This window comes from Artibeus jamaicensis, unplaced genomic scaffold (genome assembly GCF_021234435.1).
Source record: "Artibeus jamaicensis isolate MK-2021 breed Jamaican fruit bat unplaced genomic scaffold, CSHL_Jam_final contig_233, whole genome shotgun sequence".
In the NCBI taxonomy this organism is placed as follows: domain Eukaryota; kingdom Metazoa; phylum Chordata; class Mammalia; order Chiroptera; family Phyllostomidae; genus Artibeus; species Artibeus jamaicensis.
The window spans coordinates 353,730-617,705 of record NW_026521486.1 but is presented as its reverse complement, the minus strand read 5'-3'; the positions used below and the strand labels follow the sequence as shown (position 1 = coordinate 617,705).

The 263,976-nt window shown below is 63.1% G+C and overlaps 14 protein-coding genes, 1 non-coding gene and 1 pseudogene across 43 annotated transcripts; 6 read left to right on the top strand and 10 right to left on the bottom strand.

Moving 5' to 3' along the window:
- The first annotated feature begins 8,691 nt into the window (after window positions 1–8,691).
- On the top strand, window positions 8,692–8,798 carry LOC119060632 (uncharacterized; annotated as a pseudogene).
- Window positions 8,799–21,675: 12,877 nt separating this feature from the next.
- On the top strand, window positions 21,676–25,203 carry PIM3 (Pim-3 proto-oncogene, serine/threonine kinase). Its single transcript, XM_037160667.2, has 6 exons — window positions 21,676–22,293; window positions 22,415–22,524; window positions 22,614–22,664; window positions 22,745–23,114; window positions 23,817–23,993; window positions 24,085–25,203. The coding sequence occupies exons 1-6, from the start codon at window positions 22,209–22,211 to the stop codon at window positions 24,270–24,272; spliced, it is 981 nt and encodes a 326-aa protein (XP_037016562.1). The 5' UTR covers window positions 21,676–22,208; the 3' UTR covers window positions 24,273–25,203.
- A 10,369-nt stretch (window positions 25,204–35,572) lies between these two features.
- Window positions 35,573–54,971, bottom strand: IL17REL (interleukin 17 receptor E like). Of its 3 annotated transcripts, XM_037160819.2 has the most exons (17): window positions 54,775–54,971; window positions 52,077–52,104; window positions 41,587–41,736; window positions 41,332–41,441; window positions 40,967–41,081; window positions 40,670–40,714; window positions 40,286–40,425; window positions 39,994–40,065; window positions 39,860–39,914; window positions 39,226–39,389; window positions 39,113–39,157; window positions 38,802–38,859; window positions 38,488–38,651; window positions 38,191–38,265; window positions 37,946–38,003; window positions 37,737–37,795; window positions 37,121–37,208 (listed from the first exon to the last, which is right to left on the bottom strand). In XM_037160819.2, the coding sequence occupies exons 1-16, from the start codon at window positions 54,874–54,876 to the stop codon at window positions 37,761–37,763; spliced, it is 1,416 nt and encodes a 471-aa protein (XP_037016714.2). In that variant the 5' UTR covers window positions 54,877–54,971; the 3' UTR covers window positions 37,121–37,208; window positions 37,737–37,760. The 3 variants fall into 3 exon arrangements, with proteins under 3 accessions (XP_053517447.1, XP_053517448.1, XP_037016714.2); XM_053661472.1 differs by lacking the exon at window positions 37,737–37,795 and having other exon boundaries at window positions 35,573–37,208; XM_053661473.1 differs by lacking the exon at window positions 37,737–37,795 and having other exon boundaries at window positions 35,573–37,208; window positions 39,113–39,151.
- Window positions 54,972–59,223: 4,252 nt separating this feature from the next.
- Window positions 59,224–81,126, bottom strand: TTLL8 (tubulin tyrosine ligase like 8). The gene is made up of 16 exons (XM_053661891.1): window positions 80,769–81,126; window positions 80,345–80,455; window positions 76,166–76,257; window positions 73,225–73,357; window positions 72,649–72,722; window positions 69,689–69,817; window positions 68,476–68,590; window positions 67,152–67,280; window positions 66,108–66,291; window positions 65,650–65,798; window positions 65,086–65,329; window positions 63,864–64,299; window positions 63,216–63,440; window positions 62,331–62,437; window positions 61,903–61,999; window positions 59,224–59,445 (listed from the first exon to the last, which is right to left on the bottom strand). The coding sequence occupies exons 1-16, from the start codon at window positions 81,124–81,126 to the stop codon at window positions 59,224–59,226; spliced, it is 2,805 nt and encodes a 934-aa protein (XP_053517866.1).
- Window positions 81,127–82,987: 1,861 nt separating this feature from the next.
- On the bottom strand, window positions 82,988–97,317 carry MLC1 (modulator of VRAC current 1). 3 transcript variants are annotated; one of them, XM_037160519.2, is made up of 12 exons: window positions 97,290–97,317; window positions 96,751–97,069; window positions 95,565–95,654; window positions 94,158–94,211; window positions 93,612–93,713; window positions 89,785–89,883; window positions 89,419–89,490; window positions 88,235–88,351; window positions 87,268–87,324; window positions 86,679–86,801; window positions 85,088–85,213; window positions 82,988–83,916 (listed from the first exon to the last, which is right to left on the bottom strand). In XM_037160519.2, the coding sequence occupies exons 2-12, from the start codon at window positions 96,925–96,927 to the stop codon at window positions 83,842–83,844; spliced, it is 1,092 nt and encodes a 363-aa protein (XP_037016414.2). In that variant the 5' UTR covers window positions 96,928–97,069; window positions 97,290–97,317; the 3' UTR covers window positions 82,988–83,841. The 3 variants fall into 3 exon arrangements, with proteins under 3 accessions (XP_037016414.2, XP_037016412.2, XP_037016415.2); XM_037160517.2 differs by having other exon boundaries at window positions 97,234–97,298; XM_037160520.2 differs by lacking the exon at window positions 89,419–89,490 and having other exon boundaries at window positions 97,234–97,298.
- LOC119060622 (U6 spliceosomal RNA) lies at window positions 93,205–93,312 on the bottom strand. The gene has a single exon (XR_005084620.2). It is a non-coding gene; the product is annotated as a U6 spliceosomal RNA (small nuclear RNA).
- Window positions 97,318–99,447: 2,130 nt separating the features above from the next.
- MOV10L1 (Mov10 like RISC complex RNA helicase 1) lies at window positions 99,448–138,010 on the top strand. The gene is made up of 26 exons (XM_053661942.1): window positions 99,448–99,544; window positions 100,356–100,540; window positions 106,465–106,627; window positions 111,178–111,290; window positions 111,692–111,879; window positions 113,186–113,323; window positions 113,535–113,767; window positions 114,015–114,147; window positions 114,973–115,167; window positions 117,446–117,560; window positions 119,861–120,038; window positions 120,208–120,278; window positions 121,999–122,090; window positions 125,434–125,492; window positions 125,852–125,949; window positions 128,980–129,088; window positions 129,409–129,584; window positions 130,080–130,226; window positions 130,823–130,944; window positions 132,067–132,166; window positions 132,315–132,479; window positions 133,065–133,238; window positions 135,594–135,743; window positions 136,853–136,960; window positions 137,478–137,615; window positions 137,736–138,010. Exons 1-26 carry the CDS (start codon window positions 99,448–99,450, stop codon window positions 137,829–137,831), a joined length of 3,543 nt encoding a protein of 1,180 aa, XP_053517917.1. The 3' UTR covers window positions 137,832–138,010.
- Window positions 138,011–142,653: 4,643 nt separating this feature from the next.
- PANX2 (pannexin 2) lies at window positions 142,654–148,073 on the top strand. The gene is made up of 3 exons (XM_037160759.2): window positions 142,654–142,965; window positions 144,930–146,372; window positions 146,864–148,073. Exons 1-3 carry the CDS (start codon window positions 142,740–142,742, stop codon window positions 147,205–147,207), a joined length of 2,013 nt encoding a protein of 670 aa, XP_037016654.2. The 5' UTR covers window positions 142,654–142,739; the 3' UTR covers window positions 147,208–148,073.
- Window positions 148,074–151,008: 2,935 nt separating this feature from the next.
- TRABD (TraB domain containing) lies at window positions 151,009–159,472 on the top strand. 3 transcript variants are annotated; one of them, XM_037160504.2, is made up of 10 exons: window positions 151,009–151,092; window positions 155,675–155,741; window positions 156,090–156,168; window positions 156,499–156,665; window positions 156,911–157,051; window positions 157,165–157,275; window positions 157,370–157,509; window positions 157,782–157,954; window positions 158,031–158,142; window positions 158,276–159,472. In XM_037160504.2, exons 2-10 carry the CDS (start codon window positions 155,709–155,711, stop codon window positions 158,451–158,453), a joined length of 1,134 nt encoding a protein of 377 aa, XP_037016399.2. In that variant the 5' UTR covers window positions 151,009–151,092; window positions 155,675–155,708; the 3' UTR covers window positions 158,454–159,472. The 3 variants fall into 3 exon arrangements, with proteins under 3 accessions (XP_037016399.2, XP_037016398.2, XP_037016400.2); XM_037160503.2 differs by having other exon boundaries at window positions 156,090–156,222; XM_037160505.2 differs by lacking the exons at window positions 151,009–151,092; window positions 155,675–155,741; window positions 156,090–156,168 and adding an exon at window positions 156,211–156,280.
- Window positions 159,473–162,876: 3,404 nt separating this feature from the next.
- Window positions 162,877–180,037, top strand: SELENOO (selenoprotein O). Its single transcript, XM_037160156.2, has 9 exons — window positions 162,877–163,491; window positions 167,997–168,200; window positions 169,358–169,538; window positions 170,240–170,370; window positions 170,805–171,085; window positions 177,944–178,094; window positions 178,999–179,184; window positions 179,278–179,434; window positions 179,532–180,037. Exons 1-9 carry the CDS (start codon window positions 162,923–162,925, stop codon window positions 179,703–179,705), a joined length of 2,034 nt encoding a protein of 677 aa, XP_037016051.2. The 5' UTR covers window positions 162,877–162,922; the 3' UTR covers window positions 179,706–180,037.
- Window positions 178,100–197,763, bottom strand: TUBGCP6 (tubulin gamma complex associated protein 6). Of its 7 annotated transcripts, none has more exons than XM_053661574.1 (26): window positions 196,601–197,763; window positions 195,348–195,511; window positions 192,760–192,970; window positions 189,710–189,883; window positions 188,541–188,662; window positions 187,772–187,835; window positions 187,549–187,658; window positions 187,261–187,352; window positions 187,034–187,173; window positions 185,847–185,996; window positions 185,433–185,514; window positions 185,258–185,346; window positions 185,051–185,166; window positions 184,034–184,172; window positions 183,651–183,722; window positions 182,341–183,466; window positions 182,129–182,205; window positions 181,832–181,982; window positions 181,570–181,750; window positions 181,356–181,497; window positions 181,053–181,247; window positions 180,848–180,980; window positions 180,554–180,767; window positions 180,269–180,468; window positions 180,066–180,178; window positions 178,100–178,120 (listed from the first exon to the last, which is right to left on the bottom strand). In XM_053661574.1, exons 1-25 carry the CDS (start codon window positions 197,339–197,341, stop codon window positions 180,087–180,089), a joined length of 4,977 nt encoding a protein of 1,658 aa, XP_053517549.1. In that variant the 5' UTR covers window positions 197,342–197,763; the 3' UTR covers window positions 178,100–178,120; window positions 180,066–180,086. The 7 variants fall into 7 exon arrangements, with proteins under 7 accessions (XP_053517549.1, XP_053517546.1, XP_053517547.1 ...); XM_053661571.1 differs by lacking the exon at window positions 178,100–178,120 and adding an exon at window positions 178,448–179,284; XM_053661572.1 differs by lacking the exon at window positions 178,100–178,120 and adding an exon at window positions 178,448–179,137.
- A 183-nt stretch (window positions 197,764–197,946) lies between these two features.
- On the bottom strand, window positions 197,947–203,854 carry HDAC10 (histone deacetylase 10). Its single transcript, XM_037160593.2, is given in 20 exon segments — window positions 197,947–198,250; window positions 198,253–198,529; window positions 198,611–198,793; window positions 199,003–199,081; window positions 199,300–199,356; window positions 199,510–199,601; window positions 199,988–200,072; window positions 200,192–200,456; window positions 200,536–200,603; window positions 200,680–200,786; window positions 200,886–200,975; window positions 201,052–201,111; window positions 201,243–201,308; window positions 201,451–201,577; window positions 201,753–201,821; window positions 201,953–202,057; window positions 202,152–202,249; window positions 202,497–202,593; window positions 202,791–202,925; window positions 203,008–203,854. Coding segments are annotated over 20 exon segments (2,184 nt in total). The 5' UTR covers window positions 203,067–203,854; the 3' UTR covers window positions 197,947–198,185.
- Window positions 203,855–204,834: 980 nt separating this feature from the next.
- MAPK12 (mitogen-activated protein kinase 12) lies at window positions 204,835–213,155 on the bottom strand. Of its 2 annotated transcripts, XM_053661940.1 has the most exons (13): window positions 212,801–213,154; window positions 212,584–212,713; window positions 210,157–210,215; window positions 209,286–209,397; window positions 209,161–209,190; window positions 208,858–208,905; window positions 208,228–208,342; window positions 207,965–208,036; window positions 207,768–207,847; window positions 207,611–207,689; window positions 207,345–207,518; window positions 205,307–205,382; window positions 204,835–205,200 (listed from the first exon to the last, which is right to left on the bottom strand). In XM_053661940.1, exons 1-13 carry the CDS (start codon window positions 212,923–212,925, stop codon window positions 205,095–205,097), a joined length of 1,206 nt encoding a protein of 401 aa, XP_053517915.1. In that variant the 5' UTR covers window positions 212,926–213,154; the 3' UTR covers window positions 204,835–205,094. The 2 variants fall into 2 exon arrangements, 1 of the variants encoding a protein (XP_053517915.1); XR_005084598.2 differs by lacking the exon at window positions 204,835–205,200 and having other exon boundaries at window positions 207,345–207,423; window positions 212,801–213,155.
- A 1,749-nt stretch (window positions 213,156–214,904) lies between these two features.
- On the bottom strand, window positions 214,905–221,383 carry MAPK11 (mitogen-activated protein kinase 11). 8 transcript variants are annotated; one of them, XM_037160716.2, is made up of 12 exons: window positions 221,299–221,383; window positions 218,454–218,583; window positions 218,310–218,368; window positions 218,130–218,241; window positions 218,023–218,052; window positions 217,868–217,915; window positions 217,663–217,777; window positions 217,290–217,364; window positions 217,071–217,150; window positions 216,679–216,757; window positions 216,408–216,581; window positions 214,905–216,149 (listed from the first exon to the last, which is right to left on the bottom strand). In XM_037160716.2, exons 4-12 carry the CDS (start codon window positions 218,220–218,222, stop codon window positions 216,070–216,072), a joined length of 774 nt encoding a protein of 257 aa, XP_037016611.2. In that variant the 5' UTR covers window positions 218,223–218,241; window positions 218,310–218,368; window positions 218,454–218,583; window positions 221,299–221,383; the 3' UTR covers window positions 214,905–216,069. The 8 variants fall into 8 exon arrangements, with proteins under 8 accessions (XP_037016611.2, XP_037016606.2, XP_037016607.2 ...); XM_037160711.2 differs by lacking the exon at window positions 221,299–221,383 and adding an exon at window positions 220,805–221,020; XM_037160712.2 differs by lacking the exon at window positions 221,299–221,383 and adding an exon at window positions 220,805–221,019 and having other exon boundaries at window positions 217,290–217,361.
- Window positions 221,384–225,062: 3,679 nt separating this feature from the next.
- Window positions 225,063–251,700, bottom strand: PLXNB2 (plexin B2). Of its 6 annotated transcripts, none has more exons than XM_053661752.1 (39): window positions 251,513–251,700; window positions 241,692–241,745; window positions 241,248–241,298; window positions 236,895–237,990; window positions 236,452–236,634; window positions 236,235–236,363; window positions 235,501–235,601; window positions 235,273–235,399; window positions 234,789–234,942; window positions 234,037–234,151; window positions 233,842–233,950; window positions 233,661–233,762; window positions 233,188–233,277; window positions 232,837–232,921; window positions 232,586–232,746; window positions 232,323–232,471; window positions 232,105–232,213; window positions 231,818–231,954; window positions 231,455–231,625; window positions 230,970–231,099; window positions 230,658–230,885; window positions 230,381–230,557; window positions 230,134–230,273; window positions 229,846–229,946; window positions 229,522–229,751; window positions 229,260–229,441; window positions 228,897–228,963; window positions 228,639–228,785; window positions 228,223–228,379; window positions 227,999–228,099; window positions 227,831–227,915; window positions 227,557–227,711; window positions 227,297–227,457; window positions 227,064–227,211; window positions 226,570–226,634; window positions 226,386–226,461; window positions 226,025–226,099; window positions 225,804–225,946; window positions 225,063–225,617 (listed from the first exon to the last, which is right to left on the bottom strand). In XM_053661752.1, the coding sequence occupies exons 4-38, from the start codon at window positions 237,975–237,977 to the stop codon at window positions 225,842–225,844; spliced, it is 5,535 nt and encodes a 1,844-aa protein (XP_053517727.1). In that variant the 5' UTR covers window positions 237,978–237,990; window positions 241,248–241,298; window positions 241,692–241,745; window positions 251,513–251,700; the 3' UTR covers window positions 225,063–225,617; window positions 225,804–225,841. The 6 variants fall into 6 exon arrangements, with proteins under 6 accessions (XP_053517727.1, XP_053517728.1, XP_037016140.2 ...); XM_053661753.1 differs by lacking the exon at window positions 251,513–251,700 and adding an exon at window positions 244,807–244,879; XM_037160245.2 differs by lacking the exon at window positions 241,692–241,745.
- Window positions 251,701–252,667: 967 nt separating this feature from the next.
- Window positions 252,668–263,657, bottom strand: DENND6B (DENN domain containing 6B). Of its 4 annotated transcripts, none has more exons than XM_037160743.2 (19): window positions 263,368–263,657; window positions 259,588–259,626; window positions 259,462–259,504; window positions 258,850–258,965; window positions 258,373–258,453; window positions 257,643–257,748; window positions 257,476–257,555; window positions 257,329–257,391; window positions 257,038–257,093; window positions 256,406–256,528; window positions 256,226–256,321; window positions 256,042–256,136; window positions 255,854–255,919; window positions 255,556–255,710; window positions 255,420–255,473; window positions 254,986–255,065; window positions 254,763–254,865; window positions 254,615–254,689; window positions 252,668–254,532 (listed from the first exon to the last, which is right to left on the bottom strand). In XM_037160743.2, the coding sequence occupies exons 1-19, from the start codon at window positions 263,527–263,529 to the stop codon at window positions 254,410–254,412; spliced, it is 1,716 nt and encodes a 571-aa protein (XP_037016638.2). In that variant the 5' UTR covers window positions 263,530–263,657; the 3' UTR covers window positions 252,668–254,409. The 4 variants fall into 4 exon arrangements, with proteins under 4 accessions (XP_037016638.2, XP_037016639.2, XP_037016636.2 ...); XM_037160744.2 differs by having other exon boundaries at window positions 254,986–255,095; window positions 258,373–258,411; XM_037160741.2 differs by having other exon boundaries at window positions 254,986–255,095; window positions 263,368–263,656.
- Between the last annotated feature and the right edge of the window lie 319 nt (window positions 263,658–263,976).

The following is a 263,976-nucleotide window of genomic DNA, read 5'->3' as shown; positions in this document are numbered from 1 at the left end:
GGAGAGGGTGCCCCAGCACCTCAGCCCCGGGCGGGGACTGGGAGCCCCTCCACCAGCGCCCATCCCCACCATCCCCCCACCCCCGCCCCCATGCCGTGTGCCCTCCTCTCGGCCCAGCAGGCACACTTCACCCCCGGGACCGCTTCCCCAGCCCTGACCTATGGCCGCTGCAGGCGAGGGAGGTCGGCCCTGCCCCCTTTTCTCTCGCTGAGCAGATTTTGGGGCTGTGCTAGGAAGGGGCTCCGCCAGTGTGCGGAAAGGGGGCGCTGCCTTGCCGGGAAGGGGGCGGCGTTGGAAGCAGAGGCCGGGCTGGCCCCGCCGGGGCGGGGGCCGAGGGGGGACAGAGGGAGGGCCGCATCTGGTCCTGCGGGTCAGGTCTCCTGTGGAGTTGGGGGCGGCCAGCTCCTGGCTGCGTTCACCCCGGCTCCGCCCGCGCCACCTCCCTGTGCCGGCGCGTGTGGGAAAGGGATGCCCCTCCCCCAAGCTCCCCCTTTCCCGGAGCGGTAGTAACGCGGGGGCGGGCAGCAGAGTGGGGAGGGCAGTGATGACGCTGATGGTAAAACCCGAGGTTTCCGACGTAGACACAGTGGCGCGTGCGCCCTCGGCCATGACCTTTTCGGAAAGCGCTTGGTGACAGGTGGCCGCGGACGGGATGCTCGTGCACCTCGTGACAGTGACATTATTGCGAGAAGCAGGGGGGCGGGTGTCCCAAAGGATCCGAGCCAGGCAGAAGGAAGCGGTAAATGATATGCAAATTGGGGGGGCACGGGGGCCGCCCCCGGGCCCCCCCCCCCCCGCCGAGTGGTCTCATCCAAGAAGGTCTGGCAGTGGGGGCTCTCCTCTGCTGGCTAGAGGGCTGTGGGACCCCAGGACTCCTAACTGTTGTGCGACTGGGACCCCTGCATGTTCTCCGGGGCCTGGATGGAGGTGTCCCAGAGCCTCGCGGCCTGGCGCGGTGCGCGCCATTGCCAGTCGCACTTGTCCAGACGCTGAGGTTCAGGACCCTTCCTGCCCCTCCCCGCACTCCAGGACCTCAGGCCCGGCCTCTGGGGGGCGGGGCAGCCGTAGGGCAGGTCGCAGCAGGGCATGAGCTCCCCTTGGCTTCCTCTGCCCCCCAGGGAGGCGGCCCTGCTCGGTGGGTCTCTGGACACAGCCACCCTCAGGAAGGTGTCTGCTGGGACCTAGGTCTAGGCTCAGGGAAGGGGGGAAGCACCCCCTTGTGCTGGACCTGGGGAGCAGGAGAAAGTGAGGGCCCAGAGGGGTGTCTCCCACTTCACCTCCACCCTGGGGTGCAGCCGGTCTGGGTGCTCCCTGCTGGTACCACAGTGAACTCCACATCAGCAGAAACGACCCAGCAGCCTCGGCCCAGGGAGGCTGGCCCAGCCGCTCCCCAGCCACCCCTGGGCATGGGCCGAAGGCCCCCTGAGCCCCCATTCACCGCTGGGACCCATGTCCAGTTCCCTTCTGATCTCGACTAGAAATGGGATGCTCCCCAAAGGGCACCCAGGTTGGGGGCGAGGGCTCAGGGTCCCCAGGCTGCCCCTGTGCTGCTGCCTGCCACCCGAGGGTGGGAGGCCGAGGTCAGCGCCACCTCCTTCCTGGGTCCCACTTGCCTTGGGGGAGGGCTGGCCCAGAGAGTTGGGACGACCCCCAAGCTGCCGTGCTGGGTGAACCCCAGACCCTCCCTCAGCTGCTGACCAGAGAACAGTGGCCCTTGTCTGGCTGCCTGGGCGAGAGCTGGGGTACCAGCCCCGGGTGTCTCGGGCAGAGGAGGGCCCCTCCCCCACCCCGCCCAGGGGCACATTGTCCATTCACCACCCCCCTCGCTATTAATAGCTCCTGTCGTCAGCAGAGCTGCTATAAATAGCCCCCAGCCCCTCACACAGGCGAGCAGTCGCCTGCAGCCGGGGCACACAATCGCCCACTCAGAGGGAGCTGTGCACCGCGGGTGCAGGGCCCACTGCTGCTCAGCGCACGGCCAGGCGGGGAGGGCCACGTTCCCACCCTCGGACCGCGCTGAGCCCGGCGCCGCAGCCCGAGCGGGCGAGCGCTCCCAGAGCCAGGGTTTGCAGGGGGCAGCTGTTCCCACCCCGTGTCGGTCACTCCTCAAGGCCAAGTGGCCCAGAGGCCTGGAGCAGGCACTCTGGCCCTCCCTTTTGGCTCCCCTGAGCTGGGCCCGGCCTCCCTCCCCCCACCCCAGGTGCAGGCACTTGGTCACCTCCTGTGGCTCCCACTCAGGGGCCTTGGCCCGTCAGAGACCCTGTTTCCATGGAGCAGCCTCTACAATGTCCACCTGGCTGAGCGCCGGGGGGCAGCCCTCCCAGCTGGCCTGGAGGGAGAGCCACCCAGAGGGCGGCCCGGCCCGGCTACCTGCCCTCAGGAGGCCCCCGTGGACTCAGCCCGGCCCTGCTCTGGGGGCTGCTGGGTCAGGCCCTGAGGGTCACAGGGCCCTGCCAAGCCTCAAGAGCATAAGCCCAGTGCAGGCCCCACCCACCAGACCCTTTGGCTGGAGTGGCCCCCAGGGCCGGGCCGGGCCCCCCAACGGGTGGGCAGCGCTGAGCGCCTGTCCCCTGCTCGCCCTGGGGGCCTCGTGGGAAGGGGCCCCTGCCCTGCAGGACCTTCCGGTGGGCGGCACCCGGGGCCCGGCTGGGGGACTGGGGAGCCCTGTTGCTGCACCGAGAGCAGAAAAGGAAAACAACCCTGTTTATGGAAAAGGCGGAAAAGGCGCGTCCGCGGCCGCTGGCCGTCGGCCTTTCGGGGGGACAGAGGCCCTTTGTTGGGAAAACAGGAAGCGAGGGTTTCCAGGGCCCATCGGGCCGCCCTCCGGCCGCCCGCCCCAGCTTCCGCCAATTCTCAGCAGCTTCTGCCGGCCACCAGCCGCCCGCCTGTCTGTCCACTCTGTCTATACGTCCCTCTGACCACAGGGCCCAGGCTTCTGGCTTCAGGGCAAAGCTGCTGTCGGTTCTGAGCCCCGTGATGGAGGCTGCTCTGCCCTGCGCGGGCCCCCTGGCCACATGGGGGGGACAAACACCCAAAAGCACCTGCTGGGTGCCCGGCTTCCAGCAGGCCGGCCAGGCCCTCTGAACGTTGTCACCCTGGGGCCCCAGCCCCCCTCTGAAACCCACCGAGAGACGAGCCCCATGCTGCTGGCCCACCACAACCAGGAAACACACGTGTGTGTGGGGAGCCTTGTGAGGTCACGGCAGCCCGGCCTCAGACCCAAGGCCCAAGGGTCACAGCGAAGGGCAGTGCCAGGCAGTGTGGGGGAGGGGATGAGGTGTCCTGGGCTCTGCAGGGGGGCCAGGACAGCCCGACCCCCACCCCCTCGCTGCCCCTGCCTCTCCCCTCCCTGCCTGAGGGCCGGGCAGGTCTGGGCGTCAGTGGTCACCATGTCACGCCCCCCAGGCCGGCCTCCTGCCTGTGGCTCGCAAACGACGCACCAGCAAGACCGCCACAGTGTGGGCACACGGGCACAGGGTGCTCATGCGTGTGCACACACACATGCTCACAGGCACACTCGCAGCCCGCAGACACACCCCTAGGCCCACTGCAGGAGAGGAGCATGTGCACTCTCCCCTGACCCCCCACATTTGCTGGGGGAGGGGGAGGAGGTCCACTTGGCGTGCCCCCTACCCCCGCTGCGGTCACTGGCCCGGAGCTGGCCTGCGTGGGTCGCCCCGCCTGGTGCAGCTGGGAGGGAGTGCCACAGAGTGCCTGGCTCTGGGCGCAGCCGGGCCAGCCCTGTGGCTCAGGGACATTCCCCGCCCCCGCCGAGGGCTCCGAGGGCTCCGAGTGGCCTCCACCCGCTGGCGCCCTGTGCAGCTCCCACGGGCCAGAGTCGGTTCCCTCGTGACCTCAGGCCTTTGGGGTGCGTGCATGGTGTCAGGGGCAGTGGGGGAGAAAGGAAGTCAGGCACACAGGAGGCCGGGCAGGCCCTGGGGCCCTGGTCCCTGGCAGGTGCCTTTCACTGGCGTGTAATCAAGCCACCACCTCCTCCCTCACCTGTCCTCACCTCTCCTCACATGTCCACATCTGTGCACACCAGCCGGGCCTGTTGCCTATTCACAGTCTGGCCATTTACGGTCTCAGCAGGGCGAGGCAGGCCCCCAAATCTCCATCTGGGTGTCCCCACCATGAGGGCTGAGAACCGAGCTCAGGCGTGGCTCCAACTGCTGACGCCGCCACCCGCCCAGTCACACTGCCAGGACTGAGGTGACAGCCACTGCAGTCCCTGGGCCAGCCACCACGACCAGGACCTGCTGATGGCCTGACCCCACGCGCCCCAGCTCCGGTCCTGCGCCCCAGGCAGAGCACTGGGGTAAAGGGGCCTCCCTGCTCTCCTGCCTCCGGCCGCCTCTTTAACTGCCGCCGGGCCAGGGCCTCAGGGCCTCATGGGGGGAGCGAACAGTGGAGTGAGGCCCTGCAGGGAACTGGGGTGAAGCTGTGTTAGGACAGGACTGAGGGTGCCCCAGGCCTTCCGGCTGCCCTGCTGGATGGAGGTGGAGAGGTGCGTGAGAAGGGCCACTGTGACGAGGACCAGGTCATGAGCCCTGGAGGGGACTAGAGTCCCTGCTCCTTGTTCCAGGCTGGTGTGGGCCAGGCGGCTGACCCCCAGGATCTGACAGAAATGGCCCCCCGGAGAGACCCAGGTGGTTGGGAGCTGACAGAAGCCCCATTCAGCGAGGACCTGAACCGGCCACCCCTCGGTGAGCCTGGATGACAGCTCTCGGCCGATCCTCCCCATGAGACAGAAGCCCACCCAGCACCTTGGAGCGGAGCGAGCAGCCGAGCGGAGCCAGCCCACGGGTCCACTGAAAGTGGGATGCTGCACCCCGGTGGTTTGACGCCCCTGACGTGGGTTGTTTTGGGTCATTCTGGGTCCTTCGTTGCAGCAAGTGGCCTCCTATACCACGTGGAGCATGCGAGAGGGAGCGCGGAGGTGGGCCCCGGAGGTGGGCCTGAGCCCGGGGCCACCAGGGGAACAGGGGCTGGCTGGCTGGCAGGGGTCCAGAGAGCCTGGCAGGGGGCGGGGGAGATGTTGCCGCAAATATGCCCAGGGGACAGTCACGGGGAAAACTGATGAGGAGGAAGGAGGAGCCTTCGAGGGATTTGTGTGGGGGCAGCTGAGACAGGGCAGATGGGAGGGGCAGAGAGAACAGGGAGCGGGAGTTGGGGTTTGGGGAGGGAGGGGACGGGGCAGAAGGAGTGGGCAGCTGCCCCAAGTCAGGAGAAGCAGCCGCGAGAGGGGCTGAGCGGGGAGGGCCGGTCGCTGGTGGTTGGCAGTCTGGTGTCAGGCAGGGAGAACCTGGGGGGGCCACGAGTCAAGGCCACCCTGAACTCCTACCTCACAACCACCAGGACAGCTACTACCCAAAACGGAGAACCCCAAGTGCTGGCAAGGACGTGGAGGAGCTGCGGCCGGCACGCCGCTGACAGGAGGGTAAGATGGCGCAGCCGCTGTGCAGGTCCTTCGGGACGCCCGACCCGGAGCGACCACTGACCCAGGGGTCCACTCCTCTGCACAAGTCCCAGAACTGGAAGCAGGGACTCGGATGAGTATTTGCACACCGTGAGTACGGCAGTGTCATGCACAGCAGACACAAGGCAGACGCAGCCCGAGTGTCCACAGACAGAGGAATGTGCAAAGAAAAACTCACTGGGTCCCGGCACCCAGTGGAATGGGAGTCGGCCTTGAAGAGCGAGGCGGTCCAGACACCTGGCCCAGCGTGGATGCGCCTCGAGGACATCGAGCTTGGTGACAGGAGACAGACACAGAAGGACAAACCCTGTAGGAGCCACGAACTCGAGGCCCTTGGGACAGTCACATCCACAGAGACAGGAAGGAGGGGGGTGGGACCAGGGACCGAGGGAGGGGGTGGGGAGAGGGCACGTCTCAGGGCCAGAGTCTCAGTTCGAAAGAGGGGACGCTCCGGAGGCGATGGTGGTGAGGGCGGCCCAGCAGTGTGGGTGTCGTTAATGCCGCTGAACTGTTACCTTAAAAGGGCAGACACGGCAAATTTTGTTATGTGCCTTTTACCACAATGAAAACTAAAAACAGCTGAGTCTGTTTGGTGCCGCGTCCCACTGTTCCGGCAAGAACCGAACGTACAGCGACAAGCCACCCACCGCAGACCATGTGGTCTCAGCGTCTGCGGGGAGCTCCTCGCTCAGACGTCTGCGTTTAAACAGGCTTGGGGGGGGGGGGGGTCGGGGAGGACTTCCGGTCAAGATGGCGGCACAGGTAAACACAGCTCACCTCCTCGCACAATCACATTAAAAGTACAACTAAAATATAGAACGACCATCACTCAGAACCGTCAGAAACCAAGTTGAATGGATGTCTGACAACTACCGAATTAAAGAAACCACATCCGTCCAGACTGGTAGTGGGGGCGCAGATGCAGAACGAGCTGGTCCCACGTCCGCAGGGGTGGATGAAAATCCGGGAGGGATATCCTGGGAGTGACGAGGCCCCCCACCCCCCGCACCGGGCCCCCCAGCCCAGGACTCCAGCGCCAGGAAGATAAGCCCCCACCACTTCTGGCTGCAATGACCAGTGGGGACCGAGTCAGGGGAAGAAACTTACGGGGTCCAAAGCAGCTCCTCTTAGAGGACCCACCGCAGACTCACCGCTCAGACTCACTCCTCCGAGCTCCAGCACCGGGGTAGCAGCTGGAAGGGCACCAGCCGCACAGGGAGGAACCGAAGTGGCTGACATCAAGGCTGCAGCTGGGGGACAGCTGTCTCCCAGACACAAAGGAGGCAGGGCCCATTGTCCCTCTTCCGAGCCCTCCCCGCACGGAGCCGGCAGGCAGGTGCCACATCTGAGGCTCCATTAACCCGTTTGCCCCACCCTGGAGACCCCCAGAGACTCCGTCCTACCCAACTTATGGGCCCACCCGAGCTGTTAACAGAGACTTTTCCATTTGAATGGCTGGTCTTGGCTCAGGCTTCACAGCTTCCTAAATCCTCTCAGACAAGCAGCAGCCGGCCTCGGTGAGCCCGGGCCCAGCACTAGCAGCCGCCATCTCAGGTTGCTTTACAGCTCAGGCAGGGTGGCCCCGGGCAGAACACAGGTGGGGGCTGACCTTGGCCTGCACCACCCAGGGAACCCCAAGGCCTGTGCACCCAGGGGTCAGCCACAGGCCACGTCGGGACACCACCAGCTGCCCCTGCACAGCTGACCCTCCACGGAGGGTGGAGGTCGGTGATCAGTGGTCACAGCCAGTCCTGCCAGCTGACCGGCCTGGGTAAATCCCTCCCATTGACCTGCCAAAGCAACCAAGGCTCCGCTACAAGAGGAGGGTGTGCTCACCCCACAAGAAGGGCACACCTCCAGTACCCAGGTTGGGTGACGGGGGAGGCTGTGCCACTGGGCCCTTCAGGACACCTGCTATATTAGGTCGCGCTACCAAGACACGGAGTCAAAGCAGCTCTACCTGATACGCAGAAACGAACACAGGGAGGCTGCCAAAACAGGGAGACAAGGAAACATGGTCCAAATGAGAGAACAGAACACAGTTCCAGAAAAAGAACGAAATGAAATGGAGATAAACAATCTATCAGATGCAGAGTTCAAAACACAGGTTATAAGGAAGCCCAAGGAACTTAGGACCTCAGCAGCATAAAAAATATCCAGAAACGAAGGACACACTGATAGAAATAAAGAATAATTGACAGGGAAACAACAGCAGAGTGGATGAAACCGAGACTCAAGTCAATGATTTGGAACATAAGGAAGCAGAAAACAACCCAGCAGAACAACAGGAAGAAAAGAGAATCCAGAAAGATGAGAGTGTAAGCAGCCTCTGGTTCAACCTCACGTGTTCCAACATTCCCGTCGTAGGGGTGCCAGGAGGAGAAGAGGAATAGCAAGAAGAATAAATCTATTCAGATAAATAAGGAAAGAAAACTTCCCTAATTTGGTGAAGGAGACAGACACACAAGTCCGGGAAGCACAGCGTCCCACACAAGATGGATACAAAGAGGCCCACTCTAAGACACATCATAACTAAAATGCCACAGGCTAAAGATAAAGAGAGAATCTTAAAAGCAGCCAGAGAAAAGCAGGTAGTTACCTACAGAGGAGCTCCCATCAGACCTCCAGCTGATTTCTCACAAGAAATTTGGAGGCTGGAAGGGACTGGCAAGAAGTATCCAAGGTCATGAAAAGCAGGGACCTACAGCCCAGGTTGCTCTACCCAGCAAAGCTGTCATTCAGAATGGAAGGGCAGAGAAAGTGCTTCCCAGACAAGAAAAAGCTAAAGGAGTCCATCATCACCAAACCATTATCATATAAAATGTTTAAGGGGCCTATTTAAGAAAAAGAAGATCAGAGTTACAAACAATAAGACAGCAATAAATACATATCTAACAACAATTGAGTCTAAAAAACTAAGTAAACAAGAACAGGGACAGAATCACAGATATGGAGAGTGTTTTGAAGGTTGCCACATGGGAGATGGGAGGGAGAGAATGGGTGGTGAGGTGAGGGGATTAACAAGTACAAATGTGTAGTTTCAGAACAGCCCCGAGGATATAAAATACAGTACAGAAACCGAGCAGCCAAAGAACTTATACACATGACCCATGGACATGAACAATAGTGGGGGGACTGCCTGAGGGAGTGGGGGTGCTGGGTGGAAGGGGACAAAGGGGGGGAAATCAAGACAACTGTAATAGCATAATCGATGAACTATAATTAAAAAATAAAAAATACAGGTGCAGAAATAAATCCTGTTTTGCAACCCAGAACTCATTGTTTGGTATGAGTTTTGATACATATAAGAAGGAACATGATACCTAAAACAGATTAAAGTGATAGGTCATTGATAAAAAAAAAAAAAAAAGGTAGCAGGGCTGTAGACTGGATAATTAAAAAGCATAGGAAATAAGGGAAACTGCAACTATACTGATTTAGTATTCCAGCGTTGATGATATGAAACAAAGGTGGCTGTTTTTGTTTGTTTGTCAGGGCTTTATGTTGAAAACACAGTTTTTGGACCTAAAGGTTTTGTATATCTCGAAGATCTGTACTATCCTAGGTAGTGATGACTTAGGACTGATACGATATGAACTTCCTCATGTTTACAGGTTGCCTAAAACTGAGAAACCAGGCAGCCGCATCTACTCTGACCCCAACTGTGGCCCTGAAGTCAGCTGCCTGAGGAAATTGGGCCCCAACAATTACAGGTGGGGAGGGTGTGAAGTATGTCCATATGCAAGTGGAGATCAACTACAAGAATTAGGGACGAACTGTCATGGCAAGTGGCTGGATTGAGCCAAAAAAGGAATGAAGCCTCAGACTCATGAGGAACCAAGGACTCAGAACATGTGAAATTCCTTAAATAAAAATTTATTAACTTCAAATAAATAAAAACTCTTTACACTTTAATAATAATAATAATAATAATAATAATAATAATAATAATAATAATAGCCCTGGCTGGTGTGCCTCAGTGGACTGAGCACCAGCCTGTAAACCAAAGGGTGCCTGGTTCAATACCCAGTCAGGACACAGGCCTGGTTGCGGGCCAGTTCCCCAGTAGGGGGCGCACGAGAGGCAACCACATATTGATGTTTCTTCTCCTCCCTCCCCCCTCTAAAAATAAATAAAACCTTTAAAAGAAGTAAATAAATAGACTGTCCTTGCTCAGTGTAGAGACACACAGTGACATGCTTTATAATGGTCTTAACATTTAATGGTTCTTTACTTAGAACAACGTTAAAGTGTAAGTAAACAAGTTGAGAAAGAGACCTCAGGGAAAAGGAAAGCTTCCTGTTTTAGTTCGTTTGGGGTCGCTGCTTCCTGCTTAAGCAAGGGGCCTTGCACTGATCCTGGGTCGCGCGGAGCACAGCGCCGGAGCCTCGGGCGATGCTGGGCCTGGGACCTCCGGGATGGGGTCTGGGCAGGAGTGCGAGGGGCCTCGTGGGCAAGGCACGCTGCTTGCTCGCCAGTGGTGGGACCTCGGGTTCAGATGGTGCTGGGCGGGGGGGGGGGGCGATGAGTGGGGTTTTTTTTTTTTGTGGGGGGGCGCCTGGGTTTCTAAGAGCTTTTGGGACCCCAGAGAGGGCCCAGAGCTGCACAGCGCACGCGGGGCCCCTCCTGGCCTGCCATGTCGGAGGTGGGGGTCAGGGGAAGGCCCTAGCAGGAGAAAAGCTGGGAACTGTCTCACTGATGCCTGTTGAAATAACCATATTTTGGAGATTTGGGGTTAAAGGAGATCAGTCATTAGAATCAATTTCACCTGTTTTTTGCTACTTTCAATCACCTGCACAGCCTGCATCCACTTTCCCCAGGCTGTGCTGGTCTGGAGGGCACCTCCCTCCTCAAGGACCGAGGTCTCCTGTGCTCCACGTGGGCGGGGCCGCGGGGTGCAGGGATGCAGCGCAGAGGTGGGCCCTAGTGCCCGGCCCGCCCTCCCCACAGGCGCCCGCCCGTCTGACCCACCCCTGCAGCCAGGACCCCCTCCCAGCCGCATCCCATCCGGGCCCACCTCCCCACCCCACGGATGCCCCAGCCAGGCAGGTGTCTCCCCACCCCCGTGAGCTCACGCTCTCCCCTTCCTCCCTCACCCAGCCTGGCCTGGTCTGCCCCCCCAGCCCATTCCAAAAGCTGGAGACGGAAAATCTGGGAGGAAGCCCCAGATGCCTGCTGAGAACCCACCACCTGCCCCACAGCCCTGCAGGCCCACAGGATGGGACAGTGGCCTTGTGAGGCACCTGGGCCCGTCCCTGGCCCGCAGAACTACCAGCAGGGAGGGCGTAAGGACATGGGGGCACTGGGCAGGGGGTCTCTGGCCTGAGTGAGATTTTTTTTAAAGATTTCTTTATCATTAGAGGGGAAGGGAAGGAGAGAGGGAAAGAAATATCGATGTATGGGTGCCTCTCGTGTGTCCCCTCCTGGGAACTGGCCTGCAACCCAGGCATGTGCCTGACCGGGAATCGAACTATGACCCTTTTGTTTGCAGGCCCGCACTCAATCCACTGAGCTACACCAGCCAGGGCCTGGGGCAGATCTTTTTTTTTTTAATTTAAAAAATTTTTTTATTTAGTTATTTTTCAAGTACAGTTTTTTGTCTATTTTTCCCATCTGGGGGAGATCTTGATCGCAGATGAGGAACTGCTGTGAGGCCTGCATGGGGCCGGCCTAAGGGGCGCGGGCGCGGAAGAGCCAGCCTGCCTGGAGTCCCTGCTGGGGGTGGCGGCTCAGCCCGACGCGGGCGGGTGCCGCGTGCCCCTGGGGAGCGTGGCCAGGCCTGCAGACACAGGCCCAAGCCTGCGCACGCACACACTCACCGAGGCGGGAGGCACCGGGGAGGCTTCCCAACCAGCAGCCTTCCAGGAAACCCATTTGTCATGCAAATGAGCCCCCTGCCAGCCTCCAGAAAAGCCTGCGGAGCTATCGCTTGTCCAGGGTGGGGCCTGGGCTCAGGACTACACCCTGCTGCGCCCCTCAGGGCCATGCTGTCCCCTTCCCCACAACTGACGGCCACTGAGAGACCCTCCCCCGCCCCTGTCTGCAGAGGCACCCCAGCTGCCGCCCCAGACCCAGCCAAGATGTGACCTGGGCAGCCTTAATGCCCAGCCCCACCCTCTGAAACCCGGGTCAGCCACGGCCCCTCCTGGCTTCCTGCACCACCCCTGGAGGGGGTGGGGCGGGCCAGACCTCTTTCTGTGCCGCTTCCAGGGCTGTGAGCCAAGAGACGAGGTGCTCTGCCCGGTGCCCACCCCACCCCCAGGGCCATGATGCAGCCCGCCCGCCCGGTCTGTCCAGGGCACAGGCCAGGGCGGCCAGGTGAGCCAGTGCCGCCTGGGTGGGTCTCCAGGTCCAGTCACCTTGTGGGGCCAGGAGGATCAGGCCTGCAGACCCGGGCTGCCCTCCGAGAGAGGCCCCTGCAAGGGCCAAGGGCCTGGGGAACACCTGGCCTATGGCTGGCCTGAGCCGGGGGCCGGGGGGGGGGGCGGTGGACAGCAAAAGTGGCCCCGGGCCCCAGGTGAGGACAGCTCTGCCCTGGCCTGGTGCCAAGGCCTGCACGTCCCAGGACACAGTGTGCTGGCTGGCGCACAGGGCGTGCGTTTGCTCAGGGCGCCTGGCTGCCCGACAAGGGCCTATTGTGTCCCCAGGTGACCCCGCCCCTCACCCCGCCCCCAGGGGGTCCTGCTCCTCCCTGCTCACCTCCACAGCCCCCACCCGTCCCCACCCAGCCCTCCGACCGCCTTGCCCTTTGCCCTTGACCTGTGTCCCGCACTGCGTCTCTGCCACACTCCCGCCATCCTGGCCCCCCACCCACACCCCTGACACCCGTGCCCCCGCCCCATCCTCGGGGTCTGGGTTGGTCCCCAGGGTGGGAGGCTCAGGGCCCCTCAACAGGCCCAGCTTAATCTTTTCGAGTTCGATTCACTCGACCAAGTGTCCCCAGGGCTGGGGCCCTCCCCGCCCACCTCCCCAGCTGGGGCAAGAAGGGTCAGCAAGCAGAGCCCCTGGGGCCGCAGGGGACCTGGAGGTGGTCAGTGGCCCCTAGTGGCTGGAGTGGGCCTCAGTGACCAAGGGTGGCCCAGGTCTCAGCCGCTCTGCATGGGAGGAGGGGCAGCTCCATGGGCAGGGCGGGCGGAGGCTGTCACAGGCTTTGGGAGCCGCAGCTGCCCGGGGTCCATGCTGCTGGGCTTCCCGACAGAGAGCCGGGCACAGGGAGGGCCTCGTGCAGCCTCCCGGAGACCGGAGGGCGGCTCTCGGGCCGCCAGTCAGGTTGCTCCGGTCCACACAGGCCTTCCTGGGTCAGAACTCAGCCCCTGGTGGTCTCGCAGGCACCCTCACACCAGCACAGCGGCTTGCACACGCCCACCCGCACAGGCACTCTCTCCACCCCGCCAACACAGACGCCCTCGGCCAGCCCGGGCGGGCAGGGGTCACCGTGAACCCGGGGGACACAGGAGCAGGGCGTGGAATGGGGACTGGTCTGGGCTGCGCTGTTGGCAGATGAGGCTCCCGACCTGCTAACCAGGTGGCTGAGGAGCCGTGCCCCCAGCTGGGAGCTGCTGGGGAGCCCTGGGGCACCTGGCTGCCTGGGGCTTCAGACGCCCCTTCTTGGCCCCTCAGGCTGAGGGACAAGGACCAGCCCCCACCCTGCTGGGAGGGCCCACAGGCAGGGGAGGGAGGCTCCTGCCGCAGCTGAGGGTCTGCACAGCCTCTCCCCCCTCCCCCTCCCCCACGCTGTGAGGCTCCTGGGGTCGTGGCCGGGGGTGGGGGTGGGGGGGTGGTTCCAGGCCTCAGCAAGGGCCTCAGGTGGGGAAACTGAGGCTGCGCCCAGGGGAGGGGCCCTGCACAGGCCAAGAGCCGACGGAGTAGAACCGGTCCGACCAGGTGCAGGAGAGTGTGTTGTGTGTGTGTCCACGCGGGTGCGTGTGACCTGGGACCTTGTCAGGAGGCAGCGAAGCAGAGGCTGCAGCCTGCGTCAGGGACGGTGCCCTGGGGCGCCGGTCCAGCGGTGGGTGGTAGAGCAGGGGCCATGGCAGACCGTGAAGGCCAGGTCACTGTGTGGGGCATGGGCCACCCTCTTCACAGGCCAGAGACACAGCAGGGGGGGGACCAGCTCCGAGGTCCCTCCTGCTGCCGGCTCTGCCCGCCCTTCCCTCCAGGCCCTTGAGCTGACCAAGGCTGCGCCCATCTGGTGTGAGTGGGAGGGGCCACGTGCTCCAGCCACCTGGGCAAGGTCGCTGTGGCACCAACACACACCGAGAGGCTCCACGCCCAGGCATGCAATTGAGTCCCCGATGTCGGGGGGGGGCCCCGGGGTCCTGGCATGTGAGACTTCAGGAGAGCAGACCCGCCTCGCCCTGCTCAGCCCAGCCCAGCCCACCCCGGCTGCCCCCAGAGTGGGCTCCCTCCCACTGGCTGGGCGCTGTCCCAGCTCCTCCCAGTGCCCGGCCTGGCCTGGCACAGGGCCGCCCTGTGGGGACACCCCCAGTCTTCCCACCCAGCTCCTCGCCCTGGACCGAGCCCAGGCCCAGCCAATGGCTCTAGCCACCCGCCCACAGCTCCCTTCCCCCCACTCCTGGCCCCAGTCGGTGACCCCACAGCCTTGGTTTTCTGGCCCGTGAGCTGGGCAGTGCTGCCCAATCTGAGCCGGCAGCTGGAGCCTGGCCGGCCACTTCGCATTCCTGACCCTCAGTTCCCCGGCCTGCCTGTCCCACCTCTGCCTTCAGAGCCCCACCTCGGGGCAGGGGCAGTGGGCAGCAGAGGATCAGGAGGGAGGCCAATGGCGGGGACCCAGGATCTGGAACGGCACCCCCAGCCCTGTGCCTGACCCAGCCGAAGGGCAGAGGGCCTGGTGCGGGTTGGCATCTGGGGGGAGGAGCTGGGCAGAGGGCACCCGGGGCTGGGGCGGCGTAGAAGAGGCCGGGGCAGGTCCCGTGGGGCTTCCAGGCCCTGCCAGGCGCCCGCCACCGGCCCAGCACGCACAGGCTCCTTCCAGCCACCCATCCCTTCCCCCAGGGGTCTGAAGGCGCAGGTGGCGCCCCCTGAACCCCATTTTGTGGTGGAGAACACTGAGGGCCAGGGCTCCACCTTTTCTCCACAGGCCAGAGGGAGCCGGGCAGGGGTCTGAGTAGCGGGCAGCGTGTCCAGAGTGGGCTCCAGACTTGCCCGAGAGGGAAGGGTGCCGGGGACCCCTGAGGGTGTTGGAGGTGCTGAGCCTAGGAGGTGGGGGGCCTTCTAGGTGGGGCAGGATGACACCAGGGTCGAGGCCGTGGTGGGTGGCCGCCTCGGCCCCAGGTCACAGAGTCGATGACACGCCTGTCTGGGAGGGAGGGACGCCAGGGCCGGGTCGAAACCCCGACCTGGCGCGTCCCAGAAACCACGAGTCAGCAGCTCCCCTTCTGCCCAGGCTGCCAGCCCGAGAAGCCCGGGTGGGAGCAGCCAGACTGGGTGTGGCCAAGACCGACTGGTGGTGGGAGAGGGGCATCGTCTGGGCTCCCGGGAGAAACGCTGGGCGCCTGGGGGGGGGGGAGGCCTGGGCTGGGGGACGGGGCAGAGGCCTAGGCCCCCCACATCCCCAGTAGCAGCACCCCCTGCAGAGAGTGGCGGAAGTGCCGGCACAGACTGGCAGAAAGCTCAGCACGGGGCCCCAGGGACCCAGCCGCACTGTGGATCCGGGGGACCCTCAGTGAGTGTCTGAGCCCAGACCTCCCAGCACAGCTCACCTGGACCTCTGTGCCCAGCCTGCCTAGCCCTGGAAGAGGCCCAGGGGCTGGACACTTTGGACCAGGCTGCCCCAGCGACAGCGTGCCCCGACCCAGGTGGTCAGGCCCTCTCTGGGCTGTGGGGGGAGTGCCCCCTGGAAACTGGGGCCCGGTAGATAGGAGAGCCTCCTGTGCTCCGCACCCTCCTGCACCAGGCTGGGCTCTCACGGTGGCGGGGGTGGGGGTGGGGGTGTGTGTACAGGTGGCAGGTGGGGCCGGGGCAGGGAAGGTGTTGGGGGAGCCTGCCCAGAGTGCCAAGCCGAGTTCTCGCCATTGTTCCCATTCCTCAGCAGTGACTCAGGGCTCTGCCCACAGCACCACCACCCACAGGCCAATCCGGCCTGGGGCCAGGAATGCTCCCAACCCTGTGGCCCGGGGTGGGAGGGCGTGCCCTGCCCCCACCTCTCTTCCCTCAGGTGTGGTCCTACACTGGGTCCAGCCTCCTCTCCCAGGGGATTTTCGCCCTCGCTGCCCTGCAAGGACCTGGCCCCGGATCCAGGCGTGGGCCCCTGGGCCTGCTCCCAGCCCCACTGTGACCCGGCCACCCCCACTGTGGGTGGGGGTGGAACAGGGCCACAGCTCCCCGTCTGAGTGATGGACAGGTTGGGCAGACCCTACATCTCCAGCCCGTGGCCATACCCTGGGTAGCCCACTGGTCCCCTCCCTCCAGAGGGTCAGAGAAAACTTCACCCTTGCCCTTGGCAAGGGCGGGGGCAGGGCTGCAAGCCAGGAGGCCTGGGCCGGCTGGGAGGAGAGGGAGGAGGGACCAGGCAGCAGCACCTGGACGGAGGCCGTGGCTGTGAGTACCCCGTCCTCGTGGGCCAGCTGGCTGCCTGTGCACCTTTCAACAGGTGAGCAGGCAGGCGTGTCCCTGACTGGGCCCTGACCTGGGCTGGCCAGCCACCAGGGAGCTCCAGGATGTCCTCCCAGCTCCCGGCACGCGGAGCACCCACACCACTGCCACCTTCCTCAGGGCGCCGTTCGGCATCGCAGTCCTGATGGGGCCACCGGGTGGGCACTCAGGGAAGAGCCGGGCCAGAGCTGTGGCTTCCCCTCGGCAGAGGCCCACTGGGCTTCTGGCTCCAGGGGTCCCCCCCCCATGCAACCTCCAGGAACAGAAAATAACCCTGAGGTTGGAAACTAGCCCGGCCACTTCTGAACAGAGGCTCCGTCCAGGTGCCTCGCAACCCGAGGTCAAGGCACCTGGGGGAGCCCTGTGCGGAGACGAGGAGAGGGCAGGGCCACCCCTCCACACCCCTGTGGGAGCCTGGGCGCAGAGGGCCGGCCCAGAGCACCAGCATCCGAAGCCCCTCCTCCCACCGGGGCGCCACACACAGGCTCCCTGCCCCCCCGCCCCCCAAAACCAGGGTGAGGCAGGAGAGGCCTCCAGCCCAGTATGTGGTCAGGGCAAGCAGCCTCCACCCCGGCCATTCAGGCCAGCAGCAGCAGCCGAACACTGAATCCCCGGTGGCTGCTGCTTCTGGGCCGGGGTCCCTGGAAGCGCCCCCCAACTTTGCCCCACTGCATCCTGGGGTATCAGTGCCCAGGTTGGCCCTGGGGACGCTCCCAGAAGTCAAACCTGGGTCCTTCTGGAAGCCACCGCAGCTGGAGGGGGCTGGGCGGGCCTCGTGGGGCCCCCTGCAGACCTTCCTGACCGCGGCTCTGCACAGCCTCAGTCAGCCAGCGCCTGTCCTCGCCCACAGGCCCGGTTCCCTCCCCGCAGAGGAGGAAAGCGGAGGGCCAGCCCCACTCGCCTCTCTTCCTCACTCCGCAAGCGGAGCTTCGGGCCATGCTGGACTTTCCTGCCCCATGTCCGGGAGCGGAACGTCTCCCGTCACCTTGGCTCTCTATTTTCAAACCTTCGAAGGAGGGGACCCACCGGCCCGTGGGCTCTGAGCCTTGCAGGTCCTGCCTGTGGCTGGCGGAAAGAACACAGATCGAGCCTGACCTGAAGCTGGTCCATCCTGCCCCTGCTTCTCTCCCAGACTGACCCGTCTGTGGATGGGGCACGTGCCTGGCAGTCACTCTCTGGTCTAGCTCGCCCTTTCCCTGAAGCTGTGCCCCCCCACATCCGGCAGGCCCTGCTCTCCCTGTGAAGGCAACCTGCCCTGAGGGAGGGACCGCCAGAGCGCTGAGCACACGCAGGCACGCAGCAAGTGCTCACTGTACTCACGTCTCCAAGTCCCTAACCTCGTCCTCTGGGGGTCCACAAGCACAGGCGGCCTAGGTCAGCCCTGGGGCTGAATGAAGCACCTTGAAGCCCCCTGGGACTCAGGCCGCCAGCCCCTCCCCCTCTAGAGAGAGACCTCCTGGCTGGCTCCAAACTGCACAGCTCGGCTCTCCAGACCCTGGTCCCATAGTGGCCCCAGCCCAGCCCAGCCCCTGGCAGTCGCAGGTGCCGAGTGGGTCCGCGTCCCCCTCCTGTTTGCTTGAGCCTTGTAGACTCAGCTGGACTGGGCCTCCTCCTCCAGGAAGCCCCCAAGCGGGACCCACTGCCCACAGGGCTCCCAGAGCCTGGCTCTGCAAGTCAGAGGCAAACGCAGGCAACAGCATGGCTTCCATCTCCTAGGGAAGCCCCCCTTCACAGCCCCTCTGGTCCTGTCCCCACCTTGTGTTGGGGGCCGGGTGCAGGGGAAGGGCCTGTGCAGCCTGGTGGTTGCAGGATAGCCACAGAGGCTATCGCTTCCAGCTGGGGTCTGAGAGCCTGTCCCACCTCCAGGGTCCGGGGCGAGCCTCAGAGGCCAGCTCTGCCCCCAGCCTCCCAGAGGGGGTCCCACCTGCCCCCGGCCCACCCAGGCTGGGCTCCTCCACCTCGAGGGCCTCAGCCTTGGCCCCGCCACCCCCTGGACCCTGGGGTGACATGGGGGCCGGTGTCCACCACAGCCAGAGCCACCATAGCTGCATCTGATAGGCTCCTGTTGCGTGCCGGCAGAAGCACCGCACAGACAGCTCACTGGGCCCTCCTTCCGGCCCTGCACAGCGGTGAGCACAGGTCCCACAGATGGGGACGCGGGCCGGGTGTAGCCAGGACATGCCATGGCTCTGGCGTGGGTCAGCAGCAGAGCGGAGGCTGGTCTGGGGGTACTGAGGCTGGGCCAGGGGAGGGTCCCAAGGGAAGGAGGGAGAAGCCACTGTGGGGGAAGGAATGGGGAAGGGGAGGCAGAGGTCTGAGTCCCCAGAGAAGTGGCTAGGGAGTTGACCCAGTGCCCACGCTGTGCCCACTGCCTGGCCCTGGGGTGGCCTGGCCTCATCCCAGGGCAGAGGTCATGCAGGCACCTCCCACTGGCTCCCACTGATTTGTCCCCACCTCAGCCCAGGCCCTCCCTGGGGCGCCTTTGGGGGACATTGCAAAACCCTGGCTTGGCCCTGCTGGCTCCCCTCCCGCTGGGTAAGAGGCTGTGGTGCTTTGGAGTGGAGATGCGTGGAGGCCAGAGGGAAGGCCCCACCCCCACCCGGCCCGGCAGTGGGCACTGGGCAGGGAAGGGGGGCTGGGCTGCCCATCTGCTGCCTGCAGGCTGCCAGGCCAGAGTGCCAGGGCCCCGAGTGGGATCTGGGCGGGGTGGGCACCTACATGAAGCAGGACACTGTCTGAGGGGTCCAGCCCGGGTGGACCAGGGCTTCCAGCAACTGGGGTGGAGGCCAGAGGGGGCTCAGCGTGACACATGCACACACACTCGGAGGTGCACACTCACACTTACAAACGTGCATGTGGAACTCTGGCGTGGTAACCTGGGAGGCGTGCACACTCAGGGTCCTGCGCCCTGTGTCCTGCCTGCCCCTCGAAGCCCCCTAGGCCTTCCCTGTGCAGCCGTGCCCATGCCAACCACCCAGGCCCCTCCACTGGCCCCTTCCCAGCTGTGCTTACACGTCCCACCACCTTGCTCGCCCTGCCCTGGCTCCCAGTGCCCCTCAACTTGGGCCACGCCTGGGGGCCCCCACCTGCCCACATCCATGGCCAAAGCCTGCGGCCGAGAGGTTCTCTCTGCAGCTGGCCCGTCTGTCCCCGGGCACCCCTCCCTGCTCCCAGCTCTTCCCAGCCCTCCCCGAGCTCCCCCAGCTCCCACGGACAACACATCTCCCTCCTGCCTGATTTCTGTGTGTGTGTGTATGGTTGGTTGTGCGTACGTGTGCGCCTATGGGAGACAGTGTGAGTGGCCCAGGCCACCTTTTGTCCAGTCTCCTCTTCCTCCTTAATCCGGGGAGGCCAGCCAAACTCCAGTCACCATGGCAACAGTGTAGCTCCTCCTGCCAGCAGGACAGGGTGACCTGGTGGGGCTGGCCGTGCAGGGCAGTGGCAGGCCATTTGGGGGGGGCGGGCGTGCAGCCCTGCGGCAGGACCCGGCTTACTCCCCTCCTTGGGAAGAACCTGCCTGGGGAGGACGGGAACTTGAAGAGGCAGCTGCACCACGCTGGCCTGGGCCTTGGGCACCCCGGGGTGGTGGAAGGCCAAGGCCCAGAGCTGGCCCTGTTGGGTCAGTGGGGCAGCAGGGTAAGGATCTGACGCCTCTGCCCCAACCACTCTCCTGCTGCCTGTGGGGCCCAAAGCTATTTTAAGGCCCACCGGATGGGCCTTCCAGGGACCAGGAGGAAACAGATGACGGGCATCCGGTGCAGCCAGGGCTTCGGCTGGGGGTGCGTGTGGCTCAGGCCTGCAGGGAGGGGTAGCCTGGAGCCACTTCACAGAGGGCCATGCCCAGGGCGGAAGAGCAAAGGGCTCTTAGGCCTCAGATTTGGTTTTGCCCGCCTCTCCTGACCCCATACCAGGAAGGTGGGGGCTTCACAGCTGGGCAAACCCCTCAGAGTCTTGGTTTGCCAAGCTGAGAAATGGAGTGGGTCGTGCCCATTCGCAGGGTAGGGGTTAGGGTGAGGCAGGCAGCACCCTGCCCACTGGGCAGGGTCATCTGGGGTAACATGGCCCCCAACACCAGAGCAGACACGGGCCTGGTGGCTGAACAAGTAGAAAGATACCAAGATCCCTGTCCAGCCCACTCCTTGGGCCAGACTGAGCCTGAAGGGACAGCTGGCGGGGGGATGCAGGTCCATTCTGAGGCCCCGAGAGCTCCTGGCTGGAGCAGGACACACGTGTGCACACACGAGGCTCCCAGGGCAGCACCAGGGGGATAGAGGCTCGGAGGAGACCCGCACCCAGGAAGGAGGCTGCCGCCTGCTCTGTCCTACACTCCCAGGCCAGGCCAGGGCCCTCCCCTCCCCAGAGACCCCCTTCAGAGCTAGGGGTGTGTGGAGGCAGGGCGCACACACCACCCCTCCCAGCAGCGGTGAGCACCCACTGCTCTGAGCTGGGGGAAACCCAGGTCTTCAGATCAAGTTGGTAGCATGCATGGGGGTGTTGCCTCCCAAATCCTGAGACCAGCTGGGCTGGGGGCCCACTGGGGACCTCAGCCCCTCTCAGTTGAGTCAGACTTCTACTCTTGACAGGGTCCCTGGCTGGACCCACAACACTCTCCAGCACCCCTGTAGGCCTGGGAACAAACAACAGCCTGACCTGAGGGTACCCGCTGGCAGCATAGGTTGGGGGGGTGGGGGCAGGGTCCTCCCTCACAGGATTTTGTTGAAGGGCTGGGGTCGGGTGTCCTACCTTGGATCTGACCCAGTGGGGAAGCCCACACTGGCCCGGGGCCCACGTTAATTGTCCAGCCCCAGCCCTACCCACGTGGGCCCACCCTGCAGGAGAGTGCTGGACGGATCGCCGGTAAGACAAGTACCTAGGAGCTATACCAGCAGAGGGGTCACCTTCTGTACTGGAATAGCGACGATGGCAGTGAATTGCGACTTCGGGGAGGTCAGGTGTGCTCTGTAGGCCAGCCCTGTGCATGCTTGGGGGTCACTCCAGGGGCTGCCGGGAGCACCTGCAATACAGTGAGGACCAATACCTTGGCGTCTTGGCTCCCCCAGCCCCCTCTGGGGGCGTTGGCAGTGGGCGTCGGGGGCTAGCCACCGGGGCTAGCACAGGACTGCTCACACGCCTGAGTCCTGAGCTGCTCAGGCCAGTGACCTTGGGCCAAGGCAGGCAACCGTGCTGTTGGATCACGCCACACAGGTGAGTCTGCACCGTACTGGAGACAGAGGGGAGTGTGCGGCTCAGACCAGGGCCATTCGGACCTAGGCTGGCTCGGGCCCTGACTGCAGTGGCGCGGGGCGCCTCCAAATCCCACTCTGTCTCCGGACCCCCACGCTCGCACAACCGGCGAGCCAGTCTCCCGCTCCGGGCTCCGAGAAGGCGTGCGTGTAGTGGGTGACCTTCCCGGAGCGGCTGGGGCGGGACCCCACGAGTTCCCGCCCCGCCCGCGCGCTACTATTGGCTGAGGCCCAGCTGCTCTTTGGAAACCCTGGCTCCTATTGGCTCTCGCGACCCCACCCCAAAAGCTTCGGCCACCGCCCGCGCGGAAGCTGCGCGTGCGCAAAGCGTGTCTGAGCGCTACGACACGCCGCACCGTGTGCCTCCGCGGCTCTACTACAGCGAGTTAGTCCCGGGAGGCTCTACGCGTCCCCGGCCACCGGACCTCATCGACCCCGGGGAATGACGCCCAGCCTGGCCCCTCAGTCGCCGCGGCTCCTTTGGCGGGTTCCCGGAGGCATCCCTGCCGCTAGAAAAACGGCAGAGGAGGGCGGGGTCTCGCTCGCCCCGCCCCCGCGGAGGGATACGGGTGCCCGCGGCCCAAAACTCCGGGGCGAGACGGCCGGGGCGTGTGAGCCAGTTGGCCTGCTGCACGTCCACGAGGTTCTCGAGGGCTTGACCGGGGCCACTTCGCCGCGCGACGGTTTTGCTCGCGCGAGTCTCAGTATTCCAAGGGTCAGTGCTTCCGCGACGCCCTCCCACCCGCGCCCGCCGCCGTCGGGGGCTCGGGACTCCGCGTGGCCCGAGGTGGCCTCCCTCCCGCGTCGGCAGCCGCGCGGGGAGCCGAGCCCGGCGACTGGCGGTGCAGAGCCCGCGCCCGCCGCCGCCCGCGATGCTACTCTCTAAGTTTGGCTCGCTGGCGCACCTCTGCGGGCCGGGCGGCGTGGATCACCTCCCGGTGAAGATCCTGCAGCCGGGTAGGCGAGGGGCTGGGGATCGGGGGATCCGGGGATCGGGTGGGTCGGGTCGGAGGCACCGGGGACTAGAGGACCGGGGGCGCTTCGGGCCACACCAACCACGCCCTCACGGTCCCCACAGCTAAGGCGGACAAGGAGAGTTTTGAGAAGGTGTACCAGGTGGGCGCCGTTTTGGGCAGCGGCGGCTTCGGCACGGTCTACGCGGGCAGCCGCATCGCCGACGGGCTCCCGGTGAGTCCGGCCGCCGGGAGGACACGGGTTTCTCGCCGACCGCGCGCTACGTCCCAGCCGCCCAGGCCTGACCCGTTGCTTTCCCCCAGGTGGCCGTGAAGCACGTGGTTAAGGAGCGGGTGACCGAATGGGGCAGCATTGTAAGTGTGGGGCCGGGAGGGCGGGCTATCGGCGGGGTCGGGGCCGTGGGTCCTGAGCGCTGACAGCCGTGTCCCCCTAGGGTGGTGCAGCCGTGCCCCTCGAAGTGGTGCTGCTGCGGAAGGTGGGCGCGGCGGGTGGCGCTCGCGGCGTCATCCGCCTGCTGGACTGGTTCGAGCGGCCTGACGGCTTCTTGCTGGTACTCGAGCGGCCTGAGCCGGCCCAGGACCTCTTCGACTTCATCACGGAGCGCGGCGCCCTGGACGAGCCCCTGGCTCGCCGCTTCTTCGCTCAGGTGTTGGCCGCGGTGCGCCACTGCCACGCCTGCGGGGTGGTGCACCGCGACATCAAGGACGAGAACCTTCTGGTGGACCTGCGCTCCGGAGAACTTAAGCTCATCGACTTCGGCTCCGGCGCGCTCCTGAAGGACACAGTGTACACGGATTTCGATGGTGAGTTCGGGCAGGGCCGCGGGGTATGCCAACGGCCGGAGACTAACGTCCTCGGTGGGGGCCTGGTGGCTGTTGAGCCCGCGCCGCCTCGGGCACGTTCTCGTAGGCGCTGAGCCCGGACACGAGCCCGTTCAAGGCGGGTGGGGGGCTGTCTCGAGGCTGCCGCTGCGGCGAGCCAGGGGGCTGTGGGGTCGGGGTGGCTGCGTGTGCGTCTGCGCAGGGTTGGGGGGGGCTCTGGTGCGGGTGGAGCCGGCGCGGCGTGGGCCTCCCCTGTGCGTGGGTGGGGACTGTGTGCGTGCTCGGGAGTGCCGGGGTGCGGGCAGAAATCCCCGCATTGCGGAGCGCGGGGAAGCCGGGGCTCCCCGCCCGCCAGCCAGCCCACTCATTCTCCTCCCTCCTCCCCCCTCCCCTCTCCCCTCCCTCCTCCCTGCAGTTCCCCTTCCCGTCCTCAGCTCACATCTGTTTGTTGTGAAACCCGAGCCGGCGCCCATGTGACTGGCTCCACCCCCCCCCACCCCCCCACCCCTGGCGGAGAGGCCACACCCGCGGGGTTTTTCCAGGCTGATGACTAGCAGGATTGGAGGCTGGCTCTCTCTTCTGGCTCAGGCCTGTGGGAAGAATGGGCTCGTTGGGTCTCAGTGCACACGCTCGGGGCTGACCACTTCTCTTGGTGCTGGAGTCCTAACGCTGCGTGTTCCCCAGGCACCCGGGTATACAGCCCTCCGGAGTGGATTCGCTACCACCGCTACCACGGGCGCTCGGCCACTGTCTGGTCCCTGGGCGTGCTGCTTTACGACATGGTGTGTGGGGACATCCCCTTTGAGCAGGACGAGGAGATTCTGCGAGGCCGCCTCTTCTTCCGGAGGAGGGTCTCCCCAGGTGTGTGCAGGGGCCTGGGAGGGCTGCAAGGGTGACAGACCCCAGGAGCCGGCCCCTTCCTAATCCTCCCTCCCTCCCTCCCCCCTCCCAGAGTGCCAGCAGCTCATTCAGTGGTGTCTGTCTCTGCGGCCCTCGGAGCGGCCCTCGCTGGACCAAATCTCCACCCACCCCTGGATGCTGGGAGCGGACGGGGGCACCTCGGAGAGCTGCGACCTTCGCCTCTGCTCCCTGGACACGGATGATGGGGCCAGCACCACCTCCAGCAGCGAGAGCTTGTGAGGAGTGACCTGTGCCTGGCTTGTGGGAGCCGAGGGGCGCCTGCCCCCGGCCTTTGCAGGACCTCTCCCGCTGGGGCCATCTGCTCCTTGAGAAAGCAGTGACCTCTGACCCCGGGTGACCTTTACTTTTGGCACCGGGCCCTTCCCTTTGCTTTGAGTGCCTTTTCGAACGCTGCTCTCACAGGACTTGGTTCTCTCGAGCTCTGCCTGTCCAAAGACCTCAGCCGAAGTCGGGGCCTGCCTGTCTCGGGCGGGCGCTTGACGCCGAGACTGTCCCTGTCCTGTGCTTCCGGAGGGTGGCCCTGTGGTCACCCGGCACCTCCTCATCTGACCAAGTTGGACCAAGAGCTCTCGTGTCCTGTGGCCTCATCTCACTGGGGCACAGGGTCCCTCGTGTCCACCCCGCGCCTGCCCTCCTCCCTCCGTGTGCGTCTGGGCACGTCTGCACAAGCAATGCAACGTTCAGGCCCCGCCCACGCTGGCGCCCGCTGCCTGTGTGCGCGCCTGTGAGCCCTCAAACGTCTATTTATGGTGTGGTCCCTGCAGAGGCCTATTTATTGTTTAACTTATTTGTGGGGGGTCCTCCTCAGCAGTCTCACTCCTCCAGGCTCGGGTGGGGAGACGGTGGCCGAGCGTGGGCCTCAGTTCGACCCAACCCGCAGCGGGAAGGCCGGGCTTGCACCTCCGCCGGCTCGTGTAGGGGAGGTGCCCCCGGGGGTGGGCTTTAAATTATTGACCTTGTACAGTCTGCTTGTTGGCTCTGAAAGTTGGGGGGTGGGGGGACAGAGTCTCAAGCCTTTAATTTATTTTAGTAGCTGTGTACGTGGTCCTGGTGTGCAGGCATCAGGGACGGGGGTTCTTTCCGTTTAAAAGCAAGATGTCTGCGGATCCTATTTTTATACGGGGTTTCAATTAAATTGTTTTCTATGTAACGGACATGGTGTGCTTAGGGGGCTGGGGGTCGAGTGGGAGAAGGGGCCGCTGGGCCCTGCGCAGGCCCTGCCCAGGCCTGTGAGGAGGTGGCAGGGTGCAGGGGCCTGGGCTGGGCTCCCCCTTCCAGACCACAAGGTCTGGTGCGAGGCTCCCAGCCAGCCCATCCTGCCCCTGTCACACTGCAAAGAGTGGGCGGGAGTATCTGTCCAGGAGGACAGGGAGCGAGGACGCAGGGGCTGGCATTGCCATCCCACAACGAGGGACCATGTCAGTCTGGCTCCAGGAGAAAGAACCTCTGGCCTCTTGAAGAGGTGCAGTCGGATGTGGAGAGAAGGGCCCTGGCTCTGGCAGGGCAGGAGTGCGTGTGTGTAGGGCTCGTGCTGCCCCGCCCACTGCTGGGAGGGCCTGAGGGGTGCGGAGTTTGCCAGGCAGAGAGGGTGGCAGTACCTTCCAGGTGCAGAGAGCGGGGGTGTGGTCAGGAGTGGTAGCAAGGCTGGGCCCTGGCAGCAGTGGGCCTGGGCCAGGTGGGAGCATGAAGGATCCGGAGGGTGCTGGGCTGCTCTCGGGCACCCACCATTCACTCCCTGATCCACCTGTCCAGCCACTGGGGCATGCACTCAGCTCGTCTCTGCGGGGGCTCCTGAGTCAGGCCCTGGGGGCTGCTGAGACATCCACACTTGGTCCCAAGTGGGAGGAGCGTGGTGGGCAGGCCGGTCTGGGCCCTGAGGGCACAGAGGTCGGGGCCTTTACGGAGGAGCAGTCAGGTGAGCTGGCCCTGGTCTAAGATCTCACACACGTCTTCACGCTGAGCCAGCCCCACAGGTGGACAGTGAGGCAGCTGGACAGCTGGTCCGAGGCCAGCAGCCACCTAGACACAGGCTTGAGAGGTCCCCAGAGGACAGCGTGTCCCCAAGTCTGTCTAGTACAGGCCTCTGCCCAGTTATTTTGGGAAGTGTTGCCCCTGGCCTCCTGCTAGGCTGGCCCAAGGCACCTAGGCGACGCCTGTGAAGGTGAGGTGGGTGCTGGCCACTCTGGCTGTGGATGGACGGGCCTGGGGGGTCACCACAGATGGGTTCAAGGATTGCAGAAGCCGAGGCCTCAAGGGACAGCTCCTGTCCTCCCTGGAGGCGGACGCCCCTGCTGTGAGGGAGGGACAGGTGAGCAGGAAGGGGTTTCACTGAGGGCGTGAGGAAGCTCAGCCCTGTGTATTAGGGCCGGTGGGTGGCTGGACGAGAGCTGAGGCCAGAGGGCAGGCCTAAGGTCTGGCAGGGGCTCTGGGGGCCAGTGCTCAGCACCCCATGTGGGACTGCCGGGCACGGGCAAGCCCAGGTGCAAAGCCGGAGCCACCTCCACAGAGTCCCCCCTGCAGGCAAGAGAGAGGAGAGGGAAGATGGGGGGACGGGCAGGGGGGCAGTGCTCTCTGTGAGCCCCAAGCCCCTCTGACTGCATCAGCCTGGCCCCGAGCAGCCTCCCCCCAAAGCAGGCCCTTTGGGCCCCGCCAACTGCCCCGACCTCAGCTCCGGTTCCACCCAGCAAGGGCTCTTGCCCAGTGGCCTTGAGGAAACTGAGGCCCAGAGAGGCAGAGTGTGACTCTGGTCCCCATTGCTGTGCCCACACACCAGGGAGCTAGAGGGGCCAGGCCCACCCGGAGGGCAGGCTGTGTCCAGGTCCCTCTGCTGAGGTTCCAGAGACCAGGGCCGAATGCTGGGCCCCAGTGGGCTGCTCCAGGCTGGGCTCTGGGTGGCGACACAGGGGACAGGGCACACCCCCCCCCCCTTTCTCCAGACCCAGACCTGGAGCTGTCATCAGCTCCTTGGGGCTCTGGTTCTCACAGGGAGCTCTCCCGACTTCTGGGTGGGATCTGACTGGGGGCGCTTGGGCCGTCTCCCCCCAGGGCTGTCCCCTCCCCACTTCTGGGCAGCCCCGGGAGTGTCCACCTCCTCCTCAGCACTCTGGATTGGGACCCCTTCTGCCCAGGAGGGTGCCCGGCTGAACTTGGTGCCTGTGGGGCAGGGCGTGGGCTGGCCTCCCATCCCCCACTGCCCTGCTCCTCAGTCCTCTGCCCAGGAGGCTCTGCAGACATGAGGGGCCCCCCTCAGCTGCCACTGGCCCCTCAGCCCACCCTGGCCCCTGAGCTGTGGGGGCACCAAGGACAGTGCCGTTTGTGGGGAGTACTGGGGGCCCAGTGTCTGCAGCCACAGTCTGTCCTGCCTGCAAAGTCCGGAACCTGGGGCTGTGAGAAGGGGCTCCTCTGGCTGGGCAGGGCTCTTCCCACAAGCAGCCCCGCAGCTCTGAGGCTGCAGCACAGGGCAGAGGCTCCCCGCCAGGCCGTTCTGAGCAGGCAGGCGCCTTCCCCTCCCACCCACCCTCATGCTGGAGGCTGCCTGGGCCCGCCTCTGCCTGGCTGGGACTCCGGCTGTGCTCCCCTGGACTGGCCCCCAGCTCCACGTGTCTTCCCGCATCTGGGCCAGTTTCCCGTCGAGGCTCCTTTAGGGCCACTTGCTTGGGTCTGAACAGCTTCCATAGCTGAGGGACTTTCCTTGGGGTTGCACAGAACCCCGAAGTCTTGGCAGAAAGAACCGGAATCCTGAGCACGCTGCGACCCGGGGTGGCCCACAGCCCCTCCTCATGGGCCCCCCACTGCCTGCCATGTTGCACTTCTCTGCTTCAGCTCCTGCTCTGCCAGGAGCTGCAGGCCACACAATGTTGGGGTCTGACCTCTGACCTCTGATCGCTTTGCTCCCAGCTGGGCCGGCCCTGCTTCCCAGGAAGGGAGGCTGGGACAGATCCGAAATTGGCCTGCAGCTGTCGGAGCCTCGCTAACTTTCTTTTCTCCAACGCAGCCCCCTAAAACGAAACCCTGACATGCTTTTGGTGCCAAAGCTTCTCAGAAAAGGGAAGTGACCCCTGGAGGACCCTGGCAGCCCCATGCACCATTCCAGGCAGCCAGGCCCCAGCTGGCTCAGAGCCCCACATGCTTTAGCAAAAGCAGCACAAAGAGGAAATAAAGAGGGGACAGGTTGGGCAGCTCAGAGGTGGGCCGTGGAGGCCTGGACAGCAGGGGCTGAGGGGCCATCACCATCACTGGCACCAGGTCTGGGAAGGCGGCAGCTGGCCTGGCACCTGCTCACAGAGGTCCCCTGCACCCTGACCCCTGCATGGCCAAGGCAGTGGGGTGTGTCCACAGAGCCTTCCCCGCTCCATGGAGGCCCCTGCTGGGGGCCCACAGAGGTCAAGGTCATCAGTAGCCAAGGGGGTCCACGCCCCTGCCCTGGGGAGGAGGCGGGTGCTGGGGCAGGATCCCATCTTTCTGGCATGGGGCGGGCTGACCTGGCCTCTGGCCCCTCCTGCCACCCTTCCTGCCAGGAAGTTGCCTGCTTGGACCCAAAGTACAGGCCATCAGTGGGCATCGGACCCCAATGCCACTGGCCCCACCTACCCACAGGGGAGGCTGGCACCTGCCCTGAGGTCCCCAGGTTTCCACGCCCCCCCAGTAGGTGCTGCCGCGGAGCTGGGAGCCGTGGGCTCCTCACTCAGGAATGTAGGTCTACTCAGTGAGTCCCAGCCCCTCGGGCTGTGGGCGGGGGGTGGGGGGTGGGGTGGGGTGGGGAAGAGAGGTGCCGGCACCAGCTGCCCAGCACACCCCTCCCGGGGGCTGTCTGCTCCGCTCCTTGTGCCTAGAGGGAGGCCCCCCAGGGCCTGGGCTGCACGGATGGAGCTGGGCAGCGAGGCCTCTGGTGCAGGCGCCTGGCTTCCGGGCAGCAGTGACCAGGACGACCGCTGACAGGTCAGAGACCCCGGGCCGTGGTGCTGTGCGGAACACCTGGCTGTCCTCCCCTCCCGGCGGGGGGCAGGGCAGAGAGGGCCCGGGTCTGGGAGACACCTACCTGGGCTGGGGCTGCCCCACAGCTTGCCTGCCTCCAGGGCCCCACAGGGACACCCCCGTCCTGTGGAGGAAGCACATGCAGGGGGGGCCGCACCCCCACCCAGCAGGGCGCCCCAGAGCAGGGCCCACCACAGGCTCCGATCCTCAGCCCCATCTGGTTTCTCCTTGGCAAGCCTCCCCCACTCCAGCTCAAAGGGCCACGGAGACCCCCGGGGGCTCGTCCCGTAGGAGCGGCACGATGCAGGCCCCACACGCGGGTGCGGGGCTCGCCTGCGGCCCTGGAGGGGGTCTGAGAGCTTCCCTGGGCTCTCCCGGAGCCCGGTCGGGGAGCCACGAGGAGGACACGAGAGAGGGGGCCCCCAGAGGACCACAGGTGCTGGGACCTGAGGGCAGGCACAGAGGGAAGGTGGCATCTCTGGAGTGAGGAGAGGTCCTGGGGGTGGCGGACAGGCCAGAGGCCACACCTGAAAGGAGGCCCGTCCTGACGTTGGCCGACCTGGGGCCAGAGCCTGGTGAGGGGCTCCATGCCCGGGCCCAGAGGGGTCCTCCATGGCCAGGGGCGGCGGCGGTCTGCAGAGTTTGGGAGGTTGAAGGTCATTTGGATCCAAGGAGGAATGGAGCCCCAAGGACACCATGCGTATGGTGAGACCCCTTCCTCCACCACCCCCAGACTGGTTGGTGAGAGCAGGCCGCACCAGCTGACCTTCCTGGGCCTGAGCAGGCCTCCTGCCCTGCGGGGAGGGTGGAGCCTGGGGCCTGGAGTCATCTGAGGACTTAGAGCTGTGGTCCACCGGCCTCCCTGGCCCCACGCCTTGGCCCAGCTTCTAGGACCTTCTGTCCCTGACCTCAGCATCTATGAGTGAGCCAGCCACTCCATCAGCCTGGCACCTGACCCCATGCATGGCTGCCTCCAGTGGCCACTGTGCCCCCAATGGCCAGACTGGTTGTGGGCACCCTAAGCCAGCCACCCAGGCTCCGACACCAGTCTTGGGGAGGGGCCAGGCCCAGACAGGAGGCACCTGCGGGTGCCCTCAGCCCAGGCTCACAGAACCCGGGTCCCATGGGGGGCCCTCCCCAGGCCCCCAAGGGTCCACAGAGAGCTGGATCCTGGGTGAGCCTCTGGGTGACCCCAGTGCCGGCTGAGTCGGTAGCCCCTGGCCCCCGGGCCCCTCCCCTGACTCCCTACTGGGCCGCAAGGAGCTGGGGATGGCTGGTTCCCAGGGCCGGCCTGGCCCGTCTGCTGGTAGGAAGGCAAGGACTGGGCTGGGCCTGGCACCCGGTCAGCATCCACTGCTGGGTGGGTGCCGTGTTTCACCCTGTTCAGGCCAAGTGGTCTCTTCTCTGGTGCCGTCGGCGCCGGTGGGGCAGAGCCGGGGTCGGGCGAAGGGCCTTGGGGGCCGTGCTCGCAGCTGCACAGCCCCTTGGGGCCTGGGTCCGTGTATGCCGGGCTGCCTGCTTGCCTGCCCTTGTGGGGCCAACCCCCAGCGCCTGCCTGGAGTCCTCCCAGCAGTCCTGGCAGGCAGAGGGCACCCTCGCCCGGGTCCTGCTCGCCCCTCCCCTCAGGCCTTCAGCTCCTCGCCCCACCACGCCCCCGTCCAGGTGTGAGCCCGCTGTCCAGGTGCAGATGCCAGGCCTTTCTCTGCGTGGCCACCAGCGAGACCCGGCTCCGTGCCCCCGTCTCCACTGGGTCCCCCCTGGGCAGGCGCGGTGGTCTCCACAAGGGCCGTGTCTGGGGGCGGGGATCGGCGGGGAGGACACTCACCCTGGGAACCTGGGCCCGGAGACCAGGGAGGCGCCCTCAGAAATTTCTTCTCAATAAAGGCGGAAGGCGGGGCGTCGACCGCCCCTCCCAGTCCCGTGGGTGGCGCGGGCGCTGTGCTCCCGGCCCCTGCCTAGCCCCGGTGCCTCCCAGGGCCGCCCCTTGCCCGCGCCCCCAGGGCCTCTAAAGCAAGCCAGCTGCCGCCCCCGACGACCTCCCTCCTTGGAGGGGTCGGGGGCGGCAGGGCCTGACCCTGCAGTTGCTCACCCACCCGGGACCCGAATGTCCATCCCCAGGGGGAACCGCGACCCCAGCCCCCACTCCCCAGCATTCCGGCGGAAACCAGACCTCCAAATCGGACTGGGGCGTGGGAGTCCCCACGGGGGCCCCGCCCACGGGACCCGCAGCCTTTCCAGCTCCGAGCGGAGCCACCCACCACCCACCACCCGCCCCCACGCGCCCCGGGGGCGCAGGGACGCGGGTTTCGCAGGCTGAGCAGCTGTTCCCCGAAGCCCAGAAAACATAACGTGGAAGTGCACACGACGCCGAGTTTTAGGGAAAATCCATCGTCCTAAGCAATAGGCAGCGATTTTAAACGAGCATTAAAATAAGATCCATCTGGAAGCCGAGCCGATCGCAGGCCGTTTCAGATGCTGGGAGGGCGCGGGCTGGAGGCCGGGGGATGGGGCCGGCCACGGGGTGGGGGGGCGGGCGCGTGGGCGCGGGGTGCTGGGCCCACCCCCGCCGCTGCCCCCGGACCCCGCCTGCCAGCACCGCCCCTCCCGCCCAGCGCAGCCGCAGCCGCAGCCACGCGCGGGGCACGCGCCGCGCGCTTTCTGCGAACCGGGCGCCCTCAGACCCCTCCGGTCCGCACAGGCCCGAGCTACCGCCCATTCTTTTGTTCCTTCCCTGCTAAAAGCAAGTGTCCGCGCGCCCGCCTCCTGTGCCCTCCCTCCGCGAGCCCTCTCCACGCAGGGCCTCTAGCCGCGCGTCGCGTCCCGGGGACCCTCCCTTCCCCGGGGACACTCGCCGCCTCCTCCCCTCTTCCCTCAGCTCCACCCTCCTCCGTCCTCCGCTCGCGCCCACGGTGCCCACGCTGACTCTGCGCCACAGCTCAGTGGCCTCTTCACTCGGGTGTCAAACGCACATGAGGAGACCAAACACCGGGCACCCGGCCCCGCGCGCTCCCTCCTGCCTTGGCCACCTCCACGCGCATGCACCCCGGACTCTGCTCACGGACCCCGCGCCCCCCCACCCCACCCCGCCAGGACCCCCTGTTGGCTCCAGCACCAGCCGCACCCCTGTTCTCACCGCCCTCAAGGTCACGTGACCCCTCCAAGGCCGCTTCTCTGGGGGTAAAACTTCTTTCCAATGGCTACCGGCGCCCGGGTCTCTCCACCGCGAGTCAGCGGTGCGCCCCGGGCCTGCGGGTGTCATAGGGGGCATTTGAACTTTCTCAGGTGCCCACGTGGAAAAAGACCCCCTCCTTTTTCTTAGAACCTTCTCTGTAGAAACTTGCCAACTCTTTCTGTCCCTGTGAAACGATGCAAACCTTGTGGAAAGCGCAGGAAGCCGCTTTCTTGGCAGTTTTAGGCCCGGGCACGTTTTTATTTAGTAGAGTGAGAACAGCCTGCCTGAAGTGTGGACAGGAAGGTGGCGCCCCCTCTGCCGGTCTTGGCGGTGCCTTACCGCAGACGCGGGGCTCGGAGGCGGGGCGCCCTGCGAGTCCCAGAGATGAAAATGTTGGGTGTTTCCTGTAACTGAACTGGGAGGACAGCAGGCAGTGGCCACGCCGGCCAGCGGCTGAGCGTCGGGTGGACTTCGAGCAACTTGGGGGCTGTCGGGTCCTCATCAAAGACTTTTTATTGTGGTAAAATGTACATAAGATGAAAATGTCCGTTTTGACCATTTTAGTGCCGAATTTGGTGACGTTAAGTATGTTTGTTCACAAGGTTGGGCAGTGGTCGCCACTATTGCCAGAATTTGCCAACCCAAACAACAGCTCTGTGCCCATAAAACAGCGTCCCCCGCCTTCCCCCCCCCCGCCCCCCGCCTCCCCCCCCCTTCCTCCACCCCGCCACACACCCGCCCCAGTCCGCCTGCTTGAGAAGGCTCGCAGCTGAGATCGGACCCAGTGCGCCTCCCCTCCGGCTTGTGTCGCAGGACGCCATTTTCAGGGTCGGCCCGTGGTGGGGCGTCCGTCAGCACAGCATCCCTGTCCACAGCTACTTGGGGGTCTGTCCTAGGGCTGCACGGCTGTCCGTGTGCCCGCTCCTCTGCGGGTGGGCGCCTGGAGGAGGGTCCAGCTTCCCCCCTTCTTCTGCAGGTGCACATCCGTGTTCCCACCCATCTGTGGAAGGCCGCCCTCTCTTCACTGAAGTGGTCTTTTCACCTGGGCGGAAACCAGCTGACCATGCAGATGACGGTCACTTTCTCGACTCTCAGCTCTCTTCCCTTGGCCTTCATGCCTGCCCTCCTGCCAGGACCCCGCCCTGCCGCTTCTGAAAACAAGAAGCTGTTATTACCGTAGTTTTCATTTGTAACTACTCTTTTTTTTCTATGTGATTTAACTGGCAAATCCGTGAAACGATCATTGTGAATCTGTTACCGGGCACACAGTGTATAAAGAGTCCTCTGTGACAGCGATGGGGAGGGAGATACACAAGTAGGAGATTTCGTGCCCACTGAGGCTGAGCTGGAATGATTACAGCTAGGTTGTTATAAGTTCAAGGTTATCATTGTAACTCTCAAGAAAACCACTAAGAAAATACTGGGGAAATATACCAGAAAGGAAAGAAGAAGGGAATCGAAATGGCACACTCGAAAATCAACTCAGTAGCAAGAGGCAGGAGCGCAGGGACCAAGGGACAGAACCCCCGTGTGGCACCCGGAGACAAATGACTAAAGGGCAGAAGGAGCCGTCCTGTCGGCGGATGGAGACTCTGCAGGTAGAAGGCAGACGTGCACAGAGCGCTGGAGGAACAGGCTCTCTCCGCTGGCCATGTGGCAGACTCACCGTAGATGCAAAGGCAGGGCGGTGTTCGGTACTGGGTTGGCCAAAAAGTCCACATGGATTTTTTCATGGGAGAAAAGGCCCTTTTCATTTTCACTAATAATTTTGATGTGGATATTTGGAGTATGTTGGCTGTCTCCCACGTGGTATAATGCTGGTTGTTCTCAATAATGTCTTTTTAAAAAAGATTTATTTATTTTTAGAGAGAGGGGAAGGGAGGGAGGAGAGAAACATCAGTGTGTGGTTGCCTCTCGTGCGCCCCCTACTGGGCACCTGGCCCGCAACCTGGGCCTGTGCCCTGACTGGGGATCAAACCAGCAGCGCTTTGGTTTTCAGGCCGCCACTCCATCCACTGAGCCGCAGCAGCCAGGGCTCAGTTAGGGTTTTGATGTTACTGCCATCAACTCCGGCTGGTCCAGCCGACCAAGAAGCATCATCCAGCTAGAAATCTCCAGCACGAAACTTCACAACCACTTTTGACATGTTCGCTCCGTCACAGCACCTTTTCCATACACTGCACAATTTTTTTTACTGCATTTCAGCTGCATTTTCACCTTTCTTGAATTAATAAAGCATAGTATGCTGAAAATGGTGCTTATATTCTTCCATTTTCAATTTTACAGTGGCTACACAAAAATTAACCATTATGACAAGTGTTTTTAAAGATTTTATTTATTTTGAAACAGAGGGGGAGGGGAGAAGGAGAGAAACATCAGTGTGTGGTTGCCTCTCCTGTGGACCCCACTGGGGACCTGCCATGTGCCCTGACTGGGAATCGAACCGGCAACCCTTTGGTTCAGAGACCGCACTCAATCCACTGAGCTATACCAGCCAGGGCTGATAAGTTTTTAAGTGCACGCTGATATGACAGCTGTCACATTGCAATGTAACACAATTGTTTCAAATGAAATGAAAGAGAACTAAGTGCTAGAAGAAGACCTATCATACACACAAAAACCACACAAACATTTGGGCCAAGCCAGTTACAGAGAGGGAGAAGTCCTTCCATGCCGTCACCAGAGAGAGCAGGGGTGGCTGCATGACCGTCACATGAAGTGCTCTATGCCAGGGGCCCCGGAGGACAGTGCCTCCTCCTGCGGTCATGTGTGGCGTGGGTCGGACCAGCCCGGCTCCGGTGGAGGGTGCGTGGTCTGCCCCTGCACTTGCCCGGTGTGCGTTCACTCGCTGTGTCCTTTGCACCGCTGCGGACAGGACCCCTGGGGGGGCCGCTCGCTGCCTCCTCTGTTTCCGCACTGGGCCCCACCGCGTCTCCCTCCTCTACCTGCTCTGCCTTTCCTTCCTGAACGGCTCTTTTCACAGCCTTTTCACACCTACACCTCCCTCTCCCGCCTCAGGCAGGGACCCCGACTGCTGTGTTTGTGGAGGGAGTGGGTATACAGCGGGCACTACAAAAGCGCTCGCTGAGTGAGTGAAAGCCGATAGGCAGGTCCACCGCACCACGCCAACCACGGGCTGCCACCCCACGGAGACCTGCCCTCCTGCCCAGACGCTGCCCACACCAGGTGACCCCCGGCCCCACCTGCCCGCCTCTCCCCACCTCTCACCTGCCAGGTCCTGGAAGAGCCAGGCAGCTGGCGCCCCTCGCCTCCTCAGTGTCTGTTCATGGGTTGCTGGACGGCCCTGTTCCACTCGCCCCCCCCCCTTCCTGTTTGCTTCCCCATCCCCCACCTGGCCCACTGGGCACCCCATGGAATGTACGTATTTAGCCTGTGGCCTGTCAGTTCCAGATAAGGTGACCCAGGTCCTGCCCGCTTGGGCTTCAGGGCTGAGAGTCCCGACCGCAAGCCCCTCAGTGCAGGACAGACCTGGGCATGGTTGCAGCCGCAGGGGGCACGACCTTTGCCATGCCGTCTGCTCCTGCTGCCAGGTCAGTGCCGTACCCGGTGGGTGCCTGCTCGTGGAAAGGACGCATGGGGCACACAAGTGTCCAAACCCGCACCCCGGCCAATCTGTGACCCTCCCACCTCCTTTACCATCCCCTGTGGTGGGGCCCGAGGTCATCAGCACTGACCTCCCGGGCAGGCGTGGGCTGGTGACCGAGGACGTGCCGGCACCCGCAGACTGCGGTGTCCTGGGTGCAGTCTGGGGCCTCCCACGTGGTGGGGGCTGGCGCGCTCCATCCCATCCGTGACCCCGCCCTCACCCCACGGCAGCCACCACCTGGGCCCATTGTCAGGTGCACCCGTGACCCTCCCCCCACTTGCCTTAAGGGGCTATTGACCCGGCCAGTGCCATCTCTGTCCTTAAGGGAAGAGGCGAGCCAGGTGGACGGGGCGGAGGGGGCACGCTGGTTCTGCCCGCCCCGGGTCCGCAGGAGAGACAGTGGGACCCGGACCGCAGTTGGCACGGGCAGAGGGCAGCACAGCTGACTGTCCAGGGCCAGGTGCAGACGCCTGTCCCTCTGCCCGCCTTCATCAGGTGGAGGCGATGCCCAGACTCCTGGTGGCAGCTCAGGAGCAGCGCAGGGGAGGTCCTTGTGAGGATGGCCCCGGAAGGGCCTGGGGCGCAGGAGTCGCACTGCCGGGCCAAGGGTCTCTCGCTGGTCACCCAGCACCGATGGCACACGGTGGCCCTCGAAGAGTCTGACATGCTTTTGAGTGGCACATGAAGCAGGTGGCCTTGGAGCCCCACCGCGCTGCCCTGGTGAGGTTTGGGAGTGACCTCTGAGCGGCCTGAGCTCTGGGGCCACTGGGACAAGCCGGCGGTGCTGGAAGGCATGTGGCAGGGTCCTTGGAGGGGCAATGGAGGGAGCTGGGTGCTTGGGCGTGAGGTGGGGGCCGCGTGAAGGCCCAGCCTGGGCAACGAGGAGTCTGCCATTGGCATGGGGGTGCTCTGGGCTAGAGGTGGGCGTGGACCACCGGGGCTGGTCAGCTACAGGAAGGACGGGGTCACACCCTGCGCACCAGCACCCGGGAAAAGCTCCGTTAGCTGTCCGGCAGGGAGGGTGGCTGTGACCATGGGGTGTCCGGAGGGAGCCTGGACCAAGCTGAGACAGGGAAGGTCAGGGGCCAGGTCATCTGAGGATTTGAGGATAGGGCTGTCCCCCAGTCATTCTGTCGCCCACCCAGGGAGGTCAAGAAGGGGCTGAAGGCTGTTTGTCAGAGTCAAAGCACCCAGCCCAGCATCACGGGCCGCACGGAGCTGCGGAACTCCGGGAGCTGGGTCCCGCGGCCTGGGGTCACCCCGCACTCTGAGCCTGGCCCGCTCCGTCAAGGTTCGGGTGCCCAGGCACGAGTTGGTCGTCACTGCACCCGGCAGTCCAGCCCCGGAACTTGCTTGTTCTTGATGAGACACCCATCTCGGTCAGCTGTCCCCTGGGTGACCGCTGGGGACAGAAGTGGGGGGTGGCTCAGTCAGCCAAGGACGAACTCTGGGGTGCACCCCCTGACCCCGACCCCCCACTGTGATGAGGGGGCTGCCAGCACATGTCCTGTCATCAGGGGGCCCCTGGGCCAGGAGACCCCATCCAGACACCAGGCCTGGGGTGACCTGTCATCGGCTAGAGATGACTTTGCTGGGGAAGGGGACCTGGACTTGACCAGAAAGCTCTGCTGGGGATTAGGAGGAGTGAAGGATGAAGGTCTGAGGGACCCTCTGCAGGCCCTGGGGCATTTCTGGGGGTGCGGGGGAGCAGACTCAGGGCTGGCCTGGAAGTGCTGTGACTCAGCTGGGATCAAGGATGCTCTGAGCCCCCCGCCCCCGCCCCATCCCAGCCTGCACAGTTCCTGCTCTGGTCTCCCCTCAGCAGCCAGGAGGGCTTGCAGGTGGGGCCCTGCACCCTGCTCACACCCCAGAGTCTCCTGGGCTCTCAGGCGGGGTCACCAGCAGCCACACCCGAGACCAGCAAGATTACCTCCACCTTCCACCCAGCCCGAGGTCACAGGAGTCTGGGCCCAAGGACATCCCAAGCTCCTAGACAGGAGGAAGCAGAGCCCCAGTCAGGGTGGTGGACACTCTGAAGAGGAGGCAGTGACACCGCGCAGGGCCAGGCCTGGCCTCCTGCATCCCACCCCCAGTGAGCCCCCCACGTGCCCCCAGCCGAGGCCGGGTTCCTGCACTCACCGCACTGCAGGGCGCACAGCTGCTGGGGGCCCGAGAAGAGCACGTCAGTCCTCCAGCCCTGCAGACACGGGCAGCTCGGTCAGTGTGCTGCCCCTCGGCCTTCTCTCCACCCCACTGAGCCCCCAGGGGGTCGGCCCGGGAGGCTGCCAGGGTGAAGGGGCCCCAGGGCAGCCTTGGGGGGCAGGAGCTCCCCAGCTGCTCACGACAGGAGAAGCTGAGGTGCGGGAGAGAGCGAGTCTGGGCACCTGGATGCAGGTGTTGGGCCCGCAGGCCTCCTCCCCGGGAACGTCCACGAAGACGGGGTCTGCGGTGAGGTTGGCCTGTGGGGGGAGGAGTGGGTCACAGGCAGTGGGGGGCAGACCAGGCTACCCCGCGTCCCTGTCCCTCATGCACACGCGTGGAGCTCGGGCCTCAGACCTCTTTGCACGGTCTGCGGCTGATGGCCTCTAGGGGCAGCCCCTGGCCTGGTGGGGGACAGAGAGAGGACCAACAGGGGTCAGCCTCCCCCATCCCCAGGGTGGTGCCCAACCCCCCTGACTCACTGAGGCTGGAGAGAGGGCGGCGGCCTGGAGTGTTTGGTGGCAGGCAAGGGGCCACATCTTCCCTCTGTGACACAGGCGCACTTGGAAGTGGGCAGGGCTGGGCGAGAAGAAGGTGACCCGGAGGTGGGTCCGCAAGGGTGCTGGCCGGACGGTCATCTTCCAGGCTGCGGGGGGTTGAGGGGTGAGGCCCAGCTCACAGCCCACCCCCACCCCGCCCTCCACTGACCCAGCCCCCTGTCGTCCCACCCCTGTTATTTGTTGTGTCCACACTGCAAATGCCACATCCAGCCTCGCTGGGCCCCAGGGCCGCTCACCTGGGAAGCCTGGCCGTTGGAAAGGGCAGCTCACCGAGAAGCCCCGGCTGGTGGAGAACTGCAGAAGGGCGAGGCACAGGGTAGGGCGAGGTGTGCAGCTGGGGGCTGCTGCAGGGCCCCCTGGGATCCGCCTCCACCCCGGCCCTTAGCTCCACCCACTGTCAGACCAGGACTGGGTCAGAGGGGCTGCTGGGAGGCCCGACAGCAGGCTGAGTAAGGCATGTGGGGTGTGGGGCCCTTCCACCTGCCTCCCAGCCCCCTCTGCAAGCTGTCCTAGTGCGTGTCGCAGGCAGCCCACCTTGCCCACTCACCTTGAGGCAGAGCTGAGGCTGGGTGTCCACCAGTGAGTACTGCACCTGAGGGGGGCGCAGGTCAGGGCCAGGCTGGCCGGGCTGACCCCTACCCCCTCCTGGCGGCCACTCACCCTGCCATGTGCAGACCGGGCTGAGTGCTTCAGCTCCTGGCACTGGGCCCCTGGGTCCGGGCGCCAGCACAGGCTCACGTAGCCTCTCACCGGACAGGCCGGCTCCCAGCTCAGCGCCTGGCTTGCCGGGTGGTAACGGATGGTCTCCCACAGCGCCTCTGTGTCTGCAGGGACCCGCCTCCCACCCGCGGGGGTTCGAGTCAGCTGGGTGCTACCTTGGGGGCCAGTGAGCCCCAGGACCGGGCACCAGCGAGACTCGTGCGCCAGGGACAGGGACTCAGCGGCGGGTCTCGGGTAGGTCTCTGGCCTGGCCGGAGTCCATGCACGTGCGTGTGTGGCGTCATGAGCAGAAGGCAAGGGCCTCTCTTGTACGTTCAGAAGCCCCTTTTGGGAAGACTTGGTTCTTCCAGGGCAGCCAGGCCGCAGCACGTGCTGCGCGCACACACGGCACGCGCACACGGCACGCGCACGTACACGCACGCTTGCAGCGCCCGCTACCCTGAGAGCCAGCGCGGGGGCAGAGGTCCTTCCCCTGGAGCAGGCCGGCCGCCACCTGACTGGATGTTCCCGACCTGCCCGTCTCCCACCCTTCTGTCCTCCCTCTGCCCACCCCTTGGCACCACAGGGTACTTGCCGTTTTCAAAGGGGCAGGTCTGTGTCCGCACTGCATCTAGGGTCGCAGACCAGCTCTGTGGGAGGGGCTAGGGTCAGGCCAGGCCTGTCTGTCCCTTGGTCCCCTCCTGCAGCCGAGGTCATCCCCTCACTCACCTCTAGGCACAGGCAGGGCAGCTCCTGGCTGTAGGGCAGAGAAACCATCCGAGAAACGCTGTTTGCTGTCACCTGCAGTGGAGTAAACCCAGCACTAAGGCGCTGGGGTCCAGCGGGCAGGATGGGGACCAGGCCTGGAGTGGGCGGGCCCAAGAGCAGACAGTGGGGCGTGGCCTCGCATAGTGGGCGTGGTCTTGGAGGGTGGGGCTGTGAGTGGGCCTGGGTGGTGTGGGCCGGGCTTGGGTAGGACAAGGGCTCCGGCCTGGGGGTGTGGGATGGGCAGAGGGCTCACCCGCACTGGTGCGCCTGCATCCTCGCAGGCGATCCACTTGAGGCAGAGGCGTACGTAGTAGTCGGGGCCCCTGGGGGCCTCCGGCACCTGTACCAGAACGACCTTGCGGCTGCGGTCCACCCGGTAGGATAGCTTCCTGGCTGTGGGATGGCGACGGGGGCTACGCTGGGACCAGAGGCGCCAGACACAGGGTTCCGCCTGTCCTGAGAGCCCAGAGGAGGTGACCTGTGCTAGACCCTGGCATTTGGGGGTCTTTCACCTGAGGACCTGTCTTGATTTCCTAAGTGGGGTCGGAAGAAGACCCTGGTGGTAGGGCTGTGGTCCCGGTAACAACCCGAGGATCTGCTCAGGTAGGTTGTGGCCCCACCTGAGGAGAAGGCTCACCAAAGCAGTCCGGCACGTTCCTCCTCACGTCTTCGTCCCCGCAGTCTGCAAATGACAGACACAGTGGTGGACCCAGCCGGCTCTGCCCCAGGGGCCGTCCCTCCAGCTGGGCCTCTGTCCGTGTGGTTTCCAGAAGTCCCTCCTCTCCAGGGAGGCAGTGACCCCAAATTAAGCCAGATGACCTTGCCGGGAGCTGCCCAGCTGGGGCCCTGCCCCCACCCTGGGTGAGTTTCACCCCACAGCAGCCCCTCGAAGCCGGAGGGCAGCTGTGCCCAGGCCGGTCCCCTGGGCTCTCACCTTTCACCCGGTACTGCTGCTCCAGCTGGACCCCACAGAAGTAAGGGACAGTCCTCAGGGTGACGTAGAGGCTCTGGGCCACTCTCACCTCAAAGCAGTTGAAGTGCACCTGGAGCTGGGCAGGGACAGGTGTGAGCCAGGTGGACCTGGGGACTCCATGGCTCCACCCAGCCCAGCTGGAACCCAGGATCTGGGAGGCGGGGAGGAGTGGCAGCCACTCCCTGGGCCTTGGGCGGCGGAGGCCCAGGACAGGCTGCGGCCAGGTGGCCGGGAGAGGACAGCAGACAGGGCAGGGCAGGGGACGGCTGCTGCCCCACAAAGGCTTGGGGCTGGACTCGCAGGTCCGGGTCAGACCCTGGCCTCACCTGCTGCCCCTCCTGCCGCTGGCGAGAGGCCCTGGAGACCCGCACGCTGTGACACTGAGTCTCCTGGGTGTCTGGGCTCATGGAGCAGAGCTCCAGCCCCCGCAGGCTCTCTGGGGAAGGAGGGCCGGGCAGCTCGTCAGACCAGTGGGGCCCCTTCCTGCCCTCCTCTCTGGGACGCGTACCCAGCAGAGTCTGACGTGGGGGTCAGAGGAGCCCCGAGCCCACCACCCCCCTCCTGGGTGCCACCCCTCTCACCGTGCAGCGTGAGGGAGGCGTGCACGTGCAGCAGCAGGGAGCAGCCGCCCTGGGGGGCACACTTCATAGCGGTGGACAGTGTCAGGGCCCCCAGGACTGATGGGGCCATGGACCCGGGGAGTGGCCGGCAGAAGCTGTTCAATATGTTCCCTGGGGAGGGAGAAGGAGGGCGAATGCCACAGGGGTCCTGACACCTGGGGAAGCTTTGTGGTGGGTGAGCCAGTGGGGAGACTGTGGGGCTGCCCTGCTGGGGAGGGTCCTCACGCCCTTCCCAGTGTGGTCAGGGAACCAGTGCCCCAGTAAGGGGTGGCCCACCCCCGGGCCACACCCAGACTGTCTGTCGGCGCCAGGAGTGGGGCCCAGGTCGGCAGAGTAGGCCACACCGAGCTGAGGAAATGGGGCCGACCATCCGGGCAGGCTGCAGTGGCCAGAGTCAGCAGGACAGAGCGGGATAGACGATAGAAGGACACAGACGGACTCTGTAGAACATTCCGGCTGCTGAATCCTCAGCAGAGCATGGGGAGGGGTAGGCCTGTGCGGGCTCTCCCTGAGCCGGAGCACGAACAGCCTTGGGGACCCCAGGGGACAGTGCCCTGCACCACGCAGGGCTGGAGGAGGCCCTGCTCCCAGCCAGGCCAGCCGGTCCCCGGGGACAGTAACTGGGAGCCCCGCCTCCGTGTGGGGCACAGTTGGCCTCGGCCGGCCCTGCTCTGGTCCTGCCCGACCAATAAAAGCTGGACCCCCCAAAGCGTCAAGTTGTTTCCCAGTTACTTAACCGTATTCCAGAAAAGGCTCAAGAGGATCTGTAGGCATAAAAATATATCCTGCACAACCGGCAGGATATATTCAACAGGCTAGACAGGCTAAATTCCAACGGGCTAAAATTCAATAAAAAATTATAGTCCTTGCAAGGAATCATGGAAAACACAACCCAAAATGGGGAGAAAAATCAATTAATCAGAACTGACACATAATAGAATTAGTAGACAAGAACATTAAAACAATTATTATAACTGTACTCCTATACTCACAATGTTAATTACAGACATGGGAGGCATTTTTTAAAAAACCCAAATCCAACTTCTGGAGATGAAAACTACTTCTAAGATGAAAACCACATCAGACAGAATTAACAGCACGTTAGACACTGACCAAAAAAGAAAAGATTGGGGAAGTTGCCATAGCGATAGAAATTCTCCAAAGTAAACAGAAAGAGACGAGGATGATGTGACAAGCACCGATATAATAACAGAAAATGCATCAGTGAGCTGTTTGTGGAATTACAGTTCCAGAAAAAATGGGGGAACCAAAAAAAAAAAAAAACTCAAAGAAATGACTCAAATGGTCCAAACTTGAAAACGCCAACCTCACAGACCCAAGAAGATCGCTGGGCGCTCAGTATAAGAGATGCGAAGAAAATTACAACCAGATACACCACGATCAGTTTGCTCAAAGCCAAGGATAAAGAGACAATTGTGGAAGCCACCAGAGGGGAGGGGACAGACGGGTCCTGCACAGAAGGACAGAGACGAGAACGAGGCAACTTCTTGTCAGAAGCGGTGCAGGTGAGGAAGCCTCTAAAGTAGAGAAAGACGAACCCGCCAGCCCCGGGCCCTACCCCAGGAGCCCTCTTTCGAAATGAAGGGCAAGGAAAGACCCTGTTAGCTTACAAAAGATGGAAGATTCCCTCATTAGCAGACCCAAACTACAAAAGTCTTTTGGGCAGGAAGGAAACTGCTACCAGATGGAAAAATATATCAAAGGAATAAAGAACACCAGAAATGGGAACCACCTGGGTAAATACACAAGTGGTTTTCTTATCACTTAAATCTGTCCAAGACTCAACCGTTTAAATGAGGTAGTAATACTGCCCCGTGGAGTTCGCAGGGGCAGGCGTGGGTCCAGCCGCATGGGTACCGGAGATGGGAATCGACCGCTGCCTGTGAAGTTCCCCGTCATCCCGGGAAGGGAGACGATAGCCAGTTAAAGATGGATGTGTAGACCCCGAAGCAACCACTAAAATCACAAAACAACGGCTTCGCCTAATCGGTCAGCAAGGGAGACACGATGGGGTCACGAATACGTTCAAAGCATTCCGTTAATCCCCACGGAGGCAGAAGCCGCAGCTAAGGAGGAAAGGGTGGAACAAACAAGCAAACAAGGAGAGGATAAATTGAAGCCTGCCCGAATCCGTATTCACATAACAAGTAAATGTTCAAACATCGCCGTTAAAACACAAACATTTTCCAGAGACCTGACCATGGGCTGCCTGTGAGAAATGCCCTTTAAATATAAAGACCCAGATCGGTTAAAAGTAATAGTACGAGAATGAAAAAAGACACGGGTGCTAATACTAAGTTTTAAAAGCTGAAGGGGTTAGTACCAGGAGACACAGGTTTCACAGCAAAGAACATCACCAAGGACCGAGACGGTCACCGTAACTCAGGGACCCCCCCCCCCAAGACATGCCATCCCTGCGCGTCCGTGCCGCAGCGGGGGCGGGGCTTCAAGGCGCACGGACCAGCGCACAGCTGTAGCTGGAGGTTTCGAGACTCCTCTCCACAGCTGGCAGGACCCGTAGACAGACAGACTCAGGAAAAACTGTAGCAGCCTGTGCAAGGCCCCGGGCAACCCGACTCCGCCAACCTTACAGAACACACATCCCAGTGGCTGCAGAATCTGTTTTTCTTTTCATGTTTTTAAAGCTATTTTTAACAAGATTTGATTTACGTTTTTTTTTTTTGAGAGAGAGAGAGAGAGAAACAGCAATGTGTGGTTGACTCTCATACGACCCCTACTGGGGACCTGGCCCACTACCCAGGCATGTGCCCTGACTGAGATTCGAACCTGCGACCCTTTGGTTCACAGGCTGGCACTCAACCCACTGATCCACACCACCACTGGGGTGGCTTCTGCTTTTTGAGGCACACGGAACACTTTTCAAGATGAACCACATTCTGGCCCATTAAACAGTCTCAATAAATTTAAGAGAATTCAGATCCCGCAAACTGTCTTCTCTGACAAAACTGTAATCAAATTAGGCATTAATGAAATATTTCTGGAAAATCTCCAAATATTTAGAAACTAACCAACACACTTCTAAACCCCCATAGGCCAAAGAAAAACACAACAACAAAAACCACAGACTACTTCGGACCGAGTGAAATGCGAAGGGAACATATAAAAAGGTCGGATGTTGCCGAAGCAGTCGGTCCTCAGGGGACATTTGCAGCCTAAACTCCCGGCCCAGAAGCAAAAGGCCCGGCCCGGCTGGGTGGCCCAGTTGGCCAGGGCCTCGTCCCAGAGAACCAACCTGGCAGTGGGATCCCTGGTCAGGGCACACACCAGAATCAAACAATGACTGCATAAATAAATGGAAAAACAAATTGAGGTTTCTTTCTCTCTAAAATCGATAAATAAAAAAAATTATAAAAGAAAGATTCAAATTAGTGACCTCAGCTTTCACCATAAGGCGTCAGAGAAAGAAGAGCAAACATACCACACCTTAAACCAATACTGTGGCGTAAAAGTCTATTGTATTGAAAACTACAGGTTGGGGGTGGGGGGGGAGAAACCTGAGACGAGCGGAAGGAAGGGAATGAAAAAGGTCCCAGTGGCAACCAGTGAAGAAGGGACAGAAAAGCCAGGGAGAAGAGCCAGTGAGAGCATTTGTGAGTTCTCTGCAGATTCTTCCAGAAAATCGAAGGTGAGGGAGCAGGAACTCGATGAGTCCCAGGGTAACTGTGCCGAGAGACAAGAATACAGGCTGCGTGACCCCATTCGCCTCCGTGGGTGGGCGGGGGAGGGGAGGGTGGCAGGGCCCGGGGAGCCCCCGGGGGGTGGGGGTGGAAAAATCCAGCCTCCCGCCCCGGGCGGAGTCTCGCAGGTGTGCACACACAGGTCGTCCTGCGCAGACCCAGTGTTTGGCATGCCCTGCGTCAGCCCTGTGTCAACAAGGCTGCAAAGGCCACTTCCTGCTCCCTGACTGTGCTGGGGAAGGAGGCGGGGCCTCCGAACCGCCCCCAGCGGCGGCAGCCCCTTGGCGGGGCTTCTCCCAACTCAGGTCAACACGGCCAGAAATGGGGGAAATAGAAACACTGAACAACAAAGCCCCCGAAGCCTTCGATACCCAGGGCGCGACTGTCTTTGGATCCCTGAGGGTCTCGTCACGGGTGTGCCCTCGGTTCCTCGGTGGCGGAGGGAGAGATGGGGACGGCCCGGGACCCAGGCTCCCTCTGCCTCTCCCCACCAGACCTTTGGCGACTTAAGGACAGTAAAGCCAACGTATATGTCTTTTGTTATCCCCACTTGCGGGCAGTTCTCACCCGTGTCAGCGACAAACCCTCCTCCAGCTCAGGAGGTTCTAAATTGAACAGTCACCTGCACCCGGCGTGGCCCGCCGCTGGCTCCGACCTAAGGGAACTAATGTCTGGTATCTGGTGGGCTCTTCGGAGCCTTCTAGAAGGACACCAAGGACAGTGGCCAGATCGTAGGAGAGTCCCCCTGAAGGAGGCAGCTGAGCCCCTGGCTGGCCACAGGCTTTGTGGTAAAGCCCGGGGGGGGCCGCCAGGTCACGTGGGTGGGGGAGGGCGGTGGGGAGGACTCTGTGCCCAAGGCCGATGCCTCCTCGGGCCGGAGGGCCATCCCTGGGCTTGGTGGGCAGCGTCCTACGTGGGGAGTGTCCTGTCGAGTCCCCTTCCCATGCTGGTCGCCTGCTGCGTGTGTGGGAACTCCCTCATCTGCAGGAAAGGAGAAGTGTGTGTCTTCTGACCTTTTCTGGGGGGGAAAACCGAACCTATCCCAGCCAACCAAGAAAACAATCCAAACCCAAATGCATTTTTTGAAAAAAGTAGACCAGTGGGGGAGAAAGGCCCGGGTGAGCCTGGAGGTGATGGCACCTGTGAAGCTAAGTCCAACGGAGGCAAAGTTGCTGTTTTAGGACAGAAGGCATGGGAAGGGCAGGCTCTGCCCCGCAGTGAGCTGGCAAAGCGGGGAGGGCGCACGCGGCGGCGAGAGACACTGTGCCGTGGAAAGGGCTGTGAGCCCAGACTCCGTGGTGCAGTCGGGAGCCCACGTGCCCGGCCTCAGCTGGAGGCTGAGAAAGGGACGCCTGACCCCGCATTTTCAAAGGAGAGACGGGCTCAGAGGGGAGGTGGGTCGGGAGGGCCCCGAGCCGGGCTGCCAGACCCCCTGGGGAAGGCCGATGGAACTGAGGGAGGAGGAGGAGGAGGAAGACGGCCGGCCGCTGAGCGCTTGAAAAACCCAGGCTGGGGTTTCATTCCCCACGGGCTGGCAGAGCTGGAGGAAAACATAAGAAAACCTAAAAACTGTGAGAGCTGGGAAAAGACTCAGGGTCATCAGGCCAACAGCTGAGAGAGGCCGGAGGGGTGGACACGGGAAGCAGGGTCCTGGGACCACACGAGGCAGCGCTGGGCCGAGGGCTTCCTGGAGAGCAGGGGGCCCTCCGGGTCAGGCGCTGGGGGCCCGCCAGCCTCGGTGCCCCTCCAGGAAGACCCGAGAGACGTCCGTCCGCAGCGGAATGAGAAACGGGCCTGGCCGCTGCACGCTCCTCCTGGGAACCACTCGGGAGCAAAGGTGCGCCTCGTCCGGGGAGCCTCCTGCCCCCCAGCCTCGGGGACCCCGAGAGTGGTTCCTCAAGGGCATTCGTTGAGCGGACGGGAGACAAGAGGGGGACCCAGCAGGGCCACGGAGCCCTCCGGCGCCGCAGTGACAGGCCCGAGCTACAGCCGGTCACGGGGCTGGAGGAGCCCCCGCGGGTCTCGCAGCGCGTCTGGCGATTAGGATACGGTCACCGTCTGCATTCGCGGTCCCTTTTTTCCAAGCGTAAAACGTTGCTGTTGAAAAGTCCAACACAAATATAACTTTCTTTCCACTTTTAACTGTGTGCTTCTCTGCCTAGATGCCCCGAAGACCCTTTTCTCTGTGAAAGCCAGTGATTTCACCGGACCGAGTTTGATGCGGGGCGTCCAGGGAGCGCGGGTCGCCCCGACGTCCCGCACTGCGGACAGCGCCTCCCAGAGTTCGCGCTGCGTCGTCGGCTTCCTCGGGGACGTCAGCTGTTCCCTCGCGTCTTTCTTTGCCCGTCTGCAAACCTGACCCTTTTTCACGTGGCGTTTTCATCTTTATTTCTGATGCTGCACCTTGTCCCCTCATTTTTAAGCGTTTCCGACTTTTGTTCATATGGTCTTGAATGCCCGGCACCGTTTTCTTGAGTACGCTAAGCCATTTGGAGGTAAAATGTTACTTTGGGGGGTTTGTTGGTTTTTTAGCCTTGCGGGTGCCTTCCACTGCGGAGGTCCCTCTGCTCCTGCCCCCTTCGTCCCTGGTGTCGCTCCTGGGGAACCGGTCCCTGCCTCTGATCCGTGGCTCGTGTTGGGCTGGCCAAAAGTTATGGGTTTTTTTCCTGTATGATAAAAGGCGTATTTTCATTTTTCACTGATAACTTTACTGATTTGGCTATTCTGAGTGTGTCGGCTGTCTCCCGTGTGGTAGGACGTTGACTGTTCTCAGCTACTGCCTCGATTTGATCGCTGTCAACTTCAACGGTGAGAAATCTCCAGCACGAAACTTCACACACCACTTTTGGCACATTTAATCACTCTTGGCACCTTCTCCACGCAAATCCTTTTGTGCGTTTCAGTTGGTTTTCTACCTCTCTTAAAACGATAAAGCGTAACATGCCAAAAATGTTGCATGTTTTCTTCTATCTTCAATTAAAATAGTTACACAAAAATTCACTAATTTTAGTGTTTTTTTAAACCCACGCTGATAGGACAGCTGTCACAATGCAACGTAACAAAATTGTTTCAAAGGAAGCTGAAAGACAACTAAGCGCTACTAGAGCCAGTGTTCGGAGAAAACCGGATGAGCTTTGTGGCCAGCCCACTGTGCGTGTGTGTGTGTGTGTGTGTGTGTGTGTGTGTGTGTGTACACACACGCAGTTTCCCTGAGCAGTGGCGAGTTCCCGCTGCTTTGCCGCCTTCACAGAGCGCCCTCTTCTGTTCAGTGTTTGCAAACAGGGTGGATTCCATTCTCGGTTTCTAGCTCCTTCCCGGGTCAGGGTCCATCTCACCCTCTATTTCTGTCCCCTCTGTCGTCATGCCGCTTGGCCTTGGCACCACTCCAGGCTCTTCTGTCGGGGTCTCAAGACGGGCTCCCGGGCTGGGAATGGGGTGATCCCTCCGGCCACAGGGTGGGGTCTCCCCCAGCTTGTCTGTCTGGGTCCCCCGCACTCTGCTCCCTGCAGCACCTGCCTCACACTGGGACTGGGAGTGAGCCCCTTGCTTCACTGTCCCGTGGACTGTTGGCATCTGGGGACGCAGGGACGCCAGGCCGCACGGCCACCAGCCTGTCCTGGACAAGGTAGCCAGGAGCGGAGAGCCAGGAAGCGGCCCAGGTGGAAGTCGTGTGGCCTGGCTGGGTCCGCCGCTCAGCAGTCCCGCGTCCAGAGGAGTCTGATGGGCTGAGGGCCCGTGAGTGCTCGGGGTCCGCATGGGTTCCGAGTGTGACTGAGGCGGGCAGAGTGCCACAAACACAGGGCAGAACAATGGTTGAAGGGAAGGAGGTGGGAGGGAGAAAAGAACGTTGAATTCGAAGGATGGGCAAAGAACAGGGGAGAAGAAAACTTGACCGATAGACGAGAGGGCTGCCGGGCATCCCCCAGGCCAGGGCGCGGAAGAAGGACCAGACTCAGGAAAACAAGGGGCCAAAGGCAGGTGACCCAACAGCAGAGGACACGCTGACCGACTGGGGACGTGTTGGGGACCTGTCAGCCCGATTTCAGAGCCAATAATGGCCAGGAAAGGGCCTGGTGGTGGCCGTGCCTGGGGACAGAGGACCGACTGGAAGTTCCCCGCCGGCTGCTCCAACCCAATGCAGCTCCCCTGGAAAGCGGGGCGGGGCCCCTGAGCCTCTGGCCCGCTGCTCACAGGCCCAGGGCCCAGAGCTCGGCTGGATGGGGGTGCCCCTCCCCAGGGGCCACTTGTCAACCTGTGTCACAACCTTCTTAACCTTGGAGGGGCTCTTGAGGTCATGGTATCTCTTCAGGTGAAGAAGCTAATTCAACTTCAGCCATCTATTTTTAATCTCTATGGGCTGTATTGGGGTGACAAGGGTTAATACAAGCACATAGGTTTGGGGGTATGATTCTGTCATGCACCACCTGTGGAATAAACACATTCTTATGTGTTTATTCCACATAAGAATGAAATCATGTGGTGCTTGTTTGTCTTTCTCTGACTGGCTTATTTCACTCAGCACAATAATATTCTCCGGGTCCATCCATGTTGTCGCAGTAGGTAAAAGTTCCTTCCTTTTTTGCAGCCGAGTAGTATTCCATTATGTAAATGTCCCGCAGGTGTTTGACCCACTCACCTACTGGTGGGCCCTGGGCTGCTCCCACAGCTCAGCAGTTGTAAATAACGCTGCAGTGAACACAGGGCGCTTGTGTTCTTCTGAAGCAGGGTTGTGGGTCCCTTTGGATGTATTCCCAGAAGTGGGATCGCTGGGGGAAAAGGCAGGTCCGTCTTTAATTCTTTGAGGAAGCTCCACACTGCTGTCCGCAGTGGCCGCCCCAGTCTGCATCCCTTCCCACCCACAGTGCACGAGGGTTCGCCTTTCCCCACATCCTCACCGCACTTGTTTGCTGATTTACTGATGACGGCCATTCTGACCGGTGTGAGGTGACGTCTCGTTGTGGTTCGCATTTGCATCTCTCTGCTGAGCAAGGCCATTGGGCACTTTTTATGTGTCTATTGGCTGTCTGTCTGTCCTGTTGCAGAAGTCTATTCAGTTCCTTTTGCCCATTTTTTAAATTGAATTGTTTTTTTTTTTTTGCTGTTGAGTTTCCTAAGTTCTTTATAAATTTTAAATCTTAACCCCTTATCAGATGAATCGTTGTACGTTCTCCCATTCCGTGGGCTGTCTTTTCACTTTGTTCATGGTTTCCTTGGCTGTGCAAAAACTGTTTACTTTGGTGCAGTCCCGTTGGTTTATTTTTCTTTGGTTTTCCTTGCCTGGGGCAACGCATCAGAAAAGATATTGCAACGAGAAATGTCTGAGACTTTACTGCCTATTTTCCTCTAAGATTTTTATGGTTTTGAGTCCTATGTTTAAGTCTTTAACCCTTTGTGAGTTTATTCTTGTGTATGGTGTAACATAGCTGTCTAATTTCATTTTTCTGCATGTATCCAGTTTTCCCAACACCGTTTATTGAATAGACTGTCTCTAGTCTGTTGTACGTTTTTGCCTCCTCCGTCAAATATTAACTGTCTACAAAGGCGTGGATGCTTTTCTGGGCTCTCGATTCTGTTCCGCTGACCTCTGCGTCTGTTACTCCAGCCCTGTAAGCACAGTTTGATTATCAGGTGGCGGATTCCTCCAACTTTGTTTATTTCACGATTGCTATGGCCTTTTGTGCTTCCATATAAATTTTTGAAATATTTGTTCTAGTTCTGCGAAATACGACGTTGGAATCTAATTGGAATTGCATTGAATCTGTAGCTTGTTTAGGGTGGTACGGACATTTTAATGGTGTTAACCCTTCCTGTCCATGAACGTGGTATGTGCTTCCACTCACTTGTATCTTCTTCGGTTTTTTCTTCGGTGTCTGACAGCTTTGTGAGGGCAGCTCTTTTACATCCTCAGTTAAATTCAGCCCTAGATGTTTCACTTTCTTGATACAATTGTGAGTGGGGTGGTTTTCTTAGTTCCTCTTTCCGACGGTTCATTACTGGCACATAAAAATGTGACCGATGTCTGAGTATTGATCTCGCATCCGCTGCGTCACGGAATTCGCGTGCCCGTCCCAGCGGTCTTCCGGCGGACTCACGCTCGCTCAGCACAGCACCGGAGGTCCCGGCGCGGCACTCAGACAAGAGGGAGCGGAAGCCGTGCAGACGGAAGAGGTGACACTGCCGAGGTGGGCAGGTGACACCACCCTGCACACAGGGATCACACTGTCCATCTCTATAGTTTATTGTTTCCTGTTAAATTCCAGGACAATTAAAGAAAGTGCTTATTTCAAATGGCATAAAGTAATTTTATTTTTATAAAATATTCTTATCTGCTCTCCTGTTATATTTGCCTACAAAAATGTCTAAACAATGTTTCCCTAATGTAAATGGTATTATTTTTCCACGCAGGGGCTTTGGAGTGGGATTTATTTTAACTTCCCCCTACATGTTCCACGTCATATATGTTCCTTTTAGTAAACATGCGCCGTGTCTGCCAAGACAGCACAGCTATTTTAAGTGGGCTGCCGTCTCCCCCCGGAGACGGAGAGGAGGAAGTGTGGTTTCCACGGGACGAGGCCAGCAGACGCAGGCGGATGTGAAGCAGCGTGGCACGCGCCACCTCCCACCCGGCGGCCCCCCCACGATGCAGGCTGGGGGCCGGGAGGAGGCCCCGGCTGTGGGCAGGCCTGCCGCCCCCCCAGGACGGCTCGTCCCCTCCCCCCACAATGCACTCACAGTTGCCGCGGCTCCTGCAGGTGAAGCCCTGCAGACAAAACAGAGGGGCGAAGGGTCAGCCCTACCTTCCGCCGAGCTAAGCCGGTGTGTCCCTCGGCCCGAGCTCCGCTGGGGGCGTGGGGTGTCTCAGCCCTGGTTCCTTGTCCTCTATATTTGGGGACACTGGCCCGTGAAAGCCCAGCCCAACGCCCACAGGGTCACTCAGTAAACGGTGTGATGCCACCTGCGACCTCCAGGCCCCGCTGTCCCAGGCTCCGGGCCCAGGCAGCAGGGCAGGTGTGGTCAGAAGGTGCGGTGACAGCAGTGGTGGCCTCTGCCCTTCCTTGGGGGGCTGAGCCTCTGGGGACCCCAGGCGTCTGGGCAGCTCAGGGTGGAGGCCCCGTTGCTGGTGGCAGAGGAGGAAGGGCGGGGTCTGCTTCGGCTCCTTGGGTCTGGGGAGCGGGGTCCCTGCTGGTCCCCCCCACCGTGTCCCCTTCTAAACAGCTCTGGCTCCGGGAGAGCGTTAGTTACCGGGGCGTCTCCCCGGCTGTTGATTCCCACCCACAGCCACCGTCCTGTTCTCCGACCCACACGACGTCTCCCTGGGGACAGGCTGCGTGTCCCTCCGTCTCCTGCTGCAGTCGGAGGACCACAGACCGGACCCGCCGCCTTGGTCCCGTGGCCGCTCCCACAGGCCATGGGCAGAGCCGGTCCCCGGGTGGGAGCCTACCCGGCTGCCCCCTTCACAATGTGACTGAGCAGGGCCCGGGAGGGCAGGTGGCTGCGGCCTGGCAGCTGACTTTAGTGCCCTTGGGGGCACAGGACGAGGGACCAGCTTGGGCAAAATTGAGGCCAGAGAGCACCTGTGGGCTGTGCTGCCCGGAAGCCCTGGCATCTGGGGGAGGGGGAGAGGGTGGGCCCCGAGCCCTGGGCCCTGACGGGCGGGGCGGGAATGCAGAACTCGCTGTTTCCGTTGGGCTTCCCGGGGCTTCCCGGCCCACGAAGGGGAGGGGCCCGTCTGTGTGGGGGACCCCTGGGGCCCAGTCTCTGAGGCGGGGCCTGGGGTCCCTCCAGCTGGAGGGAGAGGGGACCCAGCACCCTGGTCTTGGCTGCAGGATGGCACCAGTGGAGCCGGGGGGCAGGCAGGCCCCTGGTGGCCCCTTGCAGCCCAAGGCCCCTGCCCTCCCTGCTCACCCTATAGGCACCCGTCCCTGACGTCTGTCCTTGCCCCCGGCCCTGACTGCCAGGTCTGGAGGAGGACCTGTGTTCGCCGAAGGGGGGCTGGGCCCAGAACGGCTGTCCCGCGACCAGGCTGGACCGAGGCCTCCGCTGCCCCTCCTCTAGCTTCTGTCCCTGCATCGTGTCCCCCTCAGTGGCAAGCTGCCTGCCCAGCGTCCGGCACCCTTCTGCCCCTCGGCCCACCAGCTCAGCCCAGTGACCAGGCCACCTGTGGACAGGGAGCCCCTCGCCTCCTCCCAGTGGCCTCCCATCCCCCTCTGGCCCCCCTTTTCTTCTAGGATTCATCCTCCTCCTCACAGCCTGGGGTGGGGGGGCTTCAATGCAGTCTGAGCAGCAGCCCCTTCCCCGAGTGGGGTGGCCTTGCCCCGACCTCCATCCGGAGGCCCGTCCTCGTTGGGTGGGTCTCAGACCCCACGTCTCCAAACCCAGGTTTGCCCCTCCCTGAGCGCTGGCCAGCCCCACCTCCGGACGGCTCCTCCATCAGCCCCGAGGCTCCAGGCCACCCGGCACTTTCCCCGCCCTCCTGCCGCCGCCCCTTCCCCCGGGGAGCCCCTCCTCTGGCCCCAGGGTCGCTGCACCCCAGCCCTGAGCCTGGCCCCCAGCCTCTGCAGCCCTGCCTGACCCTCGACCTGTGCTTGCCTTGCCCTTGCTCAGCCTCCGTGAGCCCATTTCTCACTGAGGTCCTGGGCCCTCTGCTGGACACGCTCCCAGGCCCCTCAGACCTGCCTTCCTCCTGTAGGGGACCCGGTTTCCCAGGGGTCCCAGCCACCGCTGAGAGGCACTCGGGAGCCCCCCCCCCAGCCCGTCTGCCCTGGGCTCTCTGCCTCCTTGGCCATCGCCACCCCTCGGTCGAGGTTTGCTGTGCATTTTTCCAACTGGAACACCCGTCCCCGAGGGCAGGGCAGCGGCTGGCTCCCCGAGGTCCACACCTGAGCGGCACAAACGGCAGGAGCTTGGTCAGGACCGTGACCCCCGCCGCCGGCCGTGTCTGCTGTGCCGCAGGCGGCCTGGCGTTGCGAGCGCTCCCTGGGACGCCTCACAGCAGGTGCTGGCGAGACCCTCCCTTGGGTGAGGCCGAGTCACCTGCTTGGCCCCAAAAAGCCCCAGGACGCCACCACTTCTGACCCGTGTCCTTGCCTGGCGGGCCTTCCCGCACCAGGATGAACGTGTTACCAGAGCACGTCCTCACCGGTGTCCACACGGGCCCGACCCCTCCGGAGCCAGGGCCCTGGGCGAGGCGGCGGCGAGGCTCCGGGCCGCCTGACCCGTCCCCTCAGAGGTGGGTCACAGGGTGCGGCAGCCAACGCCTCCCAGAGCGGTGCCTCAGGGGCAGGCCGGGCACCTCGCAGGGATGCGAGGCCTCCAGCCCCCCTGGGGCTCCCGCACCCCCACCTGCCACTCTTAGTTGTGTGCTCACGGTGCTGGGCCAGCACCCGCCTGTGCAGGCACTGGGGCCCCATCAGGAGGGGCAGGGGCTCACCTGGGAGCAGGAGAGGCCACACTCTGCGATGCGGGGGACGGCCAGGCTCTGGTGGGCGCTCCAGGTCAGGGACAGGAGAGCCACAGCCCACCCGGCCAGCATGGCAGCGGTGACCCCGCGCACGCAGGGGCAGGGAGCCTGCAGGGCCCTCCTTGGCAGCTGCCGCCGCCTCCCCAGACGCCTGGCAGCAAACAGGAGCCTCCTTCCCCAGTGGCTCCCGGTGGAATGGAGCCCAAGTGGGCCGGCCGGAACCACAGCCCCACGGCTTCCCGCCTGTCCCAGCTCGCGCTGATGGCCTGCGGACTCTGGCCAGACGCCCGTGGGCTTTCTCAGCTGCCAGACACTCCTGAACCTTGAGTCACCGAGGCCCCAGGTAACTGGGGTCTCCACACGGCTGGAGGCTGGAGCAGGGCTCCCTGCAGGGCTGAGGGACCAGGAAGCTGGCCCCACGCCCCCATTTCTCGGGCACCCCTGCTGATGGCAGGGGACGGGAGTGGCCAACCCCGGTGGGCAGCTCTGCGGCGTGAGCAGCGCGGGGCACCTGCTCCCCACGTGCCTCCTCCGGCCCCCGGTCCCATGGGACAGTGCTCTTCTGGACTGGCACCTGAGACTGTACCCCAAATCTCGGGTGCCCCCATCTGTCTCCTCTGCACGCCTCTGCCGAGCCCTTTGGCTGCTGTCCTTTGCCCCAGAGGACAGGGCCCCGTGGCCTGCGATGCCTGGGCCCGGCTTCTGCTCGGGAACCTTCCTGGGGCTCCAGAGAAGTTCCCAGACAGACGCTCACAGCACCTTGGGAAGCAGAGACCCCAGACGTGCTCTGGAGCCCTAGTCTCCTCCTCCCCCCGGCAGGCACTGTCCCATGAGTGGGGGGACGTGTGAAGGGGTGTGGAGCTGGGGCACCCCCAGGGGTGCTGGGCCCCGGGAAGCTGGGGACCTGCCTGGAGCCCTAGTGGGGCCGCCCACAGGTGGCGGGGAGCAGACCCAGAGTGGCACCATCCCCGGGCCGGGCACCCAGCAGGCGGGTCCCTGGGGTGGCCCTCAGTGCAGATGGAGCACTTCATGGAGTGTCCCCCGCAGGGGACGGGGCCTGTGGCAGATGACACCCAGGGCCACGGTCTGCACCCTGATGCCTCAGCCACCACCCAGCCTTCCTCCCCCTGACCAGTGTCCCTAAACCCCGCAGCTGCCTGGTCTGCGGCCCCTGCGTGTTCACCTGTGGTCGTGGTGTGGGGGTGGGGCGATGGGGGCTCCATGTGGGTGGTGCGGTCACTGCTACACTGGGTGACACTGGGTGACTACTGGGCACCTTCTCCCCCGAGTGAGGCTGCCCGGGGGCCCGAGAGGCACCCCAGTGGGCCTGCTCCGTGGCCACCCTGCCAGGCGACTTGCCCACTCCTGGAATGTGGCATCACGGAACCAAGGGGTGACCAGCAGGGGCCTGGGGGACCAACAGCATGGCTTTCAGGGGGCAAAGCCTGGCGGGGACCCTGACTTGTCTCTGAGGCCTGGGGGCTCCAGGCCCTCCCAATGTCCACAAAGAACTGTCCCCGACACCCCTCAGAAACTCCCATCCTGTGTAGGCTCGGGGGGCTGAACAGCCCACCCTGAGCCCGGGCAGTCTGCAGGGGCTCCCCCGCCAGGTCTCCCTAGCCTGCACCGCCTGTGACAGCTGAGGACACAGAAGCCGGCTGCAGTGGCATCTGAGGGTGAGCCCCTTGCTCAGCGCCAGGTTGGAAGGAGACGTAGGGGCACGAAGAGCCTGGACCAGCAGAGCAAGACTTTTGTTGAACAGAAGAGTGAGCAGAACTGGCTGGCGTGGCTCAGTGGATTGAGTGCCTGCCTGAGAACCAAAGGGTCACCAGTTCGATTCCCAGTCAGGGCACGTGCCTGGGCTGTGGGCCAGGTCCCCAGTGCAGGTGCATGAGAAGCAACCACACACGGATGTTTCCCCCCCCCTTCTCCATGTCTCTAAAGTAAACCAAGTGTGGGGCGCAGGTTGTGGGTGCAGGCAGTGGGCTGGGTAGCGACTCCATAAGAAACGGCACGGTTAGGACGGCAGGATTTCGCTAAAATAGCTCTGTATACAAGCTTCCTCATCTGTGTGTAGGTTTCCAAAGAGACGAGCCGCGGCTGGAGGCTGCAGGTCCTGGGTCCCGAGGTCCACGGGCAGCGAGGAGGCGGCACCTGGCAGTGGTGCAGGAGCAGCCTCGCCGGCGGGGCTGGACGGACAGCAGCAGCCCGGGCACACTAGACGCGGCGCGGGTGGGCCCCTCCGCAGCCCTTGGGGAGACAGAGAGGCCCTGAGCCCTCGCCCACCTGCCCAGACCCCACGCCCTGACGCCCAGCACCGGCCCCAGACTCTGCCGCTCGGTCCTTGAGGCCACGCCCACCACCCCAGTCCTGCCAGGACACCTGCCTCCCACCCACCCGCCTCCAGGGCCACTCTCATCCCCTGCAAGGACCTGGCTGAAGTCCAGTCCCCGCTGGCTCCCAAGCCCTCCGAGCCTCGCAATGACCCCGGCCCTCGGAAAACCCAGCCTCCACTCAAGTCAAGGGGAGGGTCCCAGGGGCCTCAGGTCTCTGGGGTGAAGGCGGTGGGTTTGAGGACGTCCTCCTTGCCCTGCCCCTCTGTCCTCCTGCCCAAGGCAGTGGACAGTCCCAACCAGGTGGGGCAGGGGGCTGGGGCAGCAGGGAGGCAGACGGGGTCACCACCGTGAACCACCCGCCACAGCCGGCCCAGGTGCCTCTCCCTCAGGAGCAGGGCCCCGGGGCTGTCCCTCAGCGTGTGTTCAGGAGGCCAGGGCAGAGGACCCTCCCACTGGTGCCCAAAAAGGGGCCTCTTTCTCCAGCTCTTCCTTCGGCCCTGGACCCCCCGGCCCTCCTCAAGACTGGACATGCCCAGGAAGACCCTGCTCCTTCCGCCCGGTGTGGCCCAGCCCAGAGCGTCAGGGCCAGGGGCTCAGCGCAGGCTGATGGTCCCACTGGTGGTTGGGGGGCCCGGCAGCTGGGGCCACCACCCACCCTGTGGCCGGCTGAGCTCTGTGCCGGCCTGTCCAGGACCTGGCTGGGTGAGGGCTGTGGGCGGCAGCGGTGCAGATGGGCAGCGTGGCAGAGGCTGTGACGGGCTCCTGTGAGGCCCCCACCCCCACTCCTTGAAGGCAGATGAGCTGCTGTTTCTCGAGGGGGTTCACACAGCCCCTCAGACACCAGGGCAGGTGAGGCCAGCAGACAGCTGGGGCCTGGGACACTCTGAGGAACCCCGGGGCATTGGCCCTGCGACCACGGGCTGCCCTGGCTCCTCCTCCCCAGGTCTCTGGCCCCCCTGAGCGCTGGCCTTGATCCCCCTCCCTTCAGGCCGCTCAAGGCCCCATGGGGGATAGGGAGGGTGGGGAGAACGGGAACCCAGGCAGGGTGCCTCGGGGGCACAGCAGGCGGGCGGGACACCGCACCTGGCAGGCTACTCTTTCCGCAGGCAGGGCTGAGTCACTCCTCCCGGTGGTGCCTATGCAAAGCAGCCCACTGCTTCCTGGAGCCCGGAGCACACGCTGAGCCCCAACAGGGAAGCGGGAAGCGGCCCTCCCAGCCAGGCCCCCGGGACACCCTGGGCCTGCAGGCGCACGGAGGCTTGCAGGCAGCTGGCTGGGGCTGGGGCCGGGCGCAGGGTGGGAGGCCGAGTTTGGGGGTGAGCAGGCCCAGCAGCCTGGGGAGCAGCTCTTTGCCCACCAGTGCACCCCAGGGCTGCACAGGATCCCCCATGGGGTTGGGGAGGTCAAGGCCAGGCCGGCTCCCTGCAAAGAACGGGACTGGGCTGGACATGCTTCCGCGTGTGAGTGGAGCAGCGCCTGCCAGTGGCCAGCCCACGGGTGCCCGAGGGGTGTGGGCAGCGGCCAGAGCCCCTGGCCAGTAGGGGCTCCCTGAGGGGGCGGCACCAGGGGGCACAGTGTGCCCAGGAACCGGTGCCCCTCCACGCAGACCGATCCCTCTGGGGAAAACCGCCAAACCAGGGGCATAAAATATGAAAAGCAACACAGCACCAGCAAAGGTGCAAGGAATGGCCTGTCTCCGTGGTGGGGACGCCCCGGGAGCTCCCTCCTGAGTCTGCCAGCCAGGGGGGCCGGGGCACTCGCAGGCCCGGGCGGCATGTGGGGGCAGGAGACCCCCACCAGGAGTGAGACACGTCCGCCCTCCCCCCGTGCAGCAGTAACCCTGAAGGGCCACACCCGGGCCTGCTGGGAGCGGGAGGGACCCCAGTCAGAGCAAAGCTGGGAATCCCCAGAGCACACAGCCCAAGATTCGCACAACAGATTCCTATCTCAGGGCTGGGGGCGGGGGGGGGGGCGGCGATGTGTCTGCTTTGGATGTAAATGACACGGAGCACCTTCCTCCAGGCCCCGAGGGACCTGGACCTGCATCTGGAAGGCGTGTGAAGAATCCCACAAAATTCACCGCTTACAGGAAGAGGAGCCGTTTCTGAGAAAACGGGAGCGTACCCGGGCAGACCTGGCCCTTGAGCAGGGCTGAGGCGGCCGCGGCCCTTAACCCCCAGGCGCAGGCCGGGCCCTGCACACGCCCCGATTCCGTCTGTCCCAGATCACAGGCCAGGGGGCGAAAGAGCAAGGAGGGCCGGACCAGACAGCAGAACTGTCCAGGAAAACTTCCAACATAGCGGAACTGCCATAACCAAGATGAAAAGTTCAGCACGGGGGACTGGTGTCCCGGAGCCTGGTGCAGAGGCGGCCCGGGACCAGCAGTGGGAGAGGCGCCCGCCCCGCTGCCTCCCAAAGCCAAGCGGGTGGGGGGGAGGGGGCGAGGCGGAGGCTGCCGGGAAGGAGGGAATGACTGACGTTTCTCCTCCCTGACTGGCGGCTCCCCGTGGGAGGTAAAGGACTCCGCAGGCCCGCAGGCAGGAAGGACAGACGGCCAGAGGGGCAGCGGCCAGACTGGGGCAGGTGAGCCCAGGGGCTAAGACGAATGGCCTCAACCCTCAACCCCACTCCTCCTCGGAGAATCGGTCCCTTCCAAAAACAAGCACGAAAAGGACACTTGTCCACCAAAAACTCATCTGGGTGCCGCACCACCAGGCCCCTCCCCAGGCTACATCCTCAAGAACACGTTTTCAGCTGGAGGCCAGCGTGGGCCACACCGAGTGGGGGCGGGCAGGGCTGCCAAAACACGACGCAGACAGACAGACAGACAGTCAGCCAGGCACGGCCCAGAAAACGAACAGCACGGCGCTGTGATAACGGTGCCGCCCAGGGGGGAAAGCACGGTGACCCGTGCAGGGTCCGCAGAACACCCACAAGGGGAACAGCAAGTCTGACCCCCACCCCGCACGCTGGGGCAGTTTCCCCGCGGGGGGGGGGGGCACACTGAGAAGAAAGAACAGAAGGGACTGCTTTTCATGACCGAGGCAGAGGTTTCTCCAACAGGAAACAAAGTGCGAGTCCTACAAAGAAAAATTGATGTAGAAAACAGGTCCAGTGAGTAATTCTCGGGCGTCAAAACACTGGAGGGAGAACCGAGGCAGAGGCCGACCGCAGGGTGAGACACTTTCGACCGAGGCACCCGCCCAAGGACGGAGCCCAGAGATGCCAAGTCCACGGGACAGGCCACGGAGACATTTGGCCAAACATGAAAACAGTGCTTTGCAAGAGCACGAGTCACAAAGTACCCAGCTGTGGGCTGTGAAAAAGAGAGACATTTACTGAAGATACAAGATACAAGACACACTGTACACAGGACAGCGACGCCGCAGTCCCCCTCAGAGTAGGCACCTGGGGACTCACACAGGTCTGCCTGTCGCCATCAGCTGCTCCGTTACATTTTCCTGAATCTCATTGATGGTCTGAAATCTCTTCCCTTTCAAAGCTGATTCGAGTTTGGGGAAAAGAATGCAGTCACACAGTGCCAAATCCGGGCTGTAGGGGGCTGAGTCACCTGGGTGATCTGACATTTCGCCAAAAACTCTGCACGAGACGTGCTGCATCAGGGGCGGGTCGTCGAGACGAGGCTGGCAGTCACCGGCTGCCCGCACGCAGCTGCGGCCTCTGAATCACCCAGATAATGTCTGTGAAGTGCTCAAGCTTAACACAAAATCTGATGCCGATTTGTGGCTCTACTCGCTCAGTCACTTTGAATGTGACGACCACACAGTACACAGGCTCACTCAACAGTCTCTACTGTCCCACTGACGAGTACAGTGACGTCGTCATCATTCACACACGTACATCCCAGCCCACTCTCCGTGGCTGCCAGGTTACACCCACGTCGTACAAACTGTTCTCCCTGTACTAACAGTGGCTGGACCTTTTTCTGCACAGACCTTGCAGGCTCACACGGACCGGAACCACAGAGAGACACTGAGCTTGGTGAGTCATCAGGGAAACGCAGCAGGGAGCTGCGATGCAAACTTTCTGCTGCTCTGTGGGAAGGGCCAGGGCGAGAGACAGACGGCGCGCCCAAGCCCCGCGGCGGCGGGAAGTCGCTTTGGGAAATGGCTGGGAGTGTCTCCCGGAACCGAGTGAGCTGCCCAGCAACCCCTGGCGGGAGAACGGAGTGACGTGTTCACCAAGTTCCGGAACGTCCGCAGCAGCACTGATGTGACCGTCTGAGTGAGAGACCATGTAAATCTGCCGACAGCAGCGGGAACAAGGAAACGTGGCTGAGGAGGAGGTTCAGCCACTCGCGGAGAGCGAACTGGGCCACGCATCAGACCCCGCTGTCCAGCCCAGTCGGGGTCCTTCCGGGACGCAGGGCGGGCTAACACCGAAACCGTGGTCCGAGTTATTCTCACTTCAGTCGGACACAGGGCTGACGATTTAACAGGAGAAGCTGACGAGGACCTCGGAGATGAGAAACGTTCTGGAGAAACTCACGGCCCACGCACCAGGAGGAATCGCGGGGAGGATGGAACTCGAGCCTTCGACCTGCTGGAGCGTCTGCACTCACGTGCGTGTCGGCGGCCGGCAGCACTGTCACACAAGGAGGGGACGCTGGCAGCCAGGAAGCCCCCACGGGCCCAGCCTTGCGCTCTGGGCAGAACAACAGGGCCAAACAACGGAGACACTGGCGGCAGCTTGTCTCTGCACATGGGACAGCAAGACGGCGCCTGCGGGAGGGCGGCCTGACCCCGCGATGGGGGCCTGGCGAGGGGGCGACCTGGACTCGGAGAGAGCGCATGCCCGCCAGCTGAGGGACGCCGGCGATCACCAGCGGCCACTGGAAGCTGGAAGGGACAAGCAGGGCTCTTTCCACAGTGCTCAGCCCGGCCTCCGGCCCCGGGAGAATCTGCCTCTGTCCTCTGAGCCGCCACATGGTGGGGCGGGGGGAGGACTGGACACGGCGGCTAAGGAGCCCAGTTACGTGAGGCTGTGGGTGCCCGACCGATCGGCACTTCACTCCTAGGAAGACGCCTGCACAAAGCCGCACGGTGTACACAGAAAAGGAGACACTTTTCAAAATAGGGAAAAATCAGGAAATGACCCAGATTTCCTTCCAGAGGTGAGTTGATACACGGCAGGCTGCCAGGCCTTGGTGACAGACAGAGTAGACCAGACCGGCGCTGTCCCCGCAGGCCCTGGGGCTCAGGGGGCAGCTCCGGGTGGGGGGAGAGGCATGGCACACACTCATTGCTGGAGCCGGCTCGGTCCCCGATGCCTGTGACCTGGGGGTGGACAGGCCACCACAGACACACAGGCGGTTAGAGATCTGCTGGAGTCAGGGCCACAGAGGGCAGAGGCCGGCCCCCCAGCAGTGGAGCTGCCGTGGGTCCGGGGAGGCGAGTGCCACGGGCAGGGTGGGCGGGGCCCGGGCCTGTCCGTCGCACATGCCCCCAGCCTCCGCTGCAGGCCAGGCCCCGTGGGAAGCGGCAGGGCGCCGACCCAGCTGGGCCGCCCCATCAACACGCACTCGGAGCCTGGGCCCAGCGCAGGCCCCAGGCTGCGTAGGGTCAGGTCCCTCACCGAACCAAACGCAGGAGTCCAGAGACATTCTAGTCTCGCCCTCAGTCCCCTACATCCGTACTACACCCCACGGGACGGCGAGACAAAGGCTGCCACCCGTGGGTCCTGTGGAGGGGACCCGGGTGCTTGGCTGGCTCCTGAACTGATGCAACAGAGCCCACTCTCCCAACGAGCTGGCTGGGCCCGGGGAGCCCCAGCCCCTGCTCAGAGCTCAGGCCAGCACCCCACCAAGACTCGCCCCGGAGCCCGGGCACGCGGAGCAGGCCGTGTGGGGCAGGCGGCGGCCGGGGTCGCGCCCGGAATCACGGTGGACAGTGGGTGCACGTTCGCCACGTCTGCGCCGGAGAGTTGCGCGGCGTTGGGGACCGAGCTGTCTGCGCGATGAAGTGACACGCAGGAGCTCTGTCCTCCCGCCAGACCGGCTGCGAGCCGGCCGACTGGCGGCCAGTGCAGGGGCTCGGGCAGGGGGCCGGCAGGTACCTTTCTGTCTCTGAGGTTGCAGTGCTGCGGGAGGGCCGTGCGCGGGGGTCCAGGCGCCCGCTCGGACAGGGCCGAAGGGCACCTCACTTTCAGTGGCTGAATGTCCAAGAGCGGTGAGGAAAAGTTAGGGTTGGAAATGGGCGGCATTGGCTTCTTGGCTTTCCGGACACCGACACCTTCCACGCAGAGGTCGGACCCATGGACCTGCGGCGGGTCCACCACAGGCTGCGGGGGGGTGGGGGGAGCCAGGGGCGAGGTTAGGGGTGCTGAGCTGCCCCTCACCGGGGCCCAGCGCCCCCCTTTCTGGATCTGCGGGTCAGTCAGGCATAAGGCCTCAGAGAAGCATCGGCCACACTTCCGGAGGGCTGGGCTGCCCGCGGGGCCCCTCAGCAGGGTCCCACCCACAGAGCCAGAGGCCGAGCCTTGCAGGGAGGCCTCCTTCAAGGCCTCGGGACGTGGCTGTCCCTGAAGGGACAGAGGAGGACGTGGTAGTTCCTGAAAGGAGCCCAGAGCCCAGGGGCATCTCTGCAGCCCCGTGGCCCCCTGGCTGGGTCTGTGCGAGGTGGGCCCCCGGCCCGGCCCCCGGCCTGCAGAGCGCCCTCCGGAGGCGGGAGTCTCGCTCCCCTGCCACCGCCGGCCCGGCCTCACCTGCCTCCACAGCAGCTCGAAGTCGCCGATGTCGCAGTTGCGGTCGCCCTTGCGGTCCACGACCACCTTGATGGTGTCCTCCTGGACCCGTGCGCACAGCCGGGCGGTGACCGGCGTGGACGCGTGCATGGTCGGGCTGGAGTTGATCTCGATGAGCCAGGGCCGGAAGTCGCGCCCCAGCACGAAGTCGGCGCCGTAGAGCTCGAAGCTGCCCTTGCGCGGCTCCACGTGGTCCTGGGCCACCCGCATGGTGTGGGTGACGGCCCGCTTCATGGACGGGTAGATGACGCTGCCCCACACGGACCCGCGGCCCTTCCTCTGCAGGTACTCGCGGAAGGTGCTGCTGGTCCACATGTTGTGCTGCGGCAGCAGGGGGCTGCGGCCCTTGTCGTTCTGCAGGTGCCTCTGCACGGAGTTGTTGCACAGGTGGACGGCGCTGTGGGGGAGCAGGGTCAGGGCAGCCCCGGGCGCCCAGCACGGCCGGACCCCAGGCCCGCCGCCCCCGGCACCAGCCGCCCCGGGAGACCTGAGAGACCGCACCAGGGCCAGGTCCGAAACCCACCAGCACAGGGACACCACCTAGGGGTCCGCGAGCCTCAGTCTCCCCTCCGTGCAGAGCAGCAGAGACGGGCCCCTGAAGAGCCCGCTGAGTGGGAAAGAGCCACTGAGGTTCCCAGGGACCTCCTTTGGACTCAGGCCCCGTCCTGAGCGATGAGGCAGAGGCCGAAACCCTGCGGGTCTCTCAAGCCCATCCCACCCACGTGCGTCTGGGGCTTTTCCATCGGGTCTGGGGGCCGCACCGCTCCCGGGCTTCTGGGTGAGTTTTACTTCCCTCGGACACAAAAGGAAAAGGGAACAAGTAACGCTGGAGAACCTGGGACCCGAGCACGTCACGCTAAGGCCATGGGCATGCGGGGCTCGCCCCGTTCACGAGTACAGGGGCTCCCCGCCAGCCTGGGTGGGGGCCGGGGTCCCAGGTGGAGCAGCGGGGCTTAGGGATGGGAGGGAGGTGCTCCCGGAACTTTCTGAAGACACGCTCTTCATGGGAGTACAGAGTGCGGGGTTCGAGGGGCAGCAGGCCTGTGCCTGGCCCTTGGGAGGGAGGTCCCATGGGCACCCGGACCCTGGTGCCCATGTGCCCCGTGGTGGTGGCAGCGGCAGACACAGCCCGGGCGCCTGGCCCACACTCCCACCCAAGGCCCCGCGCCAGAGGCCCACCCACCTGTCCAGGTTGTCCAGGGAGAAGCGCCGCGTCGAGAACCGCAGGTAGCTCTCCTTGTAGAACCAGATGGTCAGGGGGTTCCAGTCGGTGACCAGGAACCACTGCCTGATGTCGAACTTGGTGTCGTAGATGAGCAGCGGGGTCTCGATGTACTTCTGCACCACCCACCTGTTGTCCCTGGTGGACAGGTGGTCCGCGGCCACCAGCTCCAGGATGTCCTCCACGCGGTCCATGCACACGATGTCTGCGGGAGGCGGTGCTCAGCCCTCCGCCCCTGGGCCCCCTGGCGGGGAGGGGTGCGTGCGGGCAGCGAAGGCTGGGACCCGGGTCCAGGCAGCCGTCAGCGCAGCCCCGGGACTCTGGGGAGGGCTAACCAGCAACGCTCAGAGCAACGGCCGGGAAGGTCAGTCCAGCTGAGATGCCTGTCCCCAGACCCAGGGCTGCGGGGCGTCCCGAGCCGCCAGGGAACCCGGTGTCCAGCCCCCTCCACACCCACGGCAGGCTGTCCGGGCGGGCTGTCCCCTCGGACCCCAGCCCTGGATGCGGCGGACACCGGGGACTCACCTCGGCCCCGGGACTTGGCCGCCGGCTTGACGATCCAGATGTTCCGGAGCCCGTCGATCTCCGTCTGAGGGCTCACGGCCGAGATTTTGTTCAGCAGAGCCTGGCACCGCGACAGGTGGTTTCTGGAATCGGAGATGAAAGCATCGCCACTAAAATACAAAGCGCGGGACGCACGTGAGGTTCCGGGGTGGCTCTCGGGCTCCCCGGACCGCAGGCCGGCCCGTCCCCCAGACCCTCGGGGCCCCGGGGGCGCCGGGCGCTTGACCTTGCAGGGCCGCTCCTGGCTGGGCGGTGCGGACACCGGGTGCCCACGTGTGAACCCGGCCACACAGGCACCCCAGCTGCGCCGTGCCCAGGCCAGGTAAATGTCCTGCACCCAGAGGTGCGTCCTGCCCCGCACACCCGCCGGCCCGGCCCAGAGACCGCCCCTCCCCCACCGGCCGCGGCGGCGCCCTCACTGGACGAGGGAGTAGTACTGCTGGGTCAGCTCCTGCCACTCGTCTTCCGTCAGGTCCTGGGCCGCGTCCTCGGAGACGTCGATGTCCTCGTGCTCCAGCCGCCCCAGGTAGGCCCGGCACACCCTGCAGGCCGCGTCCACCAGCTGCCCCGACAGGCCCGGGGGCTGCGGGGCGTCCACGGCACCTGGAACCGGAGTGCAGGCACCGAGCTGTGGCCCCGCTGGCCCCCAGGCCTCTCAGGTGACCTCCTGTGGGCAGCGCTCAAGATGCCACACCTGTCTGGATGGGGGCGTCCCCTCCCACGGGGCCCTCGGTGAGCACCCAGCACCCCCCACCCTCCGACTGGACTCGGCCCTCGGGGCGGGGACGCGACCGTGTGTCTGCGAACCCCCCGACGCGCCCTCCTCCGAGCTCGGCCTCTCGGGGCGGCCCAGTGAGCGGGCGGTGGACAGACCGTGTCCACTCACACGGCGCAGCACCGCTCGGCAGTGGAGCGAGTGCAGGCCTGGGCCGTGGGAAGGTGCGGAGGAAGCTGAAGTGCCCGTTTGTGAGGGACCCGGCCGTGCGACTCCAGCCCTGTGACACCCCGGAAAGGGCAGGACCGCGGGGACGGGACGGCGCTGTGGTCGCCACGGGCTGCGGAGGGAGGAGGAAGCCTTGGCAGAGCCCGGGCTTCGGGGCAGTGAGACTCCTCCGGGTGGCACCGCAGCGAGGGACACGTGGCTGAGGACGCACGGCCCCGAGGGAGCCTGGTGCAAACCGTGGACTCCGGGTGGCGGTGACGCGCCCACGTAAGTGCTCCAGTCACAACCGACCTCCCCTCTGCCGGGGACGCTGATGGGGGGGGACCGGGCACGTGAGCCCGGTGTGGGGGGTGAGGCTCAGCACCTCAACCTCACTGTCACTCACTGGGACCCTAAATCTGCTTCCGTGACGGGAACAACTGCCCCCAGAACCTTCCTTGGGTTTTCCGGCCTGAAGCCGCGGAGAACCTGCCCCGTCCGTGGGACCGCCGGAGCAGGCCGGGGGCCAGGGCACGCTCACCTTTCTGGCTGCTGGGGTCACTGCCGCCTGCCGCCGCCTCCCTCCTGCTCTGGGCCTTGCCCCGGAAGCACTGCTGCTGGCTGACCACCCACTTGAGGATGCTGGAGGCAGCCGTGCGCCGGAAGTCATCTGCAAAGGCACCAAGGCCTCGCCCCCTCTGCCCCTGCCCGGCCCGGGGGCCTCAGCCCGCACCCGCCCTCCACAGCCCAGGCGTCCCACAGCCCACCTCCCGCTCCCACGCCTCTGTGGGGGGGGTGTTCAAACACACCCAGCAACAGGCCCACAGGCAGAACCCAGGCACTGCCCCCGCCCCCCCGGGCCAGAAGGCTCCGCCTGGACCACAGCCCCGAGGTGCCACTCGACCCTCCCAGACCCTCCCTGGACCTCCCTGTGCCGGCTGCCGGGGTTCTGAGCGCCCACCCAAAACAGGAGGCAGCTCTGGGGGCCGCACACCCGGAGCGAGCCCACCCCTCAAGGCCTGTCCCCACCCCACCCACCCAGACTCTACCCTGTGCCCTCCTCAGATTCCAGCATCTGCCCCCAACCTGCTCCTTCCTCACCACAGCGGAGGCTGCCCCACCCGACACCCGCCCCCAGCAGCTGCTGTCCCTCTGGAAGCATCTAGAACCTGAGCTCCGCTCCCTACCTGCCCCCTGCCCCCAGCCCCAGCCCCTCCCTCCTTCAGAACACATGCCCCTGAGCTCCCACAACACTCCCTGCCCCTCTGTCCCAGGACCCTGGACACACAACCCGAACCCAGCTGGCTCTTGGCCTGCTCCCCTCCCGGCTCCCCCAGGCCCCTGGCCGCAGGCCACCGCAGCACTGGTCACCTCTGACGCCCCCCGGCCCTGCTGGTTATTTGCTCTCTGGAGCCCGGGTGGGGTGAAGGCACCCCCAGGTCGGGTGCTGAGGAGCACGGGCCGCCCCTCAGCAGACCGGCCCACCTGCCCTGACCGCCTTCTCTCTCCTGCGGCCTGTCGGTGGGCCCACCAGGACCCCCCCCCCCGTCCCAGACCAGAGCTTGTGGTCCCCAGCTTGCCCGAGATGCTCAGACGCAGCCCCCGCCCCCCCAGGCTTCCTCTCCAAACCGCAGCCTCCCCCTTCCCTTGCTGCCCATGGAAGTTTCTGCACAGCCCTCGCCACACATATGGGACTGAGCCCCCAGGTCTCGGGATGGGACCAGAGCCTCTGCCTTCACTCCAGCCCCAGCCCCAGCCCCTCAGCCAAGGCCCGCCCCACCTCCCTTCCCAGGCCCATGCGGCGAGTCAGCAGGGAGGCGACCCAGAGGCCCTGTGCGTGTCCCGGGCACAGGCCGGCTACCCACCCAGGAACTCTTGCTTTTCGCTGTCGGAGCAGAGGCCGTAGCAGCGCGGGAAGAAGGTCTCGGGGTTGTCCTGCACGTACCAGGGCAGGCTCCTCAAGTTCAGGCACAGCCCGATCTCCAGAGAGAGCGGGGAGTCCCGTCAGGCCCCCTGCTGCCTGGGGCACCCGGACTGGCCCCTCCTCCCCTGCCAGTCCCCCCACCCCCCGGCCAGCGGCCCCCAGCGGCCCAGCAACCCCCCCGCCCCGTGGGCCGGCCTGGGGCCTTGGGCTCTTCCTCTGGCCCATGGCAGGCGTGGCCCGGGCTGTCGGCCACCCGAGGGCACCCAGGGTGGTGGGTGCACTCCCTTCCCAGGGGCCTGAAGGTGCCCCGACTCAGGCCCAGGGGGGCAGGAGCAAGCCGGAAGGGCGGCTGTGCAGCTGCGCCCACCCCTCTGGCCCTGTGGGTGTGACCTCTGGTTACGGAGGCTCGGCGGGCAGCCCCTCACCCAGGTCCAGCTCGCTGCTCCCGTTTGGGCTCACTGCTGACCCCTCCAGACGGGCGTCCTTGCAGGGAGCCCAGCCTGCTGGGGCCCCCACAGGCGCCATCCACACTGCAAAGCTCGCCATGGCCCAAGGCCTTGTGAAGACGCAGGGGGGGGGGCTAGACCGCCACTGGGAGCCGTGGGGGCAGTGGTGGGCCTCGTCCCCAACCCCCTCCTGTGCCATCCTTGTCTGCTGAATGAGTCCCCGGATAGTTGCCGGGAAACCCTCTACTAAACCTCCCCAGTGGGTACGTGCAGGCCCTGGGTGGGCCCCACCCCTGAACCTGAGTCCCCGGGGAAATGGGGGGCAGCCCCCCCCAGGAGGTGCTGTGGGGCTGGGAGGGGGGGTCGGGAAGCCCCTGTCACTGTCCCTGCAGCTGTAAGTCGCCTTGGGGGAAAGTGAGGGTGGCCACCCCTCCTCAGGACCAGAGTCCCCTGGGCCCAGAGCCGGGGTCTCGCCCTGTCTCACACTTGGCCTGGACGCCCAGAGGCGGGCGTCACTGTGGTCGAAGGGTCCCCCAGGCACATAGTGAGGGGCATGCGGGCTCTGAGGGCCGGTGGGCAGGGCAGGTGCCATCGACCCTGGGTGCTGGTCCTGGGTGTGGCCCCTGACGGGGCAGCGGGAGGAGCCCCCCCCCCGCCGGGGTGGTGGTCCCTGCGCGGCAGCCCCACTGCAGCCGCCCGTCCCCCCACCTTGGTGGTGAAGGACGCCGTCTTCCCGTAGTGGTTCAGCGCCTGGTCGCCGGTCAGGCTGTGGTAGTCGACGGCGTCTTTCTTGATGGTCCAGAGGAAGTAGGGGGTCTCGTGTTTCACCAACCTGGACTGGCGGGAAAACCTTCATCAGGACCGGCGCTGCAGGGCCGCGTCCTCGCTCGGTCGGGAGGTGACCAAGAGCAAAGGGAATCGGACCGTAAGTGACAACTCGGGGCTTCTGACTGCATGTCTCCCTTTGCCCGGCCACTCGGAGGCTGGAGGCCCGTGTACGCGGCTGGAGGCACCGTGACCACAGGCCTCACTCCCAAGGAGCAAACTCAGTGGGGGCGGGGAGTTCAGGCACCAAGGGGCCGGGACCGAGCGTGAGGTCGGAGCAGCCGGCTGGTGGGAGCCCACGTGGGCTCCGGGGCGTGTGCTCGGAGGGTTTCCTGACCTGGGTGCCCCTCCTCCCTGGACCCACAGGGACGAGGGGCTACACAGGGGCCGAGCCCGGGGTGCCCGTGCTCGGAGGTTACAAACAACGGCACACACTGGGTCAGACACTCTCGCTAAAGAGGCACGAAGAAGTGAAAACTTTCTTCAAAACGCCACCCACAGAGACGCCCTCTGACCTCCGTGAAGACACTTGGGGTCCTTCTCTGCAGGCCTGCAGCCCACTTTAGGGCACCGGGGAGCTGGCGCCATGTCCCAGCCTCATGCTGGCCCCTCACTGAGGGCGGGCTCAGCGCAGGGACGTGTCACTTTGCTGGGGGGACTGGCAGGGCCGAGGTGCCGGGCACCAGGGAGGGAAACCGCGTTCAGGACGGGGCTGCCTGGATCTGGGGCCCCCGCGCCCCAGCCGGTACTGCACACGACGCCACTCGGGGTCGCCCAGGCTCACGTTTACGGAAACGAATCAAACAGTGTGCCCTCGGCCTGTTCCAGCCCCCGTCCGTCTTCCTGCGTGTGATTTTGGCTGATCTGTGGGTTCCTCACCCTTCTGGGCATCACAGCTTTTATTCATGTTTATTTATAATTTATTTCATTTAATTTAAATTTATTTTATTTTACTTGTTTTATTTTTTAAATATTTTATTGATTATGCTGTTACAGCTGTCCCATTCCCCCCCTTCATTCCCCTCCACCCTGCACACCCCTCCCCCACCATTCCCCCCCTTTACTTCATGTCCCTGGGTCGTAAATGTAAGTTCTTTGGCTTCTCCATTTCCTATATTATTCCCCCTCCCCCTGTCTATCTTCTACCTACTATTTATGCTGCTTATTCTCTGTACCTTTTCCCCCTCCCACTTCCCTGCTGATAACCCTCCATGTGATCTCCATTTCTGTGATTCTGTTCCTGTTCTAGTTGTTTGCTTAGTTTGTTTTTGTTTTTCTTTTAGGTTCAGTTAATAACTGTCAGTTTGTTGTCATTTTACTATTCATATTTTTATCTTCTTTTTCTTAGACAAGTCCCTTTAACATTTCATATAATAAGGGTTTGGTGATGATGAACTCCTTTAACTTGGCCTTATCTGAGAAGCACTTTATCGGCCCTTTCATTCTAAATGGAAGCTTTGCTGGATAGAGCAATCTTGGTTGTAGGTCCTTGGCTTTTATGAATTGGAATACTTCTTTCCAGCCCCTTCTTGCCTGTAAGGTCTCTTCTGAGAAATCAGCTGACAGTCTGATGGGAACTCCTTTGTAGGCAACTATCTCCTTTTCTCTTGCTGCTTTTAAAATTCCTTCATTTGAATCTTAGGTAATGTAATTATGTGCTTTGGTGTGTTCCTCCTTGGGTCCACCTTCTTTGGGACTCTCTGAGCTTCCTGGATTTCCTGGAAGTCCATTTCCTTTGCCAGATTGGGGAAGCTTTCCTTCATTATTTGTTCAAACAAGTTTTCAATTTCTCGCTCTTCTTCTTCTCATTATGGTACCCCCATGATTTGGATGTTGGAACATTTAAAGATGTCCTGGAGGTTCCTAAGCCTCTCCTCATTTTTTTGAATTCTTGTTTCTTCATTCTGTTCTGGTTGAATGTTTATTTCTTCCTTCTGGTCCACTCTATTGATCTGAGTCCTGGTTTCCTTCCCATCACCGTTGGTTCCCTATACATTTTCCTTTATTTCGCTTTGCATAACCTTCATTTTTTCATCTAATTTGCGACCAAAATCAACCAATTCTGTGAGCATCCTAATTACCAGTATTTTGAACTGTGCATCTGATAGGTTGGCTGTCTCTTTGTTGCTTAGTTGTGTTTTTTTCTGGAGCTTTGATCTGTTCTTTCATTTGGGCCATTTTTTTTTTTTTTTGGTCTCCGGGCGCCTGTTATGTAGCCAAGGGTGGAGCCTCAGGTGTTCACCGGGGTGGGGCCACCCACGTCGCTGGGTTGTGACACCTGCCACAGCTTTTAAACCACAGGCGCTGAAGCGCGCCAGCCCCGGGCTCGGCGTCCCGCCCCTTCCACGGCATCTCCACGGTAACGGAGCCCGGCGTGTTGCATCTCCTCCCCGGGGACTGCGTCCCCTGCAGTCATGAAGTGACGCCGCATCATTCAAGGTGGCCCGCCTGCGTCCTGCGTGAGGAGGCCTTGGTCTCCACACCCGCCCTCGGGTCGTCACCGCAGGCTGAGCTGCCGCCCTGGTCCTGAGGCCACTCTGGGCTCAGCTCTGCTCGGGGGTCAGTGTGCGGCCAGCAGCTCAGCCGCCCCGGCCCCCCGAGGGAGAGGCACGCTCTCCCGCCTGCTCCTCGCGGGGCGCACGGGACGAGTACACGCATGCATGCCCACTCGCACACACGGGTGTGTCCTGCAGCTTGCCACCCAGGCCGTCTGATCCCCAGCCCGGCTCTGTGGTGGCCACTCAGGAGGCCTGGTGTGACCCCGGCCCTGTCCCCCCAGCCCCGGCCCAGCGGGCAGCACGAGGCGCAGCTCGGCCCCGCCCCCGGGACGTGCGGGAACCTACCATCATGTCGTGGATGCTGTCTGTTTCCTCCACGGCCACGTCCTGGTTCTCTTTGCCTTCGGCACGTTTACTTTCTGCAAACACACGTGGGCGACGTCCCCGAGTCACGACCTGGACGTCTGGCCACCAGCACCCACTCCTGCACTGCCGCCACCACGGCCACGCAGCACCGGTTTCCCGGCGACCTCGTGTGCAGGAGCCCCGGTGGGCCCTGAGGTGGGGCAGGGTCAGTCGGGCTCCGTCCCAGGGGTCCCAGTGCCAGGGTCAGGGCCGGGGGTGGGGGACGGCAGGGGTTGGCGTGGGCCTGGAGGACCGACAGGGAGCTGAGACTGGAGGAGGGATGGTCGGGCAGGCACGGCGGGGACACCGAGCGGTGGCCAGTGCCAGGGCTGGAAGGCACTCGCCCAGCACCCAGATGCCTGGAGGGGAGTGTTGGGGGCGAGCTCAGGTGTGGGCAGTGGGGTCCTCCCCCGAGGGAGGCCCGAGTCACAGGGCCTGTGGGGTCAGCACATGGCCGGGCCCTGGAAACAGACACACAGACATCGGACACGGAGGGACAGAGGCTTCGGTATCTACCAGCGGCCCCTTCAGCTTCGTCGTTGGCAATGACCCTGGGCAGCAAGTGGGACCTCTTCTCCACCCAGCCCTTCCGGCGCAGGGTGGCGCGGATCACGGGGTAGTGTCCGTAGATGCAGAAGATCTTCTTCTCCTCCAGTGAGAGAGCGCGTTTGCAGGGAGAGGACGGGAGAGCAAGTGAGCTCTTCCTGTAAGGGCAGTTCTCGAAGCCCCGCGAGGGGGTGCATGTCACGGGACACACCCAGGGACCTCCGAGGACACACGGACCCAGGTGTGGGGCCGGGCCCACCCCTGCCGGGCGCGTCTGCACCCTCGGGGGCCCTGCATGCTCTCAGCCCCCCTCCCACACACATGGGGGGCGCCGACACCCAGAACCGCAGTGCTCCCGAGACCCAGGCTGGACTGGATCTGGTTACGGGGCCTGAGAACAGGAGAGTGACGATTGTCTGCAGCCCCTGTGGCCCATGTGGCTGAGGACGCAGGCTAGACACACCTGGGCCGGGTCCCCAGGGGTGGCAGCTGTGGGGCACAGTCAGGAATCACTGTGAGCTCAGCAGTGAGCTTGGGCCCTCACGAATTTGTGGGAGCAGGCAAGGGGGTTGAAAAAGAAGGGGGACGTGGCTCAAACTCAACTAACTAGGCGTCCCTAATTAGTTGACCTTGAATTAATCCAAAAGACAGACCATCCTGGGGGCGCCGCACCTAATCAGGGAACCCCTTAAAAGAGGACTGGAGCTTCCTGAAGTTAGAGACTCACAGCAGCAGAGCCTCTCTCCCTGTGGCTGGCTTTGAAGAAGGTGCCCCAAATGCTAAAGCCCCGAGGAATGAGTTCTGCCAACTGGTGAGGGACTGAGGCAGGGGTCCTTCCCCAGTCAAGCCTTCAGATGAGCCCTCTGCCCGGCTGATGCTCGACTTCAGCCCTGAGAGGCCCCGAGCCGCGGGCCCGGCCTGCACAGCTGACCACAGAAACTCCCCGAGAATGAATGGGGTTGAAGCAGCAAAGCTCTCGGGGGCTCCTTACTCAGCACACCCACACTCCTGCCCCCTCAGACCCGGGACCCGTGGCCAGAAGCTTCGAGTTCACGTTCCCACATCCGGGAAAGACCTGGCTGGTCAGTGGAAGCCTCCTTCTGCTCTGAAAATCTATCCACAGCCCGTCCCAGCTGACTCACAGCAGGGCTGCTGCCTGAGAGCCCCGCACCCTGCAGCCCCTGCCCTGCCCTCATGCAGCCCAGTCGGTCACTGTAGAAAGACTGGCTGATGTTACCAAGTCAGCTGCACACCACACCTCAGGGAGCCACAGAAAGAAGGACAGCAGGGGACCTGGCTCCCGCACTCGGGGAGGGGAAGGCAGTGTAATTGTTGAAAGCGATCTCGGTCGGGAGGGAAAATGAGGCAGACAGACAGACCCTGTGAGTGAAGGCAGACCCCCTGGCAGTTTAACTGGATCAACACACTTCGTGTGGCAGCTACAAAGCGCAGAGCACCAGGCTAGATTTTGTAAAAGCTCCTCGTTACAAGAAGAGACAAAAACACAGGCCTACAGATGGGTAGGAAAGGGAAGAGGCTAAACCTGAGACAAAATAGACTTGGGGACAAATGAACGTCACGAAAGACAATTATTTCACGGTTTAAAGAGTCAATTCAGCAGAAAGATACATTTGCACGCACCCATTATTAATAAGGCAGTAAGTCATTTACAGTGAAAATGAACAGGATTAAAGGACATACAAATCTGCCCTGGCTGGTGTGGCTCAATGGACTGAGCGCAGGCCTGCGAACCAAAGGGCTGTGGGTTCGATTCCCAGTCAGGGCACATGCCTGGGTTGTGGACCGGGTCCCCAGAAGGGGGTGCACGAGAGGGAACCACACATCGATGTTCGTCTCCCTCTCTTCCCCCTCTCTAAATAAAATATTTAAAAATAAAAGAAAAGACAAATCCGCATTAAAACGGGGTATTTAACATGTCTCTCTGCATGCAGACGAGAAATTAGTGGGCACAGACAGAGACAAGCAAACAGGGGACTCGGCCGGGCAGCTGAGAAGATGGCGGTCGCACTGCCTCTCAGGAGAACTGGTCCGAACACAGCTCAGCTGGAGAACGAGGGACAGGCCACGCCCTTGGCCGCAGGCAACCAGCCCAGAGATCGGTAACGAATAACCAGAAAAAGTATGGACGTTCCCAGCTGTACTTGTAAGCAGCCCGTGAGCCATCAGCAACCGCAGGGATGTGCAACACGGTCAGCTGACGCTCCGCGGAGACCCCGCCCACGCAGGTGCACGCGGGCGCTGACAGTGTCATTCCCACCCCTCGGAGGACAACTGCATCTGAAACTTCGTGTGCTCGGGTTTGTCACTGAGCTGTTAGGGGCAGCGAGGGGGGGCACAACTGGCACCAGGATTGGGGGGCAGGGGGGCAGCCTAGGGGCAGCTCCCCAGTGTGACGGACGCTCCTCCACCAGGACTGTGGTGGCTGCAGCCCCACGACACGTGCCACCTGAGGACAAGTGCATGGCGATCTGTCCTTCCAGGGAAAGGACCGAGCACAGGTCTGCGCTTTGCACTGGATGGGCTCCCGTGGCCCCGGCCTCCTGAGCAAGGCCATGGACGCTCGGCCTGGGACGTGGGGGCCACACAGGTGGGCCCGAGTCACCAAGCCTGTCTCTGACACAGAGCCCGCGACTGGAAGTGCGCCCACGGCGGGACACGGGTTAAACTTCCACGGCTTACGGGTTGATACGTTCCCCACATTGAGAATGCCCCTATTTCCAATGTCCAGCAGAAATAAAAAGTAAAAAGTAACTCTGGTGCCGGCCTCCACGTGGGGCCCCGCAGGGTGGGGACGGGGTCAGAGCCCAGGACTCACTCTCCAAATTGCAAAGTCAATTTCTATTTTTGAAAACTGTTCCTCTCCACCAAGCAAGCCCCAAAGAGCATTTACCTTGATTGCCTTTTCGGTCAGTTGTTTTGCTATTTTGTATTTGTCTAACTTGAGGGAAGAAGACCAGTCTTGTAAAATTCCTCGTTTTAATTCTGCTGAAGAGAAAACAGACATCAGAGAACAGACACGGAGGCAAACAGACCCTCCAGACACCAGGTGGAGTCACATTACCCGGCTGTCCCCACACACATCACCCAGCTGTCCTGGGTTCGGGGACTGGCCCAGGGAACCCAGCCCAGAGCAGCAAGTGCAGCCCCACCTCTGCCCCCAGGCTCCCCCACAGCCCAGCTTGGGGGCATGCTCTCTCCTCACAGGGGCCCCCACTGCTCTGCAGCCTTACAGTGGACTGCCCTCAAGCCCAGCCTGGGCCAGCCCCCTCAATTCCTTCCTGGGACCCCAGCCACAAGACCCCCATCAACACACATCGAGTTTCACCAGCTTGAAAATTAAAATGCAGACCCTCCTCCCTGCACCCTGCACACTCCTGCCACCAACCTCTCCACACCATCTGTGGGGCCCTGCCAGACACGCTCATGCAAAGGTCACGCATGCACAGGCTGGTCCCACGCCACTCCCAGGGGCCTGGCCTCTGGTGGCACTGGACACCCATGGTCAGCCCCTCCCCACCCTAACCACTGGGGGGCCCAGGCCCGGACCCCAGATCTCATGCTTGATCTGACAGCCTTGAGCATCTCTTCCCAGGTGGTGGCTGTAAATCCCCCTACCCCGGGTGGATGCCCCTGGAGAGTGTATCCCACCCAGACCCCCAACCTCCCGCTGCCTCCTGGACCCACAGTCCCTGGCTGTCCAAGGTCAGTCTCAGGTGGGACAGGCCAGCAGACATGCCACCTATCTGCCCCTCCTGGGGACACCTCCACCCCTGGGCCCCCGAGCCCCACGACCCCACGGCCACATGGCCACACGGCCAACAGGCTCAACCCCCGAAGCCCCGCCCCTCCCCGTGAGGCAGTCGACCCCCGACCCCGCCCGGTACCACGCAGGGCAGTGAATCTGCATGGGGGAGCCGGGCACTCGGCTGCGGAAAACGCAGCGTGTGCGGCCCCAGCTGGGGCCGGGCGCCACAGGGGAACGGAAGGAGAAACGCTCTGCTCTGTGAAGGAGGAAAAGGAAAGGTCGCCGACCGGGAAAAATACCGACCACCCCGCCTCCGACAGCCGGACCCAGAGGGGCTGCGGCGATTCCGCTTGCACGACATCTGAGCTGGAAACACTGACCTATGCTCACAGACCTCGGCGGGGGGGCGGACAGGAGAAAACCGGGGTGCGAACGCCCAGCAGCACTGCCCTGAACCCGCCGAAGCCAGGCCGGCGGGGCCACAGGACAGTCAGTGCCGGCTGTGTTTCCGGCACAAAGAGACAAGCCCACAAAGTCGGGGCGGGTGGGGCCCGAGATATGAACGTGATGGACGACCAGACGTCACCGGCTCCACGGCCCCACACACGCCGTAACTCCAGGACATGGGGAGCACTCACCAAAACTGGGCCCAGAGAAGATTCTGCCCCTGATGACATGCCGTTAGGTTAGTGATCAATACCAGGACCAAGTACCAAACAGAAAACCACCCCTCACCACGCAGGGCCGAGGAAGTGGCGGAGTCGCAGAGCCGGTGCAGGCCTCCCCTGGGTGGTGGCTGAGATGCCAAACGCCGCCCCCGAGGGCCGCGGAGCTGCGGTTACAGAACGGTTGTGCCCCAAATGCACACTTATTACAAGACCTTAAAGGCTTAAAAAACGTGGCAGGAAGCAGCCACCTCCAATTACAAGAAATTCCAACCTCCAATTACAAGAAAATTAATAAAAAGGAGACATTAATGAAATATTTTCTAAAATTTCAATAAAGAGAATCAACCAAGCCGAGCACTGAAGGCTCATGAAATCAATGGGCAATCGGCGAAGCGAGGAATGAAAAAGAAAAAGCATGAGAAAGGAATCATCGGGCAGGAAACCCTTACTTGGATGTTTACAAACTAGGAGGATAATATGGGCTTTATGGCCATAAACTAGAAATTTAGAAAAAAGGGATGGCTGTTGAGAATCAAGGACAACCAGAGACCAGCCCTGAGTGAACGAAACCGGTTCAGCCATTCCAACAAAACTCCCCTCAGCTTCTTTGTTCAGACTAACAACGGGGTTCAGGGCAGGCCCTCCACAATGGGCTACTTTGCCGTGTTGACTATTTATGAATTAAAGTTACTTAAGAGAAAGCCGGTGCCAGAAGGACGCTCTGACCCCCCTGGACCGCTCTGACCCCCCTGGACCGGCCCCTGCCCCAAGAGGAGGAGAAGGGGGTTCAGGGCTGAGAAACAAACTAAGTAACAAAAAGGTAAACAGAAATTCCCCTGAATGTCCAAACATTAAGCAGCATGCTTTTAAAATAAAAAGTGAAGCAAAGCAATTTTTGAAATGGTTTGAGTTCCATGGTAATGAAAACATGACATGTCAAAGCATCGTCATGCAGCTGGACCATGGTCAGAGGGAAGTTTATAAACTTGAAATGCATATATCATGCAAATTATCTAAGCTGCCATATCGAGAGGCTGGAAAGAGAACAAGCAAACAAAGAGGCAGAAAATGCTAAAGAGAAGAGAAGAATTCGATGAAATAAGAAACAAAGGTACTCTAGAGAAAAGTAAACAAAACCGAAGGTTGGAGCTCCGAAACACTTAAGTTGGTAAACCACTGACCGGGCTGGTCAGGAGGAAGGAGGACGAGGACGCAGGACCCGCCGACGTGAGGAAGGAATCAGAGTGGGGAGGCCACGGCCCGCGGCGCACACGGATGATGACAGGAACATCCACGTGCCGGGGAATTTCCTGGAAAGACACGGCTGGGAAACTGACATTGGGAAACAGGAAACCAGGACCTGTTTGTGTTAAAGAAAATCCACAATTTGAACGTCTCCCCCAGTGAGAGCTCCAGGCCTAGATGGCATCGCAGGTCAATCCGTCCACATATTTAAGGGAAAAAACTGCCTTCTGTAAACCCTTTCACCGAATAGGAAAAACGAACTCCTTTCAAGTCTGTTCATGAAGCCGTGAATTTAATGCCCAGACCTGACAAGGACATCACAAAGAAGGAATAGTAAAGGCCAATCCCGTTGGTAAAAATGGACACAAAAATGCCAAACAAAAAAATTGTCAATCAAATCCAGTGACATATGAAGGAATACGGCATGACCCTGTGGGGTTTGGCCCGTGTGACTGCAAAGTTGGTTTAGTATTTGACAATCCATCAACGTAACCCACCACATTCATGGACTAAAGGGAAGAATGTATTATCATCATCTCAACCGATGCAGAAGGAAGTGCGTGAGAAAATGAAATGGCTATTCAATAAAAACTGGCAGTAAATACAAGGGAATCTCCTTTAAAGCTCCCAGCAGCATCAGGCTTCACGGTGAACTACCAGGCACTTGGCCCCACGGTGTGGGGTCAACAGCAAGAGGTGTCCACTGTCCCACCTGCATTCAGCACCACAGCGAAAGGGCCAGCCAATGCCACCGTGTGCACAGATGGGAAAGAGTCGTGGGTGACTAAGCAAGTAACAAATCTAAATGAATCTACACACTACCGTAATTAGTGAGTTTATGGAAGTCACCAAATACCCAGTCAGAAAACAGAAATCAGTTGGATTTCCATACACTGGAAACAGCCAGACAATGAAACCCTAGAATGGCGTCTACGACAGCATCAAACACGTCAAATACCTGGGAGAGAATCGGACGAAAGGGGCTTCACTACCGCGCACGGAAGCGCACACGGCTGCGGACGAGAATGCACTGAACGGGGCCGGGCTGCAAGACTCCGCGCGGCCACGACGCTATTTCTTGCCCAGACCGAACTCTGTAGGGTCAGCCCGGCGGGGTTAGTGTCTGTGCGCGTGTGTGAATTCACGGCGTGACACTGACATCTATATGGCAATAGAACCCGAGAAGACCGAGACAGACCTTGAAGAACAGTCAGAAGACCCGCAGGGGACGGTAAGACGCGTCGCCAGGCCGGGGCATTGCAACAGGCCCGCAGGTCGACGATGCGAACGGAGCCTAAACGCGTCTGCGCCAGATTTGCACGGGCACCAGCCCGGCGGGCGCCGGGCGTCCGGGGCTCGCTCTGCGGACCGCGCACCTGGGCAGCTGGGGGCGCGCGCGCGCGGTACTGACTGTTGTCCTCTCGCCAGTCTCCCTCCGAGGAGGCGGACAGCAGCCTCTTCCTTTCCCCCGGCTCCGGTGCGGCCTCTGGCAGCTCGCCCTTCTTCCCCCGGGCTCCGGGCCCTGCACGGAGAGCGTATCGGCGGGGATCCAAGCCTGGGGCAGCGGCCTGCGCAGGTTTGGGGGGCTGGCGTGGGCCCGGGGGACAGGTGTGGGATTCGGGGGCAGGTGCGGAATTGGGGGGCAGCCGCAGGGCCGGGGCGGCTCTAGGCAGGTCCGCAGGTCCCAGGGGCGAGTCTGGAATCCCTGGGGCGGAGCGGGGCTGGAACTCTCCGGGAACGGCGGGCCAGAGGTCCCGAGGGCGGTGGGACTGGGCGTGAAGTCCCGTCCGGGATCCGCGGGCACCGGCCGTGTGGGGGAGGGGAGCCGCGCTCACCCAGGAGTGGCCCCCAGGATCGAACAGGGCTCCCGCCCCCAGCCGCGCCGCCGGGCGTCCTGAGGTTGCCCCGGGAGAACGGCGACCGCTGCTCCGGGCTTTGTACCGGCGGGGGTCGCCGGCGGCGGAGCCGGGAGCGCGCGGAGCGGCGGCCGGCGCGGGGCGTCGGGCTGCGCGGGCGCGCGGGGGGTGCGGGACGCGGGGCGCGGCTCTGGCTGCGGCGGGGGCGCTGGGCGCGCGCGGGGCCGAAGGACGGGGAGCCCCGGCGGGGCGCGAGGCTGAGTTCGGGGCTTCGGTCCGCAGGGCGGCGGGGGCTGGCGTGGGGGCGGCGGCCAGGGCGCCGGGACGTGCGCGCCATGGTGTCCTCCGGGAGGAGGGTCCGCGAGTGGCCGTGCCGCCCCCGCCCCGGGTCACGCGGTCCCGCCCTTGTCCGCTGTTGGGGTCACACAGGCCCGCCCAGACAGAGCTGCACCAAGTCATAAAGCCCCGAGGGTCACAACGGGCCCCCGCCCCCCAAGGGGCCAGTCCGGGTTGCCTGGACGGGCCCCGCCCCGCGACCCTCACTCCTGGTGTCCCCCAGCTGGAGGGCCCTGGGCCCTGGGTTTGGGATCGCACAGCCCCATCCACGCCGTGGCCCTGAGGGCCGGCGGCAGCGCGCTGCTGTCACCTGACTGGCTGGGGGCATGGGGTGGCCAGTTCAGCCCCCTAGTCCCTCGGTAAAGCCTAGGACGGCCTCAGCGTCCCCAGGTCACCAGAGGGCCCGCGCTGTCCCCCCCCCAGGTTCCGGGTCACCACGTTCCCCGCCACCAAGGCGTCCCGCAGTCCTCCCCGAGTTCGCGTCCTTCTTGATCCTCATCTCCCCTCTGCCCCACCTTTGTGGGAGGGGCGAGTTGGAAAGACACGCCCACCCCCTTAGGTGGTGCTTGGGTCCATTTCCAAAACCTAGTTGTCACCTCTGTTCGGTTTTCAGTTATCTTTATTCTTTACCTAACTTCCCAAGGTAACCCCAAAGTGAGGTTCTTCTCCCACTTTGAAGAGATTGTGGAGGACTCAGCATGGGGGGGCGGTTCCTCCCCTGGGGGGTCCCCCTTCCCCCCCACTTCGGGCTCCCACCAGGCTCCCCCGTGGCCCCAAACTGGCCTCAGGGGTGGTTGTATAAATCGAGAATAGAGCAAAGGTGGCTCTCACCTCCACCCACCTTCCTGGGCTTCACCTTTCAGCTTTTTCGGAACCTGAGCGAGGGGACACCTGAGCCACATTTACAGGTTAACTCATTTGCTCAGGCAGTATTGACGGTATCGAAGACACTGTCAACTGATGAAGAATCATAAATCTTTAAGACCCCATATGTCTAGATTTTTCACGCTCTCTCTGAAATAAAGCACAAGCCAGTATTAAGCCCACAGGCGCCCCATGACTCTAAGATTTTGCGGAAGCCCAGAAAGACATCAGCATTGTCTGGGCTGTCCCGGCGGCCTCGTCCCTGCTCTGGAGCACCCCCACCTGGCCTCCTCCCTGGGAGCCGTGGCTGGGTGGGGCCCACACGTCCGCAGGTGACAGCCACGGGCTGTAGCATTTGTCCACCCGGCCCCCTGCCTGCCCTTGCCTTGGGGAGCCAGGGCAGAGAAGCGGGGGGTCAGTGCAGCAGCTGGGGTGCTTCCTTGGCTGGCACTCCCCACCTTTCAGGTGTCTTACCTGCTCCTTGTTGGGCCGATAACAGTGTGGCAGCTAGTCATTCGTGCTCAGAACGGAGGAAGCAGGGGGACCCTGAGTCCTCCACACCTGGCGGCGCCAGTTAGCCCTCATCTCCCGGGGCTCCTGCCCTGTGACCCTGATGGCCCAGCCCATGGGACCCGGGGACCGAGCCTGAACTAAGAAAGCGGGTCCCCCGGCCTCCCCCTGAACTGAGGAGCGAGACCCCGCAGGTGTCCGGCCTACGGGTGCAGGTGGCCGGCGGAAGACAACTCCTGAAACAAGCGGGGACAGCCCCCAGCTCGGGGGAGTCGTTGGTGCCCCGAGTCAACCGGGAGAAGCTGAGTGTCCCTGCGAGCGCCAGGTGTGCTCGCAGGACAGAGGGCCTGCACACTGCTTCCTGGTCATGATTTTAATCAAAGCAAATGTTATTCTCACACCCACACTGTCCCCGCAGTCTGGCAGGTGGGCAGAGGCAGGTAGAGGAGACCCCCGCCCGGCCCAGCCCCAGGTGAGTGAGGATCCAGACGAACTACTTGTTAGCAGGTGGTGAGGACTTTGGGGTGGAGCATCTTGCAGGTGATGGCCGAGGTCTGGCCTGGGGAGCAGAGGCAACAGCGCAGGAGGGAGAGGCTCCGCCCGGCCCAGGTCACCGGGGCCATTGAGACACAGAGACACGACCTGGTCACATTTCAAAGCCGTTGATGCGGCCCCACTTCAAAGGTTGCTGAGCAGCTGCAGTGTGTGGCTGAGCTCCGTGTGCTTGTTGACAAAGGGCTCAGGGGTGGGAACCGGCCCGTGACAAGTGCAGACGGGTGGCCCGGGCGTGGATTAGCACCCTGAGCAGGGGGGCCTTCCTCGGTGGCTGGGTGGGCAGAGAGAGGGCAGCGGGGTGGCAGGGGAACGTGGCATGGAAGGGACAAAGGTGTGGCTCTCCTGCCTCCACACTCTGGGAGCAGCAGCGTCTCGGGGTCTGGACACAGGACAGAGCACGCAGATCTGCCCTGGTCCAGGAGACGGTGCTGGGCGGGGGCTCGGTCTGGAACTCAGAACGGAAAGGCTGGGTGGGCGAGCCAGCCTGTAGCTGTCTGCACCCAGAAACCGGGGCGGGAGCAGGGTGAGGTGGGGGCGGAGCAGACAGCGGCCGCAGATCCCGCTGGACAGGAAACCTGGTGCAGCTGGTGCCAGCATCCAGCCCCAGCAAGGGCCCTTCCTCGCCCAGCACCGAGCTGGCCGACCCGCAGGGACAGATGGGTCAGCATTTGCCTGTTTGGAAATTAAAGTCCACCTGGCAGCCGGCGGCCTCACCGCAGGAAGGGGTTACAAGGTAGCAGTTTGGGGCTACGGGCACCTGGGCACAGCCATCACTGGGGCGACAGCGTCACTGGGCCATCTGCACCACCACGGCTCTCCAGGCTTTCTCCTTGTCAAACTCCTTCAGGGGGGTCCGGGCCACCTGGACCGAGACAGGCAGAGGCTGTTCTGCTGGCCTGCCGTATTCCAGCAGGTGGCTGCTCTGACGGGCAGCCCCCCAGCCTGGAAGGCTGGCAGGAGACCCCGGGGCCTGGGTTCCCTGCCGCACCTGTGCCCGCCCTCTGCAGTAATGGAGCCTGGGCAGGGGGGGCTCTCTGTGGGGCAACAGGCTGGCTCTGGGTGGGGGCGGCACCGGCCTGGTGGCCATGGTGGCTGGGGCTCCGGGGAGCTCACACTTGCTCCTGAGCCGGTTCTCTGAGAGGCTGGGGCCTGGCAGAGCCAGCATCTGTACACAGCAGGTGCTGGGGAAATAGGCCCCAATGGGGGGTGGCACAGTGCGACCCCCACACAGAACAGGGGTCGGGCCTGGCCCGGGCTGGGGGGCGGACCCAAGACCTTCAGGGACAGGGAGGCAGTTCCCAGGCCCAGCTCCCAAGTCCTTCCCCCAGTCGGCACCAGTTCACTGCACGTACAGCTCCGTTGGGGGGACAGAGCCGTCCCCACAGGAGCCTGATCCCAGCCAGGTAACCACAAGGGACGGTGGGCCTGAGGACTGTGGAGGGGGCGGCACCAGGACCGATGGAGGAGGTCAGGGCCACTGAGGACCCACCCGGGCAGCAGCGGGGGCCCCTGGAGGCCCAGGAGCAGCCTGGCGGGGACAGAGTGCCGGGGTGTGCAGAGCACTGGGTGTGAGATGGGCCCGAGGGTGGCCAGGCAGCACCCAGGCAGCCCTGCAGGACCCCACCCAGGACGTCGTGCACCGGAGGGCGAACCCCCAGCCTCTCAGGGGTGGGGATGGGAGGTGGGACCCGGCAGAGGTCCAGGCAGCCTGAGCTTGGCGGAGGGGTGGCCACGATGTCCCAGAGCCGGTGCAGCACCCCTGCCAGGAGCCTTGTGCACGGGCCAGGGACGGGCTTCTCTGGCCACTGGAACCCGGGCATGTGGGCAGGAGCAAACCCGAAAGCGTTCAGCCCCGAATACTTCTTCAGGATGGATTTGCATTTGCCTAGCTGGTATTAAAAAAATCCGGCATTTCACTTCCCCAAGATGTGTCCAGGGGTCTTGAAAGAGGTCAGGGGGGAGGGTGTCGCCTGGCACAGGCCCCGGGAGGGCCCCAGGAGGACAGGGAGGCCAAAGGCTCCGAGGCTCCTCACCTGGGCGGCGGGGCGCTCCTGGGGGCCGGCCGCCTTGAAGCCGGCGCACTGGACGACGGTGCCCGTGTGCAGGCCCGCCTGCAGCAGCAGCTCCAGCATCAGCAGCAGCAGGAGCACGTCCCGGGACTGCGGGGGAGGGAGGGAGACGGGCCGTCTCTCAGGCCCCCCGCCCCGGGCACGACCCCCGCCCCGAGACCCGGCAGCCAGCAACTCTGCAGAGAGCAGCGCCAGGCCCAGACGCCCCGGTGACAGAGCCCGTGTCGTGGTCTCAGCAGCCCCAGTGGCGTCTCGAGGACCAGCTCTGCTCCGAGCTCTGCTGCTCAGGCTCTAACAAGCCCCCCCACCCCCAGTGGCCCACGGCCGGCCCACTGGACAGTATGGCTGCTCGGTTCGAGGCTCCCGTGCCTCCAGCAACCACTCGGGTCAGTGGGGAGCCAAGAACGCCGACGGGGCCACCCGGTGCCCCCTGTGGGGCGGTGTGCACAGCATCACGACCTGGATGGCTCGTCCACTCACTGGACGGGCTGGTGACCTGGGTCACATGGACTGTTGCGTGTATGGAAAATAATACAATAATTAATAAACAGTAACACAAGCCCCGGCTGGCGTGGCTCGGTGGATTGAGCGCCAGCCAGTAAACCAAAGGGTCACCAGTTCGATTCCCAGTCAGGACACATGCCTGGGTTGTGGGCCAGGTCCCCAGTAGGGGGCGCACGAGAGGCAACCACACATGGATGTTTCTCTCCCTCTCTTTCTCTCTCCCTTCTCCTCTAAAAGTAAATAAATAAACTGTAAAAAACAACAGTAACGCAAGAACGAACCGCTTCCTGCTCTGCACCCTCACAACTGCGCACCCCCTTTGCCCCCGCCTGCGATGCTCTGTGAGGAAGGAGCCCCCCGGCCCCGGCTCTCGGCCTCTCTGCACAGCACCCCCCACAGAGCAGGGCTGCTCCCGCCGTCCCCCCCGCAGGGCCCCTGGTGTCCGGACGGCAGCTGGGACACTGTAGGCAGCTGAGTGGCCATCTCCTCGCCCGCTGCCGCCTCTCGTGGGAGCGCCGCCTGCTTCCCTCTCAGTGTGAGAGCCAACCCGCAGGCAAAGGTGCTGGACAGCTGTCCCTGTGGTGCCCGAAGGACATCCTGTCACTCCCTGTGAGGGATGCGCGCCTCCCTGGAGTCAGTGCAGGACGGCCGCCTCCGCTGAGCCCACAGGGAGCAGGCTCACAGGTGGGCGCGTCTCCCAGAAACCGACCCCGCCTCCGAGAAGTCAGAGCACAGGGGAGGTGGGGGGACTGTGCCCCAAGGCACATTCTTGGGATGATTCATGGAAAGTGAGTGAACTGGCAGCAGGGGTGTCCCAGGACAACTGGGGCACCTCAGTGTGACAACTGGCCATAGGGGCGGGGCCTGGGCGGAGCTGCCCCACCCGGGGTCTGAGGGGCACAGGGGGCATCACCCCCTCAGTGGTCTCCACGGGGAGCCAGCTGGAGCTGGCCCACGCCCTGAGCGGTCAGACAGCGCGTGGGATGCTGGCTGGGAGACAGTCCCCAGGTGCTCCGCACGGTGTCGGTGGCTTTGGATGAAAGATGCACACCTTGAGGGCAGGCGGGTGATCTTCAAACACCTCCATGACCCTCCTCGCGCTGAAGGTCAGGTACCCGGCGGCTGTGAACAGCAATGGCGCCGAGAGGCTGCAGATGGCCATCAGCACTTCCACCTGCGGAGCAGAAGGCCGAGGTGGCTCGGGTCCCCACTCCAGCCCGCCACACGCCTGCCCGCCTGATGCTGAGGCGCCGCCCCAGTCAGCCCACTGGCCCCACACCCTCATGCACTGGGAGCCCCAAGTTTCCTCAGTGTCCACAAAACGGTCCGTAGTGCCAGGAAACCACCAGCCGAGGCCTGCCTGGCACCCTGTCCCCACATTGCAGAGAGGCCACACGCGTCCAGGTGTCAGGGCTGCGTCCCACACCAGCACCAGGCGCTCCGGCTGGACCTGTGATGGTCACATCCCAGGACTGGCCCTGGCAGATGCGGGTCAGAGGGACAGGGGGCTCCTCCCACCAAGTACTCAGCCCTTGACAGCCCAGTCCTGGGGCAGGCACCCCACGGCCCAGAGGCCTGGCTCCCACAGGGCAGACACCACACAGCGGGCCTCGGGACCCTGGGGATAGGGTGCCACCTACCAGACACCTGCTGGGACACTCTGCCGTCACGTGACTGGCGATGGCGCTTGGAAAACACTGAGAGGAAGACAAAAGGAAGACTTCAGAGGTGACCGATCCTGGGAGAAGTAAGACTCCCAGTGGCGTCCTCTCGGGTGACAGGCGCCGCCTTGTGGCCAGGAGGGGACAACTGAGCCCCACTGCCGCTGTCTCCCTGCATCTGCTCTCGGCAGGGACGCCGTCCTAGGCCCGTGCGTGGCGGGTGGTGCAGGTCTGCGGGACCGGCCAGCGCAGGCCGAGTGGGCATCAGCAGGGTCCGCAGCGGTCCCAGGCCCGGCTCGGGTGGCACTCGGCCCCTGGCCACCCCGAGGAATCACGGGCATGTTGCTCCGGGTTTGGGATCCAGGCAGCCGGCTGCGCCGGTGCTGGGGGACGACCTTGGCCTCGCTCTCCGCGCTGGACAAATGTCTCTGGTGCGCACCACCCAAGTGCGGCCCAGGCCTCTGTGTCTGGTTGCCTGGGTTCCTCCGTGACCAGACCCAGGAGCCCAGGAGGCACCGCACCTCAGCGCCCCCCCAGCCACGCTGGCCCAACCACGTCGACCACGTCGACCTGGTGCCGGATGCTGTGCTGAGTGTTTACTGGTATTTAATGCAAAACAATGGTGTATGCTAAGTATTTTCTGAAATGTGTATCAGGTTACGAAGCTGTGTTAGAGATTATGAAATTATATAAAATAACAAGTATTGTTAGGCTAAAATATCACAAAAACTGTAAAACAACAAAAGCTGTTACAATGACAAGCAGCTGCCACACTGACCCGCGGGGCTGTAGGTGCCCCGGTGCCTCCCGTGTGCCCACCCGCTTCTGCCCCTGTGGCCTTCCTGCCAGCGCCGCCCAAACGGAGCCCAGCAACCAGCCGGGCCAGCCCTGGTGAGAGCGGCTGGTCCACCCGCAGGCAGACGAGGGCCCTGCTGGCTATACTCACGGCCACTAAGATCCAAAAGAAGGTCACCGAGAGGTGCGGGCTGGAGACGGCGTCATCTACATTCAGAGCAATGACCCCACCCAGGACTGCAGAGACACCGGCAATCACCTCAATGACCTGTGGGGCAGAGCATGGAGGCGGCGTCACCAGGGGGCAGGGGACCGTCTGCTGGAGTGTCCCTGACACGCAGGCAGGGTGGGGAGGCGCGATGAGCTTGGGCGGAGGGTCAGCACGCTGGAGAATGACGTCCAAAAGCACCGAGCACTCGTCCCTTCCAGCCTGAAATCAGCGGGAAAAGGAAGCCACTCCCGCCAATTCAAAGGCAAATGGGAAGCAGCCCAGACAGACAGCGGCAGCGACCGCAGGTCTCTGGCTCAAACAGTTCCCCAGGCCGACGGGAACGGGCTCCGAGGCTGCAGAGAGGACACCCGAGGGCGTGAGAGTGAAGGACATCAGCCGCTATTCATAGAGGCCACGCAAAGCGGAGTGAGCAGGAGAGAGATACTCGGGCAGGTGGTAACCAGACACAACCTACGTACTTCAAAGCAGCCAGTACGGATTCTATGCCAAAACCATTCTACAGACGGAGTTCCTATGCAATGTCGAAAAAGAGAGAGAGAGAAATTCACTGGGACGAAACACCACACTGGTGGGAGTGTAAGTGAAAACACAGACTCCAAAACCCTCAGTGAACGTCTACAGACCTACAGGGGGAAACCGGTGCTGCCAGCTCAGGATGGGGGTACGCAGCTTTCACAGGATGAGCGGACTCAAAAAAAAAAAAAGGACAGAGTAAAACAAGAGGGCGTCCACATGACTCATCCTTGAAACCAGGGCACTGTGACAGGGATGGAGACACGCTTCAGGGCTCCTCGGGGACAGCGGGCGGCCACCGGGACCGGCCACGCTGCCTCAGTCAGACCCGCAGCCGTGGCCAGCCTGCGTCCGCGTCCGCGCCCGTCTCTGCCTGGGTAACACGCTGCCCTGAAAGGCAGCCCCTGAGATGAGGGGTCTTGTCCCGGCAACGTGACAGGAGCCGTGTCCCTCACAGATGGGGGCACATGCCCCATCCAGGCAGCCACAGCCCGTCTCCAAAAAGGAGCCAGGTGGCTTAATCCAGTCTGGGCTGTCCCTGTCCTGGAGCGAAATGACATAACAGGGGAAAGAAAGGGAAGTTTCCTTACTGAGTAGGATTTCAGGACCCGCACAGGAAAGGCCACTTCATACAGCATGCTGCTGCTGTCAGAGACAGGACCCTACAAAGAAGTGACAGGGTGACCTGGGCTCGGCGGGGTCGCCGAGCAGGGTCCCCAAACGTGAGCAGCTGGTGGTCACAGGTGGCTCCCAGGCTCCGGTGCATAAGCTCAAATACACACCCTCCTCGCGTGGACGCCCAAGGCGGCTCTTTCGGCAGACCGGGCTCTCTCTGAGGCACCGCCAGGCAGCGGTGGAGCCCGGCCCCCCGCAGGTGGTGAGCATTCTGGGGGGCGGCCCTGCATAGAGGGAGCATGGCCCGCAGCCCGGGTGCCGCCCACACTCGGCACCCCTACCTTGTGCCTGCCCGGCGCCTCGCTGGACCTTGCGGAGACAATCACAGTGGCCGCCATGAGCAGCTCCAGCAGCAGCAGCAGGATCAGGTTGAAGTTTATCTGCCGAAGGACAGCACAGCTCTGTGGGACCTGCTGTCTCCCCTCTGTCACTGCAGATGGCTCCAGAGCCGGGCCCCGGCACCCACTTGCTTGGGCAACGCTTGGGGTCCCAGACTAGATGGCCCCACACGCCTGCTTTCTCACCACTCCTAGTTGGAGGGCCGTGCCTGGCCCCCCCGAAGGGAAGAAAAGCCACGTCCACCCCAAAGCCTGTGCGCTTTGACTGTGGCCCGAGTGCCCAAGACTGAGGACCCCGAGGCTGTGGAGGCACCACTCCCTATCCTGACTCTGTGGGTAGTCACATGAATCTAACTCTATGTGAACATGAACAAGGAATGCACTAAAGATGTTGATTTCACACCAATTACTAGTCATAGAGTTGCATACTAAAACATGTGTTTCACTGTGTACAAACTGGCCAGTCCAGAGCCGGCCCCACCCTTTCTCTGTAGGGTTCCTCCTGGGGGCCACCCTCCACCTGCCCTCAGCACCTGGGCCAGGGATCTGACCACCAGGGGCAGCCCCTCTGCCTGAGCCCTGACATTGTTCACAGAGCCCACCCTCAGCCTGCTGCCCTGCCGTTCCTCCCCGGGACGCCCCAGGGAAAGCTCCTGTGCCCTCTGTCCCTGCTCCCTTCCACCCACACCTGCCTCCTGTGTGCCCTCCCTTGGCTGGTGTCCCCTCCTCTGTGGCCTCACCACACCTGCACAACAGTAGAACCCACGTTTCAAACCAAATGCGTTCATTAGTAAGTTTGAGCTCTGTACTCTTTGTGCAAATCCTTTTGAGTCTTAAAGTGTTTCAAAAATTTTTTTATCAATAGCACCTCTCTGTACCACCAATAATCAATACGAAAATATAACTAAAAAAAAATATGCCCTTCATGGTAGCAACTAGGGACTACTTAACGAGGAGCACAGAAAACATTCAAACTCTCACAAAGGACACCCAAGGTGGTCTGAGAAAGTGGAGAGGCAACCCATGTGCTCAGACAAGATGGTAAAATAAAGATGTCAACTCCCATTAAATTGTTCTGCACACTTAACATGATCATAATGGAGTTCCGGCTGCAACTTTTTAAGGAACTCAATAAGCTTGTTCTACGATATATTTGAAATAAGAGGACAACTTTGAGGATGGGGGAAACGGTGGGGCATTCTCCCAGGAGACAAAAGACTGACTACAGAGCCATCGCAAGAGCGGGGCAACCGGTAACAGACTGACCCACGGCAACAGCGCCATCTGCACTGGCGGGCTGATTCTCTTTCTAAACGCAGGTGCAGCCACCTTGACTACACGTGAGCAACGATGTTCGTTTCAACAACAGTCATGGCGTCAGCTCAACCCTAAGAAGATTCATCAACTTGGAGTGCCGTGAAGAAGTGCAAAACTGTTCAGTTGTGACACAGCACAGCTGTGAAAATGTCACTACTGTGGAACAGCTCCACGGGGTGACAGCACAATGGCATGCCCTGCCCCGGGGCACACATTCAGCCCCAGCCTGGGGGGGCCAGCTCCCAGAGGTTAAAAGAGCTGGCTTCTGGTTTCTGATTGGTCAGACTAGAGTTGCTATGATTGGTTGAAGCTCCACAGCTCTGATTGGGCGGGAGAAGCCTCGTTCCTATTGGTTGAGACAGGAGCCCAGGGACTCCTCTATACCCAAGGCTCTCTGACCACAGGTTGGTGAGAGGCTCCTGGGCAGAAATGGCTGCGAAGTTCTGCTTCTTAAAGTCTCAGCCCAAGGAGTCACTGGTTCCGCCATCGTGGTCCTGAGGTTCTTGCATGTGTGTGGTTCCAGGTCCCCAGTCGTGGGTCCTCAGTGCGAAGCTCAGGCGCCCACGTGGCAGCAGGCACCCGAGGAATGCTCACTGCGGATTCCGGCGCAGTGGCTGGGGGAGGCGGGAGGGGGTGGGGGGTGCCTGCAGGGCGGAGCTCCAGGTGAGCCTGACATGGCGGGCCCGTCGGCCATTCGAGAAGGCTGTGCAGCAGGTGTCAGGCTCCCCTCTCAAGTCAGTTACCTGTTCTGTGACCCCGGGGCAGGTGGCGACGTGACTGCTGTAGATGAGGTGACTGGGTCACTGCCTTGGTTGGGGTGTTTGCCCTGAAGGACATTCTGCGAGGGCCCACGCTTTCTGGTCACACGTGCAAGGCCCTCTCCAGGGTTTGCGCGTGGGGGCATGCACACGGCGTCTCCGTGCATGCGCTTCTTCAGAACATGCTACTGAAGCCGGACACTTCCAGGCCTTGGAGTCACGGGACTGGAAGTCAGTGCCCTGGGGCTTCTGCCCGTCTGGTGTCGGGAATGGCATCTCCCTGTGGTTTGAATTTACTTCCTCCAGTAACTCACCAGGCTGAACGTCGCTCCGGTGCCTGCACAGCGTCCTCCTTGGGCAGCGGCTGCGGCCCTCTCCTGGCGCCCTTGACTCCCTTGTGGCTCTGAGCAGGGGTCTGGGGTGGGCCTTCGCCCCAAGAGAGCTCGGGTTCCTTCCTCACCGTGCCGCGCCTGTGCCCCTCCTGGCTGTGCCCCAGCCCTCTGGGTCGGGTTCGGGGCTGGGTCTCCGGGGCGGTGGGAGGGCGGCAGCCGGGCTGCTGTGCACAGCGGTCTCACTGGGGATGGCTGTGTGACAGCTCCGGGCCGCAGGGTCCAGGCCCCCAACCCGTTCTTCAGGGGGCGCCCCCTCCCTGGCCCCAGGCACTGCCTCAGCCGGCCAGGTGCAGCAGATGCCTTTACTCGGAACCCATGTCCACATGGTCAGGGTCTCCTTCATGAAGAAGCATTAGGGTCCCGGGCAAGTCCTTGGTGTTTTCTCTGGGACAGTCCCGCACACTCTCATTACATTTATACTCAGGAACTTTCTGTGATTAGGTCCCTAACGTGTATCTGGGTTTAAACTATATTTTCACTGTTGCTGGCATAGACGGTTCTTTTATCCCGGCATTCACACCTGGCAACCTGGGTGCCAGCCCTCGGCAAACCCAGGGCCACATAAGTAGCAAACTTACGTTGTCTTCTGTGGACAATGGCGTGAGCGTTCCTCTCGGACCCGCGAACATCTGTCCATTTTTTGTGCCTTACTGGCCCGGCTCAGCCTCCCTCGGGGCCTCCTGTCGTCCCCCTGGTCTAACGAAGGTGGCTCAGCATCAAAGCCGGAGCAGGGGCGTTTGTGAGGAACCTCCGACCGGGTCCTCGTTTTCACGAGATCACGTCTCTCAGCTCTGGGATGGGAAAGTCTGTCTCCTCGATTTTCTTAGAGGTGCGCCTCACCACCAACAGCCTCGCAGACGTGATGAGACATGTCACTGTGCTCCTGTTAAGTTTCTTTAAGTATGGAACACTTCACAAATTTGGGTGTCACCCTTGTGCGGGGGCCATGCTAATCTTCTCTGTGTCGTTCCAATTTTTAGTGTCTGTGCTGCCGAAGCGAGCACTGTTCCTGTTTTAACAACTTTCGAGAAAGAGGCTTTAAAATTTTATTGATAAATCCATCCACTGGAATCAGTGGATGAAGTGAAGTGAAGAAGTGAAGAGAATTCTGTTCTTCAGGAGCATAAATAAAATTCTCCAACTTGTCAGACTCAAGAGCCGTGATGCACACCTACATGGGTCCCACCCACAGACAGTGCTTGGTGACACTGTGGTCACACGCCCCCGTGGCAGATGCTCCACGGGAAGACGCGCCTGGAGGAGATGGGCCCACGCCTGGGACCCACGTGGCCCTGGGACTCACGTCTATTGCTGACGGGTTCAAGACCAGTTTGCAGCCGAACCAGATCAGGCACGTGGTGGTCACAGCAAACGTAGAGACGAACAGCATCTGGAAACTGGGGATCTGCAGAGAAGATGGGGGGGCGCTTTACTCTCCTCTGTGTAACTGCAGAAGTGAGGGCAGCAGTGACCTAAATCCAGGTCACTGATGAAAACTCCTAGAGACCGGGACACATTAGAATTAGCCAGGGTGGGTGCCCCGCCAGGGCCTGGGGACAGAGGGAGGGGGGCCCTGGGTGCTGAGGGAGGTGGAGGTGCACTCCGCCCATTCACGGGTGTGTGCAGGCACATGTACACAGAGGTGCACACACGTGTGGACACGTGCACATAAGCACACACACAGAGGTGTGCGCACAAGTGCATGCACATTCACACACATCTGTGCACACAGGTGCTCTCGTGCACACGAGTGTGTCTGTCAGCCCCACAGGGCCCGGGGTCTCTTCCACAGCCTGCGGGCGCTGCGGCAGCCCCCAGGGCACAGAGACGGGGCAGAGGCTGGACTCACCACACTGACGTTCCTCCTGGAAACGGCGAAGCTCACAATGGCTGCGGGAACGCACTGGAAAGAGAGCGGAGCTCGGTGAGCAGTGCTCAGTCCCCACACACCCTTGAAGCTCAGTCCCCCGGGGGCCCAAGACATCGGCGGGACCAGTGTTGCTGGCCCACTAGACATGGGGTTTTGTTCGACGTTGAAAGGTCCTCAGATCTGTCAGAGTAATTTGTTCTGGAAAAAGTCTTAACGTCTCTGGTGAGACGAAAGACGTGCACTGACGAGTGGTGTTCTAGGTGCACTTGGCAGCCGGGCTGACGGTTCCTGCGGCCGGAGACCAAGCGCGGTCTCCACCTGAGAAGTCACTCCTCGGGGAGGAGGCAGACCTGGCCGGGAGTCCGGGGCCTCAGCAGGTTCTTGTCGGGGGCCCATGCTGACCCCACAGAAGCAAAGGACAAGAGGGTGCCGGAAGGTGGGGAGATGGATGGGGGCGGGGAGGTGAGCAGGGACCATAGCAGGTGCTGCTCTTGTGGGAGACAGACCCTGCAGACCCCAAGTTGGGGCAGCACAAGCTGAGGGGGACACACAGCAGTGGTTGGATTGGGGTGGGGGGGCCACTGAGGGCTGAGGGGGAGCTGGGGGGACCCCATGGGGACCTGTCTCTCCAGCCTGTCGCCTGAGGGTGCAGGGCACTGCCAAGAATTTTGCTGGGACCCTCAGCCTAGGTGGGCATTTCCCCGGCGCCACCAGGGTCAGAGGTCAGGTCACTGTGGCCCCAACAAGGGCTGCTCCAGTGGTGAGGCCCAAGGGCCACCTAGAAGTTTCAGGGGTGTCTGAACTTCTGGCGTCTCTGAACCACACTGGGAGAAGAAGAGTTGTCTTGGGCCACACGTTAAATGCACTGCGAACCGTAATCTCTAAACAATCTCATGTGTTAGGTGAATGTACGAGCCGGCGTGGGGCTGCACTCCAGCCGTCCCGGCTGCATGCGGCCCGCGGGCTGCAGGTTGGACGCCCCTGTGGAGAGAGCGGCAAGGGCAGGAATTCCCAGGAATTTTGTTCTAAGGCAGCAGAGGCTGGCACCATGGGGTGGGGACGTGGTGTCGGGGGAGCTCGTGTCTGTGTTTCCAGGTGTCCGGGGATGGTGACGGGGCTAGAGCGGGGGAGCAGGCAGGCAAGAGCCCTGCGATGAGCCCTGGGACGTGTTCTGGGCCGGCCGCTGGCCCCCACAGGCAGGGCACAGGCTGTGGGAGGGTGGGGTGCAGCCCTGTGTCCTGCAGCCCGAAGCCTCTGAGGCCAGAGACCGGCGTGAGGAGGCTCTGAACGAGTGGCCAGGGACGGTGACGCGTCACTCCCAGAGCACAACCCCAAACGCACATCCGCAAACTTCGTGCCACAGGTGGGACCAACGACTCTGCTCACCGAACCCGCGGCGCAGCGCAGGTAGTCCATCTCGGAAGGAAACACGTTTCCCAGGTACAGCGAAAAGCCCGAGGTCACCAGCAGGCAGCCCTGCAACACAGCGGGAGGCTCGGGTGACAGCACCACACATCGAAACACCACGGAGCACAGTCGTCTGTATGCACCAGCCTCGCGCCTGGATCCCGCCAGACCTGATTCCTGAACAAAACACGGCCACAGCCCACCCTCCCTCCAGTGTCAGGCTATGTATGGGCTTCGCCGTTTATTTGAAGAAGAAAATTTAAGGCAAGAAATGGCACCTCTCCCCAGAAAACACCCTCGCCTCAACATGTGTGATTTCTAGGCCTAGGATCCACACCCCCAGGTCCAGGCATGAAGCACCATCAGGCTCGGGGCTGGGAGATGGACGCTCACTGCAGAGGGCAAGGCCGCAGAGTGGCTGGGGGTCGGTGTTAAAGGTCCCTCAGGCCCAGGGTCTGGGCAGGGGGCCTTGCGTGCCCCACCATGATGGTAGTGCTGGAACCCAGGAACCCAGGAGGCTGGGGTGGGTAGCAAGGTCCCGGCCTGGGTCCTGGCTTCTTAGGCAGGGTGGCAGGGAGCCCGGGGTTCCCTGTGTGAGCCATGGGGTTTCCCACGCTCACACAGGCCAAACTGACTCCTTTGGTCATCACGTGCCTATCCAAGCACGTCTGGAGGTGACTGTCCCAGGACCCCCGGCAAGTCTCCTCCAATGTGTGGTCCCCTGAGGCCGGACCCCCAGCTCCCTGCTGGCCCTGCTCCTTGGCCCCTGGGCCTTCTCTGACCCCATGGCTGGCCCCCAACCCAGGATACCACCTCACCGTCACACTGTGGAAGGTTCCTCCCCACCTGTGCAGGGTGACTCCAGATCCCCCGCAGCAGCTGAGGGTCCTGGAGGTCACCCTCACACTATGCATACCCTGTGAATGGGCAGGGGGGCCCTGGGCTGTCCCCACCGTGACAGGACACAGTGCAGCCCGAGCCCAGAAGCCTGGGGCTGGAGCCATAAATGCTGGTGAATGGAGGGCAGCGATTCGTACAGCACCGCCCCACAGGGCCCTCCAGAGCAGAGGGAGGGAGCTGCTCTGTCCCAGTGGGCCCGGGAGCAACACCGACTGGGGACACCTCCTGGGGACGATGACCCTGTGGCATTGGCGGGGCTACTCACCCCCATCAGCACGGAAAAGACCCACGTCTTGTGACTGAAGCAGGGGGGCAGCCTCGAGGACAGCTGCAGGTCGCCGGGCTTGGCATCCGCGTAGCTCCCCACGTCGGGCCGTCCCCGCTCCAGGGTTGCCATCCGGTCATAGCTGGGCTCCTCCCTGCACGCCTCCTCCCGCGCCATGGCGCCGGGGTGGACACTGAGCTCGGTGCCCACGGCGGCTGTGCCTGGGACCCTGCGCCGCCGCCGCTGTTTTGGATCACTCTGAAAGCTCCAGTTAAACTGAGGTGCTTCTGGTGAAAGAAGTCTTGCTCGGACCGAAGGGCTGCGAATTTGAGGAAGAAGACAAGCACTTCACTTGATAGTGACTAAAACCACTTTCTCGGCAAAACCTACCTGCCCGTCTGCGTTCAGGGTGGGGCGTCGGCCTCTCGGCCCCCCACTTCCCAGGAGGCACTGGCTCCTCCTCCAAGCCCTTCAATTGCTCACGGTGGTAACGGAACCAGTGTCAGACCCTGTCCGTCCGTCTGTCCGTTGGTGCTCACCGCCCGGCTGTTTCTGGGGCAGCGCTGGTCTCTGGGTGATGGGCTCGCTGCTGCCCAGGGCTTCCAGCAACAGCTATTCACAAAGGAACAAAAGCCCGGCAAAGCTGCACTTAAGCCAGAAGCAGGAGGACCTCGTCCTGAATTTCAATGAGATGAAGCAGCGACCCTGGAAAGTTCTCGATGGTTGTGTAACCGTGTAACCGCTGGCACAGAGCCTTGCCAGTCCTGTCTTAACTCCGCCAGGGAACAATGGGGTCCTGAGGTCCCACTCAGGGCAGGCAGACAGGTCATGGGGCGCAGGGACCGGCTTCTGGGAAGAAGCCTGCCTGAGTGGAACCCCCAGCACAGTCCTGCAGGAGGAAGCGGGTGCTGTTTGGCAGCATAACTTTCTATTCAAAGGCCTCACTATATCTCCTTTCAAGCAGCCTTTTCCCATCCCCCGTGATCACGTGAGGAAACCTCCCGCACAGCAGCACACACACATCTGCGCTCAGCCCGCTGGGCAGCCCTAGACCTGCCCCGGGCTCTGGTCTGCGGTCCCACTGGCAGCCTCTGAGCTCCCAGGCGCCCTTTACTTCTCTGCTCACTAGGCAGAGAAAGAGGCCAGGGACGCACTTCACTGGGACACGCTGGCACGCTGACAGGCGCAGCGAGAGTCTTTGTGCACATGGCCCGAGCCCCGCACTCTGAGAGCCGGGTCCTCCAGCACAAGACCCCGTGGAGTCTGAGCAGAGTCATCGTTTCCACTCGTGGGACGTTGTGTTGTCTTAGCTTTTCAGCCTCGCAAGGAGGGCTGCTCTTCACACACTATAACCTGTGAAGGAAAAGAGGGGACTGTGAAGCCTCCCAAATGTCTTTACTGGCTGCCTTTTAAAGCCATAAGCAGAGTTGGTAGGAATTGGTCGAGCTCTTCTGTGTTTCTTCCTTTAATTGAGTTTTGAGTGTGCACTTCTATGACTTACAAAGTGACCCCCTGATATTTCCAGCACCCAGCTGGCACCACACATAGCTATTACCATATTACTGATGATATTTATTCCCTGTGCTGGGCCTTACATCCCCACGACTATTCTGGAGCCACGGACCTGTACTTCTCCGTCCCCTCCCCTTTCTCACCCAGCCTCCAACCCCTGCCCCTCTGGTGACCCTCAGTCTGTGAGTCTGTTTCTGTTTTGTTTGCTCCTTTGTTTTGGTCTTTAGATCCCACATATCAGTGAGCTCATACAGTATTTGTCTTTCTCTGACTTATTTCACTCATCACACACCCCTCTAGGCCCATCTCTGCATTTCTCTTTATTGGGAGGAAAACGTTCAGCAGATTTCACCATTTCTGAGTTTTTCCAAAGTTGTTTTCCACTAAGAAATACAAACAAGTTGTCTTGAATGAGGGATCATGGCGCAGACGCCTCAAGCCTCCAGAGTCGTGGTCACTTGAGAAGCGCTTCCTGGGTTCTGGCAGCGCCAGTTTCTGGAACAAGTCCTGTTCTTTCAAATCTCCAAAGCAACTCTTGTTCCCACAGGACCTCCTGCTCCTGCCGCTGAGGTCTTCCTCCGGCCTCCACATTTGTGCTGCCATTCAGCAAATACTGGGTTGGCAAAAAAAAAAAAAAAAAGTCTGCTTACTTTTCTCCATAAAATAAAAGATACGGTTTTCATTTGTACCAGCAGATTTATTGATTTGTGTATGTCTGCTGTCTTGTCTCTATTGGCTTCTAGAGGGTAGAGGCCAGAAGTGCCCACGTGCACAGAGCCCCGCCCACCCACACAGAGCCCCGCCCACCAGTATGAGCCACGCCCGGGCCACGGTATCACTCCCACAAGTCACCGCGCTTTGAGGGCTAGCGAGCTAACGGTCGCCAACGGCCAACCACGGACTGCTAACGGTCACAGGGGGCACGCAGGCCCCATCGACAGGACTTGGGCACAGGCGTGGGCACTGTGATCCCCATTGGCCAAACCCCACTGGGCGCACTTGCAGGCTCAGAAGGGGCAACCCCATTGGCCAAGGTCAAACGGCTGCTGGCGCAGGAGTCAGCACGGCAACCCGATTGGCCAAGCTCCACGAAGCAAGGCGCAGGCGCGGGCACGATCACCTTATTGGCTACGTGGCCACGAGCTTCAGGCTGCCAGACGCGTGGGGACAGGGCCGCAGAGAGCCATGCTGCGCCTCGTGGCCAAGCTAGTGGCATTTTTCTGGAGGAAGGCAGATGGGCTGGAGGAGGAGGTCCGGCCACTGGGGCTCGAGCCCCCGGAAGGTGCGCGTGGGGCAGGGCTGGCTAGCAGTGGGGTTGGGGCAGGCACAAGTGGGGGGCGGGCCGCGGCCTAGGAGTCCCTGTGAGAGCTGCAGTCAGGCCCTGTTCTCTAAGCTCCCCAAGCGGAGCCTGCCTAGGCCTGAGATCGGCTTTTTCTCTGTCTGGCCCTCTGTGCAGTGCGGGCTTGAAGGAGCAGCCCGAGCTAGGGTTCCACTCCAGGAGCGTGGCGGGGCCGAAGGTGACCTGCACTCCCCAGGTGTCGCCTGTGACTGGAAGCCGCGGAGCGGGCGCAGTGAGGACTCAGAACGCCGGGCTGCAGCAGTGTTCTCAGCCCTGGGTGGAGAGGGTCACTGAGTCGCCGGGGTGTACCCTGCTCCCAGGCCAATTTGCTCCCCAAACCCGGAATTGCCTGCGTTGACTCCTTTAGTAATACAGAACTTCCCCTGCGCCGCCTTGATGAGGACGAAAGAAAACAGTGATAACTGCTCCCCAGATGCAACAGCGCCATCGACAGTTCACGCTGCACCCTGACCTGCGCCAGCCTCTCCGGTTTCTGCACTGCTCCCAGTTCTGTCCCTTGGACAGCTCTTTGGGTCCCCTTTGAGACAGGTGGAGCAGGCACAGCGTGGCCAAGGACCTGGCCTGGGTGTGCATGTTGCAGGCGAGAGAGCTGGAGTCGGAGCCCCGGGCAGCCTGCTTCATACACCTGACTTTCTGAACCCTCCCCAGGAAGGACCTCTCGCCCCCTGCGTGCCCCATACTCAAGGCAGGCTCACTGGTGTAGTCGGTGTAACCTTTCTGTTTACCCACCTAGGTGACACCAAGTTGAAAACCGTGCGGGGTGTGGTGACGAGGTACTGCGGTGATTATGGCATGATCGACGATCTGATATACTTCTCCAATGAGGTTGTGACTGGCAAGGTGCTTCTGAACGTTGGGCAGGAAGTTGTTGCCATTGTGGAAGAAAACAAAGTGTCCAATGGCCTGAAAGCAGTCAGGGTGAGGCCTTGGTTGGTTCCGGGAAATTGCTTCTGGGGGGCGGTTCACACTGGGGGGGTTTCACACTGCTTCGCTGTGCTGGGGGTGGGGGGAGCTGGAGAGGCGGCCTGGTCCTGCCTGGCGTGCATTTGTTCTCACAGTGGTCTCTGTTTTTAAAAGTGGTGGTCACTGTAAGTCATTCAAATACCATGGAAATTTATAGTTCATAAGTTTGCCTCTCACTTCATACCATAGAGAATGCTTACCATTTATATGGCCTTCTAGTCTTTAAAAAGTATTATTAAAAATAATAAGTATTGCATCCTTTGTTAATGCAATTAGCAAAGACCACTAGTGGGCTCTATTAGTCAACTTTTTTCATTTAAAAACCAGTATTTTGAGGCAGAAGCCCTGGCTGATGTGGTTTAGTGGTTTGAGCTCTGGACTGTGAACCAAAAAAATGGTATTTTTGTGCTCCAGATTGTTGGCAATAGAATTACTAGTCTGAGGGCAGGCACATTTAACTTTTTGATGGCGATCACCTGCTTTCCCTCCAGCAGTGGTGCGCTGCACTGAACTCTCGGTAGCATGTGAAAGGCTGCTCTGGACCCTGGCCAGTCCGGTCCGTGGGCAGTGACCTCGTCCTTTTAGTTTGCACTTCAGTTTTACAATAGATCAGTATTTCACTTTTTTGTAGGAATTATTTTCATGTCCTTTGTCCATATTTTTTCTTGGGTCCAACTTTTTAAATTAAAACTCTGTATTAGGGAATTTATAGCTTTTTAAGGAAAATTATTATATGAAAGTATTGCAAATATTTCCCCCAAGATTGCTTTTTAGCTTTTGTTTTATACAGTGTTTTTGGAGTTAAATGTCTGTCTTCTCGTTGTAGTTTCTGGGCTCCGTATGAAACCTAGAAGAGGCTTACTCTACTTCTAACCATGAAAAAACACTCAGGTTTTCCTCCGATGGTTGATTATTGACATCTACATATTTAATCTGCCTGGGACTTACTTGGGGTGCAGACTGACAGAAGGAACCTGTAGCTACCACTCATCTCACCAATGGAAAGATCCCTTTATCAAGCTTCAGAAGTCCATATGCCGGGGACCCTGCCTGGACCCTGTCCGCGCCGATGCCTGCAAGGTCCCCCAGCTAGGTGGTGCCTGTGGGTGGCAGGCAGACAGGTCTCCCTCCCCCTGAGTGCAGGGCATTCTCCTGACTCTCCCCGCGCCATTTGCTGCCCAGCGCAGTCTGCTGTCCAGCGCCTCGGCTCAGGCTGAGAGTTGGACAGCGCTGATTTTGTGGCTGGTCAGGTTCGGTGCCAGGCAGAGCCTCTCGCGTCTTCCCCACGTGGCCGCGGTCTGTTGGTTCGCCGACATCCCCCTCTGTGCTCCTCTCACGGGTCAGTGCTTTCCTTCACCCAGGTTCCGAAAGTTCCTTGTTGCGTTTGTTCCCAAGAATTTTAATGTTTTTGTCTCCTTATCAGTGTGATTTTACTTCCTGTTTTTGAGTTAATTTCTTCTTCCTGTATGGGAGAGCTGTTGGTTTTTGTTACATGATTTGGTAGCTGGCAAACTGACTGAGTGCGGGTCAACTACACTTTAAAAAGGGTTGAGACGAACTTCGTTACTATTTTGGTGGGTAAATGCTATCTTAATGCTTAATATCATCTTTCTCAGATTTTAAAGATGATAGGCACGTTGTAGAATCACGTTCAGTACAATAGCTTCCAGTTGTATGGCTATTTAAATTTAAATTTATTAAAAGTAAGTACAGCCCTGGCTGGTGTAGCTCAGTGGATTGAGCACCAGCCTATAAACCAAAGGGTGGACAGTTCAGTTCCCAGTCAGGGCACAGGCCTGGCTTGTGGGCCAGGCCCCCAGCAGGGGATACACAAGAGGTAACCACACGTTGATGTTTCCCTCCCTCTCTTTCTCCCTCCTTTCCCCTCTCTCTAAAAATAAATAAATAAAGTATTTTTAGGAAAGTAAGTACAAATTTAAAATTAATTATTCAGTTTCACTAAGTACATTTCAGGAGCTAAATGTAGCTGGTGGCTACCAAATGGGGCAGCGCCGACCTAAAATGTTCCTGTCACCGCAAGTCTGCTGGGTCACTGCCCTGGACCACTGTGAACGAGAACCCGTGCCCCCGTGCCTCAGCCTCGCACCGTGAGGTGCTCTGAGAGGCCGGGTCGCTCGCTGGGGGCCGGGTTGTGGGGGGCCGGGTCGCGGGACCGGCCTTTGCTCATCTGCCAGCGTTGTCGGCAGTAGGTGCCCTGCTCCACCCAGCCAGATGTGTGGCGGCCGGCTCACCGACCCTGGATTTCTTCGCTTATTTTTTATCTAGGTGTTTCATTGTGGTAAAATACTGCTGGCATAGGATTCACCGATTTAAGCGTTTTTCAAGCACACCTCAGTGGCACTGAGTGCCTCCACCTGCAGGACAGCTGTCCCCGTCATCCACCCTCAGAACTGGTCGTCTGTCCCAGCTGAAACTCCTCCAAGGAGTTCACTGTGACTCCTGTCTCCACGTTTGGCTATTTTAAGTCCCTCATATAAGTGGAATCACGTAACGTGTCCTTTTGTGTCTGGCTTATTGGACTTGGCGCGATGTTTTTGAGGATTGTCATCTGTGTCGGAACTTCATTCCTCAGTAAGGCCGAGGACGGCCCCGCCGTGTGGGGACCGTGGAGTTTCTCCCCAGCCGCTGATGGACACTTGGGTTGTTTGTGCCTTTCAGCTGTTGCGAACGAGTATCCGTTTGAGTCCCTGTGTTCTTTTGCACACGTACCTAGGAACGGGACACAGGGTCGCGTGGTAGGCCTGCCTCGAACTGCAGAGGACCTGACAGGGTCTCCCCGGCGGCCGCCCTGCCCCGCGTGCCCGCCAGCCGTGCACCGAGGCCCGCGTGTCTGCATCTCAGCCAGGCTGAGCCGTCGTCCATGCGTCGGCAGTAGCCGTCCTACTAGGCATGGGGCGGCATCTTTTTGGTTCTCGTTGACAGTTTTCTGACAATAATATTGAGCCATCTTTTCTCAAGCCTATGGGTTATTTAATATTTTTTGGAGAAATGTCTCTTCAAGTCCTTGGTCATTTTTTAGTTGGGTTATTTTCTTGCCGAGTTATAGAGGGTTCTTCGTACCTTCTGCATATTGATCCCTCATCAGATTTGCGATTTGCAAATATTCCCTGTCATTCTGTGGATCATCTTTTCACTTTTTCTCAATATAAAAAAGTGTACCCTTTGATACACAGAAGTTTTAAGTTTTAATGAACTCCACTTACCTCTTTTTAAATTACCTGTGCATTTGATGTTACACTAAGGAAATTATTCATTAATCCAAGACCATGGTGACTGTCACCCAGGCTGTCACCTGAGAGTCTCACAGTTTTAAATGTGACTCTGATCCGTTCTGAGTTGCTCCTGGGCTGTGGTGTCTGGTGCGGGTTCAACTTCGCTGTTTCACGTGCTGGTTCCAGTTCTCCCCGCATCGTTCTTTGAGAAGACCTCACAGTGGGAAAACCCTTTCCCCGTGGAGTGGACACCCTTGCTGAGAACGGTGGGCCATGCCCACGTGCCGCGGTCCAGCCGCAGCAGAGTCCAGGGGTCCCGAAGGTGGGTGAGGCGTCGGTGCTGGGTAACAGACGACAACACGCCTCAAAGGACAGTGAAGCTCTGTTCTGTTTATTGCAAGTACAAGCAGGTTTTTCTATTTTCATTTTAGGTAGTGATTGACATTTGCAGGTGTATAGCATGATCAGTTAAGCAGAAAAAATCAATACAAAGGTAACCAGGAAAAGTACAAAAGTTCCCATAGATTCAGTTATAGTAAACAAAGATTATTTTTACCATTAGAGCCATAAATCAGACAATTAGAAGTAGCTGTATGTACAGAATTTGAATGTCTTATTGTATATTAAAATTTCTCAGAATTTGTCATGAGGCAAAAGGATACGCTAGATTGAGTAGAGGTAATAGGAGATTTATTATAAGGCCTTTGTGATGTCTAACTTAGCTATCTATCCTTTTCTGTCTAAAACGTTTCTCTGTGTACTATAAACTCTGACTCTCTAGTAACTGTTTCTACGTGTTTAGTTTGTAATAACCAGCCAGCTTTTGTTATTTCTTTGCCTGTCTAATCGATATATATTCTTATTCAAGGTAAAGGAGGGGCTGTTACTTCTAACAACTTCTAAACATTCAGGGACTATTTCATTAGAGGGGACTTTGTTCTCTGGTCAAGAAATTATTTTATACAACTTCATTGGAATCGTGTGCATCAATGAACCCGAAATATAAATGTCTAACAATTCCACCACCTTTTGATCACCCAAACAAACATGTAACTTGTTTTACTTATTTCTGGTACACCATGGTGGTCCTGATCACCTTAAGTTGCTCAAACCAGGGTAATTTATACAACTTGACATGTTTTCCCTTATGGTTAACAATTATATCGCCCTGGCTGTCGTACTCCCCTGTACAAGGGAGAGGGGAATCTGTGGGGATTTGTCCATCCTTTCAGGCAGTTCTGTGGAGAATACTAATGTTTTCCCCTGAACTGTTCCCTCCTCTTTGGTGATTTTCACAGGAATAAGTAAGTACAGTACAATGTCCATACTCAGTAGCAAGAGTAAAATAATTAAAATAAAACAGCCAGTTGTTAACCCATTTTGGATGCCACATTCTCCGGGCAGACCAATTCCTTGAACTCGACTCCTCCATGCCCGGACCTTGTCAGATGACGTGGTTGGAAGAGGACGTGGCATCGGTGGGTTTATTTAATGCTGGACTCTGTCCCCGTCTGTCCTCAGGTCGCCATGGTGCCAGTGTTTGATGACTGGGCTTCATAGCAAGTTTTCAAATCCAAGGGGGAACCTCCAGCTTTGTTCTGCCTTTTCAGGGTTGTTTTGGCTACTCAGGGTCGCTAAGAGTCCTTCTGGATTTTAGGCCGTGTTTTCCGTTTCTGCAGAAGTGCCCGGGGATTCTGACAGGATGGCGCTGGGTGTGCAGAGTGCCTGGCGTGAAACTGACGCCTTCACGGCGAGTCTCCGGTCCGTGAGCGCGGTGTCGTCCCACTCACCCGGGTCCCCTTCACCATCTCCCAGCCACATTCTGCAGTTTTCAAACTACAAACGTCTCCCTCCCTTGGTTAAGTTTATTCCTGAGTCTCTTTGTCTTCTTGACGTTAGTGTACGTATCCAATTGGGGTTTTTTTAAATTTCCTTTTTTGTATCACCCACTGCAAGTGTATGGAAATCCAGCTGGTTTTTGTGTGTCAAATCTGTGTCCTGCGATTTTGCTGAATTCATTTATTAGCTATAACAATTTTTAATGGAATATTTAGTGGTTTCTACACGTAAAATCCAGCCATCTGCAAACAGATCATTTTACTTATTCCTTTGCACCAGGTTAGATTCCTTTCCTTTCCTTTTTTTTTTTTGCCTCGTTGCTCTGGCCAGAACTTCAGCACTGTGTGGAACGGGAGTGGCAAAAAGAGATGTCCCTGCCTTTTTGCTGGTCCTGAGGAAAAGCCCCCCAGTCTGCCACCACCGATGGGGGGGTGGCTGTGGGTGTGGCCATGTGGCCTTCGTCTGGTGAGGATGCTCCCTCCCCTGTGACCCGAGTCCGTGGAGCGTCCCGTCACGAGAGCCTGCTGAGCGTTGTCAGGGGCCCTTTCCGCGTGACCTGGGACGGCGGTGTGTGCTCCTCGGTTCTGCCGACGGGAGTGTCACGTGGACTGATTTTCGTGCGTGGAACCGGCTTGCCCTCTGGGAAAAGCCCCCCTTGGTTGTGTAACCCTCCTAATATTTTTCTGCATCAGTTTGCTGGTGTTTGGTGGAGGGTTTTTGTGTCTCTCTTTGGGGGGCTGGTCTTCGGTTTGCGCTCCTGTGGGGTCCCTCTGTCTCGGCTTCAGCAGAGGCTCGTTTGTCTCTCAGGTGGAAGCCGTCTCTGATAAGTGGGAAGAGGACAGCAGGACGTGGGGAGGGGGGCTGTCCGACTGCAGCCCCCGAGTGCTGATCGGCTGCGTGACCTCGCTGACCAAGGGCTCGGGCTACATCAACCAGACCACGCACTTCTCTCCGCGGAGCGTCTGCGAAGGTAGGCCGGCGGGTGTGCGGGTCACCGTCGAGAGTGGGTCTGGTGGCCTGGCCAAGTGGCTCGGTTGTTCGGAGCATCGTCCTGCCACCACAGGGCCGCAGGTTCAGTTCTCGGTCACGGTGCATGTCTGCGTCGCAGGCTCGATCCTCAGTCCAGGTGCGTGGGGGAGGCAGCCAGCTGATACTTCTGTCACATTGATGTTTCTCTCTGTCCCTCCTGCCCTCTCTCTCCAAAAGCAAGGAAAAAATGTGTTTGGGTGAGGATGGAAAAATCAGTGAAAGGGTTTTTGTGGGGTTGCTTTGTTTTTATGGGTTAGACTCCAGTGCTCACGTGTGCCTTTGAGAGGCTGGGACCGGAGCAGCGTCTGTGGGCGGGGCTCCCCGACAGGCAGACGCTCTTGTCACACGTGCTCACACGTGGGATGCAGTCACTTGTTACTGGGTGACTGTTCCTGTCTCATCGTTGCTACCACAGGTCTGTACGGAGGAGGTGTCGTTTTTAGAGTCCCGCACCTGTTCTCAGGTGGGACTTGGGGGGTAAGCCGGTCACTTCCCCAAAACACACACCCATGTCTAGTTGCATTTGTTTTAGTGGATCTGAGGTTTTGCTCTCATGGCTGAAGAAAGTGTGTCGGTGCCTTTATTGAGTTTGCCCTCAGCCGTCGCCCTGTGCTGCCGTGCCCGCTGGTGGCAGTGCCGGGCAGCTCTGTGGGGCCAGGGCAGTGGGGTCGGCAGAGCTTCCTGGGGAGGCGCTTCCCGAGCTGGCGGGAGGAATGGGGGTTCTCCCCGCAGAGCTGGCGGCCAGCTCTGTCACTTCTCATGGACATGGAAGCTGGGACCAATCTTGGTGGCTGACCTTGGGAGTCCCCAAAGTGAAATCGATAGAGGCTGGCCAGGGTTTTGAGACCTCTGTCCTGTGTGACTCCCCAATCCTGTGATGGCTCAGCTCCAGAGGAACCTCTCGGCCCAGTAACCATGCCAACAGCAGCCACGCCCAGGTGGGAACGAGGTTCACACCGTGGGTATTGCTGGGAGGTGCAGAAGAGAAAGGTCACCTGAGGACGGCCACTGGGACGCAGGTGGCGGGACCCCAGCACACGCAGTCCTGGCGTGCTGAACGTGCTAGTGCTCAGAGACGTTTGCACGGCTGCTGTTCGCAGGATTGCAGGGCCTGGTGACCACCCAGAGCCTTCTTGAAAGAGAAGACTGCGAACAGGCTCGTAATGGGCTCTGCGGCGGGGAGGCAGCAGGGAGCTGGTGGCACGGCCTCACCTCTGGAGGCACCTGCAGGCTCCTCCGTGCAGGGGGGGCCGCCTGCTGACCTGCGCCCCGAAGTGGGGAAGGGGAGAGGGGCCAGATGTTTTGCTGACTTCAGGGGGAGCGAGGGCGCCCTTTCCTCCTGGTCCTGGCTCTGGCCGGGGCTGCTCAGTAGGGCGGCTTTGCAGACTGAGGCCCTTCAGGGAGGAGCCAGGTGGCATGTGGGTGGGTCCTCCGTAAGCCGTTGGGTGACCTCAGTGAGGTCCAGCTCAGGTGGGTGGCAGCGGTGAGCACGTGGGGCTGTGCTGTGACTCACAGCGGGTAGCAGCATCCCCGGCCTCTGGGCACCAACAGCCCCCACCCCACCCTCCCTGTGGCAGCCTCCCTGTGTTCGTTTCTGCGTATCAGGTAGAGCTGCTTTGACTCCGTGTCTTGGTAGCGCGACCTAATATAGCAGGTGTCCTGTAGGGCCCAGTGGCACAGCCTCCCCCGTCACCCGACCTGGGTACTGGAGGTGTGCCCTTCTTGTGGGGTGAGCACACCCTCCTCTTGTAGCGGAGCCTTGGTTGCTTTGGCAGGTCAGTGGGAGGGATTTACCCAGGCCGGTCAGCTGGCAGGACTGGCTGTGACCACTGATCACCGACCTCCACCCTCCGTGGAGGGTCAGCTGTGCAGGGGCAGCTGGTGGTGTCCCGATGTGGCCTGTGGCTGACCCCTGGGTGCACAGGCCTTGGGGTCCCCTGGGTGGTGCAGGCCAAGGTCAGCCCCCACCTGTGTTCTGCCCGGGGCCACCCTGCCTGAGCTGTAAAGCAACCTGAGATGGCGGCTGCTAGTGCTGGGCCCGGGCTCACCGAGGCCGGCTGCTGCGTGTTTGAGAGGATGTAGGAAGCTGTGAAGCCTGGGCCAAGACCAGCCATTCAAATGGAAAAGTCTCTGTTAACAGCTCAGGTGGGCCCGTAAGTTGGGTAGGACGGAGTCTCTGGGGGTCTCCAGGGTGGGGCAGACGGGTTAATGGAGCCTCAGATGTGGCACCTGCCTGCCGGCTCCGTGCAGAGAGGGCTCGGAAGAGGGACAATGGGCCCTGCCTCCTTTGTGTCTGGGAGACAGCTGTCCCCCAGCTGCAGCCTTGATGTCAGCCACTTCGGTTCCTCCCTGTGCGGCTGGTGCCCTTCCAGCTGCTACCCCGGTGCTGGAGCTCGGAGGAGTGAGTCTGAGCGGTGAGTCTGCGGTGGGTCCTCTAAGAGGAGCTGCTTTGGACCCCGTAAGTTTCTTCCCCTGACTCGGTCCCCACTGGTCATTGCAGCCAGAAGTGGTGGGGGCTTATCTTCCTGGCGCTGGAGTCCTGGGCTGGGGGGCCCGGTGCGGGGGGCGGGGGGCCTCGTCACTCCCAGGATCTCCCTCCCGGATTTTCATCCACCCCTGTGGACGTGGGACCAGCTCGTTCTGCATCTGCGCCCCCCCTACCAGTCTGGATGGATGTGGTTTCTTTAATTCGGTAGTTGTCAGACGTCCATTCAACTTGGTTTCTGACGGTTCCGAGTGATGGTCGTTCTATATTTTAGTTGTACTTTTAATGTGATTGTGCGAGGAGGTGACCTGTGTTTACCTGTGCCGTCATCTTGACCGGAAGTCACTCCGTATTTTTAAACTAAACTGGTTTATGCCCCCGCCTGGGAGACGAAGAGGAGGTCCCAGGGGTCCTTTGTGAGACCTTCTGCGAGGCCCCAGAGCCACAGGTAGTCCAGGGCTTTTTCCCTGTGTTGCTGGGTAGTCTCTTGACTTCAGGCCTGCCCCGTGTGGGCCACTTGGCCTTGACCTCTGGCTCATGGTTGGGATTAACCCCCAGTAGGCACCAGCTGGTGGGCGGGAGGGGATGGAGGTGGGGTCGGCCCTGCCCTGGGCCCAGCTCCGAAGGGAGGATGGGTGTCGGATTTCACCAAAATGAAGTTCGTTGTCAAAACCTGTGTATTGACTTGTAAACTGATGTCGTCACGTGAACGGACCTTTAAAGTAGTGCTGGTCAGAAACTGTTGCAAAACTAGTTCTTTCTAGGAAATGGGAAAATAATACCTGGGCACATCAAACCCACCTACTGTTGGCCATTCAGCCCCCGTCCGTGGTACATGCTGACAGGCTTTAGTCGCCCGGCATTCCTGGCAGCCTGTCGCTGGCCGTGATCTGCACGGCGCACTCTGTCGAAGCCACGCTGCCTCACCACGCGTGTGTGCCCAGGAGGCTGGAGTGGAAAGCCAGCAGCCGTGGCTGGTGAACACACCGTGCGGAGCCCGTCTCGTGTGTCGCACGCTGCCCTGGGCCCGGTCCTGCTGCTGCCCGGCTCTCCCGGGGCGGCCGGTCTCTGGTGCCCCCCGCCCGCCAGCCCTGCCCCCGTGGTCCCAGGAGGGATAGTCCCTGTCGCAGGTGTCCGGCTGGTGTGTGCTCATCACCAGCTTCCCGGAGAAACAAACTCAGTGCCCGGTCACACCCTCTGGTTCGGGGGCGTGTTTCTGGCAGATGCGTTCACTGCAAAGTAACCCGAGGCTGTGGCTGCCCAGCCGAACACCCAGCCGAACGCCCAGCCGAACACCCAGCTTGGCGGCCGCCCCGCTCACCCTGCTCTCCCCCATCTTCTGGAGGGGGAGCCATCGCCTGTGACAGCACTGCACGTCACTGACCTTCCCAGCCCCTCCATGCAGCCTGCTGGCGGGGCCTAGTGGCACCCGGCACCCTGCAGGCCGAGGCATGAGCTCCAGCACAGCCACCCGGCATGCCCCTGGGCTGTGAGGCACGGTGACCTCCCGGCCTGAGCTGCATGGGCGTAGCCGCCAGCCCTCCGCTCCCTGCGTCCCCAGCCCCCTGTGTCCCCAAGGCGGGAGGGGCACTCACGCTGTCTGGGCAGAGCTGCAAGGACAGGGTGCCGGGGCTCATGAGACTGCCCGCCCTTGTGTGCCTGCCCCTCCGGGCGGGGAAGGTGGTGGCAGGTCTGCCACTGAGCACATGCGTCTCGTTGCTCTGCTGACGATACTTGGGGATTTGTAATAAAAATCCAAATTTCAGGGAGTGTCTGAATCTAATGGGCTCTGAGGCCCTGCCCACCTGCTGCACGGCACCTGGCCGTGGACCCTTGAGGCAGGCAGAGTCGGGCCGAGGGGAGGAGGCCGTGAGGTTGGGTGGGTCTAGGGAGACGCAGGGGACAGGCGCGTCCCTGCCAGCGGAGGCCGTGCATCGTTGCCCCTCCCGAGGGGCCGGACCCCGCGGCTGGGACAGGCCTGGTAACGCTGCTGTCCTGCCTCGGAGGTTTTGCGCCCTACAAGGGAGACTGGGTGGAGGCCACGTACTGGATCCGGCCCGGCACCTGGAGCAGCGAGGCTGTGCTGGTGAAGCCGCTGCGGTACAAGCGAGTGGACAGGGTAGGCCCCGGCCCTGACGCGCCCTGCTCTCCGGGCGCCCTGGGGTCACCATGGCCAGGCTCAGTCAGGGCCACCGAAGACCCCCTGGCGTGGCGTCCTGGTTACATCCTAAGGGGAGCACACGTGCAGAAGTCGTGACCGTGGGCAGTGGGGTGTGGACGTGCGGCTGGCTCCCCGGTGAGGGTGGTGGCATATGCGGGGCCCTGGCTCCCAGGTCCCCACAACTGGTGTCATTTTCAGGGCATCACTTCCGCTCCAGGAGCAGGGTCCCACTCTCCCAAGGTTCCCTGTCGTCATCTGCAGGGGGCCCAGGCGAGGGAAGGCCGCAGTCACTGGGCGGTGGTTGTGCGGCCAGTGGGGCCTGGCTGGCCAGTGAGGCCGCCTGGATTCTGTGCCTGCAGGTCTGCATTTCCAGCCTCTGGGGGAGAAATGGGGTGATTGACGACAGCATCTTTTTCACCCTGGACTCTGTGAAGCTTCCGGAGGGGTACGTGCCACGCAGGCACGACGTGGTCAACACCGTGGTGGTGGAGAGCAGCCAGTCCTGCTACCTGTGGAGGGCCCTGTGCTTGACCCCGGTGACAAGGCGGTAAGGGGACTGGCCGCCGGCCGGGCGGGAGGGGGCATGGAGGCCTGTGCCGCTGGGCGTGAGAGTTGCCTGGTTGAGCTGAGTGGCGGCCGCCCGTGCCCGCGTGCCGGTGGGGCGGCGGCGGTGGCGAGGAGGCGTCTCCCGCGGGTGTTCGCGGTGATCAAGTCAGGGGTCCCGCCCTGCCCTTCGTCTGCCCTGGGCGGTTCCCTGTGTGGGGAGTTCGCACCGTGCTCTCGACCACGTCAGCACTTTGCTCCTGGTGCCTGTGTCCTTCCTACAGTGCCCCGGGGGCCTCTGCCCCTGCCCGACAGGCTGGCGAGGCTGCGGGCCGCCGCTCCTCCACCTGCCTCCCCGCAGCCGGCCCCCTGGCACCAGTTACTCCTGTGTCGTCCCGCCCCCTCTCGAAAACACGGGCCTGTCTCCTGCCGTGTACGCAAGCCCTGGAACCTGGGGGCACAGACCGGCTGCCCCTCAGCCCGACTCGCCTGGCTCATCCTGTCCAGCAGCAGCCTCGGGGTCTCTCGTTCGAATGGCTCCGGTCTTTCCCAGCCCTGACCCCCTGCACCTCGGGGACTTGCCGACTTGGCTCTCAGAGGCGCGGGGCCCGCCGGGCGCAGCAGCACCTGCGCATGCAGTGGGCGGGCAGGGCCCCCGCCTCCGTGGCTCTGGGCAGCGGAGTGAGTCAGGGCGGCCCTCCAGAGCGGGTGCTGGTCATTGCCGGGCCAGCTGCTAACCCCAGGCCTGGCCCAGGGGCCGCTCCCTCATCTGCCTCAAACAGATGACCTCACCGGGCAAAGGGAGGCCGCCGCAGTCTGGGCCGAGCTGTGAGCTGGCTCCAAACCCCTGACTCAGGTGTCCCCACCGGCCCACCAGTGGGGGCTTGGGGCTGAGCAGAGGAAGGGACTTGCCGAGTCCAGGGAACTGGGTGGATGGGATGCCTGTCCGAGGGCATGGAGTCAGCGAGGGCCCCCCGTGTGCCCCTGTCCTGGCCACGGAAGTGGGCCGGGCACAGAGAGGGCCGCGCTCTCTCTGCGGTGTCACCGCGGTGTCGCGGCTCCTCCATGTAGTCGAGTAGACCGCCGTGTCCTCTTTCAGCATGAGCCCCGTCCTCCTCTCAGACCCCCGGGGCAGGAGGCTCCCGCCTGCAGACCCTCTGGGTGGAATCTGTCCCTCTGCCAGCAGCTTGTCCCGCCCCTGGCATCCCAGCGCTGGACATGGAGGCTGGTGGGAGGGTGGCGGTGCCGCAGGCGGCGGCCTGCTCCGCCGCTGTGACCCCACCCGGGCCTCTCTGCAGAGATGCCGCCAGGGCCGCTGAGGCGGAGGCTCCCGACCGGGTCTGCGAGGCCCTGTTGCTGAAGGACAAAGGCAACGTCGAAGTGACGAGAATGACCGACTTCGGAACCATGAAGGAAGGAGGCAGCAAGAGCCTGGTGCTCTGCATAGAGTGAGTCCCGGGGCTGTGTCGTGGTTCGGCTGAGTGACGGACCGGTGTACTTTGCTCGGTTGCTTTTGGTTCTGTGGAAACATTCACCCCAGTACTTCCCTGGTGCCTGCGCCTGAGAGGGGTCCCCGGTCCCCGGGAAGCCGCGTTCTACAGCAGCTGAGCACGTGTGTGTCAGAGGCCCCGCTGCTGGAGCGCGGTCCCCTCTGTGCAGGAACAAGGGAGACGCTCCTCAGCACCTGGTCAGCTGCAAACTGGCCGGCTGGGACCGGGCAGGACAGTTCCGGCTCCACATGCTGTGGAGGACCCAGCGCTGCCTGCCCGGGCGTCCTGGAGCCCGCCCTGGGACCTCGGAGGGCAGCGTCCGCCCAGCAGACAGTGGCCGGGACGCCCAAGCCTGTCAGGTGTCGGAGAGCGGCGTGGGCCACAGCGGCGCCGTCCCCCCAGGTAGATGGAGGGCTGGGCTCCTTTGATGCCACGGGCTGTCCAGTTCCGGACCTTCCCTGGCGTTTTGGGGGCAAAGACAGAGGTGTGTCAGACACGCTGCCCCCTGCAGACGGCTCCAAACTGGGGAAAGCTGCCTGCCATCACCTGGCTGTTGTCTCCTGTCTGATGCTGGGCTGGGCTGGGGGTGGGCGTGTGCATCTCCGGCCCCATCAGAAGCAACTCGCCCGGGTCTGGTCTCACCTTGCAGGGGGCGGTGCCTGTGAAGCAGAAACCGGGGGAAAAGGACAGAGCACCTCACCGAAGCAAGCAGCCAGGCCTGCATCCAGCGGGCTCATCCCTCCCGGGGAAAAAGCCCTGGTCGTGGTCATTTGCGAGGCCAAGTAGGTGGCAGCAGGGTCTGCAGCGGTTCTGTACTGGGGACGCTGACACGCTGACCTGGTAGGTCCCTTGTGTGGCCCTTCCAGGTCTGATGTTACAAACAGTATGTGTAGCTCTTTTGATGGGACAAGTTTGTAACCAAAACACTGGTGGAGACTGTGGCTGGCGTGACTTCAACCAGTGAGGCACTACCCTGCCCCCGAGCTTGACAGTGGCCCCCACCCCTCATCTGACTTGTGACTGACAGGATAGGCGGCCGCCCTCAGCCCGTTGGAGGCAGGCCCCCTGCTCCCTCCGCCTCCTCCCCCGTGTCCAAGCCCCCACCACGGCCTGCTGCTCACCTGTCAGCAGGACATTGGGACTCCAAGCCTCTGCCTGCATTTGCCAATTAATTGTAAATCTCTTTAAAACTCGATTTACGAGTCCCTGCCTTGACGGAGCCCAGCAGCGTCCAACCACAGTGACGCTTACGGCTCCTTCAGCCAGTACTATGTGAGGAGGCCCGTCTGTGACAATGTGTGCATGACTGGGGACGACACTCGGGGGCGAGGGTGTCCGTGAAGCCCATAGCAGGAGATCGGGCAGGAAGCAGAGGGGCAGTCGGCGACTCCAGTTGCGCAGGCCGCTCTGACGGACACGGGAGCCCCGACACGTGCGTCCTTCTGTGGGTTCGCGCGTCCCCAACACCACTGTTCGGGTGTTTGATCTCGTCTTGGAAAAACGTTCCATGCCCTTTGCCCCGACGACCGAGAGGCCTGACTGCCCGCGCACGCGCACGCAGTGGGGTCCGTGCCGGTGGCACAGACGGAGCCTGCCTGGTCTTGCAGGGCCGCCGGCCGCTGCAGGGAGCTGCTCCTGCTCTGCTTCTCCAGCTTCCTGATCGGGCGCTTCCTGGAGGTGAGCGTGGTGGGCGCGGAGGAGGCCCTGGTCGCCATGCGTGAGCCGTTCCTGTGGAAGAAGTCCAGAAGTCCCCAGGCGCCAGCGCCCACGAAATCCACCGTTGTCGTGACTACGCAGAAGAGGTACCGTGACGGGGAAGACGGCAGCGTGGCCCGGCCTGCGCACGCTGTGTGAGGGCCACAGGGGGGCTCTCTCCGCCCTTGCACTTGGGGTTGATGTGTTTGCACGAAGCCGTGTCCGAGGGCCTGGGGCGCGGCCCACTGTACATGTGAGGATGGGGAGGCGGCTGGCGATGGCCTGCCTGCCCCTTCACCCGGCTGGCCTCCGGGTGGCCCTCCCAGATGGTGACCCTGTCCCTCACTCCTGCTGTCTCCGACAGCCCGGCCCAGCCCCCAAAACAGCCTGTGCCCCACACAGCCCCCCGAGGCACCGGTCAGTGAGGGGTCAGCAAACGTGGTTGGCATGGCCTTTGCGGGCTGTCACAGCCAAGTGTCACTTGTGTTTGAGGCCACAGGGCCAGCCGGCTGCCTGCAGCCTGTTGGAGAATGAAACCAAGAGCAGCATCACTGTCTTCTAGTGCCACGGGGCTGGGGCAGGAGGGGCCACAGCGTGTCACCAGGTGTCGCCTCCGGGACGGAGAAAAGCTTTGTGCCGAGAAGCCTGGTGTGTGTGTGGCTGCGACGCACTTCCTGGCCAGGCCTGTGCGGTGTTGACACTCGCCCTCCGCTGTGGTCACTGATGGGCAGCTCAGGGACCACCCCGACCCACGGGGCACGAGGCCCCTCCTTGTGCAGGACTGGAGGGCCCCGAGTCCCCAGGCCCAGGCCGCCCACTAGCACTTCATGCTGGGCTTCCCGGACAGGCGGCCGGAGGGAAGTCTGCAGGCCGAGAGCTGAGAGTCAGCCAGCCTTTGGGGTGGGACCGTTGTTTGAGCCCCTGCACGAGGGAGCTGTGTGGCCTGGGCCAGTCTCCTAACCTCTCTGAGCCTTGGTCACATTTGGAGAGGAACGGGCCCACCCCCACTTGCTCCCAAGGTCTGTGCAGCTGCCGGCACAGAGTGACCAGCAGTGAGGGGCGTTGGCCACTGAAGGGCTGTGCCCTGGGGGTGGAGCCCAGAATGCAGGGTGAGGAGTCCGCGTGGCCTGTGGGGGAGTCTCTGTGACCGCATCTCCATCCCAGGAGCTCCAAGAGCCCCTGACTGTGGTCAGTGGTCCAGCAGGCCGCCCGCAGCAGCACCTGGCCTGGCCAGAGGACAGGGCTGACCGGCACAGGTGTTTTGTCCCTGGTCCGTCACTTCCACTGGAACATTAACAGCCATCACTGTGCAGTCGGTAGTGTCCCTGCAACAAAACACTTCTGTCCTCAGGTTAGTGACCCAGCGCTTGTCCTGGCCAGCCCCCAGTATCCACACCTGCACCCCCCCTTGCAGTCGGCAGCCCCACATGTCCAACCATGTGGTCACACTGTCCCTGCCAAGGGCACTCCGCTGGGTTTGTGGCCACTTGGGCTGTAAATGGCCTGGGTCTGTTCACTCAGCTCTTTGAGGCCGTGGGGGGCAGAAGGACCATTCGGGCTACAGACCGGCACGTGTCGGGGGTGACCCTCCCCTTCTCTCATTTGCGTCTGTGATGACTACTTTTCCGTTGTTTGCCGACTGTCCCTGCTTCCCACACGCACTTCACACGTGGATTGCTCCAGCCTTGCTGCAAACTGGGGGGAAGGTGTCCCCACTTCTCAGGTGCTGCTGGCTCTGGGTCTCCTGGGGCCTCCCCGCTGAGCTGCTGAGCTGAAGGAGCCCTTGCCTGTGGTGGCACCTGGGGAACAGGGAAGGAGGCAGCGGCCTCGTCCACCCAGACACGAGGGAGCAGGGTTAAAGTGGGTGTGCCTGCGCCATCCATGCTCGGTGCCGGGCGCAGCTGCACGGTGGCAGCGGCCCTGCACCGCTTGGTGCCAGACGTCTCTCAGTTTCCCTCTCCTGCCTTCATGATGCCCTCTCGGATTGGCCGCGGCAGTGGCAATGCGCTTGCTGCTGGCGCCCCTCCCAGGCAGGGTGGAGCTCGGGGACGCGTGCCTCCCCAGAGAAGTGACAAGCTGAGAGCAGGAGGGCCCCCCAGTGCAGAGCAGCTGGCAGCAGCGTGTCCCCCACAGCCACGACCTCGGCAGGCGCCATAGGCAGGCTCAGGTCCCGGGGAGCGAGTGTGTGGACAGCTGTGAGAGGCCCCCGGGCCCCCGGGCCTCTCGTGCATCAGGCCCCTCCGCTCTTGCAGGCAGGCCCCCCGCCCCTCATGGGGACAGATGGACTTGGGCCTCTCTCAGTAGGCGAGGGTGGAAGACAAAATGTCTTACACCAGGTGCCCAGGTGGTTAGGAATCACTTCCGACTGTGAGCCTCTCTCTTCAGGAACCTGAGGCGCCAGCTGCCAAGTTTCCTCCCCCAGTACCCGGTACCGGACCGGCTGAAGAAATGCGTGGAGCAGAAAATCGACATCCTGACTTTCCAGCCGCTGCTTGCCGAGGTAGGAACAGGGCCTGGTGCGAAGCGCTGACCGGCCACCACACTCGAGTTTCTGACAGCGTCGGGACGGACCGTCCCGGCTCACACCTCTGCCTGGGTCCCGCTGGCACTGGGAGTCCTGCCCGACAAGCTCTGCTTCCGAGGGTCCGGTCCAGACGACCCAGCGTTCTCTGCACTGCTGATGGGGTTTGGTTGGGCTGCGCCATCTTGCTGTTTGTTTTTCATTTGTTTCCTTTTTCTCTTTCGCTTTGTGTGTATGTGCGGTGGCAGCGACCTCCTGTCTGGGCTGGCACGCCGCCTTTTGTAGTCTGGGAGTCGCCTCGGACCCTGTGCCGGGGACCTGGGCCGCTGAGCGTGTGGCGTGGCCGGGTCACTGAGGGACTGAGTGTGTAACGCGCTTCCACCACGGCCTAGGCCCAGGCACGTAGCCCAGGTCTGCAGCGCGAGCCCCGGGCTCACAGGCCGCGGGAAGCCAGCGTCTCGGGGCACCTCCCGCGTCCCCGCCCTTTGCTGACGGTGTTGGGAGTCTGACTCGTGCGTGCGTTTCGGACTCTGCGCTGCGTCCTGCTGCTGCTGCTGCTGTGTGTAGCCAGCCGCCTTCTCAGGTGTCCCAGAGGCGGGTCCTCCGCTGACCACGAGGTCCCCTGACCTCCGTGGGTGCTCTTGCCGAGGGACCAGGCCTCCTCTCGGGGGCCCACTGGCTTCTGCGTCTGGAAGGGGGTGGGGCGCTGGGCGCCTGCCGCGTTCCGAGGACGCGCTTGTCCTGCTTCCTGCCTTTGCTCTCTGCACGTGCGGAGGCTTGTCCTGCTGCTTTAAGGTGGTCTCTTCACCAGCGATGTGAAGAAACTTAGCTTACAGCGTCGCCTTGGTGTCGTTTTCCTCACGTGTTCTTGGGCTTCTTTGAGCTTCTTTGAGCTTCTTTGGCTGCGTGGGCTGATTGTTTCCCTCAGACTTAGAGATTTTTGGCGAGTCTGGCTTCAAACGCTCTCTCCGTCCCGGCCCCCACTTCTCAGTTTTCTCTGCTCTTCCCAGTCTGTCTCGCGTTTGGACAGTTTCTACTGCTGTGCCTTCAAGTTTGCTCATTTTTCCTTTTTTTTTTTTTCAAGAGTTGTCATAATTTTGTCATTTATTTATTTATTTTTAGGGGGAGAGAAACATCAGTGTGTGGTTGCCTCTCATGTGCCCCTTACTGGAGACCTGGCCCACAACCCAGACCTGTTCCCTGCCTGGGAATCGAACCGGTGACCCCTTGGTTCTCAGGCTGGTGCTCAGTCCGCTGAGCCACGCCAGCCAGGGCCACGTTTGCTGATTTTTCCTTTTGCAGCACGTCATGCCGTCCCCGTACTTTTTATGTCAGGTGGTGTTTTCTCTCCACAAGTCCCATTTGGGTCTTTAACATTTCACTGTTTTCTCAGCTTCTTGAACACTAGTGACATGGTCACGATGACGGCTTTAAGGTCCTGTCTCCTGAGTGGGTCGCAGGCCGTTGCTGGTGCTGGGTTTTCTCCTCACCGCGAGCTCAGTTCTGCACCTTCTGGAGGCTTTGTGTGGCTGGCTGCCAGGTGTCCTGGAGTTACCTCACCGAGCTCGTTTGTGGGACATGGTTGAGCTCCTTGGGGACAGTGGGACACTTCTGCGCTTTCCAGCTCTGTCGGGTGGGGGCTGAGGGGGACTCAGGGCAGCCGCCCTCCCAGCTCTGCCCAGGCCGTGTTGACACGCTCGGAGCTCGGGCCGTACCCTGTATGACCTCTGGGAACTGTCCCCTGGAATCTAGTGGTTCTCCACAGATGACAGTGTGTCCCAGGAGACACTTTCGGGGCGTCACAACTAGGGTGCTAGTAGCATCTGGTGGGTGGAGGCCGAGGATGTGCTAAATACCCTGTGACACGCAGGACGCCCTCCTGCCCGCCGCCCCTGCCCCCCACTGCCCCTGCCCAGAGCAGGGCAGGGCAGGCCCGGCAGCAGCGACCCAGGCCCAGGCGCCCTGGAGGCCTGGTGAGGGCGCGCTCACTCCCGAGCACTGGCGGGCGGCCCGCTCTGCCCCGAGCGCTCTGCCCCGTGGCCTCCTCGGGCCCCCAGGGCCACCTCCTCCCACCCAGGCCACACAGCTGCTGGGTTCTTTCCCTGTCACAGGGTCTGCCGTCCTTGGGTGGCCGTGGGTCCCAACCCAAGGACGGCTGTCTGTCAGCAGCTGTCACTTCCCCGGGGCTACGCATCAGCAGTTGGGACCCAGCCCCACCCCCAAGCTGCTGATGCCGCCGCTGGACCGCGGCCGCCGCTGACCGCCGGCTTGCCTTACAGCGCTTGAACGTGACGAACTACAAGGAGAAGTTCTCGACCTTGCTGTGGCTCGAGGAGATTCACGCGGAGACAGAGCTGAAAGAGTATAACATGAGTGGGATCACCTTGAAGAGGAGCGGGGACCTGCTGGTGCTGGAGGTCCCGGGCCTGGCCGAGAGCCGGCCCTCCCTGTACGCAGGTGGGCGGGGCTGCTGCACCGGACACGATTCTAGCCCGATTCGGGCTAGAATGTCACGTAAAACTCGGCCTGTTACCCAGCATCTGCCCCGTCAGGCGGATGTCATTTTTAAGTGGCTGGCCCCAAGCCGTGCGGCTGTAGCTCATACCCGCCGTGTGTTTCCTACCAGGCGACAAGCTGGTTCTGAAAACGCAGGAGCACCACGGCCACGTCGTTGAGTACGTGGGCTACGTGCTGAAGGTGAGGGGCTGCTGGGCGGGGGGCTTGCGACGGTGGGCGGGGGGTCTCCCTGGGCTGCACGTGGGGAAACGTGAGGGTGAGGTGACAGTCCAAGGAAACGCGAGGTGAGAGGCCGAGGTGACATCCTCGGAGACCCCGCCGTTCCGACCGGGCAGCACACGGGCTGCGCGAAGGTCAGGCTGTCGGCGTCGGGGAGGTTCGGGTGCTGAGTCTGTCCCCACGGGGGTCTCAGAGCAGACGCACTAGGCAGACTGCCGGCTCTGAGGCCGCCGTGAGCGAGGCCATCGGTGTGCCAGGGGCTCTGGGCCCTTGGGCGGCTCCCTGTGTCCCCACCCTGGGCAGGGTGTGGGGTCGGGGGCGGGCAGGACGAGCCCACAGGCCCCCGGCAGGGAGAGCTGACACCGGCCAGGCCTGCCCGCGGGGGCTGGGCGGCCGAGGCCGGAGAGTCGGGCCCTTGGGAGAGACTTTGCGGCACCTCCTTCCTGCCCCCGCCCGCACCGCGTTCTGCGCCTGTGCGCGCCACGCTGTCACCCAGCTCGGCTCTGCGGGTACCTTCTCTCCCTCAGAGACACGGCAGGTGGGTTGCCCGGTGTGGGGAAGGCGGCAGGTTCACTGGGCCGGGCAGCTCCCCGCTGGAGACGGTGCTGGGTGAGGCGGCCCCAGGCACGGAGGTCGTCCCAGAAGGTCCCAGGGGCGCGGGCGCGTGGCTCGGGCGCAGGGTTGGGGTGAGGGTGCGTCTCCGAGGGCCGAGAGTCGTGGGAGGGATGTGGCACCGCCTCCCTCTCTGCTCAGTTGGCCCCAGAGGAGCGGCCGTTTCCGAAGGGTCGTCTGCGTCACTGGAGCTGCCTTGTCTCATCGCCGTGTGACTACAGGCTCACTCACTTTTGCCTTTCAGTATTTTTTTAAATATTTTATTTATTTATCTTTGAGGGGAAGGGAAGGAGAGAGGGAGAGAAACGTCAATGTATGGTTGCCTTTCGTGCGTCCCCTGCTGGGGACTGGCCTGCAGGGAACCACCCTGCAACCCCCGTATGTGCCCTGACTGGGAATCGAACCACTATTGTCTGGTTCGCAGGCCTGCGCTCAATCCACTGAGCTACACCAGCCAGGTGCCTTTCAGTCTTTTTAACTTCACCCCGGTTTTGTGCGTTTTTGCGTGTGGCAGTACCTGTGCGTGAGGTCCTTGGGGCCAAAGTCAGCGGCCGGCAAGGCCCCCCTCACTCGGGGGACACACTCCCGCACCTCAGCTGTCTGGTCTCCTCTCGGGCTGGGGAGCCTGGGCCTGTGCTGGGCCCGCTCCCCCAGAAGGGCCTCTCAGCTCCTGCGGTGACCGGGGCTGCTGCCGGGGGTCCCCAGCCCTGCAGCCCTGACCCTGCCGCCCAGCGCCCCCAGCCTGGAGCCTGGGGCTCCCCCTCTCCCGCTCCGCCTCACAAATGCCTGCCCTCCCTGCCGGTCCCGAACCGCTGCCTGCAGCCTCTCCCTGTGGCTGGGGGGCCCCCGGAACAGAGCCCGCCCCCGGGGCTGGGAGGGGCAGCGTGGGACGGCCTGGCACGGGGCCTGTGGGCGTGGGGTCGGCGACTTCTTCCTTTGTACGTGCACCAAACTGCCACTCAGGTCTGTGGGACGAGTGTATCACCACAGGCCACAGACACAGAAGACTGCCGTCCCGAGGAACGGAGAGTGCGAGGGATGGAAACGAAACCATTTGCTTCTCCTTCAGATTCACGAAGAGGATGTGACTCTTAAGCTGAACCCAGAGTTCGAGCAGGCGTACAGTTTCGAGCCCTTGGACGTGGAGTTCACCTACAACAGGTGAGGCCTCGGGCACGCCCCCCGCAGCGCCCCTCCCGCCGCGGGCTCCGTGCGGGAGGGGCGCTCTCTCGTGGGGCTGGGGTTCGTGCTCCAGTTGCTCGTGTTCTCCCGCCGGTCCTCTGTCAGGTGTGCCGCTTGCAGACGTTTGCTCGGGTCGCGACGAGAGATTTTATTTTTGTGACGCTGCCTTTCGAAGAGCAGAAGTTCTTACGTTCAGTTTAACGGCTTATTCTTTTTGAGTCACACTTTCGGTGATCTGCTTGAGAAACCGCCTCCTGCAGTGTCACTGAGGTTTTCTTCTAAAATTCTGCAGCTTTGAGTTTTACATTTAGGGCTGCGACCTGTTTTGAGTTGATTTCTGCAAATGCTGCAGCGGTGGAAGGACACTAACGGGGGCGTGGCCACCCCTCCTGGCACCACCGCTCTCCCTCCCTCCGAGCGGCTCCTCACAGCGTTCCGGACGCCCGTGGCCCGTGGCTGTGGGTCTGGGATCGGGGAGCCGAGGCCCCCCCGGGGCGGTTTGCAGCGCTGTGCGGCTGCTCCGGGCTCCGCGTCCTGGGTGGGCCCAGGGCAGCCTGTGCCTTCGAGGGCGGCCTGTCTGTCCAGGTCTGGCTGGGGCCGCGTGGCATCTCTGAGTCCTGGGGATTCAGGGAGAACCGACGTCTGACGTGGAGTTTTCCAGCCCCGAAGTACCTTCTCCGTCCGCCGAGGCCTCTCCCCATTTCTTCAGTGATGTTTTCTGCTCTTTGCTGTGCGGGTCCGTTGTGCAGTTTGCCCTGACTCCTAAAGACATTTTTAATGCTTCCGTGAGCAGTAATTCTCCCTTAAATTTCTGGTTGCTTGTAGCAGTTGATTTTTGTGTGGGGATCTTGTGTTCTCTGTGCTTGCTGAGCAGAATGTTTCTGGGAGCTTTTTACAGATCGCAGAGGATTTCCCACACGCGCCCCCCTGTGCGTTCGCTGTGCTGTGCTTTGCTTTGCTTTGCCTCACCTCGCTGCGTGGCTGGGCCTGGGGAACCGTGGAAACCAAGGTGTCTGTTCCTGGGGGGCCGCCGCCCCGTCGAGGGGAGGAGCTGAGTCTTCGCTGGCTGAGAGTTTCAGGCGTCAGTGGGTGTGGGAGTCTGCCCCTCACGCCCTCCGAGATGTCAGGTGGTTTTTCCTGCTCAGTCGATGGAGACAGTCAGTTACGTGCCTGGGACAAGCCCCCTCACCAGGGCACAGTCGCCTTCCACACGTGGCTGTGCCTGACCTGCCAAAATTTTACTTATCTTCGCCTCTGTGTTGTCAGGGTGTGTTGGTCCGCAGTTCCCTGAACTGTCCTTTTCTGATTTGGGCACCGAGGTCACACCGCTGGCCTCACAGTCAGTTGGAAAGCGTCACCTCCTGTTCTGTCTTCGGGACGGTCTGTGGGGACTGGTGACTGGCTGGTGAGGCACCAGCCTGGCATTTCCTCGGGGAAGCGCCCTGCCTCGCTGCAGTCTCTCCGCTGGGCGCCGGCCGCGCGGCCAGCAGCGTCCTGCAGGGGGCGCTCTCGGGCGCCCATCGCAGAAGCCCGTCTTCCCCCAGCGGGTCTCCTCTGTTGGCGCAGGGCCTTCCTGCTCTTTCCTTATTACTTTCCGTGGTTGTGGGATCTGAGCTGGCGCCCCCGTCGGTTCCGACAGCGGCGTTTGTTTCTCCTCTTCTGCTCCCTGGTCTCAGACGCTGGAGGTCGGCCGGTTTCAGTGGCCCTCTCCGGGGACCCGCGTCCGGCACGTGAGTCTTCTCCAGCACGTCTCTGCCACACCGACTTCTCTGCTTTTTTATTCTTTTAGAGATTTCTTCTAGAGATTTCATTTCTTTATTCTTAGAGAGAGGGGAAGGGAAGGAGAAAGAGGGAGAGAAACATCAGCATATGGTTGCTTCTCTCATGTCCTGCACTGGGGACCCGGCCCGCAACCCAGGCATGTGCCCTGACTGGGAATCGAACCCTTGACCCTTTGGTTTCCGGGCTGGCACTCAGTCCACTGAGCACGCCAGCCAGAGCTAAGTTATTTCTTTTCAGCCTGTTGATCAGTTGAAGCACTTCAGCTGGCTAACATCGTATCAAACCTTTCCCATGTTCCCAGAATGAAAAACGTGATTTTATTTTTATTTTGGTGACCCCTTCCTTTGATGCATCTGTGCCTGTTGGAGGTAAGGCACAGACCCCGATGGGCTGCCCCATTTGCTCGGCACGGCCTCCGATGCCTTTGCCCCTCGCACAGACGCACAGACGAGTGAGCTGCTCTCACGGGAGAGAGGAGCTGCGCCCCTCCCAGCGCCTTCCTCATTGATCCGTCTGCTTCCGGTGTCTGTTCTCGGCGGGAGTCCTCTGAGCCCTCGCGCACCCCCTTCTGGCGGGTCTCCTCTTGGAGCTGGTTGTGTCCGGGCAGCTTGTGGACGATCTGGTTGGAGGGACAGAGTGGGGCTGCCCGGAGCCTCCCGCCGGGTCACGTGGGTGCAGGGCTGTGGGGTGCACCCCCTCTCAGGACTTTGTGCTGTAAGGGGTCCCGACAGGCCCCTCTGCCCTGGGCGTGCCGCCCTGCACCGCGTGGTCACCAGGTGAGAAGGGCCGCATGTCCTTCACTTGTGCTTTGGTCGTTGTGTTTCTTGGGGGGGGGGGCTTTACTTTTCCACTTTTTACCCTTTCTGTTGTGTTAAAAAGTACAGCAGGCCCCCACTGGAGTCCTGTGCTGAGCCCCCGTCACCAGACCAAGACCTGACTTAACTGCAGTGTCGGCCCCTCTGGGGAGGGGGCCTCCCGGTCCGTCGGGGACCCCGTCAGCCCCATGCACTTGGTGTCCCCCAAGGAGGGTCCAGACGTACCAGCCCGCTTCCCCCGGGACGACATCCCCCTCCCTCCCTCTGCCTGTGACAGTGTCCTTCTGTGCAGACCCCGAACCCCGCTCCCTGGACCCTGCCCGGTGCACGTCCATTTTTGTTCAAGCTCTCGAGACCTTTAACGCACGGCGGCCGTCCGTGAGTTTCAGGGGAGTGACTCCTCGTGGTCGGATCACGTCTGGGAGCCGCAGTGGTCTGCGCACGCCCCCCACCCTCCGTGCACTGCGTTTCTGTCCCATCCCTGCTCGCCCCCCCCCAGACGTTAAAGCAGAAACATTCTGGGGGAGGAGGGAGTCCTGCCGCCCCCCTTCTGCCCGTCAGACCCTGCGCCTGGGACAGCCTGGGAGCCCTGGCTCTCGTGGGGCCTCCGCAAGTACCGTGCAGTAGACGTGCTGGCCGGGACCGTGGACCTGGGTTGCCGTGACCCACGGTGGCCCTAACAGGCGTGACCTTGGAGTGAGTGTCTTTGCCCTCTGCCTCCGCAGGACCACAAGCAGACGGTGTCACTTCGCGCTCGAACAGGTCGCCCACTTGGGAGTGAAAGGTACGCATGCTGGGCGGAGAGGGGTCTCGGAAGCTCCGTGCGCGTCCCCCGAGTCAGCGCCCCCGTCCTGTGTCAGAAGGGAGCGCGCGTGCAGTGTTCTTCCTGCCAGGCGCTTCCCCTGTTTTCTCGCTGGTCCGGCTGCGCAGAGAGAGCACGTTTAAGTGCCTGAAAGTGGATCACTGCACGCAGCTTTTCCTCTCCTCGTGGACCCCGAGTGACAGCTCTCGCTGCAGAGCCAGCGCAGGGCCGTGCCTGCCGAGACGGGACCCAGCGGGGGCAGGGCTCTGGGAGTGGTCCGGGCGCTGCTGCCACTCGTTTTCCAGTGACGTCTGCTTTGTTCCCTTCTCTTGTTTTAAAAGTGTTGTTTCCAGAAGAAATCATTTTGCAGTCTCCCCAAGTGACAGGCAGTTGGAACCACGCACAGGACACCAGAGACAGTGGGCAGCCCGCCCACCAGGTACAGCCGCGTGAGTCGTGTCTGTGACTCTGAGTGACGGGCATGAAGGGGCTGTGGGTCCCCGACACCCGGAGTCACAGTGAGACCGAAACTAAGACACCTGTCGGAGAGAGTCCGAGCTCACGGTTTCCTGTGCGCCCTGCGAGGCTGCCGCGCGACCGCGTGTGCGGAGGAAAGGTGCGGAGGTGCACACCCGGCGCAGGGTCGGCGTCTGTCATCGGTGTGAGTCAGGGTGTTTTGGTTTCCACTCGGACGGCCCGGTCTTGGTACACACTCACACGGCGCCTGTCTGTGCCGGGCTCGGTCGGAGGCTCTCCCTGTGCTGTCACAAGTAAGATAGTGGTTTTGTTTGAACTTCAACACAGAGTTTTGAATTGCGTCTGACACTCAGAAACCCTGTCACCGATTTGTGGCCTCTGTTTACAAACGCAGGCGGGGTTGGTCACGGCTGGGAGGCCTCCACCCACAGCACCTGCCACACTCGGCGTCGCCCCACCCAGCTGGCGGCTGCTCTGGGGGATGCGTCCTCGGGGGCCAAGCCTTCACGCTTTGAAATGCAGAGCCTGTCTGTGGACTGGCCGGGCCGTGGGGGGACTGGGGGCAGACACACGCCCGAGGCTGGCTCACAGGCACGGGGCCTGCCTTCCGGACACAGCCCGGGACACAGAGCCTCAGACACCGAGCCCCCAGGACCGTGGGGCAGCGCCTCCCGAGAGAGGGAGCAAGTGAGGGCGCCCGTGCCGGCCCGGTCACAGCCCTCAGAGGGGCCCCAAGGAGAGATGCGTGAGGTCACAGGGCAGCGAGCCCTTCTGGGGTCCACAGAGTGCCCCCCTCTTTGTTTCAGCTGAGGACTCAGCAGTCTGGCTTCTGGCCCAGCCGGTGGGTCCTCAGCTCCCTGCGCGCAGGGTCAGGGAAGCAGTGGCCGCCTGGCCTGAGAGGGCTGCATGTCACCTGCGGTTCCTGTGCCACTGCCGAGGGGGCTCCTGCTGGGCCTGGAGGTGCCCTCCCCTCTGTGGCTCGCCCTCATGGGGGTGGGGGGTGGGCTCAGCAGGAGGCGTGTACGCACCAAGTCAGAGAGAAAGCCCTTGTTTTGGCGTCCTTCTCACACTTACGTTTATTTATAAAAGGTGATTCAAAAACAAACAGGCTTTTCTGGAGGAGTTCCAGCCAAGGTGGAGGTGGAGGTAGAAACCCTTCACTTCCTCACACAACCGAAAGGAGGGCAACAGCCAGTCTCAAACCCATAAACCAAAATCACCAGGAAATCAAACTGCACGGAACTCTGACAACCAAGGAATTAAAGGAAAAACCAACCAGGACAAGCAGATGGGCGGACCCCAAGGGGCAGGCAGACTCAGAAAAACCGTGGGGAGGTGGCAGAGGGGCAGAGCCGCGTGGGAGGGACTGACTTAAGGGGAGACTGAGGCTCGGCTGACTGTGGGCTCAGCTGGGCTGCAGCTGGGCCGGGAGACACTGCCGCCCGAGGACCTGTTGGGAAGCGCACCAGGGACCAGCGGGCGGCCGCACTGCTCCCTCTGCGGCCCCTCCCCCAGAGGCAGCCTGGCAAGGGGGTTGCCTTGCCCCTTATACCTTACCAGCTGTGCCAAGACGAAGAAATATGGCCCAAATGGAAGAACACAGAAAAACCTCAGAACTAAGCGATGAGGGGATTGCCAACCTAACCGATTGGGGAATTTAAAGCCCTGGCAATGAAAATGCTCACAGAGTTGATCGAGCTTGGTTGAAAAATGAAAGAACGAATGCAAGATACCCAACGTGAGATAAAGCATCATGTTCAGGGAACCAACAGGGACAGGAAGGAAACCAGGACTCAAAGCAACAGTTTGGAACAAAAGGAAGAAATAAACATCCAACTGAATCAGACGAAGAAACAAGAATCAAAAAAATGAAGAGGGGCTGCGGACTCTCTGGGACAACATGAAATGTTCCAGCATCCGAACCATGTTGTTCTCCAGAAGGAGAACAGCAGCAGCAAGAAATTGAAAACTTAAATTTGAGCAAATGATGAAAGGAAACTTCCTCAGTCTGGCAAAGGAAATAGACCTCCAGGAAATCCAGGAAGCTCAGAGAGTCCCAAAGAAGGTGGACCCAAGGAAGCACACTCCAAGGCACATCATCATTACATTACCCAAGATGAAAGAGAAGGCGAGAATCTTAAAAGCAGCAAGAGAAAAGGGGACAGTCACCTACAAAGGAGCTCCCATCAGACTGTCAGCTGATTTCTCAAAAGAGACCTTACAGGCAAGAAGGGGCTGGAAAGAAGTATTCCAAGTCTTGGAAGGCAAGGACCTCCATCCAAGATTGCTCTATCCAGCAAAGCTTTCATTTAGAATGGAAGGGCAGGTAAAGTGCTTCTCAGATAAGGTCAAGTTCAAGGAGTTTATCATCACCAGGTCCTTGTTATATGAAATGTTAAAGGGACTTGTCTAAGAAAAAGATAAAAAATATGAACAATAAAATGACAATGAGCTCACAAGTATTAACAAATGAACCTAAAAGAAAAAAACTAAGCCAACAACCAGAACAGGAACAGAATCACAGAAATGGAGATCACATGGAGGGATTTCAGTGGGGGGGGGGGAGGAATAGGGGGGAAGGTACAGGGAAGAAAAAGCACAATTGGTGGGCATAGAATAGACGGGAAGACATAAAAGATGGTACAGAAAACAGAGGCCTCAGAACTTCCATGTACAGCCCACGGTCGTGAACTAAGGAGGGAGAGTGCTGGAGGTTTGGGGTGGAGAAGGGGAAAAGTGGGAAAACTAATAGCATTATCAGTAAAAAATACTTTAAAGAAAGAAAACCAGACTTTTCAGTAGCTTTTCATCAGGTACTCTGTATTTTCCTTGTGTTGTAGGGGCTGTGTGCCCTGGGACCTGCCAGGGGCCGCCCAGTAGCTGCGGCCAGAGCCGCGTGGGTGGGTGTTCGTGTTTTCTCTGTGAACTGGGCCCATGTGAACACACAGCTTTTTCTCAAACCTTTTTTTTTTTTTTGGACGGTCATTTCCAGAACAGGAAAGCTGTGAAGGACCAACCTAAGCCTGTCACCGAGTCAGAGCAGGCAGGTGCCCAGGACACGCTGGGGCCGGCGGCCTTCGCCTCAGGGATGAGCTGCCTGGGTGCGTATCACCCTGTCCGAGTGGCACGGTCCGGGACGAGCGGGGCCGTGACAGTGTGGGACTGGGGCGAGGACGGACATGCAGTCGGGACTGGAGACTCGGGGTTGTGGCTGCTCCCTTTGCCCCCGTCAGGTGGGTCGGTGGCATCTCGGGGGACACCTCCGTGAAGAAGGGAGGACGGTGGACACCCCGTGTTCGCTCCTGGGCGGCTCGGACGTGGCGAGACGCACCGCGTCATGGCGTCACCGCAGGGGCTTCCCACCGGCTGTCGCTGCTGGCGCGGCGTCCGTGCTGACCCTGCTCCTCTGCTTCTGGCCCAGGAAACGGGACGCAGGCCGAGGGGGCCAGAGAGGAGTTTTTCAACCCCCTGCTCAACGAGAACCAGAAGCTGGCCGTGAGGAGGATTCTGAGTGGCGACTGCCGCCCCCTCCCGTACATTCTCTTTGGGCCTCCGGGCACCGGGAAGACGGTGACCATCATCGAGGCCGTGCTGCAGGTGACGGCAGGAGGCCACGCGCTGGCAGCGCGTGTGTCGGGGACTCTGTTGTGTGCGCTGTAGCATCAGAAAGAGCTCCAAAACCTGCTTCCCTCGGGTTAGCCGGTCGGCCATGTGTTGTCGCTGGGCTGTGTGGGTGTGAAAGCCTGTCCCCTGGGGTGGGGGTCGCTTGTTCTGAGAGTCACAAGCCAGTCGGCCCAGCACAGAATCCTGCAGAATGGGGTCCCCTGCACAGTGGCTGCACTGTGGCCTCAAGACGTCTGCTGTCCCCACTTAGTCACGGCGCGGACACGGTGTGCGCCTCCTGTCTTTGCACTGCTCGGGCCTCAGCTTAGCAAGTGTCTGTGGAGCCCGCAGCAGCCACCCCGCGGGTGGGCAGGCGGGCGGGCGGTGGTTCGCGCCCTGAGGTGTGGCGTTCTCCCACTGCTCTTGTGGTGTGTGGGCGTCCCCGCCCCGTGGCTGACTGTCACACTGTGTCTCTGCGCCCTGACCAAGGTGTACCACGCCTTGCCGGACAGTCGGATTTTGGTGTGTGCGCCCTCCAACAGCGCAGCCGACCTCGTGTGTCTGCGGCTGCATGAGAGCCAGCAGCTGCGGCCGGGCACCATGGTCCGCGTGAACGCCACCTGCCGGCTGGAGGAGGTGAGCCACCGACTGGCTGTCTCTGTTCCTGTGCCGTGCCGGCCAGCTCTCCGCACAAGTCTCCCGCTCTGGCCCCATCGTGCTGGTCCGGCTGCTGTGCTTACAGGAGGGGGTCCCGCTTAGCCAGAGAGACCGGCCCTAGGAGCGAGGGGCACCGCTTGGTGGGGGCGGGGGGCTGCAGGCTCAGATGTTATGTTCACAGCTCTGGGCCCATAAATTGGGCTGCATTGAAGGGAAAAGACAAATATTCTTTAAAGACTTTATTTATTTACTTTAAGAGTGAGGGGAAGGTAAGGGAGAGAGAGGGAGACAAACATCAGTGTGTGGTTTGCCTCTCGTGTCCCCTGCTGGGGACCTGGCCTGAAACCCAGGCAGGTGTTCTGCCTGGGAATCCAACTGGCAACCCTTTGGTTCGCAGGCCGGTGTTCAATGCACTGAGCCACACCAGTTGGGGCGGAAAGATATTTTGAGAGAACAGTTTCAGATCGTTGCTGAGTCGTGACTGTGACGTAGGACAGTTTGTCTTAGAGTTCCTTCCACCGTCGTGACTGTCCAGCTGAGAGACAGTAAAATCTGAAAGCAAACCGCTCCCCCAGACGGTCACCGAGGCCATCAAGGCCTACTGCAAGGACGGGGAGGACATCTGGAAGGCCTCCCGCTTCCGGGTCATAATCACCACCTGCAGCAGTGCCGGGCTCTTCTACCAAATCGGAGTCCGGTGAGTGCCCCGGGGGCGGGGGGCCTTGTGTGGAGACCCCAGAGGGGACGGGGCCCCGAGGCTGCTGAGAAGGCGGTGGCAGAGGACGCCCAGACAAGAGGCAGAAAGGACCAGGTTTTGGGGGGATGGGAGGTGCCAAGGAGGCAGCAGCAGGCGTGGCGTGGGGGGGGCCGCAGCTGCGGGAAGCCGAGCGGCTGTGAAGGAGGACAGTGCTGTCCCATAGAGAGGACTCTGAGTTGAGGCAGGGTGTCCGGCCTTTCAGCGTCTCTGCTGGAAGAAGCATTGTTTTGCACCACACGTGAAATGCATTGTGACACGTGGTCCCAAAAGCTCATTGTGTGTTAAGTGAATGTATGACTCTGTGCTGGGCCGCAGGTGGGACACCCCTGTCCAAAGTCTAAGCGCTCGTGTTCAAAGGAAGACACGTAGGGTTGGTCTTCTCAGCAGGAGCTGGGACACAGAGTGGAAAACAAGTGTGCTGCCCTCATCCTGCCAGGGGCGGGGGGTGTCTGTGGGGGACACTTCTGCGGTGAGAACCTGAGATGCCCAAATTCAGACCCCGAGTCTGAGTGGACTGATGGCCAGCGCTGCCCCCTCAGGCTCCCAGGAGCAGGGGCCCCACGCCGGGGCCTACGACTCATGGGCTGGGGGACCTGGAGCCCCAGCTCGGCCCAAGGCTGTCCTGGCTGTGGCTCTGTGTGTCGTGTCCCGGCTGCCAGTCTCCTTGGGTGCCCTCGTGGGTGTGGAGGGCGTGAGTCAGACTCGGCAGCGGATGGAGGCAGCTTCACGAGTGGGGGAGTGTCACCCAGAGCCCCACCGTGACCAGCTCTGCCTCATTCCGCCTGCCACGGTGGAAACCAAGGCCGGGAGAGGCGCCAGGATGCCCAAGTCACCCAGCTACTGAGCAGGGAGGCAGGGCCTGCAGCCCAGGCCTGTGTCTGCAGCGGGTGGGCGAGCAGCCCCCAGCCTGCACCCCGGGCAGCCCTAGCCACGCCGCACCACTTGGTCCCTTCGCCTCTTTTCCTCCGAATCGGGCACAGGGTCTGGTGGAGCCTCCCGGGCTGGCCCAGCCAGCACCCTGGGGACTCTGACAGAGGTGACCACTTAGGTCTTTGGCTCTAGAGTCGGACACTTCACGCACGTGTTTGTGGATGAAGCCGGACAGGCCAGCGAGCCGGAGTGCCTCATTCCCCTGGGGCTGGTGTCGGACGTCGGCGGCCAGGTGAGGCACTGTCGTGCCTGTCTCCCTCTGGCTGGGACGCAGCCTCACCAGGGGGCTGAGTCCAGGCCCAGGGGCTGCGCTCCTGCCTCCCGGCCACCACGCTCCACCCGCGGGGTGACGCACAGCAAGTGCCCGTCCTGTGTCACAGATCGTCCTGGCCGGAGACCCCATGCAGCTGGGGCCGGTCATCAAGTCCAGACTGGCCATGGCCTACGGGCTGAACGTGTCCCTGCTGGAGAGACTGATGTCCCGGCCAGTGTACCTGAGAGATGAAGATGCCTTCAGTGCCTGCGGCGCCTACAACCCCTTGCTGGTGAGCTCAGACCCCGGGGGGTGCGGGTCCCTGAGGGGGGGCCAAGGCGGGTGGACCAGGGTGCCCGGTGCACCCTGGGCTCCCAGCCAGCCCAGGACACTGGGGAGCCTGCGCTTCTCGGAGCCGTGGGGCCCGTTCCAGGGCCCGCACCGTGCAGGACTGCTGAGCTTGGCCACAGAGCAGGAGGTGACGTGAGGGCAGGCCGTCCCCTGGAGAGGAGAGAGGGCGTGGGAGGCGGGGCACAGGCCGGCTGTGCACTGGCGCCGCCTGACTGTGGAGAGGTGTGGCTGCCCGGCTGTGTGTCTCTGGACCTTGGGCCGGGCCGGGCAAGGGCAGCATGGGCCCCCAGGTGCCTGCAGGCCACGTGCCAGGCCTGGCTTCCTGTTTTCCTGACAGTTCGCTCTTTCTATGAAAACGTGGCCCGTTCAAAAAGTGACTTGAGGTACTGAGATCACTTTCTACTCAGGTGGCAGAAGAGAGACCAGGAGGGGAGACCTGGGTTGTGGGGTCTTGTCCTTTGTCCCACTGCAGGGGCCCAGGTGAGCAGGGTGACTGTGGCCTGGCCCCTGCCCCCTGTCCCTATAGGTGACGAAGCTCGTGAAGAACTACCGGTCACACGCGGCCCTGCTGGCCCTGCCCTCCCGGCTGTTCTACCACACGGAGCTGGAGGTCTGTGCGGACCCCAAGGTGGCGGCCTCCTTGCTGGGCTGGGAGAAGCTGCCCAGGAAAGGCTTCCCCCTCGTCTTCCACGGCGTCAGGGTGAGCTGCGGCCCCGTCGCGGCCGCGGGGATGGGGGTGCCCTGCTCGGGCCAGTGGCCTCGGTGCAGCAGGGGAGAGGGGCTGCAGCTCGTGCCCCGTGGGGGCACCGTGGGTGCTTTCAGAAGTCTGGGGCCAGCCTAGGTTTCCATGGCTCAGTCGTCCCGTGAACCCCAAGGTCCCTGGCGGGCTCCCTGTCGGGGACACGCCCGGGCTGCAGGCTCCGCTCCTGGCGGGGCGTGTGCAGCAGGCCGCCGACCAGTGTTCTCTCCACCTTTCTCTCCCTTTTCCCGCCTCTCGAGTGAAAATAAAATAAACCTTCAAAAAAGTAAAACTCCATAGCCAGATAGGTCTGTCTCAGTAAATGTTCTGAGGACAAACCAGAAAGTTGACACTCTCTGTCCAGGGTAGCGAGGCCCACAAGCGTCTTTGAAACGTGTCCGTGGGGTCAGTTGTTCAGCTTTTCCGTGCCCTGACCGGGCTCCGTCTGCACAGCGCTCCCGCCATGGGGACCCAGGTGGGGTGTCCCGGTCAGCGTCTCCTCACCAGGGCTCCTGCAGGGTCTGACGGCCGTGCCCGGTCCCCGCGTCCGCGCTCTGCGGTGTGGCACGTGCTGTTGGCGGCTGCTCACCTTTCTCGGTGCACAGTGTCCCGCACAGTGTCGTAAGTCAGTGTGAACCTCACATCGACACGCCCTGGCCGCAGGGCTCGGTGGGCGGGAGTGTCCGCACAACCAGGGGTCGCAGGTTGCCTTCCCGGTCAGGGCACCGCCTGGGCCGTGGGCTCGGTCCTAGTTCGGGTGCAACTGGTCGATATTTCTCCCCTCTCCCCCCTCCCTGTCCTCTCTCCGAAGTCAGTAAGCGTGACCTCAGGTGAGGACAAAGTTAACTGAAATAATAAGTCCCACCTGGTGAGAGATTATTGTCTCCTCTTTCCTACTCTCTGGCATCTCTTTGTCCTCTTTATTCTTTGTCATTTTACTTTGGATACATTTCTTATAAGCAGCTAGTTTTTTTCTTAACATTTTATTTACTTATTTTTAGAGAGAGGGGAAGGGAGGGAGAGAGGGAGAGAAACATCAAGGGGCTGGTTGCCTCTCGCACGCCCCCTACTGGGGACTGGCCTGCAGCCCAGGCCTGTCCCCTGACTGGGAATCAAACTGGCGACCCTTTGGTTCACAGGCCCGCACTCAGTCCACTGAGCCGTACCAGCCAGGGTAAAGCAGCCAGTTTTTCTATCTCTTCCCATTGGAGAGTCTGTTGCTAGTGAGATCAGCCAGTCCCACCTCCAGGTTCTGCCTCCACCTCATCTTCCCCTCTGTTGGCTGTTCCCTCCTGCTCCGCGTGTGCGGTCCTGCAGCTGAAGGCCGGGGCTGCCCTGGGCTCTCGGGGGTCGGCGCGTTCCCGTGGCTGCAGCGACAGACCAGGCAGTGGGACGGGCTGCGCTGGCCGTTTCCGGGGCACAGCTCAGTGGTGCTAAGTGTGGTCACTTTGCCACCAGTTTCAGGCCCCCACCTGCCCACGTGAACGGTCCCTCAAACCCTCACCTCCGCCCGGCCCCTGGCACTGCCGTCTGCCTCTGTCTCCACGGCTCTGATTCCGCAGGGGCCCTGAGTCATTGTGGCCACACGGTGCTCACGCCCTGCATCACCGAGCACACGCGGTCTCGTGTGTCCAGGTCGCCTTCCTCTTGAGTCCGAGCGACCCCCTGCCGAGTGGACGGGCTCCTCCCGCCTCACAGATGCTGGGGCCTGTGCAGGCCCCGAGTCGGGTCCTTCGGGCAAACGCCCGGACGGAAATGCCGGGCTGCACGGTGCTCCTGCTCTGCCGTTCCGAGGGCGCCGTGCACCCTCTCACCCTCCCGAACTGGGGCTGTAGCTTCTCAATGTCCTCGCTGGTGTGGGGCTGGAGCCATCCCGCAGGGCGTGAGCAGAGCTCACGGGTTTGCGCTTGCCTGACACAGCGGTCCCCTGGGTGGTGGCGTGCCTGCAGTTCTGATGCAGGGGGGCCACATGCTCACGCATCTCGGGGCAGCCCGCCTGAGCGGTGGGGTGGCCCGAGGGCCCCTGCCTGCCCCACTGACCCCCGCTGGCCTCTGCCTCCTGGGCTGTGCCCTCTGCTCCCCTTTGGTGGCTCCCAGGGCTCTGTTCCCAGGATGCCCTTTCCTGTGTCCCCACACGAGATGTCCCCCCCCGCCTTGTTCCCCTGGCACTGGTGCAGCTGCGACAGTTCCGTGGGCACGCCCTGTCACCCCGATGGGTTCCCAGTCTCTGTGCCTCGTTCACGGCCCTGAACGAGCGTTTTCTGATCAGTGAGGCCGGTGACGACCTGCCTCTCTCCTGTCTCCCCGACTGTCCAGGGCAGCGAGGCGCGGGAGGGGCGGAGCCCGTCCTGGTTCAACCCGGCCGAGGCCGTGCAGGTCCTGCGCTACAGCTGTCTCCTCACCAGGAGCCTCTCCAGCCAGGTGTCCGCACACGACATCGGCGTGATCACGCCCTACCGCAAGCAGGTGGGGCCTGCTCCTGTGCGTTCTTCAGTGCTTCCTTGTCCACAGAGGCCGGGCAGAGACCAGGGAACAGAGACAGGGTCACGTGGCACCAGGTCCCTCCTCTCCTTCCATAGCCTGTCCCTGGGCCCACCCCTCACCTCCCGGACTCCCAGGGGCCTGCCGCACCCTGGTCTCCTGGGGCTGGGAGTCCGGGCTCAGGCTGCTCGTCTGTCCCCTGCGTCCTCACTGCATCATGGCCACCCTGTCCCCTGTCTGCAGACACCTGCCCGAGCCCTCACTGTATTGCCCAGAGGTGGGGGCGGGGCTTCCCGTGGGTTGTCAGGACTTTGGGAACCTTCCCATGTGTTTACTGGCCGCCGGTTTTTGTCAGTTCTCTGGTCCAACACAAGTGCCTGCTTCCCCTCAGTCTCCAGTGCTCTCCCAACGGCCGCGTCACGGCTCCGCCCAGTTCCCCTTGTACTGTTCGCGTCCCTGGAGTCCCATACACGGGCCGCGTGCTGTTGGCGTGCTCTGTGGCCCTGTGTTTGGTCTCTCATCTGAGAGGCCCTTCCCCGTCCTGCGCTGGGGCCTGTTTTCCTGCTTTGCTCTGAAGGTGTGCTCGTCCGGGCATGGGGGGAGTTGGGCCGTGCGACGCACACCAGGCCCACAGGGCACAGGCGCTCGGCCGCTGCCCCCCTGGGCTGCCCCCGGGTGTCACCTTGGTGATGTCCCGTGAATTTTAAGGATTCCACCTTTTATCGAAAAAACGTGTTTTCTCCCTGGCAACAAGTTATCGGCGCACCCTAACTGCTTTGGTTTGGGCTTTGGCCGCCTGTGCTCCTGACGCCACTCAGCCCTTGTGCGTCTTTGGGCCACTGGCTGGCGCAGGCACAGGCCCCGGGGTGGGGGGGTCGCCAGGGGAGGCAGGTGCTGTCCTGGTGAGAGCTGAGCCCTCCACCCCACACACTCCGCCCGAAGTCGGGGTTCGGTTCCGGTCGGGTCAGCTTTGAGGAAACAGGATTTAGAGTTGAGAGGCCGCACCACCCTCCGGGTCACCCTTGCTGGGGTCGAGGGTCACAGTGAGTCAGGGTTGTAAAGCTGCATCTTCTGTCTTTCTATCTGCTTCAAAGGTGGAAAAAATCAAAATTCTTCTGAGGAACGTGGATCTGATGGACATAAAGGTTGGGTCGGTCGAGGAGTTCCAAGGACAGGAGCACTTGGTCATCATCATCTCCACTGTAGGTGGTCCTGTCCTTCGTGGGGCAGCGGTGTCTGGGGTCGCTTGCATGTTGGCGGATCTGCAGCCCATGCGGGTGGAAAGTGGCACGGGCGTGGGGCCTGCAGGGAGGCGCCCTCACAGCCGCCATGACAGTCAGCAGAGCGCAGGGAGGGGACCGGGAGGGGGCCAGGGCCAGGCGGAGAACGTGCTGGGCGAGCGGGCACCCAGGGAGGCGAAGTCTGCCCCTCCACCCTGTGTCCCGCCCTCAACGGGCCCTGCCGTGCAGTGCCACCCGCAGGTGGGTCAGCAGGGGGGTCAGCGCGGTCCACCGGAGGAACAGCCAGGCCCTGAAACCCTGCGTCTGTCCCAGAACCCGGAACCCGGTGCCCAGAGCCGCAGGCCCTGCTGCTCAGACTCCACCCCTCCTTGGGTCCACCGATGTTTGATGTTTCTAAATGCTTTTAAATGTCGCAATTTACTTTCCATGACAGAACATCTCAAAATGTTCCATTTTTCTTCTCCTTTGTGTTTTTTAGGTACGATCGAATGAAGATGAATTTGAAGACGATAGGTATTTTCTGGGTTTCTTGTCCAACTCCAAGAGATTCAACGTTGCGGTCACCAGACCCAAAGCCTTGCTCATCGTTCTGGGAAACCCTCATGTGCTAGTCAGAGTGAGCGGCCGCAGGGGCGGGGCCCGCGTAGGGGCGGGGCCTGGGCCGTAGTGGGGCGGGGCCTGGGCCGTAGTGGGGGGGTTGCACCGGCCCTAAGGCCCCGCCCCCTGCACCCCGCAGGACCCCTGCTTCGGCGCTCTGCTGGAGTACAGCATCACAAACGGCGTGTACACGGGCTGCGACCTGCCCCCCGAGCTGCAGTCCCTGCAAAAGTGAGCCTCCCGCCCGCCGCTGTGGCTCAGGTGGAGCACCCTCCCGTAAACCAGAAGGTGGCAGGTTCAATCCCCGGTCGGGGCACATATGGAGACAAACAGTCCATGTTTCCCTCTCACATCAACGTTTCTCTCTCCCTCTCTCTTTAAAAGCAATGAAAAATTGTCCTCGGATGACGATGATGATGGATAAATAAATAAAGTGAGCCTCCCACCTGGGCCTCGGTCCTGCCCCTGGGTCAGGCCCTCGGGGCAGTGGTGGGGTTGGCCTGGGTTGCAGCCCCTGCCAGTCCCTTCTGGCCAAGATCTGGCCCCTTGTGCAGACCCTCAGGGGCCGTTCCTGGGGAGGGCTGAAAAGGTGTGCATGTGGGGCGTGTCCCCGTGAACAGCAGCTGGCTGGGGGCCCGGACCCCCCCCCCCCCAGTCAGGCCCTGTGCCTCGCAGGCAGGGAGTGGCCCCTGGGTCGTCTGTGTAGGAGACAGGCTGAGCCTGGTCTGGGGGACACCAGACTCCACCCTCCACAGGCACACGAGGGGACACAGACTGGGGACAGTGAGGCTGGGGACCCTCAACCCACTGCAGCTGCAGTGTCCCCGGGGCCTGGCGGGGCCTCTGCCCACCGTCTCTGGGTAGGACCGGCCCCCGTGGCTTCCTGCCTGGGGTCAGGCTCCTCTTACATAGTCTGGGCCCGAGGACACAGGGAGGACCTGCCTGGCCATGACGACACTGTCCGAGGCCATGGGGTCGGGGCGTCGAGAGCTCAGTGGGGCCCTGGCCATTTACCCCGGGCTGGGTCGTGGGGCAGGGGAGAGGCAGGGGCGCCAGCTCCTGGTGCGGCGGTGGGAGGTCCGGGCCAAGGTGCCATTCGCAGGGGTGGCCTCGTGCCTGGGCCTCCAGCTGGAGGCACCTCGGAAGTGGCTGGTGTGAGGGTCCTGGGCTGGCCCCCAGCCCTTACAGGTTTCCAGAAGCTTCTCCAGAGACACCCAATGTGTCTCCTAACCTGGCATCTCTGTAACCCCTTTCTTAGAGAGGCAGCCCTCTTCTGTCCCCCAGAGCTGGGGTCCACCCAGGGACTGGCCGGTGCCACCCACCTGCCTACACCCTGGGCTGCAGCTGCACAAGTGTGCACCAGTGGAGGCCTTGTGGTCATTCTGGGCCCTAGGACGTCGTCTGGGTGTTGCTACTGCATCTGGTGTAAGTCCTCAGCCAGGCAGTGGGCTGGCCAAGAAGTCTGCTGCGTGAAATAAGACACTTTTCATTTTTACCAAAAAGTATGGATTTGGATGTTTCGGGTACGTCGGCTCCCTCCCTCTCGGCTTCAGTGGGGAGAGGCCAGGAGCGCTGCTGCCCGGCGTCCGGTGCACGAGACGGCCCCGTGGCAGGGAGTTCTGTGGCCCCGTGTCGGCCGTACCAAGAAACTCCACAGCCCCCTTCTGACACGTTCGCTCAGTCACAGCACCTTCTCCCTGCACGGCACACGTCTTTTTGCATTTCAGTTGCATTTTTATTTTTCTCAAAGTAATAAAGCAAAATACACTGAAAATGTGTATTCCCACCTTTGATATTTGAAAGTCTGCACAAAACCCCACCAATTTTGGTAAGTTTTAAATGCACGCTGATAGGACAGCTGTCACAATGTAAAAATTGTTAGGAATGAAGAAGACAACTGAGCACTACTAGAGCAGCTGCCCCGAAAAACCCAAATGAACTTGGCCGACCCAGCTACAGGCAAACTCCATAAAGGGCTGAGCAGGGTGGTGCACCCAACCTGGAAAGTGGTCCCCGAGCTGCCCACCTTCCTGGGGGTGTGACCTGGAGCTGGGCTGCGACCCTGCCGGCACATTCTTCCCGGTTTTCCCTCCTCGGTACCAGAGCTGCCAGAGCCCATTCACCCAAATGAAGAGGAATCAAGTGCGGCCACAGCCGTCATCCGTTCTTTTGACACGCACGTGTCAAAAGCCAGGTGTTAAGCCCAGACCCCGAATCCTGCAGCCTGGCTCCCCCAGTGGGGTCCGTCCCCCAAGACCCGACCCAGGAAATGTCCTTGCAGTCGGGGCCACCACAGCATTCAAATGGCTGGCGTCACCCTGTTCTCAGTCCCTCCCCAGGTGTCCTCTGGGGGAGGGGACATAGGCAGAGCTGGGCTCTGGGGTCTCCGCAGGATCAGGCCCCCATGCAGGATGTCACCAAGGGCTTCCGCTCTGCCCGAGGACAGCATTCAAAGGGGCTGCCACATGGTGGAGCCAGGCTGCAGGATTCGGGATCCTGGCCTCAGCTCTGCCGGCCCCTGACCCCATCACGTCTGGTTTGGCTGCTTCCATCTGCTGGCGTTGCCTGCTGCGTGTGCACTTGAGTGAGTGTGCTGAGCACTCGGCGTGTCCCCAGGGCAGCCCACACTTGCTAAGGCCCAAAATGCATCACAGAAAACAGGTGTGTGGGAAGCAGCCTAACCACCCAGTCAGGTAGGTCCGATTCCGTCACAGGGCAGAGAGGGGCAAGTGAGCAGGGGGTGCTGCAGTCAAGGTGGGTTCCTGCAGCACAGACCACACTTCCTCGCCTAACACGTGCGGGGTGACGGCCTCGTCCCAGCTACACTGGACCAAGCCCTTGCAGAGCATCTGTGGAAAAGTAAACGCGACAAATGCCCATGTCGTGGTGGCAGGGCAAGGAGGAACTAGGCACGTGTTTAGAGCCGGGCAAAGCCAGGGTCATGGAGCCACCAAGGGACCCCCTACAGAGGAGGCGAAGACCCCTGCTGGCCTAGGAAACACCGTGTCTGTCCGTAGCGCTGGCTTTCTGAGAACTCCCTGCCCCCAGTGACCTGCAGATGGTGACCAGTGACCCGCACGGGGCCAGGCAGCATGGAGTCTGCCACGGCTGGGCCCCGTGCAGCGGGCTCCTGGGTGGGCAGCCTCAGCAGAGGAATGAAGTGGGGGCCAGGGCCCGTCTGGGAGGGACGCAGGGGAGGCCGCCGAGATGATGCCCATCACCTCGCCTCACAAAAGAGATCCCGAACTGCCAATATTAAAGAAGGGTTTTGCCCTGGCTGGTGTGGCTCAGGGGCCGTCAGATGGCCCGTGTCAGGGCGCAGGCCTGGGCTGCAGGCCAGTCCCCAGTAGGGGGCGCACAAGAGGCAACCACACACCGATGTTTCCCTCCCCTTCTTCCTCCCTACCCCACCGTCTAAAAATAAATAAAATCAAATATTTTTAAAAAGAAAAGAAGGGTTTTGACTACACGAAAATGAAGGATTTCTACTCAGACCCGATGGATGCACCAGGCCGACAGGGTACTCGGGGGACTGGGGACAGCTGACGGACAAAGGAAGGTCCAGGAACTGGAGAGAGACAAGCGTCTGGAGAGGGGCCGACGGCCGGAGCGGGCGCCCAGCCCTCCGGGAGGCAGAGGCGGGCGGGCGGCGGGGACTGTCGCGGGGACAGAACCCCCTGCGCACGGACGCGGTGCGGCCTGGCCCTTCTGGAAAGCAACAGGAAGACCCGAAGCCGTTTCACTGCGGGTTTCCCGCTGTCTGCGCCAGGTTGCGGGGGCGTCGGGTGCCTGCGGGGTCTGCGCGTGAGCCGGAGGCGGCCTCCCTGCTTTGTAACTGCGGGCGAGAAACCTGGTGGCCGCGGGGGCGAGCGTGACCGGGAAACACGCAGGAATCTGAGACGCACTGGACCCCCAAGGACCTGCCGGCCTCCGCCGCCCGCTGGCAGACTCGCTCCTGCTCGGCGACCAGGGCTGCAAACGCCGGCGCTCAGACGCGTCTGCTGGGTGAATGACTGAGCGCGGTTCAACCCCCAGCCACGCGACTTTTTTGCAAAGCTGGCACGCGCATTTCCCGTCACCGCGGCCGGGGACCCGCGGGAGCGAACGCGGAACCTCGGCGAGCCTTGCCGGCAGCCGCGCTGTGCTGAGACCTGAGTGGGGTCGCAGTTGTTCCGCCGGCGACAGCGGAATGGCTGGCAGGGGGTGTCGGGATGGGAGGGTGAAGGGCAGGAAGGCGGCAGGGAACCGCGGCCAGAAGCACCGGGCCCCCAACGCCCACCCCGGGGGCCGGCTGCGCCGCGCGGCGGGAGTGACCGCGGGGTGACGGCCGGAGGTCAGGACGGGGGAGCGGGCGGCCCCGCGGGCAGGTGATGTGGGGACGCCGGCGTGCGCGGTGGGCACCGCCGGGGGCGGAGAGGAAAGACGCCCCGAGCCGGCGAAAGGGTGCCCGGTCCCTGCTCCTTGTCCGCACCACCCCCGAGTTTGGGGGGGCTCGGCACCCACGGTGGCGGCCAGGCTTGGGGTAGCGAAGAGGCGACACCGCAGGACATAGGACGAGGAGCCCGGTCCTCCGCGGGCTGGGCGATTCGGGCCGGGGATGCGGCGGGTCCGGCCCCAGCCCTCCCCTCCCCCGGTCCCCGCTGGCGCCCCCGCCCGGGAGGGTAGCCCCGACTCAGCCTCGCCCGCCGTCCCCGGTCCGGAGGGAGAGGAGAAACCAGTCCTCGTTCATTCATCTTCCTGAATTTAAATCTTTTTTGCAAAGTCATCGCCGGCGCCGCATTCTGCGTGGCGGGAGGGGGGGCGGAGCCAGGCCGCGAGTTGCCGCCGGTAAACAGCCCCCTCCCCGCGGCGGGAGTGGGGCCGCGGCCCCAGCCCGGGACACCGCCGCCCCCGCCGGAGGACACGCCAGGCCAGCCGGGCTGCAGCCCAGCGGGGGCGGCGGGGCCCGGCGGCCCGACCCCTGCCCGCGGGGGCAGCGGCGACGGCGGCGCGCCCCCCACCCCGCCATCCGTCCCGCGCCCCCTGCGCCCCTCCCCGCGCGCCCCACCCCCGGCGCCGCGGTCATTGCCCCGGCGCCCCTCCCCCTGCCCGGCGCCCCCGCGCCCCCCGGCGCCCCCCGCGCCCCGCCCCTCGCCCGCCCCCCATGCACCACCTCCTGGAGCAGCCCGCGGACATGGCGACGGCGCTGCTGGCGGGCGAGAAGCTGCGTGAGCTCATCTTGCCCGGCGCGCAGGACGACAAGGCGGGCGCGCTGGCCGCGCTGCTGCTGCAGCTCAAGCTCGAGCTGCCGTTCGACCGCGTGGTCACCATCGGCACCGTCCTGGTCCCCATCCTGCTGGTCACCCTGGTCTTCACCAAGAACTTCGCAGGTGAGGCCGCCGGGAGGGGCTCGCAGGCGCGAGGGGCGCGTCCTCAGGTGTCCGCGGGGGCCGGGCAGTGATGGCCGCGCCCAGGGCTCTCCCAGCAGATCCTCACCACCATCCCTCCTTGTTTATGTCGCCGGCTGCTCGGGCTGCCCCCCGGCGCCTCTGCTGCATGTATTGTTTTTACCTTCCATTTGCTCTCCCGGAGTTCAGGGTGCACCCCGCCCTGACCCTGGCAGTCCAACCATAGATGAGACCGGGGTCTGGCGTGGGAAGGGAAGACCGGGAGGGGGAGTGGGCAGGGTCTGAGAGAAGGAGGAGGGGCCAGGTGAGGACCAGAAAACAGCGTTACAGGTGATGGATGAGGATAGCAGAGCCGGCTGCTGGGCGCACGGGGGGGGGGGGGGGGGGGGGCTGACTGCACTGAGGTCCCCAAAAAGCAGATTGGTTCTGATTAGCCAAAGGGTGAGGCCTCCCTCTGCCCCAAGTGAGCGGCTGAAGACCAGAAATGCCCCCCCAAAGTGGAGCTGGCGAGGGGTCTCAGGGCCCAGGTGTCTGAAGGGGCCCCTCCCCAGTCCATCCATCGTGTCTGGGGGCTACCTGAGCCAGTTCGGGGCACCCGGAGAAGGGCCATGTGACTCTGCCCGAGTGACATTGGCGATGTTCTTGCACCCTGCATCTGTTCCCTCCCAAAGGTTTCCCCTTCCAGGGGTCCCTGTGGGCTGGGGACACCCTAACTGAGGGTGGACATTGTCCAGGCTGCTTAATCCCACCCCAGGCTGGGGGGTGAGCACCAGTGTCCACACACTCCTGGGCTGGGACACGTGCACAGGTGACCGCCCAGCCCAGTCAGGGGTGGGTGCCACCCCCTCCCAGTGTCACCCAGGGTGGGCACGTCTGTGCTTGGTTCTGGGGTTCCCGGACAAATTCACGCAAACTTGGTGCTCAAACAGGCAGAACATTACTCTCTCAGCCCGGACTGAGCTCCCAGGGCCTCCAGGGCCTCCAGGGCCTCCAGGGCAGGGCCCCTCCCGCCTCACCAGCCCCCGCCAGCCCAGCTGTCTTCTCCTGGGCACCTGCTCCCTGCCCGTCTGCACCCAAACTTCCCTCGACTCATGAGCTCACCAGTCGCCAGATTGGGGTTCACTCTGGGTGTCCTTGTCTTGATTACATCTGCAGAAATCCTACTTCCAAACGAGGTTGGACATTCACAGATACCAGGGGGTGGGACTTGAACACCTTGTGGGGGATATGAGGGCAGGCTCAGGCCTCGGATGCCCTCAGCTGACCTCCTGGGACAAGGCTGGGAGTTGAGGTCAGCCAGGTGGGGCCTTGGCTGAGTGCGTCCCAGTCCTGGCAGGCCGGCCGCTCACCACCCACCTGGGCCTGCTGCTGGTGTGCGGAGGGGACCTGGGGCTTCCGGAGTAGTGGCAGGCGAGTGCTGGCCCCTGCCCCCTGGACCACACCTGGCCTGTGGGACCCAGGTCACAGAACAAACGGGGGCTGGCAGTGGTTCCTTAAGACCTCTCTGAGTCCCTGTGCCCTTCTTGTCCTTGCCGCCCCCACGGTTTGGGAGAACAGTGGCTGCTTCTCTCGCTCACCTGGACTGGGGTCCAGGGAAGGACAGCGGACCTATCACGGCTCACCTGCCTGGCACTTGTGGGTCTCGGGTGCCTCACGCAGCACTCAGAAGCGCCCCCCCACGGTCCCTTCCGCAGACACAAGGACAACAGGGGTGCAGGGAAAGGGACACCGCCAGACACCTTCTGGCAGATCAGCCCTGCAGGTGCGGGGGGCCGCAGCTGTATCCCTCACCTGTGGGGCAGCCCGCTGCTGAGGGTAGGGGGTGCCCAGGGTGTGACCTCCCCCGCAGCTGGGACATGGGGGAGGGGAAGCCGCCAGACTTGGGGGGCGGTTTGCAGTGGGGGCGGGGTCCGGCGCCCCAGCCCGCATCTCCTCTCTGCCCCCAGAGGAGCCCATTTACTGCTACACCCCGCACAACTTCACCCGCGACCAGGCGCTGTACGCCCGCGGCTACTGCTGGACGGAGCTGCGGGACGCGCTGCCCGGCGTGGATGCCAGCCTGTGGCCGTCGCTCTTTGAGCACAAGCTGCTGCCCTACTCGCTGCTGGCCTTCGCGGCCGTCATGTACGTGCCCGCGCTGGGCTGGGAGTTCCTGGCCTCCACCCGCCTCACCTCCGAGCTCAACTTCTTGCTGCAGGAGATTGACAACTGCTACCACCGGGCGGCTGAGGGCCGCGCCCCCAAGATCGAGAAGCAGATCCAGTCCAAGGGGCCCGGCATCACGGAACGCGAGAAGCGCGAGATCATCGAGAACGCAGAGAAGGAGAAGAGCCCGGAGCAGAACCTGTTCGAGAAGTACTTGGAGCGCCGGGGACGCAGCAACTTCCTCGCCAAGCTGTACCTGGCGCGACACCTGCTCATCCTGCTGCTCAGCGTGGCACCCATCTCCTACCTGTGCACCTACTACGCCACCCAGAAGCAGAACGAGTTCACCTGCGCACTGGGCGCATCCCCAGACGGGCCCGCGGGTGGCGGGGGCTGGGCAGTGCGCGTGAGCTGCAAGCTGCCATCGGTGCAGCTGCAGCGCATCGTGGCAGGCGTGGACATCGTGCTGCTCTGCTCCATGAACCTCATCATCCTCGTCAACCTCATCCACCTCTTCATCTTCCGCAAGAGCAACTTCATCTTCGACAAGCTGCACAAGGTGGGCATCAAGACGCGCAGGCAGTGGCGTGGCTCCCAGTTCTGCGACATCAACATCCTGGCCATGTTCTGCAACGAGAACCGTGACCACATCAAGTCGCTCAACCGGCTGGACTTCATCACCAACGAGAGCGACCTCATGTACGACAACGTCGTGCGGCAGCTGCTGGCGGCGCTGGCGCAGTCCAACCACGACGCCACGCCCACCGTGCGCAGTGCCGGCGTCCAGACGCTGGACCCTAGCGCCGACCCGGCGGAGCCCGACGGCGCCGCAGAGCCGCCGGTGGTCAAGCGGCCCCGCAAGAAGATGAAGTGGATCCCCACCAGCAACCCGCTGCCCCAGCCCTTCAAGGAGCAGCTGGCCATCATGCGTGTGGAGAACAGCAAGGCCGACAAGCCCAAGCCCGTGCGCCGCAAGACCGCCACCGACACCCTCATCGCTCCACTGCTGGACGCGGGTGCTCGCGGGGCGCCCCACGACAAGGGCGGGGGTGATGCAGGCCCCGCCACCGACAAGAAGCACGCACGCCACTTCTCCCTCGACGTGCACCCTTACATCCTGGGTTCCAAGAAGGCCAAGCCTGAGGCTGTTCCCGCAGCCCTGCCCACCTCCCACAGCCAGGAAGGGGGCTTCCTGTCCCAGGCAGAGGAGCGGGGGCTGGGCCTGCCAGCCCCACCCACCAAAGGTAGGCAGCAGGCCTGGCCCGAGGAGGGCAGCAGGGCTCCAGGACAGGGGACACCACCCACCGCCCTCCCCAGACTAGGCACTTGGGAGCCCTGGGAAAGAGGTTAAGGAGTCAGCCTGCTGGAGGGAGTGGGGACGGGGATGGGGCTGGCGGGCACGGGGAGCAACTGGTTGCAGGCGGCTGGGTGCTGGGCTGAGTGCGGGCGGGGCCTAGAGTCAGGGGAGGTAGACAGGTGGAGGCCTGGCCCCACGGGCTGGAGGGGACGTGGCAGGAAGGTTACCTGGGCCCTTGAGAATGTGCCGGAAGCCTGGTGCAGAGGGTCTGGGCTGGCCTCTACCTGGCCGATAAGGCCGAGAAAGGGATGATCGATCCCTCCTGGGACCTTTCAGAGCCACCAGCCCAAGCTGGCCCTCAGTGGGGACTGGGAGGGGCAGCCGGGTGGACAGATGGCCCGCGGGGGTGTCACGCACCTGTGTCCTTGGCTTTGGCAGACGCCTCGCTCCCTGAGAAGGAAATCCTGTACCCGGCAGAGCCTGCCCGGACCGCACTTCCCGCTGGGGGCCCCTATCACGTCTGCTCACCCCCCACGGTCCCAGCCACGACCCCGCTGTCTCCAGCTGGCCTGGGCAAGGCCGACCCCCTCACTGTCCTGAGCCGCAATGCCACCCACCCACTGCTGCACATCAGCACGCTGTACGAGGCTCGGGAGGAGGAGGACGGGGTCCCCCGAGCGTCCCCAGAGGTGGGAAACCTCGTCACCATCCCCCCGCCCCAGCAGATCCTCATCGCCACCTTCGACGAGCCGAGGACAGTAGTGAGTACAGTGGAGTTCTGAGGGGGCAGGGCTGCCCGGGCCTCTGCAAGGCGCCCCTCTGCATGACTGGGACGTGCCGCCCACCCCAGCCCCGCGTGGACACCGCCTCGTTTTCACCCAGCGCTGCCCACCCCGGCCTCCCATCCGCATGCCTCAGGGCTCCGCACCTGTCCCTTCCACCCGCCCTGGCACTGTCGGGGTGCTGGCTGGGCCAGGGGCTGGCTGTGACCCCACGGAGCCGCCCCCTCCCCTGCATCAGGCGCTCAGCTGTGAGATGAAGAGTTTATTTTTTTAGTCAGTTTTGTCTTGGGCCCCGGATGCCAGCCAAGAGGGGACAGTCTGGTGGGGGGAGAGCTGGGGTCCCGGGTGTGGAAGGAAGCTGGGGACAGTGGCACCCGCAAGGGGCCGAGCTTCGGGTCAGAGGTCAACATGCACTTTCTCCTTGTACCCTGACTTCACTCCGGTTACTGTAACTAGCGAGCACCTTTACTGTCAGGAGACCTAGGGTGCATTTAACACAAGGGTGTGTGTGTGCGCACGCACGAGAGCAAGTGTGGTTGGGGGAGGGCACCCGTGTACAAGTGGACACATGAGTGTGCAAGTGTGAGAGTGGGCACCGGCATGTAAGCGCGTGTGTGTGAGCAGGCCCAGGGGAGCGAGCACGTGTGAGACCGGGCGTGGGCACTGGCGAGTGAGCAAGGAGAGGAGTCTAACGCAATAACCACGTCCCCACCCGGGCCGTAGCCACCCCGGTCCGGGGCCCGCACCGTTCTCCGTGGGAGCCCAGGGCCGGCGCGGCAGGCCTGTCCCTATTACCTCAGCCATGGCGACAATGGGACAGTACTAACAAGGTAGCACCGAGCATATCAATAAATGCTATTCTGATAGTACCTGCGTCCCGCATGGTCCATCCTGCAGGGGGCTGTGCTTGGGCCCAGGTCTCCCATGTCCGGGCACCGCCTCCCAACTGCACGCCCACCCCTGACCTGTCACAGGCTGTGGCAGGCACCCCTCTGCCCTCCAGGACGCCCTTGGGGCTGCTGTCCCCCAGCAAGGCAGAAGCTCGTGGTTGTCACTCAGGCTGGACGCATCATGGCCTCTGGCTCACTGACCAGTGCACCCTGGGCCACAGGCATCGGGCGAGCCCTCCAGGGCTCGCAGGCTCAGCAAAGACAAGATGCATGCCCTCCGGGAAGTGATCCCCTCTGTAAGATGTGTGGGGACAGGACTATCGGCTGCGCTTGGCCAAACAGGCTTCCCGGCGGGTGCGCCTTAACATGGTGTGGAGGTGCTGCTGACGTCACAGGGATCCAGGACCGGGTCTTCATCACCAGGCCCAGGACTCAGGTGGGCATAGAGCTGGTCCTGTGGGTGCATCATGGCGCCACACACCCTGCAAGCCATGGCAGGTGACCCTCTGGGTCTAAGTGGACGCTCCAAGCAGGTGGTCACGGGGGCAGTGGGACCAGAGACCTGCAGGAGTGAGAGCAGATGGGTGCAGGCCTCAAATGCAGGGAGCGCTTTGCAGAGGGTGCTGCCCACACAGGCCTGCCTGCCTCCCCAGGAAGTCCCTCGGCACCTGCCCCCAGCAGCCCTGGGTGGGTGGACTGACCCAGGAGTTGGACGATGGATCCTGCAGGGACACAGGCAGGGGCTGCACCCACCATGTGTTTGAAACATGGGTTTTACTGTTTGGTTGGGTGAGGCCACAGAGCAGGGGACACCGGGCCGTTGAAATGACAGTTGACACACACAGTGCCCAAGAGGGGGGCCACGGGAGGCCAGGGTGGGTCAGGAGGCAAAGGGAGCAGGGACAGAGGGCACAGGAGCTCTCCCTGGGGCTTCCCAGGGAGGAAGGGGCAGGACAGCGGGCTGAGAGCGGGCTCTATGGACAATGTCGGGGCTCAGGCAGAGGCTGCCCCTGGTAGTTGGGTCCCTGGCCCAGGTGCTGAGGCAGGTGGAGGGTGGCCTCCAGGAGAGGCATGCCCCGTCACGAGTGCCCTTGGCACAAGCTGGCCTTGCAGAGTCAGTGTGCCACAGGAGCAAACATTTCACTGTGGGGGGCATTGGGCAGGGGGCTGTGCTGCCTTGCCCCGCCTGTGTCCCTTGACACCCTCCTGCTCCCTCCTTCTGGCCCCTGGCAGAGTGGGGGGGACTGCTACCCTCTCTGGGGAGAGGCTTGGGGAAAGCCAGGCGGCCCCTCCCGCAGCAGGCCTAGCACGGGTGAGCCTCTCGACTCACTCTTGGGCAAGTGCCCCAGAGCAGACCAGGGCATGGCCCCTGCAAAACATCACTCCCCTCCTGTGGGGAGCTGGCCAGCGTGGCCGGGAGGGCAGAAGTGATCTGTGCTAGTGACGAGAACCAGACAGAAGGCAGGGACCAGAGGCCTGTGGCCTAGGAGAGCAGAGACTGCCCTGAGGGCAGCCAGGCCCCTAAAGGGACCAAGAAGCTCTACTGGGGAGGTGGTAGCTGCCTGACAGCACAGCCTGCTGGCCTGGAAGGATTATGTCCCCCCTCAGCCAGAGCACTGGGGACCACCCACAGACTCAGACGTGGGAACCTGTGACTCCCTCAAGGTACCTGGAGCTGTCTTCCTGGAACCAGAAGAGAAATCCAGCACCCAGCTCTGACGGCTGGTGGGCTGGACCATCCCTTCCCTCCCAGGCCGGGCAGGTGGTACTCTAGCCCCAGGCTAAGGGGAGGACAGCCTGATGGAACAGTTGTGCCAGTGGCCCCAGAATGGCTTGTCCTAGGGCCCCTCTCCCTCCTTTTTTAAAGGGAGCCCCTTGCGTTGGCGGGCGAACCTACAGGACACAGCAGCTTTCTGCAGTGCCGGGGGTCCTGGCCCAAGGCTGGTGCAAATCAGAATCAGGGCGCCTGGGCTGCAGGCAGTGTGTCCAGGCAGTGGGCACGAGCTTCAGGGGAGCTGGCTGGAGTGCGGGGCCCGCAGGAAGATACGAGTATCTTACCACCGGCGAGACGCCGGGTCCCGTGCCTGGGACGGCCCACTGAGGAGGAGCAGGGCTACCCTAGAGGAGAGCAGCAGGGCCCGGCAGCCGGCTTAGGGTCTCTTGGGCAAGTGGCCGGGCCACCGGGCGTTCCTCTCGCCCCCGCGCCCTGAGGCCGCTGGCCGCTACCCGCTTGGCCCAAAGGGGACAAGAGTCCAGGATACGGGGTAGCCGCGCCAACTCTGGCGCTGGGGGGAGAGGAGGACCAGGGACCCTCCGCTGGCAGCGGACCGAGGGCTCCAGTCCGCCGGGCCCAGCCGTCCTGAGGCCCCTCCGAGAATTGGGGCCTCCGGACCCCAGTCGCAGCGCCGGGGGAAGGCCCGGGCGCAGTGTCGGCGCCCCTCCGCGCGCAGCCAGCCGCGCGTCCGGAGGGCTGATCCTGCCCATGTGGGTTCGCTGCGGAACTCGAGCTCTCTGCTCCTCGAATCCCACCCGGGGTTGTCCTGTTCGTTCTGCACCACTGAACGCAAAGCCACCCTGTGGACACCATACAAACATCATTCCCATTTTACAGACTGGAAGCTGCTGTCAGAGAACTTAATGGCGCTTCGCAAGGCCTTCCGGCTCGGGCGGCGGGCCGGGGACCCGAAGTTGTTTCACTAGAGCCGGTGACAGCGTCCTACCACGGGAGTCTACAGGGCTCGGCGGCACTTTCTCTCGCACGGCCCTCTGGGTATTGTAGTCTTCGGGCGCTCACGCGCAGTCCTCTGGGAAGTGTAGTCCGTAAGTGCGTCGCTCAGGTGCGCGGGCGGCGAGTGGAACTGCGCTTCCCGGCATGCCGCGCGCTTCATGCCCGGCCGCTGGCCTGTCCGGCCGCCCCGCCCCGCTGCCCCGGCCCGCCCCGTCCGGTGGGGCGACAGGCCGCATGGAGGCAGGCTGAGGAGCGACGCCCGCCTTGGTACGACGCGTCGGCTTGGGGCGGGGGTGGAGCGGGCGCGGCGGCGGGGGTCGCCAGGGCCCTGGAGTGGCAGCCAGGGAGGGGGCGGGGTCCTCGCGCGGCGGGGACAGCGTCTCGCGGGGACCCGGCCCGTCCCGGCAGCGGCCTCGAGCGCTGGCGGAGCGAGGAGGTGCTGCCATATGGTGAGGGAGTCCGAGGACTTGGTGACCGTCTGGGCTCGCCTCGTTTCTGGGGAGCAGCCTTGTCGGGATGTAACTTACGTGCCACAAAGTTCGCGTCTGCGTTTTGGTGGAAAAGGGCCCAAGAGAGGGAGTCGGGGTTGCCGGGGCAAACGCCGGTCACAGCCTATAGGATCTCGCGGGGAAGCCCTCGGCTGACTTAGGGGGTCGGGACAAGCTCTTTAGGGACTGGGTTGGTCCGGGGCAATCCTCCCGGAGAGAGGGGCCCCGGGCTCACTGCGCTCGTGAGCCCTGGGCCCTACGGAGTTCCCTATGGCTTTTGTGGCTGCTGCCGCCCCTTGCGAATGTGACTGGCAGGGAGACCTGACTCTGGATCCCCCGTCAGCCTTTCAGGATGGCCGCAGTGCTGCGTGTCTGAGGCTGCTGGGCAAAACTGCCAGGGGAGGGCCGGGCCGGTCTCTCCAGTGCCCTGAAGTGGTGGTCAGTGTGGGCACCAGCCCTGGACAGGATCCAGGAGGGCCAGCCAGGTGTGCTGGACAAGGAGCCGTTTAGGCCTCCACCTCTGGCTGGAGTTGGCATGTGTCTTCTGCAGCGACCCCAGAGTTTGCCACACCTCCTTCAAGCAGGACCCACCAGGCCCTGGGCTTCTCCAGTGGCCCAGGCTCCAGGAGGGGTGCAGAGGGCAGGATTTGGGGCCACACCATGCTGTCTCCCAGTCAGTCAGTCCTTTTGCTGGTCTGTCTAGCCTGGGACCCTTGGCTTTCTGAGCTGGCCCAGAGAGTTGACTGGGAGATAAGTTTTTCTGGAAACTGCACTTGGCGCTGGTGGCCCTTGGGTGGCACTGGGAAGCCAGGAGGCGGTTTCGGGGGAGGACACAGGTGTCTCAGTCGTTCTGGGGCCACAGGGAAGTCCCACAGATCTGGAGGCTGGGCGTCCGAGACCCGGGTGCCAGCTGCTTTCACGGCTGGGAAGGACCTTCCTCCTGGCTGTGGACGGCTGGCTGCTTCCTGCTATGTCCTCACATGGCTGGCTCTCGGGGGCCTTTTCTCGTGGGCACTGATCCCATCGTGGGCACTGATCCCATCGTGGGCACCCCTCCTGACCTCATCTGAGCCAACTACCTTCTAGGGACCCCACCTCCTGAAACCATCACGTGGGGGGTCAGGGCATCCACACTGGAATGCGGGGGATGGAATTCAGCCCCTAACGGTGGGGTTCAGAGGAGGGGACAGCTGCCTGGCCTGGACAAGTGGGAGCCTGTGGCCTGCCAGTCCCCGCGGCAAGCTGCCTGATGTCCTCAGGCTCTGTCCTGTCACCATGTAACTTCGTCCCACATAGGACAACTGAGTGTGTCCCTCTGATTTGTGACCCAGGGCTACAGACCCCGGGTGGGCCCCTGAGGGAAGAAGGGCTCCTCCTGCTGTTTGAGTCAGCGCCCGCAGCAGCAGGCTTGCTGAGACAGGTCCTCGCAGGTTGTCAGGAATTCCCACGGAGTCAGAGCTTGTTTTCCCGGAAGAATGTTGGTCATCCCACTGCCATTGTCTGGGGGGGGGTTATAACTTCCAGAACCGGGCTGGGGGCTGGCCCTGTGTCCACGAGGAGCGGCCGGAGAGCAGCTGTTTCAGTGTGTCCTGTACCCACAGGTTTTGCCCCTGTGAGGGTGGTGCCCAGAGGGGTCCCGAGTTCATGGGCCAACATGGCGTCTCAGTGAGCCCTGCAGGGGGAGCCCCCACTGTGTGTGGACGGCAGGACAGCAGAGCGGCTGCTCGAAGTGCCTGGGCCCTGGAGGCAGGAGCTGAGCCTGAGCGAGCACTAGCGTCCCGCCCTGCCGTGGCCACACAGCCCTGAGAGGCTGACGCAGTCCTGCCTGACTCTGTGGCTGTCGCCTGCAGCATGGTGCTGGCAGGTGGTAAACCAGGTGGCCTGTCTGCCCAATGGACTGGCTGCCAGCAGCCTTGCTCAGGGGGCCACTTCTGACAGTCATGCCCAGCACCCACCCGCCCTGGCCGCGCTCCGTGGACAGGAGTGGAGACCAGGTGTGGCGGAGGCGCCCTCCTGCAGTGTGCTGGGCTCTGCGGGCTGCCTGGAGTTCTGCCACAGTGGGGGCTGGGCTCTGGATCCTGGATCTGGGAGGGGCGCCTTGACGCCCCCCCCCCCCCGTGGGTGTCTGGCAGGGTGTGCTGGCCGCGGCGGCGTGCAGTGGCAAGAGGAACTGCTGGGGCCCCTCAGCCCAAGGTTTCGAGGCAGGAAACGAACGGGGAAGGACGTGGAGGCAGCGGGTGCAGGAGATGGAGGCTGGGCCCTCTGCCCCCTCCAGGCAGCTGGGACAGGCTCGGGGCCCAGCCACACGTGTTCGGAAATGCACGATAGGGAGCAAGGGGAGGGGTGGAGGGTACTGCCCCACCTGAGTCACATCCTGTGTGGGCATCCCCAGGGCCCACTGAGGGCAAGGTCTGAGGGAGAGAGAAACAGAGAGACGCTTCTCAGGATCGGAATCAGTGCTGACGGGCCTCGGTGGCCTTCCAGCCTGACCCTCCTCTGGGGAGCCGCTGCAGGGTGCTTAAGGGGACCCGGGTCCTGGTTCTGCAGTTGGGCGGCCTGGCCACCATGCCACTAGAAGCCTGGTTGTGGCCACATGGGCTTGCCTGCCTGGCCCCCACAGGCTTCCGAGGGTGGGTCTGGCCGAGGGTGGGTGAGGGCACAGCCCAGCCCTGTGGCCGTCCAAGGTTCGGGAGAGCAGGCTGAGGCAGCGTGGTGGCCTTCCTGCCTTGTGGCTGTCGGCAGCGTGTTTCTGAATTTGCTTTTGTCCTAGCAGCCTTGTGCTGCTCCGAAGTCAAACCTGCTGCTTCCCCACACAGAGCAGGGTGAGGACAATCCTGTCCCACTGTGCCTTTGGCCAGCCCAGGAGTCTGGGCGGGGAAGCCCTGCCGCAGTGAAGGCCTGGCTTCCTGTCTCTGTTCCGGCTGGTGCCTGCGCAGGCGAGAGCTTTACCCTGTGAAGCTGGGTGGAGGCGCTGGGAGGGGCGTGGCCCAGGTGAGCCATTGCCCTCCACCAGGTGCCCTGGTGTTCCTGCCAGAGGGACACCCAGCAGGAGGCCGAGCCAGACTCAGCTGGCACAGCTCCCCTCGCTGTCCCTCCCACTGCGGGTGGTGAAACGGAAGCTCCCAGGGGCCCCAAGCTGCCGGGCCGCACCAGGCCGGTCACAGAGCTTGCTGTGTCGCGCTTGTTCTTTCTGTCACTCATTTTTCTCTAAAGTCATGGAAGCTTTAAAAGCGCAGTGATGGTGAGCCGGGCACTGCTGCAGCCCTGTGGGCTCTGTGCAGTGTCCCCCAGGGGTGGCTGCAGAAGCACGTCCCCGAGGGCAGTTTGAAAGGCAGGTCTGACAGGCTCCGGGCCAAACCACCATACTGCACAACTAAAGTCAAACAAGAACAGCTCCTTCCGTGACAGTCCAGTCACTTGCCCGGTTTCTGCAGGGGCTCTCACTTCTATTCAGTGTTCTCCTCGAGCCTTTTCTGTGTCTGTGCACCGGCTGGTGGGGCCCTGGCTCCATCAGACACTGGAGGGGCCCTCCGCAGCCTCGGAGCAGTGGGGCAGTGTGACGGCCACGTGGCCAGATGCACGCGCTCCTGCAGCCCTCGCACCAGGGTCCCGGCGGAAGGGCCAGCGTCCAGGGTGCCACGTCCCGACACATGCTGCCGGCCCACGTCCCCGGCCCAGGAGCCTGCACAGCCCGCCGTCCACGGCTCCCCCCCCCCATGGTCTGGGCCTGTTTCCTTCCTCCCACCCCACCTGAGCCTCCCGAGTGCCGGCCCCTTTCTGGGGGGCAGTGCGAGTGGCCGGCACACCAGGGGCCTCCTCGGGGTGTCTAGGGCTCTTCACGTCCGTGGTCCCTTCCTCCAACCAGGCAAGCAGCCGGACTCTGAGCCTCCTGGTTGCCCCACCTGCCTCCCAAGTCTGTGCCGACACCTGTGAGCGCTCGGCCAACGGCATGGCATCACGTCACTCGCACTCAGCGTAGACGGTAGCCCGGCTCTGTCCCCAGGCCCTGGGTCAGCCCCTGGGGGCCCAGCCTTGGTGTGACCGGCAGACGCATGTCTCCTGCTCGTTTCCCTCCTCTCGGGGAGCTCGGGGCATCGTGTTTTCATCCAAAGTCAGAAAGGAGCCCTGTCTGCCCTGCTACCACCTCCCTCTCCCGGCTGGACAGGCAGCGGGGTGGCAGCCGGCGCTGCAAGGCTGGCTGCTGCGCGTGGTGGAGTCTCTCACCTGCTGCGTCTGGCCCCGGGCACTCTGGTGGCTGGTGCTTCAGGGCAGGGGGTGTCAGTCCCAGCCCTGCTCCTTGCAGACGGCCGACCGGGCCTGTGTTGCCGGGGCTCCGGGTGAGGATGCCCGTGTCTCCTCAGGCTTCACCGGTCGCGCCGGAGCCTCCAGGCAGCCATGGAGGAGGGGGAAGAGCAGCCACCGCAGGAGGTGAGAGGCCTGGCGGGAAGGGGGTGGCAGCAGGGGGACAGGGGCCTGTTTCCTGACCAGCTTCGGGCTCCGGCCAGGCCAGCTTCTCTGTGGGGGCCCAGAAGATGCCCCTCAGTGTGGCCCTGGGTCGCTCTGGCTTCCCCCACGTGTGTGGAAGAGCTTCGTGAGGCTTTTGCTGGGCAGGGGCCCCTGGAGTGACCGTCACGCAGAGCCTTCCATCCTGGGGGGGTGAGTGGACCTCGGGCCCAGGAGTGCATGGGCAGCGCACGAACGGGGCAGACATCTGGAGCTCAGGCAGCTCCGGGGGGGGGGGGCACCCCCACCCAAACCCACCCCTTCCCTCTGCAGGCCAGCATAGAACCCGCTGTGACCCCAGGAGCTTCGGAGGTGGTGCCCAGGGTGCTTCCCGGAGAACCCCAGAACCTGTGTTTGTGTCCCCAAGAACACTCAGTGCTGGGCAGCAGGGGTGGACAGCTCCCAAGTTGGTGGTGACGGGCCCGGCCGCCCCGGGGCATTGGGGGGGCCCTGAGCCCAGTGGGGTGAGCAGAGCTGCAGCCGGCTCCCTGGTGGACAGCTGTCCTGGGCGTGCCCCCAGGGGAGGGGTCTGCTGGTGAGCAAGGCCGCTGGCCTTGAGTGTGTGCAGCAGTGCGTCCAGGCCCTGAGGGGCCCCCTTCAGATGGTGTCCCCCCCCCCAGTCCCGTGTGCATCTGGGCTTCACAGTGCGGCGCCGCCCGAGCTGGGCCTTGTGTCCTTGCAGCTGATATGGACGCCTTCAACTTGCTCCTGGAGATGAAGCTGAAGAGGCGGCGAGAACAGCCCCACCTGCCACGCACGGTGACTGAGCTGGTGGCCGAGGACGGGAGCAGGGTGTACGTGGTGGGCACAGCCCACTTCAGCGACGACAGCAAGAAGGACGTTGTAAAGGTGACAGCAGCCGTGCTTGTCAGAGCCCAGGCAGGACGGGCCTCCCAGCACCAGTCTTCCGGTTCCGTGTCCCCAGCCGGCCCTCCCTGTGTGCCCTCTCTTCCGGGACAGGCAAGCCTGTTCCAGAACTTTCTCCTTTCAGTTGCTTAAAGAACTGAGTCGTCCCGGCAGTCACTGAACCACACTGGGGCCGCCCTGGGGCCAGGGGTGTGGGGCAGGGCCCAGGGTGACGGCTGTCCTTGCAGACCATCCGGGCGGTGCAGCCGGACGTGGTGGTGGTGGAGCTCTGCCAGTACCGCGTGTCCATGCTGAGGATGGACGAGCGCACGCTGCTGCGGGAGGCCAAGGAGCTCAGCCTGGAGAAGCTGCAGCAGGCTGTGCGGCAGGTGCGGCCGCCCTGCCCACCTGTGAGCCCAAGGCCCACGGTGGCTCCATGGGGGTGTGGGCACCCCGCGAGGGCCCTGGCTCGTGGCGGCTGACTGGGGCCGTCTGCCTGCAGAACGGGCTCATGTCCGGGCTGATGCAGATGCTGCTGCTGAAGGTGTCGGCCCACATCACCGAGCAGCTGGGCATGGCCCCCGGCGGCGAGTTCCGGGAGGCCTTCAAGGAGGTGAGCCTGGGCTCGCCCGGGGCGTAGGGGCTTGGGACTCGGGGGCCACCCCGGGGCCTGCAGCTGTCCCTGCCAACCCCGATCTCTGTCCCAGGCCAGCAAGGTGCCCTTCTGCAAGTTCCACCTGGGGGACCGGCCCATCCCCGTCACCTTCAAGAGGGCCATCGCGGCACTCTCCTTCTGGCAGAAGGTCAAGCTGGCCTGGGGCCTGTGCTTCCTGTCAGACCCCATCAGGTAGGGTTCTCTTGGCCTCCCCGCCTGCAGTCCCCGCTCACTGTCTTTGGGGTGCCCACAGAATGACGGGAGTCTGCGGAGTTCTGGCCCAGACGTGGCCAAACCACGCCGTGAGGCCTGGCCCTCTTGCCCTAGGCTGAGCCCCCAGAGGGGCCTCCCCAGCCCTCCCTTGCTCTGCAGCCCGAACACCAGGGTCGCCGCCTGGGGGGAAGCACCGGCCTCGGCTGGCACCGCATCCCCACGAGGCCCGCAGCACACCCTTCCGCCCCCAGCAAGGACGACGTGGAGCGTTGCAAACAGAAGGACCTGCTGGAGCAGATGATGGCGGAGATGATCGGCGAGTTCCCCGACCTGCACCGCACCATCGTGTCCGAGCGTGACGTCTACCTGACCTACGCGCTGCGGCAGGCCGCCCGGCGCCTTGAGCTGCCGCGCTCCTCTGACGGTGACAGCGGCGGTTGGCCTGGGGCGCCCTGGGAGCCTGTCTCGGAGGCTGGGTGCTGACAGCTGCTCCCCCACAGCTGAGCCCAGGAAGTGCGTCCCCTCCGTGGTGGTGGGCGTCGTGGGCATGGGCCACGTCCCCGGCATCGAGAAGAACTGGACCACCGACCTCAACATCCAGGAGATCATGACGTGAGTGCCCCCTGCCGGCCCCGAGTACTGAGCTAGGCTGGGCGGAGGGACTGTGGGGGGACACGGCAGCGCCTGGGCCGGGGCTGGGGCCCACGTTCCCCGAACCAGACCCAGCCTGCCCTCCTTCCCCCAGCGTCCCCCCGCCATCCATCTCCGGCAGAGTGTCCCGGCTGGCTGTGAAAGTTGCCTTCCTGGGCCTGCTGGGCTACGGCCTGTACTGGATGGGGCGCCGCACCGCCAGCCTGGTCCTGTCCCTGCCTGCCACCCAGTACTGCCTGCAGAGGGCGTCCTCAGCCCGGCCGAGCAAATAGGAAGGACCGAGGGAGCCACCCCACCCAAGGGGCCGCACGGGCTGAAGGGCGCAGGCCGGCCCCCAGGGGCTCCTGGATGCCTCCCCCATGGGGTCCAGGCCCAGCCTCACCTGCCCTCCCGACCCACCCAAATAAAGAATTATTTAACTGCTCTGAGCTCAGGTTTCCCAGACCCCTCCCCCCGGGGCCGGTCATGGGGTTCACGGCATCAGGGCAAGGGCCAGGGGACGGGCTGAGGTGTGCGCGGCCCCGGGGCTGCCAGGTGACAGGCCCTGGTGGATCGTGGCCCGCCAGCCCCTCCCTCACTGTGCCTTTGAGCTGGGTGCCCGAGGCAGGAGCAGGCCTGGGGGTTCTGCCGCGGGGGTGGGAAGGTGCGGCGCCCACAGCCCCGGCCGGGCCCTGGGGGTGCCCCAGGGAGCAGCGCGGCCCCGGGTGCGCGTCAGCACCGCTCTGCCCGCAGAGATTGTGTGTTGGGGCTTTTTTAAATTTCTGAATTTTTTCTACTCAGGAAATTTTAACTTAAAAACTAAAGCAGACATCACAAAACACCAGCCTTATGTCTGGTGTGGACAGGGAAGGTCTCGGTCCTGAGGGGCAAGTGTGTGGCAGGATTGGCCTTGGCCCAGACACGGCCCCTCCAGCTGCCCCCTCCACCGGCCTCCTGTGCACCCGGTCGGGGCCCCTCCATGGCACACGCCCGCCAGTGTCCCCGTGTCCTGTGTGCCAGCAGGTGCTCGCCCCTCCTGTGTGCCCACCTCGGGATGGCCGGCCCCACACAGCACTGGCACCTTGGCCATTCCTGGTGCCTGTGGTCACTTGGTCTGGGTCGTCTGTCTGCACCACGGTCCATGCAGCTGGCTGGGCCACAGTCGATTGTGCTGCCCCAGTGTCCATCTGAATCTGGCAGTGCCCCGGCCACGAGCCGGGCCTGGGCGCCTTGCACTGGACCGTGTCCTTCGGCCACTCACGCCTGTGTACACGTTCCTTAGAAACAAATAAAAGCTAATTTTTGAAGCTCCTGTTACGTACAGTGTGTGAAAGTGGGACAGGGGTGTCCGCGGTGAGCTGGGTGGCAGGATGCTGGGGGGACGTCATGCTACCACCTGAGAGGGCACAGGACCCTGGCACCAGCGCAGACCCCAGGCCAGTGAGGGTGCTGGCCAAGGGGAGGTACTCAGAGGACGCTCCCACCTGCTGAGAAAGACCAGTGAGCACAGGGTGGGCTGGGCATCTGCAGGCAGGTGTGGAGGGGGCTTGGCTGGTGGGGTTGTGGGGTGGGCCCTTCCCCGTGACACCTGTCCTCTCCTGGGCCTTGCTGCTCTCTGGGGCAACATCAAAGTCCAGGAGGGGCCAGCAGGCCAGTGGGTCCCACTAACCCAAGGTGGGCTGGGGGGTCGCAAGGCTCCCAAGCTGAGGTCTCCTCCCATAGGCCCAGGTGGCACGGCTGGAACAGGGCCGGTGCAGGCCGGGCAGCCTCTGACCCCTGACCCCTCACCTGCGGGTCTGCACCCTGCAGGCCTCTTAGTTCCCATGAGGACCTGCCTCGGGGAAGGGCAAGGACAAGGTCCTGCTTTAGTCCTGTGTTGGGAGAGGCTGTTGGGGCAGCACCCGAACACCAGCCACCCAGGAGGAGGAAGGCAGGGAAGCCAAGGCTGACCCTGCAAGCACCACAGGTGAGGTCCCTGCTGGACACACTGGGGGAGGTGGTGTCCAGAGCTGAGGGGATACTGGCTACCCGGCTGCTGGGTTACCACAGTGGCCTGTGGGGGTTCTGGTGTGGTCACCCTGAGAGCCCTCTGCCTTCCCAGGCCCTGGCCCCTCCTGGCCCCTTTCTGCCACTGGAAGGAACCGCTCAGATCTGGACGAACCACGGGGCTCCCAGTGGGGTGTACATCATCTGGCCGGAAGGAGCCAGCAACCCCTTCTCCGTGAGCAGCCTGCGGCACGGGGGACACGGAGACAGTGTGTGTGTATCATTTGTAAGAGCAAGAGGGGTCACTGTCCAGTGCTGGCAGGGAAGGGCCGGGTCGAGCAGCTTGCCTCCTGCGCCCACCTGCAGACCTCCCCTAGGCAGAGGTTGGCTGAGCCCTGTTTGTGGTCAGGAAAGGCTGGGAGACACCCAGACACCCACCTCTCGGGACAAATAAAGAAGGAGGCCCGGGACACAGGGCTCAGTGAAGCCAGGGAACCACGCAGCAGGGCGTGAACATATATCAAACCATGGGCAGCAGCTGTGGGCTCTCACCCTACTTCTGGGTGTCTGCATTTATTACATCACAAGTGTGTGTTACATTGAGAAGCAGAGAAACAGTAAGGTTTCATTTTCTCAAATGAACAAAGTGCTTAGTGGAGCGTAGACGTTCGTCTTGGACAGGAGGGGCCAGCCCGTGGGCCTGCACACACAGCCAATGCCACTCCCAGGCTCTGTGGCCTGCAGACACGAAGCGGCCGGGTGGCCACTGGGAGTGGAGACTGGGGCAGGGAGGGGCCTACACGGGGCTTGGAAGGCCCGGGAGGTGGCAGGTGGGAGGGCAGTGCTGCCTGCGGCACAAGGGTGTTGCCGGGCATCTGAGGTCCTCGCCCCTCTGTCCCACAGTTTTGATCCCTACCAGGGGTGCAGGGGGGAGGGGGGAGGATTTGGCAGCTGTCATCACTCTGGCACTGGCTGGTGGTACAGTGACTATAGCCGAGTCGACCTCACAGGGCCACAGTGCCCGGGCAGGGGTGCACCTCGGGGACCTGATGGGATGTGGGAAACCACACGTGGCCCATGCGCTGCTCGTGAGCACCCCTGCAGACCACAGGCCCAGGCGAGCCCCACTGAGTGTCCGACCTGGTTGTCTCCATTCTTCTCGTGGGTCAGAACAGGAGAGGGACCCAGCCAGACCCTGTGCTGGCCCAGGGTCTGCACCTACCGGGGAAGGACAAGCCTGGGGAAGTGCAGGAGGCCAGAGGCCGGAGGGCCTGAGTAGACCTGCCAGAACCCTCAGCAACCTCCAGGTGTGCCCGCTAGCCGTGAGCTTGGTGAGGGCAGCCAGTGGGTCACAGAGCCTGGCACTCACCGGGCCTCTAATATCCATTCCCAACAGACTCAGAATGTGGGTAGGACGGTGGAGTGAGGGGAAGGAGATAAGTCAGGAGGGCTGAGGCCTGCGATGCAGGGCAAGGTGCCACCCAGCCCCCCAGGCAGTCGGGAAGGGGGCTGGGAACAGAGCATTCTGCCAGCAGGCCAGGGCTATGGGAGCTTTCAGGCTGCAAGGGTCCCAGGTCAGGACAATCACCACAATGTCCCTGTCATCTGGGTGCCCCACCCCCACCCCGCACAGAAGTTATTGCCATTGTCCATCTCATGGACAAGGACCCGGAGAGAGTGAGGGGTTCCCTGAGCTCACCCAGTCAGCGGGGGCAAGGCTGGTGGTTCACAGAAGTCACAGAAGCCCACGTTGTGGCCCCAGGAGGTGGCTCCTTAAAGTTAAGCATAGAATTGAGGCAGGAGGAACTGTGAGTTTGCCAGGGGTCTCTGGCCCAGCTCCTGGTCGCAGGCTTCACTTTGGGGACCGTGGGGGAGTGGATTGGGAAACCCCTCCAAGGACCAGACTCACAGTGTCACAGATCAGCACATATTAGTGGGGCCGGCTCAGTGGAGCTCCTCTGAACCCACTCCCTGAGTCTTTTCTGCAACCTTACCCCAACTCCTTACTTGGGGGCGGGTCCTTCAAAGCCAGGCTACCCGCGCAGGCCCCACACCCCGAGGCATCTACGGAGAGTTCTCTAGACCGAGCGCTGCTTCCCTGCAGCAGGAGAAACGGGAAGCCGGGGACGCGCTTGCTCCACAGAGCAGCGCTGTGCGAGGAAACACGGGGTGATGCGGAGCAGGCCCTGGCGGGCGTGGAATCCCGCACACATGAAGGTGCGAAGGCCCTGCTGCAGGGAGGCCCCGGCTGGCTCTCCAGTTTGACTCGGCCCTGAGGCTCTTCCAGGCTCAGAACGACCCTCACCGCCCCTCGGCCAGATCTGGAGAAACGCAGTTCCTCAGGTCCCGGTGCACTGCACTGCAGAGTACAACCCGTCCTGATCATCGGCATCACCCTCCTCGGGTGCTCAGCATGGATTGCCAGGTGTCTCCCGGGTGGCACTTCCAGGGACCTCCTAGTTGTTACGCGGGGCAGGCATCCTGGACGGCCGGGTCTCCTCTGCCCACCTCAGCTCCCAGCCGCAGCCTTACGGACCTGGGCGGCAGCGGGGGATCCGGGGGGGCAGGACCCTAAGCAAACCCTTCCGGCACGGCCGCGGTGTCAAATCGCAAAAGCGGACTAAAGGATGACACAACCAATCGGAATCAAGCTTTTGTGGGCACGTCCCGCGCAGACGCAGCGGCGGACACCGCCCCTCCGGCTATTGGGCGGCTAGGCCTGTGGGGTGGGGCTTCCTGTCCGGTCCGTGAGGTTTCCGCTGCCGCGGCGCCCCTTATGGCCTCGCTCAAAGCCGCGGTCGGGACGTCTCTCGCGGCCACCCGCACCCTGTCGCCGCTTCTCGGTTGCCACCCGCGACCGGCACTCTGCTCCACCTCGGGCACCGCCATGGAGCCGGCGCCCCGTTGGCTGGCGGGACTGCGCTTCGACAACCGCGCTCTGCGCGCGCTGCCGGTGGAGACACCTCCGCCGGACCCTGAGGGCGCAGCGTCTGTGCCGCGGCTGGTGCCCGGGGCCTGCTTCAGCCGCGTGCGGCCCGCGCCCCTGCGGCGGCCGCGCCTCGTGGCGCTGTCGGAGCCCGCGCTGGCGCTCCTGGACCTGGGCGCGCCGCCCGCCGACGCCGCCGCCCGAGAGGCGCTCGAGGCCGAGGCTGCGCTGTTTTTCAGCGGCAACGCGCTGCTCCCGGGAGCCGAGCCCGCTGCGCACTGCTACTGCGGCCACCAGTTCGGCCAGTTCGCCGGGCAGCTTGGTGACGGAGCCGCCATGTATCTGGGCGAGGTGTGCACGGAGGCCGGTGAGCGCTGGGAGCTGCAGCTCAAGGGCGCCGGCCCCACGCCCTTCTCCAGGTGGGCGTCTCTCCAGGTGTACGCGGGGGACGGACACGTGCCCAGAGTTCTCCCCCTGCATTGGGGTGAGATGTCACTCCGGAAAGTTCGAGCTAGGGACGGAGGACTTGTGGGTGGTAGCGTCCCTGCGAAGGGAACAGCTGGTGGGGAGGTTCAGGCCTTGAAGCAGGCGCTGGGCCGGGCTCCTGCCCCGGCTGGCCTCAGCCCTACAGAGCGGCTGACCTTGCAGCATGGGTTCTCACAGACCATTTGGGGGCTTGAGCCCAGGGACCCGGGGCGACTTGACAGGCAAACTCCCAGCAGGCCTCGTTGGCCCTGCTCCGCAGGCCTGGTCCCCAGCACCGTCAGCCTCTTGCTGCGCCCAGGCCTGGCCCCTTCCCAGCAGAGGATACCGGCAGCAGGTACACCTCGGGCGCCTCCACTCAGCCTTGGTGTCCTGCCCGGTGAGATGGAGGTGGTGCTTGTTGTCTTCCCACATAGTTTCGTTCTGTTCATAGAGGAGTATCTTAAGTCGTTGCAGACGCCTTACCGCATGGGAGTGTCCTGGGCCAGATCTGGCTCTCAAGTGCAACGATCCAGCTCTTTTGTTGGGGTGTATGTTTTCTAGATGGGGGCTCTCGGAGGTCAGAGTGTCCGGCCCCTTAATCTTACAAGGGAGGCGGAGAACTTGATTCTTGTAGGCCAGCCATTTCTGGGCTGCTACCACTTCCCTTTTTCAATATAAAAAAGCAACAGTGTTTCTAGAGCAGCATGTAGGAGGCCTGGAAATCTCCAGTTCGTTCCAACAAGTAGACAGTGGAACAAAATGACAAGTCAACACTCTCAGCTCTGTAAGAGAAGACAAGGCACAGGGCACACCTCCACCCCAAGGTCACGGAGACTGATGGTCAGAAACAGAGAATCCCAACTTTCCAGAGTGGGGTGACCCTCGCAGGACCCTTGCCCTGTAAGTGATGCAGGCTCCGTGTGGACAGCTCACTTAAAAACTCCAGGGGGGCCAGTCATGAGGGGATGCCACAGTTCTGTGAATTTCTCCTCCTGGAGTTCTTTTAGGTTCTCAGTAAATTTCGAAGGATAACCCCCTGTGTGTCCAGAAGGGGCGAGGAACCGTTGGAAAGTCACGGCACTGTGTCCGACCGTGTGCTTGTGTGTGTGCGCACACTTACGTGTGCCGCTCGGAGGTGAAACTGATGACATAAGGGATGGGAGGGGGGACTGGGATTATTTTCTTATAAGGTAATCACACTACCCGGAAGTGGTGTAGTGTTTTTTGAAAGTGGACTTGGATTAGTTGTAAATGTAAATTACAAAATCTCGGGCAACCACTTGAAATAATTAAAAATATGTATAACTATATATGTATGACTGATATGCTAGGAGAGAACTGATGAAAAGAGAAAAATGGAATCCCAAAATGCTCAACTAAGACCACAAAAGGCAGAAAAGGAGTGGAAGACAAAAATAGAAAATAAAAGGCAACACAGAAAATAATCACAGGTGTGGTGGAATTGAATGCAAGTATGTCGATGTCACCTTGAACGTCAGTGGCCTAAATGCAACAATTAAAACACAAGAGGTTGTCAGAGCAGATACAAAATTATGACCCCAATATATGTGGTCTGTAAGAAAGCCACTTTGAATATAAAGACGCGTAAGGGTTAAAAGTAAACCCACCCTGCTAATCAGAGCAAAACCCGGGGCAGCTAAATTAATTCCAGACAGAGACGACTTCAGAGCAATGAAAGTCACTGGGGAAGTGGGCACGGCAGGGACAGGAGGGGCCAGCGCTCTGGGAAGACGCGACGTCCCTGGCGTGTGTGCACGCGCCGAACAGCGGAGGGCTGGCACACGTGAGACAGAAACACGCGTGAGACAGGAACAGCGGGGCTGCAAGGGAAAACACATGAATCCAATATTATTTAGGGACTTCAAAACCCGTCCGTCAGAAATGGTCATATTCAACAGCCAGAAAATCAGTAAAAGCGTCATCGAATTCAACTGCCCGTCAGCCAGCTGTCGTGAGTGACATCTGCAGATTCCTTCGCCCACAGCGGCGGAGCACATCCTCCCCGAGCCCCCAAGAACACGCCCGGCAGGGCACCTGGGCCACAGCTCTCCTTGACTAATGGAGAAGGACGGGAGGCCAACTGTCCGCTCTCAGACACAGTGGGATTAAACTGGAAACCTGGAAGAGAAGAGGAGGAGGCTGGAGAATCCCAAAGTACTGGGAGATCAGGGTACACGTATCTGAATAACGTACGGGTCAAAGGGGAAATCTTGAGAGATTTTTAAATATTTTGAATGAAATGAAAATGAAAACAACTTAAAATTTGTGGGAAATATATAGCATTGAATGCAAGTGTTAATAAGAAAGATCTAAAACTATCTAGTCTTTTACCTTAGGAAATTAGAAAAAGAGCAAATCAAATCCAGAGTAAGCAGGAAAAAAAAATTAGAGCAGAAACTGAAATAGGAAATAGAGAAAATCAACTAAGCCAAAAGCTGATTTTTTAAAAAAGGTTTTATTTATTTTTTAGAGGGGAAGGACGGGTGGGAGACAGAAATATCATTGCGTTGGCCCATGTGCCCTGACTGGGAATCGAACCAATATCTCTCCAGTTCGCAAGCCAATACTCAGTCCACTGGGCCACACCATCCAGGGTCAAAAGCCTGTTCTTTGAACAGAGGAGTAAAATCAATAGTCCTGTAGCCAGGCTCACTGAGAAAAACAAAGGACATAAACTACTAGTGACAGCACTGGAAGGAGAGCGTCACTATGGACCCCAGGACACGGAGAGGACAGGGAGGGGTGTCAGGAGCACCTCTGTGCCCATACACTGAAAGGCACTTTGCCAAAACTCACACAGGACGGAAGAGACAACAGGACAGGCCCAGGGATGTTTGAATCAACAGTTCATAGCCTTCCAAAGCAGAAAGCACAGGTCCAGGTGGGGTCCCACCCAGGTCAGGAGGAACGGTACCAGTTCTGTGTCTCCCACCCACGTCAGGAGGAACGGTACCAGTGCTGTGCAGTCCCGTTCTGAGTATGGGAAGGGAAACTTCCCGACTCATCCTGGGAGGCCGACGTTACCCCAACACCACATCCAGACCAAGAAGCACAGGAAACGGCAGGGCGGTATCTCCGACGAAGACAGATGCAAAATCTTCAACAGTTTTAGTAAATTGAGTCCAACACTGTGTGAGGACTCAATGGTACCCCATGACCACGTGGGGTTTGTCTCAGGGGCATGAGCTGCTCCGCATTCAGACGTCAGTCACGTGACCTGTCCCGTCACTGGGCCGTAGGGAAAAAACTCACTCAGTCATCTCAACAGCGGCAGAGAAAGTGTGACGAGGTTCAGCACTAGGACCAGAGGGAAGTGTCCTCAGCTTGATAAAGAACCTCCACGAGACCTGCAGCTACCGATTACTTAGGCAGGGTCCCCCGTCACCACTGCTGCTCAGCATCAGACGGGAAGGCCTAGTGAAAGCAGTAAGATAAAAAAGGAGTTCGGTCCTGCCTGGTGTGGCTCGGTGGATTGAGTGCCCACCTGTGAATCTAAGGGTCACCGGTTCGATTCCCAGTCAGGGCACATGCATGGGTTGTGGGCCAGGTCCCCAGTCAGGGGCAGGAGAAGGGCAACTCACGTTGATGTTTCTCTCCCTCCATCCCTTCTTCTCTCGCTAAAAATAAATAAGTAATTTGGAAAAAAAGTAAAAAAAAATTGTTTAAAGAAAAAACATGGATGAAACTAGCTCAGATGGCTGAGTGCCAGTCTGCAAGGCCACACACCGCAATTCCAACTCTGACGTTCTGGGACAGGCAACACCTGTGGGGACAGACCACGGGCTGCAGGGGGATGAACAGGCAGCACAGGGGACCTCGGGGCAGTGAGGCGACACGGCGAGAGCACGTCCTTGCACGTGTGTCCTGCCCCACAGAGTGCAGGTCAGCGGTGCGGCCTGTCTGTGGGCTTGTCGGTCCTGAGCAGTCACCTGGCGGGGAGGCTGTGAGCGTGGGGGCGCAGGGGGTGTGGGAGACCTCTGTGCCTCCCGCTCAGTTCTTCCACGAACCTAAAACTGCTCTGCAAAGTCGTCTTACTGAGAATGACAGACTTGGTGTAAAAACCCTTGAGGTCACACAGGGCTGTGTCCCAGGCAGCCTGAGGTCCCTCCCCACTACAGTAGTGCTGCTGTGCATGCATTATTGTACAGTAAGTGCTTCTGTAAAATAAATACATGAAAACAACTGTAGGTTCACGGGTGTGTGAGGTGAAGAGGGGGCTGGGCCCTGTGTCCTTGACCTTCGGCCTCAGGCCTGTGTTGGCGCTGCGGCTCCGAACCTGGGATGGCGTTGGGGCTTGTCCTGACCTGGTGTCCCGTAAGCAGGACTTTTTAGTGGTGTTACAGCTGCCCGTGATGTTAGCGTGCTTTCTCACGGTCCCCGCCCTCTGCCCCCGAACCTCAGTGCTGAGCGCTCAGTGACCCCCGAGTGTGCCCCCCAGACAGGCCGACGGCCGCAAGGTCCTGCGGTCCAGCATCCGGGAGTTCCTGTGCAGCGAGGCCATGTTCCACCTGGGGGTCCCCAGCACGCGGGCTGGCGCCTGTGTCACCTCCGAGTCCACAGTCGTGCGTGACGTGTTCTACGACGGCAACCCCAAGCCCGAGCCGTGCGCAGTTGTGCTGCGGATAGCACCCACCTTCCTCAGGTACTGGGGCCCCCCGGGCCTGCACACACGTGTGCGGTGCCCCAGTCACAGGGGACGTCCTTGGGCAGCTCAGGCACACGTCCGGGGCTTCGACCCACCCGTGGGACTTCCCAGCGGCAGGCACCTGGCGTTCTCTGGGTCAGAGGTCCTGTCCCACGTGGGGACAGCCAGGCCCAGCCCGCCACCCTCCTGCGAGTCCCTGTTGCCACTGGAAGAGCCGGCCGGGCAGCGCCGGCAGGGAGTGCGGGGCCTCAGGCCGTCGGAGGCCGGGCTTCCAAGCAGGGGTGTGGGAAGGGGGAGGACGGCTCTGGGTACTTGGAGCCTGACAGGAGCCACGTAAAACTCACCGGAAAGGGGCCCCGCTTAGTCACTGAGAAAGGGGCTGTTCCTGCCTGGTGCGCCCGCGGCCCGGATACCCTCTCACTGACCCGACTCCTTGCTGGCTCCGTCCCTGACGTGATGTCACCGGGTCGTGTGGCATCAAACCCAGAGCTGTCAGAAGGCCGTGGGGCCACACTGACCCTGGACACGCATGTCACAGCACCCAAGATGGCTCCGTTGCCACCGGGCCAGTCTCCAGTGTTCCCTTTTGTCACCTGGGGATGGCAGGAGCCAGGCCAGGGGCCAGCCTAGTCCCAGGAGACCCGGGGTTGCCCCCCACGGTGGCACCACTGGTATTCCGACCCATCACCATGCTGCGGGGCCGTCCTGGCCTTGTCAGTGTTGGGCAGCGCCCCTGGCCTCCACCCCCGGCTGCTGGCGGTTAAGCCATCACGAAAACCAAAGACGTCTCCAGACAGCCCTTCATGTCCACCAGGGGACAAAGTGACTGCAGTGGAGAACTGGGCAGTGAGGTCACTACCTGCCTGTCACTGCACTAGGGGATGCCAGTGACAGACATGTCCCTAGGTGTGGGCAGATGAGCACACGGTCCCTCCTGTCTGGAGGAGTCGGGGGACAGGGCCAGCTGTGGCCTTTCTGGGCACGTGGAACTCGCCTCGGGAGAACTGAGAGGGGAGCCCACACCGGTGCTGCGCGGCTCAGGGCGTCTGCTCCTCCCACTGCTGGCCGCGGGTCTCCTGGCTTTGCCCTCGTCCTTTTCTTCCCGGGAGCGGGGGGCACACAGCTAACCTGTTGAAAACACGGGTCTCCTCCAGGTTCGGGTCCTTTGAGATCTTCAAGCCCGAGGACGAGGACACAGGGCGTGCAGGCCCCAGCGTGGGGAGGAACGACATCCGAGTGCAGATGCTGGACTACGCGATCAGCACCTTTTACCCTGAAATCCAGGCCGCTCACGCCAGCGACACTGTGCGGAGGAACGCTGCCTTCTTCCGCGAGGTGGGTGCCTGGGGGTCTGCCCGCCGGGGGCGGGCCCAGGGGCAGCGCTCCTTCCGCCAGAAGCGGCTCGCCCCGAGCCACCTGCTGCCGCCCTTCTCTCCTTCTGCCCTCGCCGGGCTGTGCCAGCCGGCCACGAGCGCAGTCCCACCGGCCACAGGTGGTCCGGCGGTTGCGCCGTCTCTCCGTCAGGAAAGCTGCGGGGATCGTGCTGCCAGGGCCTGGAACGATCCAGCCTCACGCGAGGCGTGGCCCGTGCAGGCCAGGGTCTGGGCGCTGGGCAGTGGGGAACGGCTTGTGGGGCCCCTGCGCTCCCTGTGGCCGGCACGTCCTCGAGGCCGCGTGGGGCGCCGGGCAGTGGGCCTGGGGGAAGAGCACCAGGCAGCCCTGGCGCGAGGGCGGGCCCTGCTCCGTTTGCCTGCCAGCGTGGTGCGCCCCTGCTTCCACACGTCGTCCTGCCTGAGTCAAGGGAGCGCTGGGTTTCAGGGCTTTCCGGGCGGAAGCCCGAGTTGTCCAGACACGGAACCGGCGGATGGCCGGGCGGTGACTGGGGCCTCGCACACTCTCAGGTGCTCTCGGGCGCGCTCCCGCCTGGCCCGGTGCGAGGGTCCGGGACGGGACCCCTCAGCGGGGCGCCGCTCTCCAGGGAGGGAAACGGGCGGGCGGCGGGGCTGCCGGAAGCAACCAGGCCCGTCCTGCCCCAGGTGACACGTCGCACGGCCCGGCTGGTGGCAGAGTGGCAGTGTGTCGGCTTCTGCCACGGCGTGCTCAACACGGACAACATGAGCATTGTGGGGCTCACCATCGACTACGGGCCCTTCGGCTTCCTGGACAGGTGGGCGCACACACTCTCGGCGCCCGCGTCCTGGGCGGGGGAGGGGCCGCAGGCGCGCCGGCTTGTTTCCGGTAACGCCGGTTCCCGGCCGTGGAGTCCCCCGGAGGGTTTCACGCCGAGAAAAGGACTTTAACAGGCCGCTGGGCTCGCGAGAGAGGACTGGACGGAGGGGCGAGGACAGGAGCAGGTGGTGCGCGGCGAAGGGCAGCGCCCGCGAGGGGAAGGGCGCCCGGGGCGGCGCCGAGGACTCGCGCTTCCTGCTCTTGTGGTGGAACCATCAGGGCTGGTGGCCGGCAGCGGGCAGGAGAGTGGAGGACAGCCGCAGGGCCTGAGCCTGCAAGACCGGGGCCCCGTGGGCAACACACGAGCTCTTCGGGCACCCACAGGCCCCTCGACAGGTCCCCTTGGGCAGCGCCTTCTCCCCCGTGTGGCAGGTACGACCCGGACCACGTGTGCAATGCCTCGGACAACACCGGGCGCTACGCGTACAGCAAGCAGCCGGAGGTGTGCAAGTGGAACCTGCAGAAGCTGGCCGAGGCCCTGCAGCCCGAGCTGCCCCTCGAGGCAGGAGAGGCCATCGTGGCCGAGGAGTACGACGCCGAGTTCCGCAGGCACTACCTGCACAAGATGCGCAGGAAGCTGGGGCTCGTGCAGGCGGAGCGGGAGGAGGACGCAGCCCTGGTGGCCAAGCTCCTGGAAACCATGCAGCTGACCGGTGAGTGGGGGTGGACGCACATGCCACGGTGGGGCCCAGTGTCGCCGGGTGAAATGCACACAGTGAAATGTCCCCTTTTAACCATTTCTCGTGTATATCTCAGTGGCGTTGCGTATATTCACAGTGGTGCGGCCGTTGCCACCATCCATCCAGAACTTTCCATCTTCCCCAACTGAAACGCTGTCCCCATTAAACCCACTCCACGACACCCTCTGGCACCCACAGTGCCTCCTGCTTTGCCGCCCTGTGAATTTGACTCCTTTGGGCCCTCACGGAAGTGCAGCCCCACAGCTGCCGTCCTCTCGTCATGTCCCCCCGGCCCATCAGGCCAGTTCAGCTGAGTGACGCTGCCTGTACGGACAGACGGGCTGTGCTCAGCCGCCACCGTCCACCGGTGCGCTGGGGTCCACTTCTCCCTTTAGCTCCTGTGAACACAGGTGTACACGCCTGTGTCTCCGCCCTCCAGGCCCTACTCTTACTGGTGGGGCCTCGGGGCGTGTTGACCTGCCGGAGCTCTGGCTGGCACGGAGGGGATGCGCGCGCCGTCCCCCACCGTCCAGGGCGGCTCTACTCTGGGCCTCTCCTGTGCCCTTCGCCGGATGCAGGGAGTGTCCTCAGTTTCTAGTGAGTTTGTGCCATTCTGCTCCGGTCCAGCTGACATGGTCTCACTCCTTCATTCAGAGCCTGTCTTAATCCGCTTCAGCTGCTGTGGTAAGTGGTCCCAGAGGGGGCTGCAAACCACAGACACGGACCTCTCAGTCCTGGAGGCCGGGGGTCCGAGACCAGGGGCACCAGGGGCACAGGGCAGGGCGGGCAGAGTGGGGCTCCATCTCTTATTTTATTTATTTATTTTTAAATTTTTTAAATTTATTATTGTTATGCTGTTACAGTTGTTCTATTCCCCCCTTCATTCCCCTCCACCCTACCCCCCCATCCCCACCATTACCCCCCCTTTAGTTTATGACCATGTGTCTCAAGTCCTTTAGATTCTATATTTCCCATGCTATTCTTGCCCCCCCTTCTATGTTCTATCTACTGTCTATGCTACTTATTCTCTGTCCTTTCTCCCCCCTTCTCCTCCTCCCACTCCCCTGTTGCTAACCCTCCATGTGATCTTCATTTCTATGGTTCTGCTCCTTATCTAGCTGTCCTTTTAGTTTGCTTTTGGTTTAGGTGTGGTTGTTAATAACTGTGAGTTTGCTGTCCTTTCACTCTTCATCTTTTTTATCTTCTTTTTCTTAGATAAGTCCCTTTAACATTTCATATAATAAGGGCTTGGTGATGATGAACTCCTTGAATTTAACCTTATCTGAGAAGCACTTTATCTGCCCTTCCATTCTAAATGAAAGCTTTGCTGGATAGAGCAATCTTGGTTGTAGGTCTTTGGATTTCATGACTTGGAATACCTCTTTCCAGCCCCTTCTTGCCTGCAAGGTCTCTTTTGAGAAATCAGCTGACAGTCTGATGGGAACTCCTTTGTAGGTGACTGTCCCCTTAGCTCTTGCTGCTTCTAGGATTCTCTCCTTCATTTTAATTTTGGCTAATGTAATGATGATGTGCCTTGGTGTGTTTCTTCTTGGGTCCAACTTCTTTGGTACTCTCTAAGCTCTGAGCTTCCTGGATTTCCTGGAAGTCTATTTCCTTTGCCAGATTGGGGAAATTCTCCTTTATTATTTGTTCAAATAAGTTTTCCACTGGTGGCTGTGCCTTTCCCCCTTCTGGTACCCCTATCATTTGGATGTTGGGGCGTTTAAAGATGTCCTGGAGGTTCCTAAGACTCTCTTCATTTTTTTTGAATTCTTGCTTCTTCACTCTTTTCTGTTTGGCCATTATTTGCTTTCTTCTGGTCCACTCCATTGATTTGAGTCCCAGTTTCCTTTTCATCGCTATTGGTTCCCTGTGCAATTCCATTCATTTCAATTAGTTTCGCCTTCATATGTTTCTCTAATTTGTGGCTATAATCAACCAGTTCTGTGAGGATCCTGATGACCAGTGTTTTAAACTGTGCGTCTGAGAGTTTTACTATTTCTTCATCGCTTAGATTTATAGGCTCTGGGGCTTTGAGATCTTCTTGAGCCATTTTTGGTCTGTTCACGCCCATTAAGTACAAGGAGCGGAGCCTTGGACTCCCAGGTCACTGGTTTGTGACGCTGTATGTGGGGGCGGGGTCAGAGCGGGGAAATGGCGGCTCCCTCTGCTGTTTCGTGCCACTGGGGCTGCTGGCTCCCGTCCAATCCCCTACTCCCTCGCTTGTCTATCCACACACGGATGCTAGACCACAGTCAACCTGCAGCCCTGCTCCCTCGCTGTTTCCCCGCGGTCGCTCGCTGAGTTGCTCACCAGGTCCAACCCTGCACCTGGATTCCGCGGGCCTGAGTCCGTCTGACCGAGTTTTCCCGTGCAACCCCGCTCCGCCAGCTGCTGGTTTCGTCCCTCTTACCGGTCAGGCTGAAGAATTTGTTGTTATAGACTTCCGAAAAGTTCAATTTTCTGTGTTCTGGCTGTGTTTTCTGTTGCTAATATTTAGTTGTCTCTAAACTTGGTTGTGTGAGAAAGCACGGCTTCTCCACCTATGCCTCCATCTTGGCGGAAGTCTATTTATTTATTTTAAAGGATTTTATTTATCTTTAGAGGGGAAGGGAAGGAAAGGAAACCATCAGTGTGTGGTTGCCTCTTGTGTGTCCCCTGCTGGGAACTGGCCTGCAACCCAGGCATGTGCCCTAACTGGGAATCGAACAGTGATCCTTTGGTTCACAGGCCTGCACGCAATCCACTGAGCCATGCCAGTCAGGGCTCTTCTTTTATTCTTTAAAATATACTCTATTGATTATGCTATTACGCTTGTCCCATTTTCCCCCCTTCACTCCCCTCCACCCTGCACACCCCACCCACCCACATCTCCCCCCCCCCTTAGTTCATATCCATGGCTGTACACAAAAGTTCTTTAGCTTCTATATGCCCTACACTGTTCTTACCCTCCCCCTTTTCTCCCCACCATCTGAGCTACTTGCTCTCTGTACTCTCTCCCCCTCCCACTGCCCCGCTGATGACCCTCCACGTGATCTCCATTTCTGTTCCCGATTCTGTTTCTGTTTGTTTGCTTAGCTTGCTTTTGTTGTTTTAGGTGTGGTTGTTAATGATTGTGAATTTGCTACCATTTTTCTGTTCACATCTTTTATCTTCTTTTTTTTTAGATAAATCCCTTTAACATTTCATAAAATAAAGGCTTGGTGAGAATGAACTCCTGTAACTTGACCATATCTGGGAAGCACTTTATCTGCCCTTCCATTCTAAATGAAAGCTTTGCTGGATAGATCAATCTTGGATGTAGGTCTTTGGATTTCGTGACTTGGAATACTTCTTTCCAGCCCCTTCTTGCCTGTAAGGTCTCTTTTGAGAAATCAGCTGCCGGTCTGATGGGGACTCCTTTGTAGGTGACTGTCCCCTTATCTCTTGCTGCTTCTAGAACTCTCTCCTTAATTTTAATCTTGGGTAATGTGATTATGATGTGCCTTGGTGTGTTCCTCCTTGAACCCAACTTGTTTGGGACTCTCTGAGCTTCCCGGACTCCCTGGAAGTCTATTGCCTTTGCCAGATTGGGGAAGTTCTCCTTCATTATTTATTCAGATAACTTTTCCACTTGTTCTTCCTCTTCTCCCTTTGGCACCCCTATGATTTGGATGTTGGAACGTTTAAAGATGTCCTGGAGGTTCCTAAGCTGCCTCATTTTTTTTTTTAATTCTTGTTTTTTCATTCTGTTTTGGTTGTTTCTTTCTTCCTTCTCATCCACACTGTTGATTTGAGTCCCATTTTCCTTCCCATCACTATTAGTTCCCTGTACATTTTCCTTCATTTCACTTAGCATAGCATTCATTTTTTCATCTAATTTGCACCTAAAATCAATCAGTTCTGTGAGCATCCTGATCACCCGTGTTTTGAACTGTGCATCTGATGGGTTGGCTTGGGCCATTTTTTCTTTTTTTTTGTCTGAACTTGCCTGTTACGTGGTGAGGGCGGAGCCTTAGGTGTTCACCAGGGCGGGGCAACCCAGTCACTGTGTTGTGACGCTATGTGTGGGAGAGGGGCCCGAGAGGGAACAGTCGCACGTGCTCTGCTCTCTGCCCGTTTCAGTCACTTCCCCCACTTCTCAAGCAAAGTGGGCCCTTCTGATGCTGATTCCTGCGTGGGTGGGTTTGTGTACTTTCCAGGACCCTGTGGGTCTCCAACAAACTCTCCCGTGAGGCTGGGAGTCTCCACAGCTGCCTCAACCCCTGCAGGTGTTTTCAGTCAGTTGTTTGACGCTGCGTTTCCCTGGGCTGGGCCCTGGGTTGCCCAGTCGGTCGCACATCCCAGTTGTTTCTCCTGGTTTATCTGCACACAAACGTGGGACTGCCCGGTCCGCAAACTGCCACCGCACAGGGTCCGCCTGCTGCCGCCTTGCCGGCCAGCTGGAGCCTTGTGCACCCTGCTCCACAGTCCGCCACCTCCCTGGTCCTCCAGCCGCCACCTTGACGGGAATCGTCTCTGCCGGGCTGCCCATCCCTGCCCCTCTTACTGGTCTAGACGAATGTGTTTTCTTGAACTCCTCGGGTGCCAGACTTCCATATAGTTTTCCTGTCAGTTCTGGTTTTGTTTTAAATGGTTGTTGTCGTTCTGGTTGTGAAGGAGGCAGTGTGTCTACCCAGGCCTCCCCCTTGGCCCTCTGTGTCTCTTCTTACAAGGACACAAGTCCCTCTTGGCCCCACCCTCATGGCCCGACTGCCTCCCTAAGACTGGCCTCCTGACTCTGTCCCTCTGGGGATGGAGGCTCCGTGCACAGACACGGGGAACACAAAACATCCAGTCCATGGGACAGCCCCTTGCGGTCCTGGAACCAGCCCTGCTCCTTTGAACACACTGACTGGTTTGCAGGCGTCCTGTCCGGGACTGCTGCACCCTGCTCACCGGGCCTGCTGTTTCCCTTCCCTGCAGGGTCCGGCTGCCTTTGGGATCGAGGCCCTGCTGGTCTCACAGTGAGGAAGGGTTCTCGGTTTCCTAGAAGACTTTGAGGAGGAGCTGTGTTAATCCTTCCGTGAGCGTTTGATAGCACTCACGGGTGACGCTGTCAGGTCCTGTCTGGGAGGTACTGGGGTAGTAACTCCACGTCCTTACTGGTTGGAGAACCGTCTAGGTCTTTTCTTGAGTCGGTCTGATAATGTTTCTAGGAATTTGTCTGTTTCACTTATCCCATTTATTGGCATATTATTTTTCACTGTATCCTTTTATTTCTGTGTGACAATGTCCACACTTCCATTTCTGATTTTAGCTGTCTTTTCGTCAGAGTATCTAAGTTTGTCAACTTTGCTGACCTTTTCGAAGAACTGACTCTGTCTCGCTGACTCTTCCGTCCCCACTGCTCTCTGCTCTAGTCAGTTCCCTCCCATCTGCTTCTGGGATCTGCTTCTGCTCTCCTGCTTCACTGGCGACACTAGGTTCTGGTGGGAGATTTCCTAACTGGTGTGCGACGTGTAACAGCCACTTCAGGACAGTGTCTGACGTCCGTGTATAAAATCTCGCCCCAGCGGCAACCTGTTTTTGTGATGAGACCCACTATGTAACCGTGGCATCTGCAGCCCCAAGTCTGTGAGCAGTGGTGCTCACGTTGCTTGGGTGTTTCAGAATTTCTGTGTTGGACCTGTGGGTGTTCACAGGATTTGTGATTTTCCAGTCTTTCGTTTGTGATTTCTAGTTCTGTCGCACTGTGGCTGGAGACACTGGTCCCTTTGGATGGAGTGAAACCCGTCTGTGGCCTCAGGCAGCAGTCAGGGAGCCTGTGCCCTCAGACAATGAGCGTGTGGCTCCAGGGGACGCAGGGTCGCAGTCTAGTTGGCTTACTGTTCAGGTCCCCTGTCCGTTACCTGTCCAGACGTCATACCTGTTCTTCTTTTAAGCCCAGGATGTTTGTTGCCTTGGGGGTGGGGAGAGAAACCCCACTGTGAGCACCACGGATCGGCTACGTCCTGTGGACACACTCAGTGGGGATCGAACCCACAGCTCGGGCGTGTTCCCCGACAGGGCGGGTTGGTGTGCAGGACGGAGCTCCAGCCGGGCCTCCTGGCTGTCGAGGGTGGGCTGCGCCTGCTTCTCCGTCGGCTTGGGCACGTTCGTTCGCCTTACGTGTCCGGAGTTCCCATCCAGGGCTGTGTTCACTCCAAGCGCTCAAGTCCATCAGACATCAACGCTCTTGTCTTTTAGACACTTTTCCACTTACAGCCTGTTTTGTCTGACACTGGAGCCGCCGAGCTCTTCTAGGTTATTTGCACGTTTTTTCCTGTCCCTTCCCTGTCAACTCGCTGGCGTCTAGATCATTTTAAAATCCACTCTGCCAACCTCTGTGACTAGCGTTTAATTGACTGACCTCTAAAGCAATTACTGACCAGGTAGCGCGCCTGCCGTGTTGCTGTTTCACGCCATGCCGCCGTGTTCGCGTTTAGCGGGTTCTTTGGTCGCAGTGTGTGGACTCCTCCCCATCTCCCTGTGTATTTCTGGAGACCCGGCGACAGTGCGTTCTAACTGGTCAGGCTGAGGACGCACACTGTCGGTCGTGCGAGCCCTCTGCTGAGAGGCCCGAGGGCCCGACGTGCCAAAGCACCTACTCTACAGAGGAAGGGCCTGGGGCTGGAGGCCTTGCCGTGTCTGGCGTGGTGCCTGAACTGGGGGTGGGGGGGTGAGGAACAGGCCAGAGGAGACTCTGGACCTCACGCAGAGTAGAGTTCCCACCACGGCGGCAAGACAGGTGCGGGCCGTCCGTGAGGAGACAGCGCCACGGGAGGGGCACACAGGCCCCGGCCCCGCCCTCCGAGCAGCCGTGTGTTCCAGGTGCCGACTTCACCAACACCTTCCGCCTGCTGAGCTCCTTCCCGGCGGGGCCGGGGCCCGTGGACTCAGCCGAGTTCCTGACCGCACTGACTGAGCAGTGTGCCTCCCTGGAGGAGCTGCGGCTCGCCTTCCGACCCCAGATGGATCCCCGGTGGGTGCTCCCAGAAAGGGAGGAACCTTTAGAACGGGGGAGATGCGCAGGTTGGGGTGCTAGATGCAGGGGCTGGAGCCCTGGAGGCCCAGCTGGCTGCCCCTCTCCCTGGAACAGTGGAGTCAGAGGAAAGGACAGCGATGCTGACAGTGCTAGGGGTGGCCAGGTGACACAGGCCGGGGGACAGAAGTCTCTGCCTGGGGGAGGCTTCCCAGACCTGCCATCGGGTCTGCCCAGGAAGAGCCTGTGGGCCCTCAGGTTTCCACCAGGCCATGCTTTCTACACCGCCTCCCGTTGGGAGGGACACACACGCCCCTGGGGCGCAGCCCACACTCAGGACAAGACACAGAGGGTAGGGTTGTGGGTTTTGACAGACAAGCCAGCAGACTGCAGTCAGGGGTACTTTAGTGCAGCAGTGTGGGGAACGGGCTGAGGGCTCTGAGCACGTGGGGACGACCGGCTGGCAGGCCCCGTCCCTGACAGCAGTGACCTCCCAGGTAAGCCAGTGCTGCGCGGGACAGAAGTGGGTGCCAGGCTGCAGAGAGGGTGCAAACCCCCGGCCCCTCTGGGACCCAGGTGGTCCCATACCCTGCCCTACCACCCCAGGGGTCTGCCCAAGCCAGTCACTGGAATCCACTCCTTGGCTGTAGCTCTGCCCGTGACGCGGAGGGGCTGCTGAACGAGGGAGGGCAGCCGGCTGGTGCCCCTGCATCGGCCGCCTCCGTGGGGCCTGCGCTCCCCGCTGGTCAGGCTGTAGGCAGGCAGGTAGCGGGGGCAGCTGAGGTCATTTCCTCCTCCTCCTTGGGACAGCCTTCATCAAGGTGTCCAGCGGTCCCAGGCCACAGTCCACAGCCTGGGGTGAGGACACTGCAGCCTCCTGGACACACTCATACCCCACCCCCAGGCAGCTGTCCATGATGCTGATGCTGGCGCAGTCCAACCCGCAGCTCTTCGCACTCATCGGCACCCGGGCCAACGTCACAAAGGAGCTGGAGCGTGTGGAGCAGCAGTCCCGGCTGCAGCAGCTGAGCCCAGCTGAGCTGCTGGACAGGAACAGGAGTCGCTGGGCCGACTGGCTCCAGGAGTACAGGTGAGGCCGGCCCACCGCCCACAGACCATCTCCAGGGACCAAACGGGGCAGGGGCGGGGCTGCAGCTGCTGCAAAGCTGGGCTGTGATTCTAGAGCCAGGCTGGAGAAGGACAGGGACGGTGCCAGTGACGCCGACGCCTGGCAGGCTGAGCACACGCGTGTCATGTATGCCAACAACCCCAAATATGTCCTACGGAACTACATTGCGCAGAATGCCATCGAAGCTGCCGAGAATGGAGACTTCTCAGAGGCAAGGACACACCCGTCCCTCTACCCCTGGGCCCCATGCCAGAGGAGAGCCGTGGGGGGGAGGGCAACCCCAACAACCTCCCCCTGCCCCTCTCCAGGTGCGGCGGGTGCTGAAGCTGCTAGAGGCCCCATACCAAAGGGAGGGAGAGGCTGCCGAGGTCCCAGAGGCCACCGAGCCTGAGGGAGCCAGCAGGGCAGCAGAGAGGCGGCCCTCCTACAGCAGTAAGCCCCCGCTCTGGGCAGCAGAGTTGTGTGTGACATGATCCTCGTAACCGCCTTGGGGACCTCTGCACAGGGAGGCCCCAAGGCCCCAAGTCGTGCTGAGCCCACGAGGCGGCGTCCAGCCAGTGGGGCAACCCAACACCCGTCTCTCCATGACGGCAGAGACGTCCAGTCAGGACGTGACCCGTCTCTGTCCGACACTGGCTCAGCCAGCCCAGCACAGGCCCGCAGCCGACGCCCTCCCCATAGAGAGCTGCACTGTGCAGGGAGCGCTCTGCAGGGGGCTGGGCCCGGGGGGGAAGCAGCCCCCAAATAAAACAGCAGCTCCCAAGGCCCGTCTCTGTGTGGTTATTTGACCCCAGCCTGGCGATGGTCCCCACCCAGGAGGGGCACCTTTGCGTGACACATACCTGGATGCTGTGGAGCGGGCTTCAGGCGTCCTGGTAGTAATTGTTGAAGTTGATGCGCAGGAGGAAGTCCTCCAGGTGAGGCTGGTAGCCTCGGTTCACCAGCTTGGTCACCACTGCGGGCGGGGCATTAAGAAGCTGCACTGGGCCCTCTGTGGCCCCTGACCTTCGGCCCCAAAGCCCACCCAGCAGCAGGGATGGCTCACCTTTGAAGAGGAAGTGGGAGTAGTACTTGAAGGTGTTGTAGGACTGTTGCATGAGAGCGAAGTTGGGGTGCTCAGCACCTCGGGGGCTGCTGGCAGGGCGCCAGGGCTGGGAGATGAGCTGGCTGCGGAACTTGAGGACCAGGCTAAAGACGCTGTGGATGACGTTCATGACCGGCGCCGCTTTCTCCGTCAGCAGGCCCCTGGGGAGCAAGGGGCCATGTGCAGGTGGGTGGCCTGGCCTCAGGCCAGCACTGGCGCCCTTGGCACCCTGGTGTCCACACCCACCTGAAGACGGCCTTGTGCAGGTACTCGGCGTGGGCACGCTGGATCTCCTCAAGGTCGCCCACTGCAGCCAGCCTGGCCCGGAACTCACACCAGGTGACGTGCAGGATCTGGTTGGCAATGTAGCCCTGGATGACCTTCACGAAGTGCTGCATCTCGTGTTTGAAGAGCTGTAGCTGGCGGAACTGTACGGAGCCGGCCGCGGGGCTCACCAGGGCTGTGCGGAGGGCAGGGCTGAGTGGTGGGCACCGTGGCCGCCACCAGAGGCTGAGGGGCGCAGGCTTGGGCAGGCCTCACCTGTGCGCTTGAGGTGAAAACAGATGTCCTTGAGCGTCCACATCATGAGCTTCAGCTGCAGCAGGAAGGAGAAGATGCCGCTGTACCTGCTCAGGCAGCTCTCGGTGATGACGATGTTGAGGGGCCAGTCAACCTGCGAGGGGGCAGCTCAATGGACCTGCAGGACGGCCGCGCCCGGCCCACCCACACCGCAAGCTCTGCTGACCTTGTACCTGAGCTCCAAGCAGCTCAGCACGTCCGGGGCGTTGGGGACAAAGGCCTCAGGCAAGAACTTGAGAGCGAAGGAGAGGTTGGCGGCCAGCGGGGAGTCGCCGTGCAGGCTGTACTGCAACGCCCTGCGCAGCACCGTGTTCAGCACCAGCGGGTTCAGCAGCTCCCCGGGCGTCTGCCCTGCACCCAGCTGCGGAGAGCCACACGCGCAGCGTGGGGTGGGGATGGGGGGGTCCAACACCCCGCGCCCCTCCCCAAGCCCGCAGCCCGCAGCCCCACGGTCCATCCCCAGGCTCACCTTCTCAAACAGCAGGTCGCTCAGGGACTGCGCAAACTCGCCATCCTCCATCAGCAGGAAGTGCCGCAGCGCCTCGAAGTGGGCCTCCAGCTGCAGCTCCACGAAGAAGTAGTCAACGGCCGCCTTGTTCACCAGGGCAACGCTGAGGGAGGGCGGGATCAGCGTGGGGTGGGGCCGGGGGTGGGGCCAATCAGAGACAGGACCAGGCACTCACTGGGCCGCCAGCGGCGCGGTGACTGAGTGCTTCATGAGCACCGGCAGTGGCAGCAGCTCGCTCAGCTGCACGGCGGCCTCATCCATGGTGTCATCTGTGTCTGGCAGGCCTTGGGCGTCCTCGGGAAGGGCAAAGGCCCGGGGGAGCCCGTGGTGCAGAAGGCGCGCGACAGGAGGCTCTGCTACAGGGAGAACACAGCCTGCTGCCCGCCCCAGGACTTGCTGCCCAGGGGGCGCCCGCCCGCTCCCGCCCGCCCACTCACACATGGCCTCGTAGCTGTCCGGGTACTGCTCCAGGCGGTACTGCCCCACCAGGTCTGCCAGGTAGGCCTGCTCCCTGCCCAGGCGCCTGGCCACGGCTGCCTCCTCCACCTCCTCGCTGGGGTCTGGGCTGCTCTGGGCGGTGGCACTTTCCTAAGACAACTGGCCTTAAGACACCTGCCCCTTCCTCTTGTCCAAAAACTGGGAGGGGGGGGGCAGGCAGCAGTTCCCTGTCCATGCAAGGCCAGGGATGGCGTGGCCAGCACAGCACACTCCCCCATCCAACCTCATCTACCGACCTGTGAGCTTGAGGGCCAACTTGGAGAGCAGTCCTTGGTGTCCCCACTCCTGCCTGGACCTGAGTGACACAGATGGGCTGGAAGGGCGTCGGGGCCAAGTGCCTGCTGTGGGGGGCACCTCCCAGTCCCTGCACAGTAGCCTCCTTGCCCCTCTTCCCACCCTCTCTTGGACCCACAGACACCACCAGCGACAGCTCTGAAGCCCCACTGACCTGGCTCATCAGAGACGCTGTCCTCCGGAGCAACAGGCACAGCCGAAGCGGAGGGCAAGGCCTGGACGGCACTTTCTTCCACAGGGACAGAGCCCGCCACCTGAGCACAGCCATCAGAGGGCGGCCCTGCCAGCAACCTTGACTCATCCTCCCAGGCAGGGTTCTGTGCTCCCGGGCTGAGGCCCAACTGGGACTCGTGGTCTGGGGGGCTCTGCAGGGGCCTGGGTGCCTCAGGCTGGGCTTCCCCTGGGAGCACCCCCAACACCACCTGGGACTGAGACACATGGCCATGGACGTTCCACCGTGGCCGGGAGGGGGCCACGTCCCACACGTTCTCCCCCACCCTGATGCTGGCATCAGACACGTGGCCGTGGACGTTCCACCGTGGCCGGGAGGGCACCACGTCCCACACGTTCTCCCCCACCCTGATGCTGGCATCAGACACGTGGCCGTGGACGTTCCACCGTGGCCGGGAGGGGGCTGTTCCGGAAGCAGAGCCCCCTGTGAGAATACCACCCTCTGACACCTGCCCAAGGGGCCGCCCCACAGATGGGCTGCTTCCCTCCTGGGGGCGGCTGTTACTGGGCAAGTGTGGGTAAGGCTGAGCCACCGACCCATCTGTGACACAGCTGTCCAGCCGTATGTCAGTGTTCCGCCACAGCTGTAGCTCGTCAGAGCCCAAGTTGTCTCCTATAGTCTGGAAGGACCCAGGGGAGGCTGAGGTGACCACAGCTGGCCTCAGGACGGTTCTGAAATCGTACTCCTGTGGCGCAGAGCACCCTGCGTCTGCCACTTCAGAGGAAGCCGAGGCGGGCAGGTCTGAGCCGATGGTCTGCAGAGCCTCCTCCAGGACAGAGGTCCCCTCAGTGTCCACAGGCTGCTCAGCACCCTGACCCGAAGGCAGGAAATCCTGGGCGCTGAGGCCCACAGAGGACAGATGTGGCCCCTCCGCCTGCCCCAGCTGCAAGCCTGCTCCCAGCTCCGAGCTGCGGGCCTCTGCTGCTGGAGGCTCAAGGGGCTGTGGCAACAGCTCGCTCGGCTTGCTCGGGCTACCCCAGGCAGCCACGTGCTGCTCTGCACACCCAGAATCGCAGCTGCCACCTCCGCCGGGACCTGGAGACAAGGCCTGAGACACAAGTGCACATTGGTGCCTCTGACCACCTAGCTCTGTCCCCAAGTTCAGGTCTGCAACCACAACCAACACCCACACCCCACAGGGTAGGCACCCGCTGTGCTCCCTGGGCAGCACCGGCTCAAACACCCACCTCAGCCCCATGCTGCATGCCCTGGACCCTGCCCCAGCCCCTCACCTGGGACCGTGCACGCGGGAGGGCTGTCGGTGGCTCCAGGGGCTTTCCCTCAGACACGGCTTTCAGCATGACCTGCAATTCAATCAGCAGGATGTGAGGCAGCAGCTGTGTGGGGGAGGGGCAGCTCTGACACTCAACCCCAGACAACCTGACCCGGAGCCTCCGCGCCCACCAGCCACACCTGCCGCAGCAGCGAGACAAGGTGAGTCTGCGCAGCACCCTGCTCTCAGCCCACACAGCACTCACAGCCTCTTCCCAGCCATGTCTACGAGCAACTGATGAGGGTCACCAACCCCCCCCCAGAAGGGTGCACAGGTCTGCGTGAAGCTTCAGGGGATTCCGAGTCCCCCGGAGCCCAGGGGAAGAGCTGCCCCGACACCCACCCGAATACGCTCCTGCTCTTCTAGGAGAAAGCGAGCCCGTGCGCTCGCCAGCCTGTGCCTCTGGATCTTCCACAGCGCCTTCTGCTCCCGACGAGCTGCCTCTGCAGACAGCTTGCTGTAATGGTCAACCAGCGCCTGCCTGAAGCCACATCCAGAGAGGACTGGTCACCAACTGTCTAGCTGTCTCCCCATGGCGATGGTTCTCAATGACAGAGCCCCCCGTGGGTGGTCTGCACAAGCCTGGCACCTTCCCCAGGCCACCAGCCGGTCCCTCTGCATCTACACAGCTCCGCGGGGACCCACCAGGCTGGTCATGCTGCCCACTAGGGGCAGCACCCACCCAGGACTTGCTGCATAAACACCAGGTGAGCCCCTTCGCAGCCTGAGGCACAGGGCCCTCGGCAGGCAAGGCCTCCCTTCCTCAGCTGCACAGAAAGAATAACACCCACCACACGCACACGCCACACAGACATGTGCCATACACACGTGCAGACGTGTGTGCACAACCACAGGCATGTGTGCACACTGCTCTGGCTCCAGGCTACCACTCTGCAAACAGAATGAGGTCAGAACAGCCAAGGCCATGACCAGGAAGGGACAGCCCCGCCCACGAAGGCAGACACTCTGAGGTGGCTAAGGACACCTGAGTGCGCAAAGGTCCATGTCCAGAACCCCTGAGGCCAAGTGGATACTTAAATTGCCAAATTAAACAGCAAAACGAGCCCCGGATGGTGTGGCTCGGTGGATTGAGCTCCAGCCTGTGAACCAAAGGGTCACTGGTTCAATTCCCAGTCAGTGCACAAGCCTGGGTTGTGGGCCAGGTCCCCAGTAGGGGGCACACGAGAGGCAACCACACACTGATGTTTCTCTCCCTCTTTCTCCCTCCCTTCCCCTCTGTCTAAAAGTAAAGAAATCAAATCTTAAAAAAAGAAAAGTTAAACAACCATCACTAACACCAAACCAGTTCCGAGGCCCTGCACGTCCTCACCCCGGAGGCCCCGCCCGCAGCCGCCCTACCGTGCCTTCCTCTCCAGCTGCTCCTCCAGGGCCTGCAGTCTCCTCTCCCTGTCCCGGAGTTCGCGGGCGTAGCTGAAGTCATCGTCCAGCTCCTCCTGCCTGGCCGCCCGGCGTCGCTGCACAACACACCCACGCGCAGACTCCTCGGTCAAATCCGACCCCTCCGGTGCCTGGAGCCTGCCCCCTCCAGGGCCCGCAGCCACCCACCTCCTGGTCCTTCACAAATTGCTCTTTCAGCCTCTGAAACTGCTCTCGCTTCCGGGCGTCCAAGGCCATCCGTGCAGACACCTGCCGATCTGCAAGGACACCGAGAATGCACCGGTGTGAGCAGCCCCCAGCAGGCGGCCCCCAGACCCAGAGGGAGGACCCGAGCCACACGCACCACTCAGCGCACTTAAGACCCTGGACGCAGCTTCTCGGGCCTGGACGATTAACTCTTGTTTAGCAATTTCCATTCGTAATTCCTGCAAAAGATCGTCAGTGATCACATCCCAACTCTGCTCCCTCCCCTGGGCTGGATGGCCGGTGCGGGGAGGCCCCCAGGGTGGCTGGCACGGTCTTGCACAGCAATCTGGGGCCAAGACTCCAGGCCTGAGTGTGCCCACCTCACGGCAAACCAAGGAGCTCGGGGAGTGCCTGCCCCGGAGGACAGAGGGCCAGCTCCCTCTCCAGCGTCCGGTGAGCTGGGGAGAAGAAGACAGAGCCCCTGCCCTGGGCACCCCCCCCCACAGGACAGAGAACACCAGGGGCAGGGCCGGAAGGTGCGAGGGAAGCCCTGGGGCTGGGGTCCTCGAACCTTCTCCTCCTTGCTGACAGAGCTGTGGCGGGCCACCCTCTCCATCCGCCCCGCGTAGATGGCACAGTCCTTTTCGATTTCCTTCAACTCCTCGAGGGAAAAGATCACGGAGATCCGGGGGACGGGGACGTCGGACCAGCAGAGGTAATGCTGCCAAGGAGGGAGAGCCCGCCGTGAGCCAGTGACGTGCAGCTCCACGCCCGGCTCTGCTTCCCGGCTTCTCATGACCCACGTGGAGAATTCACTCTTCAGCCAAGGGACGTGACATCCTCCACGTCTCCAAGGACACCAGACCGGCTGCACAGGGCCCCTGCCCAGGCCCAGGCTCCTGCAGCAGAGGCGCGTCTGACACCTGGATGACCTTCAGAAGGTCTTCGAGGAACTGGAGGTCCAGGGCGTCCCTCACCAGGCACCACCCGTGGAGACTGGGCAGACTGGACCCTGCTGCATGCCACCCCTGGAGGCTCACCTGCCACCAATCTCAGGGGGCAGCTCCTGAGTGACACCCCAGCTCACCTGTACGGCCCCTGCCCCTGTCCTGGCCACTCTAGTCTGTTCCCAGCCCAGCGTTGGAGGGACGCCATTGGCCACAGGCTGAACTTGCCCAGGCCCGCACTGGTGCCTGGTCTAGCTTCCCCACGCTGTGCCAGGTGCCCCAGGTCCACGTGGCCAGCCCTCCTGCCTCTCTGCTCAGACAGCAGACAGCACCACCTGGCAAAAACTGCCCATCCACCCACACCCCACCACTGCCACCTGGGCCTTGGCCACACAGACACTGGCAGAGGTCTCGGTGCAGGCCTGTGCTCCAGAGCGTAGCCAGCCCCCAGCCACGGGACACAACCCCCTGAGCCAACTGCTCTGTCTTCCTCCAGCTGTAGCCCACCCACCCGCCAGGAGGCCTCCCACGAGGACGAAGGAGGGAGAAAGGGAGGGAAGGGGCCCACCACCCCTTGGCCTTGGGAACACCTGCAGTTCTCCTCCCGCCTTTGAGCCCAGAGACAGGGGCCCCTCCAAAACCCTCGGGACACTGAGGGAGAAGCCGCCACGTTCCCAGCTCCAGCGTGCTGACCCAGAGCTGAGGACAGATGGCCAGGCCTCAGGGGGACAGGGGATGACGGTTCCGGACCCGAGCTCCCAGGGGCCAGAGAGAGGAGGGGCTGTAGGCACGTGTGGGGGCCGCTCCTCACCCGGGGGCAGCAGAGCTTCAGCAGATTGATGGTCTTCCCACAGACATACACGTCGTGAGCGATGTGCTTCAGGAACGCGGGCGCGCAGTCCTCCACCTCCTTGGAGACGAGCACGTAGCCGTGGGTCCAGTAAGACTTGTCTGAATGGGGGGGGGCACACGGCTGGCCTGCGTCCGGGACCGCCCGGCCCACCTGCCCGCCCAACCCAGTAGCCAGCCGCCACCTACCTCTGCAGCCCAGGTACTCGTTATTCACCTGGATCATGAACTCGCCGCAGACGTCTCTGAAGACCCCGCTGTACACCCAGTCGTGGATAAACCTGCCGGGGGGGGGGGCGCGGGGGGGGCGCAGTCAGGAGGGCACGGGGGCGCCAGGGTGGGTGTGGCAGCCACCGGGTGGCACGGTCTGCCTGGGGAACCCAGTCCTGGCCACCCCCATGCCCTGCCCGCACCCAGCACCCCTGTGCTCAGCAGGTGTCTGACCGGGGACTGCAGCTCAGCTGTCTGCTAAGGCACCTGGTGTAGGGCTGGCAGCTGGTCTTGAGCAGGGACAGCAGTACCGGGTAGTGCTCGTTGCTGCAGCTGTGCAGGGCTTCCTGGTACAGGTAGGAGAGCAGCTTCACCCCCTGGAGACAGCGAGGAGAGGGGCTCAGTGCACGCACGTGGCAGACGGGCCTGCAGCCCCACCCCTGTGGCCACGCGTAGCCATGCCCCCCTCCCTGCAGCCAGCAGGACTCACAGTGGGGAAGGCTGCCCTGGGCCCTCCTCCGCAGGTGCTGACACCACAGAGCTCGGCCAGGTACCTAGACACAGAGGCCAGGTGGCAGACGGTGAGCAGGTACACGGGTCCCACCAGGTGAGAGCAGAACTTGTCGTGGGCCCTTCCCAGTCCAACTGCCTGCTCCAGCTGCAAAACCAGCTGCACCGCGAGGGTCTCGGCTCTCAGCTTCCTGCTGGTTGTGCCCATCCGGGGCCTCCTGCAGCTCCACCTCCTCCTAAGGCTCAGCCCTGGCTCCCACGGGCTGAGTGCTGACCCTTCCCTCTCACCCGGCTCTGCCTTGAGCCCCTCCTGTGCCTCCACCACTGCACCCGGTTGCTGCCTCCTCTGGCCTGGTAATGGCTCAGTCCCTCCCAGGCCCTCATCCTCTCCACCCACCGGGGTCCACGGCAGCACAGCACCGGCCGCACCCCCACTTCCCTCGCTGGGCCTGTCTCCAGCCCTGGGGGCCTCCACACCCCCCCTTTGCCTAGAAGGCCGCCTCTCCCGCTGCACTCATCTCCCCAGGGCCCTCGGCCCCCACTCTCCTCTCCAGAGAGCACCTGGGTTAACTGACTGGTTCCTGAGTTCCGAGGGCAGGACTGTGGGGACCGTGTGCCCTTAGGTGGGAGCCCCCCCATCGTGCGCCGCCAGCACAACATGCCCAGCACCAGGGGAACTGGGCCGGTGTAGGGCCGGCCAGACACCAGGGCGGGGGGTGGGTGAGCGCTGCTCTCCAGGCCTGGCTCACCTGAGCTGCCGGCCCAGCTTCTTGAAGAGAAAGCCAATGGTGAGGAGGCTCAGGGTGGGTGGGGTGGAGAGCACGCAGGCCCGGTAATACTGCAGGTACCTCCTCAGGCCGCTGGCGAAGGCCTGTTGGGCAAGGGGACGGAGAGGCCGCGGCTGGGCACACAGGCACGGCCACAAGCGCGGGATGCGGGCGGGGCCGCGGGGGCTGGGGATGGGCGTGACTGCCACCCTCCGACCCTGGGCTCCAGCTCCCAAGGAAGGGGCCCCGCTGGGAGCCAGGACCCAGGCCCTCTGCACACCCTGTCCCTGCAGCCCGGACCAGCCACACCAGGCAGCTGGGAACAGCGGGTCTCAGGGGCACTCTGGGAAGGGTAGCCAAGCATTGCGCACGGGGGGGGGCCGACTCTGAGAAGATCCCCGGCTGCTCGGCCACTGGGTCTCAGTGGCACATCCATCCCGAGCATCAGGCACTCCAGCAGCGGGCCCCACGGAGCGCACGCCTTCACGGGGCGTCTGCAGGAGGCCCTCTACGCCCAGCACCGTCCCCCCGCCAGTGAAGAGACGGCTGTGCTGCCCTCACGTCCCAGATGGAGGGGACTCCTGCCAAGTCAGTTCCTTCTGCAACCGCCCCGCCCCTTCTCCATGGGCCCGGTTGATACCTGACTCTCACTGTGCCGCCTCAACCACCCTCCGAGGTGCTACTGGGCATGGTGCCCTGCCCCTCCGAGTGCTCCCAGGCCCCACGCGGCTGGATGGATGCCCGTCCCTCCCCCAAAGCTGCACCTGCTGTCCTGGGGGCGGGACCCAGAGCGGGGGCAGCCGGGAGGCTTCCAGGGAGACCTGGCTCAGCCCCAGCTCCTGGGACTCAACTTGACAAGGGAGAGAGGCTGTGTGTCGAATGCCACATGTCTCACTGGAGATCCGTGGGGAAGAGCAGTGAGTGCCCACCTCACCCTGGGCCTGGCCCAGGCCCGAGCGTGGACCACGCCTGCCTCCCACTATCCCACGGCCCAAATTGTCTGCCCAGGTCTCCAGTGCAGTGACGACGATGAAGTGTCCAGAAGAATATCCTGAAGAGTAGCCACTGGGCTTCAGACAGTGAACGGGTCCCCGTGGTGCAGGGGGGGACAGCAAGGGCTGCAGAGCCCCGGGCGAGGTCAAGGGCCCTACCTGGAACACGAGGCCCCTGCCGCACGAGGCGTCCAGCACAGGCTGCAGGGAGAAGTGGCTCAGGCGTGCGTAGTGGGTCCCACACTCGGCCACCTCCGCGAGGAGGCCGCTGATGCTCTCGGGGGACGTGCCCAAGACGTGGACGCCCCGCTTCACCACGAAGGCCTGAGTCACCTGAGAGGGCACAGCGGAGGTCACCGAGGCCAGACACCCAGGACCCCGTCCCGCCACGCACCCAACCACGGCTCCGCCCGGAGGGCCCCAGGCCTGGGGCCCCGCACCCAGGACGCAGGCACAGCGAGTTCCACAGGCAGACCCAGCTGCCCCCCAGCAACGAAAACCCACAGAATAAGGTGCCGCTTTTCACCGGTCGCACAGCAGAGCCTGCGTGCTAGCCATCTGCGGAGAGGGCACGCAGGGCAACCTTGTTGGGGGCGGAAGCCTTTGAACAGGGCCACCAGATCAGACAACCTGACTCCCAGGGCCGTGCCCAAGGGAGGGAGTAGGGGCAGCGGGGTCCTGACAAGCATTTTTGGCCCTGGCTGGTGCAGCTCAGTGGACTGAGTGCTGGCCTGCCAACCACAGGGTCACGGGTTCCATTCCCTGACGCGGCACATGCCTGGGTTGCAGGCCAGGTGCCCAGTAGGGGCCGCTCAAGAGGCAGCCACACCCTGAGTTTCTCTACTCGTCCTCCCTCCCTTCCCCTCTCTAAAAGTAAATAAAATTTAAAAAGGTTATTTTAAAAAAAGAGGAAAGTTTACAGCCCAAATGCCTACATTACAAAGAAGGGTCTCAAACCAGTGATTGCACTGCCCACCTTAAGGAACTAGAAAAAGCGGTGGACTAAACTCAAAGCAGAAGGAAATGACAAAAAAGAAAGCAGACATTAATAAAGAGACTGGAAACAACCTAAAGACTCATAAAACCAAATGTTGGCTCTAGGAGAACAGCAACAAGGACGAAAGACGATTTTATAAAAGAGGGACAAGACGCAAAAACCGTTCGAGTCGGGAGTGAAAGTGGGCTCTTCCGCCCCCATGCCACCCCCCCACCCCCCCCCCGACAGAACACTCAGGGCCTGGAGGAAGCACGGCCCACGGCGGCCCCCACGCAAGTCAGGTGGCCTGGTGAGGTGGGCAGGGGCCTGTGCAAAGTCCCAAGACTGGAGAAGAAATGGAAGCCAAAGCCTCCTGCAGCGTGAGGGCCTGCGGGCGGGCGGGGGTGGGGGGTTTGATCACCACCGCGGCCCATCCTCCGTACAGCGCCCAACGCCCGGCTGTGCGACCGGCTGCCACTGCCACTACGCTCCCCTCTCAGGAGCCCTGGGGGCCTGGACCACTGACCACTCAAGTGACCCAATGCTCCCGTCCTGCACCCTAGTCCCCACCCTGATGTTTTCAATTCACCGAGAACAAGGGAGCCCCAGGGACCCCCCCCACCGACCCCGATGGAGGCAGAGCTGCGGGTGCCCCTCCCCCAACACCGCGCGGTGGCGTCCCGTGCGGGCCGCCAACCTCCCGAGACCTGTGAGGAGCAATGCTGTGCTCCTCGGTCCCCGGGGGCTTCTTGCCGAGGTGTGTGTGTGTCCCGGAACCTAAGAACCACAGGGACCAACGTTGTGTGTATCGTGCGGCCATTTCAACAGAATAAAAGCAACAAAAAAACCAGGCAACACCCCGGAGCTGGGTGGCCTCACAGGTCGATTTCTACCAAACAATTAAAGAATTAACACGGACTGTTCTCGAACCCTCCCAAAAAAACCAGGGAGGAGGAAGCAGTCCCCAACCCTCCGAGGCCAGCGCCGCCCAGATCAAAGCCAGAGGGAGGGAGCCGCAGGCCAACCCCCCACGAGCACAGATGGGAAACCCTCCGTCACGCATTGACACCGCAACTCCAGCAGCTACAGGACTGTGCCCCGCGGACACCACGGTTTCGTCTCAGGAACTCGAGGGTGGTTCCGCACACGGAAAGCGGCACCAGAATCCGAGTCAGCAGGAGAGGAATGCGTGGTCACCTCAGCTGATGCCCAGCACACGGTCAAGGCCCGCTCAGCTCCTCAGCAGAACCAAACAAACCGGGACGAGGGGGACACTGCCACGTCCGCCTCACAGCGGCGGGGGCGTCAGGGCCGCGGTGGCCGACCAGAAGCAGGTCCCTAGAACCGGAAACAAGGCCAGGAAGCCTGCTGCCACCACCTCTGTTCACAGGGCGCTGGAAGGTCCAGTCACAGCAATTAGGCCAGAAAAAATAAGTAAAAGTCATCCAAATGGGAAAAGAAGAAGGAAAACTGTCCATTTGCAGACGACATGATTATACACGCAGAAAACCCCGAAGAGGCAGCCCCCCCAAAACAGAACTGTTCGCCACACTCTGCAAAGCTGCGGACTGCAAAACCAGCACACAAAACTCAGCTGTGTCTTCACACGCCACCAATGAAAAACCTGAAACAAAAGTTAAGGAAACAACTCCGTTACGGCACCAACAAAAGAGCAGAACACTTGGGGGTGAGCTTAACCAAGGGGGCAAAAGGCCTGTTACAGTGAAAACTGGAACCCAGCACGTGTGTGGACAAGTGCGTGAGGTGGGCAGCCCGGGAGACCCTGTGCCGGGGCCCCCCTTCGCCAGCCCGCTCACTTGCAAGGCCCAGCAACGGCGAGGGCTGGGCGGACGCAGCTCCTGGCAGGAGAGGGGCCCGCAAAGCCAGGGAGGCGGGTGACGGCCACCTTCCCACGTGGCCCTTCCCGGAGGTCGGTGTGCGCATCCTCACACAGGGCACTCGGAGGGAGGGCAGGGAGGCGGGGTCCCTTCCCACTGTTTCACCAACAGCAGCAAACACCTGACTCCTGCTCAGTTCATAAAAGGACGTTGATAAATGAATCGTTTTTAGAACGAAACTGCAGAGTGCGTCGCTGTGGTCGCCACAGAGCCAGCTCGCAGGCCACCCCAGCCGCCGTCCGCTCGCCACACTGGCCCCTTCCTGCCCGGTGTGGCACTGCAGCAGGGCGGCACCCACTCTGCTCCAGTGCGGCACCAGGCGCCGGCACCCCTACCTGGCAGAGGGGGAACGTGGCAGACACGACGCCGATCAAGACGTTCAGCGCATCCTTCACCAGCTCGCACTCCTTCACCAGGACGGGCTGCGCGGCGGGTGGGAGACCCGCGCCAAGCACCTGCAGCTCCTCGCGGCACAGCCTGCAGAGCCTGTCGAAGGCGTCCCTTCCCGCCTCCGTGAGGTAGGGCTGCTCTCTGCGGCCAGGGGGGCTGCGGAGACAGAGCCACAGGCACTCAGCTGCGTGAACAAAAGGCAGGAGACAGTGACCCCACGGCACGCACACCGCAGGAATACACAGAGGGTGTCCCTAACCAGCCGCCAGCCTTCCCGTCAGCTCTGCGGGCTCCGCAGGACCCCCCACACCCACACGGGGACCGCCCCCAGCACCAGGGCGTGGTCCTCAGGGAGCACAGCCGTCACAGCGGAGCCTCGTGTGAGAACAGCACCGGGTCTGCACGCCCGTGTGCACGGCGGCTCCGCACAACAGCCCAAAGGCGAGGAAGCAGCCTGCATGCCGTGGGCGGGCGAGTGGGTTTGGAAACATGACCCACCCACGCCGCAGACACTCAGCCTCAGAAGGAAGGTCGTGCTGGCACCTGCCCCGACAGAGATGGGCCCCGAGGCCCGAGGCCCTGTGAGCTCAGCCGGGTCCGACAGGGCAGATGCTGCAGACCCCACTTCCGGGAGGCGCCTGCAACAGCGGGTTCGGCACCCGGGACGCTGGTGTGGCGTGGGGACAGAGTCTCGTTTGGGGAGGCGGCAGGTTCTGGAGATGACGGTGTGAGGGCCACACGACAAGGTGAACGCATTTAACGCCACTGACCGTGACTTAAAAAGGACTAGTGTCTGGTTTTATGTTGCGCAGACTCTTCACGAAAGAAAGCACAGAGGATGGGCGCCAGGCCTTGCAGAGCTCGGCTCTGCTTCGGAGGACCTGGTGTGGCAAGTTCAACAGGCGTGTCGTTCAAGGTCAGTCTAAACTCAGTGCCTTTGAAACATTCCTTTGAAAACCCTGAGCCTCTCCTGAAAGTATGAAAACTGTCTTTCAAAACCCACTGGGAAAGCCCTGGCTGGGGGGCCCCACAGGCTGGAACGTCGCCCCGGACAGCAAAGCGCTGGGGCCTAATCCCCAGTCAGGGCGCGAGCCCGGGTTCCTGCTCCGCCCTGGGTCAGGGCGCACACGGGAGGCACTGGTTGATGTTTCTCTTTCTCTCCCTCCCTTCCTTTCTCTCTAAAACCAATACACATACATTTTTTTAAGTTGTAAGTCCACCCGTCTGGTGTGGCTCAGTGGGTTGAATGCTGGCCTGTGAACCTAGGGCACATGCCTGGGTTGTGGGCCGGGTCTCTAGTGGGGACCACGTGAGAGGCAACCACACACTGATGATTCTCTCCCCTCTCTCTAACAATACATAAAATATTTTTTAAAAAATTTTAAATCCACTGCAAAAAGTGACTTTTTAATAAACAGAGCCTGAAAATACAGGCCTTCCTGAAATTTTTCTTCTCACTTTCAAATCCTGACCAGCTCTTTTCTCCTCCTCCCAAAAAACCCATTTTTCAGTCTAGCAAATCAAAATTCTGCTTTTCAAAGACAAAGCTCATTTTCCGAGGGGCGGGTAACAGGCTCCAAGCTGTAGGACGTCCTCGTGTGGATGAGACTCACCAGCCCGTCCCGACCTCCAAGCCGGCGCCGAGCCCGAGAACAACACGTCTCAGGACTCGTTACAGTCACGTGCCTGTTGACCGATGACGCTGATGACGCTCTGCACTGCGCCCTTCCCTCCCTCACCACTGTCCGAGCGCAGGGAGCTCCGGTCTCCCTCTTCCAGGGTGGCCCCAGCACCGCTGTGGCCCCAGCACCGCTGTGGCCCCATGGCTGGGGGCAGAGGGAGAAGAGCCCGTCCCCCCAGAAACAGCCCCACAGGAGGAGACGGCTTCTCCAGAGTGGGTGGCAGGCGTGGAGCAACAGCAGAGGACGTCCTGTGGACGGACCAGCTCCGGGGCAGGCGCAGGGGCAGCGCTCACAGCCCTGGGGCTGCGTGTGGACAGGGGCCTCTGCTACTGGGGGGAACTCGACTGCCCCGACTGCCCACGGTGGCTGGGGCTGGACGGGAATGGGCTCTAGAGACTTGGCAGGTACGCCTGAGTGAAAGGCCTCCGGGTCCATTCTGGGAGGCCTGAGGCACAAGCCCACTGCAGACAGAGGCTCTGGACCCCGACAAGCAGAGGTTGGGGCGACGCCCCTGTCCTTCTAAAGGTGAACAATGGTGGGCGCGGGTCATGTCTTCCCAGTCCCGACCACATGGCCTGCCAGGCCTCCCTGGGACGCCTCGGACTGGGAACCCTCCCAGGAAGGATGTGAACTGGGAGCGAGGGACTGCGCTCACTGCAAAGGGTGGCCCACAGAGCTGCTGGCACAGCGGGGACCTCCATGGAGCCTGAAGTCCTCGCCCCTCGCCCGACTGAAACTCCCAGGTCCCCCGTCCTGTCGGAGCAGCTGCTGCCCAAGCTGCCCCAGCTCTCTGGGTAATGCACGCCCACGCACCGGAGGAGGGCGGTGCTCTGATGGCAAAGCTTACGTACCAGCCGACTTGCTCCCAGCACCTCTGCTTGCTGGGCTCATAGGTGAGCACCGCGTCCCACAGGTCGATCTCAGGGGTCGTGCCGGGCTCGGACTGGGAGTCGGGAGTCAAATTGGATGCTGACTGGAACCCTTCATCTTCGGACGGATCCACACTCTGAGGCACCTGGAGACCGGGGAGGGAGGGAACATCACGTGTGCCTCTGGGTCCCAGCCCTGCCCACGTGGTGGAGGTCCAGGACTTCTCGGGCTTCCTCACACGGGGGAGGCCTGGCAGAACGTCTCCTCTGTTTCTCTCTCTAGCACGTGCACACTGCAGTGTTTCTGCATCCATTTAACCGCTTAAGGAATTAAACTATGAAGGTTGCCAATCCCCGGTTCCATACAACACATAAGCCCTGACACACCGTGCAGCGAAATGCATCCGACCCGGAAATTCCATTTGGGGAAATCCAGCACAGAAACCCTACTGGGGACAGAAAGTCTGACGTAGACCGAGCTGTTCGCCACGGCAGTTTGTGTTCGCAAACCACCTGAACGTCTTGTAGCAACACGAGTGCCTCCTTCTGGCAACACTCATGAAGCCACAGAACACAAAGCCCAATGAGGACTCACTTCATCATGTAGGAGAAGCCCGGCATTAAAGGTGGAGAGAAGCACCGAAAGCCGCATGTGCAGCAGGAACAAGCATTTTTGTGCCACACGTGGCTCCTGAGCACTTGGAATGTGGCTTATGCAACTGAGAAACAAAACTTTTTACTTCATCTTAGTTAACTTAGGTCCTGGCTGGTATGGCTCAGTGGACTGAATGCCAGCTTCAAACCACAAGGTCACCAGTTCAATTCCCAGTCAGGGCACATGTCTGGGTTGCAGGCCAGGTGCCCAGTAGGGGGCATGCAAGAGGCAACCACACACTGAAGTTTCTCTCCTCTTTCTCCTTCCCTTCCCCTCTGTCTAGAAATAAATAAAACCTTAAATAATTATAGCAATAACAATCAACTTAGGTAAGGAACACCTCTAGGGTGCAGAATAAGCGACTTAACCTGTCCTGCCCGGTGAACAGCAGAAGCAACGCGTTGCTTGGGCCTGCAGGGGCACAGCTGCGTCCTTGCCCAGGAAGGTGGGTGCCGGCCCCGGCCTCACCACCAGTCCAGCGGCCTGGCCTCTAGAGCTGCCCTACCCTCCCCGACAACAGGAAAGTCAAGGAGGCGTTTCCAAGGGTCTGGGGGCCGGGGACAGGAAAGCAGCACTCTACCTTTATGGCCAGTCCACAGAGGTCTGCGCTGTCGGGCACCGGGGGCAAGTCCAGGCGGACCTCCATGTCGTAGGTGCGACTGTGCACAAGGGCTCCGAAGAGCGACACCCGGGTGTCTCTCTCAAACCTGTCACCACAGGGCTCACCATAGGAGAAGAGCCGGGCAGTGGGCAGGCCGGTGCCCGGCGTGGCCTCCATCACCTGAAGTGCTTTCTGGATCGTGTCCTGACACAAATACTCCTCCCTGGAGACAAGAGCCTGCACGTCCATCTCAAACACACTCAGGTCGTAGCAGTCGTAGCCGCTGTAGGGCACGTTCCTGCCGACGTGCTTGTTGTGGAAGAAGTAGTCCCGCTTACGCCGCAGGGCCTGAGGGGGCCCACTGCCCGCCAGCTGCACCAGCAGGTCCAAAGCCGACCCCACCTCTACCAGTGGGCAGCCAGGGGCTGCTTCTAGTTTCTCCACAAGCTCCTCTAGCCGGTCGGCCTCGGGGCCCAGGCCGCCCACTCTCAGGTCGAAGGACAGCATGAGGATCTTGTTTTTCACGGGTAGTCTTGGGAGGCCAGGCTGCAGCTTGGGAGCCTCGTCTTGGAAAAGATTTGCGAACAGAGCGTTGTAGGCCACCCGCTTGAGGCTCTGCTTCGCTCTCCTGCGGCTCGGGCCGCGCTGGCCCAGGTGAGCCTTCGCGGCCGGCAGGAGAGCCTCGCACAGGTCGTCCAACAGTTGGGTGATGCTGGCCATGCCCACCGCTCTCGGCTCCCCGAGGCCTGACAGGCGGAGGCAGGGCCGGCAGGGCCGATGAGCAGGAGGCCTCCTCGACGGCGGCAAAAGGATCGGAACTGGAATGGAACCAGGTCCGCGGTGGCCCTGCCCCCACCGGTCGGCCCGCAGCGGTCTGCAACCCGCGGTGCTCACAGAAACGCGACAAACCGCAGGAGACCCGCGCGCGCCGTGCGCAGCGGACGCGACAGCTCCGGGATCTCCCGGGGCCGGAGAAGGGGCGGCCGGAGAGATGCCGCCCGTGGACGGTCCGCGAGGACCGGGAAGGATCCGCGGGGTCAGGCCCGCAGAACTGCCCTCTCACAAGATCTCGCCCGGGGCAGCGCGCGCTGCTGCAGCTCCCGCCGCCTACGACACTGCTACGCGCCCTGTCAAACGGCGGGAGCCGGCGCGCCGGAATTGCGTAACAGAAGTGAGCGGTGGCCGGCGCGATGGGCGCGCGGCCGAGGCGGGGCCTAGGTGGTGCGACGGTGACGCACTTCCGGCTTGGGGCGAATATCTCGCGGGTGGGAACCCTGAGGCCAGACGCCGCGGGCGCAATAAGGGAGACGGAGTCAGACTTTCGCTTAAACCTTTACTGATTGGAACGGAGGGAGCCGGGGCGGGACCTTCCGTGTGGAGGCCGGTGCGCGAGGGTGCGGACGCTGCAGCATTGGCTGCAGCGGACAAAACGCCCCTGAACCAGCGCCCGCGCGGGACTTCGGGACTTCGGGACCGAGGCCCTAATGTGCCGGTGAATGTTTAACAGCAGGCTTGTGTCTGCGGCGTTATTTTCGGGGTGCAAATACCCCCACCCTGGCCGGTGTCAAGCAGCCAGGTCAGCACTCAAGCGGGATCTGGGAAGAGGCGCGCAATCCGCTTGGCACTGCTTGCCGGTTCAGGACAGCGCTCTGCTCTCAGGACGCAGCCACTGTCCACACGGAGCTCCAAAGCAGAATTGTCCCCCAGGGCCCCAGGCATTCCGTGTAAGCCGTATCCCCTAGTCTCACCGGCCACCTGCAGCATTTTCCACTGAGACTCCAGCTGCCTTCTCAGGTGCATCAGGGCCTGCTTGTCCCCCGAGGAGGCCACGCAGAAGGGGCCCAGGCCGGGGGGCGCCTCCCCATGCAGCACCTGGGCCAGGACGCTTGCCAGCTGGGGTGCAGATTCCTGGGCCAGGGGCAAAGTAAAGCGGTGAGTTACTGGTCTCCCCGTCTGCCACCCCACAGCACATCCACCTGCCCACCTCACCTCGACCAGGAGGGCCAAGACTCGGCCCCCTGCTGGCACCCGCAACAGTGCAGCCAGCAGTGCAGCATGGGAATCCCGCAGGCCGTGGGCTGGCCCCAAGGCCAGCAGCACCAGGTCAGGTTGGAAGCCATAGGCCAGGGGCAGCACCAGCGCCAGGACAAAGTTCAGGAATCCACCAGTCGTCTGTGAGGGACAGCAGCATAGCCCCATCCCCTCATCCGGGTGACACCCCTGCCGCCAGCTCAGGCCACCCCACCTCCAAGTGTCAGGTGGGCTGCCACACCAAAAGTCCCATCAGGAAGCCAGGGAGGGTAGGTGAAAGGCCGGGGGCCTGGCCCTCATGAGGATGCCAGTGAGCAGCCAGAGCCTGCCCCTGGGGCGCCAACACTCACCCCTGGCAGCGGCATGGAGACATGGAACATGGACAGGGCAGCCGCCTCCTTGCCCCTGATGCTCAGCCACAGAGTCCTCCTTCCAGGGGAGAGTGGGCGTATGCACAGGAGTGGTGTGAGTGAGACGCCATGCACCCTCCGGAGCCCGGGTAACAGAAGGGGAGGTGCAGGAGAGGCTGGGGGTAGGGGTCCTGGGAGGGCCCACCCTCTGTGCTGGAGACCCTCCTGGCCTTGCTCCCAGGCCCCACGGCCCACCCACAGGCACGACTGAATGTACACGTGACCCAAGGGGCATACCCGTCATCAGAAAGGTCTGATGGCCGATCCAGCTGTCCCACAGCCACACAGAGAAGCCTACAAGAAAAGGTGGTCCCAGGATAGGCTGTTCTCTCCCCAGCAGGAGTCCATTCTCAGACACCCCCCCCCCCCCCCCCGCTGTGGCCAGCCAGGGCAAGGATACCCACAAGCCAGGCCTTCACACACTCAGACCAGTCAGCTGCGGCTCACCTCTGGGCTCCCTGGGAAAGGCCATGCTGAATGGCCGCGTCCAGAGTGGCCGCTGCAGCAGGAGCTGGGGTGGCTGCGAGGCCGCTGCTCACCTGTGGGGCCAATAAAAGCAGTGGAGGGCCACTCCCAAGCCAGTTAAACAGACCCATCATCAGTCCTTCTCTTGGTCTCTGTGGCTGTCATCTGATCTGTACCCTCTGAGGTCAAACGCCCCATTTCTGAAAATAAGGTGCTTAGAACCACTTTAAGTCTCCGCCTTCCCCTCTCTACCAAAGAGCATTTAGTTGAGAGGACCAAGGGACTGCTCATGACCCTGCTCCTAGGGGCTCTCCTGGGAAGGGTCCCGGCACAAGGCAACACTCACATTCACTTGGTTCTGCACCCCCATTCCTCCCTTGGACAGGCCACCTATCATGGGCAGGTCCTGGGCCCCACCCCCAGCTCCACAGCCATCCCCAGCCTCTCTAGGTGCCCCTACCTGCCCATCCAAGATCCCATCTAAGAGATACAGGATCTTCCCAAGTGCAGTGACAGCCTCGTCCTTGGCCAGGGTCTCGTGTAGCCTGTGGTGGGCAAACCAGAGGAACACAAGGACACTGGGTGACACACAGATCATAGGTGAGTCACACAAGGTGTGTGGTGGACACAGCCCCATCCCTGTCCTCAGGCCCGCTCTGCCCACCTGGCCCAGGCCTGTGTCTCCTCCTTCGGGCTTGACCCCTCCAGATGGAGGACATCAGGGGGCAGGACCAGGGCAGCGTCCAGGGGAATCAGAGCAACAGCTGTGTGGACAGGTGGTGTGGGGCGCAGGTGCAGCTGGTTCTGGAGGGAGCTTAGTGCCACCGTGGCTTGGGCTGCTGCAGCCTTGAATTCAGGGCCCCCCGGCAGCAGAGGCAAGGGTCTCCCCTCTGGGGAGCAGGTGCTGGGACTCAGGACAGGGGCTGAGTCTAGGAAGTGGTTCAGAGTCATAGCCATGTTGTGGAAGCCCGAGGTGCAGTCCCACCGCCCGGCCCAGGCCACACTGACCTTGCTGCTGGAGGCTAATCCAGTGAGGGACATGGGCTGCCCGTACACTCTGGATGGACTCCAGGGCACTGCAGGGAGAGGCAGGAGCAGCGGTGAGGCCTGGCCTTGCACCCCCCCAGCCTCCCAGCCTCCTACCGCTTGCACCTGTGAAGTGGCACCATGGGCCCCGACAGGGGCAGGGCAGGGTCACCCAGCAGGGCCTGCACCGTCATGCACACAGACTCGGAGAGCGACTCCAGATGGTAGCCACCCTGGGAAGAGGCAGGAGGGCAGGGTGTCACTGGAGCAATAGGCCCCTCCAGCTGCGCCTCTGCCTCCAGCCCTTGGACCCTCCCCATCACCACAGTCACCTCCAGCATTGCGCAGACCCGGCCACCAGCCAGCACCTGCAGCAGCTGTGTGAGGTGGGCGAAGCACTCTGGTGTGGCCTGCATCTGCCCCTGGAACCAGATCCGGGTGTGATGGGGGCCTGGCTGCTGGACTCCAAGAGCCCTTCCAGCCAGGCCAGGCCCTCACCTCGGGATCCCCGATCGCTGAGTCAAATCCTGCCGAGACGAGCACCAGCTCGGGATCAAACTGCAGGGAGGGGATGAAGGGGAGACCTCTTAGAGAGACCCTCCCCACCCTCCTAATGCGCTGGTGGAGTGTGGTGGGGGGCTCTGGGCATCGAGTTGCCCCCCTCCCTTGAGACAGCCCCTCACAGTCACCTCAAAAGCCACAGGGAGTAGCACGTGCAGGAAGGCGGCCACGTAGTCAGCGTTCCCCATCCCGACCTGCAGCCACAAGCGCCAGCGTTGGGCCCTGCCAGGGCAGGCTGCACCCCTGCAGCCCAGGCTCTGGGGGTGGACTACACGCAGGAGGCCCCGAGCTGTGGGGCAGGAGATCTGGGCAGGAGCAGGGTGGGGAGGGCAGCACCTGGTTCCAGGGCAGGTTGACAGTGAAGCCTCGGCCCCGCCCCTGCCCAACAGCATCTGCATCGGACTCTGGCAGGTAGGGCCAGAAGCGCCCGTGCTGGTAACGGTGCCAGGAGAAGTAAAGGACACTGCAGACAACCAGTCAGGGTCAAAGGTCAGAGGTCAGGACACAGCCCCGTGGCCCCTCACAGAACCCCGACCCTTGAGCACACAGCTATGTCCAGCTAGGAACTGCCCAGGTCAGGCTGTGTGCCCCGAAGAGTGGGGTCACAGTGAAGGGTTGTATCCCCACCCCTAACTCACCTGGGGTCATCCTCAAAAATATACTGGGTGCCCTGGCCATGGTGGACGTCCCAGTCAACAATGAGGATCCTGGGGACAGACAGCACTGGGCTCACGATGTGGGGGACAGGGCCCTGCCCAGGTTGGGGAGGGGCTCGATGTGTCTCACAGCAGCCTGCTCTTCTCCGCCCTCCCCCGCCAACAGCCAGCCCAGCACACACCTGTGCAGCCCATGTTCCTGCTGCGCATGCTTGGCCGCTATGGCCACATTATTGAACATGCAGAACCCATTGGCGGCGGCCCTCTGGCTGTGGTGCCCGGGAGGCCTGAGGGTGAGAGGGGGGCATGGGGCATGTCAGGGTCATCCTGCGCCCACACGGAGGGAGGGGGTGGCAGCCAGGGCAGAGGGACCGCTCTCACCTCACCAGGGCAAGCCCGTTGTGCACAGCCCCCGTCAGCACTGCGTCCACCAGCTGCAGCCCAGCCCCCACGGCCAGCCGGGCACAATGGAAGGTACTCTGTTGGGGCAGGGGAGCAGATGAACCCCACACCGGCTGCCCCCACAGACTGCCCAGATCTGTGCCAGGCCGCAAGACACCAAGTGCTGAGTGGAATGGGCCAGGATGGTCCCAGGTGCCAGCAGCAGCAGGTAGGCAAGGCGCTGGCACATCTATGAACCTACGGACACTGGCCAGGTGGGCAGCCATGGCCGTGAGCAGCACGGGGCATGAGGATGGGTGGGGAGTGTGTCCCCAGGGCACACACCGGATGGAAGTAGACAGCATCAAACTGTCCTGACAGCGCCTGGAGCTCTTCTGTGCTCAAGGCCTGGGTCCCCCGCAACAGGGCCACGTACTCTGGGCTGCAGAGGAGCAAGGAGGCAAGGCAGAGTCACCAGCAGAACCGGAGAGGGGAGGACTGCCCACCTCACTGCTCCCCCCCCACCCAATGGTGAGGCTCTGGGGGAGAGGCACTGTTTGTGAGGCACTGGCTGGCAGGGGGTGGACTCAGGTCCCAGGGTGTGTCCTACAGGCCATATGTGGCCACCCCTGGTCTGACCTGTGCACCAGGCCCAGCTCTGCCTCCGAGGCCTCTCGGGCTGTCAACCGCAGACACCTCTGCTCTAGGCCCCGCTGCTGCAAACGTCCCAGGGCGGTAATCAGGCGCTCAGGACACTCGATCTCACACTCGGGACTGAGTGGACAGAGAACTCAGACTCAGTGCCCTGGACACTCAGTCCCCTCCCCACCCCGCACCTCTGCCAGGTCACACTTACTCGTCCCAGAGCAACCTGGCGGCCGTCATGTCCTCGTGGTACACGAGTGCTGTCCTCATGGCTCAGATGTGGGTGTTTGGGCTGAAGCCCCAGCCCGTGCTGAGTGTGCTCTCCGTCCTCACCTTGCAGCCCCAGGGAGCAGCGAACGCCTGGCCACCGCCGGGGCCGCCAGCACCCAGCCTGGGCAGGAGCACGCAGAGCCAAGGCAGGAAGCAAGCCCAAGGCTACGTACACCCCGGCTGAGAAGGAGTCGAGGTCGGCAAGGTGGCACCTACTGTGGCTTCCGGCTTCCTGCGAGACTACTGCGACCGTCCCTCCCCCTTGCCGCTCCAGCCGCAGCTCCAGCTCCTCCTACCTGGAGCCGGATGGTCCCCGGCCTCGTTCCCCTTTAGCAGTGGGAGGGGACAAGCGTGAGGGCCGAGGGCTAGTGTGCCTGGACTCACTCGGAAGTCTCGGCGGTCACACTGCGTGCCATGGGCGGTGCCCCTGCACCCCAACACCCCCAGACCCATCCGGGCTCCAGGAGCAACAGCGAGGGAAGGAGGGAAGGAACGCGGAGCCGGGCCTCAAGAGCCAGGCGGTGCAGCAGGAGAGCGCCCCATCAGCCCTGGGCTGCCCGCTACACTGCGCTGCCCCTAGGGTTTAAGAAGGGAGTGACAAAGGTCCGGTTTAAGCTCCAGGAAGGTTCTCGGCCTAAGAGCTGGTGGCAAGCTGGCCAGGAGACGCGGCAGCGTGGGGCGCGGGAAAGGCGGGCGGAGAGGTGGACTGGGCGAGGGGTGGACTGAATGATGAACGAAGCCAGCGAAGCCCGAGGCACGAGTACAGCAGGAGCCGCAGGACTGAACGTCTGGACCTGGGCCCTGGGGGCGGGTCTCTTGGAGGAGGAGCGTGGGCGTGGCGTGGTGGGCGGTGGAGCCCTGGGCGGAGCGCGGTGGGAGGGAGCGCCTTAGAGCTGGAGTGCCCCCACTACCGATCCTCGGTAGCCCCGGCACTACGGGGGCTCCGGGGAGACTCCAAATAGGTCATTTGGGGTCAGATGCACGCCAGTCACGTTGGGGCTAGGGAATGACGTGCTGTGATTGGCCATCCTGGGACACATGCCTGGGGGAGGGGCATGGTCAGGCCGACAGCTTTACTTGGATGCTGGGGCCCCAGCAGGAGGCCCCCAGCAGGAGTCTGTCCCAAAGGTGCGGGGAGACCTGAGCAGAGAAGGCCGGTGTCCGCTGTGGCAACTCAGCTGACCACTTTGGCTTGAATAACTGCATGTGCCCAGCCCAACTCCAGGCCGGGAGAACTGCCTGGCCCGCTTTGGGGGCACCTACCCTGGGGACAGGTGGGAGGAGCCAAGGCCACCGCTGGAGCCCTGGAGTGGCTACCGACTGCGCTGCGAGCTCTTGAAGGTGTCGACCAGCAGAGGGCTCTGTGGGCTCGGTGATGGCGCAAGAATGTGGCCGTGGGAGAGAACAGAAACCCTTCTCTCCAGAGACACCAGGGAGGAGGCTTGAGGTGCCTCTGCAGGTCCAACATGGCTCCCCTCCCTAGGAACCTGGTCTTGGAGAGAGCCGGGACTCAAACAGCTGGGACTGAGCCCCAGGTTGGACCCTAACCACCCAGCTCTCAGCAGACCCTGCCCCACGGTTGGGCTCCAGAGTCCAAGCCATTAGAGGAAGGCCACCTGGCACAGACCAGGGGAAGTGGGCACCAGCTCTGCGACCCGGGAAGCAGGGCTGAGGCTGCCAGGCCGGCCTCCTTCCTCTGTGTGAGGCTGCAGCTCAGAGGCCTAAAGGCGGAGGTCCAGCCAAAGAATCAGGAAGCGAAGCCAGAGCGGAAGCTCTACAAAAGGGTTTATTTCCTCCCAGCCATGTGGGCACACGAGGACAATTTACACTCCAGGCTGGGCGTGCAGGAGAATCCACGCCAGCGCCCCCCAGGAGAGAAGACCCCGAGTCAGCGCCTGTGCCCTCCCTGTCCTTCTCGGCCACGCGCGCAGCAGGGACAGAGGCCAGGCCTTGACCCAAGCTCCGCCCCACCTCGAAGGCTCTGAGGCCTCTCGCTGCAGCCTGCGCAGGGGACGGCTGCTCAGGGGCTCAGAGGCCAGCCCAGGCTGGAGGGGATGCAGTCCTGTCCAGAAAGTCCAAATGCCCCTCTAAGGTGAGGCTGAGGTGGGGCCGCAGGCTTGGAATGAGGAGTCTCCTGGGGAGCAAGCAGCAGCCAAGGTCACCGCATCTGCCTTCCAAGTGGAAGCCCCCGCCAGGGTCCCCGTGGCATCCCCACCACCCTCAGGGCCCAGGGTCTTCACAGGGCTGTCTCCTTGGAGGCCTTGGCCCCTAGCTGCCGGGGAGGCTTGAAGCTGAGCACCTCTTTGTACGTGTCACCTGGGGTGGGGTGGGGGAGAGATGGAGAGTCGTGGGAGGAGGGCCCAGTTGCCCGTTGGAATCAACCCCCACAGTCTGCACCATGTCCAGGGCCAGCGACCTGAGACAAGCGCTGGGCTGGCCCACTGGTGCTCGGCCCGCCCAGAGAGGAGTCTTGTGACACCCCGCTCAGGGTGGCAGCAGGCAGAGCTCCCAGGCCCAACCATTGACTAGGAGCCTACTGCCCCCAAAACATCAGGGTCAGAGGTCACTACTGGGGTGTGGACGCCAGGTGGGCTCCTTTGTCCCATCTGCGTGACTGCATCCCAGACCACGGCCCACCAGAGTCTGTCCACAGCACCTGTCCACTCCGAGGGCGCTCCTGGGACTCAGAACCACTGTTCCTGAAGCAGCCGGGCAGGCCAGGCCTCAGCCCCACAGCCGGCCACCGTGACAACGGGACCCATGTGCTCATTCAGGATGCTGCTCACCGGCCCATCAACACACGGCCGAGTCCCTTCATCCAGAGCATCCAGGGGACTCCCACCACTACCCGAAGTGCCCGCCTTCCCCGCCAGGTGGCCACATTCCCTGAACCATGTGCCTGGAGCCAGCCATCTAAAGGCCGGTGAGGGGGGCCTGCTCTGCCCGCCTCAGACCAGTCTGCAAATGGGCAGGTTCCACTCGGCCCACCCCACCCCCACCTTTCATGCTTGAGTAGCTAGTGGGGTGCCAGTCTGGGGGACACAGGTCCTCCACAAGCCCGACTCAGGACACACTGCCATTACAGGGTCTGCGGGGTGTGCCCTGCCTTCGGCCGACCCCACGGTGGGGGCCGCCTGCACAGGGAAGGTGTGTAGGAGGAGGCCCCTGCCGCAGAGCTGGCTTTTCCCAGGGAAAAGGGAGGGGATGAAAGCTCTCGTCCTGACCCAGGCCTCAGCCACAAACGGGCCACGTGTCTGCCCCTGGGCTGCAGTCAAAGCAAAACTCCGGCATGCTTTGTGTGGGTGGGGACCACACAGAGGATGCTGTGGCCCGCGGTTTTCAGGAGATTTTTTTTTAGCAACAGAAAACTTTCATCACACTAAACTTACAAACACAAAACAGCACAGATAAGGGTGGAGCCCTGCTGAAGCCGCCAAGGACCCCAGTCAAGGTCCCAAGGAAATATGGCCTGGGAACCACAGCCCGTCGGGCCCCACCCGCGCCCCCTGCGCAGGACTAAGGCCCCGGGTCTGAGGAAGAGCCAGGAGGGGGCCTACGACCGGGGCAGCCACGTGCCATGGTCCCGGTGGTGCTCGCTGCTGCCCTCGGGGACCCCTGAACCCCCAGGCTGCTCCAGCAGCCACTGGAAGACACCAGGCCCAGCCCCTGTGGCCCGCCACTCGAGAAGACAGACAGAGAGGGCCAGCTCCAGCATGGGGTGAGGGCCACAGCTGAGGGAGGCCTGGGGCCTGACCAGGCAGCCATCCTTGACCCCGGTGTGAGGCTGAAAAGATGCAGTTTGACCCCCAGAAATGAGGGGAGGGGCCGGGTGTGAGGGTCTGGCCTGCACAAAGCCTGGAGGGGTTAGGTGCGGTGGGCTGGCCGGGTGGCCCTTACCCCAGGGGCAGGATGCAAGGGGTATGCATTTGTCCGAGTGAAAGAGACAAGGGGAGGGCCCATTCAAGAGGAGTGAGCAGAGGCCTGGGGACAGGCAGGCGTGGGGGGGCCAGGGGGGCCCCGAGAGGTGAGGTGTTTGCAGCCGCCCAGAGCTCAGGCGGCCGCAGCGAATCCTGGAGCCCAACTCAGGCTCCCGCATGGGCCCCCACGCCCTTCCTTTCATCCTTTGGCTCCAGCCAGAGGTCCCCTGGGCCAGGATGCCCCACTGCCCTCTGACCTCCTGCTGTGTCCCTCACTTGGTGGACCCAGGACTCTGAGCCCGGCCACCTGTGGGCATTTCCCGGGGCCCAGCCACAGGCCCTGCCTAGAGCCCTCACTCACGCTTCCACTCGTCCAGCGTGCGGTCCACGTCATCGAAGGACTCGTCGTACTTCTGGGCCTTGGGCTCATCCTCTATGTCCTGCAGCGACTCAAAGTAAGGGTGGGTCAGCGCCTCGGCCGCCGTCACCCGCCGCTCCGCATCCAGCACCAGCATTTTCTCCAGGAGGTTCACGGCTGCAGGGAGGGCGGGTCAGGGTGGGCAGAGGGGAGGGTGCCACACCCAGCACCCAGTCACTGGCCCCACGCTCCCCCAAGCCCAGCCCTACCCAGAGGGCTCGCGTTGGTCAGGATGGAGGCAAAATCCTTCTTCTCCAGCTCGGGGAGGCCCTTCATGTAGTCCTTCGCCTGGGGAGGAAGACACGGTGAAGGGCCAGCTCCGAGGTCTGGCCCGGGCCCCTCCAGCCCTGCCCAGCTCCCACTGACCTCAGCACTCTGCAGCCTCTGCACGAAGTCATCGGGAGGTGTCCCCGTCACCTTCAAGATCTCTTTCAGCTGATCCAGGTCTCAGCCGAGCTCAGGAACACCACGTGGGCTAGGGTTCAGGGCTGAACACCCCCTTCCCGGCCCGGACAGCGCCCCCAGCCACCACCAGCCCGCCTGGCCCCACAGCTGCAGGATACGGTCGTTGCCCTTGAACAGCGTCTTCCCCGTGATCATCTCGGCCATGATGCAGCCCGCAGACCAGACGTCCACTGAGACAGAAGCCCCCTCATCAGGGCTCTGTGGGCCGGGGGGAGGGACGCACGGGGGCATGGACAGAGGGGCCATCTGGCCTGCCACACCCTCCTAGCTCCATCCCAGCTCAGTAGCCTCCAGAGGAGCAGCCTCGGGCCAGGAAGGTGGGGTGTCCAGGTGGTAGCCCCATCTCCGGGCAGTCTCTCACCTGTCTGTGTGTAGTGCATCCAATTCAAAATGACCTCAGGTGCCCGGTACCACCGAGTCACCACATACCCGGTCATCTCGCTGTCTGCCTGCCTGGCCAGGCCGAAGTCCAGGATCTGTGGCCAGAATCAGGAGGGTGGGGCAAAGGGGCCCCTGGGAGCGAGTGAGCCAGCCCAGGGTCCGGGGAGCCCCCGGGGAATGCGCACACTGGGGCTCCTGCCAGCCCTCCAGGGCCTGGGGTCACAGACTCAGAGCCGAAGCCTCCCAGTGGGTGCCCACCCGGCCAGTGTGCCCCGCCCCAAAGAACCCACCTCCCCCACCCTTGGGACCAGGTACCCCAGGGGTCTCCTCCCCCTGTTCCTCCGCTCCCTTCTGACCCTCTAGGTCCTGACAGGCACCTCTGGGGACACCTTCTGGGCCCCTCTGGCTCAGGCCTGAGGCACCAGGCGCTGCCTCCTGCCCCTCACCTCAAGCAGGTGCGGGAATGGGCCCTGTGCCACCCCATTAAGTGCCTCCCCAGGGTACATCCAGCCGTTAGCTGCCTGGGCAAGGCCCCCTCCAGGTCTGAGGACCAAGAACGTGGTGGGCAGGCAGGCAGACGGGAGGGGGCCCAGCCCCACTGGACACACACCTTCAGCTCACAGTCCTCGTTCACCGCCAGGTTGCTGGGCTTCAGGTCCTGCGGGCAGAGGAAGGTGGCTGTGTGGCCTGCCAGCAGGGGCGCGGTGACAGGAGCCGGGGGAGCGGCTGGGCCTGGGAGCAGGCAGACTGGGGAGGGCAGAGGGGCCCGGGCCCCAGGGCTGTGTACAGACAGTGTGTGACCTCCCCACGGGACCCCTCATGCCCCCTGCGGGGAGAACCAGAGGCTGCTAGGAGCTGAGCCCTTTGAATGCCCACACACACAGGGGAAGCTCCTACCACCTCCGGGACTCACCCTGTGAACAACGCCAGCAGCGTGGATGTACTGTGGGAACAAAGAGAGGGTCAGCGTGTCCCCTCACTGGGACCTCACAGCCACAGGCCAGCCAGGGGACTCCCCGCCCACTGGTTCGTACTCACCTTCAGCCCTTTCAGCATCTGGTAGACGAGGAACTGGATCCGGTCCTCACTCAGTTTCTCGAGCTTCATGAGCTTGCCCAGGTCGGTGCCCATGAACGGCATGACCAGGTAGCTGTGGGGCAGGGCCGGCTCAGGCCGGGGAAGACCCCCGTCCCCACCTCCCAAGCATCCCCGCACCCCAGGGTGGGAAGGACGGTGCCCCGTGAGGGTCTGGAGACATCTGTGCTGACAGGGAGGGGAAGGAAGTGCCTATGGGATGGCGAGACATCGGGGTCCGAGGGCCAGGCTGGGTGGGTGGAGGGCGACGGAGGGCGGAGCCCTTAGCACCCAGCCTGGACAGTGCAGCCAGTGCGGGCCCTCGACCTGTGCAAGGCCAGGCAGTGGGTAGCCGGTCCCCCCGCCCTTCCCAGGCCAGGCCTCTGGCTCTTGGCCAACAGCAGTGGGAGCCCAGGAGCTGCTGCCCCAGGGGCAGGCACCCTGCCGCCCTCCCTGCCCTCCCGCCAAGGTCAGCAGCTCCAGTTACGGTCGCACCCTGAGTGCCAGGCCCAGAGCCTGGGACCTGCCAGCTCACAAGCACCAGGTCCAAGGCTCACACCTCCGGAGACAGCCCGGTGCCGAGCGTGACAAGAGTGGAGGCCCAGGCCCCACTTGGCTGTGCCAGTGCCATGGGTCCCGGCGGCACGTGGAGGGGAGGCAGACAGGGGTGTGAAGACGGGGGGGGAGGGGGGATGTGCCTCCCGACCCCCATCTCGGCTACAGGGTAATGCCTGCTTCCAGCTGGCCCTCCTGCCAACCCAGAACCCCAAACGGGCACCCAGGGGGGAGCCAACACCCACCCGCCCCGCCCAGTCAGCCCCAGCCTGGCACTCACAAGTCTGTGAAATCATCCAGGGTCTCGTCTGGAGTGAACACGTCCAGCAGCCCGATCACCTGGGGAGGAGGCCAGGGCACCAGGTGGGATGGGGGCCACCCGCCAGGCTGGCCCGGTGCTCCAGGCAGGAAAGTCCCCTGCAGCTGCCCTCGCCGTCCCCCACTGTCCGCAGCACCGGCTCTGCCCACTGGCAGCACCACCCGGCCCTGGCACACCTGCCCCAGACACTGGCTATTTTTGGCCAGTGACAGCTGGGGTCCTCTGGGGGAAGGGCGGCCCCAAAGTCTGGACCGGCTCCCAGCAGTCCAAGGAGCTCCGGTTCCTTGGCCCTTCCTCCCTCCCCATCTTCCTGTCCCCATTGTAAACCTCGGACCAGGATGGGGACGGCCTCCCAGGGGAGACCCGACACCCGGCAGGTACTTCCCAGGGCTGGGTCTCTGTGGGAGAGGCCCAGGGAGGCAGCACTGTGACCAACCCAACAGTCAGGCCCGGGCCTGCAGACCCCTGGTCGGGGGCAAGGGACAGCAGACACGGAACGTGACAGCTGGGGCCCAGGGCTCAGGGTGACAGGGACCCAGGGGGGCCCGTACATTTGAGCAGCAGAGAGCCAGGTAGGTGCGCCATGGAGGCAGGGGTGGGAGGACACCTGGTAGAGGCCACGAGAATGGTGGCAGAGGCGGAAGAGAGAGCCCTTCGAGCATTTGAGGAACACGGGAGGGAGGCCAGGTGGCCGAGGCCCAGGCCAGGGAGAGCCAAGCAGAGGCCGGAGGGAGCCGGAGCGGGCCTCGCTCGCCAGGCAAAGACTCGCCTTCGGTCCCAGGGCCGAGGGGGAAGGGCCGACACAGGCGTCGCGCCAAACGTGGGCATGGACTGCAGCGAGGTGGTGAGAGGGGCTGGAGGTGAAGGGGCGGCTCCATGAGCACTGCAGCCACTGGGGGGGGGGGGGGGGGGGGGGGGCAGAGTCACTGCAGGCAGGAGGGAACAGGGCAGGACGTCCAGACAGGGGTCTGGACGAAGGCAAGGCCTGGGGCACTGGAGGCGACTGAGCAAGAGGAGGGCAGAGTCTTGCAGGTTGGGGGCCACGTGGTCCAAGTGCCTTTGAGGGGTGGTGCGCATGGCGCCTGAGGCTGGAGGCAGGCGAGGGAGGCCGGCAGTGGGGGCACTGGGGGTCTCTGGCGACTCTCCCACCTGCCACTGGACTCAGCCTCTCCAGCCGGTTTCCTCCTGGGAAAGGGCGTCCGAGATTGGCCGAGTGTCCTCTTTTGTGTGTGGGCACCCTGGGGGCAGCAGGATGAGCAGGACGGGTGGGTGCGCGGGGGGGCCGGTGAGTGGGAAGCAGGTGGAGCCATGGGCGGGGGTCTCCCCTCATGGGGACAAGGCTCAAGCACGAGCGGGTGTGACCAGGAGGGAGTGAGGCCCAGGCCGGGCCAGTGTCCACCATGAATGGATTTCAGCTGGGAGGAGGGGACCAGTTCCCTGGGGGATTCCTTCTCCTGAGGGGAGGCTGGTGGCTCCAGCAACTCGGGAGGGGCCAGGCCAGACGTCGGGAGCAAGTTCAGCCAGGGTCTGGGTGCCCGCACCACCAGCCCTCACACTGGGCCCAGAGGAGGGTGAGGCAGGTGCGGCTGGGGTGGGGTCGGGGAGCAGAGCTCTTGGCCTCGATGGCTCTGCACCAAGAAGCAGCGGGCTCCCACGGCCGAGCAGCCAGCCACGGCCACCAGAGAGGCCCACGCTGCCGAGAGTGGCACTCTGCGGGCCAATCTGAAGACAAGGGAGGTCTTTTCCTGATGGGGACCCAGGTCTGCCACCCCCCGCTGTCCACGAAACCCCAGAGACCTGTGTGCCCTTCACGCACCAGCCCCAGACCTTCCCTCACCGGGGACCCTAGGCGCCTGGGTGGCAGGACCGGGCTGCCTGCTCCCATTTCCTGTCTAGCTCAGTGTTCCCAGGGTCCCCAGGTCCTCAGGCCTCGGGGGAGGTGGACTGGGGCAGGGTGGGTTCCAGAAAGGGGCTGGAATGGCTGGAGAAATCACCCGGGCTGGGGCTGCAGGAGATGCCCCGGAACAGGGAAGGAAGGCTAAGTGACCCCTTCCAGGAAATAGGTCCACAGAAATGTGAGGTGAGACCTGGGCTGCAGGGCCGGATGGGGCCCGGTGGGAGCGTAGTGGGCGCCACCCCCGTTCGGGATTGGCCTGGGTGGAGAGGACTAGAGCCCGGGAAGCAACCTCTCCCTCTCTCTCTCTCTTTGAAAGAGTCCGGTTCTGCCTTCCCCACTTGGAGCACCCCACCGACCTTCTGCGGATGCTGCCCCGATACGGGGGACGCCTAAGTGGCCCGGTGAGGGGCAGGTCTTCTGGGGCGGATTCTGAAGGGGACCCAGAGGGGACCGGGAGCGAGCAGGGGCGCCGGCGCGGCCGGCGCACTCACGTTCTCGTGGCGCATGTGCTTCAGGAGGCGCAGCTCGCGGTAGGCGCGCTTGGCGAACAGCGCGGACTGGAAGGGCCGGTACAGCTTCTTGATGGCCACCTTGGCGCCTGTGCGGCTGTCCACGGCCGAGCTGAGGGACGCACTGCTTAGCGGGAGGGTCGGCCACCCCGCCTGGCCACCTGCCCCCGGCCCGCCACCCCGCCGGGCCTGCGCTCACCACACTGCGCCATAGGCGCCCGAGCCCACGGGCTGCAGGTCCTGGTACACCGCACGCACCTCCCAGGCCGTCTTGGCCACCTCCTGGCGGTAAAAGCCCCTGCGGGCGGGCGGCGGAGAGCTCATGGGTCGGCGCGACTCCCCGGCCACCGCGCTGGCACTCGGCTCCCGTTTCTTCCCTCCGGCGCTCGGGAGCCGCGGACCCCGACCCCGGCCCGTGAGGCCCGCGGTCTCACCCCGGCCGGCGGACCAACCGGCCCCAGGGCGGCGCGCACGTGACGACCCGCCCGCCCTCCGGCCCCTCCGGAAACCCGAGGCGGCGGCCGCCGGGAAGGCCCGGGGCGGGAGAGGGGGACGCAGGGGGAGGGGAGCGCCGCCGGCACAGAAGCCCCAGCTGCCAGGGGACAAGGGCTTGAGACCCCGCTCGCCTCCGCGCTCAGGCTGAACTGCTCCGCCGGGATCCGGGTGACTTAGAGGGGGTCCCAGGCTCTTGCTTACTAACTATAGCCCCAGGGTGCTGGCCCGCAGGGCTCGTATCTAGCCTTGATCACTGTCCACCAGGTCCGACGGCTTCCACTTCCCCTGAACCCGGTCCTCCAACCCTGAGGTCCCTGAGCTGGGCACGGAGTTCTCACCCGCCCTGTTCAGCTCCCACACCCCAAGACACCCCCTTCCCCTGGGGCCGATGCGACCAGCCCCGGGTGGGTGGGGGCGGGGCCCGGTGTCTGTCTGGTCTGCATCCTCCTCTCCCATGGGGCAGCCGGTTGTGTCCCAAAGTTAGGCTACACCCCCAGCACCCCTCCCTGTGACTACTGACCCCAGGCCTCCCACACCCAGGAGCCAGAGGGGTGATCCCGGAGGTCCCCCTTGGTGCCTGTGCGCACCCCAGCTCCCTCTTCTCCCCTCGGGAGGCACTTGGGAGCCTGCTCCAAGCATTTGCAAGTCCATCTGCCTGTCCAGCCGACTCCCCCCACCCTTTGCCCTTCGAAACCCTGCCTGAGCCTCCCTGCTCCCTCCAGAAAGGGGCGCCTGACCCCAGCGGTGAAGGAGGGCCCTACTCCAGCTCAGTGCCCCTTATTCCTCTGCGTGGGGGCGTCATTCTTTCATGAGTCACACCCCACTTGGGACCAGGGGTTTTGAAGGGCAGAGCCCCAGCCCCTCCCGCGTCCTCCCCAGACCAGTGACCCAGGTCACTGTGGGCCCTGCCTCTGTGCGCTGCCTCCGCAAGCCTGCAGCCCCTGCCCAGCCAGAGCAGCTCTACACCTGGGGTGCGGGCAGGCGGGCGATGCTGAGCCCTCGGGGCTGGGGGGGGTCGGCAGGGGCGGCTGGGCGTCTCGGGAGCCACAACCACCCTCGCCGTGCCCTTGGCACCCTGGGCTGCTGCTGGCACGCCACTGTCCCCTCCGGGAAGCCCCCAGCCGGCCCCTCGACTTCTGCAGTGGGCCCAGGGGCCCGGCAGGGTCCCCACTGGGACCAGACCCCCAGGTGGGGTGTGTCACAGTTCTGCCAGCCCCCCACCCCCAGGACTTGGCACGGCTTGGTCTCCAGGGGCTCCCAGGACCTGAAACCTAGCAGCCTCACTGCCCCTGGAGGTTCAGCTCCCGAATGGTCTCCACCCCCAGGGCCCAGGGTGTGAGGCGGAATGTCCCTGTCCTGGAGTCACTCTGCCTGACACTCTCTGGGGACCAGGCCCTCCCCCACCTGCCCTGCGGCAGCTCTGCCTGAAGTGGTCTCTGCCCCCTTAATCGGGAAGGAAAGCTGTTCTCTCGCCCTCTCCAGCCCCAGGCGCGCCCACAAAGCCCTCAACTCCCCCACCACACACGGCCTCCCTGACGCCTGAGGAAGGGGCAGGTCTGGGTCTGGCCAGATGCAGGGTGATCTGTGGGACGCTGTCACACCCTGCCCGATCCCCCAGGGCCCCTTGGCCTGGGGGGAGTAGGGAGGGGGCTGAAAGATGGCTGCTCGTCCGACTGGGGCCCAAGGGACCTGGCCGGTGCAGGCATCTGGTGCGGCCGGGCCCGCTGGGGGTGTGACGCACGGAGACCCAGCGCCCTGCAGGCAGCGGGACGGCAGGGCAGCACCCGGAGCCTGGGACACGAGCTGAGCAAGAGGAAACCTCCTTTACTGATGAGACTCTGGTGCAGGCACTTGACAGTCTGACCACCCTGGGTCCTGCGAGGTCGGAGGTCACCGCCCAAGGCCACCACTGGACAGAGAAGACCCACACCTCCAACACCTCTGGAGCACGGGCCTGTCCCAGAGGTCATGGGTCAGCTTCATCCCAGAAGGAGGGCGGACCAGGGCCCAGCCCAGAGCACAGCGCCCCAGCTCTCAGCTGCAGGGCCAGAGAGTGGGCAGAGACTTCTTCATCAGCTCCCGGCCCAGGTCCAGGGCCCAAGTCCAAGTCCGCCTCAGTGGGTGCCAGTCCCCCACGCCTCCCCCAACCCCCCATGCCCGCCAGCTCCCCGGCTGGCTGGCTCCAGGCCCTGGTGCTCCGGACCCCAAGGACAATGCCCTGGCTTTGGTTCCCATGGTTGCTCCTTGCCCACCTGAGCCCCTCATGTGGGGCACAGCACCCGCCCATGACATCAGACACTGGGGGGAGGGAGGCAGGTAGCTAACCCCAACTTGGGCCTCCTGCTGGCCACAGCCGCTGGCCCTTGGGCACCTTCACCTGCCTTGACAACTAAATGCCAGGAACACACAAGCCGTACAACTCAGGGGAGCATGCGGCTCCAGGAGGAGTCCCATTGGACACTTCGTGGCTGTCGCCACCCTGCCACCCCCCAGGGAAGACCCTGTCCAGCTCTCAGGGCTTTGGGTCCCAGCATTTCTCAGGGTGGCCCCTCCAATTCTAGGCTGAGCAGCCTGGACCACGGACACTCCACCCTTTGAGTCTCCAGGGGGCCCTGGTCCCAGTGCACCACCCCCCGGAGACAGCCCCCTGGGACTGAGGTCTGGAGACAGACACACTGCCCAGGGGACCCCTAAGCATCCGGGTCCTCTACAGCAAGGTCCCAGGGAAGGCCCTGGTTTTGGGGAGGTGGGAGAAGGGCCAAGGAAGTCCAGGACACCCTGTCCATACTCCTCCGCCCACGGTGTGCACAAGGGCACACACTCATGCGTTCATATGTGTGCGCAGACCCCAAGAGGGAGCAGCATGCAGACCAGGGGTCCCAGGACAGGGGTCATGTGGTGGGGAGCGATCCCCGGCAGCTGAGGCACACGGGGTCGAGCAGGCCCCGGCCCCTCCGTGAGCTCCGGCGTGGCTCACTGCTCCATGTCCCGGCTGCCAGGCAGCTGTGGTGGCTCCAGGGGCTTGAAGCTGAGGACTTCCTGGTAGGTGAGTTCTGGGGGGCGAGCGGAAAGGTGAGCCCGTGCTGCCCCCGTCCAGCACTGCCCACCACCTTCTGAGGCTGCCCCCACCAACCCCATCTCCACCTGCCGCACCCTGGAGTGGGGGGCACGCTGCCCTCCTCCCAGACCACCCCGAGGATGAGCCAGGGCACTTCGTGCAGGACACGGGGGCGCCCGGCCTCCCAGGGAAGGCAGCCCTCAGGCCCCGGGGCTCCACCACCCCCACCTCGGGCCGCCCTCCCCCGGCCCACCCTTCCACTCCTCCAGAGTGCGCTCCTTCGCCTCCACGCTTTCGTCATAGGGCTCCGCCTCGGGCTCGTCATCCGGGTCATGGTACTGGCTGAAGTAGGCGTGGGCCAGGGCCTCGGCCGCACTGACCCTCTGGTCACTGTCCAGCACCAGCATCCTTCCCAAGAGGTCCACGGCTGCACAGGGGCCCAGAGAACAGGGGTCTGGCAGTTGGCTCCGAGTCCAGGGCCAGGCGTGGAGGGAGCTCAGCCCTGACCCAGGGCCTGTCCTCACCCAGGGGGTTGGCTCCGTGGAAGATGCTCCTGAGGTCCTTCTGGGGCATGGGGGGCAGCGACTGGATGTACGTCCGGGCCTGTGGGCACGGGGGGCCTTCAGGGGCTGCTCCCCCCTCCCTCCCCTGGCCCAGTGCCAGGCAGGAGCCCCCCCACTCGATCACCCCGCCTGGCCAGGGCTGCCCCTCCAGGGCTCTGCCGTGCGTGCTGGGGTTTCGCCCTCACTGTCCCTCAGGCCCGGAAGGTCTTCCCCGTTCACCCCCGAAGGGTCCAGTGCAGCCCATTCCGTGGTGGCCCGTGCCCCCCACAAGGTGCCGGTCCCAACCACACGGCCCTTCCTCCAGAGCTCGGGGGCGGGGGCAGCTTGGTCACCAGAGGAAGCCGGTGACTCACATGTTCCGACGATATCTTGGCCAGAACCTCAGGGCTGGGTGTGCCCACCACCTCCATGATGCGCTTCAGCTGGTCGATGTCTGCCAGGCTCAGGAAATGCCCGCTGCCCAAGCGTGAACCCTTCTCGGGCCCCCAGACCCCAGGCCTCGGGGCACTGCCCAGAACCCACTCTCGGGAAGAAAGGGGTCCTGGCCCCGCTTCACCCCGGGCCAAGGATACAGTCGCTTCCCGGGAAGAGGGCCTTTCCTTGGAGGAGCTCGGCCATGATGCAGCCCACAGACCAGATGTCCACTGCTGGGGGCGAAGCTCCGTCAGTCTGCCCCTCCGAGTCCCTTCGCAGGGACCTGGGGGGCTGCGTGGGCTCCGCCAGCCCAGCGGGCCCAGTCGTACCTAGCTGCCCTCCCCCTCCAGGTAAAACCCTGGGCAGGGGGAGGGGTTAGCCCAAGACCACCATGCTCTGCCCTCTGAAGGTCTGTTTCTAAATGCTGGCCCAAGGCTGGGGGTCCCACAAGAGTGGAACCCCCATCCCTGCCTTTGCTCCCCCGGCTCCCGGCCCCAGATGAGCTCTGCCCGCGGCTCGGGGCGGCGTCACCTGTCTGGTTGTAATGCATCCAGTTGAGCGTGATCTCAGGGGCGCGGTACCAGCGTGTGGCCACGTAGCCCGTCATCTCCTCCTCCGCCTGGCGGGCCAGCCCGAAGTCCAGGATCTGGAGCCAGCACCCGGGGGTGGGGGGCGGGGGGTGAGCGGTCCCAGGAGCACCTCCTCCGTTCTCTGCGCCCCCACCCCCAGCACTCACCCTGAGCTCGCAGTCCTCGTTCACAGCCACATTGCTGGGCTTTAGGTCCTGTAGGGTCGGGGTCAGGGTCAGGGTCAGGGTCCGGATGGCCAGGGTGGGAGCACAGGAGGAGCACAGGCAGCCCAGTGGAGCTCCACCCTCACCCCTGCACCTACCCGGTGGACGATCCCAGCCGAGTGGATGTACTGCAGGGGGCAGATGGAGGTCAGGTTCCCGCCCCATCTGCCCTGTGGCCCCCACCAGCCCACTTGCCGGCCCCCACCTTCAGCCCACGCAGCAGCTGGTACACAAGGAACTGGACATGCTCGTCACTCAGCGTCTGGCACTTCACGATGTTGTTCAGATCCGCGCCCATCAGGGTGGTCACCAGGTACCTGGGTAGGGGCAGCGTCAGGCCCCAGCCCTGCGGCCCCCTCCACGCCCCTCGCCTGGGGCCACTTACACTTCACTGAAGTCCTCTATGGAGGTGGCCGGGGTGAAGACATCCAGCAGCCCGATGACCTGGTGGGAGGGGTCAGGATGGCCGTCCAGCCCAGGCCCACCCCTTGCGGGCCCCCCCCCCTTCCCGCAGGGAGTCCCAGCTCACGTTCTCGTGCTTCAGGTGCTTGAGCAGCCGCAGCTCCCGGTAGGTCCTCCTCGCGTGGACCAGCGACTGGAAGGGGCGCGACAGCTTCTTCACCGCCACCTTCTGGCGAAGCCGCGTGTCGTAGGCCGAGCTGCAAGGGGGCAGGTGAGGCAGTGGGGAGAGGTGCACGCGCCCTAGCGCGTCTGCACCAGTGCTCCACTGCCCCTCCTCCGTGGGGGTGGGCCCTTTCTGCTCGCCCACCTCTCTGCTCCCACGGACCCCAGGAGCTGGGCCGCCATCCAGGGGCTGCTCAGAGCCCCCAGGGATGAAACCATGACCGGCACTTCCTCTGAGTCTCCTCTGGTCCTGCTCTTTCCTCAAGAAGCAGACCACCCTCCAGCCCACCCCTTCACCCAGACCCTCCCAACACTCTGGGCCAGCCCGGCCCGCCCGGGAGCTCCCTGGCAGGACCCGGATGTTTTGTCCTTCCCCCCACGGACTCTCGCCCTGGACCCAGAGGGAAGCTGGGGAGTCTCCACTGGCCAGGGTGGAAATGACGCACCAGGGAAACAGCAGGGATGTTCCCACAGCACTCGGTCCCCCACCCCCATGGGCCATGGGTCCAGGAGGCTCCTCCAAAGCCTCCAGGTACTCAAAACATGGAGGAAAAGCTGGCCTCGCTGCTTCTAGCAGTGAGAAACCAGGCAACAGGAAACCTCTAGCAGGGGTGGTGCCTGCACCCACACCCCTCCCCCTGCCCGTCCCCAATGGGCCAGGTCCCCGCCCTCCACCCCCACGGCCACCTCCTCACAAGGGACTCAGCAGTCACTGGCACCATCTCAAAAGCAACCAGCCCAGTTTCCTCCTCCCTGCTACCGCCCCCAGTTCCACTGCACTCCCTGGCTCTGGGGTCTTGTCCCCCCAAGAGTGAGCTGCATCCACACAGTGCTGGGAGCCGCTCCTGCAAGACCAGGGATGCTACTGGGCCCAGCTGGCAGTGGAGGAAAGTCAGGCAGGTGCCTGAGGCATCTGTCCCCTTCCCCTCATCTATCACCTGCTGGGGAAGGTCCAAGCCACTCCTGGGGGCGCCCCTCGGGTGAGGCAGCTGATCCCTTTCCCTGACTGTGTCTGTGAAACCCACTGACAGCTCCATCGGGCTAATGTGGAAGCTGGGAAGGACCCAGGGGCCAGGGCTCGCCCTAGCTGAGTACAGTGGAGAGGGACCTGGGCTGTCCTCGGGAAGCTCACACTCCCGGGGAACTCCGCCAGGCCCTGATGCAGCTGCAGCAGGTGACGACGGGTCAGGCCTCCCAGAGCCGCTCGCCCGTGGGCCCTGGCCCTCCCCTGGCCCTTGGCGTCAGAGGTGAAGACAGAGGCCTGAGGCTGCTGGAGTGCCCGAAGGGGCCTGCCTGAGGCTCCCCGACCTGAGGCTCCCCGACTGCAGGATCAGGTGTGATCAAAGCCGCTGGGACCTCACAACCCTGCTCCAGGCTCCAGCTCCAGGTCTCAGGCAGGGCTCAGGGAAGTCCCATTCTTAACCCTCTGCCACAGCCTGGGGCAGTGGCGTTTCCCTGAGGGCATCGGAGTCCCCACCCCCAGGACCCCTGCAGTGGACAGTGGCCACCTGTCACTGGCCTTGGTGAGGAACCCACTGGGTGCCGTGGGAGGGGGACCTCTCTGAACACCCACAACTACTGTCGGCCTCGGGTCAGCATTCCGAGGGACAGCAGGACTTCCAGCAGCCCCCTCACCGTGGGCCCCTCTGGCTTCTGCGCCAGCCAGGGAAACAGGCCGCAGCCAAAGGCAGGGCAGAGACCCTCCTTCCCGCCTCCAGACTCTGTCCTCCATCGGAGCCCCAGGGCCTGACTGCAGGGCTGTGGTCAGAGCTCTCACGTTTGGAGCAAAAATGGGGTGGGGTGCAGAACCCCCAGAGGACTGTAGGGGTCACGGTAGGCGTGTTTTCTTAGTCCGAAACCCCATCTAAGGTCCCAGGCAGAACGGGAGAGGCCTGAGGCCATCCTAGGGGGAGGAGTCTCGCCCCAGTCTAGGCTTTTCTTCCTCAAACGAAAGTAGACCCACCCGACCTGGGAGCGTCTGCCAGAGCCCGGGGCTGCCTGACGATCGACCAGGGGCACTTCAGGGGCCCACTCAGACCTTCTGGCCCTGGAGACCCGCCCTGTCCCCGGCTGTGACGCCGCAGGATTAGGGCCTGGTGGGGGACACTCCGGAAAGACCGGGCGGGAGGACGACCGGGCGCGGCGTCTGGTAGGCAAGTTTCCTTCACGCTCCTCACCCCCCATTCATTCTACCGACCTGCCGGCCGCGCAGAGCCCGGGGTTCCCGGCCCCCGCCCCGCCCCGCCCCGCCCCTACCAGACCGAGCCGTAGGCGCCCGAGCCCACCGGGCGCAGCCCCCGCAGTCGTTGCGGCACCTCCCACACTGTCTTGTTGAGCTCCTGCCGGTAGAAGCCGGCGCGCGGGCCGGACATGTCCGCCGCGCCCCCCGCGGCGGCGGAGCGCGAGCCGGGCGCACGGAGGGCGGTGCACAGGGCGGGGCTGGCGAGGGGTTCCCGGAGACAAGGCGGCTTCCTGCCCCTCGGAGGCGCTGCCGAGCGGAAACCAGCCCTCCTCTCCCGCCCCGGGGCGGTCCCGGGAGCACTGGCCGCGCGAGGGTGGGGGAGGCGGGGGCGGCCGGGGCCCCACGCACCTCCCCAAATGTCCGTCCACCGCCGGTCCCCCGGGGCGCCGCCGATCCCGGCCGCCGCCTCCACCTCTCCGCCCCATTTTCGCCCGGCACCCCGCCCCTATAGCGGCTCCCACGAAATCAAGATGCCAGGGCGCACCATCGCCAACATGGAAAACGATACCTAATGCAACTAGGCAGCGGCTCGGGAGGGCCCCCTGCGGTGGGCAGATGGCGCCACGGGTCCCGGGCCGCCGTTCGGGCCTTGGTGGGGCGCGGCCTCTCGCCGCCCCTCCCCGCTCTGATGGCGGCCCGCCGGCGTCTCCCGGGGCAACGGTGACCGCCCGGCCAGGCCCAGAGACCTGCCCTGTCAGGACCAGGGACAGCGGCGGCGCCAGGGGGCCTTTGGGGTGTTGTGTCCACAAGAAACTTTCCCCAGATGGATCTTTCTCCGCGCCTGGCACCCTTCCTCCTCCTGCAACTGCCCTCCTCAGCTGTTACCTCCTCCAGGAAGCCCACCCGGACGTTCCCGGGTGCCCAGGAGCCGCTAGTCAGCACCCGCCCTCCCCAGGGGCTGCGAGCTCCTCCTGCCCCGCGCTCTGGGCTCCCGCGGGGACGTCCCGCCGCGCAGTGGGGAGAGACGCCTCCTGACCCCCGCCCTGGGCCGGCGGGGAGATCGAAACAAACTGAAGCCCGACCACTCAGGGCTGGCCTGCCCACCCTGCCCATCTGAACTGGCCCCACGATTTATGGAAATCACCTGATTTGTAAATATCGATGAACGAATGGGAATAATATATGTCAAAACGGTACCGGGCAAATGGGTACATCGGACAGAGAATCCGGGCCCCGGAGCAGCGGGGACCCTGGGACCCCGGGACCCCGGGACCCCGAGTCCCAGCCGCGAAGACCACTCTCGCGGGACCTTGGCCCAGTCTCGGAGCTCGGCCGCCACCACCGCCCCGGCTCCTGTTCGCCCTCTGGGAGCAGGGTCCCTGCCCCTCCGCCCGCTCTCGCCCTTCTCTGGCGGCTAAGGTTTTGTGCGGAGTTAATGAGGCTTCAGCTAAAGGCGGGGGAGGGGCGGGAGCCGGGCCCAGGCTGTGGGAACCGGGCCTCGCGGCCGCCGGGAGACCAGCCTTTGTCTGCACCCCAGGAGAGCTGGCGCGCGTTCCCGTGGCGACCGGCACAGCCCCTGCGCGGGTGTGGGGCACTCCCGCGCTTTCCCCGGGGTTGGGGTCTGCCCGACCAAGGGAACCCCCTGCGGGGCTCCCCCAGAATCCAGGCGGTGAGTGGTCAGAGGTGACTAGAGTCGGGGGCCTCCCTGTGGGGCTCAGGCGTCCCCCGAAGCAGAGCTCCTCCTCTCGGCGCAAAGCTGCCCTGGACACACCCAGCCGGGCCTGTGGGCTGGCCTGGGGCAGACAGGTGCCCCCCCCACAACCTGCCATCGGGGGGAGGGCCGGGTTCTAACTGCATGGGAGTGACCACAGAGAGTTTTCCAGGGGTTGGCGGCAGGGAGAAGCCCCCTGGAGCGGTGACGATGGACAGTCCTGCCTTTCAGGACAGAGCTTGACTTAAAGAACTGTAAGGAGGGGTGGCCACGCTGGGAGTTGCGGCAGACTGGGGGTGGCCATGGCCAGATTTTGGAGTTTCCTTTTCTGGGCGCACTGCTGGACATTTTCAGTGACATGCGGGCCACCAGGTGAAGGTGGCTTTGTCTAGGTGAGAGGACAGAGCTCAGACTGGTGGGCCATGTGGGGCGGGGCCGGGCAGCAGCCAGGTGTGGGGGGAGCACAGGTGGAGGATGGGGGGCTTTGAGAAGAGCCTTCTCCCCAGGCCTGAGCCCTGGTCTGCCCCACCCTCTGCTGAGACGCAGTGTCAACCCTGAAGGTCGAGAGCGCAGCCCTTCACTCCATGTCTGCTGTCCCCCTCCACCGGTCCAGGTCACTCCCTTCCCAGCCTCTTGCCAGTCTGGCTGTCCTTTTCCCAAGGCACAGCTGAACTCCCTGTAAAAGTTCAGATCCGGCTGAGTCTGGGGAGGAGGGACTCACACTCTTCATAAGCAGCAGGGTGTGCCTGCCATGCAGACGGAGTGGTCCAGGGTGTGCTGGCCGTCCCACCAAGGCCAGAGTCCTGACCACTCGGAGCTGGCATGCCCACCTGCGCATCTGAACTGGCCCGTGGAAGGACCAGCTCCTGGATCCCATCACGCACCTTCCTCCAAGGGGGGAGCCTACCCGCTCCCCTTGGGGGGACCTGCAGCCCTTCCCGCATCTCCAAGCTTCAGAGTAGAGGACATGTCTCAGGGAGGAGAGGCCAGAAGTGGCCTGTTGGGGTCCAGTCTGAAGCCAGGCCTCTGTCCCCCCTTCCAGCTCAGAACTCCCAGACAGCCCCCTGCTCTGGCTTCCTGCCTTGCTGCGTGTCTGCAGAGGGAGGACCCAGTGTGGACCTCAGCACTGCCGTTGCAGGGTCCCTGGGGGGACTTGTCTGCTGTTTGCCCAGTGCCCTTCCTTGTGGGGGACACAACCCTTGTTCCAAGTGGCTTGACTGTGGCTGGGCAGCCCGGCTCCTGACCCAGGCCCCCCCCAGGGACACTCTCCAGCCACTGGAATTTGCCCCGGGCAGAGTAGTCCCTGCCTGGGGCTGCTTGCCCCAGGATAAACCAGGAGGTGTCGAGAAGTTCTAACTAGTGAGCACCTGGGTCCACCCATCACTGAAGCTGGACCACCTCCTGTTCCAGAGCCATCACCTCCCCTGTCTGCTTCATTAGTATTCTTTTTAATCCTCACTGGTGTTCATTGAATTTTTAGAGAGAAACGTCAATCAATTTCTCCCAAAATTGCCCTGACCAGGGATTGAACTCACAACCTAAGTACGTGCTCTGACCATGGACTGAACCTGCGACCCTGTGGCATTTGGGACGACGCTCTGACCGAGTCACTGGCCACTGGGAGATTGCTGGTTTGACTCCCAGTCAGGGCACATGCCTGGGTTGTGGGCCAGGTCGCCAGTTTGGGGCACAAGAGAGGCAACATCTGATCCGTGTTTCTCTCTCTCCCTCCCTTCTTCTGTCTCTAAAAAGTAAATTAAATCTTTAAAACAACCCCAATACACACTGGTGGTATGTGTGAGCATGCACACGCATGCCTGGTGGCCACAGGGTGACACATTCCACACCTCCTGCCACACAGGGACCCAGGGGTTAGGAGCAGTGCTCCTTCCCCTCACCAGACCCCCAGACAAGTCCCTGCCTCCAGCACCAACGAGGTGCCACCTGTTCTCAGGTCCAGAGCCCTTGACCCCAACTGAGGTCCTGAGTCACCCTGGGACAGTTCATGGGACAGAGAAGCCCACTCCAGTGGCCCCACAACCTCAGGCAGGGGGACGCAGGGCCCGGTGGGTTCTGCATGCAGCAGGGGCTTTACTGAATGTGCACTGGGCGGAGCGCGCCTGTGAGGCGCCCCCACCTCAGGGAGGAGGAAACAGCTTCCCAGGCTCAGGGGGTTGTATCCGGAGACGCTGCCAACATGGTCTGGCCCTTCACACCCGCCCCTCACACCCAGGGCTGGGGGGCTCAGCCCGAGGAGGAGGACGGGAATGTTGTGCCGCCAGGGCGCACGTGAGCCAGTCCAGTCCCCTCACCATCCCACCGCCTTGCCCCCTCTGTCCCCAGAACCCATTCCAGGACCACTTCCAGGCCTGACCTGCCCCAGCCCCTCTCCATGCCTGAGGCCGCCCTCCCAGCCCTCGACCACCCTCCGGGGTGGACCCCACTCAGCTCGTGGCTGTGGGAACAGTGGCCTCTGCGTGTGCACACCCCCCACGGAGGGCCTGGCCCAGAGGAACCAGTGGGAGAGGGGGGTGAAGCCCACCAGCCCACCAGAGGGTGAGATATCGGGTCTGATGGACAAACAGCATTGGGCCGTGAGCAGGAAGAACCCAGCCAACCAGCAGAATGAAAAACACAGCTGTATTTGATTTACAATTAACAAGATTTACAAAAAGGGTGGGGGTGACCTAGCTGAGCTGCCAGCCCCCCAGACAGGGCAGAGCCTCCAGGACGGCCTGTCTGACAGGCTGAGGCCAGGCCCCCAAGTCTGCTGGGTCCCCTCTGGCCACCTGGGCCCCGACGTCTGACATCCAGCGTGACCTTTGAGGTGAGGCCTGCGGCGCAGAGTCCGCCCGGGGCGCCGTGGCCCCGCAGAGCGGGCCGGGTGAGGTCAGAAAGGCATCGTACCGCTTTTCCCCTCCCGTCCGGGCGGGTGGGCAGTCTGGGCTCAAGGGCCTGAGGGCTGCAGGCACTCAGACCCCCCAAATAGGCCAAACCCACGTCTGAGGTGGCTGCTGGTGCTCGGGAAGGGGGGCTGAGGCCCGACTGCCCCTAGCAACACAGGTGGCGCCGGGGGCTAAAGGCACATTTGCGAAGAGCTCAGGGGACTCCACTCGGAGACAGCGCCCGGTGCTGGTTCTTCAGGAGGAGCTGGTGCTGGAGGGCGCCGGGCACTGCTGCTCAGGGGAAGGAAAGACGCCATGTGCCTGCTGACATGGAGGTGGGGTCCCCTCTGCACCCACGTACCCGCATCCACACGCCCTGCGGGGGCTCCTCCTCTGCCAGCGAGAGAGAAGGGCGGAGCCCACGACCCAGGTCTCGTCCCCCAGGGCCACCCCATGCCGGCCTCAAGCATCACACACCTGTGCCCCGACCGAGACTGTGTGGCAGAGCCCGGAGGTCAGAGGTCTGTGACCTTGTTCTCGAGGGCGGCTGCGATCTGCTGCAGGCGGAAGGCCAGCTGCATCTTCTGGGCAGCAGGGTCCTCCTCCAGGGCGGTGATGATCTGAGGGTGGCTGGTGTCAGCTGCCAGGTGGGAAGGGGGCTGCCCGGCCCCGCCCCCCGGGGCGATGGGACCGCCTACCTCGTCGTAGTACTTCTGTGTGTACTGGTACAGCTGGTGCAGGGCCACGAGGGTGTTCAGGGAGTCCGTGTGCGCCTGCGGAGGGGGCAGCGTGACCCAGGGCAAGGGGAGGGCAGGCAGCTGTCCCCCAGCAGAGCAAGCAGTGGGCCACGACAGGAGGCGCAGGCAGATACGGGGCCGCAGCCTTGAACCGATATGGTGCCCCATCCATGCCGCTGCATGGCACACGTGGCTGGAGCTGACCCCCCACTAAGCACATGCGTGGCCACATACAGGCATCGGCCCCACTGGCCTCTCTGCTGAGGGCACGATACCCCTCGCCCTGCAACGCAGTGCTGCTGCCCGAGGGAGGGCCCCTCACCCGGGAAATCTCTGCCAAGTGCGTGTTCATGTCCTGGTCACTGACTTGCACCATCTGTCTGATGCCCTTGTAGTAGCTGTGGGAAAGGGCGGGTGCAATGGGTCCCAGAGTCGAGACCCAAAGCTGCCCAACAGGGTGCTCCACCCGGGGCCCTGCCGGGTGAGGGTGGGGTGGGGTCACTCACTCCTCCACCATCTTCTTGTAGGTGGAGATCTCCTTGGCGTAGAGCAGCTTGTTGCTGGGTGAGTCCTGCGGAGTCAGAGCCAAGTGATGCCCAGGCCAGCGTGGGCTGGCGGGTGTCCCTGCCCACGGACCCTGACAGAGCAGGGCTCCGGGATTAGGAAAAGGAGGGCAGGCCCCCGCCCAGCTGGACCTGACCGGATTCCCACACTGCCATCTGTTTTCATTTGCAGCAAAACTCAATTTCTCTGCTGGTGTAAGAGTAGGGTCCCCACAGAGGGAGAAAAGGACAGGGGCCCCTGGCCGCCACAGAGGCCCTCCCAGGCTCTGTCCCCCTCACCCCGGTTACCCCGCACCTGCCTTCTGAGCCCCAGATCCACACACGCAAATCCGCCCCCAGATGAAATTCCTGGCTCGTCCCGGCACAGCCACGCTCGCCCCTGGGCTCGCCCCATGCGGGTCCCCCTGCCCCTGCCGGGCCGCCGCGGGGCCACTCACGCGGCTCAGCTTGTGCTCCGTGCGCGTGCAGGCGTCCATGAAGGTCTGTGCGATGACGGACAGGGAGGCGTCCACCACCTCGTGGACGTGCACGTCAAAGATGAAGTGGGGGTTCTTGAGGATGTTCACCCAGAACCGGAGTGGTAAACTGAGGCAGAGAGACAGCGGGTGAGGGGCCCCTGGGACCACGTGGCGGGGGGGGGGGGCGGGGGGCGGGACAGAGGGGCTCCCACCTGTTGGTCTTCCAGATGTGGATGGTGTCCTCGTCCTTGATGTCATGCTTCTCCGCCTGCTCGTCCAGGAAGTCGAAGAAGTACTTCACGGCCGGCGGCACGGCAAGGCCGGGAGCCAGCACGCTGTGGAAGAAGTTGTCCACGAACTGCTGCAGTGTGCCCTGTGGGGGGAGGGAGGGGGCTCAGTGCTCTGCCCCCGCCCAGCGCGGGGAGGGGGCTCGGCGCTCCGCCCGCCCGCTGTCTGCCCGCCCTCTGCGCACCTTGACCGAGAGCAGGCGGGTCAGGTAGATCTCCGTGATGGCCTTGGTGCGCTCCTTCTCCTTCATGCTGCCGCGCTTGGACTTGCCCTCCTCCACCTCCTCCGTGGGCCGCACCAGGTGCCACACGCGGTTCTCGTCCTCCAGGAGGGCATGGCCTGCGGGAGGGCACACACCGAGGGTCTGCACTGGAGCGTCGGCCCCCCGACAGCAGGCCGAGGTGGACACTAGTCCGTGCTGAGGGGCCAGACGCAACAGGCAAGAGGAAGGGACTCACGCTCCCCAGGCAGGTCCTGCTGGCTGTCCTCAGGTTGCTGGGAGACCCCCACCTTGGACAGGATGAGTGTGGCTCCGTCCCGGACCTGGGGAACACGGCCAGGCTGTGAGGGCCTCGCCCCGCGGCCCTCAGCCCACGGGGAGCCCGGCCCGCAGCCGCCGCACTCACGTTGTAGTGCATGAGGGTGTTGACGCGCCTCCACCGGCCCTCCCGCTGGGACGTCAGGTCCAGGTCTGACAGGATCTGGGCGGTGGACCCGGGGCGCCATTCTGCGGGGCGACACAGCCCAGCTCCTGGGACCCAGCCAGAGGGCCTGGCAGGGCTCCCCGCGCTGCCCCCCACCCCACCCGCCCAACCAGCGCAAGGAGTGGGCACGCAGGCCTGGTGCTCACCAAGGACCACACTGTCCGCCTTGGGCCAGCGGGAGCAGGGCTGCGTGCGGTACACCTGGTCGATGATCTTCTCCTTGACCTGGGAGATGGTGTCGCAGTTGAGGACCTTGACAGGGACGGCGTCTGCCCCTTCATCTTGGACGATCACGTTCACCGTCTGCAAGGGGATTTGGGGTGAAGGACCAGAAGGCGGGCCTGGTGCTCCCACACGCACCCTGGCCGGCTGGGCCTCGTCTCGCCTCCCCTCCAGGCCCTGGCCCAGCGGGTCAGGGCGGAGGCACAGAGGCCACGCCCTCTCAGCGCACAGCACATGCCAGCAGACACCCTAGGCGAGCCTGGCCCTACCCACGTGGGCAGCAGGTCGGGCCGCCCACGTGGGGCCTCCCGCCAGCACTGAACCAGGCAGCAGGACTCACCAGGGGCGCATACTCCACGTCGTCCCCCAGCAGGCCTGTGTCGTTGAGGGTGTACTTGGCCTTTTTCTGCACGGCGTCCACAGGGCCCTTCTCCACCTGGTGCTTGATGGCCTTGAAGAGCTTGTACAGAGGCTCACCGGCGCTGTCCTGGAGCAACATGGGCTGCTCAGCCTCTGGTGGGGGGCTGACCATGCCCCCAGAGGTGCTTCCGGGCCACTGGCTTTGGGGAACACCCCTGCCCAGCCCCGTGGAGCCCACCTTGAGGTACTGGTACAGGCAAATAGACATCCAGTTGGACAGCATCCTCTCCACCACTGTCTCAGACCTGGAGGTGCAGACAGGCCTGGCACTGAGGGACCCCACAGTGCCCCTTGGCCCAGCTGGCTCTTCGAGCACCCAGACCAGCCTCCCCGGCCAGGCACCCAACAGGATGCCCATGTCCAGTGTCCAGTGACCAAGTGCCCAGCCTGCCTGTGTCGGGCCCATCGAGGGCCCTACAGAGGGCTGATGCTGAGGGGGAGCAGTCAGTGACCAGCAGGGACGCCACCCCTGCTGTCGCTCCTCCCCACTCAGGGCGCCGCAGCCCCTGCCAACGCACCAACGCGCCCGGCCCCCACGCACCTGCGCAGCATCAGCTTGGGGTTCTTGGCAACCACGTACTGCTCCATGAGCTCCAGGAAGAGTGTGCGCATGATGTCGGTGTAGTACTCCAGCTTCCCATGCAGAGCCACCGTCAGCAGCGAGGCAAAGTACACCTTGGCGCGGGCCGAGAACTCCCGCTGGTTCTCCAGGGTGTGGATGAACTGCAGGGGCGGCCGGTCAGAGCCCCCGTTTCCCAGCCCACCCAGCCTCCTGGCCCTGGCCACTCACCCCGCCCACTCACATTGATGAGGAAGGACTTGCTGTTGAGCAGGTTGGAAAACTGATAGAGGGCCTGCTCCACCACGGGCCGCCGGGACTCGGGGATGTCCAGCTTGCCCGTGATCATCACGTCCTTGTCGCCGTCCTTGGAGGGCAGGAAGAAGACGCGGTCGGTGTACGTCTTGTAGTCCAGCACGGGGATGCCTGCCTCGTGCACGTCGCTCGTCTGGTCCTCCATCTCAATCATCAGGTCTGGAGGGACAGCGCCGCTGAGGCCTCACCCTCTACTGCCGCTTCCCAGGCCCCCGCTCAGGCGCCCCGCTCCCCGCGAGCCCCGCGGCCGCACCCGTGAACTCCTTCTTGCAGCGGTCACGCACGCTCTCCTCCAGGCCCTCTAGCTGGGACTTGATCTTCTCATACTCGCGCTCTGCCTGCTGGCTCTTCCTCCTGCGCACAGGGAGGCTCCTGGGACCCGGCCTGCGCCCTCCCAAGGCCGGGCTGGGGGCGTGGCCAGAGAGCAGAGTAGGAGCAGGAGGGGCGGGGCCCGTCTGGGGGCGTGGCCAGAGCAGAGTAGGAGCGAGAGGGGCGGGGCCGAGGCTGCGGGGGCGGGGCCAAGGCTGTGGGACTGGCTCACCAATAGCAGTAGACAAAGAGGGCGACGAGGACTCCCATGGGCAGTATGACCAGCGGCAGGATGACACCGAGAGACACTTCACTCGCACGGCTGTCATACTCCACACGACCCAGGACCCACTCCCGGGAGCCAAACTTCACCTGCGCGGAGGGGAGAGCTCAGCGCGGGGTGGCTAAGGCGGGTGCGCCCGGAGCGAGGAGGCAGAGCCCGGCGCTCCCCCGCAGGCCTGGTCGGCTCCCCCACGCACGATGAACTCCGGCAGGTTGAGCGTGGTGTCTCGCTTCTGCCGCCGCTTGGGAGGAGGTTGCACCTCCGGCGGCTCGCAGTACAGGTCGGTCTCCGTCAGAGTCTTCATGATGCAGCGCTCGGCACCCACGAAGGCCTCGGCCTCATGGAGCGTCATGGCCTTGTTCAGGTTGGTGCCCTGTGGTGGCAGGATGGGGTCAGCACGACCAGGAAGGGTGCAGGTGCACCTGGACGAGCTTGGTCCAGACCCTGAACCCGGGACTGCAGCCGGCTCTCACCTGGGCGTGGATGAGTTTGTTGACCTGCTTCTTGACGCCCCCTGTGAAGTTCTTGAAGGTGGGATCGGCCACGTACTCAAAGGCCCCAGCCTCGGTCCGCAGCAGGATGCGGTGCCCGTCCATCTGAATGAGCACTGTGAGGTTGTAGGCCTCCGGCTCCTCAGGGACAGCCGGGGACAAGAACACAACCCAGGAATCGTTGTAGAATCTGTACTGCGTGCCCACCACCTGCAGGTGGAGGTCAGGCTGTCAGGCCACTGGACCCCAGCAACCAGCTGTGGCACCTAGCCCACCGTGGGCAGCAGCACTGACCGTAGTGGGTTCCAGGGGTCTGGCCTCCCGCTGGTGCCGCCAGGGCTGCAGGGGCTCGGCTAGGACTACCATGGAGAACTTCTGGATCAGGCTGAAGCCCTGCCCAGTCACGTTGATGCTGCGGCCACCACTGTGGGGGGGGGGGCACGAGTGCCTGAGTGAGCACAGCTGGTGCAGAGGGACCCAGCCGGCTCCAGAGCAGGCTCCCTGTGGGGTCAGCCCCCCAGCCCCACGCGGGCCACATGGTGAGCTCAGGAGGGTGGGATCGGGGTCCCCAACCCAACTGCTCGAGCTTTGGGCACCTGCACAGGCCTCGGTGAGTGTGCCCGCCGCAGGGCGGGGAGTGCTCGGAGCACATGCAACCAACTGGGGCCAGCCGTGGGGCCTGCCCACCAGGTTTTCCAACAGGGAGCCCACCTGGGAGTGCAGTGGGGTTTCCCAGAGGCTTTGAGAGGGGGCGAGGGCGAGGGCGGGGCGGGGCACACCTCACAAAGCTGCGCAGGGGCTCAAAGGCCCACAGCACTGGGTTCTCGCGGTAGGTAAAGGTGATTCCGGCGCTGGGCACCGCGGAGCCCCCGTAGTAGATCTTCAGGGGCATCTCCCCCAGGGTCGCGTGGGGGCCGGTGACACACTGGAGCTGCGCCCCAAACTGTGTCCTGGAGGTGCGGGTTGCCGGTCAGTCAGTATCACCCACGTGCTGGGAGTGCCGAGCCCCAGACTAAGTCAGGGCTGGTTTGCCAGGACGGTGGCCCTGCCCCCCAGGACCCACTCGGGGTCACGGCCAGAACCCGCCCTCTCCCAGGGACTGGGGCAGACCAGAGCTGCACTGGCCTGCAGATGACACCCACACATTACAAGGGACGTTACTGATGGTCACCCGCACGTCTTCCTCAGAGCCTGTGTCCAGGTTGGTGCCATTGATGGTCAGCGTGGTGCCGCCCGCCTGCGGCCCCTGCCTGGGCTCCACGCTGAGGGGCTGGGGCTCCTAGGGGAGAGGTGGCAGCACTGGTGTCAGCGCTGGGGCAGCAGCCCCACTGCTGACCCTGACAGTCACCAAAAGGCAGCAAGAGCACAGCCCGCCCACATGCGTCCCCACTGGCAAGACCCTCCTGGTCCTTGGGCACCAAGTACTTGCCTGGTAGGTGAACTGGACATGTGGTGGCGAGCGGCCAAGCTTCCCGTTGACATCCACCTCGACGCCCCCCGTGAGGGGCGCCCCTGAGGCCTCTACGGCACACACAATCCTGGTGGGCAGCAGACGGCGGGGACACACGTTCTCAGGGCCTGCTCCCAGCTCCCCAGAGTGGGGACTGGCCCGACCCACAGAGCCCAGGCCGCAGGCAGTCCACTCACCGGGTGGACACAGAGTACCGTTCCGGATCAAAGGCGCAGTTCCGGCCAGCCACAGTGACCCTCTTGACGTCATCCGCTCTGACCCCCAGATTCGAACCAAAGATGGTGATGCGGATGCCACCGCCCAGGGGGCCCGTCTCCGGTTGGATCTGAAATCGGCAGAGCCCGGCTGACCCGACAGGTGGGCTGGGCTGGGGCTATGCAGCTGGGCCGGGCACGGCTGGGGTCCCTCCCCTCCCCACTGGGCGGCCCCTCCCGCTCACCCTGGTGACAACAGGCGGCGGGCACTCGGAGGTGGCGTTGCTGCACAGGGCCTCGTACACACACCCGCTCTGCCCACCGCACCACACACACTTGTAGGCAGGGTCGGCAGCCAGGCACAGGCTGCAGTCATTGCGGCCGAAGGAGCAGTTGTAGAGCGTCACTGTAGGAGGGGAGGCGGGGGGTCAGCGGGGCCACCCCCTCCCTGCCCAGCCTCCAGGTGCCAACCGGCTCTGCCGCCCGACTCGCCCACCTTGGAGCTTGCTGTCGACGTTTCTGTCATCGTTGGACTTGACGTACAGGTGCAAGGGCAGCGTCTCGTTCCCATCGTGGGACAGCTAGGGGGACAAGCAGGGACACACTGCACTCGGCTGCCACCTGAGCACTAGCGGGTGGCCATGTGGTCCCCTCCTAGCTGAGGGGCAGCAGGGGAGGGGTCGGAGCCTCACAAACACCAGAGATCACTCTGCTTCCGTAAGACCAGGACCCGGACATCCTGCCCGGCCAGCCGCACCTGCTGCCTCTTCCCCGGAGGTCACCGAGCTGTCTTCGGGGCCCACCCTCGGGGCCCGGCAGCCTGCTCCGCCCACCCTGGGAGCCGTACCTTTGGGGTCCGAAAGAAGAAGGTCCCTTTCTCCTGCATGCTCGCCGGCACCTCAAACTTGAGCAAGTCACTGCCCACGAGCAGGGAGCTCTGCAAGATCACGCAGTGAGGACGCCGGGGACAGGCCAGGCCTTGCTGCCCCACCGCTCCCTGCCGACGCCCAGTCCATGCCCCACACCCCCTGGGCCGGCGAGGCACTCCCGCCCCAGACCACCAGGACACTCCTGGACACAGCCCACCACGGTCCCAGCGTGAGCGATGTGCTGCTCCCACGCAAAGTGGCACTCACTGCCCCGCCCCTCAGCCACCCGGCCTGCCTCCCCTCCCCTGTGGAAGTTCTCCAGGCCCGTCAGAGAGTCCCCATGTGGCCCTGGACCTCCCGCCGCCTTCTGTTCCCAACGCTGAGTTCCCTGAGCAAGGGGGCCCGAGCACCCCAGACACAGGTCTGCGGGGCGGTGCTGAGGAAGCCCCACCTGTACTGTGTCCAGGTTCTTGCCCTGGAAGGCCACCTCCGTCTCGTGGTTCATGGGAATGACCAGTGGGCTGGGGTCCAGGAACTGGGGGCAGCTGTCCTCCTGTGGAGTGAGGCTGGTCAGGTGCCACCGGGCCTTGGCCGAGCGGCCGGGCTCCCCAGAGGCCCTGGTGGCCCCTCACCATGTGAGCGTGCACGACGCCGTCCTCAGGGCTGCTCGAGGCCTCCTGACACTGGTGGGAGCGCAGGTCCCACTGGCAGGTCCAGCGGCTGCTGGCACAGGAGATGCACCTGGGGGAGAGGGCGGCGGGGAGTGCGGGGCCTGTGGCGGGGGCGGGGGGGCACGGGGTGGGGGGACAGGCGGGCGGGACACTCACGGCAGGTTCTCTGCCAGGCTGGTGGCCTCACGGCAGTCGTAGAAGGGGTACTGGTGGGAGGTGAGGAAGATGGCAGTGTGCCGGAAGAGGAGCTGGATGTCCACGGCCACGTGGTCTGCAGGCGGCAGACGGGGAAGGTGTCAGGCGGGGGCCACAGAGCACAGAGCGTCTGCAGCGTGGCGGCAGTGGGGGGATGGGAGGGCCTGGAACTGGGCCTCTGCCAGCCTGGGTGCTCGTCGGGTCACAGCGCCCAACAGGCCACCACACACAGAATCTGAGCTGGACAGTGCGGGGCCCTGGTGTAGGAGGAGCTCCACGGACGTGCACTGGGCCCACAGGCCACTGTCAGATGGTGGCTCAGGTGTCAGCCCCCAGGGCTCTGCGCCTTGTCTGCAGGGCTCCTCGGTGTCTGGGGCACGTCACTGCGTGGCCCCTGCCTGCCCAGCAGACTCCCGTCACCGGCCCTGGAGGCTCAGGGGACAAAGGCTTGGTGCCTGCCCTGGCCCACTTTCCCAGCCAGGCCCCCGTGGGGGACGGCACTGAGGAGATTTGACAGAGAAGCACATGGAAGGGCTCAGGAGGCCGGAGGGGGGGTGCAACGGCGCACAGCCCCCCCTGAGCCCCAACTGCCCGCAGGCTCTGCCCTCCCTCCACCTCAGCCCGCACCCCCCCACCCTGGGAGGGGTCAATGGGTGGAGCAGGTGACACGGCAGCAGAGGGAGGAGGGAGTGCCGCGGGAGGCGGGGCCTCACCCTGGCCGGGGGGTATGCCGGGAAGCGTGCTCGGGGAGTTGCAGACGACCACGTCGCCCTTCACGAGGGCGGGGTGAGGTGGAGAGTCCCCGAAGCGGCACAGCAGCTCGTCCTCCTCGCCGAGGGCTGGGAGGGGGCTGACGGTCAGCTGCACCTGGGGGAGGCCATGCAGCTTATGCCGCCCAGTCCGGACCCCTCTGCCCAGCCTTGGGGGATGGGGAGACCAGCACCAGTCCCGTGACGAGTTTTCCGGCAGGGCCCTGATCGTGTGCGGGCTGACCCCCAGAGGGGACACCAGAACCTGACCCCGTCACCCCCACCTTCCCAGGACAGGGCACACAGGAGCTGGGGGACTCCTTAGCCTCAGGCTCAGCACCCAGGGCCCAGGCCAGGAGCAAGATGCTGCTGGGGGTCTCCTGCCCGTCCCAGGAGCTGAGGCCACAGCCCTGCTCCGCCCTACGCCCCTCCACAGTCGGCCACGCACCTCCCCCTGGGCCCGCCGGCTCATGTTCTGTGGGTGGGCCCCAGTGACGGTCACGCAGGATTCCCCGCGGCTCCACAGCCAGTGTCCACTCTCGTTGGCCCGCAAGCACTCGGCCCTCCTGGTGCACCTGCAGGGGCGGGGGCAGCCTCAGCCCTGGCACCTGTCCACCCCAGGGCGGGGCCACCCCTTACTCCCAGGGTGGGCCGAGGCCCCGGCCCCGGTGCTCACCGGCCCTCCACGATGCACCAGCCACAGTAGGGGTCCTGGGAGCCGAGGCACTGTGTGCAGTTTTCGTAGCTCAGACACTCCTGCACGGGAAGCCGGAACGCCTGGGGACAGTGGGACAGTGAGCGGGACCACGGTCACAGAGACACCCTCGGGCCCCAGCCTTTCCTGGGGCCACTGGCTTGACCCCCACCCGTATCTCTGAGCCTTTGTTAAAAGCCAACAAGGGCCCCGGGCAGCAGCGGGGCACTGGGCTCCGTGTGGCCCTGGCCCGGTGACCATCTCTCCCAGGACCCACGGTGCAGGATCCCAGGAAGCCATGGTGCCCAGGGTCCCACCACCCCGCAGCCCAGGCCTTCTGACCCCAATCCCTGGGAGGAGCCCCTGGGTGCCGCAGTCCTCCTGAGGCTGGCCCAAAGGGCTCCTGCAGCAGCCCCCTAACAGGCTGCCTTGGGTCCCCACCGGTCAAGCTCACGGGGGGTGCATGAGGCTCGTGCTGCTCTGTCCACCCTCGAGGAAGCCCACTCAGAGCACTGCCCCCTCGTACCCACCAGGGTGGGTCTGAGGTGGGAGCAGAGACACAGCACGGACAGGGGAGGAGCTAGACACTGGGACGGAGAAGCTGCCAGGACCCTGAGGAGAGGAAGGTCAGCCCCTCCCGGTCCTCATCGGTCCCCATCTAGGCTGATCGCAGCGGCCCAGCCACCAGGCCCCTCCTGTCGGGCCCCAAGGCCCACCTTGTCCTGGGTCATGGCGTACAGACTGGCCTGGTCTGCAGACAGCACCAGGTCCTGCTTGACCCTCTTGTTGATCTCCACGGGGATGGAGCCGTACTCCACAAAGCTGCCATCTGGCGCCAGGTACACCTGTGGGCGCGAGGGCAGTGGCGTGAGGGCGGCGCTCACTCAAAGGCAGCCCCTCTATCCCCCTGCCTGTCCCCGCCCGTGGCCTCACCTTGAGGACCTGGCCATCGGAGGTGCCCAGGAAGACGATGGTGTGGCCGTTCTCGGTGGTCACGGTCACGGCCGTCAGGTTCAGGCCTCCTCGCTGCAGCACGGCGGTGGCTGAGAGGCCCTCCCGGCTGCCCAGCGGGTAGGGCAGGTGCTCCGACCCGCACAGGAAGCTCTGGCTGGCGTCCTGCGGACCGTGGCGTCAAGAGTGGGCACAGACTCCCCCGAACTGCTGAGGCCTCCTCTCCCCAGCAGGGCTCCCCGCACTTTTTGGCCCTGCCCACATCCCCAAGAGCAAGGGCCCCCCAGGCGTCAACCCGGCTACAGAGACAGCGCCCACGTGCGCCCCTCACTTGGCCCTCACCCACCAGCAAGGGCTGGGACTGGCCAGCAGGCAGCAGCCACGTGCAGGCCCACGCCCGCGGGGGAGCCGCTGAGGCCACCTACCGGACCGTGGCCGCCACACTGGATGTCACCGTGGAAGGGCTTGTAGAAGGTGTCATGGCCGGCCTTCGAGGGGCCCGTGTAGCAAGCGTTGCGGTTGGCCTGCATCTTGGCATTGACCTCGGTCAGAGGGAACAGGCAGAGGCCTGCATGAGGCCCCCCGCCTTTCTGCTCTTCCCTGGTGAAGACAGCATAGAGCACCCTGCCGGCGCCCGACGAGGCCACAGAGGCCGCCAGGCAGGTGCTGAAGGCGGTGGCCGGGCTGTCCCCAGCCCCGGGGCCAAGGCAATGCAGGTCCATCTCCAGGTAGGAGTAGTAGTAGGGGTCGTCCTTGCACATGCGCGCCACCAGCGTGCGGTTCTGCGGCGGGTGCTTGTCGTGCTGGTTGAAGACGAAGAAGACATAGAGGCCGTCCTCAAAGGCGGCCACGAACTGCTGGGTGTTGCTGGACATGTACCCGGCCTTGTAGGTGGCCTGGTCGCTGTAGGCCTCGAAGGCCTCCCGGCCCCCGGCCCGGTCCAGCAGGCGTGTGCTCACGATGACGCCGTTGTCGTACGGCCCGTTGCCTTTGCCCACGAACAGCAGGGGCCCAAGGCCAGGCTGGGGGGCGCTCAGCAGCCCCACCGTGGCCACGCTCTCGTCGTTGCTGGCCACGAAGGACCTCTCGCCACTGCTGTCCTCGTAGAAGAGGCGCACGGAGATGTTGCCGAGGGAGCGCAGGGCGCAGATGCCCTTGAAGAGGCTGCCGCACTCGACGAGGCGCCTCCCCGGCGGGTCCAGCAGCAGCAGCTGGTTGACGTTGTCGGTCAGCACGGCCTCGTGGCACTGGCTGGGCTCGATGGGCGGGGTGCACTTCCGGTTGTCCAAGGCCGGGCCCGTGGCCGCCTGCTGCTCCAGCTGCAGGTCGGCGCTCAGCTGGTAGAGCACGTTCACCGCCCCCAGGTACACCACGCCCGACGCCTCATCCACGGCCATGTGGTTCAGCTCCCTCTCGCTGCGGAAGAAGTCCTGCTTCCGGGGCGGCTGCAGGCCCGCGCCCGCCCCCGCCAGGCCCAGCAGGGTCAGGGCCCAGAGCTGCAGTGCCATCCCCGCTGGCACCCTGTGGGGAAAGGAGCGGGTCAGGGAGGCCCAGCCTGGTGGGTCCCCCCTTGTGGGTCACCCCAGGTGCCCCCACTTCTGGACCCCACCAGCGTGACCAGAATGCAGGCCGGCGAGGTGCAAGGCCTCCCAGTGCGCTGAGTGCCCAGTCCCTTCCCTACCTCCCACGTGTGGCCGTACACACCCCCCTCGTCTCCAAGGAGCCCATCCCCAGCCCTTCAGGAGAAGTCCGCCGGGGAGTGGACCCTGTGACCGGGGAGTGGACCCTGTGACCGGGGCCCAGCCCCCGAAGCTCCATGCTGCAGGAGCAGCTGTGGCCGCCCCAGAGGACTGCATCCTGGCGTCCACCTCCAGATCCTCCAAGCACCAGCAGGCCCGCCTCCCAGGCCACAGAGCACCTCCTCTAGAAGCCCCCCAGGCACACCCCACGCCCCGTGACCCCCGAGAGCTCCAGGGGGTCTGAGGAGCACCGTCCCCAGAGCATAAGCTCCGTCAGAGGGCCGGGCTGACCAACAGCCATGGACATGCGAACAGGTAGACTGCACGCCCGCCCTGCACCTGACTCTCGGCACACGGAGCCATCCTGCAGGAAGCTCGGAGCACGCCGAATCCGCAGCCTAAAGGGAGCTGAGACTCCTTCATGCCTCCAACACGCCCACCGGGGCTACTCGGCCACAGCCCGGCCCTGCTGCCCCGGCCCCCTCCCCTGATGACCCAGCCGGGGTCCGCTGGGAGCAGCTGAACCTGGGAGGTCTGAGACCGAAAACTCGAAGCCCCCGGCGTCCGTGGTGGGAGCACCGCCTGCAGGGCGGCGACTGTGCGGGCGTCTGCCTGAGCACCATCCCCCTGCAAGTGTTCAGGTCCCCACGCGCGTCCGTGTGTGAGGGATGAACTGCTGAGGCCCAGGCTGGCCTAAGGGTCCCCCAACTGGAGGGTGGATCGGAGGGCCCCCAAGCGGTCCCAGAACATACAAAATTCCCTCCCTCCAACTCAGGCAGGGCCACCCTGCCCCTGGTCTCTTCTTCCACCTGGGGGCAGTGCCCCGCACCCTCACCCTCAGGACCCCCACCTGTCCTGGCTGGAACCTCCGCACCAGCGCCCCCTGCTGCCCCCACAGGCTCCCCTCTCCTGGCAGGAGCACCAGCCCCCGGGTGCCAGTAGGGCCGCCCCACACACGCCGTGAGCTCAGGGGAGGGTGGGGAGGGGCCCGCACGGCCCAGCCTGCACCCCCAGAGGAGCTAGTGCACCCCCTGCCTGTCTGAGACAGCCTCAGACAGCACCCCCTGGGCGCACTCCTTCCCTGCAGAAACAATCACTCTTCTACTGCCCTTGGATGGTGCTGTCCCCTGACTGTGTCCATCCATCCCCTCCAAGGAAGCGGATTGGAATGCTCTGTGGCTGGGAGGTTTCCCTGGGGCACTGGCTTTGAGCAGAGCTGCGGTTACTGGAACGGACCCTGCGACTCACAGCAAGCCAACTTCCTTCTTCCCTTGGGCCACCAGGAAGCCCCCGCAGCCGGGCAGCTCCCGCCCCTGCACGGAGCCCCACACTGCCCCGGGGAGCGCGGTTCCTGCCCCATCACTGGGAGAGGAGACGCACCCCGGTTAGCAGGAGGGTGGTCCAGGAGGGGACGCGGCAGGGACCTGGGAAGGAGCCCCTGACTCCTGTAGGCAGAGGCCGGGCAGGGAGGAGTTGGTGGCTTTGCTCAGAGTCAGGACAATGTCACAAGCCCCTCAGGACTGTGCAGCAGGACGGCCAGTCCTTCAGGAGGGGTCCCTGCCGTTGCGGACGCTCTCTGGGCTTGGCTGCCTGTCCAGGGAGAGGACGGTGCAGCTGGGGAGATGCCCCGAGACCGGGGCTGGGAAGCCCGTGACTCAGACTCTGCGCAGAACCGGGTGACCAGGGCTCCGCGGGCCCTCCCAAGGAAGGAAAGGGCCTGCCTCCCTCACGCGCTCGCCTGGGTCCAAAGTCCACTCTGCCGCAGGGTGCCGCCAGGTCCCTCGGCCTTTAGACCGGGCTGGGCCTCCCTGCCGGGCCCCACTCACCCGAGTGCCCGTCACAGCGGTGACCCTGCCCGCTCGGCTGCTGGCTGCGGTTCTGGCCCAGGGAGCCGGGAATGAATGGAATGTTCTCCGGGCCTGGGAGGGAGCTCTGGTGGCAGGGGCGGGGCAGGGGCGGGGCGGAGCCAGACCAGCCAGAACCCGGGCCACCCTGAGAAGTCCGGAGGGTCCCAAGGTCCCTCTGCTGGTCTGAAGCTCAGGGCCAGAATGTGAACCCCATGCCAACCAAGTGGGGGAACTCGGGGGGGGGCACCCACCTTCTGGAAAAGCTGTCGGCTCTGACCCGGGCCCACCTCAGCCTTGCCAGCCTGCACCGCTGGGTGAAGAGAACGCTGAGGGCTTTCTCTGGTTAACAGTCCACTCAACCGAAGCCCCAGGGCTGGCGACCCTGCGTGCTAAGTAAGTACCTCCCGTGTGGCCAAGGAGCTGGCCCAGATGCCAAGCCACTGCGCAGCCCCCGCCTCCCGGCCCCCCCCCCCACAGCGGGCCAGGGCCAAAGCCGGGCCCCCTGCCCCACGGACTCTCTGGGCTTCAGGTAGGAGGGCAGAGAGTGTCTCCAACGCCCAGCTGGGTGAGCCCAGACCACTCCGGCTGGCAGGAGGGCCTTGCCCTGGGGTCCTGTTCTGGAGGCAGCAGCTCTCCTCCACTTCCTGAGCAAACAAAGCTTCAAGTGACCTGCCTGGCCAGGCCCGGGAGCAAAGGGTGACCTGCCAGCTAAGCTTCCTGCCACTGGAGTTCCTGGAATGGGAGCTTCCTATTTTGAAGGTGGCGGGACCTCTGCTTACCCGGTAGCGGGCAGCGGGGATTTCCTCAGGGGCGCCAGAGGGCTGTCCGGAGGTGCACTTCCAAGAAGCCACACGGACGCCAGCCCGCTACTGGCCCAGAAAGCGTCTGGACAGGCACCCCTTCCCACCAAGCCCAAATTCCCGGCCCTGATGGCCCAGAACCCAGAACCCAGCGCCCAAACACCGCCCAGTCTCCCTGCGGAACCCTCCACCCAAGCGAAACCTGGCTCAGGGAACTGGGGACCTGGCAGTGGCCCCCACGGGCATGGCCCTTGGGTTGGAGCAGGCATGCCCACATGGGTCCTGGCAGGACCAGCGCCCCAACTCCACACAGACGGGGAAAGGCACCTCCAGCCGCCCTGCGCAGCTGTAGCTCCCACCACCTCCTCCGGTGGGGCCCAGCCCCCACTCACCACGTCCAGCAGTCCAGCTCAGGCTCTGCTCCCCGCCGGCATCAAAATCCTCTAGGAAGCAAAGGAGAGACAGTGGTCTCACCACAAGCCTGGCCTGCTTCCACCTGCCTCCTCTGCTCCATGTCGGGGACGGGGAGCCGCCCAGGGGACCCCACTGGCCTCTGCCATCCTGGGGCAGGAGGCCCTCGACCTCCTCTGCCTACTCCATGCCCCTAGACCAGCACCCCACTGGGCTGCACACACCCCAACCCCAGAAGGCAAGCCTGACACTCTCTCCTCTGCTCAAAAAAGGCACAAAAAAGGGGAAGCAACCACTTGCTATTATTACAAGTCTACTGTCACTTTCCACCTTATAAAAGTAGGTACATATAAGAATCACTCAGATTAAAATAAAATTGCTTTTTAAAAAATGTGCACACCCATGATCCCTGCAATTCTACTTACTAGCTGTGTGATCTTGGGCAAATTACTTAACTTCTCTGTGCCTCATCTCCCCATCTGTGAAATGGAGACAGTCACAGTGAGCTCCCCCAGGGGTTTGTAAGGACTAAATGATACATTCAGGAAAAGCCTCAGGAGAGCTTGTTACACTGTAGCACTGGCAGTGCTTGCTATTGTATCCTCTCCTGGATAAACACCCAACTGCACCCACAGGGAGGACTTGTCCAAGGATACTTCTCCGCATGGTTTATTACACTGAAAATCTGGGTACTACCCAGCATCCAGGCGAGGACCTGGAAAAACCATGGACCCAACGCAGGTGGGTGGTCCACGCTGACCCCCGCGGCGCCCAGGATGGCTGTGGCCCAGGATTCTAGGCACGTCCACAGGTGTCCGTGTGGGCACACAAGGGGTTAATTGTTGAGCTGCTCTAGAAGCTCCCTTCCTCCAAACAGAAAACAGCCCAAGGGGCAAGGAGGAGGAGCTAGGGCAGCAAAGTAACTTCATTTGCCACATTTTGAAAATTTTTATAATGCATTCATTCATTACTTGACTAAGTAAAAAGAGAAGTAACTAATCCTGATAGTGTCCACATCCCCTCCAGCTTTACTCTACACCTTGTGGGCCCTCAAGGACACCCCCCCGCAGCCCCCCACATCCAGGCTCAGCCACTAACCCCAATGTGGTGCCACCCCCTCCGCCAGGCCCAGCCCCCACCGGCCTACACCCCCCACACACACAGCCACCCTCCACACCACACCCTGGGGAGCGGGACTGGGTCTGTGGCGGGTCCAGGGGGGCCAGAGGGGACAAGGAGGGCAGCAACAGCAGCACTTCCCCGGGGCAGGAAATCCCTTTGGTTTCCTCAGCCCCTGGCTGAGCAGAAAAGGGTTAACCTGGACAGAGGGTCCCAGGAGAGATCCCCAGAGGGGAATGGAGGCTGAGAGGTGTCAAACGCCAGGCAGCCTTTGTGAAAGGGGCAGAGGCCTCTCCGCAGGCAACCAGGGCCCAAACCACAGGGCAGGCAATCGGGGGCCAAACCGCAGGGCCTCGGGTCAGGAAGCTGGGGCCTGCCTGGCCTGGGGCTGCGGCAGGAGCAGGTGGGGCTGGGCTCCTCAGGTGCACAGCACTCGAAAGGCACAGGGCCACAGGGCGAGCACACCTGCCCCTTTAAAGGGGAGGTCAGGTTAGCTGGTCCCCAGCCCTCCACTGCGGCCCATGACCTTGGGGGTGTGTCTGCGGCAGGCAAGGCCAAGGGAGGCTGGTCTCTTCCAAAGAATGTCACCCTGAGCCCTCACATGCCCACCCACCCCCACAGGGGACAGGGCCAGGTTGGGCCCACTGCTCAGCCCTCCAACCCCGAGCTCCTCCAGTGCACACGTTCCACTGAACGAACCTGCACCCCTCCCTCCTCAGCCCGAGTCCTGGTCTGTCCTAACTCAGGTGCCTCGCTCTCAGCTCTCCCACCTTCTCCGACCCCCACCAGGAGCCAGGCTTTGTCTCCAGCTTTCAAAAGGGTCGCTCCCCCACCCACCCCCCACAGCCCCGTTGTGTGTGGGGGGGCTCAGAGCAGACCTCGCAGCCAGGCTGCTGGATTCAAACCGCAGGTCTGTCATTTTCTCCCTGGGTTCGTGGGCTACCTGCAAGGCTGGGCTCGGCCCTGGTCTCCCCTCGTGCAACCAGGGTCAGGGACAGCCACACGGCTGAGGGGACCCCGTGTGCGGAAGTCCAAGTGCCAGTGCCTGCAGGGCAGGAGGCGTTGATGTCACTGTGTGGCTCCTTTGCTGTGTCCCCAGGGAACCCCCCACCAAACCCCGGATCCAGCCCTTGTGGGTCTGAGCCCCACCGACCAGTAGGGGTGACACATGGGGGGGGCAACCAAGGGCCTGTGAGTCCCCTGCAGCTGGTCCCCAAACTCCACCCACACGGTGGCATCGACCCCCAGCCGGAGAGCTGGGGGATGGGGCCTCTCCTCTGCAGCCCCGAACTGTGGGGAGCAGTAGGAGCCCCTGCTCCCCCCTCAGGCCCCATCTTCCTCTAACCAGCAGCGGCCAGGCCCCTGGATCGGGGGCGCTCTGCCCCCACCCCAAGGGCGAGGCGACACGGCTGTGCCCAGCGAGGAAGGGCAGAGTCCTCACTCCAGCCGGGGGTCCAGGGCTGCAGGCCGTGGGCAGCCCCCTTCCTCGGGTCTCCCCGCACCAGGAGGACCACTCCAGGGTACAGGCTCCAACTGGGGGTTCTTTGCCACTATGTCCAAACAAACACAGAGGGGGCAATTTCTGAACATTACAATCAAGACGGTGGAAAGCGGCAGGCCCAGGGAAGGGGGCTCCAGCAGGGGCAGCCAGAGGCCACCGTGGGGACCCAGGACCAGCAGACAGGTGAAGGCTGGGCCAGGCAAGGGAGGGCGCAGGCAAGAGCAGCTACGGCACGCCCCGCCTCTGTGGTGTGTGTGTTTGGGGGCGCTCCCAGCACCGTGGTGGCCACTAAAGACCCGCGAGTGGGGGAGGGGCGAGGGGGGCAAGTCGGGCAAGAAGGGTAGGGCCCGGCGCTCGCCGGGGGGCCCGGGGCCACCTGGCCAGGCGGCAGGGCCCCCGGGGAAGCGGGAGCCGCCCCTCCCCCGCCGAGCAGCTGGCAGCCTGGGGACCGGGCCTCAGTTCCCGCGACGAAAATGCAAATCTGCAATTAGCCAGGAGCGCAAAACAAATCCGAGGAGACAAAACAGCCCGGAGCCCACACCTCGGGCCTCGGCTGTTTTCCAAACCAACGCCGGATGGGGGGGTGAGGAGGGGGGGCTATTTGCGCGAGTGGGGTCGTGGCCCAGGTCGCAGTTCAGCGCCGGAAGCCGCCCCCGCCAGGGCGGCCGGTCCTGCGCGCGGGTTCCCGACAGGCCGGGTGGCAGAACCCCTCCCGGCGCCGGCGCCACCAGACTCCCCGGGGAGCGACCCGGGGCCGCGGTGGCTCTCGGGGCGCCGCCCCCACCCGGCCGCACACTCGGAGGGGAGCACGTGGCCGCCGCGCGAACCTCACCAGCGACCCCCGGACGCGCCGGACCTGCATGAGCAGGAAGGCCCAGCGGCCACGTGGGCGCAGGGCACCGGCCCCGCACCGCGCTCACCTGGAGTCCGGCACCCGGGAGCGCCGGACGGCCATTACCTGCCGCGGGCCTCTCGACTCCGCCCCTGGCCCCAGGGTCGGCCCGGGGCTCGGCCCTCCGCCGCGGGCCAATCGCGCAGGACTTCGGCCCCAGCCGCCGCCTGCGGGACCCACAACCCAGGGCCGCGTGCGCGACCTGACGCGCCCCGAGGAAGGTCTCCCCAACCACCACCCGGAGCGGGCGGAGCGAGGCGGGGCCCTGGGGACACTCTGACGTCTAGCCTGAGCCTCTGGAGTGCCACCGGAGCCTCCCACAGGACCCCCTCCTAGGTGTAGGGTGTCACCGCCCCCTCCCACCAGCCTCGGCTGGGGAGGGCTTGGTCAGCTTTCCCCGGCCGTCCAGGCTCTGGGTCCCCGCGTGAAAAGTCGCCCCAGGCGGGGGGGCAGTGAAAAGGTCCCAGGCCCCAGACGGGGAGTGAGCCCGGAGACCCCAGCAGCGCCGGCTGGGCCTGGGCCAGAAAGCCCACCCCCCCCAAGGGCTGAGGTCCCCCCAGCGAGGATATTTGCCTTGAGCTCCGGCCCTCAGGTGTCTTTCGAGGGCACGTACTGGCCCTCCTCCTCTCTGTGATAGCTGCTCCCACGGTGACAACTGTGACCACCCGGACTGGGACCCGCACTGCTAGCCACTGGGCCACTCTCCCGTCCCCATCGCTGCTTAACTGCGTGGCAAGGTGGCTTAGAAAAGCCTGGAACTCGGTCTCAGTACATTGTTCTGTCACTCAAGAATAAGCGCGTGAGGCTGGCCCACCGCAGACTCTCCCACCTCAGGACAAGGTGGGTTCCACAGGCTCTGCCCCCAACCACGCTGGAGGCCCACCTCTCTCCTAACAGCCCCTGCCACCACCGTGTCCCACCTGGACACAGCGTGGGCCCCCTCCTTGGTGTCCCTGCTCCGCGAGAGCCCTCCCCTGACTTCCCCGTGAGCACGAGGAACACGAAACTGGGGCCTGGTGACCTGTCCTGTCCACTCAGCACAAAGTTTCCTCAGAACCTCCCCAGTGCCACCCGAGGCGCTGTGCCCTGGACAGGGACAGGAGCCCCCGAGGGGCCTGGGCAGCAAGAGGGAGGGATGAAGCGCCGGGCTGGCCCTGAGGCAGGTGTGCACAGGACCTGGAGATGACCTCACCGTAGTCCTGTTTGGTCAGGGCAGAGAGAGGGGGTGAGAGGTTAGAAGGGGCCAGGTTTGGGCCGGCGCCAGTGCGGGGAGGGGCGGGCACCACAGGCCGTCCACAGCAGGAACCAAGGCCTTCTCGGCCACCGCCGCTGGGGAAGAGGCTGGGAAGAGGCCGCGGGGCCGGCTGCCCAGCCGCAGAAGGGGCGGGGCGCCTGTGTGCCTAGCTGGGCGCCCTACCCCCACATGCAAGCTGGGGGTCTGGGGGCAGCCCTGTGGGCAACTGGGGGCCGACAACGGGCGTGGACCACGGGTGTCTCCCTCCCTGACCACTGGCCCCCGCCCCACCTCCGAACGGCCCACACTGGTCTCCTCCTCCTCAGGCTCACCTCCCAGCTGGCTGGGTGTTGCTTGCCAGGCAGCCTGAGGCTCCGGTGGCTGCAGCTGGCCCAGAACCAGCCCCCACCCAAAGCCCCCTTCCTGGGCCTTGTGCAGGAGGTGGGGGTGGGCGTGAGCGGCTGATGGTTAAGGGCACGAGCAAGCGAGGAGCGAACGAGGCCTGTAATCTCCCCGTCGGGCTGTCAGCACCTCGGCGGCCACCCGGCCCCGCCTCCTCCATCACAGCCGAACCCCACAATTAGCCTGGGGAACGGTGCCAGCCCCCACTCACATCCTCGCGAGCACACGTGTGACGGCAGTGGGGGCCCTGCCCACACCCCGAGAGTGTCCCCAGGGCAGGGAGCCAGGGGAAGCACCCCAGACCCAGGCCCTTGGACTGTGGGAGGCTGCGGGCGGGAGGGGTTTGGGCAGCCCCAGTACTGGGCCAGCCCAGGATGCCCAGGGGCCCCACCTGACAGAACGGTGCTGGGAGCTGGCCCGGAGGGAGGGACCATGTGTGGGAACGGCGGGGGCAGAGGGAGAGGCCCAGAGGACAGTGCCAGTCTCCTGTCAGGAGGAGGCTGGGGGCCTGGTGAGGTACTCGGCGTGCTGGGCAGGGGCTGGAGGCCTGGCTGGTGGGACAGCGGTCAGGGACCCACACTTTGAGAGGGCAGAGACTAGGACTTCGCAGTGAGGAAACGGCCCAGCCCTTGGTGGGTTGTGAGGGAGGAAGAGGGCCCTGGGTTGCATGGGTGGAGTAGGCACCCCGCCTTCGCATGGGGCGCCCGGGAAGGAGCCCCAGCTCCCTGGGGTCGGGCCCTTCCCCTTCCCCATCCCGTGGGTCACTCGGCAAGGAGCTGCCACGCACAGGGTGCAGCCAGAGGCCACCTCCAGGAAGGCCACCTCCAGGCCACCTGCTGGGCCTGGGAGACAGGCCTGCCTGGGTCTTCCCCAATTCCTGCTCCTGGGCCTCCCATCCCCAATCCTGACATCCTCTCCTGGGTCCTGAGGTGCCCCAGGGCAGCCCCCGAAATCAGGCTAAATGCCAAGATGGGGTGGGCAGGCCACGCCCCCAAGCCCCGATTCTAAAAACACCCTGGGGTGGGGTGGGGGCTGGAGCCACAGGCCCACCTCCCCGAGCTCGGCCTGCACTGCCCAGGCCGCCCCATCCCGCCCTTGGCCTCCGCCCCGCCACTGCCACAGGCGCCCTGCACCCCAAGGCACAGCCATGATCCCTGGCCTGTCAGGGCTGTTCCCAGGCCCCACCCAGCACCCCTTGCCCGGTACTCAAAGACCCAGGTGGGCACCAAGCCAGACGTCCCTGCCCACCGTCACCCACACGGCCAGAGTGCTCCTGCTGTGACCTCTGGGACAGCCTGGGCTGCGGGCAGCGCAGCAGGGTGTCTGGAGGAGGTGCCTCCATCAGGGCCCCAGGCCCCAGGCCCCAGGCCAGAGCGGAAGGCCAGCGGGCCAGCGGCATCCCCGCTGGGGAGCAGCCGAGCCAGCCTGACCGCTGTCGACACAGGTGCCTCCTGCAAGGCCGACATCAAGCCCTTTTCCGAGTTCTTCCTCTTCCTGCAGAGGGGCCCGGCTGGGGCCGAGGTCTACTCGCCACCGTGCCTCTCGGCCCAGAGCTCTTGTGGGAACTGCTGAGGGGACTGCAGGTGGCACCCAGGAGTGAAGTGTCCAGGCCAGACTGCTCCCCAGAGGCCCCCCTGCCCTCCCGTCTCCAAGGCCCTCGCCCCGCCTGGGCCAGGACCCATCTGGCACCCAGATGGGGAACTGACAGCCTTCAGAAGCTACCCAGTCTCAGGGGAGGAGGAGAGGGTGTGGGCGCCGAGCTGGGCCCTGATTCCAGCCCAGCCCACTGGGTCCCAGGCACAGAAGCCACGGCGGGGGGTGGAGGGAGGGCAGTGGTCCGTGAGCCGTCTGTGTGGGAAGGGTGGCTGAGAGGCTGACAGGGAGGGTAGACAGAAATCCCAGCTCCAGGCCAGGCTTGGGGTCACACCTGGGCCCGGGCAGACTTGCAGGTGTCCTCTGAGCAGCCCGGCCGCCAAGCCTGGCCAAGGCCACAGGGCTGGTGAGAGCACAGTAATGCCGACCACATTCGGGTGGCCCCGGGGCAGACAGAACCACAGAGGCGGCCAGCACAGCGCAGCCCTCCAGGTGCAGCAGAGGTATGGGGCAGCCAGAGGGGAGCCCAGGACGTGGCCGGGTTCTCGCCTTCAACACCCGCCTCCCCGGGAGGGAAAGAAACGGGAGCCTGCCGAGGATGTGAAACCACCGCGGGGAAGAACTGGAGAGAAAAGGGAAGGAGAGGTGCCACCCTGCCCCCCCCCGCTGCCCCCCCAGAGCCAAAGACAGGCCACTGGTCCTACCTTCCTGAGCCCTGAGTTTGAGACCAAAGACATTAGTTACAGGCCCCACCCCAAACACAAATAGCCATTAGCCTACGGGAGAGGGACTCTGCCCAGCCCCCACTCCCCCACAGTGACTCAACCTGTTCGCCCTGAACCTGCCTCCACCTCACAGAGGCCGTTGAGGCTGGGAGACGCTCTGGCTTCTATACCCCCACCCCCGGAGGGCAGCTCCCCTCTCCCCTGACCCCCTGCAACGGGCCCCCAGCTTTCCTGGCACTAGTCCAAGGCAGCTCAATGGGGAAGACAAGCTCATTCCCAGGCCAGGAGGCCAGGGGCCTGGTGCTACAGCAAGAAGGACTGAGGCAGGACATGAGTAAGAACCTCCTGCACACAGGAGGACAGCCCTGGTGGTGGAGGGCCTGGTCCCTCGGCCCCCCCTCGTCAGGGCACCCCCTGCCACACCTACGTCCCTGGAGGCCACTGGCTGGGGCCCCAGGATCGGGCACGTGGTAGGGAACAGGGTCCCTTGATGCCTCTAGAATGGCCTAGGTCCTGGAACAGCTCCTGGGGGAGGGGGGCCTGTGCCATACGGACCCTCGCCAGGCTGCCAGCCCACCCCGGTGCCTTCCAACCCCATCTCTTCTGCTCCACTGGCCTGGGCCGGGGCCAGGCCCCTGGGCTTCCTGCACTCGGCCCAGCTTTTTGCTCTGACTCTCCCAAGGGAGCCCTACCGGGCCACCGGGACCCAGGGAGCCCACCCGGCAGAGCCTCATTAACGGTCTCAGTGCCCTTGGCTGTGGTACCGGCGGAGAGGCCCCAAATCCAAGTGGGGCCGAACGAGGGCGAGAGCTGGGCAGCCAGGGCAGCTTGGAGGGAGGCCGTGCACGTTGGCTGCCAGCCGGCGGGTCGGTCAGGGGCAGGCGGGTGGCCTGAGCTTTGGTGCCCGCAGGAGACCCCAGTGCCCCACCCCGAGCAGCCTTAGTCACACCTGTACTGCTCCCTGTCATATCTGGGAAGCACAGGGTGTGAGTAAATGCCAACAGGTCTGGCCCTGAGCCCAGCTCCAGGCCACAGTTCCCGGGCTTCTGGGGATGAAGGGGGTCCTCCCACTGGACCCTTGGCTGGGATCCAGGGCTCCTTCTGCCCCCCAGTCTCCCCCAGGCTGGCTCCACAGGCCTACTGGGGCCAACCTTGGGCTTTCTCCAACCCGAGGGTGACGCATCCCCTCCTACCCCGCCCGGCCTCCGACCGGTCTGAGCAGCCTCTGAAGGGCCTGGGTGGGGGGAAGGGGGGAGCTGCCCAGACTCGCCGCCTCTTCCTCCTGAGGCCCTCGCCCCATGGCCCCGGAAGTGGGTCCTTCTCTCCCAGGCCGCAGCCTCCCCCCTTGGGTGGCTGGACGCGGCTGGATAATCCAAAATAATTCCTTCTTGGCAGGCGGCCGGTGGGGGAGGGTGACTCGAATTCCAAACCCTGTTTTTCTCAGTAACTTCTCTCCCCTTCTGGGGCGAGGAACCCCTGGTCAGACCTCAGGCACCCCCCCACCCCACCCCCGTCCTCGGACTGGGCCCCCAGTAAGTATGGTGGGAGGGGATGGGAAGCTCAGATCGGCTGAGCCCACCTGCTTGTGCTCAGTCTTCTCTGGGAATTCCTCAAAGCTGTCATGCCACAAAAATACCCAGCAGGCCGGGCCTGGCCCCTGCTGACCTTACCCTTCCGGGACCGTCCCACCCTCTGTCCAACTCTCAGACCTTCCGAAAGCTCCTCCTCCAAACTGGGGTAACATCTGGGCACAGGGGTGGGCTGAGACCCCTACCACCTCTAGGAGTGCAGGGGCTGAAGTTAGACAGGAGAGGGGGCCTCCCCAGAGAGCCCCTCAAGCCCCAGAACATTCCACCAGCTTCCAGACCCAGCCTCACCCTCAGTCCTGAACCCCACCAGGAGCCATGGTGGGCCCAGAGGGACCCCTTCACCCCTTTTCCAAGTTGCTGGGAAGAGGAGCCCTCCGGCAGGAAGCTCTGGAGCTCTTGAGGCAAGGGACCCCCCAAACCGGCCACAGCCTGAGCACAGAGGGTGGAAAGGGCCTGCCTCCGAGACCTTCCTTCCAGAGGCAAACAGAGGCCCAGGGCCCAAGCACTGCCCAGTTCTTCCCCGGTCGCAGCGTGTCCACCCACGCACCACACCAACAGAGCACAACAGGAACTGTCCAACCAGGCCCTGGGAAGAAGCAGGCCCAGGGCCGGGGCTCCCCTGGTCCCAACCCAGAGCCTTGCACCACTTTCCAGCCTGGACAGGCCCAGCCCAAGCCCTCCTCACAGAAAGTCCCGGGGAGCGTGGGGGCTGCCCGGACTGCCGTCAGGTCCAGCCCCTGGGAAGAGCCGGGCTTGGCCACCCCGAAACCGCGGCGGGACAAGTGCGTGAGCTCGGGCACAACAGGGCGACCTCTGCCCTGGGCCAGGATCTCGGATCTCGGCGGCTGGAGAGGGGGGCCTGGGCGGGGAGGGAGCCTGGGGAATCAGAGCGGGAGCAAGACGCTCTAGAGAGACACAGGCCGCAGGAGGGGTCCCTGGGGACCCTCGGCTGAGCCAGACCCGCTCCCCCCGGCACCGCAGCCCTCGCCCTGGAAGACAGTGGGTCGGGAGCGGCCAGTCCCAGCCGATCAGGCACATGGACGCGGCCAAGGCCCGAGTTACCCTCGGCAGAGTAGCAGCTGCCCCGCGTCCCCGCGCCCCGAGCGCAGCAGGCCGGGCGGAGCAGCGCTAATGGCGAAGCCCCCAGACCAGCGCGTCCGCCCCGCGGGCCCTGAACCGGGATCGCAGTACCTGCACGTCCTCCGCCAAGGCTCGATGGCGCCCGAGCGGCGATCCGCGCTGCGCTCCGGCCCGCGCGGCTGCCATGGAGACGGGCCTTTGTGTGGCCGAGGAGGGGCCGGAGCGCGCGGGAGCAGCGGCCCCGCCCCCAACGGGGGCGGGCGGGGCGAGGGCTGGAGAATGAGGGGCGGGCTGGTTGCTCCCCGCGCTCCCCTCGCGCCCCAGACCCCAGTGGGGCGTCCCAGCACCGGGCAGGTTCGGGCCTGTTCGGGCCCAGGTTCGCGTAAAGCAGCGAGCGCCCGTCGGCCTGCCCCACACGCCGGGCGCGCCCCGGGTCACAGGGGAGCCCAGGCCTCGGCGCTGCGAGAGCGCGCCGGGCCAGAGCGGGGACCCGGTGCCCCCGCGGTTCTCTCGGAGCTCCCCAACCCTCCGCCCAGGAGCAGGCCAGCCACACCCCTGTCTTTCCCGGATGGAGGCTGCCGGGCCTTACTATTTCCGGGAGTCTCAGCACCCCAAGCTCCTAGGGAAGGCAGCGCCTCTGAGTCTCCTGACAGAGGAACCTGTGGCTCCCAGCTGCCCGCCAGCTGCGGGCCTCCGGGGATGTCCTGGGACTCACCAGCGGGTCTTTCAGTGCCTGGAGGAAGGTGGTGAGCCCCGGGGCTGTCAGCTCTGTACTGCAGCTGGCCCTGCTTCTGGCCTGGGGTCTTCTGGACTGGAGAAGAGGTGGGGACCCTGCGTGCTCCTGCTGGCTCCTCACTGGCCTCAGGACAGGACAGGTGGCAGCAGCTGGGGACCCGGGGAACACCGGCACCATTCCCCAAACCCTAACTCGCACCCCACACTGGACACTCTCTCCCCTCCTTGGGGACCTGCCCTCCACCCAGACTTGTCCCCTTTGCAGACAGTCCACTTCCTTCCGTCTCCTCCCCACCCTCAGGCGTGTGTCTCCTCCCTGTGTGCTCCCCACCCCGGACCTGCCCCCAGAGGAAGCATTTAGGGAAGGGGGCAGCTGTGCTCCGGCCCCAGCGGCCGGCCAGCCAGACCTGCCTGCCTTCAGCCCTGAACCGCATCCACACCAGCCCACCCAGCACCCACCACAAGGCACCCCAACATTTCCAGTATCTGACAGGAATGCCAACTTTTTATCAAAAAAGGTTAAGACAAGCATTGTGGTCACAGGACATTTTAATACCAAACATGTGGGAAGGCCAGTATCCCAGACTAAAGGAATCTTTAAATAGAGTGCAGGAAGCTTGGGGGTGAACTGTCCTTCCTGTCCCCAGGGCGATCGGCTGCATCTCTGCCCCACCCCCTCCCAGGCCGTCCAGCCTCAGGAGGCCACCGGGGACCCACCAGCACTGTACTCCGAGGGGCCACCTGGCTTCTGCCCGTCCAGGCCCTTCTGTCCTGGGGGCTCTGCTGAGGGCAGGTTTGCTTCTTCCGACCCAGCTACCCCTTCCTCTCTCCCCTTAGTAGCCTCTCCCTGCACAGTGGGTTATAGTGAGGGGCCCAGGCCCAGGCCCAGGACTGGCCCCGACTCCAGCCAGTGGAACTAGGTTTGGGGTTAGAGGTTAGAGTGTAGGACTAGCTGAGCGAGGGTAGCTGATGGTAGTGCCTCATGGTCCCCTCGGCCTTTTCTTGTGGGTTGGAGAGTCCGACAGCCGTGAGGACAGCCCTGGTGTCCTTGCAGACTGAGCGGGGACTGCGTCCACTGTGGGAAGGCTGCCCCTCCAGACCCCGGGGGCAGGCCCCTCCTAGCGGCGTTCAGGGCCGGCACTGAACCGCTCTCACCCTGGGGCCTCCCGCTTGTTCCTTCTGCAAAAATGGGTTCCCTGCCTCTGCTGTGCTCTGCGGAGTGGGGGCGAGCCAGGCAAGGGGGCAGGGGATGCTTTGAGACCATCACCCCGCCACCCCAGGGCCTGGACGGGGTGGGACTTCAGAAGCGATGGAACCCCCACTCGGCCGTGCCTGCTCACTCCGCGAGCACCCGCTCCAGCAGGAAGCCGAGCGCGCCCCTCTCGTGAGGGGTCTGAGGGTGAGGGGCTGGGAGGCGGACCTGGAGGCCCACAGCTCTGAGCCTGTGCCTCACACCCACCTCCCACTGGCCACCGCTGCTGCCACTCGGTTCTGAGTCCTGACTGTGCTGCGGCAGCGCTGGGCCTGGCTGGGGAGTGAGCCACCTTCCGAGCTCAGCGAGGGAGGCTGCCGCGCTGTGGAGGGCCCTGGCTTGGGGGGGGGGGGGGGCAGAGCTGGCTGAAGTGCCACGGGCGGTAGAGGGAACAGTTCCTCGGTGGGGTGCTCCAGGGACATGACTGGGACAATGCCCCCGAGGGTGGGGGACCCTGCGGCCGGGCCCCACACTGCCCCCTGGTGGCCTCCCCAGGAAACACGCGGCCGAGCTCCTCACCCTCCCAAGCCCAGACTGCCAGCGAATACCCCCAGCTGCAGGCGAGCGGTGGGTGGGCTGTGTGGGGAGCGCAGGCTGCTGGTCAGCTGCCTCTCCCTCTCCTGAGCTGGGCAGCCTGATGGGGCTCAAGGACACATCAAATGCAACGTCTGGGGACCTGCTGGGCTTGGGCAGATGGGTGCCTGGAGGGGGTGGTGGCCCCAGGCCCAGAACAGCAAGGGCTCACAGCCAGCCCCGCCCCCCCAGCCTGCAGCCCTGCAGAGGGCAGGTGGGGCTCAGGGGGAGGTGAGGCTCTGGCCAACCGCAGATTCGCCATCAGTCAGGGGCTAGGCTGTGGTTCCAAATGCCACCTTTACTGCTGGGACAAAGTGGTGTGGGGCAGGGGGCCAAGGCCAGGGAGCGGCAGGGAGTCCGGGTGGGGAGCTCATGCTTGACGGGGGCCGCCCCACCCCTCGGTGGGCCAGTCCCAGGCCCCAGGGGCACAGAGGCCCCTTCAGCCATCCTAGGGTGGACACAGGACGGCCTGCAGGTCCCTGGGCAGGGAGCTGATGACGGTCTCGAGGTGCAGCCGGGCCTGCTGCAGCGTCTCCTCCTTCACGGGGAGCTGGTGGCCCCGTGCCCGAACCTGCAGGGGCAGTGCCAGTCAGGGGCAGGTGGCCTCTGTGCGCCCCCCCCCCACCAGGCCAGGCAGGGCGGGAGCCTCTCACCAGCTTCTCCCGCAGCTTCAGGACCAGGTCCACGACCTCCACCTCGGACTTGCCCTGCATCCAGGTCTCAACGTTCTGCCGTGAAAAGATGGGGCACCCATCACCAGGGCCCCGCAGCCCCAGTCCCCTCGGCCGTGGCCCTCCTTACCGCCTCACAAATGGCCTCCAGGTGCAGGGCCTCCAGTTTACGGGCCATCTCTTTGCGCCGCTGCCGGTACCAGCCATCAAAGTGGGGGGACTTGAAAAACCGCCTGGGGGTGATGAGAGACAGTGGCTGTGGGTGGGGCTGCCTCCGGGTGCCACTGTGTGGGCGTGGGCACCCCACACCCACACCGGCAGGAGACTGACCGTCCCCACTGGTGTCCACCCACCTGTAGAGGCCCAGCCAGTCACCCTTGAGGATGCAGGTGAGCTGAGGCCCAGCGTGCTCCAGGCTGCACAGGAAGTCGTCCTGGTGGAAGGGGCGGATCTGGGGAGGAGTCTGAGACAGCGGCCCAGTGAGCCCTGGTACCCAGGCAGGTGCAGCCTCACAGACCCTGTGTGTGCCTGGGCTGGTCAGGGCCATCCCCCAGGACACCTCCCAGGCACGCTCTTGGACCACCACCCTGCTGGAGACAGGTCCCAGAGGGGAGGGCCTCGAGCCCCTCATTGCTGCCCCACTCCTCTGCCCCGTAAGGGAGGTCTGATCAGTGTGGGGCTAGCCTGGAAACCAGTCTTCCCTCCCAGACCTTCCCTCCTCTAGAACTGGGACGGTAGCCCACCCTCCTGGCCCCTCCCCCACTGCCACCAGGACGTGGATACCCACCTTCCAGGGCGTGATGCTCTTCTGCAGGGGCATGAGGCTGGCCATGTAGTGCTCCTGGAGTGGGGAGGGGAGTGAGCCCGGGGCCTCAGCCCAGGGGTCTCAGCCCCAGCGGCCCCGCCCCCACCCTGGGCCTCACCAGTGGAATGATAAAGCTCTGCGTGAGCTCCAGGAGGTGCCGCCTCAGCAGGGCGGTCAGCACCCCTGCCGGTCGCTTCTTCTGCAGGCCCTTGAGCAGCCGCTTGAGCAGGGCCTTGTCACGGCGTAGGTGCGCGGTATACTCGGTGTACAGGCCTGGTGGGAGGGCGGGGCTGCGGTCCTTAGGGGGCCCCTCCCACACCACCGCAGCCGCCCCCTTCACTACTCTCCATATAGAATCCTGGCCCCCCAGCCCCCAGGATGCAGAGCCCATGCCTGGGTCCCCGAGAGGCACACACCTGGCTTGGTGTCCAGGGTCTTAAGCCTCGAGGGCTTTTTCAGTTTGACCTGTTTAGGAAGACCCCCTACAAAACAGGAAACACAGGGGCCACCTGGCTTCCGACCCCTGGGGGCCAGGCCTCAGTGCCCGCAGGCTAGGCCCGCGGGCCTCCCCAGAGCGGTGGAGCCGGGGCCAGGCCGGCCTCACCTGACATCTTGGGCTCCCCAACTCGGAGGATGTGGGGCCAGTGCTGCAGCGTTTTGATGAAGAAAGGGTTTGTGACTCCCAGGACCACGTTGGGTCTAGAAAGAGGAGAGAGAGGAGAGGCAGTGGCGGCTCCATGGGGCAGGGGCAGCCGGTGGGGGCGGGGCAGAGAGGACGCGGCACCTACGGGGCCTGCGTGCGCGTGGTGAACTCCTTGAACTCGCTGTCGTGGATGGTAAAGTAGGGGCGATAGTCGCAGCAGAACCTGAGGGGCTGCAGGCAGCTGTGGGGGTGGGAGAAGCAGGCCAGTGAGCTCAACAGGGCGGCCCCCTGCCCCTCATAACACTCCTCCCACCGCGGGGCCTACCTGGTCAAGGCCAGCACCATCTCCGAGGACACGGCCGGCGAGGGCGCCAGCACCACCAGGGGCTCCCCGAGGAGCATGAGCTCCCACAGCGTCTGCACGTGGGTGAGCACAGGCTGCAAGCACCTGGGCCGGGCAGGGGAGGTTGGGGAGCTCAGGGAGGCTGGGCAGGGCAGAGGCTCCCCCCCAAGGCTCGGGAGAATGCGCCACCCCAGTGGGAACAGGGCTTGGAGATGCGGAGTGTGCACAGGGTCAGCCGACAGGCCGCCCGCCCCTGTGGCCTGGCCCTGCGCTCCAGCCTGAGCCGGCTGCCCTGGCTTCCTCGAGGCCCAGCCAGGTCTCCGAGCCTGGCTCCCTCAAAGGCTCGCCCAGGGAGGGGCAGCCTCAGGCAGTGAGTGCCTCCCCACACAGCCCTCCCCTCCCCACGCCCGTCTGCTGACACCCCACCCCAACTTCACCCATTTCCTCTCAGCACAGACACCAGGCCCTGGGTTCCTCTTCTGGACTTCCATGTGACAGAACTGGCCCGGGGTGAGTTCCTGGTAGGTGGTGTCCCCGGGGCCCAAACCCTGCCCAGGCCTGAGCCTTGTGGGCTCGCTCAGGGTCTACTCAGGCAGCAAGCTGACGGGGCCCACCTGAACAGGTCCAGCTCGTGGACACTGGTGAGGACCAGTGGCGCCGGCAGCAGGCTCTGCAAGGGGGGGCGGCGTCAGGCTGAGGGCCAGGCTGCCACTCTACAAGCCCCAAGCAACACCCCTCACCCCAGGAGAGCCCTAGGCACAGCAGCCCCTGCCCCAGGCTCCCCGGCCCCTCCCCCACAGCACGGGGGGGCCATTCCCAGTCCTGCACTCAGACACAAGCCCCCGGCTCTGGCTGGTATCTGGCCACCCCATAGGGCCCCCAGCTGGTGGGTGGGGAGGCCCCACCTCTTGGCCACACCGCTTCAGAGGACTGGACTCCGGCCTGTCTGTCCTGGACGGGATGTGCACCTGCGGAAGGAGGGAGCCGCTGCCGGTCACGAGTGGGCACCGCCGTGCCCTTGGGGCCTCCTGCCCTGGCTGGCCAACCCTCACCTGCAGGACGACTCCCACGACAGGGAGGTTCAGGGTCTGCCCGGGCACGGGGGCCGGCCACTGGTCGATCTCGTTACACACTGTGGGCGCAGGCGGTCGGCGTCAGCAGCCTGCAGCCACGGCCGCTGGGCTCCACGGCCGCTGACCGGGCCTCTGGGCGCACTCACCTGCTTCCAGGCAGGGGGCCAGCTTGTCAAAGTACTCGGGGGCAACCAGGCTCAGCAGTGCCTGGAAGAGTCGGACGAAGGGCAGGCGGGACACCAGCACCAGAGACTGCAGGGCCCAGGGGGCCGGCGAGATGTCAGAAGCCCTCAGGAGTCTGCAGGGCCCCCGAAGGCCTGGCTCATCCAGAGTCCACCCAACTACATAGGACAACTGTGCCCAGGGTGGCCCCATGCAGACCTCAGGGCCCCAGACAGGAGGGGGCCCCAGCGACACCGGGCAGGGCTGGAACCCGGCTGTTAGAGGGAAATGCTCGTGGCCAGGATGTCTGGGACAACCTCCCAGTGATGAAGCAGCTTTTGCTTTGAGTGTCTGAGTGCAAGGCTGAAGTTGTCTAATCCTGAAAGAGTGACCAGGCCCCTCTGGCCAGCAGCGAGAAGCAGGGGTGTCTGGGGCCCGAGACACAAAGGCCACGGTGCTGTGCTGGGCCAGGCAGGGGCACGGGACCCGCACCCCAGAGGGGCTGCAGCCAGAGCTGAGTACTGGGGCAGCCCTAGCACCTGCCCGCTGCCCAGGTCAGGTGGCCCACGTGGCCGAGGGGAATGTGCTCCCCCTGGTACCACGTGGCTGCAGGAGGGGTGCTCCTGGAGGCTCAGGACCCCAGCCCCTCAGCCCCTCCATGGCCACTAGCCCCTCCTCTCACAGGTGCCACCCCAGAGGGGCCAGGTGGCTCACCTTCTGGAAGTAGCCCCTCTTCATGGAGCTGTCCTTCACCTGCCGGAAGTACACATAGCCGAAGTAGTGCGCCGACTCCCTCTGGAAGAAGCGGTCAGCCAGGCGGCACCCACTCTCCCCGTGCCACTCCCCCGCCACCACCTGCCAGCCTGCCCGCTCTGCAGAGGCGGCTCCACCCACCGGGTTGTGGGGCTGGGTGCTCAAGCCCGGGTGTCCCGGGCTCAGAAAGTGGGCATCACTTCTCCAGGGAGCACCTCCACAGGCCCCTGCACACCAAGCCACACCCTGCTGTCTGCGTGGTGCACAGGAAGAGCGCCAGGGACCCTGGGGGGTCCCCAGAAGAGCCGGCCCACCCCTATGGAGGCTGGGGCTGGCCAGCCATGCGGGGCCCAGGCACCCGGAAAGGACCGCCACACCAGCCCGTCCCCAGTCTGTGGGCAGAGGCCGCAGACCGCCGGAGAGGCAGCCCATGCTCACCTGCAGTGTCACAGGGGCTTCACTGTCGTAGCGCCCCCCGTCGTCAGTGGGCCAGGAGCTCCTCTGCCCTCCACACTGACGGATTCGGAAGCTGAACTGCGTGTCCCCGAGGCAGCCTGGGAAGGGAGGCAGCCCCCGCCACACCACGTCAGGGCTACGGAGGCCCCAGAGAGAAGCCTGGCGCTTGGCCTCGCCCTCCCAGTGGGAGTCCCTCTGTCCTCACTCCTGCACCTAAGAAGTTCAGAGTGAAGTCCGGACCCAGACACACCAGCAGCTGCCCACCATCCAAGCTCAGGTGGGCAGCTGGGGGACCGTGGTGTGGCGGCCTGAGCCTGCCTAGAACCTGGGGCCCTGGGAGGAGCAGAGACAGCTCCAGGGGGGCCACAGTGGCGGGATCAAGGAGGCCAGACCCTGCCGGTCCCTCTTTCCACACCAACAAGGGGAACCTGGCTGCCTCTGCTGCATCATGGGGCTCTGGGTGTCTCCACAGAGCGGGGGAGGGGGCCTGGGCCACAGGGGCTCCGGGACAGCCTCCCCTCCCCACCTTGTTCCTCTCCCCACCCCCACACCCCCAACCCTGGCCCCAGAGTGGGGAGAGTTGGAGCACCCTACCGGAGTGGGAGTCAGGAAAGGACAGGTAGCAGATGCTGCTTTTCTGAAACACACGACACCCAGTGAGCGCTGGCTTCCTCCTTCCACCTGGGCGACGTCTGTTCCCCGAGAGCGGGTGGGACCCACCTCCTTATCCGTGAGCCGGAAGTCACCAGGATACACCAGCTGTGGGGACACAGAGCACTCGGTGAGGCCAGGTGGCCGTGGGGCTGGGCTGCCGTTGTGTTCCTCTCCGCTCCCGCTCCCGCCCCTCTCGGAGCACACGTCACTGGGCAGACCCTGCTGCCCTCCCCCACCTTTGGCGCCCCAGGCTCCCCCAACCTCCCAAGGCCCCTCCCAGCTCCAGGCTGCTCCAGACTCCCCTCGCCTTGGCCAGCACACACCTGGGGGAGCTCCCGGACTTCCTTTCTGCCCCCCTTGCCCTCGAGCCTGGGCTCCAGGACGGCCCTGGCCTGGGTGCAGAAACCCTGGGCCCCATTCCGGGAAGTGGCTGGGCGGGGAGCCTGTGTGGGTCGGGCGCCAAGGGCCAGCACCCCGAGCCCCCAGCTCCACGCATCTGCCCACGTTTTTGCGCCGAGGAGGAGTCGGGTTTTGGCTGAAACCCGGCTTCTTCCACGATGTGCCCTGGAACCCCCACTGTGGCAGTGACGTCACAGCTCATCCGTGTTTGCTCTGGGCTCACGCCGGGTGGTCCCCCTCAGCTCCCGTCCTGAGGACGGGCACTGTGCCCAGGGCACTCTTGTCCCCCAGCCCCTGGCAGGGAGCAGACATCCCCAAACGTGCACTTGAACAGGGTGACAGCGCATCCGTGAGGCATGACAGAAAGGGGCGTCGCATGGAAACCTCCAGGAGGTGTCGCCAAGGAGGAAGGGCCCCGAGGGAGGGGGCTGAGGATGCCACAGAGCCAGGCCTGGGGACAGCTCCATGAGTGGGAGGAGCCACAGGACAGGTCACCGTGTCTGTGTCCAGCAGGGCCTGGGAGATGCGGGGGCCTGGCGGGCAGCGAAGCTGCGCTGGACCCTCCGTGCTGAGGTAGGCAGTCAGAATCTGGTCTGACACTCCGGGGAAGCTGGCGGCCTCTGAGCAGGCCACCTGGACCTGCGGGCCCCATGTCCGTGCCAGGGACCCATTAGAACAAGGGTGGGGAACCCACATTCAGGGGCTGGTGTGTCCTGTCCTGGAAGCAGAGGCCCGAGGGGGCCTGGCCCAGCTGGACGGTGCCTCAGTGAGTGGAGAAATGGGTGGGCCCTCCGAGAGAGGTGGAGCCGGAGGCCGTGCCACAGGGTGACAGCGCCCAGCCCTGGCCCTGCTGAGCCGACCTGCACAGGGTGCTGCCCCTGCACCCAGTCGGCCCCGCGGAGGAGACAGACCATTGTGGGGCATGGGCTGCAGGAGCTGAGGTGGGGATCCAACTGCTTTCTATTTGGCCAGATGCCGAAAAGCTTGTAAAAGTGTCAACTGATGCTCACAAATTTTATTTTGCAAAATAGGGTTGTTTTCCTGAAAATATTAAATATTTATGTTAACACATGGGGTATCTGTTTCTTACAGTGGGTTAATAAATATTAAACGTTTTTGTTTTAATTGCTAGTAAACATGGGTTGATGGGACCTCACAAAGAGCTGTTTGGGGTCCTCAGTAACATGAAGGCTGTAGGGGCCGGAACCACATCAGCAGTGGTGGAAAGGGGGCCTTTGGGGCCTCGGGGCGCAGTTCACTCCACGGGCTTCCCAGACTGGCTGAGATCCTGAGAAGAGAGTTTCCGAGGGCAGAGATGGTGGAGCCGGGCCCTTCTCTCAGCCGACCCGCCTGCAGGCTTAGTGCAGCCGTCCGTACAGCACCCCGCACGTCGCTGGGCAGTCGGGGGCCCTGAGCCACTCACTCTGTGTCTCAGGGACAGAGTCTGAACTCCTGGAGAGCAGGGCATTGTCTTCTCATTTGCTCTGTGTTGTGTCCCTGTGTCCAGCACCAGGACCACAGGGCCTGGCTGGTGGCCACTGCTCAAACTTGACTCACAGAACAGGTGAACCGCAGCTCCTTGCCTTTGCTTTGGCTGTTTTTTTGTGGGCGGGGGTTACCTGAAATAGCTTGCTCTGCACAGCCCAGCTGCCTCTTTCCCATCTGCCAAGACTGGCCACACCTCATTCCTTCCACGGAGCTGCTGCTGTTCATGGAGCTTCTGGATGGCAGCCCCTGGGTCTCCCGTCCGTGTCCCATCACCACGCACAGTGCCAGGGCTGTTGCGGCGCTCAGCAAGGCCGAGCTGTGCACAAGTGAGCCCAGGGCAGGTGCTCCCTGAAAGGTGTGGGGTCAGGCGAAACGACCCTTGGTCTTCGGCAGGATTTCCGGGGGAGGGAGGAAAAACGAGGCAAATCTGGGGAGCACTGTGAGCCGCACTGCCCGATGGATCCGTGGCTGGGCCTCTGCACAGACAGGATGATTCCGAGGGGCGCTGGGTTCCCAACATCCCCTCCCTGGACTGTGCAGCCTCATCAACAGCTTGGAAGCCCAAGCACAGAGAGCCCATAGCTGTGAAGGCTACTTGCTTGGTTACAAGCAAGCTTTCCAGATGCTTACATTCTAGGAAATTACACATGAGAATGTCTCAAGGAAACACAAGAATCTCTTAATGTCTCTTGTGATTTAAAAAAAATATTCTTATTTTACTTTTTTACAGAGATTTTATTTATTTTTAGAGAAGGCAAGGAGGGACAGAGGGAGAGAAACATCAATGTTTAGTTGTCTCTCATGCACCCCCTACTGGGGACCTGGCCCCACAACCCAGGCATGTGCCACGACCAGGAATGAACCAGTGACCCTCTGGTTTGCAGACCGGTGCTCAACCCGCTGAGCAGCTCAGCCAGGGCCTTTCTCGTGATTTTGTGGAGAAAAGTATGGGCAACAGTATGAGCTCTGTGACACGGGGCAGCTCGGCTCAGCTCTCTGCTCAGGCCCCTTCATCAGGTGGGGCTGTCACAAAACTGCACGCTTAGTGGGGGTGGGGGTGGGGTGGGGGATGGGGTCTCCACAGGGCCAGGACCTGAGTCCTCATTAAGAGTCAGCCCCTTCTGTCTCAAAGACTGGACTTGTAGAGTTCAGCGAGGCCTTAAACCAAAACGACCCCCACCCCCAAGGGCCCCCCAGGATGGCTCTGCAGCCTCAGCTGGGCCAACTGCGGCCCCAGCGGGCCCTCCTCCGCAGTGCTCAGGACATCCCTGACAGTGTGGTGAGGTCTACGCCCCCACTTTCCGGGTGTAGAGACCATCCTGACAGCCCTGCGGAAGTCCTCCCTCCCTGAGCCCGCCACACTGTCATCTACACTGGGGGGGAGAGAAGCTGCCCCTGGGGGTGGGGGTGGGGGTGTGAGCACCCCAGACTCCCCAGCTGGGTGCACCTGGTGAAGAGAGTCGGCCGGTATGGCTGGAATGGCACCCACACAATCCATACTGGATCTGGGCCTAGGTGAACCAAGAGGTGCCGAAGGCTTCCAGCAGGATGGCCACAAAGGAGTGGTAGGCAGCGGAGGGAATTATCCGTGGCCGGGGGAACTGTCAGCCTTGTCCACCAACTAGAGGTGGAGTGGGGGCAGGGGGAAAGTCCAGGATGACCCCTCGGATTCTGGCTGCAGCAACGAAGGAGACGAGGTGCCACGACTAACGTGGGGAAGGGAGAAATGAGATAGATTTTCTTGATAAAGGTCAAGGGTATCCAAAGTGCAGGCCTACCTCCTCCATCCCAATGGGAAGTCTGACATTGGTCCCTTTGCTGTAAAGTGCCCCTTTCAGGAGGGGACAGGCGCAGGGTTCCGGGGGAGGGACAGGCCACCCAGGTGTCTCCTCGACTTCCCCCCACGCGCAGAGGGCGGACGGGCGGGCGCGCGACGACTCGCCCCCCTTCCCGGCTCACCTCCAGCGCCTGGCCCAGCTCCAGGTCGAAGGTGACCACGCACACACACTCCAGCCAGGCCGAGAAGCGCGCCCAGGGCGTTGACGCTGCCCGCGCGCCGGAGGACCGCACCCCGAGGCGGTCGCGAGGCCGGCGGGGCCCCGCGCTAGACAGTGAGTCCATGGTTGAGACCGCAGCGGCCGGCTGCGCGTTGCCCGGGGAACGGCCGGGAGGCGTTGCCGGGGAAACGGCTAGGAGGCGGCGACCTCCACGCACCTAAGGACCAAGCCACGGAGCAGTCGAGAGGCCATCGCGGACTAGAGCGGCCCTCCTGTGGTCCCGCCCGCCCCTCACGGCCGGAGAAGCGAAGTGCAGCGAAGAGGCGACAAGCCCACCAGCGAGAAGGGCCCGAGCGGCCCAGAGCGGCCCGGAGCGGGGAGGCTGGACGTCTGCCCTGGCCCGGTGGCATCCGGGAGTCGCGTCAGGCGGGGATCGGGGCCGCTATTGCGGATCCTGCTCGGCTGCTTCACAACTGGGTTCTAATGTTCTGGACTTCCCAGCCCACCAGTCTCCGCCGCATCTGCTCCCTGGGGTCGCCCAGGGGCGCCGGTCCTGCAGAGCGGGCACAGG

What these genes read in the sequence shown, in the direction of transcription:
- PIM3 (XM_037160667.2), top strand. Translation starts at nt 22,209, where the DNA reads ATGCTACTCTCTAAGTTTGGCTCGCTGGCGCACCTCTGCGGGCCGGGC. An exon ending in GCATCGCCGACGGGCTCCCG is followed by an intron (nt 22,525 to 22,613) that starts GTGAGTCCGGCC and finishes GCTTTCCCCCAG; the next exon opens with GTGGCCGTGAAGCACGTGGT. An exon ending in AGTGTACACGGATTTCGATG is followed by an intron (nt 23,115 to 23,816) that starts GTGAGTTCGGGC and finishes CGTGTTCCCCAG; the next exon opens with GCACCCGGGTATACAGCCCT.
- IL17REL (XM_053661472.1), bottom strand. Translation starts at nt 54,876, where the DNA reads ATGCTGGCCGGGTGGGCTGTGGCTCTCCTGTCCCTGACCTGGAGCGCC. An exon ending in ATGCAGGCGCACCAGTGCGG is followed by an intron (nt 40,066 to 40,285) that starts GTGAGCCCTCTG and finishes ACTCCACTGCAG; the next exon opens with GTGACAGCAAACAGCGTTTC. An exon ending in CCGCCCTCTCTCCAGCCTCA is followed by an intron (nt 38,266 to 38,487) that starts GTGAGTCAGGGG and finishes CTCCCCCCACAG; the next exon opens with GCCAACCTCACCGCAGACCC.
- TTLL8 (XM_053661891.1), bottom strand. Translation starts at nt 81,126, where the DNA reads ATGGCGCGCACGTCCCGGCGCCCTGGCCGCCGCCCCCACGCCAGCCCC. An exon ending in CAGTACTACTCCCTCGTCCA is followed by an intron (nt 65,799 to 66,107) that starts GTGAGGGCGCCG and finishes TTTGTATTTTAG; the next exon opens with TGGCGATGCTTTCATCTCCG. An exon ending in GCAACCTCAGAGACAGAAAG is followed by an intron (nt 62,438 to 63,215) that starts GTACCTGCCGGC and finishes GTCCACCCCCAG; the next exon opens with GTCACAGGCATCGGGGACCG.
- MLC1 (XM_037160519.2), bottom strand. Translation starts at nt 96,927, where the DNA reads ATGGCGCGGGAGGAGGCGTGCAGGGAGGAGCCCAGCTATGACCGGATG. An exon ending in AGGCGCCGGGCAGGCACAAG is followed by an intron (nt 89,491 to 89,784) that starts GTAGGGGTGCCG and finishes ACTTCTTTGTAG; the next exon opens with GGTCCTGTCTCTGACAGCAG. An exon ending in TCTTTTGGATCTTAGTGGCC is followed by an intron (nt 87,325 to 88,234) that starts GTGAGTATAGCC and finishes TCTTCCTCTCAG; the next exon opens with TGTTTTCCAAGCGCCATCGC.
- MOV10L1 (XM_053661942.1), top strand. Translation starts at nt 99,448, where the DNA reads ATGCTGCGCCTCGTGGCCAAGCTAGTGGCATTTTTCTGGAGGAAGGCA. An exon ending in TCCAGCCGCTGCTTGCCGAG is followed by an intron (nt 117,561 to 119,860) that starts GTAGGAACAGGG and finishes CTTGCCTTACAG; the next exon opens with CGCTTGAACGTGACGAACTA. An exon ending in GTGGAGTTCACCTACAACAG is followed by an intron (nt 122,091 to 125,433) that starts GTGAGGCCTCGG and finishes CTGCCTCCGCAG; the next exon opens with GACCACAAGCAGACGGTGTC.
- PANX2 (XM_037160759.2), top strand. Translation starts at nt 142,740, where the DNA reads ATGCACCACCTCCTGGAGCAGCCCGCGGACATGGCGACGGCGCTGCTG. An exon ending in CTTCACCAAGAACTTCGCAG is followed by an intron (nt 142,966 to 144,929) that starts GTGAGGCCGCCG and finishes CTCTGCCCCCAG; the next exon opens with AGGAGCCCATTTACTGCTAC. An exon ending in GCCAGCCCCACCCACCAAAG is followed by an intron (nt 146,373 to 146,863) that starts GTAGGCAGCAGG and finishes TGGCTTTGGCAG; the next exon opens with ACGCCTCGCTCCCTGAGAAG.
- TRABD (XM_037160503.2), top strand. Translation starts at nt 155,709, where the DNA reads ATGGAGGAGGGGGAAGAGCAGCCACCGCAGGAG. An exon ending in TCCGGGAGGCCTTCAAGGAG is followed by an intron (nt 157,276 to 157,369) that starts GTGAGCCTGGGC and finishes TCTCTGTCCCAG; the next exon opens with GCCAGCAAGGTGCCCTTCTG. An exon ending in TTCCTGTCAGACCCCATCAG is followed by an intron (nt 157,510 to 157,781) that starts GTAGGGTTCTCT and finishes TTCCGCCCCCAG; the next exon opens with CAAGGACGACGTGGAGCGTT.
- TUBGCP6 (XM_053661574.1), bottom strand. Translation starts at nt 197,341, where the DNA reads ATGGCCAGCATCACCCAACTGTTGGACGACCTGTGCGAGGCTCTCCTG. An exon ending in CCAGGGCAGCCTTCCCCACT is followed by an intron (nt 187,659 to 187,771) that starts GTGAGTCCTGCT and finishes CGCTGTCTCCAG; the next exon opens with GGGGTGAAGCTGCTCTCCTA. An exon ending in GGACAGCTACGAGGCCATGT is followed by an intron (nt 181,751 to 181,831) that starts GTGAGTGGGCGG and finishes TTCTCCCTGTAG; the next exon opens with CAGAGCCTCCTGTCGCGCGC.
- MAPK12 (XM_053661940.1), bottom strand. Translation starts at nt 212,925, where the DNA reads ATGAGCTCTCCGCCGCCCGCCCGCAGGGGCTTTTACCGCCAGGAGGTG. An exon ending in CTGCTGGCGTTGTTCACAGG is followed by an intron (nt 208,906 to 209,160) that starts GTGAGTCCCGGA and finishes CTCTGCCCGCAG; the next exon opens with GACCTGAAGCCCAGCAACCT. An exon ending in GCTGTTCAAGGGCAACGACC is followed by an intron (nt 207,848 to 207,964) that starts GTATCCTGCAGC and finishes AGCTCGGCTGAG; the next exon opens with ACCTGGATCAGCTGAAAGAG.
- MAPK11 (XM_037160710.2), bottom strand. Translation starts at nt 220,920, where the DNA reads ATGTCCGGCCCGCGCGCCGGCTTCTACCGGCAGGAGCTCAACAAGACA. An exon ending in AGCACCTGAAGCACGAGAAC is followed by an intron (nt 218,369 to 218,453) that starts GTGAGCTGGGAC and finishes CCCTCCCACCAG; the next exon opens with GTCATCGGGCTGCTGGATGT. An exon ending in CCACGGAGCCAACCCCCTGG is followed by an intron (nt 216,582 to 216,678) that starts GTGAGGACAGGC and finishes GCCCCTGTGCAG; the next exon opens with CCGTGGACCTCTTGGGAAGG.
- PLXNB2 (XM_053661752.1), bottom strand. Translation starts at nt 237,977, where the DNA reads ATGGCACTGCAGCTCTGGGCCCTGACCCTGCTGGGCCTGGCGGGGGCG. An exon ending in CCGATGGCCAGGTCCTCAAG is followed by an intron (nt 236,364 to 236,451) that starts GTGAGGCCACGG and finishes TCGCGCCCACAG; the next exon opens with GTGTACCTGGCGCCAGATGG. An exon ending in GACCCCTGGAACCCACTACG is followed by an intron (nt 230,886 to 230,969) that starts GTCAGTGCTGCT and finishes CTCCACCTGCAG; the next exon opens with GTGGTGGGCACGCAGTACAG.
- DENND6B (XM_037160741.2), bottom strand. Translation starts at nt 263,529, where the DNA reads ATGGACTCACTGTCTAGCGCGGGGCCCCGCCGGCCTCGCGACCGCCTC. An exon ending in TGGGGAGCCCAAGATGTCAG is followed by an intron (nt 255,920 to 256,041) that starts GTGAGGCCGGCC and finishes CCTGTTTTGTAG; the next exon opens with GGGGTCTTCCTAAACAGGTC. An exon ending in TGGAGGCCATTTGTGAGGCG is followed by an intron (nt 254,690 to 254,762) that starts GTAAGGAGGGCC and finishes TTTTCACGGCAG; the next exon opens with AACGTTGAGACCTGGATGCA.